This window comes from Opisthocomus hoazin, chromosome 1, assembly GCF_030867145.1.
Source record: "Opisthocomus hoazin isolate bOpiHoa1 chromosome 1, bOpiHoa1.hap1, whole genome shotgun sequence".
NCBI lineage: Eukaryota > Metazoa > Chordata > Aves > Opisthocomiformes > Opisthocomidae > Opisthocomus > Opisthocomus hoazin.
This window is the reverse complement of record NC_134414.1, coordinates 72,178,577-72,394,469: the sequence shown is the minus strand read 5'-3', so window position 1 is coordinate 72,394,469 and position 215,893 is coordinate 72,178,577. Positions and strand designations below refer to the sequence as shown.

General features: G+C 42.9%; 2 protein-coding genes across 2 annotated transcripts; one reads left to right on the top strand and one right to left on the bottom strand.

Annotated features, from left to right (window-relative positions):
* Window positions 1–1,474: 1,474 nt before the first annotated feature.
* CFAP97D2 (CFAP97 domain containing 2) lies at window positions 1,475–7,663 on the bottom strand. The gene is made up of 3 exons (XM_009931702.2): window positions 7,571–7,663; window positions 4,047–4,127; window positions 1,475–1,597 (listed from the first exon to the last, which is right to left on the bottom strand). Exons 1-3 carry the CDS (start codon window positions 7,661–7,663, stop codon window positions 1,475–1,477), a joined length of 297 nt encoding a protein of 98 aa, XP_009930004.2.
* A 13,332-nt stretch (window positions 7,664–20,995) lies between these two features.
* Window positions 20,996–159,673, top strand: RASA3 (RAS p21 protein activator 3). Its single transcript, XM_075425447.1, has 24 exons — window positions 20,996–21,220; window positions 60,935–61,052; window positions 72,598–72,701; window positions 85,314–85,408; window positions 101,758–101,834; window positions 123,843–123,923; window positions 126,742–126,814; window positions 131,298–131,377; window positions 135,398–135,502; window positions 136,002–136,158; window positions 137,018–137,166; window positions 139,164–139,278; window positions 140,145–140,219; window positions 140,741–140,864; window positions 142,022–142,128; window positions 142,782–142,859; window positions 143,817–143,894; window positions 144,459–144,532; window positions 149,546–149,652; window positions 150,597–150,679; window positions 154,149–154,360; window positions 155,149–155,252; window positions 157,065–157,248; window positions 157,851–159,673. Exons 1-24 carry the CDS (start codon window positions 21,166–21,168, stop codon window positions 157,924–157,926), a joined length of 2,511 nt encoding a protein of 836 aa, XP_075281562.1. The 5' UTR covers window positions 20,996–21,165; the 3' UTR covers window positions 157,927–159,673.
* Window positions 159,674–215,893: the final 56,220 nt, after the last annotated feature.

The window sequence follows — 215,893 nt, the reverse complement described above, 5'->3', positions numbered from 1 at the left end:
TCAGTTACTTCAGTTACAAATGTTTATACATTTGTTTTGCATACAAACCTGATGTACCAAGTTGGGAAGCATGAAGATAATAGAGAGAAGGATACTGCCTCCAAAGCCTTGGAAACTTTCTGTGATTTCTGAGACAATTTCCCAGAGAGCTGAGCTGATCTCATAGCAGTTTCCTGCCACCAAAAAAGGGAAGGACTTGCTTTTTTCCTTCCCCTGCTCATCTCCCCACTGCTCCCAGCTGTGTGGTCTTCTCCACCCCTTGCACCAGCCCTGGAATTCATCACTTTGCAGAAAGTGGCAGAAAAACTATCCAGGTTTGTTTGTTTTTGTTGGGTTAGCTTTCTGCTGCTGTCTCAAGTTTAATTAGCTAATGGAGAGGTTTGATGAAAACCAGAGCTGATCCAAAGAAAACAACAAGAGTTTGCCACTTGAACGGGGAAGGGAGAGAGGAAATGAAAAGGGGGCAGATGCTCTGCTCCTTCCGTATCTTGTGGAATCACGCCTTCAGCAGCGGAGTTAACTGATGCTGGCTGGTGGCTGCACTGATGAGGGTGTTCTTCACTAGTGAGAAGCCGTAAGTGCTATGGTGTGGATTTGCACAATGTGGACATGACCATCTCTGTTTCAGATAGCTTCTGTCTTCCTAAAGAACTGTGCAAGTGTCAGTATATTTGTGACGGTGACGTGTAGTGAGTTCTACCTAGGTCACTTGCACCTGAGCTGCGTTTTGCTGCCTGGAAACACTTTAGGGCCCGATGAGCAGTCAGTCTGTCATGAAGTAGTCTGTCTGTAAATGAACCACAGAGGGTAACAACCGCCACCTGAGTTATACAAACCATTCCCTTCACTTCAAAAGCCAGTCCCTGCTGTTGATTGGTTTTCTGTGCCCTATTCACAGTGTGAGTTTCCTCCTGAATCAAAAATATGTAAGGTTGTTCTCTCTAGTGATAAATCCTCAAGGCATATTTTGATTGGTCTCCTTTGGGCAGTAAATTACATTTTCACTTCTGCCTGTTTCCTGCTCCACTTTTTAATTTTAATGCTATTTTTCACTCTGTTTTTATTTCATCTCTAAGGTTTGGATCTGCCTCTTTCCGGTGGTGTCTGTAGGAACAACTGGCAAAGTCAGCAGCAATGACTCATTTAGCAGGAACAACAGCTTTGCTGGGACATAATAGGTTTGCTTCATTTATTGCCTTAAAGTAGGGCAATGTTCTCCCTCTTTTTTTTTTCCATTCCCTCAGTTATTAAACTGAAAAACTAATTTAAAGCCATCTAATCTTCAACAGAGGGTAGGACGAAAATGATCCAGCATTGGATTTCATGTGACAAGGCAAGCAAATGGCTTTCTGAAATGTTGATTATACCTTAGGCTGCCTTTTAAAATACGTGTCCTCACAGAGCAGTTTATCCTTAGCTATGCTTGTTACTGGGAAGGTAACTTGATGACTACGTAGAAACAGTGCTGCTGATGTTACCTTTTGGCCTTATAGTCATTTTTGTTGTCAGTTTGTCCCTTTTTTCTCATGATGCAGGACATCTTCTCCAGCAGCAAACGGTTGTCTCTTTCGATGGCAGAAAGTCGGTCTTCCTCCAACTTGCATACAGAAGGAATAAAAAAATGCATTTGTTTTCACAAGGCCAGAGCAAGCAGCAGTGATGAATCACGAATATCTAACGGTGTTCACAATTGCTGTCCCCTCTACAGAGAGTGTGACAGACACTGAGCAGGTAGAACTCTGTGCTAGTGTTGAGAGAACCCTTTGTTTCACCATTTTAATGGCGATGCAGCGAGAGAAAGCCCTTTGCAACGCTGTCAGTTTGACCCTGAAACACGTTCCTGGAACCACAGCAACAGCCTGCATAATTAGCAAATGCATTTCATCAGTGTAAGCAGAATTTCTATAAATATTTGTCAGTGTATTTTTCAGGATCATCATTATCTTTTGTGTCTCTAGCAGCCTTCATAGACTTTCATCAAAATCTAGGGTTGTGATGGACACTGTACAAACACATGATGGGACTTATCCAGGCTCCTCTGAAGTCAGTGGGAGTCTTTCTGTTACCTTCAGTGGGCTTTGGATCAAATGGTAATTTTTCCGTTGACTTCAGTGAGATTTGGATTACGTCCAGTTGCAGGCCATTTTTGTCCTGGAGGGGTTGCAGGCTAGTGTAAGAAGAGAAGCAACAACTGGGTGTAACGAACAAATGGAGAGAGATGTATGAGGCAGTATGAGCTAGTTATGTTCATTGTTAGCATGATTTTAAGCCTCTTTAAATTTGATTTTAAAATTGAAGATATTAATAATCTCAATCTCTGAAGTTAACTGTGTCAACAGTGGGATGAAAATTGAAGGAGTCCAGTGGAGGAGGGAGGATCTCTTTGGATATCTGGGACATTTTCTAATTTGTAAAAAATGTTGCTGTATTGTTTTTCAAAGAAAACAAATCCATGCTAAAAGTGTGTTTGTGGGAATTGGGAAGAAACTGGGGAGAGGTGAAGAGAAAATCTTATTTTCAAGGTTTTCTGAGTCCCAAGAATGCCTTCTCCAGCAAGGCTGAGTTGGAGGTAACCAGAGAGAGGCTGGGTGGAGGAAAGCAGGGAAAGAACACTTTTCGTAGCTGGGCTTCAACATGACCTTCTCAAAGCCCTCTCAGAATAGAATCACTGAAGAAATAGTCTTGTTTTGAGCGTATTAATTCACTTTTCTACTTTCACCTCTTTTTTTTCCACGTTTTATTCTAGGCACTCCAAAGATATTGCAAGTCCTGTATAAAAGAAATAGGAAATCCTGCTCATCCTGCTTGGATAGTTTTGGGTGGCTCATGTTAGAGCAGCAGGTTTCTGTATGGAATCTTGTGCATCTGTCTTGTTTGCCAGGGTTTGTAACCAAAGCAGGTCAGATGCTGGTCACACTGTGGTTTAAAGGTACCTGAAACTGGTGCATTAGGTAAGCCCACTGGGTTCTGAATAACCCTGAGGAGAATGATTGTAAAGAAGAAAGGATAACTAGAAGATTGCAATGTTAGAGGGTTGGGTGTGTTTTTTCTTTCTTTCTGTAGCAGTTTGGAAAGGAGGAGGATGAGAAAGAGACTGGGACCACAGTCTGACTTCCAAGTATCAGGACCTGTAGTTCAAATGAACGTGCCAAAGAGTAGTGCATTCCTGCTCGTGGGGTTTTTGTTAACCTGGGTGGGGTGTTATGCAATGTTTCATTCTCAAAGGAACTTTAGGAGTGTTATTTTTACAGTAATAGGAAAAAATTAACGACAGCAATTGAATCCACATCCTAATATAGCATATGATTTTATGCATGGAGGAGAAATGAATTGTTTTGCTAGTGAAAGGATTTTAGGGTGCCTGGGGATTATTACATTGCACAGTGACATGATAAACAATTTTAAGGAAATTAATTCTGAAGTCCTTACATGGGCTACGCTCCCATTGCCTGAGGGACATTGTGTTGGAAATTAAGTCTTTGACAGGGTTTAGCTGCACGTATTTTCTGCTGTGCTCACATTTGGGTTTTTTTTAATTGTTGTTGTTTCCTTTTAGTGAGCAGAGTTAATTAGGTAACAATTTATTTTCCACTCTCATCTTTTAATAAAAATTTGCCTCTTGGGAGCAGTAAGATTTTGAAGGATAACTGCCAGTCAAGGCTACCCATTGTTATTTCTTGTGCTTTGAATATGTTAACATCCTATTATTCAGTTCATTGCTCTGTGTGTATCTTGGTGATTGTGCTATTCTTGTTATTTGCGATGGTTTTTTCGTGGTTGTACAGAAGTACCTTTTAGGAGGCTGTTTGAACACTTTAGCTCTTGTTAATCTGAAGCGCTCTGATTTCATCAATAATCATAAAGATGTAATAAGTTTTTTAATGTGGCTGGGAGTGTGCTATTCATGAATCCTGATAGTCCTGTTGCAACAATCACTGTACAGAGGGGAAAAAAAAAAGCCCTGAAAGTGACCATCTGGTAGTCTCTTTTGAGAGGAGACGTGAAGGTAAGTGTGTTAGCGCTCAGTGAAAGGACCAATACTATACCTTCAGCTTCCCTAACTTCGGGTGAAGGTGGCCATATGTTGCAGGGGCACTTGTGTCCACTAATGGTTTTGCTGCCTGGATCTGTAACAGAAATGAAATGTTTATCCATTTTTGTTGGAAATACCCTTGCATATCATTATGGGAAATCTTTTAATTCTCGTGTTCTGTTTTGTTAGCCAGCAATAACACGATTAAACATATGATTCATTATATCAGCAAAGCCAGACTTGCCCAGCAGAAGAATAGTGGGAAATGAAAATGTTAAAGGCAGTCGTTCTGAAGTCTGCTGGAGATGCAAAGTGCTCTTTATGTTGGAGAAATGTAAAAATACATACAGTCCAGTTATGGTGGTGTTGATGTTACGATACAGGAAAGACTGTCTAAGAGAGGGCGAGCAGGTTTTATTAGGCATCCAGCAGAAATAAAAAGGCTAATGTGAGAAAGCCCTAGGTACTCCTAAGCTGTGCCAGGTCTTCCAAAAGGATGCACATTTAGGATGCTGCCAGAAAGAGGTAAGCAGTACTGGAAAAGGACTTGTGTTGAAAGTATTCCCAGGCCTCTTCTTAGTGCTTCAGAACAATCATCAAAAGCAAATCGTGGCTCTAATTATTCTGTTGGAGTTGATAGTTTCGTGGCACGATAATATTTATCTCCATGTTGACCTAAATAGCCATGCAATATATGAGGAAGAAGAATAATCTCTGGACTGAAGAAACCCCATGGAAGAAAAACTGGTAACAGGGAGCGGAGCAAGACAGGATTTAGAGGGAAGACCACTCTCTCTTACACTGGGGTCCTGCAGGGAGTGAGACCAGATCGGTTAAAACAACAACACCATGATTTTTGTCATGAAATACATGTGATAAAACGTTCTCCCTCTGTCATACCTCATACTTGAACTGTTCCATCCCAGGCTAGCTCAGGCTATTTGGAACCATTTATCAGTGATATAGAAAGAAGAGACAAATACTTGCTATTTTAAAAAAAAGAGGTTGCCAAGTAAGAGCAGCAGGCACAGCACCAACACAACCCGCACGCAGCAGGGCATGACCAAAGAACTGCCTGAGTCAGCAGAAGTCTTCCACATCTCTTTTTGTAGCAGCTTTGTGATGAGCCGAGGACCAGGCTTGAATCCCTGATGGCAGATGTGTCATACATACTACCTGGACAGGTTCCTTGCTTTTATAACAGGGCAAATCATTCATAGGATTGACTGGCACAATGTTTAGTTTTTTCTAGCTTTGTCTGAAATTCACTTGGACTGCTCAGCTGCTTCTGAAAACGTTCAGCTGCATTTTGGTGGCAGTCTTCTCTGAAGAGGTGGGATCCTGGAAGGGGATAATTGCTCTCAACTCCAGCTGATTTCAGGGAAAGAGGAGAGCACTCAGTGCAGTGGGATCTGTAAAGGACTAAGTAACTGTTGTTTATGGGATAGCAGAACTAAACTTGTAAATCTCAGGGGTTTGGTGGGTTTGGCTTCCGGTGCTGCTGTTTCCTCTGCTTCTTCACGTGCTCTAAATTATCACACTATTAAGTTATTTTAAAATAGCTTTAAGAAGACATGCAATTTGTAAAAGAGGTTTGTTATTGTATCAGCGGAAATCACCGCTGTGAAGAATAAAAGGTGATATTTATGCAAACTTTGATTTTAATTTATAGATATGCAAACTGTTTCAAACTTTAACAACAAAAGGTGGGTTTAGAAATGACATTTCTTCTGTGAAATTTGTATCAATATGATTTCATATTCTGGAAAGTGTTATGATTAATTTCCCTTCTGTCCTTATATCCACAATGGTAAAAGGTAAAACCTAGTATTTTTTAAGCCCACCCTAATCTCTATTGTGACTCTTTCCAGAGCCATGGTGCTTTTGGAGCCATTTTATATTTAATTCTATGCAGAATGTTGCGGAGAGGAGATGTAAATCTGTTTTTTTCCACTGTTCCTTTCTTCCATTAAGAAAATAACAAAATTATTCAGATTGGAGGTATTTGCTCTTGTGCACATAGAAACATGCTGACATCTTTTTCTACCTTTGCATCACGGAGAAAATTCTAACTTATTCCTAATCATTGCCAGCTTTTTAGTGGTCTTCTCCAAGAAGTGCACCTTTTTTTTTTTTTAATATGTTAACTTTTTTCCTTCCTCGCTCACTATTTTTCCCATTTCTCTCTTGCTCTGATCTGTTTTTTGAGCTCCTTCGATGCAAAGCCTGCACATCACCAGGCAGAGGCCCTTAGAGCCTTTTCTCAGAGCGATTCCTGTCTCTCTTGGCAGAGCAAAAGCCTGTGCCACATGTGGGCTGCATCACTCAGGACAACCTGCCGAATTGCCCCACTGCCTTCAGTTACCCCAGCGCAGGTGCCGCTGCTCTGGCAGCTGGTGCAACCATATTCAACTATATTCACTGTAGCAAACCTGAATTCGTGCCAGCAGAAGGCATGGTGAAATTTCTGGGCAATGACCATGGGAATTCAGGAGTGTGCCAGCATGATAACACTGGGGCACATGAAAAGACCGCTCTTTGGCCATTGGAGACCTTGTTAGTCACTACTTGAGCCGTGTGTGAACCCTGTAATAACAAACAAAATTCTGTACCTTCTAAGCCATCCAACATGACAGTTACTCTTTCTCTCAATATGCGCTCAGGAATTAACACTCGTGTTTAATCCAAGAGCAGTTGAGTCGTGGGAAATGATTTGTCCTCTATAAATACGTTTCTTCACTATATATCATGATGATATCTAACCTCTATTCTTGGCCTCTGAATGCCTTGGGACATATATATGAAGCACTCTGTACACTGAACAAAGGAGAGTTCTCTATGCACAGCGGATGCCGAGAGTATTCCAGCTACACTAATATCAGTTCCCTGCTTTAAAAGAGCCACTGTTTAAATAGCCAATGCTTATACACAATAGTAAGCCTCTCGAGATTAATTCACACAGAAGAAAATTTATTTATTTCAATATTGTCAGTTTGGTTAGAAAAATATGTCAAATTCAATTCTCTACCTCATCTTTAACTTTTTTCCACCTGCAAGTCAAATTATCAGAACAATGGAAGGAAGGAAGGAAGGAAGGAATGAAGGAAGATATTTTTATACAGTTAATGAAACAGACCCAGTCTGGAAATAATGAAGAACTATTTCTTCGTATTAAGGCTAATTATATTGTGATACAATCTTCCTAAGGTAGCAATATAGTTGAATCATCGCTGATGGTATTCACTGCTTAGGGATTTTCAAGAGAGAGTGGTCCTACATTATTACTGATTTGGAGCAGATGACTGACCAAATCTTCTTAGCTTCTAAATTTGCTCAACATCATTATGAGAACTCTAAATGTACACAAAAGCTGTATCTATATTTGCTGGATATTCTTAAAACGTGTCTCTTGTACCTTACTGCTGATCAGTGGCTTTCATAACAGTATTAAGAATGAGTAGAGAGATGCTGAAGCCTTTTTGGGTAGGCTTATTCTTTCATGAAGGCCTCTGCTCTTTATCAAACAGTTGTACCTACCCTTTTCTTGTGTTCTTCATACTTTGCTTTGTCCCATTTTAGATGAAGATATTTGTTGCCACATGGTAAAACTGGCTGGTAGGCTCGATGCATCTTGTACAAAATAGATCATCTCTGAATCTGGGCTTTTTCAAAAAAAAAAGAAAGGTATGAGTAATACCAGTCTGAGCCTTTCCTAAACCAAAGCCCTGGAGACTTGTGGTATGTTTGTAGCCGGTCACGTGGGGGTTGTCATGGCATCACCGCTCAGAAAAAGAATGAATAGCTGGTGGTAGCATTTCAAACAATACCTTCAACGAATAGCAAACGAACTGAATGTTATAGCAATGCATTCCAACGAGTATTTTATTCATATATAAAATAGATTACCAATTATACTTCACTAGCCAGACCTACCTCCTGCTGATGAAGGAAAGACAGTGGTGTAAGCTACTAATAATGCTTTGCACACTACGGTAAATATGCAAAGGACTGTATAATGGGCTATATTTGCTGAGCCTTGAATTGAACGGCATGCCTCAGTAATGCTCCGAGCAAACCCACAGTGGGAGGTGTCATCTTTCACACTGCAATAACTTGTTTAAAACATTTTTTTTCATTGATAAGTATGCACTTTCCAAAAGCCACAGTAAATATGTTTATAGCAAAACAGTTCTGGTTTTTAATCGCATTTTCACTTTATCTGCATGCCATCTGATTGCTCATGAGTTACGGAAAGCTCAAACAGACATGCAAAAGCCAGTTATTTACCAAGTTGACCACTGGTTCTCATGCAGGGCCACCGTGGCTTTCACTCTTCACAGGCAACATTTGGCAGGGAGATGAATGGCAAAGGTTTTTTCTCAGGCCCACCCAAAAATGGAAAAGCTGCTTGTGCTCATTCGAGTTCAACTTGGCCTCCTCCAAAGCTGGGCCTGAGCTGACACAGTTCACTTGATGGTTCTGTCCTTGTGGTGCAGAGCACCCTGAAGCTGGGTCCAGCAGACCGCCAAAGGATTTTGCTTTCCCAGTAAGGCCTGTAGCTCCTAAGAAGTAGTTTCTAGGAGTAATTCCTAAGGAATTGCATCTTGCAGCTTTTAAACAGGCAGGATAACGCACATTCTATAAAAGCACTGGGAAGTAAGGAGGAAACCTATGGCTGTCAGTGCCAAAATTCACTAACCGGAATGGGTTTGTACAGGGACAAACCAGGGGATATTCCATTTTAGCACGAGGCTGTTTGTGCAGGTTCTTACGTGGAGTCTCATGTGGGTGCAGGGGAATAGTAACACATATATCACACAACTAGCCAGAATCAGGGCCAGTCCTCTCTTGAATCTGTATCTTGATTAACTTTTGCATTTGAGTAGTGAAGTAAGGTTGGATATAGGGGTTTGTGATTTTCATTACAGTTGGTGTGAAATGGTGCTTAAAGAACAGAAGCAGACATAAAATTAAAACCTTGATGCATGCTAATTTTGAGCTGTAAGGCAAATACTCTTATTTTCAGACAAATGATGGAAGGAATTGAAGAGTCATTTTTTCAGCTGCTTGGGTTCTTGTTATTTTCCTGTTAATGTAACAGGAGATGTGGAGAATGTCAGTAAAAATAATAAAGAGTACAGAGTTGAAGCGCATTTCTTTAAATGTATATAAAATCTAACTGTGCACACTAATACAATTGTATTTTGTTCTTGAACAAATAGAAATGCTGAGGCTCTCATTTGCTTGGCAGGGTCTTGACCTCAGCCCTTTAAATGCTACATGTGTAACGATCTGTTATGGACGGATCCAAAGGGCACCATTATCATTCTCTTTTCATTGATTTTGATGAAGCTCTTAAAATATACGGAAAACTTAGCCTCTTACATTGATTGAAACGAGGCCCAATAAGAAATTGACATCATTTGGAATTGTTTCCCAGCTGCTTCTGAATTAAAATTTGAGACAGAAGGGAAGTGGCTTTCAACTTCCTCTGTGGTTGCCTGTTCTCACTCTGCCCTCAGAAACCATGGACCATATGTGCGTTCATTCTAAAATGGGGTTTGGGTGGCTTTTTGTTGTTGCTGATTTTGTTTCGTTTTATGGTAAGGAAAGCAAAACTCAACAGTTTCAAAATTGGCTGTCTTTGTGTCGAGCTACATAAGGTCCAGCAGGTCCTTTCTGTCAGAAGATGGTGCTGGAAGACAGGAACAGCAGGTCCTACCTCTTTTTCTAATTTCGTGGTCTAAATTTACCACTACCACAGGGGATTCTTCAGAGTAGCATTTCACCGTTCAGTCAAAGCATCTCATGAAGCGTCCTTAACAAACCAGAGGACTGGACCTACTACCTCTGCAAGATAAAGCAGATATTTATGAAACATTTATTCTGTAGATTATACACTTTGATGAAGTGACAGCCATGGGAATTTCCATGTTATGTGCAGAAAGACTTGCATATAATTCTTGATAGCAAAAGGTACTTGCTGAAGAACAGATGGCAAACACTTGCTGAAGAACAGATGAGAAATAAGTAGATAATGAACATAAGAATTTTTTTTAAAATGCATTTTGCACTATATATCAAGATCTGTATCCATTCAGATTTCACACAAAGCAGAGAGAATTGTTTTGTGCAGCATAAAAGCAAGGTGGTCAATACCAGACTACTTTTTTAATGTGGCAATCTTGGAGTTTGCTGAGCTTCTTTTCTGAGATCTTGGCACCCCACAGCTCTCATAGGTTTCTGGGTTTGGTTTTTTGTCTCTTTTTTGTTTTGGTCTGGTTTTTGAGGAAGCCTGTTCATATAATATATAGAGCTGTAAGATCTGTGGCTGGTATTGCTGCTATGAATTTGAATCTTGAATTACTTCCCCCTTGAACTATGTTGCAAGGTTAGTGAGTTGCTGCCCTTTCCTCTCCCACCATCTTTGCCAGAAGAAGAGCTGGGGCTGGCTTAGGAGCTGCCAGCTACAGCAGCTGCTTACGCTTATGGCCCAGTTAGTTACAGAGTAAGTTGATGAACGTGCTGCTTCTCCAACTGCACTTCCAATATAGAACATGGTTTTGGACGTGCTGCTGCTCACTGTGACCAGAAGTGCCTTTTCTGCCATTTGCTTTTGCTGTGAACTTTGTATATATAGTAAGAAAATGTAAGAGACAGTGTACATTTTCTAAAGCTTTAAAGGTTTTCTGTATGTGTGAAGAGGCAAAGAAGTCCTATTTTTTTTCTGTCAGCTTTCATGGTGATTTTAAAGTCATGGCAATTCTTCGCCTTACTCTGTGAAGTGATTGACCGACTTTGGGCACATGCACAGACTGAATTGAAGGATTGGAGTCACTTCTGGGTGTGCTTGAGGATCAAGACCAGTCTCCTTTCATTCACTGCCTGTCCCTGGATGGGCATTTGGAGATGCTGAGAGAAGCCAATTTTTTTTTTTTCTCCTGTCGGTTCAGTATGTTACATGATAGGATCTAACGCTGTGACTTTGACCCCGCAAACACACCCCCTTATCATATAACTCACAAGCAAACCACCCCACTGAGTAGCTGAAGAGTCCATCTGTAGTCAGGGGGATAAAAAAAGCAGCTGGAAGCCCTGCTGGGGTGAGCGGGACCCGCCTGTCTGTGCACGCAGCATACCTACCCGCTTCCATCGAAGGGCTGCCGGCAGTCACGCGGGGTGCGTCTTCGGGCGTACGCGTGCAGCAGAGCAAGCAAAGCCTTCCCAGCGTGGCACGGGCGCTTGCTGCACCGGGTGATGCAGAGGGAAGGGGACGTGAGGGCTATGGCTCCCACCGCAATACAAAAACAGCTTTACCAGATGCTTCCTTTAGACTTGACCCTTTCTGGAAGCTTTGAGCAGGAATTAATTTTTGGCTGGGGGTAAAAAAAAGGTTGTTTCCCACTTATTGTCTGAGAAATTGAGAGAAGGGAAAGGGGGTGGGAAGAGAGGAAGAGGAAGGGAAAAACACTGCCATAATTGTGTGGAGTTTTATTTATATATACATATCTACATATACAATAAATCTTTTGGACAATGTTTGGTAAGATCCAGGATTTCCTTGATCTACAGCTAAAATTTCAGGTAGAGTAGTGCTGATAACTGATTTTCCTCAGTGGTTTTAACGTGGAAGGAGGGCACAGAGGGAGAGGAGAGGACTGTTGGGTAATTGACCGAGCTTCTGCATTGAGGTCTGTTTGCTTGTGCAGTAGTCCTTCGCTTTCTGAGGAAAGGTGGTCTTGCAGCATGGGCCCTACGGAGTATGTACACAGAGATAAGGCCAGGGACCTGTCCCCCACCTCTGCCAGAGGAGGGGAGCGCTTTCTGGGTCATCCCAGAAGGCCCTGGAGAAGGTAACTGGGAGCAGGTTGTTGCTGCTGCAAAGCTGGTCCATAGCTGGAGGCCAGCAAGCACTGGGGCGGAGGGCTGGGTGAACTGGCCCAGTGGGGCCATCTGCTCCAGGGCGAGGGTCCGCATCCAGCCACAAGCCCCGTCTCCACAAGGAACTCGACCTTTTCCTGGACACAAATGTGACTGCAGCCACGGCTGCAGCGAAGATGAGGAGATTTCTGGTGTGTGCAGGCAGGGGGTGTTGCTGATCCTTTGGCAGTTTTTTGATTTGTGGGTCTCTTCTTTGCATCAAATCCTTGTCAGGCTTTAGAAGAGCAAATCTCAGCCTACTCGTCAACGTGAGGCACAGCTAAATTTGTGGCTGGAGTGAGGGCAACTTGCCAGTGCCGGCAAGGCCCACCTTGCTCGAAGAGAGGTGGTAGCCTTCCTAAGCATGGCACAGAGGAGAAGACAGAGGGGCCTGAAACACGGCGAGGTCTGACCCCCTAAGAACAGGTGGAAGCAGGTGCCAATGTTAATTCTTGCTAATGTGTTGCTCAGTGGTTTAGATTTGCTGTATTGCTTTCATTATTTCTTCCTGCTACAAACACCTGATTGCTTTATAATGGCTAAAACAAGTTAGTGGAGAAAGTGAGGCACAACTTATAATTTTATTAGGTCCTTGGATGTGTATTCTCTTTTTCTCTATCTTTCTCCACTCCATCCCACAAACCTGGCTGACCTTCAGAAATCTCATATGTATCCTCATCTTCATTTTTCGTTTTCCTTCTTTGACCTCAGAAATAATTGAAAGGTACCCAGAGAAAGGCACTGTTTCTCTGAACACAAGCACTATTTAAATGTGAACCCTGGGCTCTTCATCTAAACCTGCTGGGCACACAGAAGTCGGCTGCTTAAGGGCCTGGGTATGATTTTTGGAAAAAAAAAAAGGTCTGAAACTCTGATCTAGTTATACCTGTCTCTCTCTCCCCACTGGCCTGGGGAGACCTGTCAACTGCAAAGTTACACCAATACAATTAGTCCTGTCATCAGCCAGTTAGTCAGATGCAATAAGCCAGCACGCTGACAAGAACTGCCAGTCTTACCTGTGCGTCCTGCTACCATTCAGCCTGTTCCACACCAGCGAGAGCGGAAGGCGAGTCTTGCAGTGCTGCCTTCCGATTTACCCTCTGGCTTACTTGGATTACTTACTCTGGTCTGCTGGCACAGAGGCAGCAAGTTGCAAGGTTCTGGCGCTCTGAGAAATACCTCATCCAAACCCTCTTGTCTTATTTTTTTTTTTTTTTTTAAGAGCAGATGTCTTGGACAGGCAGGTTTTGTTCTCCTTGAGGGTTTTATGGGCCACCATAAAGCCAGAACGGTCAATCTCTGCAGATGAGACTCAAAGCCAGTGCTAGACTATATGAGGTAGAGGAAGAAATCCTTTGCAGGGATAGCACAGGGAACCTGTAATTGTGCCGTTTCCAGCAGAGCAGCAAGAGCACTATGCTGGTTTGAGATGGGATTAGCTGGATGCATTAGTTTCAGATTATATATCTTGCTTTCTGGTCAGACACAGGCAGGTAACACTATCCTCAGCAGACAACTCAATTTCTGTTTGTTTAAACAATGTCATCTCATGGCTTCTCTTTGAATGCATGTATATAGCCCCATCTGCAACCTAAACTTTCCCACTGGATGCATGAGGAATAAGCTCCTGGGTACAAGGAACATATTTTGCTCTTTGACATTTTTCGATGAGTGACCAGACCTTCCATCTGTGGTCCTTAGTTGAGATATCACAGCTATTTCCAGCAGGTGGCAGATGATAATCATGCTAGTAAACAAATCTGGGTACAAATGATGTGTTTTCCAGATTGTTTATTCAGATATTGACTTAAATATACACATTATATAGGGGCTATAAATGTGTTTCCAACAGCAATAAAATGAGATTGCATAATTGGAGCCGATTAGTAGTTACCCATGATAATATGTAATTAAATACTTGGGAATCTAGTGTGGTATGATTTCTTTTTTAATTCAGCTTTGATTTTTTTATCTTCCAGATCAGAGAAATTGTTTCTATTCCAAAAACCTCAAAATAACCATCTGGCTAATTGTGTTTCATAGTATAAGATTATCCTTGCTCATATACTGTGATGAGAGAGAGCTCCTCCATGCAGTCATGCCTGGATAATTAGCTGATGCTTTAAAGAATTACATGCTAAAAAAATGGTGCCAAATTGCACCACATTGCCTTTCCTAGGCAGCACCTCGCCGGCAGAGTAGCTCTGCCTGAGTGGTACTACTGATGGACAGAGAGTTTTTTTCAGATTAGCAGGCCCTAATGAGGACCGGATTTTGCTCCTTCTGCTCTTGTTAGTAGTTACTCACACACATGAGTAATCCCAGTGGGTTCAATGGGAGCTATTCACCACGCAGAGAGAGGCTGGCATTTGCAAGCTGACCCGCCAGCATTGGCTTCAATGGGAGTTTTGAGCAAATGGAAGACCACAGGATCTGACCCATAGTAAACGCGTGACTACATGGAAAAGTCTAGTCAAGGTTTAAAGATGCGCGTGGGATAGCTGTGTCACTCACAGCGCTGGTTGTAGATAAATTATGAAAAGCTTCTCAAAGTCAGTATAAACTTTCATATATATCTTGTTTCTAGCACAAAACTGGGACGTGTCTGGGAGGCAGAGAAGTGTTTGTTTTATGGGTGGCTTTGGGTAGATGTTGGTAGTATAATCCCAGTGGCTTCCCTCTGGGGACTGTACAGACCCCTAGGGTGGATATGAGGGAGGAGATGGGGTAAGAGCTCTCCTTGCAGTCCACTCTGAAGAGATACTATTGGTGCTGCTAAACTGATGGGGGTTGAAGCTTGGCCTTGGAGTTGGAGAATAAGGATGGAGTCCTGTGTTGTCAAATTAATTCTCATAAAGAACAGAAAAGACTGCAGATGAGCTGCTGACATAAAAGCAAAGAAGATATGAAAGTGATGATTATGACTGCCAATATGCAATGACTTGTGAAATACGGGTGTTTATATGCCTGCTTGCATAACCCCATATTTATTGTAAACAGCAGTACCCGGTATTTTAAAAAAAGTAGAAAGTCCCATTGCTGCTCAGTTTTTGTTTCTCAAGATTATTTGCTGTTTTCACTTAGTTACAGCAGTTCCACAGAAGGCTAATGTGGGAGAGATGAGAATGGATGCATACTTATTAAACTGCAGTAAAATTCACCACATTTCATTCTTGTACATAATCACTGTGATTTTTTTTTTCCTGTAAGAAGTTAATGCAGTTTTATTACATTATAATCTTTTATGGAAGGATAAAGGGATTTGTTCCTTAATAGGAAAGCAAGGTTTATAGGCTCAAGTAAAGCAGATATGATCCAGAACACAATGCTTCTATGAGTTTAACCAGAAGGTATTCCATTTTGGTAAACTTCAATGCAATCCTGAACGTTCTGTGCTCACTGCTGAAATGATTTGGATTTTAACATAGTTATATTTTTTAGGAAGACACTAGACTGACAGATTTTTAGAAGTGATGAACAATAATTTAAAGAGCGAAGTATTCTTTAAAAAAAAAAAAGGTTTAAAAAACATACAACATGAAACTTACTTGTATTGTCTGAACTGTTGTAACAACCAGTTCTCACTGGCCCCTTTTTCCTGTAATTAAAGCCATTTTTCTTTTCCCCCTTCTGGCCTCTTCCTGGCCCAGTGTTCCAGCAACAACCAGCAAAAACATGAGATTTTTTGAAATGGCAAGGAGTAAGAACAACAGGTAGACGTGCTTTTCTTCCTGTACTCGGGTCACAGTGGAGATCTGTGCTTTCTTTAAGTGACTGCAGTGCAACTCCCAGTTTTCATACTTCTGATGCACAGTTCTATTTTTATCCAGTGTGTGAGGGCACCATGCATGTGTATACTGGTACACACACACATACACACAGAGTTCAGTAACAGCCATCTCAGTAGTGTCCGCTCTTTCCCACGTTTCTCCTTCATGTCACTTCTGTATTTTTGTGAAATCTGTGCTTTCTTGTCAGTGTTGCTGAGATTTTGCTAATGGAAACCTTCTTCTTGTCATCATTCTCCTCCTTTCCCTCTTTCAGGTAGTGTAATGGCTAAAGTGTTTATCTGCCAAGCTAATCATACAAGTGATCTCATCACTGTTTCTTGATTCCGCTGTAGCTATGTCAGATGCAAACTCTTAGCCTTTGGAGACACAGGTAATCACAGACTGATTCTTAATTTCCTACTCACATAGGTTCTTTATATTTTTGCCGTACTTCACTATTCATGGAGACCGGGGGAAGGCCTGCAGCCCTTTCCTGACCAGTTGGTTTGTTCTAGGACCTCAGGGATAAAAAAAAAAAAAAAGACTATTTTTACTGTCTTACTGTGAAAGGTATCACTGCAAGGGCTGAATTTACCGCTCAGTCATGGAGTAAGATTCAGAGGCAGTACCAAAGACACCTTTGCTTCCCCACTCACTTTGCCAGGGATAAATGCTTATTGGGTCACCCTAGTTGGAGTAGTCATACCATGCAGCATCTCTATATGTACAGTAGCTGCCTTTAGGCATGTTATAGATAATATTAGTTGAAACTATTTATGTCTTCCTAAAATTCAATCACAACATCTTGCTCAGTCATCAGATCATAGTATTACTTTGTGTTACAGTGATATTTCCTTAGATTTGTCTTAAATATGTTGTTCCTTCACATAAATATAGGTAGCAGCTTTGTGGTACCCAGGGGATAATAGGTTCATATTTTGTTAGTTTCTTGCATAATGCAAAAGGAGATTAGAAAGCTTCTTACATTCTGTTTCCTCCCGAAAGAAAGCTATCATGTAGATCAAGAGGGGAAATTATTTCCTTGCTTGGCACAAATGAGTCACAGAAAATGACCTTCTTTGTAGTCTAATTTAGACCCAAGAATCCTCTGAAGAGCTGATAATATAAACCCATATGGCTTGGATGAAGAAAAGTTGGAAGAGATATTGTCATTAACAGACTCATCCACATCTTAAAAAGCAGCATTTCACTTTGCCTAGATTTTTTGATCAGTCTCCTAGCAGCTGCAAACCTCATGTTGCCTGCACATGTTATCTGTAATACACACACACACACACATGTGATATGCTGCTGCTGAGGTTTCATTTCAACAGTGGAGATACTGAAACAGCAATGCACATTCTTTGGCTGTTTCTTACAATGCGTTTGACATATTTAAAAATACATATTCATGTGAGTTTTGAAACATTGCTTTCATTTACATTGTTGGACTGTACAGCACGTAAATCTGGAGACAGATGTTTATTGCAGAGGAAGCAAAAAGCTTTTAGCCCTATGTCGAGAAGACAAGAGGCCATACAAAATAAACTAGCACACTGATACACGAAAGCACTGTCAAAGAGCTTCAGCAGAAAAGGGCTGGTGGGAAACCAGAAGATTAGCTGGACAGCACAGCGAGTAACAATTTGTAGATTCTCATGTGAAGAAGCTTGATTTTTTCCACAGCAAAGAGTATAAGAAGATGCCAGCTTTTTTTTTTCCCCTCTTTTTTTTTTTCTTTTTTCCTTGCTGTAAGGTTTGTTTTTTTTTATTAGTAAGGGTTTTTTTTTTTTCCCCTCTTTTGGTGTTTTGCTTTTAATGTTGGTCTGTTCTGGTTGTTGCTAATTGTTTCTGTAGGCATCTTGGTAGCTGCATCTACGCTTAAGTGCAGGACTACATTTTAAAGGGAAGGCCGGCATTACGGTTGCATTTTGCCACAGCCTTCCTGGACATATCCATGCTCTCGGTAAAGCTAGGCCGTTCTGACAAATAACCTGGAAGTACAGCCACGGGTAAGCACGTTCTCCTAAAGCTGCCCAGCCTGCCAGTGCACCCCAGTCACGCCTTTGGACTGGGATGCTTTCTGCTCAGGTTTCTTATGATCATGGGCAAAGCATTTCAAAGTGTCATGGCTTATGGGCCTCTTTTTTTTCATAATATACAAATGGGAGTCATCACATTTTGGGTTTTTTTTAACCAAAAAACGTGGTATACCACACACCCTCATGAGCACTAGTGCTAGCACAGAGACAGGTTGCAAGCAACACCTGAGGTTAGGATGTGGGGGGCAACCAGTACCATAGATAACATGGTGAATTTATGCTGAGTCAAATGAAAATAGATCTAAGAGTGACGGGCTCTGACTGCAAATCTGGGTGCACAAAAAGCGGTGGGCAATTTTTGTATAGCCTGGTTTTGTGAACGTTTAATAACTGAGTTATAGGTAGATACCTTGTTTTGTTTCCTGGACAGAAGAGACAGAAGGGCCATGACTGTCTGAAAGGAACACAACTGCAAATTGGGAAGGACAGTCTGCTGAGTATCTGCTGAGAGTAACTCTTAGAGCAGGAAATGCTGGGAAGTGAATTGATACATTGATTTTTTTTCTAATTACTATTTTGGGGTCAGCTTTTTGCAAATGAGAAAAGCTTCAGATGGGGAAATCAGGTCAACTGAAGTCTTTATGTACCAAAGGCAAACACAGAAAGCAGAGAGAAGTAAAAAATTTTATCTGAGGCGTCTATAATATTTAGAGCATGAAAGCAGGTTTCTCCCTGATGCTGTTGGGCAAGATTTATCAGTTCCCAGTATCAGCGTGTAAAAGAAGTTTCTTTGGTTACTGAATTACCACAAGTAGAAAGATAACATGTTTTTAAAGAGATCTATAAGCTCAATTTGTGAGCTCATTTGGGTTCAACTTATAGAGATCCCAACAGTAGTATCCATTTTCTTTTCCTTATAGCTGAACTTTATCCACTTGCTTATAGCTGAAAGTCCTTGTCTCTGCCTTCGTATGGCATTGTGTGTAACAGTTGTTTGCTGTTCTTCAGTGAGATGACTCAGTGGGCCTGTGTTTATTTTTTTAAAATACGTTCAAGATGGGTGCATCTGTGGCAAAGGAGCAAAAGCAACAGCCGTTGTATATTCCTTTTTGTCTGTGAGCATGTACAGGGTGTTAAGCCAGTCCCATACGGCATGCACACTCCAAAAATTTTTGTTTGTCACGTCCAGCATCTAAGAGGTTGGGCAGTGTGAGTCAGCGTCCTTCTTAAAATGTGAGCTATCTGATCAGGATTCTTGTAGCTTCTGTTCAGGCTGTTCCTTGTGTTGCCTCTTGTCCAGCTGGAAGGTGAGACAAAAACAGGGGAGTCAGAATCACTGTGACAGGTGAAACTGGGACTACGGTGAAGAAAATGCTAAAGGTTATTAGGACAGGGAGCTCTGAAGGTATCATAGGGGATGCAAAGGACCAGCAGGCAGAGGAGCTAGGTATTGCAGTGAGCTGGGAGCATTGTGGATAGGAGACGACACATGGTGCATGGAATGGGGATAATGCAATGAGGCTACAGAGGACACTGGGCATGCTGAAGCGAGGCGGAGGGAATTACGGCATGGATGCTGGTAAATGGAAGCCTGTGCTTTACAAAATCCCTTCAGAGTCTTGTGCTACAAAAATATTTTTATCAAATTACATATGCACTTGGCTATGCAGACAAAGAGAACACAGTAAGTCAGGCAGCTCCTGAAGATAACTCTTCTGTTTCCTTTTTTGGCTGTGAGCTTGCCAGTCCCCTTTAGTTAGGCCCACACCTGTGTTGGAAAACCCAGATGGCTATCCTCTAAGCTGACTTCCGCTGCCGTTGTAGCTCCTTCTCAAGTTTTCATTTGCTCTTACATATTTCAATATCTCACTTTTTTGTGAGTAAAGGGAATTCATTATGCATTGTACCTGCCATGTTTCAAGCAATGATGAAGTGCCCAGCTGTGTTCTTGTAGCTTGCCGGGACAAATTCTTGCCTACAAACTTCATACTGCATGTGACCGACTTAGGATTTGCCTTCTGATTTCTTGCTGTCCTTTAATAATTTGGCTCTTTCAATACTAGCTTCTTGCTGTATGTATAGATTGTCCTGAGTTTGTTTGCCTTTCTCTCACTTCTGAAATTCACCACTAGAGTGGGAAAGCATTTGATGGTGGGGGGGGTTTATCTTATTTTTTTCCTTTCTGTTTTGCTGCAGACTTGACAAAAGGGCATTTTGTTGCGCTCCTTGGACATGCTGGACCGTGACGTGCCTGGGCTGTTCTGTGCAGGGATGTTCTAAGCCTCCTCAGGGGGTCGTGACTGGCTGCACCAAAGGTAACTGGACTTTTTTACTTTTTAAAATGACAGAGGTGGTGTGTAGACCTCTGTTGAACTTTGTGCTCTGCTTTTGCTAGATCTTTAGGGAAAGGGTATTTCCGTTACTGACTTTACAAGACCCAAACTTGGGCACCGAGTGCCGGCGTGGCTCCTCTTTCTCGCCCTTCAATGTGTAATCTCGCCAAACCCGGGCTCTCGGCCAGGTGCGACCCGGTAGAGCGACCTTCGCCGCTGAGGCGACGGGGCAGAGACCGGCTTGCTCCCCGCGCCCAGGCGGGCTTCCTCACCGAACGCCGGGCTTCTTTCCGCCGCCGATGAGGGGGTTTCAACCCGGGGCCGTCCCCAGGGCCCCTTCTGTACGGCTCTGTGGCAAAGGGGACTCGAGCGGCCCGCCCTCCCCTCCGCCGCCACGCGCGGGCCCCGCCGCCGGGCCCAACGGCTGCTCCGCGACGGTTGGTCCGGGCCGGCGCTGGAGAGGGGCCAGGCAGTTCGTCAGCCTCCCCCCCCCGCTCCGCTGCCCCCTCGGGAGTCCCAGCGGGGCCGGGAGACTGAGGCGCCCGGGAGGGACGGAGCCTCCCCGCACACTCGCGGCACGGCAGCTCGACGGGACGGGGGCGGGGGAGCGTGTGTGGCGGCGGGGGGGGGGGGGGGGCTGCAGCCGCTCGACGGCTGAGGGGGCGGCCGAGGCGCGGCGCGCGCACCCCGCAGCTGGGCGGCCCGCCGCGCCAGCTGTTGCAAAGCGCCGCAACAACCTGCCCCCCTTCCCCGGCACCCCGCTCCCCTCCCGCCCCTGGCGGGCAGCGGGCCAATGAGCGCCGCGGCAGGCTGCCTCCCTGGCCAATGAGGGGGCGGGGGCGGGAGCCGCCAGCGTGAGGGGCGGGAGGCAGGCGCTGGGCTGCGCTCTGCTCAGCTCGGCCGCTCGCTCGCTCGCTGGCTGGCGGCAGCCCGGTGCTTGCTCCCCTTCCCGTCGCGGCGGAGCAGCTCGCCTGCCTCCCCCTACTCCCGGCCCGGCGCCGTCCGTGCGTCTCCGCGGCGGCGGGGCTTGAGCACTGCTGAGCGTCCGGCGCGGCAGCACCACCACCATGGCGGTGGAGGAAGAGGGGCTGCGGGTCTTCCAGAGCGTCAGGATTAAAATCGGTGAGGGCTCGGGGTGGGGGCGGCTGGCAGCGGGCGGGGAGCCCGAGGCGAGGCACCCGGCGCTCCTTTGCGCCGCGTCCCGCCGGGGAGCGGCTGGGGGCGGCGGCGGGGCGGCCGGGGCCCGGGGCGGGGGGCTCGGCGGTGCAGGGGCGGCCGGCCCGTGCCGGCGAGGCGGCCGGGGGCCGGGGTGACAGGCCGGCAGCGCGGGGCGCGTCCGGCTGGCGAGCGGCGCCGGCGGGAGTCCGGGCGGCGCAGGATATTCGGCGGAATTCGCGATTATTTTTTTTCTTTCCCCCCCCCCCCCCCCCTATTCGTTGCTAAGCTACGCGTTAAAAGTTTGAAGGCGTTCGCCGAGTCTCGGCGCGGCGTGTCGTTCGCAAAGCCGGGGCGAAACCGGCCAAAAAGCGGCAGTGGGAGGGAGCCGGTGCCTCCCGCCTTCGCCTCAGCGAGCGGGACGGGCTGAGGCGGCTGCCGCTGTCAGGGCTTCCCGCGGTGCGCGCTCCGAGAGCCGCTGCTCCCCGCCTTGCCGTTGATCGGGTTCCAAACCGCGTTGTTAGAAAGTAAGCGACAGATGTCAGCGTGCAGACGAAACTCTCCCTGGTAGGGCTGTGAGTGTGCCGGCTGGGAGGGAAATCCCTCCGTTCCGGGGCGGAATCGAACCCGCGGTCGCGGGGGGAGCGGTTCGCCTCGCCGGGATGGGGCACGGCGGGGAGCCGGGGAGGGGGAGGTGGGAGAGTGCGGTGCCGAGCTCGCAGTGCCGGGTGCTGAGGGCGATGGGCTCCTGGGCTTCCTATTAACGCGCTCGAAAAAATCTCCTCTTGCATATCTGTGCGTGTTAAAGCGAATTTGCAACCGCCGGTTGTCTCGTGAGATAAAATTGAAACTTCAATTTGCATGGGAAATCTCATTATTGGATAGTGACATTAGCATTTCAAAGGCACTATTGCTAGGATTGTTTCCTTATTAGGTGTTAGCATGTAGTTTAGTGATAGCGGAGTTTGAGAAGTAGAATTTCATGATATACACAGAATCAACATACAATTTTTAGCTTTCATTTATACATCCAGAAAATAGCTTCAGTAAGATTGTGAAGTATGGTCAGAGACTTGTTTTCTGGCTCCTTTCAGACAGAAGGAGGGGGGGAAGGTCTTTTCCCGAGGGAGAAATTCAGACACCATGCAAGTGGTACTGTTGCAGTTTGTTCCCATCTGGTGATTTTTAGCAAAAGAAATAGGAAGATGTCTCAGATACAGGATGATGGTTCTTGGGTGTTGGTTTTTTTGAGAAAACGGTGACATTGTCATACCTAAATGATTGATGCCACTGGAGTGTGGGGATTCCTTTGAGCAACAGAAGACATGGAAGATGATCACAGCAGCAAAAGATTGGAGATTGATCTCATTAAATCGTGGACTAAGGTTAATCCTACTGCTGACTTCGGTTGTCAGAGTCTCCATCAGAGCTAAGCGTTTGATTAACGTGCGATATTGCAGGGAGGATTCCGTTCATCTTTTGGTGTGGACAGTAAGCAGGAAAACCCTCCTGCATCACTGGCACACCGGTGCTTCGCTGCTGCCTGCTGAGCGGAAGGTCCTTACTCGGGAAGCGGCCGGAATAATGCCCGGAGCTCTCTGGAGCGCCGCTGGCCCCAGGTTTTCTGCTCGGGTGCAGCAGAGGGCGGTGGTAAGTGCGCACTAGCGAGCTCTTGCCTTCTGTTCGCTGGAAAGCAGATGAAGGCGTATTCGTCAGCTTTTCTGCCATTTGTTTTCCGGAGTTAAATACCTTTCTGCAGCTGACTCTCCTTCGTGAAATTTGTCAGAAAAATAGAAGTGGCAGGATTGCTCTGATGGGTTGAGGGACTATTTCTAATCTGATGGGCAATCCGAATCTTGAAAAAATTGTATATAGAGGCTTGTAGACTCCCTGCAAAAGAACACTGTGAGTGGATTTGAAATGAGACGGGGAACGTTGGAGGGACACTACTTTTGTCAGCTGTTCCCGACAGTAGATTTGTCTTTTAGCAGTTCCCATTTGCTAGTATTTTGTAGGTTTCTCTCTTCTCTAGTGACAGGAGGCTTTGAATCTTTTGATGGGTGAAGGGATAAGTTATTTGAGGACAAAGGGAGAATTCATTTCCTGTCTTGATTTGCTTTGATTTGTCATGCCCTAGAAGTGGTCAGTTCTGTTCTTCAGGAACTGGATTCATGGCCAAGCTCTGACTGATCTCTGACTTTCAGATATTCTGTGCTTGATCTGGTAGGATGTTTCCTTCTCTGTAGCACCTTTGCTGGCAGATCATGCATGGGGGCACAGAGACACAGGTATGCCTCGCTGTAAATCTCATGAAATGTAGGACTGATGCTTTGAAGAATCGGTGCAGACACACTGTGAGATCAGGGTGGGGCACCCACAGTGACATACCTTTCTTAAAAGAGAGGCCGATGTAATTTGGAGGCTTCAGGCCATGCAAAACGTTGGTAGCCAAGAGATATTTGAATGCCCAGAGGTAATGTATTGCTATGGCTGAGTCTTGTCCTGTATTTCCAAGAAGCTGCAGGTAGATGAAGGTGTTTTCTGCTGCTGGTGTAACTTGTTCTTTTGAGACTGATGGGTTGCATACAATAAGCCATATTTAGCTAAATGGGTAATTATGTCCCAGATCTCCTAAATGCTTCCCCATTCTGAGCAGTGTTGTTTCTAGTCTTGCTTGGATTTGGCTTGAGCCATCTGTTTCATCTATTGAAGATGTGAACCCTTGAGCTTCTTAGGAACCCATGTTTCCCTCATTCGGTTGCACTGCCAGAGATGTGCCACTTCCAAAAAATGTCTCACTGAGATACTGAAGTTGTGGAGCAACGGTATGAACTCTATCATTGTGGGCAGTAGTGCTAAGAGGAATGGTTACTGTGCTATCTCTTGTCCAGTTTCTGGTTTCTTTTGTGGTTTGTTGAATTGAAAGAACTCAATGCCTGGCTACTTCTGCTCATGTCTATTGCAAGGAAATAACATACAGTGAAAAGAAGAAAGTAGTATCTGTGCTAATGAGTGCACTGTTCAGATGTCTATTTGAAATGGATTTATTTTGGCTTCCCATAACTGAAACTGTTGTCCTCTTGTCTTTTGTTCCTTAATTGAAAATTATTTTTACCGGAATCCCTTATACATAAACAAAGCAATGTGTCATGTAAGACTAAACAAACACTTCCTATAAGATTGCCACTTTGAGGAAGTGTGCAGTGCTGATATTTCCATGAGTCAGTGTTTCAAAACCTGAAAGGAAACAACATAAGGCTCTATGACTGATGATTGGCTGGAAAAACTACAAAGAGAGTCCTTCTGCTTGACAACATGACTTGTGCTGTACTGTTAATAATGTTTAATAAATATACTGTACTTAATTGCTACTTTTTTCCCTCCTTAAATGGCATCAACTATTAAACTTTCTGCTGAATATGAGCTTTAATTTTTTCAAATTTTCTGATGTGGAAGGCTATATACAGGTTAGCAGAGACCTTTCTGTCAGATTTTACTTAATGAAATTATTTATACTTGAAAAATCTAAAGAAATGGCTCATTTGTGATTTCTCACTGTAAAGTAACAAGCTTTCCATGTCCCTGCAACCTAGTAATCTTGTATCAAGGAGTATGAGGCTCTGCTCTAAAATTGTATTTTTCTAGCTGTAGCTGGACCTGTTAGAGGTTGAACTATTCCATAATTTCGGAATAAAAATTGAGACAGGAGGGTACTGCAAATCAGGAGGCTACCAGGGGCACCAATACAATGACAAGGACCCTTTGCTCATCGTTTTGTTGACCGCAGAGATCGTAGTGCTCCACTCGTACACTGTGAGGGCTTGCCGCTGTTGAGACATTCATAAACTTCTAAAGCTCTTTTATCACTGTTAGAAAGGGTCAGGGATGGACCTTTTGTGGTTACAGGTGTTGAAGTCACAGTCTGAAATGTGGGACTTCTGACAGCATAGTCTCTCCTCAGTGTTAAGTGTGATCAAAAGCATGAAGCTGTGAAACTTTTATGATAAAGTCTGGATTACTACCTGACGTGGGTTGGTGCTCCACTTGCAGCTTATCCCGTTTAAAGGGTAAACCCACCATTTTGTGAGAACTCAAAAACCTCATTTACATGGTGATGGTCCAGTTGACTAGATGAGGATTGTTGGTCTATAGACTGTGCTGTCTCTGTGACTGTTAATTTTGCTGTGTGCTCTTTACTAATTCATACAGAGCTATGTAGTTTAAGACATTGTGAAAGCAACTGAACTTTTCTTTAGGAAACTGAGTGTCTTGAGTGAAGTCAGGTAGAGTATTTGCTTAAGTGCTAGTATACTAGTGTTTTAAGGAGGTCGATTGCCAAGAGAAGATATTTACTGCCCTTGCACCATTAAACTTGATATGGAATGAACGTTTGAGAGATGCCTCTCTGCATTTCTGTAAGGTTAAAGAGGAACTATCTTGTCGCCGACAAACTTAAGGCCTCCCTTGAGTCCAATAATCCTAAGGATGATCAGGGAAATCCATTTTGCCTTGAGAAGATGTCCCCTTTAATGTTGTCTGTTGGGATTTAGTGCCTTAAGTGGTTACTTGTAGAAGTAAGTACAACTAAATATGCTCACTGCATAATACTGTAAAAGGATTTATCCCCGTTTAAATGGGGCATAAGGTTGTTGAATAGATATTTTTAGAATGAGAGAATTTTTCCCAGGTACCTATTTATATATAGATATATATATATAATAGGAAATTATTTCAGAAATGTAAAAGATTTCTTACAAAGACAACAATGATTTTTCTAGTGTTTCAAAGTTAGTGGACCAACAGCTAAAGAAAGGAAGAAAAGTTATTTGCATCTCACCCTGAAAATATTCAAGACTTCTCACGATCATTTCTGCACGTCAAAAAGTTAACAAGTACAGCTTAAACTGATGTTGCGTAGGTAAAATAAAGTGGCAACTTATGTTGTTATTGATTGACTGCGATGCTATTTAAGGCTTGAGTCTGACAGGCTGTGGAGGGTGCCGAATAGATTATGCAGATTTTTCACCGCTGGTTCAGGACTTCAAACTCTGCTAAATTTGGTGGTGGTTGTATTCTGACTGACGTGTTCAGTGTGCTGAATGGAAAAGAGCTGGGATCAGTGCTCTTTCTAGAGGAGGAGAGCTGTGACTGTTCATGGACTGTCAGCAACATCCATGGCTGGAGCAAAAGTGGAGACCAAAGCACGGTTTCCTCAAGTGAGAGAAGGAAACAAAGGAAGCAGTGGAAAATGCTTTTGTGAATTTAGTTTTGAACAAATGGAAGATGCTTGTGTTTGGGGCTGCCAGCCTGACATCAAATTATCAATAGCTTAACTTTGTTTTAAGTAAAAAATTATTCATGTGTGAGAGTGGAAGCTGGTGTGACTTGGCTTTTAAGAGTGTGTAGAGGTAAATTTACAGGAGTGAAACCATTAAACAGATTGGCTCAGAGCCTCTGATGACAGCAAACTTTCAAGGTTTTTTTGTCCTCTTTTGGAGTTAGTACATTTGAAAAAAGTGTTCTCTAATCTCTCTCATGAGAACTAATAGTGTTTTCTTGTCTTCTCATTGAGGTGATTATCTGCTGGTCAAAGTACCAAATGCTCTTACATGAGGACATTATATAAGTGCTGGGTATCTTAGCTTTGTGATTTTCCAGAAAATGCTTTTGAAAACTTTCCATTGCATTGAATTACTCTCTAGACTGGTTGTTGGTGGTTTTTGTTCGTGGTTTTTAAAGATTTTTATTTTATTATTGTTGGTGGAAAACAAATTTCTATTTTGGAAATTACCAGGTTAGGTAGATCCCAATATTAGCTTCTCTTCCATGTTCTTATGTCTCAGTTCTGCCTGATGTTGTTCTCCTCCATGTTTCACACGTTGCTTTGTGATTCTGTTCTCATAGGTGTAGTCCAAGGCACGGCTTCGTAATGTGCCAACCCAAGTTAGTAGGTTGTTGCTGCTGAAAAGCCAATTCTTGCTTTTTCCCACTTCCCTAATCATCTTGCTTCCAGCTATGAAATGCTCTTTGCAACCCCCACCGAAAAGGTACCTCCTGTTGAATGATGCTCCTCCACTAACAAAAAAAAATTCAGTTCAATTTGCAAAGCAGGCCCAAAGAATGCAACTTATTTTTCTTGTCAGGTTTATTTTTTTTCCGTTTTAGTGAGCTGAATCTGTGCACTCAAGTGAATATAAGAGCTGTCTCTGGACAAGTATCAGAAGCTTGGCTGGGAGCGTGCGTGTGTGGGAACTCGCATGGAGGGGACAGCAGGTGCATCCCCTGCTTTTGTGTCTGTACACTGGCAGCGTCATGAGTCTGCTGGAATCTTTCTACACTCTTCAGTCCACTCCCCTTCCTTAGTACGTGTTTTCTTGATGGTGCTGTATTTGTTAGTTTCTGATATACACTGGCTTGGTCAGCTGCTCGGGAGAATCAAATGTTAAAACTCCAGCGAGACCACCAAGAGGATAATCTGACAAACTGATAGAGCTGTATCTCTGACATTCCACCTGAGAACTACTTGCGTTTAGGTGTTTTAGTTGGTATTAATCAATTAATACTCACATACGCTGCCCCGCTTCTCCATTACACACTTGTCTTCTAAAGCTGAGGCACCTAAGGTTGATTATCATGTTTATGCTTAAACAGAACCTCCTTTGCGCTTTCTTTGCATCACAGAAAGATTTCTGCATACGCAGATATGCTGTCAAACACTCTGTTATCATATGAAGCATTTATTGCACTGATGCTCCCGTTTAAGGAAGACCACCTCATGCAAACACTGGAGGGTGTTGCCTACAGCAAGATTAGAAAATACAATCAAAAAACCTTTCTAAAATACCTTTGGTGGTATACATCAGATTAAAATTCTTAGAGCAGATATACACTATAGATTGCAAATGGATCTTCAGGTATTCCCTCTATTCTTTCTTAGTCTCTGACTGATGAAGGACTGACCTATCTCCATTACAGGAGCGTAAATTGTGCATAATTCTGTTGGAGCCAATAGTTACACTTCTGTGAGAGCCAAATTAAGTCTTTGAGTAGCTCATGTAGCAGTTTTTCTCTTGGAGGGAGGGGGTGGTGGAAAGGATGAGGCAAAATCCGCTTGGGGTTGTTAAGGAGCACTTAATACCTTTCGTGTTGTGACGATTCATTTGTGAGAGAACCCTCTGCCAACTGGTGTGTTTGGAGAATAAATCTTACAGTTTCCCTGTGCTAGAGCAAGAAGCCTAGAATAAAGACAGAGAATTGTAGTCTTTGCTGAATACTATAATGGATGTAAATACCAGACATCATATTACTCAATGATTTCAGACCAACAAATGTTCAGCCAAATATGTAGAAGAAAAATGAATATTTGTGCCAGTTGACAATGCGTCTGGGTAGCAAGTCATCTAAGGCACATATTAATGGTTAAAACATGCACTAGTATTTCTTAATGTTGTGTTTTTAAACCTTCTAGTACCAGAGATTTATCTATTTTGTGGTTATATCAAGGAGAAGTTTGATAATATGCTTGGCGTTAGTAGCAGGTTATATTTTGTTAAACTGAAAAGCTGATCATAGACTTGTATATTCTGAATAGCTCTCTCACCTTCTGCTTTCAGCAGCGTTTATTTAACCTTATGAACTATCTGTTCTTTAGCAGTGCCCGTTTGATTTCTTCAATGTAGTGGACTGGTGACTGAATTTAGGATCCAACTAAAAGCTTTGTTTTGGAATAAAAACAAAACAAATCTTACTTCCTTCCTCTCCCATCCTAACCTCTACCAAGGGAAGGCAACTTCCCTAAAGCTTCACATGTTGTTTTCCTCCTATAGAAGACTTTCTGGGTGAAAGTTTTGCAAAATGAGATGTGAAGCTTCAAAATTATGAAGAACTGGAATATTTTTTTTTCCTATTTTTGTTTCTCGAAATTTTTCATGGATCATTGCCAAGTGTAAAACCATTTAAAGATTCAATGAAAGTTTGAGGGCTTTGAGGCTTTTTTTCCCCTTTTTTGTCTGAAAGAGGAAAAAAAAATGTAGTATATATCTGTATTTTTGAGGTCTGTTGAGGAAAGAACACGAATATCGAAGACTTAGAGCCTGGTCTGACTTGCCTGATTTTTGAGGTAGATTGAGAGCTCTCCTATTCAGTTTTCATTCCAGACCTCAGAAGTCTTACCTTTTTCTACCTGACTAGAGATTCATGTGTTTGCTTGTTACTACCTCTTGGGGAGCACTGGGTCAAAACAAAGATCCTTTTATTAGTCCAACAACTGAATCTCATGGTTCCCTACCTACTGGGGCGTGTAACTGTGACTGCATTGCCATTCACTGAAATGGATTAGTGTGATGTGATGGTAAGAGGTAGAGTAGTGCGCTTATTTATGAATGACTGGTAGGTTTGAACACATAGCGTTTGATGCAATGTTTAATTTGTGTAAATATTAATGTACTTTTATAAGCTGGTGGTAGGTGGATGAACATTAGATGAAGCATTTCAGGTTTGTCATGTGCAACAAATGCATGAAAAGCCTTGAAGTTGGGAAGAACGCCTATTTCTGCAATAACAGGAAGAGGGGGATTTTTCTATTAATGCAGGTCTGTGTTCCCTAAGATGCATGCTTAAGCTTTCTTTTCATGTTTTACAGTGACTTTAGGAGGAAATATACTTGTCTGTTTGTCACTGTACTTGTTACTCAGAGATTTCAAAATTAATTTAAAACAAGTTTGTCTTGAAAGGCTTGAGTTTTTTTCAGGAGATAAACATAAGACATTGGAGACATTGGGTTACACAGGGAGCAGAAGGGTATTTGAACTTGTGAAGGAGTTCTGTTTCCAGGGGTTTTAGCCTAGAGTGATTAATTTGTTTAATTTATAGCTGTAGGAATAAAGTTTTTGAGTGACTGATAACTTTTTTTAGCAATTTACAAATTTAAATTCCCATTCAATTCCAGTTACGCAGAAGACATGTAGTATAAATCAACTTTACTGGTTTTGATTTGCCTTGCTTTCAAGTTTCATTCAACTTTAATATTCCAAGTACTGAAAAGCTGACAACTTGAAATACTTTATTTACAGTTGTGCTTCTGTTATGGCTGCTTATACAAAGTTTTTTGTATTTAGAAAAGCGGCTCCAAAAAATAAATACACTGGTGGATCCTTAAAAGTAGGAGAGAGGGGAAGAAGTTTATTTTTACTACTGTTTCCAATTTCTTCTAAAAATACTTCTATTTACAAATTGTTTACAGCTACTTACTTTTTGTTCAAGAACTCTAGAGGAAAACAGTTAGTGGTAGCCTTTTACGAGGCTTTAGTTGATTCTTGCTTGTATTTCCCAGCTGGTGTTAGAGTGCATCTGGAATCTATGAAATTCCTTTCTTTGTTCCTCATTTCCTGTTCCATTCAGTATTACAGTGCAGCATTCTAAGTGCTGTTTCTCTTGGTATCTTCTTCCAAGATGTGTGTTTTAAAGCATTTAGTGAGTTCTTAAAGGTTCCTTGTGTTTAACAGTGTTATTGAACTGTATCATGAAGCTTCTCAGATGTTTTGTTTTGATATTTCAATGAAAAATAGTTTTGTTGATTTTTCTGGAGGTCATTCAGCTTGAAGAATTGTAGGAAGGAGGGTGGTAGAAAGAGAAGAAAAATCTGGTAGACAGTATAAAAGCTCCCTTTCTTAGTCTGCTTCTCTCTCTCCCTCCTCCCCCTGCCCAGGAACAATCACCAGCTTGTAATGGAAAATTAGATCTATTTTGCAGGAGACATAGGGTGTGACATCTTATAGTTGCTTTTAGATTCTGGTTTGAAAAGCTGGTGACTGCTACAGAACACGTGAACACAACCTTGGAAAATTTAGCTCTGACAACATGACACAATGAGAGTTGTGTGTACCTAAAACAAAAACAACCCATCCTCTCCAAACCAGCAGTGTTTAAGTTAGATTTACTGGTTGGGGTTGTGTTGTTGCAGATCCCTAATAGTCACTAAAAAAGAGAGGTGACGCAGTGGTCTAATGGAATTGCCTTTTTTTCTTTTTTTTTCTTTTTTTTTTTTTTTTTTTTGCAACACTCTTTTGTTCTAAGAACAAAATACCTGAAAAAAAGGTGCTTTTATGAATACTTACGTATCAGAATGGTGGGCCCAGGTTTTCCAGAACAAATGGAAGTTCCGCATATCCCAGTGCCCGCAGAGCCCGGTGCTTGGCTCTTCTGTTGTCATCATTTGCCGACTGTGAGTGCTGTTTCTGAGATCATGTCTTTGTTCTCTACACGCTCTCTATAGTCATGAAGGATCTGCAGTAGTATAATACATGTTCAAAAGCCTCTTCGCAAAACACCTGCTATTAAGATGAGGCTTGCATTATAAGCATTTTTTCTTCTCTTTATAAATGCACTAGCTGTGCATTTCTGAATTGTGGAATGTCTCTGAAGCAGCAGCATTTACTCTCATGGATTACTTAATATTGGGGAAATATTTGTCTTATTTTTAGCTGCCTTTTTAATGCAGTTTATCAGAGAGAAGCAAGGAATGTTAGCACTGTGAGACCTGTCGGTCGTCTTCAGATCACATTTTCAGATCTGCTGGCTCCAGTTGCTTATCTTCTTTCAACTTTTTTTTTTTCCAGAAATTTTAACAGAAACTGTATAATTGATTACGTTAAAAGGATTGTACATATGGGTAGTTGCACATTATATTTATTTCATGTATTGTAAGGAAACTGGGGGAAGTGCTGTTTCCCACAAGCTATGTAAAAACAGTGGCAGAACTGTGAAACTCCAGCAGTTGTCTGAAATCTTTCGGCAGATCACGTGGGTGCAGTAGACGATAGCACACCTCTTTTTTTTTTTTTTTTTTAAAGGTTCTCTGGTCCTCTGCAGTTATATAAAAGTAACAATACTGCTCAGTGTGGCTGGGAATTGGGTAAAACCAAAGTTATTTTGGTCTGTAGGTGATTATTGTTACTTTAAGGCTGTGTTGTGCTCTGTTTCAGGAAGGGCGTAAAGGTCCTAGAAAACTTGTACCTGCTTTGCTCAAATCAGAAAGGAGCTGTGCTCCCAAAAGTTTTGTACCCTGCACTGGCTGTTAGTAAGGTCCTTGTCTTGATCTATGCTAATTCTCAGTTGCCTAGACCAAGTCTGGTCCCAAAGACCTCCTTCAGACCGTTTCCCTGAAGCATTGGGGCATTAGCTCTAACCTAGTTAGTTCACTTACTGAGATCAGGAGGAGTTGCATTGTGCTTCTGTGAACATAGTGGTTAAGTTCTGACTTTTGTGTAAAATATTCTTCAGCAGATATGCAGAAGGAACCCATGAGCTGTTTCTGCAAACATTCTCCAATCCGTTCCTCTTTAGAAATCTGGAGTCGCATTTTTTAGTATAGATATTTGATGTTTGGGACCTTGACTGATGTTGCGTAATGTTCAAATGTCCAGTTGTTAAGATACCCAGAGAACTATATTTGTGCTCTGTTAGCATCTCTTCCCCCAAATGTAAGGTAGCAGTTGACCAACACCACTCTTATTTCTGTAAATATTAGTCTTACCCTTTGTTTGTCCAGTGTTCCACGCAGTTGATTTTGCTGCACACTGTCAGCCAGCAGCCCTTGAGCGATTTTGCTTGACCCATGTGAACGCCAGAGTTCCCACTAACAGTGTACAATACTTTAAGACAGGAGATCGAAGTAGTTGCTGCAGAATAGAGTTAGACTATTAGTGCTTCAGAAATTATGATGGAGAAAGGAGGTTGTGGTCAGTGTTCATAAATCCACCCCTGACTAAAGCTAGGGAGACTGTTTATGCCACTTCCCTCTCATATTGAAGTATAGATCCAGCCTCTATACTCTCTGGAGTGGTGCCTGCAGTGGACTTTAGGTGTTGAATGTTAGGGTTGGAAGGAACTAGATTTCAGGATAGTATAAGTGGTATACTTACTGTCTCCCTACTCCCGTGTGGCTTTTTGTTTTTCAGGCCTACTAAACAAAATTGCCTGAGAGAGAGAGAGAGAGGAAAAAAAAAAAAAGCAAGCTAATTTTTATTCAGACCAGTACTCCCGGCTGTCTGTTTTTGAGTGGTGAGGTAGAAGTTTTTGACAGGGAATAAAAAGTGCCTGGGGAAATTTGGGACGTTGCAATAGAGCAACATACTTCAGTAAAAGTGAAGCTCTAACAGGCTGATAATTAGTGTGTTTTGACACCTGCTTCTGTGACAGTGTTCCAGAAAGGCGTGGGTTTGAAAGTAAAGAAATAGTAACAGAATGACTTTTAAAGTCAGCTCCAGTATTAAATGTAACCAATCTCTGTAATAGTCTAGTGGGAAATGTTGTGTATGTTGTTTTTTTTAGTTTCCTGATAACACCTGCAAATTTTTGGTATGCTGATGCTCTACCTCTGGTAATGGGAATTGGTAACCTAGTCCTGTGGATAACACGTACGTCATGCTCTTAAATATGGGCTTGACTTTCTTGTGCAAAGTGAATCTCTGCAAATGAAAATGTATTTTTCTTCTAGTTCCATTAAATCTTACTCAGGTACAGTTGTACCATGTCAAACTCCATGTGTTCTTTTTGTATGATGGCAGTTGGATTTCGGTGGTAACCAATAGTACCAAGTGCTTGTAATGTGATGTCTCCGCTTCAGTAGCACCATGCACACTGCATTGAGAACCGAGTAGGAGCAAATACTGTGCTTAACAGACCATGAACAGTGGCAGAATGAAATGGGGTCGTGCAAGACTGTCTTATCAAAGAAGGGCTTAGAACCAAATAAGAGCTTTTATGTCTGTGAATTAGTGCCAGGCTGCAGGTGTACCAAAACTCCTCTTACACTGCATGGGGTTAACTTGGTGCTTCAGAATGTGATCGGAAATACCCGCTACTTGCGAGGTGACTTGCCTGGAGAAAACACTGGGGTACAGGGCTAGGTCTGATCCCTTGTTGCTCTGCAGAACGCCAGCACGTGAGATGGGGGCAGGATCTTCCACCCATTCCCTTCAGAGTATGGAGTCAAGTCACAAGGCAGGACCTTGTAGCTATGCTTTAGAGGTGGGAATTTGGTTCCATTTGTGCTTTTGGAGGAGGCAGCGGTGGTTATGTATCAGTGCTTTTGTTGTATCCTAGGTAAAGCATTTGGTAGTCTTTGGTGTCATGATGAAAATGCTGATGTATTTTGCAGTGTACATATCTTCTAGGGCATCAGGCTGTGGGAGACGGAATTGGGGACCTTTGTTGTAGGGCAGGTTGGGCTTGGACAGAAGCAAAGCACAGTGGAGCGTTGTGGTCCAGTGCAGGTGTCGTGTATTTATTTGATACTTATTTTCGTCACTGTTTCGGACATAGATGCATGCTTCTTTTTTTGATGTCTTACCCTCTGAATATTTGTTGCTCAAAGTTAGAACTTGTATAGTGAATGAGGCCGGGCATAGCAGGGAGAAAAGAGTGTCTTGTGGTGAACACATCTAGAAAATCACGTGGGATCTATGCAGCTCACCTGCTACAGACATCCTTCAAGAAAAGAAGCAGTCTGTGTTGGCCAGTAGCCCCCGACAAGGTGTTTGTTGCTTCTCTGTCCCCTATGGTAGACCTGAAACCAACTGTGCTGGCGTGCTGAGCCTTCACAGCTGCCAGAGGAGTGGGCTGTGGGAAGGATGAGCCATAGTCCAACCAGTGCACGCTAGACTCTTTTGATTTGCAGGGCTTTCTGTTTGTTGAATGATAGCTTTCTTTGGAGAACAAGAGATTAACACTAAAATAGGCCGTCATAGGGTGAAGGTGACGGCAATATAAATTTTCAAAACATCCTTTTGAGCCAATGGGTTGGCTTTATTTTAATCAGGATTTTAAAAACTTTTTTACATACATTAAAGTAAAATTCTTGGACCAAAATAGTTTATTACCAAGAGTATGTTGAAGTATTTCTTTGAGGAGTGGAGCCTTACCTGGCTGCTGATGGGGAGTAACGTGAGTTCTGCTGTGGGACTGTGATTGAGAGCTTTTGGGGGAAAAGGCGAAAGAGGTTGAGACTTCTGTAAATGAAAACTGACTCAAGAGGATGTTGCTGTAAGTCTTTTGTGGTAGTAGTGGTATCTCTAAAAGGTCTTTAGTTGTGCCCAGGCTTCAGAATCTCATCAGCAGTTATGGCTTAGCTGTAGACAGTGTAATTATGTTGCTGTTGGTTTCTACTGTTGTAATAATCTAGATGGGATGGTTCAGCCCCAAACCTTCAAGGCACTAGAAAGTAAGCTTGACCTGGCCCACTTAGTTCATTTTATAGTCTCCTTGGGTGTAATTTTTTTCAGTTTGTTAATGACCTAATTAGCCTGAATGATAAATTCGTTTTCATACTAATTGTTTGAAAGACAGTCTCATTTAGGAAAGTGACTGAAACGCATAGCTGCTGTTCTGCCTGTAAGACAGGCTGGATACCTGTCTCACTGTGACATTATGGTATCGGACATGCGCCTTCATTCACGTTCCTGGCAGCTGACACTGGTTGGTATCTAGAAGGCTTGCATTGTCTATCCTTGCATCCGCTTAAGCACAATTGAGCTTCCAGATTCAAACACTTGAAATTGAGGGTTGCCATCATGAGGGTTGTCCATTGTAAACTTGATCTGATCCCTTTGTGGACACAAAATTCCTGCCCCTACAGGAATATATGCTTAATTATAACAGGAACACACTGTGCTGCTTTCAGCCCATGGGATGGGTGGTACTTGCATAATAAGCAGTCATCCTGTATTCTGTTCCTGTGGTGGAATACGTTGCTTCCTGCACATATGTTCAGTTCAAAACCTGCTCTGGCACTGTTGATGATCTCTTTCACTGTGTTCCTGACCGTACGATGGATTTCTTTGAGTTGTCTTCCAGCCTTTTCCGAGGCAGGAGTGACTCTCAAGTGGGAGACAGAGTAGGAAAAGGACGGCTACCAGTCACGGTGCCAATTTGAATCTAATTCTAGACTTTTTTGGAAGGCAATTTTGTACAAGCAGAAAGGATCTGAGATCTGAATAGCAGGATTGGGTGCTGTTATTCTGCTGTGGCAGTCCTCTTTTTTCCTGCTTACCCCATTCTAAAATGTAAAGGGCAGGTGCCTTGGGGACAGCTCTCCCAGCTGTAGCAATGGAATCCTCTGGCTTCAGTTATCAGTGCCCAAGGTGGTAAGAGAGCGCTGCTAGGGGAAGGGACAGGGGAGGACAAGCAGGATTCTGTTTCTCTGCCTAGCCAAGTCTTGTTTCCTTCCTTTCAAGATCCTGTTCTTGTCAATCTGCTCTTTGAGTCATATGCCTTCTGTGTCCTTCTGGACACGGTAGGGCTTTTGCAGTGAAAGTTCTGCCTGGCATATCCAGTACTGGGGAAATGAAATGCAATACCAGAGCAAATAGCTCTCACAAGGATCGGAAAAGACGCCGATTTCTGTTTTCTTGGAGTTTGGGGGGCTTTGTTTTAATTATTTGAGTTCCTATTCTAAAGCCAAGGGCTGCCTAATGCTCAATTTTGACATCTGCAGGACAGACCGACTTCTCCTGAGTCAATGTTAGCTCTTTTAGCTGAAACACTTGAGGAGAGTAGAAAGAGTTTAGCAGAAAAGAGTTTTAGTGACTATTTGGATCTGGAGAATAGAAACTTAGGAGGAGGTTATTATTAAGAAACTGGTACTAAATTATTGCTTTCCCTTTCCTTCCTCCTCCCCTGACCCAGCAGAGCTGGTTCAAACTCTTCCTGTTCTTCTGCGGGGTTTAACACCAGTTTTTGCTGTTCTGTAAACTGCAGATAATGGAATTTTTAGTATTGCACTAACGTGTGAGGGTCCCAGTCCTGGTGTAGAGCAGCATTGTTTTGTGCAAGTAACTTCTGTTCTAGTTGCTTGGAGTCTAAACAATGTGGAGAAGTCTTGTGTAGCCTTAAATCCGTTTTTGTAGATCAGGGTCAGGATCAGTAAGGTAAATGGCCAGGCACAGACAAACCTGCAGAGTAACTTTGGCAATGACCAAGGCTGGCTGTCTGAGCTGGAATGCAGCTCCCAAGTGGAGAAAGGTGCCTGATGAGGCTTCCTCCGGTGCTTTGTCACACAGCTCTCTTCCCAGCAGCCTGATCCGAGCTTACACAGCTGTCTGTCACAGCTGGCCTTGAGCCGAGGCATTCAGACCCCTGAGGGGTAGGGGAGAGACTGTGCTCAGGGCCCTGGCACTGCCGGTGTTTTCGTAAGATCTTGTCTGGGCTAGTCTTTATCTCATAACATCTTCTGCAGTTCCCAATCATGGGGTAGCCATGGTGGGAATCCTAAAGGGTGAAAAGAGGAAGTGCAGATGCAATAACAGAAAATAGGGCTGCGTGTTTTGTAACACAAACTGTGGCAATAAAATGCATCCTGTATGCTAGGGGAGCCAACCCCCCGTTGTGATTCTTGAAGTCCCTGGGACTTACATTGGAAGGCGAGTATTTCCACAGCTTTTTGTGGATAAGGAGGAGTGTGTGGGAGACACTAGGTATTAGGTAGCTATAGTATGTAACAATGATTGCTAATTCGACTGTTGGGATATATAAAGAAAATAAATTCTCTTGAAGCCTCTTTAACCTTTTGCAGCTGTGTTTTGCAGTTTGTATTTGTGTATTCATCCGTGTATTTTGGCTCATTCTATGACATTTTTTAGTGATTTATTCTGCTTCCCTTTTTCTGCGGTTTGAAAACCATGTCCGATTTTTGTGAAGTTTCTGGTGCATGTTCTTACTTCTCTCCAGGCTGTGGCAAGCCTGCCCTTACATCATGTCAGCACTATTCTGTTGATTAGCAGAAGACAACTATTAGTGTAATGTTCCTTTGTTTCCTGTGTCTTTTCTCCACCCCACCACCCCCCCCCCCCCCGAAGAATTTCTTAGACTTCTCTGTACTATTTCTATGGGAGCTGTATTGAAGGCGTTTTTGCAACTGGCAGAAGGGTTGTGTAAAAATTAGCTTCTGAGCTCAATCGGTGGTTCTCCCTGCAGACCTGGACTCAAGATGAAAGGATTCTGTTTGCATTTGAGTTTCCTGCTGCTTTGTGGTGTGTCTCATAACAGCAGTGCTTGCAATGTGCTGTTCCCACAGAAGGGAGAGTAATGACCAGTGTTTTATAGATAAGCATGTGGTGCCTTAATCTTCCTCTTTAATTCGAGCTTGTTAAAAGAGCTAGAAGAAGTTATTAGTGTTAATCTTGTTTCAGAAAGGTGAATGATAACTCATGCAAAATGTTTCAAATTGTAGTTTTAATTCGTATCATGGAAGGTTCACTTTAGAAAATACTAGAGAATACTATTAAATGTAACTGAGGCTTGTTCTGCATAAACAAATTGCTCAGAGATTTTTATCCTCACTTGGGATGCACGTAAAGTCTGCACTGTGTGAGTTTAGTAATTCTTTGCTACAGGACAGCAAGCATTCCTGTATGTTTAAGAGTGTCTTGCTTGTGTAAGAGCAGGGAGATGACAGGCAGTCAAGTTAAGCAAAGATGTAAGGAGACAGCAGTTGCGAGTTGGGCGGGCGGAAGGGTTTTCACAACTGTCATGTAAAGAAAGTGGTAGAGGATGTCCCTAAACCAAGAATCAGAGAAGACTGCATGAGAAGTGTGCAAGACGTTATTGAACTTTCCTTTGTAGTGTGGCTTTACTATTAGTACTGGGGTTTTATGTGAGCTCTCTTACTAAAAATGCAGTTTTGATTCTGGCGCTGTCTAGGTTAGATTAGGTATTCCTTTGAGCTGAAGGGTATGGCAAGGAGGTGGAAGTGGAGAGAAGTTGAAAGGACACGCTTATCTGGTTAAGTGGCTTTTTCCTCCCTGCTGGGAAGTACCATAAAGCTCTGCTTATCTGTTCAGTAGACATCTTCTGCTGGGTGCGAGCTGTTGGTAATTTGCACCTCTTAATGATAACAAGTGAGAGAACTTTATTGTAGATAACCCACATAATATATGTGACTGTCAAAGCATTTTTAATGGGGATCTTTCAGGGGGGAAGGAAGCTTGTTGTTAAATGAGTGTCCTTCTCCTTCATGCAAGTACACTGTAACTTGTGAAAGCTCAATGATGTAATTGGATACCTTGGCAGATTTATTTTAGGTGGTTGTTTTGCAGTTCTCAATTGTACATGTGCCCCATCTCTTTTTTTTTTTCTTTAATGTAGGCTTGACTGACAGCATTTACTACCTCTGATTCCTGAAGAAAACAAAGCAGGGTCTGTGCTTAAGATCAGAAAATACAGCTTCTAATCTACAAGATGAATTTTGGATGTATGCATTTACTTGCGTTTACAAAAGGGAGCAAATTAATGGAAGAGGTACCATTTAAACAGGTTTGGGTGTAGGTTTGATAAGGGGGAATGGCAGTCTCAACACCACTTACTTGAGTTTTAGGGTTTGCAAGAGAGTAACAATTTGGGTTTTTTTCTTCCGCAATGTGGACAGGCATCAGCTTTGGTTAGCCATGCCAGCAGGAGTTACACAACTTAGTTGGAATGGCACACTGTACTGGACAGAGGATATCCTGTGAATTTGAGAATGAACCTTGTAGACGTTAAATGCCAAGGCAAGAGTTAATTTAATACTCACTTTCCATAAATAGAGGAAGTTGATTCATATAGTCACAGCTAGAGAGTACATGAGCATGTCTGAGACTTCAGTGTCTTGCTTGAGATCACAAATACGCTGAATAACCTGATGGTCAAGTTGCAAAATCCAATCTTCTATCCTTAGAATGGAGGTCAGAAAGACAAAATGGCGTGGAAGGAAGCATTTTTTGCTGTAATTGTTCTCTTCACTGCTTGGGTTTTTAATACGCCAAACCATTTCACTATACCAAACACTTCAGATGTACTTATGATCTTGTTAAAGATTAGCATTGTATGATATTTGGTTATGCTTGTAGAAGAAAAACCCTTCTATTCTGTAACTCTGATAAAGCTGTATCAAAAAGCATCAGTATAAATACTGTAAGAAATGAAATTAAATTTTTTAAAATGTCAGCTGAATGTCATTTTTAAAATGTCAGAGTTTCAAATTTAGAAGTTGCTTGAAAATTGTGTAGGGTATTAATATATCTTTATATAATACATGGGTATACAATATAAAAGATACATAATGTATTATAATTTTATAATAGATATTGCAATAATTATGTAATTACAACATGTGTACTATATTATTATATGCTATAAATATTTGATGTATGTTATTATGGAGAACAGTATTTCAGTGTGTATAGATATACTTTACTAACCATAAGGTCTGCAGTTTTGAGGCACATTGGCTACAGAGTACTACAAGTAAACATTATAGGTGGAAGAATCACAGAGACCGTAACTTGGGTTATGCTGTCAATGATATGGTTGAGTTTATCCAGAGATGAATTTAGGACCATCTCTGTTTCTAAATGTCCTAGCCATCTGGCACAGCTTATATGTGTGGTTTGTTTTTTGGCTTGGTCTTTGTTTGAGGTTTTTTTGGGGGGGAATGAATAGATACACATGCATATAATGGAAGTTTTCTTTTAGACCAGTTTTGCTGTCACTGTAAAGCTGGTGTCTAATTGCTCTGGTTATTTAATTTCTGGTTATGTAGAAATGTTGATAGAATAGGTGGTGGAGGCTCACACCTAGCATGTTAATGGAGTAGGAGGCTGGAAGTGGGAGTATTTCTCTGCAGATCTTCAGTGAGGTTTTGAAAGACATCTGGATTGGCAGAGACTACTTTGTTGTTTTTTAAAATAAATGAATTATTCTGCCTGGGAAAAAAGGTACATGTTTTAAGTTCTTCGGTGTATACCGAGCTGAGTAGTCACTTCCAGGAAAGAGTCCGCCCAGAAAAATGGTGAAGTGTAGCAAAAATTTTCCCTTCTGCTCAAAATTTGTCCTGCAGAAGGAACAACCAGTTCAGTGTTCACTGTGCTCTGTCCAGAAATGCTGCTGTTTTGGTAGGAATTTTTGGAAACTTTTAAACAGTTCTTTCAACATGTGGTAGCTGAATAATACGTGGTCTCCCTCAACCTATGTTTAGAGTGTTATAGTGATGTATTTATAGCTTCTTAAATTCTGCTCGTAAGTGTATGGAATGTGCATGAAGTGCAGTTGATGGGCTGCAATTGATGCCAGACTGACACAGATAAAATCCCCTTGTTCACCGGGATAATTAGTACGACTTCAAATATTCTTCTTGCTGTTTTCCACCCTTATGAATCTTGATTGAAGTTGATAATGAATATTAAAAAGAAGATACCCATGTTCTCCACACCCGTAATTGCACTATCTTGATGCTGTCAGGCTTTATAGGTGTTCAAGAAAGGAGATAAACTATGTTCTGAGTGTTTTTGTAGGGAATCTACAGCAATAGCTTTGTGATCTAGGGTTCTATGCAACCTGCAATTTTTCTGTGCAGTTTGATGTATTCTTTGTTCTGCCCTTGTTCGTAATATATTAATTATGCTATCTAGATGTTACATATTCTACTAGCAAAATAACATCTGGCATAAATTTTTTTCTTTTTTTTTACTATCCTATTTGGAGATGCATGAGTGGAAGAAAACCTGTACAAGTGTCATGTTTTAGAGTTAATTTTTATAAATTAGCTAGCTCTTGTTATGTTGCCGTCTGTTTTCCTTTAGCTTGAAGAGGAAACAGCTGTTGTGAATAATCTCAAGACAGTATTTTTAATAAAGTCTAATGGTTCTGCTTACCTTCAATTTGCATGTGTATCAGAGTGAATAAATGCGCCATTTAGGAGGGGAAATGTAGTTTTATGGTATGAACTGTAATGAGTTTGGTAATGCAGTGGTTCTGGCATGTCTCGTCTGTAGCTGGACTGGGATATAGCTGGAGAGATCTGCGTTAATGGGGCACGCTTCAATTGCTGTAACTGTATGTTGACTTGTAGAGGGGCTGCTCTCCACTGCTTCTGTGGTGGTTGGCAGGCAGCTGGGGAGCTGACTGAACCTGGCGATCTAGTGTAAAAAGTCACTCAGTGGCCCCACTGTGCCAAACTTCAGTTCGCTGATCAAGTGGAGGTGATAGCTAACTGTATTTGACCTCAGGAAAAGCATTGGAGAGGGAGAGTCAGTGACACAGTCTCTTCACTTGACAGTGTGCAGTTGTACAGAATTAGGTGCAATACAGGCACCAGGAATCTTCCATGAAATACAATATTTAATTCTCCGATGGAGAGTAAATGTTACTGAGAGTGAGTAGGTTGTGGATGCCCTTGATGTGCAACATAAGCTTCAATCACAGTGGTGATTCAGCTGAATTGAAGGGAAGGGTAAATGAAAGTAGAGAAGTTGACTGTCAAAGAACAACTTGAAAAACAAAGTTGAAATCCATTATTTGAGCTCAAACACTGCTGAATAGACAAGATTTAGTACTGTTTTACGTAGATTGTCTTTCTTCAGTGTTTTCTGTCTGAATCAAAGGAAAGTAGGTCTGGAAACCTTTGCTGGGTGAATAATTATTTGAAGCAAGAGGGCTCAACAGTGAAGTGGGTGGAGGAGCTTAACCGACAGTGAGCATTAAGTGGTGGTCAGGGAGCACAGAGTTGAAGAAATCATGACCATTGTTTGAATTGGACCTTTTTGTAGGTAGAGTGGCTTTGTTTTGTTAGAGCCTTTGCTGCTCTTGAGTGAGTGGATGATGGCATTGTAGAGCAACACTATTAAGAGTAGCCTTGGACAGTGAAGCCTGTAGTCCGACTAGTTGTGAGACTGGAGCCTGAAAGCTCTTCCAATAGCATGCATCCCATATACCTATTTGAAATGCATGTCTGATACCATGCGGTTGCACAAGCTCTGTCCTGTTCTGTCCTATTTGCTCTCATTGCTGCCCCATCTCTTGCAACAAGGCAAATGTCTGCGGTGTGGATCTGTTGGGAGCCTCTTCTGCAGCAGAGCTTATGGCCGCGCAAGTTTTGTTCTGGCCTGGCCTGATCTGTTCTGTCAAACGTGTTCATGTAGCACATGTGGCCATGGAACATGTGTGGCTGCACCACGTGGGGGAAGATGGACAATGAACAGTCAGCTGGCTTGTGGTGGCTTGAAGTAGCAGTGAAAATAGTGTTGCTGAAACAGGGTGAGGAAAACGGTGCTCGCTGCTTAAAAACCCCCTCTTAACCTTTTTGTCTTTCAGAGTGTGTTGGAGTTCAAGAAAGTAAGAGACACTAACTTGCAATTCAGTTACTATTAAAAATTAATTATAATACTTGCCTTTGAGCTTTCCTACAAATTTTATGCTATTTAATAGCTTGTTGCCTTTCTCTGGAGAAATATCCTATATGTGCTAAGAACATATTACTACAGAAACCTCTTCTATTGTTATCTCCTGGCTTTCAAAGGTGAGCAGCTCTGATTAACGATTACAAAAACTCTCAGGAAAGAAGTGAGTAACAGAGAACCAGAATGTTGCCACCTAAGTAGATATTTCTTTAGAGTGATATTTTTGCTTATCTTTGTAGGCAATTTCTTTGGTTGAATAGCAGACTTGAATTTGTTTTCCCACTTGCAGATGTATCCACTACTTCACTTCTGAATTTACAATGGAATACTTTAATTTCAGAACAAGTTAGAGCTGGACATAAGAAACAAGTAGTTTCTTTTGCAGAAGCCCCCACTAGTTGAGTATTTCAGGAGATGTGCAAAAGTCAGAACAGATGCGTTCCTTTAACATTCATATTCACAAAGGGTTCATCTTCTGGGAAGGTAGTGTCTTTCTTCAGATCTCATAAATCTATAGCTGGCAGCATGGTGGTGGTTATGGCATGGCTATTCAGGATGTAACACTGCTGGAGTATGTAGAGGTGAACTTATGCCTCGGTGTGAACTGTTCTTGGGCTTCTGTCTGTGTTACTCTCTGCTTCTGCTTCGTGTGTCTGTCTTCTTACCGCTTGGAGTTCCTCTGCCCCTCTGTTCTGGGACAGTATACCTCAGGCAGCTTCCCACAAAGGGTGTCTTTCCTCTCAAAGCAATTTCTGTCATGAAGCATTTCTTTACCAGGTTGCTTTGTAGCTGTTACAGTACCTTTTTCATGCCTGAATTGCTGTTGTTTCCACAATAAAGCCTTTGGGAGCCATTTTTTCTCTCATTTTAACTCCCTCTCTGGGTGACTGGGAGCTGTTTGTCTTCCTTTACCTTTTTGTTAGAAAGACCAGATGCTTTTGTCTGCTCCTACGCTGTGTTCGTAGATCCTGGTTTGTGTTCGATTCCTTTTACTTGGGCTATTATGTAAGTAGGCAAGAGTCTTCCCAGACCAGCAGGATGTCGATCCGTACTTGCTGCATGAGAGAGTCCTTTGGTGTAAGGCATGTTGGTCAGGCTAGGTTGGCTTTGCTGGCCTCTTTGTAGCAAGCCTTCAAATGCAGTTTCTACAACATCTCATGCAGTTGCGTTAGCAAGTGCTGTAATGCAGTACTCCAATGCGGTCTTTCATCCAGGAGATCTGAAGTTGCATTTTGAATATGAAGTGCTAGAGAGGGAGGCAGTTCATGTATGAAGTTGGCTGTCTGACTTAATATGCACAATCACAGGTGGAGTCTGCAGCAGAAATGGGATGGAATCCAGATCTTCAACCAAAAGTGCTACCTTCTTGCACAGAAATACAAGCTTCTTGAGCAGAATAGCTCTGCTGCGTGGTATTGCTTTATGAAAACAAATGGACCATTTTTTAAAGTACATGGAATGAATAAGGGGTTAATGGGAGCTGAATGACTTTCCATTCTTGGGTGATCTTTGTAAAGAAGCGTTGGTCTTTTCTGGTAGCCAAATGTCTGGTGTATTCATCCCCATTCCCCAGCATTAAACATAATCACTACAGCATGCACATGGATTTGTGTGCATCTACTGTATGTAACTTGTGTACTACCCTAAAAGGTAAAAATGGGCATCTTTTTATCCAACAAATAGTCTTTGGATAGGCATGTCTATTTACATGCTTTAAGTTTTGCAGCTGCTTACTGTAAATGTCAGTGAGGAGCTTTCTTACAGTCAGTGAAAGTGTGTGATATAATCCAGAAATGAACTTCGTTTTACGCATGATTATCAGAAGTGTTCTCTGACTGCAGCCTGCTGTTCTTCTGTAAGCCATGAATTTGCACAGGGGTTTTGGGAGATTGTTTGAAGACAAGCAGATACTACACAGGTGTAGCTTGGTCTATAGATACTTATTGACATTGGCTGTATGTGATACCAAAGCTTCACTTATTTTTAATTTTGTGATAAATCTAGTACGTGCTGTATCTGCAAGAAAAACATGACGTGTATTATATCACTTTTGTTGGGCTCTGAAAAATGAACTCTTAAGTTGATGTGTGTGTGGGTAAGCTATAATTGTTTGCCTGCTGGATGTTTTCTGTTATCTGAGGACAGGGTTGACCAAATTTTAATGTATTTTGGGCTTTTGGTGACTGTGTAGTTGCAGCATGTCACTGTGGATTCAAAGCTGTGAGTTTAAACTTACTCGGGTGCGTTGTTGTTGTTGGTCATTGGGCTGAGGAATAAGCTCTGTTACAGTGCTTGCTCCATGTGTGTGTCATTAAAGCAAACCATTGTCACTAACTAGATGTTGACCCTAAGACTGTGGAGTTGGACCTTGGTTTGATTTGGAAGAGTTTTTGGTATAAGACGACTTAATTAAGATTAATATCACATTTCTGTATATATTGTATATTGCATTATCTTTGGGAATGCTGTGCCTTGATACCTCCATCCTGTCAAGTATCCTTCACCTGCCCTTCCCTTCTTAAAGCTTAATCCTCCTTTATCATGTATGAATGTTTATGTAGGCTTAAGCATTTCAAGAAAGAGAATGTCTTCTGTGTCAGTACAGCTTTCACTGCAGCTGGACCTTGAAGCAAAGTCAGAGCAGGTTTGTGCTGTGTTAGACAAATTTGTGGAACTGAACATGCTTGTAAAAATAAAACTTTGCAAAAGTATTTTAGAGCAGTTGCCAGTTGTCCCTGTTTTTCATGTTTTTGAATTACCTCGCTTCTGCATACATAAGTTATTCTGCTTTGTCACTAGTAGTAAGTATGCAAAATACTTAACACTTCCAGAATGCTTTACAGACAGTATGTCTTGCTCACCTCCTCCTCTGCAGCTGATATGACTAACTTTGTAAACTGAAACTAGAAGAATAAAAGAAAGTTAATGTTAAGTTTCACTATATCAACACTTTGCATAGTTCAGAGAAGGAAAGTAGGTCACTTTCCATTTTTAATACCCTGCTTTGTACTTTGCATAAAACCCCAACAGCTGGATTGCAGACATTTCATGGAAAGTTACACATTGCCCTGTAAATATGGATTTTAATCGTATGAGCATTTATATAAATTCCAGGGGAGTATTGTGTTTTGGCTTAGCTGTTTCTTCAAAATCTCAGCTGTTTATACCAGTGACATGTTTTAGGTGCACACAGCTACATTAATTTCTGAACTCTGTGGTTTTGATTACTGGTTATAAATAAATTACTATGCTTAGCCTCCTCTTGCTTGTTTTTCTGCACTATTGTGCCTGTATTATCCATACTCAGTGCTGAGGAGTGAAGAGGTAATGTTTGTTCTCTTCCTGTAGTTACTGAAGTTGGATAATGTAGCATTTGATTCTCATCACATTGCCTGCACAATGAGTCATTCTTTCTTCGTTAGGTTTCTTCCTGAGGCCAGGATTCATATGATGTTCCTCCTCTCAGGGAGATCAGATTAGTCACTGTTTGAAATCTTGTTTAAAAAATAAATGGCACTGCAGGTTGATGCCTTGCTTACCAGTTATATGCTCCCCCCCACCCCCCCCGCTTGCTGTTTGAGTTCAGCAGCATCATTATATTGAAAAATTTTTTATAGTCACGGTAACTGATATATTATTGGAATCCCACTGGAATTAGCATATTAAATTCAAGACTCTTGGTACTAGCAAGGAATTGTCTATAAAGCGGAAGAATTTAAAGTAGTTCGGTGTGCTGAAGTGCATCTAGCCTAAACTTGGGCTTCCTTCATCGTGCTATTAAGAACAAAATCTACATTGCAAAAGTAGCTTGAACTTTGTGAAATATAGAAATTTAAAAAAATGGTGGTAATAACAAAAATTACTAACATGAGTGGCCTTTTATCATGGTGCTTGTGTCAAACTTCAAATGTTTGGGGCAAAAACTTTTCTTGCAGAATTATCTGTACCTGGAAACGTTTGATGGAGTCAAGATCTGATGGAGATTTCCAACAACATTAGGACAGTGGCAGAGTTTCCAGTCCTTATTGTGTGATATGTTACGAAGGTTCTTGAAGTTCTTTGTCTTGGTACTAGAAGATTTTAGGGCTGATGGTTCATTGTGTGAAATAATAGCCTGAAAGACTAGCCATGCGGAAAATGTTAGGTGGCTAGATCGGAAGTAGGAAGAAAGAGGAAAATGTGGTTGTGAATGCTTAACCTGCGCACTGGTAATAGCTGTCTAGTCAGTGGACAGCAAGAGGAGCTCTTTCAAACTATGGTTCAGAAAAGCAGTTATGTTCGTGCCCTGAATCCTCTGACACAGGAGTCTGTGTGAACAGTAGATGCTAATGCAGGCGCTTAAGTTGTGCAGAACGTTGAATCGTACGAAATGCCTGGGAGCAATGTCTGGTTTGTGCCTTGAGAGAGGGTCAGGGTTATGACAGGGTGGAGGATTGGAAGCTGCTGAAATAAATGGTTATGAACACTGTCATAGTTCGTAGATGAAAGCCTGAATAGAAGGAAAGATGAATTAATGTTCCACATTAAGCTTAGAAAATAATGCTGTTCAAAAGAATCAATCTTGTAAGTTGTTAACAGTGTTTTGATAGGAAATGCTCATGAAGTAGGCGAAGGTGCAGACCAGTGGAGTAGATGACGAGATTATCTGTAGAAAGTTCAAACAGTGGGGTTTTTTTGTGAAGGTTTTTGTGGTGGTCTTGTTCTGCCTCCAATTTTCAGCTGATGCTTGCAGATACTAGACACTCACAACTGTTGTAAGTACTAGTTCAGATTGTTGGTTTTCTTTTAATTTTCTGTGAGACAGATACATGGAGTGTCTAAACAGGCACACTAAAAATTCAACTTTGGATGAACTTTGTGGGTGTGGATGAGCAGCTCATAAGGAATGCCCAGCTTCCAAAAATCGTTGGCAGTTTTGAAAAATGCTCATTCTCTGGGTGACTACCTACAAACAAAATTTATTTTTGAATGTTGCTCCCATTTCTACAAGAATAACCACTGAAATAAAACAGACCTGTGTTTCATTGAAGTTTGTTTGCTCGTACTGCATTGGCTTCCTCTGGAAGACAGCATGACCTTGTATTTTGGCAGGTACTTCTTTGTTTTGGAGGTGTGAGTATGTTGGGTTAAAGCCTTAGTCGAAGTTAATCGGCTTCAATACTGGGAGATGGGGACCTGACCCTGTGACTTCCAAGTCAAGCAAGAACAAGTGAATGCTTAGGTATTCCTTTGTGCACATGAACTTCGTCTGCTTGAAAGATTCTTCCCACAGCCACCACTGCTCAAGAGACTGGGAACTTGGACTATTTTTTTTTTTTTTTACAGTTTGTTTTGCTCAACACTGGTCAGTCAGTCCCATATACTGCCCTAGATTTGTGGGTAGAACTTTACAGCTTGTATTGAAAAATACTCTGGTACACTGTCAACTTGCATCTCGGAAACTTTCAAAGACTGAAGTCTATTCATATGCACATATTTCAGACTTGCATGGACTTCGGCACTGTGAAGAATGCATACTGTTGGGGAAGGGGAAACTGCTATTATTATTACACTGTAACTCATAAGCAGAGAAGCTTAATAATACTTTTCAATTTGTATGAAACTGAAAAACTATTTCAACATTTTTGATTTCTATTTTTTCCTCTCACTCTAGAATGAAGTGGGCTATTTGCATCCAAAATTGTTTCTTCATTTCTTCAGGACTTCTTTACTTCCTTATCACATCTGCTAACTGGCTCTTCCTTCGTTATTCTGCTGTCAACAAGTCTGAAAATATTTTAGGATGTTCTTAAAACTTCTCTTGCTAAACACTGTTTCTGGCCATCCGTGTGTTCCTTTAATGTCATCATGTCCTCTTTCACCTTCTGAAGAAATCTTTGTCTGCCTTTTGTCTCAGCAAAGGTGCATTGTGAGGATGGAAATACAGCTTGTCCAATATAGCCTAGCTTGCTACTTCAGCAGTGTGACCACTGTTGACTCTGGTGAAGGACCACTTTAACAACAGATGATGTTGAACAAACACTAACGGTGGGAAGGAATATTCCATACAGGAACCCAGGGAGAACACTGATTGTTTAAATAAATAATGTGTATATAATAGTAATGCCAGATTGGTACCTGAAATTATTAACACATTAGCAGAATATTGTATGTATTGTTCTTATAAGGTGGGATGGCGTAGTTTGTTTTGAGAGAGTGCTTTTAGCTGCTTCTGATTTATGAAGCAAAGGTACTTTCATAAAGTTGTACCAAAATATACCCATTTTTCTTGAAGTATACTCAATATTTGAGCAGGAAAACCGCTTCTGTCCTTTTGAAAAGAAGAAAAAAATTAAGAAACTGAGCAGGTAGAATTACACATAAATGCTTACACTTTAGAGATAAGTTATTACCTGAATTTATGTCCATATACTTTATCTTCATGCAGTCCAGATAGAAGGACTTGTAGCGTGTCTCTCTGCTGAGCCCCATTAGACCTAGTGGAGCTGTGGTAGTGGGCTTGCAGCAGGATGGAGTGGAGGCGACAGCTCAGCGTGTCAGAGCATTCAGAAGTCATCTGGAAAGAGCAGACACAGAAGATGGTGGTAGCTGATGTTGTTCTTTTCCCGCTATAGCTAGGTCAGTTTGTTTTCAACTGTATTTTCTAATTGAAAATTTTATTTTAGCAACAAGTCAGGAGTCCTGTGCTCATGCATTTAAACAAAAAATAATAATTCTTTAGTAAGCCCACTGACATGGCAAATTGAATGTTTAGGATCTTGGATGGCGACAGTCCGGTTCTATCGATGTGTGGATGTTCTGTAACTAGCTGCTGCTTCTGTAAGTTTTTGTGGCGAACTGCATGGTGGCAGTAGTTAAGGCAGTCTGGGCTTCAGAGTAGAGGTATGTTGTCCTCTTTCTCTCCACAAAGAAATCAATAGGTCTGTAGATCAGTTGCAGTATATTCTTGCTCATACACACTCCCAAGAGTTTAATTGCATGGCAGTGCAAATTGGCAAGTGGTTGCTTTGTTACTCAAGCTCAAATACTTCTAGGCATCTTAAAATGTTGTAAGGAGAGATGCTATTGGTTTTGTTGGATTAATGGGGCTGCAAGCTAGCAACAAGAAAGCAGCAGTATCTATGTAAAATCTTGTGCGTTGTCAGCATGCATCTGTGCAATACAGGCTATTCAACAGTGAAATAAATCTTTCTTTGATTAATTAATATGTTTTTAAAGTCCACCATCATGGAAAAGTCACCCATAGATCATATAAGGCACCAACCTTAGGAGTGAGCAAGTCGGGTTTATTTTTGTTTCACTCTACTGGGAAAAAGTGCTTTGTGAATGAAGATCCAGTAACTAAAGCAAAACACATGTCAATGATTTTGATAATGTCCTAATCTGAGCATTCTGTTCAGTACAGAGGCATGTTTGCAACGTAGCATTAGTCAGCCACTTAAGACTGCAACTAGGAAGTTATGGTTTCCTTAAATTAATGTTTTCATTCAAAAAACTTCTTTAAACACATAGTATGAGAACTGGTTATGATCACACTATTCTTAAAATAGAGAATTCACTATTGTATTGTTCCTTAGTATGTATGATGCTCTTTGTATGTGAAGGAACACAAGAGCAATATGTGGACTAACGAAATATCCAGACCATGTGAATTTTGAAGTAGTCATAGTCTTGCCTGTTACTGGGTTTAAGGGAAACTGCTACTAACTGCAAGTTCAAAGGAGGATGTTTCTGAGCTTGGATCTTTACATGGAAAAATGAATTGATCTTCTTTCAGGAAAGTACCCATTTTCACTGTTTTTGAAGAAAGGCTAAAGTAAAGCAAGCTGGGGAGATTACGAAACCTTTTTCTCCCTCTCATGATGATTAATTTTGTAATAAGAAGAGTGTTCTGAATATGGAGGAAGACACTCTTTGCTCAGTTAATTCTTAAATCTTAGGTGGTTTTCAAGATTGCCTTGAACTGTTGTGCTCTGAGTCACCCCATTTCTCAATAGCTAGGTTTTATTTTGGTTTTGAACACTGTGGGGCCAAAGGGCCAAACTGAGCTTGATCTAAACTTGATCCTGTGAAACTCTGCTTAGTGAAGACATTTCTAAATGAGTAATTCTAAAGCAAGAACAATTGTGGACAACAGAATCATTAGAGGAAACAGTTACGGTTTCTTAACATTTCTGGTAAAGCTTCAACTTTTCAGCAATCACTCCTTTTGTTACTAGTTTTTAATCTAAGCAAAACACAACCTTTGGCAGATTTGTATTTTTCATGTTACTGTAAAAGTTTTTAGTGTCACTTGTTTTGATAGAAGTGATTAATATCCTAGGAGAGACCAAGCGTCATTCTTTTTTTCATTGCATGTTGTTTTTTTGGCACAGCTATAGCATTTTGATCTACACAAAAGAAAGGGGTGTACATACATAAAAATTGTGGGTTTTTTTCTGGCTTTTGGCTTTGTATGTGAATAATATAAATGAAGGCAGATAAAAATAGATACTTATTTTCACAGAAATTTCTTTTTGCTTATGCTGATGTGTTTGAGAACATTACTTTTGTTCTTTAGCAATGATTAGGCTTCTTACTGTAGAGCAACTATCTTAAATTATCCTAAAGTACAAAATTTCTCAAAAGGGAGCAACTGAACCGTTGCTGAATTTTGGTCACATCTTGTTTGATGTTGTAAATCATTTGCTTGTGTTTCCTGCCTCATACTGTTCTTCTAAAAATAGCTGGAATCACTTGCTGCTTGCCCAGCGCAGCTCCATGATGGAACAGCCTGTTTAATATTATTTCCTCTCAGCTATTCTGCCCCTCTTGCAGCCTGAATGGCCTCCCAAAACAGATGTTCAGTGACTTAAACTTTGCTGAGAGCGGGTCTTTTACAACTTTAGGAAGCTGGTTTTTTTTTTTGTAAAATACAGCATCAACAAACAAATACAGTCGAAAACCAAACAAAACCCCTCCAAAACCCCCACCTCAACAATAAAAAAAATACAAAAAACTACACAAGCCACCAGTCTAAACAAAGGCCACAATGCAGAGGCACAGAACAACCTGTAGCCAGTCCCTACATTACTGAAACTGGTAGGAGAAACCTCAGAAGCCTCTGTGGAATGCAACTGGGAAGTTGCATGAGATCTGCCTTGGTGCAAAGTATCATCTTCAAAATGCAAGCTGGATTGAAAAATAGTATGTGGGGAGCAGAATCTAACATTGTATCAACACAAATAGAGACAATTTTTTAATTCATCAGTTTTTCTGTGGAAATACAACAGTCACATCAAAGAAACTTGGAAAGCTAACTGCAGAATGCCAGTTTTTTTGAATTTCTGAATTTCTATGAAAACTCCTTGAGCACACCTTTTTCCTGCCAGTATACTACTTTAAAATGATCTCTTCAAAGTGTCCTTTTACATAAAGTAGCTTCAGTCTTGTTAAAAAGCAGCTGGACTGTATACTTTTTTTATTTTGTGGGATTAAGTTACCTTCCTAAGGGAATCTTCAGAGAAATCTGATTCCCACTGTTAGACCATGATATTGGCAAGTAGCACACAACCAGTTACATTAATCAGTTGAAGAGAATTATGCTTCTCCTCTTATATGAACTAAAAGTCTTAATTTTGTAAGAAGCTCATGTGAAAGTTGCTGTATAGACCTCTTTCCTCCCAGCCGCAGGATTCGATTAACAGCCCTTGTGCTGTGAGCCCTTAAGTAAGTACTTGAGATCATGACAAGATCTTTTGAGCCTCCTCGGCGTTCGTTGCCTCTTACAAGAAAAGTGAGGCTGTCAGCCTGCATCTTCTCGTTACTCTTCAGTGAAAATATCCTCAGTCACTTCTGTTATGCCCAGAACAGTAAAGGCAAGGTATTTGGATGGTTTATTGGACCTTCAGGGCTGCAAAAGGAGAACTGGGATGTCTGTGTTCACACGCACATGGGAAAGAGGGAATTTGGCTAGCAGCCATACTGAGTGATAGGTTTGAGTCTGTCCACCATCAGAGAATCACAGAATAGTAGGGGTTGGAAGGGACCTCTGTGGGTCATCTAGTCCAACCCTCCTTCCTCCATGGGGAACTACAGCTAATTAGGCTTAGCTATTGTTACAGCTGACAGAAAGGCTTGTCATTTGCTGTCTCAGAACAGGTTTCAGAGCAGAGGAAGATGTATATGAAGGTTTCTAACTGGTATTGAATAAGTTTAATCGTGTGAGGAGAAAGGGCGGTAGTGCAGTAGTATGGCGCCGTGTATACTGGTGAAGTGGATTGTGTGGAAGGGATTTTAACGGATGCCAAATGTTCTTGTCACTAGGCTGTGAGGGCAGTAAAACTCCACTATAAATACTAGGTCTGAGTAGGCAGAGATCTAGGTCTTTGGCACAGAGGTAACAGCTGGTGATGGTCTTCAGTTTAGCGCCAAAGGATTTGGGGTTGATGCTGCTTATTTCTCCTGAGTCAGGAGGGTTTCCATGTGATGCTCTTGTCTAAAAAGTTGTAATTAATGTAGTGTGCTTTGTTTCCTTGCTGGTTGCTTGGTGAAGCAGCCCTGCCTGTGGTATCCAGTTGCTCTGGGGCTGTTGCTAAAGCCCAGGTCATCAGTATTGTATTGTTGAAGAAGTGCTTTCTCCAAGTCTTCTAACGTGATGATCGTCTCACATGGAAAGAGGCTGACAGGCAAGGGCTTAGATTAAGAACAGGTCATCTAAAAATCTCATTTTCCAGATCATGAAAATCTGTTCACAGATGGCTATTTTTGACCTGATTTATAAATCTAATGCAGTCTGTCTCTGCATTAGACAAAAGTACATGTGTGTGTATGCACATATAAATAGCCACAGTTAAAGCAAAGAAAGACTGTTGGACAAACAGTGTTTCTAGCCACATCTGTTTTAAAAGAAGTCTCTTTTTTTTTTTTTTGATACATCAATTTTCTTGATTAGATATTGGTGAATTTCATGTGTTCTTATTTTCAGGCTGTGTGACCTATATACATAGGTGGAGGGGAGAGAACATTTTTGACACTTTGCATATATTGCCTAAAAAGTGTTTATTGTTTTTGGGTTACTATGAAAGTACACAAGAATACTAAGCTAGTCACATAACTCTATAGTCGCACACTGAGTACATCAGTTTTTGGAACTTCACTTTTTTTAGTGGTTTTTCCTACTTAGGCAAAAATGAATTGAAACTTTCCGTTCCGAGAGGTACACACAGTATATCGGCATACAGGAATTACATACAAATGTAACTGTATGTTCTGCTTTCAAACATTATGTTAATTTCATGTAGCTATCACATTATCTGTTTAGTAACAAAATTTGTTTCTGATGTGAATAGCAGTTTTCCATCCATGACCATTTTAATATTAAAAGGGATTATTTTTTCAATATGTCATTCCTGAGATATTGCAATCACATGCCTCTCCTTATCCCCACCTCACCCCAAAAAGCACGCCTCGCAAAAAATGAACTGCTTTCTTAGTGTTGAACATTAATGCAAGTGTTTCCATTCAGCTCAAATTCATGCATAGGCACAAAAGTTCATGTGCTTCTCAGTATTTGAGGACACTTTAATAGATGTTGAGTGGTATTATATTTCTGTTTTAATTAAAATGACTTTAAGTATTGATTATAAACTTGCTGGCATCTTGGTATTTTAAATATATGCTGGGTTTTGTGCATGAGGAGCCTTTTAAGCATAAATTGTGATAGAGAATCGGAGCTTTGTGTGTACACACACTTTTCTTTTTCTGTTTTTGCTTGATCTGTGGATGTTGAAGGAATAATGCTTTTTCAGAAGAAAGCAAACTTGAAAGGAGCACTTGAGATTTTTTTTTTTTTTTTTTTTTTCTTCCAGATTTCAGCATCTGTACTGGTGTAGAGTGCTTAAGGGAGAACAGGAGAAGCTTTTCATTCTTGGCATATATTGCTGCTCTGTTTTTGTTCTTGACATGCTTGCCTACAAGCTTCTTTGGAGAGTGTTTTACTGCATATGGCAAAACCAAAGTGGATTGTTGTTGTTTTGGATATGTTGCCCTTTTCATATTTTAGGTATTTTGTTTCTGTACTCAAGTCTTTCAGCATGCTCCCTGAAGTCAAATAGTGCAGCATTGAAAGATTAGCTGCTTTTATTTGGTTTATTTTTTGGAGGCAGGTTTTTGTTGACTTGTTTGTTTTCTGAAATAGTTTGGGAAATGATTCTCTCGTGCCATCTTGATAAAATCAAATATGTTGCTGCTAGAAGACAGCAAGCAAATTTGTCTACACATGACAAAGTCTTCCTTAATGTGCTCAGATTGGCAGATGTGTGCTGCTGACCCAATACTTAGAATTGCAGGAATGGTAAATTTTGTTCCAAAACGTAGAAATAGTGCCTGACTCTTCAGAAAGCTGCACCTGGGGAAATATGCCAAAAGCAAAGATGACGCAGTGCCAAGTACCTAAATTAAATTAAAAATACCAGATGCCTCAAAAAATTTAAGTTCACAAAACCTTAAGGAAATAGTTATATCTATGTATATGTTTGTTTATTCCTAGAAACATCTTCAGAGTTTTTCTTGTTTTTGCCAGTTACGCTCCCAAGCCATCTAAGCAGTGCTCTTCTCTGCCATGTATGCAGGAGAGCCCTTTTTTGTTTTTCTTGCTTCCCTTTTATGGCCATTGCCTTAGCAGAGCCGGACTGTATAACACTGGCAGGAACAAGGAAGGTGAATATGGTTTTGAGTTTTTCCTTCCTCTTTTTCCAGTCTGTTGCATTCCCTGTGCCTAGCTCAAGCTAAGTTATCTGTGCTGTCACAGTAGTCCATTTTCAAACTGTAGTAACCCAGTATTTGTGGGGAGAAGACAGCAAGTCAGTGAGGTATGCAGAACTGTGTAGTCTGTTTTTTAAGACTTGTCCAAAATACCTAATGATAACTTTTCCATAGCTATAATCAGCGTTGCTATGTTTAAGTACGTGGTGATAAATTGAGTGCATCACACAGCTAAATTAGGAGCATGTGTATTAAAAGTGACGGGATAGAGAGTAAAGATACTGCAAACTTGAACTGGTTGTTCTGTCCCTATAGCTCCAAATGGAAACCTTACTCTCCAAAACAAAGTGGTTGTGTATTTTAAATTGTCGAGGTCTTAGACACCTTAAGAAACATTCTGTTTCTTCTTAGCGGAAGTGGAAAACTGAAGGTTTTAAAGGTGAGTGTATTGACCTTTTGTCTGCAAATCCTCTCCAGATTGTCTAGCATGCAGGTACTTCACGAATATGAAGGCAAGGAGGGAGGGGGAGTGGGGCTGCCTCTTGAAAAAACAATTGATGAAGATGCCTCTTCTATGCAGATAGGTTGAATGGTGAAATTCTTGCCCAGATTAAATGATCTCATCAGTTCTGGTTGTTGAGAATATGGAAATGGTGCATGACTATTTCAGATATTCTGGGCTTTCTTTTTTTCATTTCTGTAGTAGCAGAACCAAAAAAATACTGAGCAAATTGTTCAGCTTCATTGTAGATGGCAAAACAGTGCCACAGTGGGAACGTTTTTGTCTTGGAGGAATCTAAAGAGCAACTGAAGCTCTAACAGAGTGCATTTGTTGACATAAAATGTCTGGGCTAGAGAGCTGAGTCTTTAGCTATGCTTGAAAGCTTGACACATTTTTCTTTCTCAACTGCTTAGTGCTAGAGGAATCTAAATAGCCATTGGCTGCTGCCAGCATTGGGAAGAAAATGTATTTTTTTTTTAAGCTCTTAGTCAAGTCAGCAGCATGATTAATATATTGGGTTGGTCAATTAATCCTTTGTTCTAGTCTCAGTGGTTTTTCAGGGCGTTCTTCCAGTTTGAAGAAAGAAATTACTGTAAAATGGCTTTCCCCCTCTGTCTTCCCTCTGTACCCCACTTTCTAATATTGTGGTGGTGGTGAGCTTTAATTTGCTGTACGGACTGTGCCAGCAGTCATTTTCTGAAGATGCTAAATGGTGTCTTCCTTTGCATTGCATTTAGATTTAAATATTGTGGGCTTCTTTACTGTAAGGATTTTAACAAAGAGAACTGAGTTTTCAAAATACAGTTCTTACTTAGCCATGTCAGAGCACTGTATTAACTGCAAGTGCTTAAGTGAATATTGTGCCTGTCAGAAAACTGGAAATTGAGATCACAAAATCTGGAATTGGTTTTGTGTGTGTGTGTGTGTTTGTGCTGAAGTAGGAAGTGGAAGAGTGCAGAAAAAGGGAAACTGCGTATTTTCTTTGGTTTAATTTTGAGGTTGCGAAGTTTTGTCCCATTCTCTTGGAAGAACCATGAGAATGGTGTGCCAGCCCCAGAGGAAGACTTCCTTATCGTTCTGCTATTGAAACCCTTCCTGTTGACACACACGCTTGCTCTCTCTGGGGAACTTTACCCAGTCATCCAGAAAAGAGACTGGCTTCACGTGACTGTAATGTGAGGATAGATAAGAGAAATTTGGATGCTTGAGACTTGGAGAGAAGAAACAAACTCAGAGACCTCAGTCTGTGTGAGGCTAAGTACATTTGATTTGCAACTTACTTGAACCTAGACTAACGAGAGTAAAAGTTGGAGGTTTACAATGAAAGAATAGACTTCAATGCAGGCTGAGAAAGCCGTTAATAATCCGCTGTATTTTTGGCTAGAGCTTCTGCAGTTAAACTATTGCTAACACTTCAGCTTAGTTTAAAGCCACACTGGGCATGCCAACAAATGTTCCAGTCACACCTTTGAATTAGAGCGGAGACAGCTTTTTTTAATACAGTGTCTCACAACTCTGAAGGAAGTGGGAGGAATGCTATCAAGTTGCATCAGCTGAGCTGAGAGCAAACTTATTTAGAAGAACTCTGAAGTAAGGCATTGCTGTCTGACACAGTATTTTCATGTAACAGAATCACAGAATGTTAGGGGTTGGAAGGGACCTCTGTGGGTCATCTAGTCCAACCCTCCTGCCGAAGCAGGGTCACCTGCAGCAGGCTGCACAGGACCTTGTCCAGGTGGGTCTTGAATATCTCCAGAGAAGGAGACTCCACAACCTCCCTGGGCATCCTGTTCCAGTGCTCCGTCACCCTCAGAGTGAAGAAGTTCTTCCTCGTGTTCAGCTGCAACTTCCTCTGCTTCAGTTTGTGCCCGTTGCCCCTTGTCCTGTCGCTGGGCACCACTGAAAAGAGTCTGGCCCCATCCTCTTGACACCCACCCTTAAGATAGTTATAAGCATTTATTAGGTCCCCTCTCAGCCTTCTCTTCTTCAGGCTAAACAAGCCCAGCTCCCTCAGCCTCTCCTCATAGGAGAGATGTTCCAGTCCCCTCATCATTCTCATAGCCCTCCACTGGACTCTCTCCAGTAGCTCCTCATCTTTTTTGAAGTGGGGAGCCCGGAACTGGACGCAGTACTCCAGATGGGGCATCACTAGGGCAGTGTAGAGGGGAAGGAGAACCTCCCTTGACCTGCTGACCATACTCCTTTTGATGCACCTCAGGATGCCATTGGCCTTCTTGGCAACGAGGGCACACTGCTGGCTCATGGTCAACCTGTCATCCACCAGCACACCCAGGTCCCTCTACACAGAGCTATGCTCCAGCAGGTCCGCCCCAAGCCTATACTGATGCATGGAGTTGGTCCTCCCCAGGTGCAGGACCCTTCACTTGCCCTTGTTGAACCTCATCAGGTTCCTCTCTGCCCAACTTTCCAGCCTGTTCAGGTTACGCTGAATGGCAGCACAGCCTTCTGGTGTATCCACCACTCCTCCCAGTTTGGTGTCATCAGCAAACTTGCTGAGGGTACATTCTAACTCTTCATCCAGGTCACTGATGAAGAAGTTAAACAAGACTGGGCCCAGTACTGACCCCTGGGGGACACCACTTGTTACCAGCCTCCAACTAGACTCAGCGCCGCTGATGACAGTCCCCTGAGTTCTGCTGTTCAGCCAGTTCTCAATCCACCTCACTGACCACTCATCCAGCCCACACTTCCCAAGTCCCTTTTCAATGCCTCTGTATAGGCTCTATGGTTAGCTTTGGACAACGTATGCATGTACAATCACGGATATATAAGCTGTTTGCAAGAAGAGTGGACGTGTGGCGTTTCCAAGGGCACATGATGAGTCAGTTAGCAAAAGTGTGTGAACAGTGTGCCAGAGAGACAGCACAGGCAGGAAGACATGGAGACCTGTGTCACTTTATGCTTTCCCTTTAAAGCGAGGATGCAGGTTGGCTTAATCTTTCCTTGCTGTAGTTCTTCGTTATTACGTGCATGTACATCACAGTGCTGTTGAACAAATCTGAAAAAATTAAAAAGTGTGCCTTTACTGAACATGGGGTTGAAAGAAGCAAGGTGGTTCCCTTAATAGTGTAAAGAGTTGTATTTGTTACTGTCATTTGGTTCCCTTCTCTGCTGGCAAGCAAACCTGTGTTCCCTTGGTCTGTGTATTTTTATTTTTATTCCTTGTATTTTTACCAGGAGAGAATGATCTAGTTCCCTTGGTATGTGCTAATAATCTCCGGGTACTGGAAGAGTGAAGGTAAATACAGCCACGTGCATTGTAAACTTACATTTAGTCATTCTTTGAGAGTTCCGAGTTTTGTCTTTAGAATTAAATCACTCATCCGCGCAGTGCTAAGGTGCTGTAGCAAAGCTATGAGGAACATTACTTAGGTTTCTGTGTGAGAGTTTCGATTTTATCAGTCTGCCAAGGAAATTTAGTGCTCAACTTTGGTTAATAATGGATACGTAGAGGTGAAAGCTGTGGTTTTATTCTTGTTTCGCACTCTTGTGTTTTGCAGTCCCTTGGTTACTGTTAGTTCTTCAATCCTGTCTCTCTCCTCTTTTTTTAATTAATTATAGGATACATACATGTTTCTTGTTGCAGTTTAGAAACAAATGTTTATTGTGAAGAATATTCAATACTTGCATGGTATCTTTGTGCAAGGACCTTAGGCAGCTTCAGAAGTGCTAATTAACTCATCGAAGTGCTTTGAAGTCCAAGGTGTGGTGTAAGGCTCTTGGCTGTTATTAAAGGGACTGTTTCCCATCTCCACATCTGTGGAGAGTGATGGAGCTGGGGGTCAGTCCTTATTTGCTGTGTTCTGACAGTGCCTTTAGGATAAAATCAGTAGGCTGTATCTGAAAGCTTTATTACTACGTTGTATTGTGTTCCTAGTATCTTATGAGAGGACTGATCAAAACCTAAACATGAATTTGGAAAGAAGCAATATGTACCCAAATACATGCGAATAAATTGGATGCAACAAACTGTTGAGTTGTTGCTGGCTACTGCCGAGCTCTAAACTCGATGAGTGTCAGGAGCTGCTGCCTTGGAAACAAAATACTGCTGCTAAGTTTAATAGACACTTAATATTTGGGAAGAAAAATACAACGTAATATTTCACTCTAGCCATGTTGCTGACACTGCATTAGTTGACAGATGACTAATTTATGCGTAACATTTTAATATGTAATCCTTCTGGATTTTTTCTTTCTTGTCTTTAGGCGAAGCCAAAAACCTTCCTACTTATCCGGGGCCAAACAAGATGAGGGATTGCTACTGTACTGTAAACCTGGACCAGGAGGAGGTTTTCAGGACCAAAATAGTGGAGAAGTCATTATGGTAATAAATACATGTATACACATTCTGTTAACGCTTCTTATTTTCTGCTTACTGTGTTTGCTTAATGTTTCAAAGATATTTTTTGGGGGGAGAAGGGAGGATGAATATGGTCCTTCTTCCAGTTTTAAAAACACTAGTGGTACAACTATTAATGTGGTGATTCTTATCTGTATATATGGGAAAATGCCTTCACCAAGGCAAGCTGTATTAACTGTTTTCCTAAGAATGTACAGCCAGTGCTCCTTTCTTTCTGCAATATTTGTTTTGAACTTCCCTAAAGTTTTTAGATTTCAAATGAGGAGAGAGCGTTGAACTCCGTTTCGCATCTGTCTATGCTTAGAATTTTGCTTTGGTCTATCTACCCTAGTGGGTAGAGTTAGGGATTTTTTTTTTTTCCCTGTCACAAGGCTGCAATCGAGAGGAGATATTTGAGCATAAGATACATGCCTGATTATCTTGGATGCTTCCTGTGAGATTGTAGAAGCCAAATGTAGAATGAAACAGAGCAAGAAGCATGTCGGAAAAGTTAAAACACTTTCTTCTGGAAATCCCCAAACATCAAAAAAATAAAGGGAACGAGGCTGGGCATATATGTATACTCTGGCAAGCGAGGCTTGTTTTGGAGTTGAGGGGAAAGTAGCAGCAAGAAACAGTCAAGTTTATAGCTTTTTATCTTAAGAAATAAAGTGGGAAAAGAGTGAGAGTTGAGTAATACAGTTAGGAATTTGATATTTCTCATGTTATTGCAAGTAATTTACTTGGGGATATAGCTCTAGACTCCACTCCAAACCCCTCAGAAGTATCTATTGCATTTAAGAATGTGAGTCTGAATAGCTGTAAGTGGGGTTTATTCCTGTAAGTCGCTTTAATTGTTCTCACATAATTTTTTGTCATCTTTAAGTCTTTATTCCTCATCTTGCATTCTGATACACTGTACTGGGGTCTATAACAGACATTTGTTTCTTGAGGTATTCAAATTGGATAAACATAGAATGTTTTTGAATGATGATGTTAACGCTTTCCTGTTTGTAGTGTACAATACTAAAAAAAAAAGTGAAAAAGCAAAGACTGATCTGTATATGCTTTTTTTTCTTTTTAAAATAATGGACGTGCAGTGTCCCTGAACCAGTTGTTTCTCTAAAATTATTTTAACTCATTGAAATTCATTCCTGGGTCAACCAAGCGTAGCCCTCCTGCGCACAATTGGGACTTGCACAGTGGGGTCGTTTTGCTGGATGATCATTAGTGCTTCACGGGGAAGTGAAAGGTGGGGAGTGGGGATGCATGAGAATAGTTGATATAATTTGTTTGAACTCATCCAAGTATTTTTCTATTGAGAAAATAAACTGTTAGTAGTAGGAATAAGCAACAAGTGTAATTCCTTCAGTGGGAAAAGTTCAGTCTGTCTTTAGATATCATTATAAAGCTGAAGAGGTATACTGAGGCTGTGCAGAACTGGAAGGTTTCTGGTTTCCTGTGGAGCTAAGTTCTTTTTGTTAATCGAGGTGTATTCAGAGGAGAGCAACACAATGATCAGAGGTCTGGAAAACATAACCAGTGAGGAAAGATTAAAGGATCGGAATTGTTTAGCGTAGAGAAGAAGGACGAAGGCAGATATAACTATGTAAATATGTTAAAAAAAACAAAACCCCAAAGAACACCCACCCACCCACCCCCCCCCCCCCCCCAAGAAAAAAAAAACTTAAGAGGGAGAGAATTTCTCTGTATGTCAAGTATGGATATTACAAGTAATAATGGACTTAAATTGCAGTGGGGAAGGAAGTTTAGGTTGAGGTTTATTATGAAGAAACATATTCCTGTTGTTAAAGATTCTGAAGTACTGGAGTAGTTTGCCTTGTTTTTTCCATATGTATTGCTGATGGCTTTTAATAGGTTTTATGTAATCAGTCCCTACCAAAATATGGATCTTCCTGCTTTAGAACAGTGGTGGACCAGATGACCTCTCAAAATCCCTTTACAGTCTTGTTTCTTTAAGAGTTAACTAAAGATGATCTCCTCAGTCGTCGTTTCTCCTCCCAGTGAATTCCTGTCTTCAGTGCTAGTCTGCCTTCTCCCTCTGTGAGCTTCTATTTGCAAGTACTACTTTTAAAAAACTTGCTTCTTCACAGAGTCTGAATATCTACTTATAGACATTGATATCTGCTGAACTTTGCATTTATCTGCATAGGTGTTTCTCTGTCCTTGTTTTTCTGTTGCATGAAAGAAAAAAGCAGACAAAAATCCCAAATACATGAACAGTAAAACTGGGATGTCTCCCCAAGCTGTGAACAGGAATTGTTCTTACTTAGTGAGGCACACTCAGACAGCTACTTAGTCTTTAATAGATGTAAACACAGTCATAAAAACAAGTGCATAGACTTCCAGAGGAAGATGTTTTTGAAATGATTTCAGTCACCCATTGTTTTTTGTAAGACTCTGAGATGAGGACATCGCTGAGGAGCCAATCATGCTGTTACATTCTTTAGTGCTTGTTTGCAAATTGATTCAGCCCGTTGAATAACCGTGAATTGTTGGGCAGGCAAGGCTTATGTGCCCTAAGGCCCATGTAATTTGTATGCAGCAGAGAAATACCTGCTTTCATGTACGGTGTTTCTTTGTCAGGCGCTTGCCAACATAATAGTGAAGCATGTGTTGGGTCCCTTTTTTCTGAGGTATCACTGCTGTCATATGCAATGTTAGATGGGAGCAGGGATGTGAAGCTGGGCTAATGCATGACTAAAATAACCGAATCTTGCCTGAACATCTGCGTGGCTGGTGTTGAAGTGGGTGACGTAGCCTTTGAATATAGTTTGAAGGGGAGAACACCAGCTCTGTTGTGTTGTTCATGCCTGTTTTCTGCTTCCTGTCACTGCATGGCTGACACAGGGCTGGCTTGCTATAAAGTAAGCTTTAAGTATTGCCTGTATTTGCACTCATACTGGTAACTCCTCCATCTTCCAGTAAGCTCAAAAAATGATTTTCATGTAGTCTATGAAAAATAGGATGCTTTGTGTGAGTATCTGAATTGAAAGGTGTTTCATATGCAGACTTAGCACTGCTGACTCTGAAATGGTCTTCTCATTCAGGTTTGTCCTGGAGGAGCCTACCTTTTCCAGCAGATCTGCATAAAATGACTTTATCTGCATGAAAAGGCTTATAATTAAACTCAAGCTGAAACACCGTTTTGTGCAGTTGGGAATTCGAGAAGTACTTGCTTTTTTTTTTTTGCGTTTTTTTTTTTTTTTTTCATTTTTACTCAGTTGAGCTTCATTAAGCTTCTACTAAGCACTGCAGAAATGTGTATTTTTCCAGGCAGGCCTTCTGATGTAAAGCTTAAATAGAACTGGCAAACGGGAGAAAGGAAGCAGTTATCTCTCCTTCCCAGAGGGACTTGGATGAATGTCCAATTCTGGCTTGCTTGGAATGTCTGTGGCAGAGCCTTCAGATTCTGACTCATGATCTCCTGTGTTTTGTACTGGGACGCTGTAAGACGTTACCTCCCTGAGGTCTGTCCTAATGTGCTGCAACAGATTTTTGTTTTATTAGGCTGTGGCATAGGCATGAGAAGACAGTTGAGAGCAGTGACCTCTTAAATCAACAAAGCATGAAACATTCAGAAGTCCAAGAACTGAACCAGCACATCCCGTTGCCCAGTCTGGTGCACTTATGAGTGCTCTCAAGAGAACTTCTGAGCCTGGTGCCCTTTATCTATGTTTGTGTCTCAAACACTGCGAGCAGCCAGCATGGTCAGTCTTAACTCCTCTGTTCAGCAGTCAGGTGGGACTCATAAATTACAGTCAGGAACTTAAATCATCCCTGCCATCCAGCCTCTGTTGGCTTCTGTTAAACTGGGTGGTGGCACTGCTGCCATGCGCTGGAAGATTTTGAGGGCTGCCGTGAGGATAACTTGGTAGTATCTGACTGAAACAAGTCAAGGGTTATAACATGGGCAGGCCTTTCTATGAAACCACAGAACAATGTGAAAGTACTGTTTATGTGGGGCAGTTCAGAGTCATCTGACTTCTCTGGGGATCTTTGGACAAGGATTGTGAATGCATGGGTTGGTCAGAGCAAGCTCTCCAGGTTCCCAGGAAGAGAATCTTGAACTCTTCAAGCAGCACTGTTTTCATAAACTCCTTGGCACAAGCTTTCAGTAAATTGTAAGAAGGTCACATGCAAGTCATAAGATATGAGGAAGAGATCGGTTAGAGCCAGGATTTAATACGTTTCTCTGTTTTGTATTTGTTGTTCAATATTTATATTGCCATCATCCACAAAGACACTGAATAGAATTGGATGCGTTCCATATAACCTAGTGGAGATGTATGTGAAGGGACTCATGTATTTTGTGTCCTAAGGAACATGTGAGAACGATTATTTTTGTAAATGCACAGATCTACAACTTTTGTTTAGTTCTGAGCTGCAAGGAGACAGCCTGGCAAGAATTTTGCCTATTCATTTCCTTTGCTGAACCAACTACTTCAGTGAGTAGCTTCCACCTTCAGACTCCACCATCCAGGACTTGTTACAGATTCTAGCTATGGATCTTCCCTGAGGGTAAACTTTCTTGACTTGTTGGCATGAAGACTGACTTTGCCTTTGCTGGTTGCATCAGATGTTTCCATTCACTTAAAGGGCAGTGTCAGCTGCAACAGGAAATCAAGGCAGCTTCTCAAATCATAGGTGAAGAATGGAAGGAATGTGACATCTCTAAATTTGTTTCAAGGATATGAAGAAAGGGAAAAACTGTCGTACATTAAGAATTGAATGGCTGACAGTGTGTGCTTTGGAGACATGAGCCAAGCGTCTTGGGTCTGTGATTATTTACTTCTCCGCTATTTCACTGAGGAATTTTTCGCGTTCTAAACATAGTGATCAAAGCCTGAATGAAACAGCAAATGAAGCCAGAGGTAGTTTCCCCACCCCTAGTCTTTTTTTTGCTAGTCTCCAGTGAAGGTAACAGTGAGAACTACAAGTCTGCAGTGCGCTTGTGAGCGAATAGTGAAATGTGCTGTAAATTCATAGTTAAGGCTGTATTCTCTTCGACAAGAGATTGATGTGTCTTTGTTTTAATATGAGATTAGGTAACAAATTCATTCAATAACTCTCAGAACTTTCTCTAAGTAATTCTGCTGCTGTATTTAATGTTGCTATTTTTTAATTCTAGGCTTGGTTAAACCCTTTATTTTCCTATGTTTGGAGTTCATGGCTGCATAGCTGAATGTCTCTCGTGTTCCGATAACATCTTGGATGCAGGCCACTTGTCAAATTTTAAACATTATTTCCCTTAGTTGGAGTGTTGCCAAAATTAACTGCTGTATCTGAGTTAGTTCCATTAGCTATTTCCATATTCTTACCTTGCCAGCTCACCTCCTTGAAATAACAGCTTTCTCCAGCCTGGAGGCCTTAAGTAAAGAGGCTTTGAGCTGGATGCTGTAGCATGTTCTGCTGTCTGCATGTTCTGTAGCTCCTCTCCTGCATGCTCCCAGCTCACTCCTTGGTGTGCTGCCTGCCCCAGGGCCTGCCATCTTCTGCACTGAACTACATCTAACTGTGGCTTGAATTCCTATTATCAATAGACTTAAAGACTTGGGCTGTTTTCAGAATTAAAGGGAAAGGGATGAGATGGTTATGGGTACAACTTCAGCCTGATCAGGGGTATTATTGAAGGCAGGGACTGTGTGGTTGTGTAGGGAAGTAATACAGCTGGGAAGGCTGCCAGGAAAGGAAGCAAGACTTAATGGAAGGAGGAGACTTGAAGTGAGCCTTGAGACCCAATGCAGGGTTTATGAATGAGAGCGTTTATCCACACAAAAAGCCACCCATGTGAGTAACAATTGTTGGTGTTGTAGGCTGCTTTGAGTGATATAAAAAAAAAAAAAAATTAAATGCAGCTGTAATGTGACTTCTGTTGTTTGCGTGTGTCGTCTTACAGAATATTTTAGGAGGTGACTAGGGGCCAAATGGCTGCTGCTTAAAGTTATCATAATCCCTGTAAGCCTCGCTGAGCCAAACCAGCAACTGTCAAGTGAGGATGATAACTATAGCTGGTGTATTTGTCTCTTCGGAGCATAGGGTTGAGAAAATGCACACTGCTTTATTTTTTCTCTGTGTAGTAGGGGTGGTTGTGGCTGTATCACAGCACTGTCCATCTGGGTATCTCTGCACAGTGACACAAGGAAAAATTTGCTTAGGCTTAGTGGGTGCCTGAGAGACTGCAGCCTGCACACAATCAGTGTGCCCAAGTGGTACATTTGGATTTAGATGTTGCCTTGTGTGCCACATACTTCCTCCTGTGTGTCCTCTGCCAAATCTGTGCTTCAGATGTAATACTACGTGTTTTTAATAAATGAGGTAAGGAAGCTACCGTGACAGTTGCCAACTTTGGCTCTTACAGAGCCTGTCTTACTTGCCTGTCATCTTGTAGCTCTGTGTCTAGTAGGAGACTGAAGTGTATTCAGGCTTTATTTGGCTTGCTGTATCTGCTTTGAATAAACCTTCTCTTCTTTACCCCACTCCTTTTACATACGCTGCAAAGCATAGTATAAAAAGTATTAGCCAAGTAGTAGAAAAGGCTTAGTAGTAGAAACAAACAATTGTACTCCTTTGTACAGACTGATTTTGCTTCCAGCTCACATGGCGATGTGAACTCTGGTCTTCAGTTCATGCCACAGGATGAATCCAGTATTTCTAGCCATTCTAAAATAGTCAGAGGATGTGGAGTTGTCTGTGGCATATTAATAGTCCTTACTTTCAATCACAAAAGCAGTTTTTTAAAAAAAATAAATCCATACACAAAGATTCTGGTTTGAGGGGTTTCATTATTATTCATCATGCAACTCTTTTACTTCATCCACTGAAGTACTGGTGCCAAAACAGAAACAACTGCTTTGGCAAATCCTAAGTACTGAGAAAGAAGCACGAGGTTTTGCAACATAGCCTGATACTAAAGAAATGTTTCTACACCATTATTTGTTTTATGAAGTCTCTTCCTCTCTGTTAATATTACTTGTGATGATTTCAGTAGATATCTGCAGGTATGGAATTAAAGTTGCAAGTATGCCTCTGGAATTCAGTAAAACATGTAAAAGTGACCAAATTTCAAACCTTTTCTAGGGGAAGTTGTTCCCATTCATCATGTTTGAAATAAGGATTCTCTTCCTTACTTGCTTTCATTCCACTTCATCTACACAGTAATTTGTTTCTCTACTCCTTCCCTGTCTCCTCCTAAAATTATCCATTGCCAAAACACGCATTAGAAGATATTCAAAAATAGATACCTTGAAATGGGAAGGGCTCCAAGCTGAATAGCTGTATGTGAGTGAAACAATACCTAGAGGGAACTCTTTGGTTTTGATTGCCTGGTATTCCTGTTCCCGTGAACATTCAGAACAAGCAGCTTTCTGGTGAGGGGAGAGTATGCCTGAAGATTCAAATCCATTGCACCATTCTTTACACTTTTATTTTTGTCTTTTCAGTCACATCAGCTCTGGAAGCATCCTAGGAAAGTGTCCTGAGGAGGGATCGGTTAGTGTACGTGTCAGTGGTAGGGGCTTATAAAAGCTGCTCAGTTAAGAGACCCCCGTGCTTCCTGAGAAAAGGACTGCTGAGGTAGAGTTTCTTCCTTCAGAGCATAGCAAGGTGATAGGTATGTACTGGAAAAGAGATGAGAAAGGGGTGTGAAGTAAGGGTATGTGGAGTAGAAGGCTACAGAGTCAGGCCCTTGTGTGCCTGAAAGCTTAGAGCAAGGATTTAAAAGTTGGTAAAAGTCTTTCTCTGCAGTTTCTAATCTCATCAGCAAAACAAGAGACAATGACTTAGAAACAAGCCCCATTTGATAACTAAATAATAGTTGATAATAGTTGATTCCTGCACTGCTGCTCTTCTCAAACTAAAAGAAATTAGTAAAACTGTTCTGAATTTAGTAATAGAACCCAGAAGAAGCTGGGTTTGAAAATGCTTTTGTATTCCACTTGGAAGGAGCTGAATTGCATTTACAGTGGAGGTTCACTGTTACTGTCCTTGCGAGATTCTGCTCTCAGCAGGTAGATCCCATCAGTTGTTTGAAGTCCAGAAGAAACTGAAGTAATGACGACACTGGTCTTGCCCACGCCCTTCTGTTGTGACCATACTAATCTGCAGCCTGCACTGCAAGACTGGGGGAGAGGGCCCTCATTATTTCTCCTCCTCTTTGCATGATTAAAATTCCTCCTGAGCGTGGGGTTGGTTAATCTACAAATAAAGCTTAACTTAAAACTGGAAGATGAATCTGAACTCACTTGGTTCTGATAGATTCCTGTGTTTTCAGCCAGGCTAGTTCTAGTATTTGTTTTGGAGGATCTTGTCAGACTCCTGAGGGCTGTGTAGGCAGATGCTGCTGCTTTTTATTAATTGCTGTGTCAAAATAAAAGTACTCACTGAAGCCCCGTCAGACTAATTCTGGCTTTTGGAAGAGAGGGGTCACAGAGAGAGATTTAGCTGTTCTTTTGGAACAACCATTCTGGAACCCTGGGACTAAGGCTCAAGACCCTGGGAAGTACATCATGGGGTTTGACTGCTGTGACCTCTTGCTCTTCAGGTCTGAGTGGGAGACAAAGGGAGTACTGTTCTGAAGAGGTACATGGAGGAAAAGCACACATTTAAGTGGAAGCTGGAAGCATTTGTGTGGTTACGTTTGATTCCTTCAGAAAGAAGATACTGTTTCTGTAGAGCTACACAAGATTGCGGTGGGGGGTATCCAATTTATGTTGATGTGTATCCTAACAGTTAAAACTTTGCTGGCTAATTACCTGATGCAGAGTGAGTGCACTTCTGTTGGAAGTCTGCTTGATTATATTAATTAAGAATGTGGTGCACCTGAGTGATGAGAGGTGGTGAATCTACGAGGGGTACACGATCTCAGAGGGGGAAAGCCAAGTGCAGAACGAAGCTTTCCTTCTCTTGATAGCGTCCGCAAATAATGTATCCGTGAAGAGTATCAGCCAGCAGGTACTGCTCAGGCTAATAACCTTGTGCCTAAGAGTAGTAACCAGATGTGGTCCCTGCACGGTAAAGTCAGCGGTCCCTGCATGGTTAAGTCAGCCTTCATAGCATTTCTTCTGTTCATTAGTCTTTTTCTGGTACCGTGTCTTGGACTGGATGCTTCCTGTTGTCCACTCTGCTTTTTTGAATCTCGTGTTTGTTTTGCTGTGGTGTGGTCTTAGTTCTGCCCCCAGCCACCACCACTGACAGACATTAATGGAGGACTTGCCAAAGGCCCCAATTGTTGTCTCTTCCCTGCTTTTTCCCCCAGAATCAGCTGAGCTGAATTAAAGGACGTTCAGTGTAAGTTTCACTTGTATTTACATTGCCTTTAGACTTCCAGTATACTAAAGCTTCCCTTGTATTCTTGACAGAGAATTGGGTATACAATCCACAGTTCATTAAGTATCATTTCATTCTAAGGTCATTAGTGAGTAAATTAATCTGTCGTGTTCTTCCATCAGAAAGGACAATTTTATGGCTGAACAGAGTATTAGGGCTCAGAACGATGCAAGTGTTTTGCATATATAATGCACTAGGTATTTGGGCAATGTTTATGCATTTGTGTAGCCCCCTTGGGTTAAGCCTGTGCGTGAAATCTTGCACCAAGTGATGTGCACAGAATGAGGCCCTCGGGGCTGCCAGCAGAAGCATGGCTGCTGGGACAGTCAGATAGTTCCCAGTTTGGTAGAAGCTGCTTGTACTGAAGAACTCTGGTATTTTGTGCCTGAGAAGGTGGCTGCTGAATTCTTAGTTCCAAATAAACCCTCTCGGAGCAGAATGGGTGAAGGACGTGACCGATCGTGCTGGATCAGAGCAGGTAGTTGGGACACACAGTCAAACCAGCTGCCACTTCCAGCTGTTAGATTTCTTTTCTCCCCTGCCTTCACAGTAGGGATGACTGAGTGGGGCTTACATTGGTTGCCATCACTTATGGCTGGATGAATTTGTTTCAGGGAACAGGAAGCCATTTCAGTGGTGGAAGTTTAACCTGTGGGTTTGCCTTGGGCTTTGTTGTTTATCCAATATGTGTTCTTCCACGTGGCTGGTGGAGTAGTGACTTAAATAATGTTCTTACTGAATACAGGGTGATGTTTCTGGACTTCATGAAATTAATGTCGCATATTCCCTTCATACACAAAGTGGTTAGCTAATTTGCAGTGCCTGTGTGTTTTGAGTGAGCTTTGTCAGCTAGCTCTTGAGGGAATGGGACAATTTTGGGGGAGTGTATTTTTACTGTAGGCAGAAGTACAACCAAAAATATACAGTGATGTAAATTATCCTGAAAGAAGCCAAGGGAATGACCTCTCCTGACAAAATGCTGAAAAATTGAAAGTTAATGCAAGGAACTATTAATAATTTTTGGTTATCTAACTTTCTAACATAAGAAGCCTTTGATAATGATTAAAGCTACAGCACAATTCTGTCTCCCATTTTTGTGATTAGCCAAGACCATAAGGACATCTGTGTTAAAAAGGAAGAAAAAAACCTGCTGGCTTTTGGCCTGTTGGAATTAATTTTATTTTTAAGTCTACATCTGCAGTGCTTGCTGTATTTGTCCATATGACTCGAATTGCATCCACCCATTTAGATTTACTGAACCATGAGTGACTTGGAACAAAAAAATCTGTGTAAAATGGTAGATCTGTCAAGGAATAAATAATGTTGATATATGCTTATAGTTCTTAGGAGTAAATCCTTAACCATATAATTGGATAGAGAGAAACTGAAAGGGTTGCTGTGAGGTGTCTGAGGTGAGTGGGTGGTTTTTTTCCATTTAAATTGGTAGGATCCAAGCTTTTCATGCTGAGATAGTATTTTGTTTTTGTTTTTTTTTTTTAAATCTAGTCCTACTGTAAAAAGAACTTATTCTATATGATTCCAGTAAGCAAAAATAGACAGATACACAGTGCTATCGCGTAACAAGCATCGTGTCAGCTCCAAGGCTTAGTTACCATCAGTTGGCTGAATCTGACTTTAAGTAAGAAACTTTGCAGGAGATGAAAAAAGAGGCAATGGCTCTAGTTGTTTAATTTTAGATAAACAAAATCCTTTTAAAAATAACATATATATACCATGAACCACGCTGTATTTTGCTCATCCTGTGTATGTGTATGCTCTTGTGATCTCTGTCGTAATGGTCTATTGTAAGCGTAGTGTGGCACCAAGGGCCTCTCTTCATCCTTCAGGGCACTGTATGTTAACAAAAAAAATGTGGTCTCTGCTCTCTTTGTTTAGGGACGCTTGTTTTCCAGATAAAAAGATGTATCTGTTCTTTTTTTTGCATATTAAGAAACCTTGTTTTGTGGGTGTTTAAGATAGTTGGGATGAGTTGAACTGGAACGGTGCTTGAAGGTGCACATTCATGGGTGGGAAAGACCATCACAGTCCAGAGTGATGTTCTGGGTGAGAAGTATAAACACACTGGCTCTTCCAGGATACCAACACTAATTTCTTTTTCTTGTGTGTGTTTGTGTATGTGTTTTTGGTTTGTGTTTTTTTTTTTTTTTTTTTTTTTACTCAGCCCCTTCTACGGAGAAGACTTTTACTGTGAAATTCCTCGGACCTTTCGACATCTGTCATTCTATATTTTTGACAGAGATGTTTTTCGAAGGGATTCCATAATAGGTATGTGTTGATAATTTTTTTTTTTTTCACAGCTTCTGTTGGATTTTTAACTGTTAGATCGTATATAGTCTTATGAGTTGGAGTCTTGATAAGACTGACAATGACAGTGGTAGGTACTGCTCGGTGTTGTCCTTTTTTGTCAAGTGACAAAATTGCCTTCAGTGTTACATGTTATAAAAAAGTCTGGGAGATGACTGCTGTGTGTTATGATAGTAAATGCAGATTGCAGTTCAACTGAAATAGGCAAAAAAGCATTGTTTAAATGTTGGCAATGTCATTTGTCACTGCATTTTTTTTCCTTCTGAATGCAAGGCCTGTAGTTTTGCCATTTTCCAGGGCTCATTACACTTACCTGCGTGCAGTATTTTTAAACTAAGACTACCTTAATGACATACAGAGTAATAGCTACTGGTCATAGGTACTCACCATACAATGATGACAGAATTTTATACAGAGTATCAGAGCAAGCTGTTGCTTACAGAATAGCTCTGTAAGACTTCCAGTGCCTGTTTGACATGGGCAAGACTTCTGCTTTTCCAGACATGATTTGCTGTGCATTTCACCTGCAGCAAATTGCATGATGCTCCATTTATCTCTTCAGGGATAAAAATCTTGCAAAAGCCTAGTTGTTACTGAGGGGAACAGTTTCCATTTTAAGTCATTTCAACTGTTTGGATTTTTTTCAGTTTTTCCTCTGTTAATTTTGAAATAAGTCATGTATGACTACCGTTTCTCTAATGCCAGTATAACATGACTATAGCTATCAATGAGGTGTATATGTCTTGACAGAGCTTGTAGTGAGGAAGTTGTCTGGTGTTGAGCAACAGTTTGTATAATGATGTAAAATACGTTCTGAGCCCATGTGCTTATAAATATCTCAAGCATGGGTGTCAGGAGGATGGGGCCAAACTCTTTTCAGTGGTGCCCAGCGACAGGACAAAGGGCAACGGGCACAAACTGAAGCAGAGGAAGTTGCAGCTGAACATGAGGAAGAACTACTTCTGTCTGAGGGTGACGGAGCACTGGAACAGGCTGCCCAGGGAGGCTGTGGATTCTCCTTCTCTGGAGATATTGAAGACCCGCCTGGACAAGGTCCTGTGCAGCCTGCTGTAGGTGACCCTGCTTCGGCAGGAGGGTTGCACTAGATGACCCACAGAGGTCGCTTCCAACCCCGAACATTCTGTGATTCTGTGTGTACAACATCTCATAATCTAGCATCCTAGGGAGGAGGGGGTCAGTCTCTGATTTTTGAGTGAGCTTTTGGAAAGGTTTTTGGTTTCTCTAATCTCTAGTTTCCCCTTGTAATATGAAAGTAGTACCTCCTTTCTTTCAGCTGATGAGTTTTTCATCGTTGAAATTGCCTCATCTGATCTCCTGTGTGTCACCAGTTTTCTGCAGCTGCAGTGACCCACGAACAGGCCATGGACTGGGATTTTTCTTGCTTAGGGCTTTACTCCCTCTCTTGGAACAAGGGTCTCTGAACACTTAACAAAAGCCAGACCCATGAAATTGCAGATAGAGAAGTGCAAATTGTTTCCTGTTCTCCATGTTTCCTAAGTTCCTGTTTTAATAATCAAGCTCTGAAATTAGAGGGGAATTCTTCAGGAACTGCTAGAGTAATCTTGTCTTAAGGGTAGTGGGAGCAGTTTTTGAAAAGAAGGTCTTACAGAAGACATAAAGGGATTTTTGTTTGGATGCTTGAATGATTGATCAGGTTCCTATTTTTCATTACTTCTTCAGGGAGCGGCAACGTTAACCTTTGTATGCATTGCAGAATCTGGGCAGACTGGTGTCTTACTGTACTGATGTATCACTGAAAGTCAAAACTCCAGTGTTACCTGTCTACACTGAGATTTTACAGTGCATATTAGCTGTTGTAGTCTGAGTTTTCCGTTCTTCTACCCTCTGTTCCTCTCCCTCCTTATCACAGGCATCTTTTGAAGAGCATTTCAAAGATGTGGAAGTGTGATAAGTAGCAATGAGAGAATGAAAAAAATCCTGAATTATTGTCATTTTGATAGTAACTCTGTAAGTTCTGCTTGTGATAGGAAAATGTTCTGGAAAGAGAACAGTGCTCTGGAGTAACTGCATGTAGATATTTTCAGTAGTTCCTATTGAACAGGAGTCAGCAGCAGCAAAACTAAGCAGTGGAGTTTTTTTGAGAAAGGGAACTCTTTTGTTGGAACAAATCTGTAATATTTAAAAGGAATAGCTGCTCTGCGTGTATCTTCAGCTCAGTCTGTAGAGACCTTTTCTTGAAGAGGCTTGAGCAAGGGAGGTTTGGAAGAGGTCCCTACTGAAAAAGTTTGGTCAGAGTGGTGCTAGAATAAGCTCGTTTCCACTGAACTGCTGAATTCTGCAAATAGGGGCCCTTTGTTTGCATTACAGAGATTGTTTGTTATCTTATGTCATCCTGAGACGCTTCTGCTGAAGAAAATGTGGTTACCCTTGCTCATCCAGCAATGAACTTTCTCAGAGAAGGGAGTTGGGGGTTGTGTCTTCCATCCAGGGAAACTAATGTTAAGTTCAAATGTTACTGAGCTTGTGAATTTGCATGTGTTTCCTGTGTGATCTGATGTGTTAAAGACATCTGCTTGCATTGTTTGTTTGGCTGTGTTTTGAGGGAGTTTCGAGACAGAGCGAACAGACTGCATGCGTGTCAAAATGGTGAGAATTTGGCAATTAGCTATTTTTTGAAGATGGTTGGCTAGCAGAGTTCCTTTTGAATCATGGTTTAGTATTGCAGGGACTTTCTCTTGATGTTATGATGTTGATTTCCAGGGTGACTGGAGCTCACGGTAGGCATGCTTTTATTTATTCAAATATGACATACAAGTTTGTGATGGTAAATTCTTTAACATCCAAAATGCAACTCACTCTGTCACAGATGAGAAGCCTTAAGCCACCAAAAGCGGAAGGAGTGGGGGCAAGAAAACGAAAAACAAGAACCCCCTGAAACCTCTGACAGAAACTTCCGAGGAGAACCAAACAAATTCAGAAACTCAAACACATGTATAGCCGATATGTTTTGGAACATACTGTAGTATTTTGGCATACAGGATGGGAGGATTGTGCAGATAACGATATCTTTGACTTTGCATGTTTGTTTATTACATTTGCATTTTCCTAATCGTAATTTGCTAAGTCATCTAGTATTTTGTTAGCTAAACAGATACAACTCTTGAACAGCTGTGTCTTGGAATAATCTTGGATGCTGGTTGAAGTGCAAATATAATGAAGAAAATGTAGAAAATGGTGGATCTGAAGTATGATCTGTCTTTTTTTTAGATAAAAAGCAGCAAATATACAGTTACTGTGGGAGTAAACTAGTCTTAAATTGTTGTTTAATTGATACTGTTTGTTTTGACTGTTAATGACGAGTTTATAAAGTGTTTTATGTAGAATGTTGAGATGTTTTGAGTAGGAAATATAGTAGTGAAAGTAATGGTAAATTCCATTTAAAGTTAGTTTTTTTTTGTTTGTTTCCAAATAATCAAATAGGAGTAGTAGGCCTATTTGATGGAATGTGTCTGTATAATACATAGGATAGCTATTTCCATCTAGCTATTACAGTGAGAAAAACATTGAGGAGATTGAGTTAACTTGAGAAACTGTCACTTGGTACCCCTCCAGCAGTAATGGGAAAGAAGATAACCTCTGGCTGGATGCAGTAGAAGCAACATTAGGATAGTAGTGCTGTGAAATAAGGTAAATGTAAAATATATGCTCTTTAATGATTATTTTTTGATACTTAGTTTTAAGCTTTTTAGAAACGTTGAATGAGGAAAGCTGTGGGGTCAGAAGGCTCTTCTTAGCCTTTAATACTTGAGCTGGAATAGTGAAGAAAACCATCTCCATGATATGCCCTGAGATGGTGGTGTTCTAGGCATGTAATGAACAGTTCAGGCTGCAAGGCTATGACTTTGAAGGTATAGATCAGTTAAAAAGCAGGAAATGTGCCACACCAAGTAATTTAACACTGCGCTGAGAGAATAGTTAATATCATATGCCCTTCAGGTGACAAGTACACAATTATTTGTCCTCTACTTAAAATCACAAATCAAGTTTGTTTTTTTTTCACCCAAGCACTTCATTTGTTTTGTTAACAGATGCATGTAACTTACTGGGTAACATCTGTGTTAAGCAGGAATCTGAAGAGAACAAAATGCACGCTTGTGAAGTTGCAAGGGGAAGAAGTAAATTTATTGTATGAGATCTCGGCCCCTGTACTGCACTGGGGAGCAAGAACTTTCTTCTGTGAGTTTGTGGTACTCCTGACTGAGGGGGAGACTTGGTTGCCATCCTGATGGGGATGGAATGGTACTGAATAAAGCACAGATGTGAAATGCCTAAACTCTTCAATGATAGAGCAAAAAATCAATGGAGAGAAGACTAGCAAGTCATTCTGCTAATTACGCTGTAAGGCAGCTTCATGCAGGTTATTAGGTGTTCTACAACAAGTTGAAACTCTTGTGGCAGTTGTATCCGGGCAGGTTGTAACTGTTTTCCTGCTTACTACTAGATGAGCTGAAGCAAAGTAAGGCAATAAAACAAATTTGCCTTTGGAGGTAATTAAGCTTAGCTGCTTTGGACTAAAGTAGATGAAAGCAAATCATAGCTTGTGGACAGCACTCTCAGAATGAAAACACCCTGGAATTTAAAGTTGTTTGAGGTGACTGTGCCTTTGTTAATGACTGTTTCCAAAGCTGAGGAGGTGTGTTTGTAGAGTTGCCACCATTTATTACCAAACATCCAAGCAAACCATCTACCTTTATAGGTAATTGTTGCCAAATTTCGCTGAAGCATCACCTTTTTGTTATTTTCTTGGTTTAAAAGAAAAATTAAAAGAGAATCGTCCCTGTTAAACTATGCTTCTTGCTAGCTAAGTGGAGGCGAGATCTTCCAATGCAATGTGAAGCAGAGATCAACATTTTAATAAAAATTTGTGTTCCTCGGTTTCTTCCACCCTGACCATGGCTTTAGGCACCAGTCACAACTTGGTTTACTGTTTGCGTGATATCTGTTGGATGACATGAGAATGATAGCTACTCAATATGCTGTAAATATAGCTACTAGTGAAATAAAGGAAATGGATGACTCTGTCCCACAAAGACAAGTCTTGAGAAGCTATAAACTAGAATTATCCTGAGGAGATTCTCTACGGTTGTACAGAAAGCCTAAAATAAGTATTTTCTGCATAGAATAAATTGCTAGGGTGCACTCACAGTATCTTTTAGCATAACAGATGGTCACAAAAACAGGAAAACAAAGTTGAGCTTTCAAAAATACATATTTTTCCTTTTTCCTCCTACAAGTACAACTATTATAAACAAAACTACTGAGCATAATGTGCTAGAACCTCAACTGTCCTTTTATGCAACCCTCCTGCTTACTAAATGACAGTGTTAATACTATCTGTATTTGGAATGTCACCACAGATCCATCCTCCCAGCTTACCTCTCACTGCTAAAGTTAGAGCTGGGCTTTCTGTATTTTCTGCAGGACCTGACTTAGCACTAGCAGATGTTAAGCAGTCCATGTCTGGTTTATGCTTTGCTTGAACTAAGTAAAGACTGGGGCTGAAGAAGATGCAGTAGCGGTGGCTTCTGTTGGCAGTACTTGGAAGGGGCTGGTGATAGAGGGGATGAAGGAGGTGGTTGCTTAGTGCAAGCAGCATGCGCAGGGTCTTGGTGCCTACTGTGAGGCAGACAGCAGTGACTGCAAGTCTAGATTTTGGGACTGTTCTCCCACTGCAGCCAGCTGTGGGCTATACCACCTTTCTCAAATGTGTGGACATTTTAAGGGCCCAGAGCGCAGCTGGCAGAGAATTGATACCAGACATGTGGCTGGGTAGGGTTTTTGTTTTGTTTTAACAGGAAGGGAGAATAGAAGCTGCTATGTAAGCCAGGCAAGATTGTTGGGATTGTGGCTAGCAAAACTACCCTCATAGAGGATACTCCATGCAAAGCTGCAGCTTGGTGCTTTTAAGGGTAGAAACTATGTATTATCCACAGCCTACTTTTCTCTGCCTTACTATCCAAGATAAATCCCACAAAGGGGAAAACTGGGTTTCATTTTTTACTATATTTGGACTAGTTATTCAAAAACCAAACAAAACTGGGATCATGAATGTAGTACACATCAGTACTCTATGTAGGATGCACCACTGCTGTATTGGAAGTGTTCTGCCATTGTTGCCACTAATTCTTACTCATGGTAGCAGGTGGTCTAGTAGTGCTTGTGCTTCATAGTGTACTGCACAGGAGCCAGGAGGGAGCCATTCTGCTGCTTCTAAGGCTCTGAAGCCTAATGTTGCAGCTAATTCTCTTCCTTATCTTTCTAATCCTCAAGCAGGGAGATTGCTTGTTTTAGTCTTTTTCTGAGTTGTGGGAGGGGTGAGTGAATTTTTGTTGTTTTTGAACAAGACAGGCATCTAGCCCTTTTTGTCTTGCAAAGTTTCAGTACTTTTCTGTGATGACAAATAACCTTTCATATAGGTAATTATAAAGTTCCAGGTAGTCTGGAAGAGTAGTGGTGGTTCTGGGTCGGAGTTTTCAAGGTAATTAAAGTTTTATAAGTCTTTCACAGTCCAAAATATTGATTAAAATGGATTCTGATTTCTCCTTAGTCTTTCCAGCTATTGAAAGTGACTCTCCCTGTGCACCTTCATATCAGTTACTTTAAATGGATTCACTGGTAGTGTGTCTGTGTACTTAATACACTAGCATGAAGCAACTTCTGAACTAGCTTCCATGTCCTCTTACTGCCTGATGTTGCAGCACACAGGAGGCAAGGTAGTCTATGCTCAGAGCTGAGAGAAGACTGAATTAATTAGGCGTGACACCTCTTTTCAGTGGTGTCCAGTGACAGCACAAGGGGCAACGAGCACAAACTGAAGCAGAGGAAGTTGCAGCTGAACACGAGGAAGAACTTCTTCCCTCTGAGGGTGACGGAGCACTGGAACAGGCTGCCCAGGGAGGTTGTGGAGTCTCCTTCTCTGGAGATATTGAAGACCCGCCTGGACAAGGTCCTGTGCAGCCTACTGTAGGTGACCCTGCTTCGGCAGGAGGGTTGCACTAGATGACCCACAGAGGTCCCTTCCAACCCCGAACATTCTGTGATTCTGTGAGGCCTTTTAACATGTGACTCAGACCTAACCCTTTGCTATAAATTAACTATACTGCAGTCAGTGTTAATAGAGGATGTCATATTAAAGATATTACATTATATTGCTTCAGCTCACTTGGCAGCAATATGCAGAGTTCTGTGGTTTTCACTGTGCAAGTATTCCAAGATAATGTGCTGTGCAAGATAAAGATAACTTAAGGTGCAAGAGCTCCTGAAATGCTGTTTTTAAGGTTCTGTAAAATAACTGTTGGACCACTTTTCAGGTAGAGCCTCATGCCCTTTTAAAATTGCAAACTCCTGTCCTATTGCTGTCTTGACTTCCTTTTCAGTAAAGGAATATATCGTCTAGTAATCTAGCATCTGACATAACTAGTTACATCTCAGCTGTGAAGTAAGCAGTCTGCAAACTTGCACATGAGTGTTAAAAGGTGAGATATAATCCTCAAACTAGTGCCTAATCCTTTTCTCACCAACAGGTAATCCAGACAGAAAGTAGTTGTGACTGGATGGGGAATGCCTGAGCCAAATTATTAACTCTGTTAGTCTTTGTATGGAAATATTAGACCCTGAATTAACAAGCCTAGGCACGTCCAGGGACAAGCTGATGGACTGCATTGATTTGTCTCGGAAAAGCTGTCGAAACTCCAGTGAGGGACAGGCACCAAGGGCGCGGTGATTCGGCAAACACTTTCCCAAGCAGTGCCAGAAATCCCTGCCCATCTCTGTTGCATATTTCTGCCTCTGTGCCCAAATTATTGAGCTTCTCCTATCTTCTAGCTGTGTTAATGTCACTCTTAAGTGGAGAAGCCATAAAACAGGTCATTTGAAATGATCTGTGTGTTAAAAATGCCGACAACACCTATACATGACGCTTGAAACTTATTTCTTCCTCCCTTCTCCTCCCTGAGAATGTTTGTTTTCATTGTTTGGTCTTTTTTAGTTTGGATTGGTTTCCTCAACAGTTTCAGCACAGCATGCTGCAGGGACAGGGATGCATGGGTGGGGAAAGTAGGAGGCTTTTAAATCAGTTTGCACCAGGGTTCCTAGAGGAGTTTGCACCCTTAGGACCATCCAGGCTCTAGGTAGTAGCTTCATTCATCCATGAGCTGGCCGCATGTTTGAAGTAACAGGTTGTTGGTGGGTTATTTTTTCCCTAAGAAGAGATTCACAGAAGAGAGGTGTCAGGTTTGGTGTGTTGCATCTTTGTTTTGAACACAGGGCTTAGGATTTACATGTGCCAGTGAAGATCTGTTCGATCTGAACTGCAGGGGTCATAGGGAAATTGCTGCCGTATGGGTGACAACATGCAGGAGTGTGTGGGGTTTCCCTGCCCTCCACCAGCCTGAGGTCCTGGTGAATGTGAGACTTCGGAAAGAGCAGCACTGAGGAGAACGTCTTGGGGGTGTTGGTTGATCTGAAGCTCAACATGACCCAGCAGTGTGCGCTTGCAGCCCAGAATGCCAGCCATATCCTGGGCTGCATCAAAAGCAGCGTGGCCAGTAGGTCGAGGGAGGGGATTCTGCCCCTCTGCTCCGCTCTGGTGAGACCCCAACTGGAGTCCTGCATCCAGCTCTGGAGCCCTCAGCACAGGAAAGACATGGAGCTGTTGGAGCGGGTCCAGAGGAGGGCCACAAAGGTGATCAGAGGGCTGGAGCACCTCTCCTGGGAGGAAAGGCTGAGAGTTGTGGGGCTGTTCAGCCTGAAGAAGAGAAGGCTGCGAGGAGACCTTATAGCAGACTTCCAGTACTTAAAGGGGGCTTGTAAGAAAGCTGGAGATGGTCTTTTTACAAGGGCATGCAGTGACAGGACAAGGGGTAATGGCTTCAGACTGAAAAAGGGTAGGTTTACATTAGATGTAAGGAAGAAATTCTTTACTATGACGGTGATGAGGCACTGGAACAGGTTGCCTGGAGAAGCTGTGGATGTCCCCATTACTGGAAGTGTTCGAGGGCAGGGGCTTTGAGCAACCTGGTCTAGTGAAAGGGGTCCCTGCCCATGGCAGGGTGGCTGGAACTAGAAGATCTATGAGGTCCCTCCCAACCCAAAACGTTCTATGATTCTATGAAAAAAATTAGCTTAGACGCAAAGAATGCTTTTGCCTCATCTTTACTGGTCTTATTGCTGAGAATCTAACTTTTAAATATGTAAGTTAACTAAATTTTGAAATTACACCTTTTACAGTTCAGCATGCTTTGCTGTTGCCTGCCTCCTCCCATACAGTGTCTAAAAGCTTAAATAGACTCTCTGCAGCCTGGGGCGCCTCTGAGGAAACCAGGAGGAGTGGCTGGGTGCCTCAGGTGCAAGTTTTGGAGTCTCACTGCTGCCTGGCAGCCACCCAGGTCTTGAGAAAGAGCACGGGACAATGGGCTTGGGAGCACATGGAGGAACTGCAGAGAGGAAAACATCCTGTAAATGAGCGGTGGGTAAACCTTTCTGACCTCTTGTGTCAGGCTTATCTTCAAGGTTGAATGATAGGTGCCAATAGCTTGTGATTTGTGGCCTAGATTTAACCTAGCTCTGGTGAGGCTAGAAGTTGTTTGAGCCAGGTCAGATGTAGGTCAGCTGGTGGCAGAGCAGTGGCTGCATGGAGGAGGGCAGGACCTGACCATGCTCAGCACCTGCACTGTACCTTACACGAGCCTGGTGAGGAGGAGGAGGGAGGAGTGTGGGTTAGGTGACGACATGGACATGGCTAGTACAGGCAAAAAGTTACAAACAGAAGTTGTGCAGGGCACTCCTGTATACAGAGAAGCGTTTAACAGGGCAGATCAAACAACCTGCCCTATCAGTAGTATGCCTTTGTATATGTTTAGACTGGGCAAAGTGTAGGCTTGCTTGTTTTTTCTCTCTCCCTTCCCCTCCCCCACTCTGTGGTTTGTTTGGTTTTTTTTTTTCCCCTCCCTCCCTGGTGGATTTTTCTGCTTTGTGTATCGTTTGGTATACAGTGAAAAACCCTGGATTCCAGCCAGGCCAGTCAATAAGTTTCACTCATTAATAAGACTTGCTTGTGTGTAGAGCAAACAGGGCTGTTCAAAAAGTTTCTGAATCAAAACAGTTGTACCACCACGTTAACCCTCTGGGAGCTCGAGGCGTGTATCATTCTCTGCAGACACTTTGTGCTGCAATTACATACAGAGTGTGTGGTCAGAACCCCTGAGTTACCTTGCCATCCTTGTTGTAGAGAGCAGTGGAACTCCCTGCGGAAACAGGGGACAGTGATAACACCATCTGTGCTACGTGCAGGTGTTGGTGACCTCGTCCTTGAGTATTCTGAAAGGACATTGCCTGCATGGGAGGTGACTGCAAATGAGACCGATTGAAAGATACGGGTGACGCTGTGTGGGAAGCGCGTGTTACACTGCACTCGGGTGGAGGATTTCTGCGAGAGATTAAAGGGTGCAGTGAGGATTGCACGCAGTGAAAGTAAACAAATTTCAAATGAGGTCCAAAGCGATTATTGGAAGGTCATGCATTTAAATGTGTTCCCCTCTCAAAATGTTTTAGAGAAACTAGGTTGCCCACAGACTGCTGTGGTTAGAGAATAAAAGTAGAAGCTTTGAAAATACACAGCCATCATTACAGAGATTCTCAGCAGCGTAACTTGCTGTCCTCTGTTCAGCGTGGTTCAGATGTATTATTTACCCTTTCTGCCTTATTGTTTAGTAGCTTTGTGTAGTTTAATTGTTGAAGTTTCAAGTCACTTGCTGTGCATATTCAGTAAAGAGCCTGGTAATGAATATGGCTCATTAATCTCTAGTTTAATGTTTGCCATGAGGTGGATCTGATAATCTCTAAAGGACAAGCAGAGGGAGGAGAGCGCTGAGGGCAGAATGAGCAAGACTTGAGAGTAATGGGTCAGCAGCTCTGCGGAAGGCAGAGCAGAAACACTGGCAGATATTATGGAGGGCAGCTGTGGAAGGATGCAGAGTGGTTTAAAACCTGGAACTGGAAATCTGGAAACTGTCACCAGAAGCAGCCCGAGGGTGACAGAAGAATGCAACAGAAGCTGCAGCAAGGTACATGGAGCAGCCCAGCAAACAGGAGGGCTGGGTGGAGCCATCTGACAACAGCTACAGGAAAAGGCCAAAATTTGAGGGAACACTAGGGTATAATAACTTACTGCTGGGACTTTGGTAAGCTTTTAGATTACAGCAGGGAGAATGCTTTTTGTTTGCCACTTTCATAGTCTTCCATTGTGTGGATTTTTTTTTTTTTTTTTGTACATGTCTTATGTTAACATTTGCTGGGGTGATGCATTACTGACCTGTAGCCAAAACTGGGTTTGGGAAGCCTTGGAAGTCTCTCTCCCATTAAGACTTGTGACCATTGGTGTGTTTTGTCTAGCAGGATTTGGTTAAAGAAAGTCTGTGTTTTGTAGCAAAGCAGTGGTTGCAAATTGTATGCGAGCAACTCACTCAAGCAAAGTGTGCTACCAAACCAGAATGCCAAAAAATAGCTTTCTTGAGCCTTGTGAATGTCTCTGACTGTCCTGGATTGTTTCATTTTGAACATGTTGCTTTGCTCAGTGCCTGGGGAACCACTCAGCCCAAAGCTCCTTTCTGAGAACCACGTGTTCCTCAGGCACGCCGTGCTCTGTATATACGAAGACAGACACTTGGAATAAGTTTCATTGCCCCTCAGAGCGCTTTACGTAATGCCTGAGTGAGACTGGGCAGGATAAGAGTTTCAGCTTTACATATATGTTAGCCCTTAGCATGTATGTACATTAGTTCACAGCATTGAACTGGCTGCTGTTGCCATAACTACCAAATCAGCTAATTTGGTAGGGATAAGAGGGGATTAAAAAGGTGAGGGGAAAAGCTCTACTGTGTGGGGTGGTGTGTTTTTTGGTGTTGTGTTTTTTTTTTTTAATTATTTTCACGATCAGGGTAGTGCTTGGGTGGCTCTGGGTTGTAGAATGCAAACTGCAAGACGTTGAGTGCGGGAGTTAGGTCAGCAGGGCCTCAAAATGCAGATCTGGGAATCTGCTGTGACTTGACACCTCTAGTTGCTGCCCTTCTCCTACAAAAATACATAGTGAAAAGCCTCATCCTAAAATACTGTTAGCCGTAACCACACGCATGGAACTTTCTTTTGGGATTGTTATGGACATCTGCCTCAAAAATCTCTCTCCAACAAGTTTTGAGCTTTTCCTTCCACAAGTTTGTCACGTCAAAGAAGTAATAATGATATTTTTACTATAAGCATACTTACAAGCTTATCCACAGAGCCTAGTGCTTCAATCTGAGTATGACGTTAGGAATTTTTAAGTCTTTCACAATGCAAAGTGGAAAAAGCTGCTCATAAGAAAGAATTATGTATTGTGTAAAGAAGTATGCCCTGAATAAATCTTTCCTTGCTCTGAAGCCTTTCTTGAATACGACAGTACTTAAATCATTGTTTAAAACTTGGTTTTGATGGAAACGTATGATGGAGGAGCTATAGCATGTCTTAAAGTGTACTTCTGGTTTGTTTTATTTCCAGGAAAGGTAGCTATACAGAAAGAAGATCTGCAGAAGTATCATAACAGAGACACCTGGTTTCAACTCCAGCATGTTGACGCTGATTCGGAAGTACAGGTGAGATTATCTTGGCAAAGGAGTACTTGTAACAGGGCCATGGCAGTTTTACGGTTTCCATGGTTCTAGGACAGATGCGTTGCTTTCCTACGAAAAGGAAGCATTGCTCATTAGTGTGGTTTAGGCTTCAGTGATACTTGCAGCTTGTGTCTATATAGGGTGAATTACAAGTGTCTGTAATCAATGGGCCAGGATTCTGCCTACAGAAATAGTTAAAACTATGCGAACTGTCAGGGTCACTGAAACAAGGAGAGGTGTCGTTATCTCGAGTATCAAATAACTTCAAAACCCTATAAATAGCTGTTGATTCCTCAGGGAGCAGAGCCAGTTTGAAAATACTATCTGCAGGTACTGTTTTGAATAATTAGGTAGGCAGGTTGTCACAGGAATGGCAACAAGTACATCTCAGACAAAAAAAATCACTCCTTGACAGAATTCTAGGCCCTGCTCCAAATGATAGGAATGCTGATAATTGTATCACTTCAACTCCATTTAGGGTTTGGTACTTTGCAGATTTTGGTATACAGTGAGACTCCTCAGTTTTTTGTACTTAACCTCTTTTGAAGCAGATTCTGTTTTCTATTACAATATTAGATCTTGTGAAAACATTCTTTATAACAAAGCACAAAGTTAAAATAATGTAGCAGGATATCAATATAAATCAGTTACTTTTTTGTTGTTGTTTTTTTCCTGTGAGTATATATTACAGGTCACTTTTGAACTACAGTATTTGCTTAGGAGGCCACAGACATGAACGTCTGACCTGTGCAACAGTCTCCTATAAATGCAAGGGGAAATGCTGCTTTGTTACCGCCATGTGGTAGGATTGGACGTAATGGCTTGGCTTTTCAGTCTGCAGGCCGGTGTGCACAAACCAGGTCAGAAAATGACACAGTGCACACACATTCCAACATGTAGTGTGGTTGTGTGTGGTGAAGCATACATAAAAATATGTTCAAGGTTATGTTTTCTGTTGTTTGGAGAGACAAATAATACACTGTTGTGCACATGCTGCAAAGAAAGCTCATGACAGCCTGTTCAGTCTGTAACATTCTCTGTAAAATATTGATCCTCTTTAATGCCACATTTCAATGCCAGTGGTGATGGAAAGGCTTTTAACAGCTGTTTAACTTTGAGGTCTGTTCTCTTTACCCTGGCCTCCCTTTCTTCTTACCCCCAAAGCCTCTTATGACAGTGGCTTTAAAACAATAGTTTTAATGTTTATTTCCTGCAGGATATGAAAACTTTCCCTTTGTAATTTATCAGTTGAAGAAGGACAATATTTGGATAAGCTTCTGCATTGTTTATTTTGTTACAGTATTTTCACAGTGAGCTTGTGGAAGCTTTTTAGACCAGGGTGCTTTCTTGGACAGCACTGGTAATGTGAGCTGTGAACTCATAACAGAAAGGTTTTCAGGCAGCTCTAGCTTTTGGAGAGATGAGGAGCACAGTATTTTCTGGAAAGCATGTGCTCTGTTTGTAGTTGTTTGTATAGTTTATTACTTCCGCTGTTTGTGTCTTTGCAAGAGCCCAACTGTTAAAAGCTGTTTCTGGGCTCCATGGTAAGAGTTTATTACAGCTAGTGTAAATATGAACAGCACTCAGATGATTTTATCCATTTACTTAGATGTTCCACAGTCTTTACGTTAAGGAGTTTATGAGAGGGATTTGTGTTTTCCATAATAGTGTGAGCAGATTTGTAGATACGAGTATGAATTCTTATGCAAGTGAAGATAGCCAAATGAAGGAGTATTTTTGTCTTTGTATTCTTTTTACATCTGTGGTATCTGTTGTATCTTTTTCTAAACACTTCTTTATTTATAAGAGAAAAAAGAATATTTGTGTTAGTCAGTATTTATGCAATGTTACTTAGTTTTTATCCAATTTTAAGGAAAATAATTTAAGAATTTTTAAGCAGTTAACATTTGCAGTAAATCATGAAAATACTAGTAAGCAAAAAGCAAATGTAATGTGCCAACTATCAGTTTTATTCTAGGAGTTGTTCCCATTGGCCACATAATCTAGTGGATTAAACATTGAGCCACGTGCCAGGGAACTACTGAATCTTACTTCTGGTTTTGTCAGCCAGTTGCCTTAATACTGTTTTCCATGTTGTAGAGCACTTCATGGCTATTTAGTTACGCATCACGGCACTGTACTGAGGTAAGCTACTGTCACTCCCACACTTTAAATACAGTGAAGTGTCAAAGAAAGTGACTTGTTTGAGGTCATACAAGTCAGAGGGAGGAATTAGAAAAAAAAAGTATCAAAGAGAACAGGTTTTTAATTCTTTCTAGTTCATTAGGCCATGATATGAAAGAAACTGGGTGACAATGATAAGCCTGTATAGGATTTCTCTTTACAGTGTGCAAAGCCTAAAAATACCTGGGTTTTAAGCAGACCAGTCAGCACAGTCAGAAACTGAAAACCAGCTTAAAATCAGTGGATTACTGAAATATTAGTGATCTTGGGTGCCATGGTACTGGGATGCCCCGTTCTAGGACACATTTGGTCTCATTTTTCAGAACAGAAGGACTGGTTTGAAATCACAGATAATAACATTACTGGTATAAGAACTGGTATTTTGACCTGTCTGTCCGAACTTCAGTGAGTAGAATTTAAAATTTTGTGCTTGACATGGTTTGGACCTCACTTGTAGGAGTTCCAGAAATGGCACATATTTTCAAACATCCATACTGTTTTCTGTCTTCATGCATAGAGAGGGAACAGTATGTGACACGAAGATTCCTCTCTTTTTTTGGTGAGTGCAAAATAATACAATAAACAAACAAACAGAGTTCTAGTGTTAATGGAATTTGAGTGGATTTCTTAATATTTTTTGTGCTGTTTTGTTAATTTTTATTCAGAAGCTAGGACTTGAAGTATTCTTATGCTGTACTACAAAATAAATAAGCCTATATATTTAAAAAAAATCAAAATGGTAAGTGGTAATGTTGTATAACTCCATCAGACATAGTTGCTTAGGTGTTTGGCTTGAGCTTTGCATTGTTTTATAGTTTTCCATGTTGCTGTTTCTTACTGTCTTATAAAGATGTTTTGTATTGTGAGGAGTGCAAGGTGAGATTATGACGTGGTAAACTTCATGGCAGATGAGGATGTTACCAACAGCAGGACTATGTTAATTGTCAGCCTGTGCAGATATGTGAATTATTGTCAGATGCTTTAATGCCACATCCATTATTGCTTGACAGCAAGATGTACCAGAGTCCAGCACGATCGCTCATCTCCAAGAAAAAATTAGGGCATTGTCCATCTGGGCCAAGAGCTGCTAAGAGGGCTGTCATCTCACCATGACTGCCGCTGCTCAGTGTGGCGCACAGTCAGTCTCCTGCCAAGTGGTACAGGTGCTGCACAGCTGCTCAGCCCACAGATGCAGAGCTTTACCCACCCACATGGCCTTTGCGGCTTTGGTACATCGCTTGGCCTAGCCAGCAGCTAGCTGGGGTAATAGTGTGATCGGGTGCACCTGAATTTCCCTTCTTCTGAGTGGGCAGGTAACAGCAGCCATCCGAACAGAGTGCGGTGTCAGTCAGCAGTGGACTGTCATTGCCCCCTGTTTAGATACAGCCTGGGTGATGAAGCAACAGTTCTGCTAGAAGTGGTTAAGTCGGGCTGCTCTGTGGAGAACAAATTATTGAACTCCAGCAAAATTATGTTTGTGTTTGGCATACAAATATAAAATGACATTATTTTTTAATATTTCCTTTTTAAATATACTGAAACATGTTAAATGCTATCAGGAAGCTTTATTATACAGAGTGCAGAGAGAAGCTGGACAGCAGCCGTTAAATGCATAGTTCATGGATTAACTTTCCAGACTGGAGCACTTGTTCTGCAAAGTGGGTTTGTGTGGATTTAGTTGAAGGATTTTTAAGTTCCTGTCTTCTGATAGAGCCTGCCCACTCCTCAGTGGGATATTACCATGCCAGAGGTAAATACCCAGTGTATGACAGTACAAGTGCTCGAACATTTCAGTGGGTGGTAAAACAGGAATTGAGCCATTGCTGAAAATGGTTTAAATTTAGCATTAGAATAGACTATGAACAATCAGGCAGCCTAAGCTGGAGGGGAGGAACTAGCCACAGAAGTCATGACTTTCTAAGCTGTTTGAAGTCAGTAAGAGTGTGATGCACACTTTCCATGGGATGCGTCTCTTTTTTTTCTACTAGTCATTTGTCTTTCAGGACCTGCTATGTTCTCATCCTCATGTTTTTTGAAGACTGGAAGCAAATATTGCAATGCTGTTGTGTGTACAGCTCTCTTTATCCATGAGTGTTTGCCTTTCCTTCATATGCAGAAATTTACCCAACAGTGACTGATTCAGATATTTGCCTGGGGCTGTAGATGACAGATATTCTCAGTGGTCCATGTGTTCTCAGTGGAATTTAAGCCCAAGTGCACATGTGATCTTTAAAAGGCCTTTCCTGTTTTTGAGTAGTTTTTCCTTTCCATTTTTTTTCACAGTAACTTCAGCCCTGCATAGTTCAAGTCTGCTTTGTGAAGTTTGAGCTTTGCAACCCAAACACCTTTTGTGTGCATGCGATCAGTGGAGTGGTTAAAGATCCAGAGACATTCTGATATTAATATCAAGATACACCAGAATACTGCAAACCATTTAGTCTGTATATGCCAAAGCAGGGGAGAAATGCAAGGAGAGTTAGATCATTCTGACATATTTTCCTGTGCAGGCTCTTGCTTTTCAAGTTCCCCTTTTCAAGTGTGATTTGAGTTACTTCCTTCACAGCACTGACAAATGTGAAATGGTCATGTTCTCTTAGAGCTCAGTTCTCGCTATTAAATGACAGAGTGCTTTTCCAAAGCCGGTCATGCTCAAGGTCTTATGTAAAACTCATTGTTGGGGGTGAAAAGATCTGACACAAAAACTTGAAAATTGCTCATTTCCCCTTCCTCCTCGTAAGATCTTTGATGTGTCTGAAACATATCTGTTTGGCTATCAACTTAAAAAAAAAAAAAAAAGGCATGTAAAGGGCAGATAACCAACACTGAGGAAGCAAATTGTTTCGCATTTTAACCTTCTGTACTCAAAGCTTTGTGCAAAAGATTTATTGATGTTAAGAAATACTTTTTTTCAGACACCAAAAGCCTTTCCTCCTCCTTCCACCATATTAGCATTTTTCCTACACAGACCTTTAGCTATTGTTGATTAAACAGGGCTTTTCTTGAGTATGGACTGATGTGAATGTCAGGTGGTGGACTGTACTTTGTTAATAGAAAACATTATTTACAGGTATGTTTAGAGAGTACACCTGAAATCCTTTTTGTTGTGCTGGAAATCACTGCTGACTCTGAAATGCTTCCTGTAGAATCACAGAATCACAGAATAGTAGGGGTTGGAAGGGACCTCTGTGGGTCATCTAGTCCAACCCCCCTGCCGAAGCAGGGTCACCTACAGCAAGCTGCACAGGATCTTGTCCAGGCGGGTCTTGAATATCTCCAGAGAAGGAGACTCCACAACCTCCCTGGGCAGCCTGTTCCAGTGCTCCGTCACCCTCAGAGGGAAGAAGTTCTTCCTCATGTTCAGACGGAACTTCCTGTGCCTCAGTTTGTGCCCATTGCCCCTTGTCCTGTCACTGGGCACCACTGAAAAGAGCTTGGCCCCATCCTCCTGACACCCACCCTTCAGATATTTGTAGGCATTTATAAGGTCCCCTCGCAGCCTTCTCTTCTTCAGGCTGAACAAGCCCAGCTCCCTCAGCCTCTCCTCGTAGTGGAGATGCTCCAGTCCCCTCACCATCCTCGTAGCCCTCCGCTGGACTCTCTCCAGTAGCTCTTCATCTTTCTTGAAGTGGGGAGCCCAGAACTGGACACAGTACTCCAGATGAGGCCTCACCAGGGCAGTGTAGAGGGGAAGGAGAACCTCCCTCGTCCTGCTGGCCACACTCTTCTTGATGCACCCCAGGATCCCATTGGCTTTCTTGGCAGCCAGGGCACACTGCTGGCTCATGGTTAACCTGTCGTCCACCAGGACACCCAGGTCCCTCTCCGCAGAGCTGCTCTCCAGCAGGTCCACCCCAAGCCTGTACTGGTGCATGAGGTTGTTCCTCCCCAGGTGCAGGACCCTGCACTTGCCCTTGTTGAACCTCATCAGGTTCCTCTCTGCCCAGCTTTCCAGCCTATCCAGGTCACGCTGAATGGCAGCACAGCCTTCTGGTGTATCTACCACACCTCCCAGTTTGGTGTCGTCAGCAAACTTGCTGAGGGTACATTCTAATTCTTCATCCAGGTCGTTGATGAAGAAGTTAAACAAGACTGGGCCCAGTACTGACCCCTGGGGGACACCACTAGTTACCAGCCTCCAACTAGACTCAGCGCCGCTGATGACAACCCTCTGAGTTCTGCCATTCAGCCAGTTCTCAATCCACTTCACCGACCACTCATCCAGCCCACACTTCCTGAGCTTCCCTAGGAGGATATCATGGGAGACTGTGTCGAAAGCCTTGCTGAAGTCAAGGTAGATAACATCCACGGCTCTCCCTTCGTCTACCCAGCCAGTCATGTCATCGTAGAAAGCTATCAGATTGGTCAGGCATGATTTCCCCTTGGTGAATCCATGCTGACTACTCCTGATAACCTTCTTTTCTTCCACTTGTTTGATGATGGCCTCCAGGATAAGCTGCTCCATCACCTTTCCCGGGATGGAGGTGAGGCTGACCGGCATGTAGTTCCCTGGGTCCTCCTTCTTGCCCTTTTTGAAGATTGGAGTGACATTGGCCTTTCTCCAGTCCTCGGGCACCTCTCCTGTCCTCCAGGACCTCTCAAAGATGATGGAGAGTGGCTCAGCAATGACATCCGCCAGCTCCCTCAGAACTCGTGGGTGCATTCCATCGGGGCCCATGGATTTGTGGACATCCAGATCACTTAAGCGATCCCTCACACAGTCCTCCTCGACCAAGGGAAAGTCGTCCTCTTTGTAGGCTTCTTCTCTTACCTCTGGAGCCTGGGATTCCTGAGGGCCAGTCTTAGCACTGAAGACTGAAGCAAAGAAGGCATTCAGTAGCTCTGCCTTCTCCGCATCCTCCGTCACCAGGACACCCGCCTCATTCAGCAGCGGCCCCACGTTGTCCCTAGCCTTCCTTTTGCTGCTGATGTAGTTGAAGAAGCCCTTCTTGTTGTTTTTGACATCCCTTGCCAGCTTCAATTCCAGGTGAGCCTTGGCCTTCCTCGTCGCATCCCTGCATGCTCTCACTACGTTTCTGTACTCTTCCCAAGTGGCCTGTCCCTCTTTCCACATTCCATGGACCTTTCTCTTCTGCCTGATCTCCGCTAGAAGCTCCTTGTTTAACCATGCAGGTCTCCTGCCTCCTTTGCTAAATCTCTTTCTCAGGGGGATGCATTGCTCCTGTGCATGGAAGAAGTGTTGTTTAAAAAGCGACCAGCACTCATGGACCCCCCTGCCTTTGAGAGCCCTGGCCCACGGGATTCCTCCCAGTAGCTCCTTGAAGAGGGCAAAGTCAGCCCTCCTGAGGTCCAGGGTTTTGATCCTGCTTATCGCCCTGCTTCCTCCACGCAGGATCCTGAACTCGACCATTTCATGGTCACTGCAGCCGAGTCTACCTCCAGCCTTCACATCCTCCACCAGTCCCTCCTTGTTTGTTAACACGAGGTCCAGCAGCGCGCCTTTCCTTGTTGGTTCCTCCACCACTTGCATCAGAAAGTTATCATCGATGCTCTGTAGGAACCTCCTGGATTGCGCCTGCCTAGCTGTATGGTCTAAAGAAGAATATATCCAGGGCACTCTGCGCGGCTCAAAAAAACCTCTCCTGCTTTTTCAGCACCTTCCTATTGAATGCAGAATCTGTATCCCAAATGCCAGGCTTCATGGATTGAAATCCTGGCCTTGCCAGGGTGGGAGTTTTGCCATGACTGCAGCAGCGCCAAGGTTTCACCACAAGCTTTCGAATTAGTTCTTCTCCATTCACTCTTGTGTTACAGTTCAAGAAAGTTTATCCCAGATTTGCAGAGGAAGCTGAAAATGTGTTACTCTGTTACTTTCTTTCACCCTACTTTCATAATATGGGGGAAGTTGCCAGGGTCTCTCCCATATTCGCCTGCTTCCTGTTCTGTATAAATCTAAATCTGTATAAATATAAATGCTCTTTATCTATGTAGAGCAAATTGTGTTGAACTGCAATGGCTCTGATGCTAACTGTTACTTTTCATAAGAATATGGGTTTGAAGATAAACTATGTTGAGCAAATTGTCCTTAGGAGCAACAGTATGGGACTGTTTTTCTGCAGTGATTGATGGAATTATCTAGTCTAGTAAACAGTTCAGAGCATTGCATGCCCACTGTCCAACACTGACATTAACTATCTTCATGTAGCTATTTAAATGCTTCTAGTGTAAAGATAAGTCACTGACGCATTTTATATAAACTACTGTAAGCATGACTATATGCAAATTGTAAAAAGAAGAAGCTGCTTCCACGTTCGGTATCAGCTTTCCACCGCACACAGGAAATGAATGGGTGTTACCCTCTGTCTGATGAACAGTGGCTTTTACGTCTCTTCTAGTTGTTTTGAAAAGAGATGAAATCTCTGTTTTGGTAGAGTGGGAAGATTCTCAAGGCTACATATCTACTGAGAAAATTATTTCAGAGCACTGAATCATGCGTCAACAATGATAAATAATGTTTGTGATAAACAGAAAGACCAGTTATTGACCAGATCCTGTTTTGTGGCAAGATTTGCTTCTTATGTGAATGTAAGAGCGTGGTATTTAGTCTTATCAGCCCAAAGGGGTAAGATGGTCTATCCGGTTTTGGTCTATTACTTTTAAAAAGCTGGTCGGTAGCATGGCATGTGGTACAGAGTACCTACAGTTGAATAATAAACTTACATTATTTCAAAATAACATACCTGGGTTCTGTATCTGGAGAACACAATTTGTCTGGGGAAATGAAAGCCAGGTGGCTTTCATTTACAGTATCTGCATATTGCATTGCATCGAAGTATTTGAGAGGAAAACATGACTAATTATAAGGATTTTGACCATATGGTGGTATTCTTCCTTTAGAGAGACAGAAAGGCTAGCATTGTGCCATCTGAAGATATTCGCCAGTTCCTGAGCTCTTCTGACACGCTTGCACATGCAGGGACCAAGCAGACGTCAGTCCTGCTGTGCCTAGCCTGTATGAATCCGTTTAGCGTTCATTAGAGCTGTTGCACTTTCCTCAGCAGTAGACTGGATTTTGTTCTAGATTCTTGTGTGCCACACGGTGCTCCAGCCCGCAGGCTGTGGTATGGAGCATGATCCTTAGACCTTTCCCAGCTGCCTGCTGCCCTCTGCTAAAGGAAGGAGCAGCTGTTACAGCAGCAAATGCAGACAGCAAACAAACTCTTCCTCCTGCTCTCGAGCCTGCTGTTAGGCTGTGACCTTATGTGGGGCTGCTGGTAATACTGCAGGGCTGGATTTTGCTAAAGCAGTAGCTGCACCCTTGGTCTTTCCTCTCCCGCTCCCTCATGGACAGCATTTAGTGAGCCCTTAGAGTTGGGTCAGTTTTGTTTGCTTTTTGTTTTTTTTCAAGTTTTACCAGTGCCAGAAAGTGAAGTCTCGGAAAGTTGCCTAAGAGGGTTTCAAAGTAGATCTGTCTAATAACACTTACTATATCCTGAAATAAAATTTGGAAAGTCAGAGAAAGTGACAGCATGGGTTAGCCCATAGTTTGGAATGGTCTGCATGCAACACTGAGTTCTTCCAACGCTCCTTTCTCCAGAGACCTTGCAGCAAGGGAAAGTAAACCAACACACCAGGGACATCGCAATCTGAGATTTGAGATTCCAAAATAATGAGGACCTGGCATTAGTCATGTCACTGGCTTCGCCTAGTCCTCTCCTACAACCCATCCCTGTTACATCTCTTCCCTCCTCCACCTCCAGGAGCTGGGGTGAGACTGCCTGCAGTCATTCTGTACCAGCAGGAGGAAGAGTAGAGAGCTGAAGGTGGGTCTCAGTCCCTCTTTCCATACTCCTCAGCAATGGGCAGAGTTGAGCTGAGCTGCAGAGCTGAAGAGGTTGGGAAACTGTGTTGGGATGAGGGTCCCCATGCGGGATCAGTGTTTGGAAAACTTCCATGCAGATGCACTCCCACCTTGGAGGGGAAAGTCCCCAGCAAAACTGGATAGGCTAGTGAAAAGTAGAATGGTGGCTGATCACAAACCTCTTGTCCAGTAGGTTTGATAGTAGACAAATACTTTTTTTAGGCATTTTTGTGATGTAAGCTATTGTTCTTTTGTAGAAGAGAGAATTATAGTGCTGTGTGAGCCCTGTATATGAACATAATTGACTTGATATTTAATAGTCAGGCAAGCAGATTGTGTATTTTATATATTTTTGTTTAGAATTGACAGTGAAGATTTGTTCTTTTCCTTTGACTTGTTCTTTTCCACATTGTTAAAAAATGGAAGATTTTAAAAAACTATTTAAGAAAAAGGATGGAGATTTGGTTGATAGGTCCTTAAAGATATGATTTAAGAGATTTTGGTAGATTTGGCTCCTGTCTTTTGAACTTAGGCAGACTGTCAGTCTTCTGTGCATTTACTAGAGCCGTAGACAGAGCAAGTTCCTAGTGTTTGTCGGTGTTTTACCATAGCTCTTTCCCTGAAAAACCAGATTGCATCTGTTTTGAGTTAGATCAGATGTTGCATCTGAATTGACACTCAGTTGCTGGATCATGTGTTGTGTGTTGGGCTCCAGGCCAAAATGTGGGCATGTAACTGCACTGAGGAGTGGCTCCCGGCGATGTCCTGGTGACTTTGCAAACGCTGACTCTACGTAAGGCCAACCAGTTGTTCAAGATGCTGAAAGTGCTTCGCACCAGGATGGCAGAACTTTGGCATAACTTTATGAAAACCTGTGGTAATGTGTTTTGTTTTCTACTTCAACATACTGTGTTTAGTTAAACAGCAAATTTGCAACTGCTGGAAACATGATATAGGTAGATAATATTGTATACTTTTACTTGTTTTACAACTGTCTCATGGTGTTTCAGTCCACAGTAACTCAGCTGCATTGCAAGGAGAAATGAAGTGGCTGGAGACAGGCTTCTGCTGTATCTATAAAACCAGGACTTTAATTCTGCTTTTGCTTTTCTTTCAATCCTTATGATCAGTTTCAGTTTGTTTTCCACATAACTGTGTGTGTAGTTCTCCCTGATACATGTTTGTGTTATGAGGATGTTAATGAGACTGGAACTTGATTCTGTTGTTTTTAGGAAGGGGATATTTAACAAGCATAGTATAATTTTTTTTTTTTCCTCAGCGAGGTCCTTTATATGTTTTGTTTGTTACTGATTTCCTTTCGAATACTGTCTACTTCCCTGCAGGAAATTCAATCTACTCATGGCTTCTTTAATCAAGAACTGAAAAATGGAAGCTGGCTGGCCCTGTTATGCAATGTTAGATGTGATTAGGAAGGACGTTTGACCTATGAACCCACTCATCCATATCAGCTGGAGGTTGTGAAAAACCAAGCATTCAGCAGTTGAGTTGGCACTCCTTCAGGTTATTCTTTGAAAATGTCCTTCCCTTCCAAATGTGAAGGGTATGCTAATAAGCATAGCGGCTTCTAGCAACATCCTGAAATATTTTTTTAATGGAAACGCTTTTAGTAATTAGTGCATTCTACTTCAAAATTGTCAGACCTTCATCTTCTCTGAGTTTTTTTTTCTCTGTGCTGAAGGAAGAAAGCTTTATGGCTAGGACAGAGGCCTGGGACTGATCCTAGACTTAGTCCCTGGCTCTGCAACAGGGATTCTGTCTGAGCAGGACCAAGCCACTGTGTCAGCTGTAAACCAGGGACAACATACTTTTTATACTGCCACGTTATCTGATCTTTCCGGTTTGTAAACGCTGTCAATAACTGTGTGCACCAAGTGCAGTTAGAGGCTCTTGTTAGTATCACGGTAGTTCTTTTGATAATAAAAATAATAATTTCTTTGTTACAAATTCTCAGTAAATAAGGATCTTGGGAACTCCAGGTGTCTGTGGTATGTTTAATCAAGTACAGGTGGTCAATTGACCTTCTGTTGGTTAGATTACCTGTTGATTTTTATGATACTGACTCACCGCGTAGTTTTCTGTCTTCCTTTTGAAAAATGCATTATCTGGTATCTTCAAACCAACTAATAGCATTGTTCTGGAATAGATTTATTCAAATGAATCCTTATCTTTTGCTTCACAGTATAATAGATTTGGCAAAAAGCAGTCTGTTTATGTAGGAGTTACATTTTCTGTGAATTAAGCCTGCAAGTATGTTACTGTAGCCTTATTTTAATATATTTATGTATTTTGAGTTTTTAACTGGAAGCAAGAAGGTGTTCTGGGAATAGTCATAGGGCTGCCGGTCCCAGTGATCCCATGACCTCTGTTTTTCTGTCTGAAGGTTTGAGTCACTTTTTGAGCAGCTGACTGTTTTCAAAGTCTTCACAAGAGGAAAAATGAGAGCTACAAGAAAACATGGCTCTCACACAAAGGAGGCAGCACTACATTTTTGTACTTAATGTAGCTGGTAAAATACGTGAAGTACTGCTGACTTAAAAAGACTTTTGCATCTGAATTTCGAAAATAGGGAGCTTGCATCATAGTTTGTGTGAAATCGAGCAAACTGACACACTGTGAGTTTGCATTCGGCCTCACCTAAGAGTACTGGAGCATTTTTTCTTTCTTGAGAGAGGTCAGACTTTCCTTCCTTAAAGATCAGCAGAAATATTTCAGTAAAACATTATCTTACCTTCTTGGTATTTTTTAAAAAAGGATATTTTCTTTGGAGTTACTAAATCTATGTTCCTGTGTCTTAATTTCTTCAAAACTTCTTTTAGCATTGATTTCTCTAGTAAAGGTAATATGCAGGATATCAGTGAAGATGGCAGCAGTGTCTTTATGTGTTCATAATATGAACTTGTTCTCCAGAGACTTGTGGTTTAGCTCCTGTGATAAATGTGACCAGTGAAAGAGAGAACAATGAAGAGTAAGGGACAATGTAGTAAAACTAAAGCCAGAAAACTGTCATACTTAACAGGAGTTCTCAGCTAGTTGTGTGCTTAGCCCTTTTTATGCGTGGGTGCGGTGGGCACTGTAGTGGTATGTGCTGAGTCTTGAGATGGGTCTAGAAGTGGCTTTATACATTTGTGCAGAGAAATCTTTCTCTTATTCGTGAGGACAGGCTTCGGTTCAGAAGAAAATGACAGTTGCTGATATTTTCATACACTGACAGGGTGAAGGAGAATACATGTCTTGCTGAAATGGACATGAAGATTCAGGAGTCTGACAGCCAAGTGCAACATGTTTGGGTTTTACATCATTTATTTTCGTTATTTTGTTTAAAATGATGCAAAAGACATCTGGTAGGAGCCATCTATTTAAACTCCCACACAGGTTTGGGTCTTTCCCTATTCAAAATGCCAGCAAGCTGCTGCAATGCCACTGCAACCTGGGCTTTTATACAGCTTGGAGAGGTCTTTGTTCTTGTTTTCTGGACGAACACCAGTATCATCTGCTACATGTACTTGAAAGGCCTGTGTTCCAGCCCTCAGGCAGGAAAAACTGCTACTGAGTTGGAATACTGAAGGTATAAGAAGGTGACAGATGTTTGAGGAGTGAAAGAGTAAAGTGCAGGGAAGCGTGAAGCGTGCATTCAAGATACTGCAGAAGGAATGGTACCAAGAAAGGGGTATACAAGGAAGGGGAGAGAATGGCTGTCACAGTAAGAAACGAAATCTCTTATAGACTTCTTCAGGAAAAATATTAGGCACTGGCTTCAGAGGCTGTTTATACTGCTAAGCTAAATGTAAGAGGACAGGGAATGAGCTTGAACTGAACTTCTGCGTGTCCATGCTACTTAATTATTCCTGCACTGCCTGCTCTGCTTTGGACTGCTTTCACCAGCTTTTGTCCAGACAAATCTGCTGTAGAGGAAGTAGATCTTAGCAGCGTAGGTGCAACCTGAGGCCGGGGTTTGATCTTCACTCTCCTCTGTTACGCAGGTTAGACATCCTCACAGAGGAAGACATTGCTGTAGCCAGTCAGAAGAGACAGGGAAGTCTCTGGCAAGAGTTCTGGTCATGTGCAAAAAGTGGAAAGGTCAGGTCTGGAAGATCTTATGAAAGGGGCAACAACAAACTTTTTGTATGAGTTGAGGTAGATCTGAGTCAAAGATGACACCCACATTAGAGCTCTGACGAACTAGCAGGGTGGATTTTAGGGTCCTTTGGTAAAAAGGGTGGAGGAGAGATGATTATGAAGGTGAATGACTCAATTATGGCCGTGATGATTTGCAGAAGATAATTGGGCAGTGCTGGCATGTCAGAATACAATCATAGAATCATTTAGGTTGGAAAAGATCTTTAAGATCATGGAGTCCAACTGTTAACCTAACACAGCCAAGTCCACCACTAAGCTATGTCCCCCAAGTACCACATCTACACATCTTCTAAATACTTCCAGGGATGGAGACTCAACCACTTCCCTATCAAGCATTTGAACAGGCTGCCTAACCTTTGGTGAAGAAATTTTTCCCAGTATCCTCCACTGGTGCAACTTGAGGCCATTTCCTCTTGTCCTATCACTTGTTACATGGGAGAAGAGACCAACACCCACCTCTGGTCACTCCTTTCAGGTAGTTGTAGAGAACGATAAGGTCTCCCCTCAGCCTTCTTTTCTCCAGAATGAAAAACCCCTCTTCCTTCAGCCGCTCCTCATAAGACTTGTTCTTTGGACTCTTCACCAGCTTTGTTGCTCTTCTATGCCCCTCAGTGTCCTTCTTGCAGTGAGGGGCCCAAAGATGAACACAGCACTCCAGGTGCGGCCTCACCAGTGCTGAGTACAGGGGCACGATCACCTCCCTAATCCTGCTGGCCACACTATTCCTGACACAAGCCAGGATGCCATTGGCCTGCTTGGCCACCTGGGCACACTGCTGGCTCATGTTCATCTGGCTGTTGACCAGCACCCCAAGATCCTTTTCCACTGGGCAGCTTTCCAGCCATTCCTCCCCAAGCCTGTAGCATTGCACGGGGTTGTTGTGACCCGGCATTTGGCCTTGTTGAACCTCATACAGTTGGCCTCGGCCCATTGATCCAGTCTGTCCAGATCCCTCTGCAGAGCCTTCCTACACTCAAGCACATTGACACGCCTGCCCAGCTTGGTGTCATCTGCAAACTTACTGAGGGTGCACTCAATCCCCTCTTCCAGATCATTGATAAAGATGTTAAACAAGACTGGCCCCAAAACTGAGCCCTGGGGAACGCCGCTTGTGACTAGCGGCCAGCTGGATTTAACTCCATTCACCACCACTCTCTGGGCTAGGCCATTTAGCCGGTTTTTTACCCAGCGGAGAGTACGCCCGTCCAAGCCTTTCCTTCATCCACTAAGCGGGTCACCTGGTCATAGGAGGAGATTGTGTTAGTCAGCCTTTCATAAACCCATGCTGACTGGGTCTGATCTCCTGATTGTCCTGTACGTGCTGTGTGATGGCACTGAAGATGAACCGCGCCATAATCTTGCCTGGCATCAAGGTCAGACTGACAGGCCTGTAGTTCTCTGGGTCCTCTTTCTGGCCGTTCTGGTAGATGGGAATAGGTCAGTAAAAAATACAATTTGCATTTGCTGTGTGTACACTGTAAGAGTGGTGCTGAGTTTTTGCCAGTGGGAGTGGCTGCTTATGTTTTTAAATGTAATAAAGTTAATAAGAGGAATGCAGTTTGTAGTTGTGATTGCCTTATTTTCTTAGCATATTTGAGCATGACATTTTGGCCCTAGTCATAATGAAGTTAACGTGATGGTAAGGAGTTGAAAACTGTGTAATAGTAGATGCTACGAATGCAAGCAACATGGTTGAACTCTTTTTTAATTGCCCAATGTAGTTTTACTCATAGTTGCCTCACCGTTTGCATTATTTCATAATTTGTATTTTTCCAGTGTTTAAAACCTGTAGATATAAATTTATAACACACTGCTGTGATGTCTTTTCAACGATTGTGTTACAGATCTTTGCTTAATATTTAAAAAGCTAAATATAGATAAAGCTCCAGCACAATAATTTTGTGTCAGACCACAGATGCTCCATATCCCTCTATTAGTAAAACATTCAGAGATAAGATAATGGTGGGAGTTATGCACTGAGATTTAGTGAAAAGGCTACTAATCTGGATTCTCTGGCAGGTTAAATACTTTAGCTATACACCTTTTACTTAATCTTTAAACTCCTCTTGGAATTACTTGCACTAACTGACTTGCTTTCTTTTAAGTTGCAGTGGTGTGGCTGGCTATGCATAAAACTAATTTTTCATATGGTGTTTTTGGTGTGTTTCAGGGGAAGGTCCACCTTGAGCTGAGACTGAGTGAAGTCATAACGGACACTGGTGTCGTCTGCCATAAGCTTGCAACACGGTAGGATTTGAAATGTAACTGCAGTTATGAGAAACACTAATTGCAAATGGTGTGCAATGCTTCATTTAAAAACAGTTAGAGGAATCAAAACATTGGACACAATGTTCTTAATCAATTATATCCTTATGAGTTTATAGGATGTGAGTTTTTTTCATTTTCTCTCCACATAATCTACGTAATTTTCTTCTTGATAGTCTTAAATGTTGTTAAAGCACTTACCCAATTTAGTCATGGCACAGATACTAAAAAGACATCAAAAGATAATATTAATGTCCTTCTGATTTGCATTAAGAAACTTACCAGCTGAGCAAATTCGTAGTACAACTTGTGTGGGACAGAGTGTTACAGAGCTGACTTAACAAATGGAAGTCTGCCATCAGTTATTAAAGCAGTCTCAGAATCAGCCACCCAGTCTCACTCAAACGAATTGAAAGCTAGAAGCCGCTGGACTCGGATAGCAGTCAAGATTTCACCTTCCTCTGAGGAGGAATCTGGAAGGCCGTTGCTCTTACCACACCAGCCTTTCAGGTGGCTGCTTCAGGAGCAGTGGAGGAGCTGGTTTGCTTCTGTCAGGAATCTGCTTTGTATTCTCTGTCTGGCAGAAGAGCTGTCAGAATTGGAGTGTTGGAATCATTCACTTGCAGCTATTTGGTAATTGTGTCAGTAGAAAAAATGCTCTGCTGGGAAAGTTCTGACCAGCCCTATTTTCAGACCAGTATTTGACATAATTTTGTAACTGCATTTGCTAAGGCTTTGTTAATAAGCTGTCCTGGTAGTCTTTATGTCTAGGAGCTGTTAACAAATGCAGATGAGCCATGTGGTTGACCTCCATCTTTCTCGGCACCCCTTCTCTGGGACTCTGCAAACATAGATTAAGTGGAACACCATTCCACTCTTGCCATGGTCTGTTTTGAATAGTTAGGTGGTATACTGAGGGACCTTCAGAAATGTTTGCCTTACTTCGTTTTCTTCTGGCAGAGTATGCCATGCCACAGCCAGCTTTCTTTTAAATGTTTTGTCTTTGATTAAAGGAGACCTGGTAATACTGTAGTACCAATGGATTTCTCAGTGAAATTCCTGAAATAATAGAAATAGGTATCTGAAAACATCCTTCTTAACATGTTACACATGCAGCTTCTTGCTTCATGAATAGCAATAAGGCAATGACAGCTTTAACAATATGGCAGAGTGTTTTTCTACCTTTCTATTCATTTGACTTGTGAAGCATTGTGTAACTGTGGTTTGCACGGTATTGTTCAGCAGGTACAATGTATTAGCTGAAATGCATAGAAAAATCCTGAGGTTTTAACCACGGAATCATAATGTTCAGAGTTTATCTTGATCTAAGTCTAGCCCTTGGCTCTTAGAAACAAAACTTGAAAATTGGAGACCAAGCAAGCTTTTTTTGTCTCCTGAAGGCATCTTTTCCCATTGTCATCTTCCTTCGGTAGCTGACTGGGGCGCTCTGTTTGGCCCTGGCTGGTTTCCAGGGCTGTTTGTTGTTTGAGTGGTAAGTGAGGCTAGAGCTTGGCAGTTTAGAGAAGGGAATTGGGAAGTAAAGATATTTCTAGAGTATATGGTTCTGTTGGTGTAGGTTTTCATGGCAGTGTGTCTTGTGAGTGAGAAAGAGAAAAGGAATTATGAAAAAGAGAGAGGAATGATTACATTGGGGAGGGAGGAAAGTACTTCAGAATGTAGTCCAGCGTTTGCTTCATGCCACACTGTTTGCTTTAAGAAGGTATACAGCAAACTGCAGCTCTTAACATTTTCCCAGATGATCTGAAATCTCATTCAGGTTTGTTCTTAGATAGTTTGGTTCTAGTGCTTAGGCATGTAAGAAAATAGTGCGGTAATTAAGCATTGCTCAACTAAATGTCTGTGTAACTGGAATTTGCCAGTGGGAAAAGCAGCAAAAGTAGGGGAGGCAGAACCTTTGTTATAGGTAGTTCATGAGTGAAAAACAGAGACTGGATGTATTAGGGGATTGCAGCTTCCAGTTGGGTTTTGTGAAGATAACTGATTTTTCGTGTTGTCAACTCCATGATTTTTTTTTCCAGTGAGCAAGTCAGATGAGGCTGTAAAACCATGAGCAAGAATCTAGAATCGCTTCATCTTAAAAACAGACTGGTCTGATGAATGTAGTGCTTGTCTTCTGAACTTCCTTGACTTCCTGGTTTTTAAGTTTTAATTTTTTTAAAAAAATTTTGTTTAATGAAGATAAACACCACCCCGCAAATGGCCTCATAGATTTAAGTGGTTAAATAATTCAGGTCTGCAAGGAGAAGAAAAGCTGCTTCCAGTGGGCAGTTGTTTAAAAATACCTTTGAGACAAGTGCTTTTTTAAGCCCTAGAATAGTGCTTGTTCTCAAAGACGTGTATGCAGGCTGAATGAAGACTAGGCCTGATTAGGACCTATCTAGAAAATAAATAAAGATCAGTTTTCTTATGAGCTTACCCATAGGTATTCACTAGTGTGCTGTCTGAACCTGTGTGCATTGCTGCTACCTCTGCATTCCAGAAAGCCCCAGAGCAGCTGGGGCCTTGCTGAGCCAGCCTGCCGTACCATGGAGCTCACCGTGAACCATCAGCTGGACGAGTGGATGGGAAAATTCATCTGAATGGAAGGGCAAATTAAAGTTGTTGAGTGCTAAGCTTTTGAACATTAAGTAGTAGATTATTTTAAAATGCAAAAGGCATGTAAGCTTCGTTAGCCTCTGCAGAGGAAGCAAAAAAATCAGTTTAAAAACTGCTATCTAATAGCTTCTCCTTAGAAAGCATTTAATACTTTTAGCCCTAAACCACTAAGCTGTTGTACTTCATCAGAGCCCTTCAGAGGTCCTAGTCTCTGCCAGGTGCTACAGCACAATCTCCCGGACTGAATCTCTGCGAAAGAGATTATAAGGAGAAGCATTAGTGGATTTAAAAGTTACATTGACAGTACAGATGCAGGCACCACACTCAGAGTTCTTGTGTCCCGGGGTGGCTCCTGCTGTTATGCTGTGCAAGAACCACAACTCTCACTTTTGCACAGTCCTCCTGGGAACACTTTGCTGCTTGTGGGCTCCCTCTGTGGAGCTGCTGCAAAACCTGGTGGTCCTAGTGACTAGCTCGGACACAGTTGTCAGCTGGGTCTCCATAAGACTCTCATGTCCCTGTTACAGGACTCGGGGTACAGGCTCCTAGTGTGTTGTATGTTCACATCATGCAGAGAGAGCAAGCCTACAGCCTGCTGAGCACAGACTTTTGTCCAAGTGCTTGTCAGATAAAAGACAACACATAGGAACTTTGCGGCTTGCTACCTTCACGTAACTCTATTTGTACTAGCTACTGTTGTGCCATTTAGTGAGTGATCTTGAGTGCTGGGAAAAAGTAAGTCTTACTGAGTAGGTTCTGGCTTCTCTGCTCTCTGTCCTTCACTTGCAAAAGACCTCGTGTTGTCTTCCTCCACGCTGTTTACAGCCACAGCCTTCCTGGCCCTCTGCACAGTCAGCTGCTGCTTGTTGTGGCTACCAACATCTGCCCTCACCTTCCATTGGCTGTAAAGTGAAGGCCATCTCTTGTTTCTTAAGTGGTTTGTCACCTGCCAGAAATCTGGCTGTAATTTTATGAACATTTTAAGGTACTAAGACCATGAAAAGAAGTGGGTCAAGACTCCCATGCTTCCTGCTGCTTGTGTTCATACCCACCCCTTTGTGCTGACACACGGCTGCTGGCAGCTGCTTGAGCAATGTGTATTCCGCCCCCCTCCATGTATTTTAAACTGAATCAGGCCTTAATCCTGTGCATCCTAGAAACTGTGCTATTCTTTTTGTCTAACGCAGTGGAAGGAAAATGAGCAGCAGGGATCGGGGAGGATGCTCTTTCTACAGCCATGCCATGTTGAAGTGTTTGAACTGTCACGAAAGGAGTGTGTGTACCCATATTCCATGAATACATCTGAAAAACAATGGCATGTGCTTCTCCCTAGTTTTTATTCTGAGCCACCACTTTCCATATACAGATACCCTTTCTGCTTCGCAGCAGAAGTACTCAGAAAGGAGCCCTAGACCTTTTGTAAACCTTTCCCTGCTATTGTTAAAGCAGATTCTGTGCAGCACATTTGTGTTTAGCAGAGAAAGGTGGTTCCCCAGATGCTTGAAGGCCTCTGGGCTGGTCCAGACAACTTTTGTCTCACAGAGCAACATGGGCTAGGATCAGCAGATACATGCATTCATATTTAATAAAGAGGAGGGCTCCTGCAGATAGCTTTGTAGAAATCTGTAGGCTTTGCTGTGGTTAAGCTACCAGAGGCAACATTTAGAAGCAGTGTTCTGTATTTAGCACGATGACATCTGACTTCCAGCATGCCTGAAGGAACAGGCCACTGAACTCCTGTTGAAAGTCCGCGTGAGCTGGGAGCCTGGCTCCCTGATCTTCCTTTGAGAATTCCAGCATGTGTATGTAATTAGTCACATTTAAATGTCTGTATTTATTCAGTGTCCCCAGCTGCTCCTTCAAGTGTTGTCTCATGTCTTGTCTCTTAGGTTTAAAAAAGCTTGGGAACATCTGCTTTGGAGAGCTCCCCCCTCCCCCTCTTGTTCTCCCCCCCTAGTAAATCTATGTAGCTAAATAACAACATAGGTGGTTTAATAGCCACTGCTGCCTTTCATATATAGTAATGCAGTTTTCCAGTAGGCAATTCATGAGTCTACAAATACTAGCGATGCTGAAATTTTATTTGATAAATGAAGCGTTTGTAGCCCTGGTGTGGAAGACGTGGATGCCCTGCAATTATTTGTGAATTAAACTTAAATGCCATGCAACTCTCGAACTCTACAAGATGTATTCTGTCCGTGTGGAACAAAGTTAAATGGGCTGTTTGCAAGAGCAAGCAGGAAAGGAAACAATAAGTAGATATGACATTCCTAAGATAAACACTTCAGGGACCATTAAGAGAACAGTGACTGAGCTGTGGGCATTTAAGAGCTTTAAAAGCCCTTCTGAAGAGGAAGAGGAAGAGGAAGGTACGGAACAAGGTGTCATTTGTCAAGTTCGGTTAAAGCAGATCTCTGCCTAGGGGTGGGTGCTCTGGGACCCGATGATGGTTCCACAGCCTGCTCTGCCATGTGAATAGAGCACAGAGCATGCAGTAGGCGGCATCTGACCTTCCTCTCTGGCTGCTCACATTATAGATTTGAATTTCCGTGTCCATGAGCTTTGCCTGAAAGTGGTGTGGGCATCACGTTGCTTACAGGTTGGCAACCATTGCCCTAAATCAGTCTGACTTTATGTAACTTTAAAATTCTCTTAAGCAATGTGGTGTTTCTAAGGTTAAGTTAAATGATGCTCCATTTTGAAAATTTTAGAGGGTCAGGCCCTATGTTTTGCTAGTCACAGCTCCTGAAGGGCAAAGCCACATATATCAAGTCTAGTCGAAGGGCTGAGGTAATGGCCATTCCTGCTCTTGGATCAGCAGTCTGCATCCTAATCTACGAGCAAGAGGAAAACATGATCCCATCTTGTCTGGTGAAGGTTTGCTGTTTTCACCTGTGATTGCATTTGGAGATGCCTTGAAAAACTACAGGAGTGCAGCTAGTCCTTCAATCATGGAATATATTTAGATGCTTTTGTGTAAAATTAAAACATACAGTCATTGGCTTTGAGTCATCTGAGAATTATCCTTTACTAACTAGCTTGTTTCCTGCTTTTCTCGTTTACGTTGGAGCTGGTTTACTTTCCTGTAGATAACTGTCTTCAGCAGATCCCAGGAATAGGTAAAGAAACTGTCTAAAGGGTTGGTTTAAAGAGAGAGCTTGGAAATGCATGCCTGTATTGTATCCATGCCACTGAAGACCAAATTTCTTTGGCTTTCTGTTGTGGCTCTGTCTCTGATGCTGGTAAGAGCAGAAAGCGGGAGTGCAGAAAGCATAGCCAGCAAAGTTTTAGATGATGCTTTTCTGGGCTGTTTTGTGATGTATTTTTTTTCTGAATGCCATTTTAACCCAGAAAACACTGGGACCTACTAGATGAATGCAGTTTCTGTAATTTCGCATAGTATTCCAGCTTTCTTAAATAGGTGGTGGTGGTGATATGTGGACTCTGGTCAGTGGTGTAGAGCACGGTTTGCTCCTCTCTTGAGGGTGATATGCCTTACTGTAGTTTCCTTTTCCAAATTAGAGGTGGTGTTCTGCAAAAACGTCAGCAGGAATCGGGAGGTGCTCCCTTGTGGAGGCAGCATGCTGGTGACGCTGTTTTGTTACAATGTGAGGCAGCAGCACTTGGTCTTGTGCTCTTCGTGGTGCATTGGCCTGGTGCAAGGCTGTAGTTCCTGTTGAGTCTGGAAGTAGCCTGAGGCCAGAGCTGGCAGTGGGTCCTTTTGCAGTGATGTTACGGCTCTGTGCTCTTTGCCTACATTCAAAATGGGCCTCTGAGCCACCCTGCCTCTTGGGTTTGCTGCTTCCAGGTTTGGAGAACATATGTTGACATGTTGCTTTAGAGAAGTTTCTACTCTGTTGCAGAGACATACAGCATAGAGCCAGCTTTGAAATTGCTTCAGGGTCAAATGAAGCTTATTTTCCTGCCTGAAATATGAGCTGAATCAGTTAGGGAAAAGAAAGGGTATTGCTGACTACAAGCAGACTGGTTTAATGCATGCATCAATCAGGTCACCTCATAGTATTCTGAGAAATTTTGAGTTCTGTTTGCTGCTGGTAGGGATGCTAATGAGGGCATAAAGTGATTTCAAGGCTTCATTTTCAATAAACTCATGCATCCATTAAAGTATGTCAGAATCTCTTTTCTCTAGAGAGCATACCCTGCATCAAGTTGCACCTTTTCCTGCAGGACTGCATCTTTTAATGCTTTTAATCTTCTGTATGTTTCATAACAAACTAGTGGGGGAAAATTGCTCAGAGATTAAATCACATAGTATCTGTTATTTTAATCATGTAGTGCTGCAATATCGCAGGCTTTGGGGAATAGGGGAAGAGAAGAGGAATGGATATGTATCTCTGTCCAAAGCTTTAGCATAGTACATCAATTTTTTTTCCCTTCCTCCCAGCTCTGGTAGCATTGAGGTTACACTGCCTGCCATCTAAGTAGTTCTCTCCCATTTGCTTCTCCATCCCCACCAAAAATTCTCTTGAATATTTTGTAGCCTAAATCAAGTTTAAGTTGCTCACTCTCCATCAAACCTCCCCATATCTATAAATACCATCTCCTCCTGCTGCCAGGTTTCTCACAAAATTGTTTCAATTTCACCCTTCTTTGGTTTTGTATTCAGTGTTTCTTCAGTGCTTCTCTTCTGTTCATGAAATTCTTTGTTTACTCAAGTCACAAATAAGTATCTTTGTATCTGTAATTCTAATCAAGAGCAAATTCTTTGATTGGACCCTTTGGCAGTAGTCCACCTCCCGCATAACATGTTTTAAAGTGCTCACCATTTTGAGATTGAATCATCACAGGACTCTGGAATATGTGTAAAAATACGTTTCTAATTCAGGACTGGAATAAAATGCTTCTAAGTCAGTCTGTTTTAACACTAAGTGCCACTGTTTAAATAACATGAGGATACTTCCTGTTTTACACAGAGTGACTATAGTCTGGGATTATAAATGGAGGCAAATTATTCAAGCATAAATCCTTTTGAGAAATTATTTTTAACGTCTAAATGTGCTTGAGGTCAAAGTGTTAGGGCAATTTGGTGCCATTAGAGAGCATTCCTGTAGCGTCTGTATTTGTAGGAAATGCATGGGGCTTGAGAACTGTGAATTGTTAATTGACAACTGTTAAATTCTTAAGGAAAAATTAGTTAGCTGTCTTGCAACATGACCTGTATCAAAAGGCTCTTTGAATTACAAGGTATGTAGCATAATACAAAGGTAAATTTTTATGTTATTTCATTCTGAATGACTGTTGGAATTTCTACACCTTCTGTGGCAGGCACCGTCCAAAAACGATGCTGGTGAAGCTTCTAAAGGATGAGACACAACTTACGAATCGCAGTTTTGTCCGCAAGTTCTTTATCTATTGCTCCAGGAGCAACACTTCCCAAAGTGATATTTAGGTAGCAGAACAGGGAACTGGGGGCATCAAAGTATGCTAGGAACAGGGGAAGCTGGAGGGTAATGAGGAAGTCCCAGGGTCCCAGGTGTTGAAGTTGGGGTTTTTTGCAAGTATAAGGAGAGTAAAAATATGGTACACAATGCATAGGAAATGCCCTTCTTTAACTCTGTTGTTCACAGAACTATTTGTTAGGAGGAAGTTATTGCAAGAAGTCTGACACTGTATATGGCAATAATGACAAAGTATCTCCCTATTCCATCTGAATGAGCTAGAAGTCATGTTCATGTTTCTGGGTATGTTATTGTACTGGGAGTGCAACTGCATATGTACAATGACCAATTTCCTTCCAGAGTCCAGAATGCTAAAATCACCAGGTGCTGACTGTGCTCCCTGCCCCCATGCTTCTTGGTGTAAACCTTTGGCTTGGATGCCATTTGCTGGCATTTTCAGTAGGAGTTGATTGTGAAATATTTCATCTGTGTTGCTAATTATGTATTTGTAACATACAAAGCACTCGTGAGTGGGAAAGGTTAAAAGTCTTTTAATATACATTTTTCATTTAATAGTATTTTGAGATCAGTCATTTTCATTGTCCCACTCTTTTCCTTCCCATTATACAAGGTAGTTTGCTAGTTTGTTCTTTAATCATTTAGTTCTGTCAAATATGAAGAGAAAAGGTAAATATTTTGAAAGAAAATGCAAGATACCATTCTAACAAGCACAGAAATTGGCAAGGAGGCTGTGGTTTTGGAGTCAGTAGTGTCTGCGATTAATTTTAACTCATTTTACAGTTGACTGGCTTCCAAGCTGCTGGTTTTGTAATAATTTGATACAAGATTCAAACAGAAGCAAGAATTCAGCTAGACTCTGTGCAGCTGCAGATGTACTGGCTGCATGTGGTGTTACGCTTTTAGTTGTGTGACAGTCACTACCGTGTTGTCTGCCTTCCTGCCCTGATAGCCTAAATGTCATGTTGGTAAGAGGTGGCACAGTGCGATGGCCGGCTCTCGCTGTTTATGTGCTGTTCAGTTAAAGGCTACAAAGAGTCGCTGAGCCACCACGCGCAGCCCTTTCCTCCCTGAGGACATCCAGTGGCATTCTCGTCTCTACACAGCTGTTGGATTTAACCAAATTTATAGAACTGGAGTATCTTTTGAGATCTTTACCACTTTTTAAAATTTTGTGGAAATTACCAACTGATTCAAAAAAATCAGCAGTGAGGGACTGGTAGCCAAACGCAGACAGAAAATGTTTTCTCATAAGCTTGTACCTTTAGGAGACCAGGCTAAAAAGGGTGTTATTAAACTCAGAAGCATTCACAGAAGAGCTACAGGAAGAATTGAAGACCTGGTAAATGTGTCTAACAGTGAGCAAGTGTTCGATTTATGCAAGAAAAAATTAGAGGTGAAGAAACCACAGTATGCACAATATTCAGAGGAGAGTTGTTCTGATTGTATGGTTACTTGTTCTTACCGTGGTGATACCCCATGGTTGGAAGCTAAGGGTTAATCTACTGGGAAACAAGTAGTAAAACACTTTTTCTTCTTTGAGTCATGATCATTAATCAGTGAACAGTTTCCTGTAGAACACTATAAGGATATTTTAATCATTGTGAGTCCTTGGAGTTAAGCCCCGATTTCTTTTGAGAAAGTCCTCTGGAGATGTAGTAGACATCATGAACTAGTTGCACAGCTTGACTATGTGAGGGCTTTCATCACTGTCTTGAAAGAGGACAGACTATGTGATCCCTATGATGCCTTTCAGTTCCAAAATATGAGGAAAAACTTAATGCAAGTATGAACTGTTTGTGTAATAACTGGAATTAAAGCTGATGTGGGCTACTGATTACAGCTGGTTATACCAGAATGCCTACCAGACCATGCCCTGATTTGCATCTTGTTTTCCCTAAGGAGATCTGAAGTGACGAGACACTAGAAACTTTTTTGTAGAGCGCTTACTTTGCATTGTTTTTCATCACCAAGGATCTTAGTGCTGTACAAACAACAGTATAACTTCGTGCAGCAGAGCTTTCTTTGGGATAGAATATCATAGGTTTGAGCCAAACCTAGGACATGACTGACCTTTCAGAGTAGAAAGTAATATGGGGTAGGGTGCCAAAAGAAACTGTTCGCAGCGTGTGTAATGCTTTGCTCCCGGTAGGGTACCAGGTTTACCGTTCTGATGCGCTCTCATTGTGCGGGCGTTCTCAGCTGGTGCTTTATCCCATCCAACTAGTCAAGATATTTTGTCTTTCATTAAAAGTCTGTACCTTCTTCTCCAGGCACCTTCTGGGTGTTGTTCTGCGATGACTCAGTAGGAGACCACCACTCAGAAAAGTCTGAATCATTTAATGTTTGTTTTTTTTTTCATGAAACACTATGTATAAGACAATATGTCTATATGCTTTTTGAGGAGAAAGCGTCAGGCAGGATCATTCCAGGTGGGTATTTTCCTAATGTCTTACAAATGGTGGAGAGTTGTAGGAGTCTGGTGCTTTACAGTTGTGGTGTTGCAGAGGATGATGCTTTATTAAGAAGCTTTCACGGCTGATGGAAGGTTTTGTCTGCAGGACCAACTTCCTTTGGTATTTCCACAGAATGGCCACAAAACATCCTTCCTGCAATTTCTGTATTATATTCACAGTGTGATCCTCTAGGCACAGAACACTATAGCACGTCTCCAGGAGAGCTGGTCCCTTTCTCTGCTGAAACTTGTAAGGGAGAAGGCTGTAGCAGGAGCTGAGGACACCAACAGTTTTAACAGTATACCCGGTACGGATAAGAAGAAAGGACAGCAGTTGATCAATAAAAGTGTAACACTAGCTCTGAAAAGCAGCGCATGTATTGCCTTGCATGTGAGATGTTTGAGTACCCACTTCAGTGATTTTAGCATCATCATCACAGTGAAGTAAGTGGCCTTGTAGAACCAGAGGAACAATTCAAAGTAGGCAAGTCACTATCCTGTGATAGCTGGTTTTTAAACAAATGGTTTATGAATCCTGTTTGATCTCTCCTCTTGCCAAGTCAGAGACATTGAGGAGGATTTTTCAGTTAATTTCATGGGAAAGTCTATTACAAAAACTGCTTTTTATTGCCTGTGATGTTTGTATTGCTTGGAGTGAATAGCTCTATCTGCCTTAGTGTAAAAAATTTAGGCAAGTGAAACTTAAGAAGTCTTATGTGTATGGTGCTGTTTGAATAACTAAAGAAGACTCCACAATTCTGCTTCCTGCCTTTCACAGACTGGGTACATCTGAATGCTGATTTGGATTGAACATTTCTGTACTTTGTTTTTTAATAACACATAGTTTCTGAGGATATAGTGCCTTGATTTTACTGTTAAATACCTGGCACTGTATGATTTTTTTTTTTTTTTTTTTTTTACCTCCCCTGCTTGATTACTTCATTGTCTGTAACCACAATAAGATATCATAGAATCATAGAATGATAAGGGTTGGAAGGGACCTTAAAGATCATCTGGTTCCAACGCCCCTGCCATGAGCAGGGACATCTTCTACTAGACCACGTTGCTCAGAGCTCCATCCAACCTGGCCTTGAACACTGCCAGGGAGGGGGCAGCCACAGCTTCTCTGGGCAACCTGTGCCAGTGATTCACCACCCTCATGGTGAAAAATTTCTTCCGAATATCTATATGTTAAAATGTTATAAGTTAACATCTTTTTATTTATGTAAATCTAGACAGCATCTGTTAAGATTATTTAATGAATTTTAGTTGGAGAGCATTTTTATGTTAACTGTGACATGGTTCTTAGCCCAGTTCTCTTACCAAAATGAATTCAATGCATCAGCATTACTTTGGGACTTAGTTGGCAACTTAACTGCCATTAGGTTTCAGTAGTGGTGATGAATCAGCTTAATTTGAATTTCTTAATGAAAGTATTGCATGTGTAAGAAAGATCACTGCCCTTTAATAAGAAATATTGTTGATGAAGATCCCAGATCATCTGATTATTCACATAAATGTAATCAAAAGTTGTTCTGAGTTGTTTCAAGTTGTGTTTTTAAAGCACTAAAAGTTCCACCTACCTCAGGTGTGCCAAGGCATGTCCAATACGGTAGCCTCCATGTAGTGTTTGAAGGTACCTTTTTTTTGGTTTTCTAGATCCACAAATCATTATATCTTTTCTTATTAAAATGTGAGCCTTTTTTGTTTGGGTGTTTTTTCTTTTTTTTGTTTAGAAAGGTGTATTTGCTCCTATAATACATCTAATTAAATATATGATGTGACAATCTATGTGAAAGAGTCTTCAAAGTTATGTTTAGTAGAGAAATCATCATACTTGGACTGAGTAGGGATGAGAAGAAGCTGGCTGGGTTTTCAGTCTGTTGGTGCCATGGCTGTTGTTAAACCATCTCATTCCCTTGCCTTCCTTTCCTGTGTGCACCCCTCATCACCCAAGAGTTGTTGACATTCTCAGCTGATGCATTCCCTTGGCCCAAGAGTTCTGGGTTATTGTGCCCTGTGCATCCCATATAGCACACTGTGCATCTTTTTGAGACCGACCTGCGTTTCCAAGCAAAGAAAAACAACATGGGAGATCTTTGCGTCGCTGACTGGCTTCATTACGTAGCCATAACTGCCTTTCTGTGTCTGACTCGTATGCTGCCTTTTGGTCTTTGGTCATCTTTCTTTCCTTATCTGCCTGTACAGACAGTATCTCATTGCTACCATTTAATATTGCCGTAGGCCACAGTCAGCTTAGCTAAAGCTGTTGTCTAGGCTCTAATCTTTAGCTGCATGTTGTAGTTGTTGTCATTTTGTGCTTTGCTCCTCTTACATTCCTCACTATGCTCCCTTTAACGCCAATGCTTCTGCAGCTGCCTTGATATGTTGACCCATTCATTGGCTTCCTGCCATACTACATCAAATTCAAATTTCTTCACTTTCCCTGCAAGAACCAATACAGTTCTGTCAGTAAGCAGATTCATGCTTTCCTGATTGTACCTCTTCTTTTGTGTTGCTATTCCCATCTAATTTTTACATACTTCTTGCTTTGGTACAACTTGTATTTGGGTCTTCTGTCTCCTCTGAAAATCAGCGTGTGCTGGAAATAACTCCTGCTCCTTACCCTTTCTCTTTACTCTCCCGTCGCTCAGCTATCGCTCTCTGTTAATAACTGGTGTTGCAAGTCCAAGACCAAGGCGGGAGGAAACGGTGACGTCAGTGCCAGTAATAGTCACTAAATCAGTGCAGTTCAAAATTTCAGCAAGCTTGTGTCTTTGCTCAAGGCCTCAGGGCACTGTCACTGAAGATAACTATTTTTAATATTAACCTAACTGAAAACTTTTCTGAAGTGGCTTTTAGGAAGCTTGCAACTCTTCTGTAATTGACTCATAAACTGGTATAATTACTAATGGATTAACTCCTTGTGCTGTGAGAACAGGATGGCTGACACCCACTTTTTAGTCTGTTCTCTTTGTTTAGTACAGAATACAGATGGTACTCTGTAAATGTGTGGTTTTAAAAGTCTTTCTAGAGCTGATATTGGGAAGCAAATTGGATGTTTTGAACTGTAGCATGGAGGACAGCTCCCATATTAATAGCAGAAAAACAACCGTGCGACTTTTAAAACATCAAGAAATGTCTAGATGCCTAGTAACAAGAGAAAATTTTGCAGTTTATTTGAAGTGATAGTGGTTTTAGGGATGCGTATATTTTGACAGTATTTCTTCCTTATATTTAATGAAATAATTTTTTGCAGTGGCTGTAGTTTAATATCTCTAATATTATTTGGTTTAGATTGGGGAAGCAGGGGTTGAGCTCATAACCTTTCATTTACTTTCTCTATGTGACTGGTTGACTTTGTGTGAATATTTGTTCCTATTTTGCTATAAAATATCTTCAGTAAATACTTGGGAAAGAAATTGTTGCTCAAACCCAAACATTAACAGTCAGTTCCTCTTCCTGTGCTAAAAGTTAATCTGGGCACTGCATGAGGCTGCAAAAACTGTTGTAGGGCAGCTCAGGAAGGAACCTATGTTGAGGATAATACGAGTTTAAGAACCTGTCTCAATGTTTTGCTGGACTGCAACTATTCTGAACTGAACTGGGATTGGGGAAGAAAAGGCAGTATTTATGTGGGATTGCAGCTGTAATCTCAGGGTTTCAAGGCTTCTGTTGTGCTTTTGGTGTGGAGGCTTTGGAAGGTATTTTGAAGAGAAATATCAGAATAGTTGCCTGCACAGCGTGTTCCTCTGATCTGCCTAAACTCTATCCAGATGTCAGAAGCTGAAATGGGGGTGGTTTCGAGTGTATAATGTACCTTGTATGTAAATGTGTTGGAGCCAATGCATCAAATGCTGTACAGCCTGTATTTTAAGGGAGTACACGCTGGGTGAAATGCTGGTCCCAGGTAAGGCTGTGCCATTTACTTGAATGGGGCAGGATTTTATTTAGTGCCACAGATCTTTGTGGGAAAGTGAATGGTCCCATGAAGGGGGAAGAGTAGCTCCAGTTAAGCATTAATCCTCTCAGAGGTTAAGAGTATGGCAAGGATTTTCTTGTTTGTAAACCAGAATATGTTTGTCCACCACCTCCACCCCCCCTCAAAAAAAAAAAACCCCAAGAAAACCAAACCAAAAAAAACAAAGAGGAGGAAGGTATTGTTGAAAGAGGATAGGGTACTGCTGGAGTTTCTAAAGGAGAGTGGTTTTTCCATGAGGAGCAGTAAAAGAGGTGGAAGGACAGATTGGAGAGCAGCAGTGTGGCTGAGTGTTGGATAAAGACTGTGCTTTCAGGGTCCATGGAGAAATGAAAAAATATAGTGGGGAAATGGCTTGAAAAATCATGATGATAAAGCAAGCATTGATGTTATTTTGTTCAGTATGGCTGTATCTGCTTGGACATTGTTCCATCCTTTCCTTTCCCCAGTTCATTCTACCAGGCATGGTCAGTGATCACCAGACACCACACAATGCTTTAACATCTTGTGTCTGAGTGGGACATAAGATGGAGGTGAACCAGAGCATGTCACTGTGGGCAATTCCCAGTGTGTTAGAACCACTTCCAGAGGAAACTGGTCTGCCCCCAGTACAAAAAACATGCAGGTGAAGAGGAATAGTAGGAAATTTTGTTTTGGTACAAGTAGATCACTTCCAAAAGTCAAGGAATGGGTACTTCTGAAATCTTCTTTTACTGGAGTTCACATGTTGGGAGTGGGCATGATCATTTGCCTTCAAATACTCGTCCAGAGGACAAAGGTGTGACCCAGTACGTGGAGACAGTAGTGCTAGCCTCCTTATTCCCTGGGTACAGGGGCAAGGCAGAGCCAGAGTATGGATTGGTAAAGAAATTTTGAGGAGGTTGGGACATAATTGTCTTAGTATTTTTGATGATGGAGGTAGAGTGTAATTTAAAACCAGGATTGAGCAAATGTAGAAAATTTTTTGCCTTATTCCAGAAGAAACAGGCCACTTGGTCAGCCTTTTGGCAAAAAAAAGGTTGTGTATTTGTGTTAAGTCCTGAATAAAGATCTGGCAGAGTACTTTGTGGAAGTGAAGTGTAAGGTTTGTCTGAAGGTGCACTAACAGCAGTTCAGATGTAACATTTGGTCAGACCAAAACCCAGGACGCTGTCTCTAGGCATGTCCTGCAGGAGATGAAGAATTATGAGAGCAGTCATATGGTGATACGCTCTCTTGGCCTGCAGAAATTTATGATTCAGGAAATTTCTAGGCTAGATGTAGTGCCCTTGTGCTTAGTAGTGGTGAATGCAGATACATTCAGGCAAAGCCCCTCTAAAACACATGAGTATCACCCATTTAGCACACAGACCAAGGGAAGAGGAGGACTGGGAACAGTTCCTGCTTGAAGTCTGTTCACTGGTCTGAGAGCAGCTACCATGTGCCAGCATAGATGTGAGGTTGGCCAAGATACACGTGGAAGTGTGTCATGCAGTGTTACCTCAAAGTTCGTCTTAAACCTCTGGGAATAAGTAGGGAGTTCGGATTGTGATGCAAGGCTGCACTGAAAGAAAAGGACATTCAAGAGTGAACTGAATATGGCAAGGAAAGGGGAGGCGCCACTTCCTTACTGTCAGACTAGACGGAAAGACTTCTGAAGTTAAATATTAATGGCCTATTTTATGTGCCCTAGGCCTATAAGCCTATTCACAAAAGGAGACTGTGCAGAGGTGCTCCGTTACTCCTGGAAGAGAAGGTACTCAGGATAGTACATATGTTACAAGATGATTCTGTAGTCAGTAGGAAAAAAAGAAGGAAAAAAAAAACCCCAAAATAGAGATCCAGAGAGACTTAAGTAAGTTATATACCCAGTACCGGGGAATGTACCTTACCAAACAAGTACTCTGCATAAGCCAAAGATGCATTGTTTTGATGGCAGTTCTGACTAAACCGCCACAAAACTTGCTTTTAAGTTGATACTTCTCTGTCTGGTCAGGCTTACCACACAAAGTACTGAGTGTTCAAGAAACAATTAGATCACTAGAGCAAGCAAGGAGGAGGAAGTCTCTTGTCTTTGAAATGATGCAGAGAAGAACCTGAGTATGGCCAAAAAGTACGCATATGAGATGCCACAAAGCCTCAAGATAAGGAAACGAAAGAGAGATGGAACAAGTGGAGGCTGGAAATAGAAGATTAATAAGATGCATCAGTAAACTTGCTAAGTGTGAAGATTGATCCCAGGAACCTAGTAAGTATGTGAAAGCAATTAAATTACGTGGATTATGTACAGTGATAGAAAGTAAGATTGTCTAGAAAAAAAAGTGAATTTATTTTGTGTTGAGGAATTGCAGTGAGAAAACAGTGTGATATGAGAAAAGAGAATGGTAACAGCGTGCTGTTCCCTACCCTAGGTTGAAACTGGGGGAAGAACTGAGCCTGACTAGGCACACTGGAGGTGGTTTAGTCTGGAAAGAACAGTAAATATGGATATACGTTTTAAGAACAGCTATGTGCCTTCTGGTTTCTTTTCTCTGTGTCCGTTCTTGCATTGGTGGTCCATTCTGGCGCAAAAGGGTGCTGATGATACATGTGCATCCTGAACTAATCAGAAAGCCTATAATTTTAAAATAATTTTTGTGATTCCAAGGAAGGGGTGTGGAATGCCCACGGGCTTGGATCGTCCTGATGTTGCTCGCCTGTGTTGAGCTTTGTTTTAAGTATGATTGTGTAGGGTCTCTCTCAGAGACTACAGCCTACAGCTCTTGGTTGGCAGCCCGGGGGCAGAGGGGATACCTGTACTGTCAAATGTGAGCTGCTTAGTGTTTGTTGAAAAATTTTTTCTTTTTTCAAAACCTTCTTCCCCTGCCTCCCACTCAACTTCTGTAATCGTGTAATTTAAAGGCAAGAGGGCATGCTCATGGTGTGTTTGGGTTTGAGGTTTTCTTTTACCCTAAGGGAATTTTCCATAGCTTATTTACTCTTGTGAAGGTCTGGTCATGAACCACATTGAAAACTGAAATGTCTCGTTCCTTGAAACCTGTTAATTTTATAAACCACAAGCAAAATACAGTGAGGCAGCTGCACTGAGAGTTTTCCTATATGCCCCAGCAATAACCTTAGCCCAGCCCGGCTAGCTGCGAGGGATGGCTTGCCCTGCCCCAGCTGGGTTCGAGACAGCTAATGATCAGAAACTACCAGTTGGGCAGAAGAGATTCTAGCAGCCACCAGACATTTTCCCTCTGGGGCCTGATGAGTCGACTTGTAATTCTTGAATAATCTTGATTGCCTAGGCTTTTTTTCATTATCCTAGTACACATGTTAAATTAATTCTGCAGATGATTAGAGCAAAAGCGTTTCATTTTTACTGGCTTTATTCACTGCTTCTCAGCGTGTCCCCCTCCCCTCTGGCAATTGTAACTTTGTTATACCTTTCTTTTCATATGTTTTTTCACCTAATCCAGATATGAACTGTCAATCTGTGATGCCCATGTGGCAGAAAAGAGGCTCCATTTTATCACGTCTCTGAGTAGCTGTCATTTTGTTCTAGCTCTTTTTCAGCTTGCCAATTAAAGCCAGTGTTTTGGTACCAGGCTGGGAGAGGAGCAGTGTTAATTTACCTAGCAACTTTCCCATGACTGAAGAAAATGGCTGTAACAAAAGCAGCTCTAGGATTACACTTTCCTGCAACTAATGAGGCTATACTAACATGAGTCGAACAGACGTGTGCCTTGTTGAATTTTATTGTCTCTCCCCACTATGCTTAGTAAGATACAAGAACAAGAATGAGCCTCTCTCCAGACATAGCCTTCCTTCCTCAAAATCCGAAGTCTTCAGTCTTTTGCCTGCTTTCTCCAACATCCTTAAACAATAAGCTCTTTTAAATTACCTGAAAGGCTTGGGATACCGTTTATGTCTGTGTCTGTTTCCTGTTTTCCCACATTTTGTTTCTTTCAAGGTTGTTTTTGCTTTTCTTACTCCAACTGCACGCAAAGAAATGTCTTATTCAACTCATCGTGACTGTATGAGAACATCTGTGTATTTTATTTTTTTATTTTGTTCTTTTTGTGTTTGTTTTTTTTTCACCAGAGAACATAGAAACTACCCTAGTGTGTTAAATGCCCCTCTAGTCTAGCCTGGTACTGTTTCTGATATCTGCTAGTGAGTGATGCTTCAAATATGGTATGATTGCTCCAGTGTTACACCCTTCTCAATCAGCAGTTTGGGCTTTCCTGAGCTGGAGGAGGCTTCTGGACCATTAAGCTTTAATAGCTGCCTAAAAATTTACACTCCATGAGTTCATGTAGTCCTGGTTTGAATCCATGTGTTGTTTTGGCCTCCACGACATCCCATGGCAGTAACTTCTGCAATTTCATTATGCATTGTGTGGAAAAAGGTCTTCCTTTTGTTTATTTTAAACCTTCGGTCTGGCAATTTCATTATGTGCCCCTTAATTCTTACTTTGTGAGGAAATATTCTTCACACCATTCGTGATTTTGTAACCTGTTCATGAATAGACAACTTCTGTTTTCTGAGATTGAGAGTACGAACCTGGGAGAGCCACAAATAATTAGAAGTTGATCTGTTGTTCTTCTCCATGTTTTGTAGACCACACACAATTCAAGGTGCAAGTGCCCAGTGATTTGTGTTGCTGGATTCTCTCTGACCAGCTAATGATACTGTTTGTCTTTTTAACCATTGCTGACAGTTGATGTGATGATGACAGAGGACTATCCACAAAAAACGTGAAAAGTTCTTGTAAGTGGCAATATGAGAATAGATTCTGTCATTCTATATATGTATAGTTATGGTATGCATATTTCTTTGTGTGGATAACCTCACACATGCCATCATTAAAATTAATCTGTGATTTTATTGTGTAGTGATTTATAACCTCTACGTATCCTCAAGTGTAGATCATGCTGTCTGGGATCACTTTCTGTTGTCTGCACATTCTTGAAAAGACTGCTGTTATTAAAACAAGAATCGTACTGTCTCTGGACATGCTTTCTCTGTGTTTAAATTTCACATAGTTCTTGCTGTATGGATGAGAGCTGGCTTGGAAGCCATTCATTAACAGTAGAAAATTGGCTGACTGCTATAAAGCCATTGAGTTACTATTTCATTTTAAGAAACTTACAGGCTGCCTTAAGGAAGCCCTGGAAGGGGTGGGGGGTTTGACATTGACATTTGGTGTACAATTGTCTGTTCAAACAGGAATGTGTTCAAGCCACATCTGCTATCCTAGAAGAATTACCAGCAGTCATGCTGTAGCTCACTGGCAAAGTGTTTCTGCTGTGAATATAATCACATTAGTGTAAAGACCACCAGAAGGAAAGTGGCCTGTTCTTTACTCACAAGAAAATCAAGTTGGACCTGCCTCTTCATAAAGTTTCTCTGCTGGTAGATACGGGTTTTTCCTTCTGCGCTTCTAGGTACTCTGCCAGAAGGCTACAGTGTAAAGTTCCCCAGAAGCATTTTTTCTATTCACGTCTGCCCATCTTAGATTCAAAAACCAGTATTTTCCTTGCAATCTTGAATACTTGTATTAATACATATGCAAAAAAGAAGCCTATTCTACGCCTTCTCTGTAAGGTAGGCTGGGTGAATTTGGAGTTGAACTTGGTTGCTTGAAAACAGGCATCTAGTCTATCTGTGAGGCCTCTGAGAAGTGTGGAGCTGTCAAATATTCATGTTCCACGGGCACGTCCTGCCTCTCTGCAGCAGCAGCAAGGGACTGGGAAAGAAGCTACTAAGTCATCTCAAATGGCACTAGATGCATGCATTTAGACTACCAAATCCCATATATTGTGTGTTGCTTGACATTGAAGGTTACAGGAGCTTGCACCTTTCATTTCCGGCTGGTGCCACGATAGGATTTGTGGCTTGAGTTTTGCTGTTTGTGTGGTTAGCACTCTGCAGTATCAGATACCTGCTAAACTAGGCATCTAGGAGGCTTCTAAACTCTTGTACATGTGGAAAGTAAACTTGTAGTGAAATAACGGAAGTCCAGAAAGAAAAGCAACGTGGTGCCTGTGCATTCCAAGTTCTTCCTAATTTTCTTCATGGTTTTCATCTATGATTTCACTTGAGTATCCAGAATACAGAACATAATTCTCTTTTGCACTAGTGTTAGTGTATCAGCAATGAGAAGTGGAGTCACCTATGTTAATAGCTGAATGCTTTTCATGCATATAGGGGCTATGCAAATAAGAAGCTTATGAATGAGTGCATATTGGAGCCTGACTGTATTAAGCAAATTATATAGCCTTTATTCTGTGGGGTCATAGGTGTGAGAATCCAGCTACGAATGTAATGTATCACTTCAGCTGCCTGCTTGTGCCCCTTTAGTGTGATCTTTACTCTCTGTGTATTTGCTAGAATTGTGTGAACCTATCTAGATTGTACCTCCTCTGGTATAACAACGATTCCTGTACTGTTGCAGAATATTAAATTTTTTCTTCCCTTTATGCAGACCAAGTAATAGGTCTGTAGTTAAACTGTGTTGGAAGCCCACATCGCGTGTTACCAAATAAATTGCTTTGCAGATAAAACTGTGGAGCACTATCTGTTACTGAATTTTTCTCTATTGATTTTTTTATATGTATTTTATTTTTCTATCAAAGTTGCTGTTACTGAAAGCAGTAAAATGGATATTACTTTTCTTGCTGATTTTATAGCACCCAGAAGTGTGCAAGATACATCATCACACTGCAAGTATTATACTACTCACCTGCCCAAAGAGCTTCAGAGTTTGCTGAAATTTTCCTGTTATAATTGTGTAACTATATCAGCCTCATAGGCTTACCTGTTGGAAGCAGAACTTCTTTCTTTCCGAAGAGATGTTGAAATAAAAGTGCAAAAATGCAGATTTCTTACCATGGCTTTCAGCAAAACCCAATTTGTTCCATTTTGTCCCTCCAGTGCCTCTTTGACTTCTTCAGTGCAGAGCTGCTGAATGTGTTCCTTCAGTTTTTCTATTTATAAGTTTTATGGAGAAAGGTGGCTGTGTCATACTGTCTGCTGGACTTTAGTTAACTTGCTTTTACAAATAAGCCCATGCTAAATTTTGTCAAAAGCACTGAGGCCTGCATGAATGTGATTCTGAGAAATTACTTGACTACTGCTGGGATCTGTCTGTGTGGTTTTTTAAATCTTTTGTTACAGAAGTAAATTCTGGGGTTTTTTTTTAGGTTTTTGGGGTTTCTTTTGATGAAGAAGCTGTCACAGAATTTTGAAGTGCTGACAGCTCCCGTCTTGACAGCAGGCTCTTATTTCATGAACTTTAAGTTGTTGTACTTGCATAAGAAGCCTTTGTGTTAAAGTTTCTCTGTAATTTAACAGTATTTTTGACCCTGTTAAAGTTAGTATTTAAGACCAAAATGTGTTTTCAAGTTTAGATATAAAGGCTTGTGCTTAGTGACATTTCAATTCCTAGTGTAAACGTATTTTGAAAAGGGAATGGGATGAAAATTTATTGCTTTTATTTTCACTCCAGTCTCTTCCCATTTCATTGATTTGTTTGTCTGCATTTTCTTCTTTTCTAGAGTTTTAGAATGCCAAGGGCTGCCCATTGTGAATGGGCAATGTGATCCCTACGCCACCGTTACCTTAGCAGGACCCTCCAGGCAAGTATTGCACATAGAGGAGCTTCCGTTCTATAAGGATGGTTTGTGTTTCCTGTTTCTATTGGAAATCTGCATTCTCAGATGGACAGATGGGAGCATTTAGACGCCACTAGAATATGTTATGGGGGGGGGGGGGGGTGTGTGTGTGTGTGTGTGTGTGTGTGTGTGTGTGTGTGTGTGTGTGTGTGTGTGAACTACTGAGTTGAATTATACTAGAGTAAGTAATTTGAGGCTTGTTTCAGTTTTGGTTTATGTAAAGCTCTGAATAATCCCTGAATCATTTGAATATCCTGGAGTATGCAATTTGTGGTTCGGCTTAATTTGTGCATCTTCTCACCTCACAGTTGGAGGCCAATTTTGGAGCAAATTTATTGCCTAATTTTGGTTAGGGACAGAAGGGAAAGCTTAATACATCAACATCTTGCAGAGTATGCACGTTTGTGTGTGAATATTTAGAATCTTTTCACTTTGAAGATGTGGCAAATTAGTGTGTATGTTGAAAGCTCTAGGTGGCTCAGTCCTGTAATTTCATATATGTGGACATAATAGCATGGATAAAATTTGGAGTGAGGTTTAGTAATGAGATTCTGCATAATACTCTTCAGTTTAAATTTGGGATTAAATTTTCCTGTTCTGTTGTGAAAATTTCCTGTACTGTTGGATGTCACTGTTTAGTTTCTGTTTATCTGGAGTCATCTTTTATGTCTGTGCCATATTAGAAACAAATCAGCTCTGCTGTGACCTGAAAGCATCAGATTTGGTAGCATGGATTATTCATGATGTTTTACAACAATTTATTGAAAATACTGTAAATAAGATGCGTTCTTGACAAACACCTACCTTGAGTGCAGAGGAGTCTTTTGAGACTGGTCTGTGTTCTTCATATTTGTCTAGGTGTGTTGTGCCTTGTCTCTATTAATGAGCTATGTATTTGAGTTGTACGTATTGATGTTTTAAGCCTATAACTTGCTTCAGATGGTACCGGATGGCTATTACTGAAACTGTAAGGAGATTTTTTTGACTAACTTGTATCCTTGAATGTCCATACTTACCTTTCTTCATCTGCTTCCCCCCACCCCCAGTCTGGATAATGTGTGACAGCTGATAACATACTTCCCTTCAGAATAAGGAACATAGTCTCATCCTATTCCTATCTGGTTTTTGGTGGGGGAAGAATGCTGGCCTCCTATCTCCAGCAAGCAGCATGCAGCTTATTCCCATCCACTGCTTGATAATTGCCCAATAATTGTGCTTGCCTTAATCGCCTCCTGGTCTACATCCTGATTCCCAGTCCCTTCCCAGATGGGCTTATCAGTAAAGAGGTTGATTGGCAAGTGTGTCTGATGAGATGGGGTAGGCAATCTGGCCTACATCCTGGAAGCGATTAGTCTCTCTTATCTCTCAGCTCCTCCTAGGAACAGCGGGATATTCACCATTGTCCTCTCTGGATTTTTCTATGCCTCTCTTTTTAGAGTAGGAAAGCTGCTTTATTCTGCTGCATTTATGCAATGCCAAGCATAAAAATTTCAATAAATGTGCTGCTCTTTATTGTGGGATTTATACTTAGAGATCCATCAGACTTCCTGAGCAAAACTGCTTCTTTGTCTGTGTTATATACGGGAAAACATTGTATACTGGTGGACTGGCCCATTCAAGTCACATGGGAAGCCTGTAGCAGCATTGGGAATTAGCCCCAGGTTTACATGAGCTCTGTAAAAGAATACCTAGAGTTGTCTGGTTAATATAAGCAGTTACAAGTTACCTAAGCAGCTTTGCTGCATGAGAAATGAGAGATAGATTTTGGGATGAAATGATGAGTAGGTCAGTTTTCCACACAGCTGATGTGCCTATCTGTCTGTGTCTGTTTTATCTGTGCTGCCTTATTAATGCAGAGCTGTAGGGGAAGACTGGTGACACAGGATGACACAGAGCTTTTCACTCATAGGTAACGAGAACAAATCAAGCATAGGTTCATAACATTTGGAAATCATCAAACAGCTGCCGGCTGGCCTGTGTGAAATGCATTGGCTGGCTTTAGCCCTGTGCCAAGCAGTTAGATGTCTGTATTCTGAAGTGCAGGCGCGGTCAGATGGCACTGCCCATAGAGGATGAATGGGCAGTGCTGAACTTTTTCAGGCCTGCGGCCCGGTGAGTGGCCTGGGGGAAGTCTGCCATGTCTTGCTCCTACAGAGCAGTAGAAATTGAGCGACTTCTGCTCAGCACCACTCATAATAATTCAACAACATAACATTGACTATATGTTGTTGGGGCTGCAGGGAAAAGGGTAGTAGTATACCAATAAAAAAATATTCTTACTGAGGAAATCATACTGGGTTTTTTGATTATTTAACACCACTGAAAAGCATTCATTGATTCCTCTGACCACGATTATAAAACACAGAAATAGCTGTGTCAGTCTTCCATCTCCTGTGCTTTTAGGGTATGAAGATTTTTGAATCACATGAAGAATGAAACTGTCCCCCAAATGTTGCTGCTCAGACCCCCATTCTTGCCAGTTGCTTTGTACAGATGTAAGATTCTGCTGGATCAAGTGGGTGACGGAATCAGGGTTCAAGGACTTGTGTTTAAGAGAGGATAACAAACTGTGATTACTGCCACTTTAGAGAAATTGGTCTGCAGTGAATCCCTCTCTTAAATGTGTGTGAATGTGTATGTCTTTCTCTGCTTGGAGCCACATGGCATTCCAGTTTTGTCAGATAAATCAAGTAGATGACTATTTGTTCCTCAGTGGCTCTGTTCTGGGATCACACTTCTGCTAATGTTGTTTTTTACCTTTTTTTTTTTCTCCTTTATTCAGATCGGAAGCCAAAAAGACTAAAGTTAAAAAGAAGACCAACAATCCACATTTTGATGAAGTGTTTTATTTTGAGGTTGGTATTTCAAAGGAACGGGTGATAAGCTGAAATACTATACTGTAGATAGTTGGCACAGCATCCTGCTCCATGTTGTGCCAGCTGTCGTCTTTGAAGACTGTTTCAAAGTATGGTGCAGGGGAAAGAAGTACCCAGGATCAGACTAGCCGTCTGCCGAGGGAGCAGTACATTGCTTCAGCTCAGGTGCTCTGTAGGAAAAGCTTGAAGGTGGGCACTTCTGAGCAGCAGGCTTTACACTCCGTTGAGATTCACCCCAGAAGGGTTTTGGAAAAGGACAGTTAAAAATGGGATTTAAAAAAAGAAAACACAACAAAAAAAATTACTCTTTTTTTAGCCTGTGGCTTTATAGCTGCTCCACCCTGTCTTTCCCAGTCAATGGGAGGAATGTTATCTCCTAGGAATACGGAAAGCTGTAGAGGAAAAATACACTTAAACTGGATGTTCTGGCTATCTATCAGTCAGCTGTAATACCAATGCCTTTCCTCCAAGTGGGTGAAACCTCTACAGCTTTTTTTAATACAGAGCATTTTCAAGAAGTCCAGTTAAGACAAAGTATAACTTTTATGAAAGTGCTCATTTTTGTCCTTTCTGGGAAGAGTAGCTGTAATTGTGGTGTGTCTATACATATACGTGCAAGTGTTTATAATTTGGATACCTCTTGAAACTTTTCATTCTGTGTATCTTTCTCTTTTCTTTTTCTCTTGGACATCTTAGTCACAGTCTATGCGTAACTGTTCTATTTCAGTAGATACCTCAAGTATGTATCTAGTGTGATGAAGTCGATGAAAAGCAAGAGTAGTACAATGCAGTTAGCATATCATTGAAGAGCCCTTTCTGCCCATATGGCTTCCATCATTCAGGTCACATTTGCATTAGAAATTGTTGCTGGCATGGGGATGGCACTGAGGGATGTGGTTTCTCGAATCAGTTCAGGGGCACAGGCAGCCACATCAGGAAGGAGAGCTGGGGAGAGGAGAGCCATGCGAGTGCTGTTGTGCTGTGCAGATCTGAAGCGCACATACCATTCTTGGCAGTGCCAGTGAGGGGCTTATCGCTGTCCTCCCCCTCCTTCTACAAACCCACCATCTTTGCCTAGAAGCTGACAGTTGTACTGGCTAATCTGAAGTCGGTCATACCAGCAGAAAAGTGCTCTTGGTGTAATGTGTTTGGATTTGAGGAACAGATATAGCAAGTTCTTTATTGGCAGGAGCTCTTTCTCACTGCCCAAAGGGGTGGAGGCCCTGAGGGTTGCCCAGGATAGCTATCTGCGGTAATCTTTCCTCTGCTAACCCAGCATATCTCTTCCTAGAGACTGTCTGCACTTCCCTGCAGACTTAACTGTAGCTAGCATGGAGCCTTTGTGCCTGCTCCTGCTTGCCTGTGGAGGGCATGGCTGGTGGGGGAGAGATCCCATGGTACTGAGCGCTGAAACTGCGCTGAGATGTCTGTGTGCTTACTCAGGGCTGCCCACGATTTCAGTCCGTCACCTGGCCCAGAGCTGCAGCCTTTGGCAGTGGCACAACAGTGATGCTTTATGTAAAAGAACTAAAATGGGCTTCCTGATTCTTAACGTAGGCAGTTCTGGAGGCATCTGTCAGGGAGAGATTTTTAATGAGAATGTAGTCGAGGAATTCAGACTGTAAACCACAAAACTTCACCTGTTTGTTTGGTTCCTCAGCGTTCTGTGCGCTGCAGAAGTAGTGAACGTGTGGTGTTTAATAGCTGAACTTGGCACGTGGTGCCAAGAGAGGAAGGATGGAAACAGAAAGCATCTTCCAGCTGGAGCTGTGGAGGGGGATGGAGGCTTGCTTAGCTTGCCTTTATGCTGAGAGCTGGGTTGCGTGCAAGTATCAGCAGAAGCAAAACCTGAACTTAAGCCCTTGCCCCAGTTGTTCTGCTAACTCAGAGCAAAATGTTTTCTGTGTGGGTAAGAGCAGAGCTTGGGAAATGTCTGAATTAGCCAGAACTCTGAAACATAACATACCCTTAGTGCAGACAGAGCCATCATAGATTTATGTCATTTTGAGCAGTTAGTACAGATCAGGCTAAATGTCTCCAAGGAACAAGGTTCAGTAGAACTGCTACGACTGGGAAATACATTCACTAATGAGACATTGGCAGACCGGTGGCTGGTGCATGCTAACGGAGTGCTGTGATTCCTGTGGAGCTGCACAGATTCATGCTGTTGACAGCCGTGTCACTTACTGTTTCCAAACAGCTTCATCAGCTTTCCTGCAGTCTGCTAGCACAGCAATTGGCTGTGCCTCCAAGGAAGAAGCCGATCTGTAAAAGGCAGTGAATAGGTGCTTTCCTTTCTACTACCAAAAAGCCACACAGATTTAATTTTCTAAATGGAAAATAGCTTATCATTGGTTTGGGAAATCTAGGGGCCTATTTAAGGGGTGCTGTGAGTGAAACTTGCACCTGATGGTTAGGAGCCATTTTCACCACCGCTCCAGCTGCAGCACGGTGTAGGGGCTCAGAGTTCTATATGCAGCTACAGGAAAATGGCCCTCTTACAGGAACCATATAAGGTGGTGCTGGGGACCTGTTCCCAAACCTGCATGTGCTGAAAAAAAACAAGTGGCTGATAAATGGGTTGCCAGCTTTGCTTAAAGAAAGGGACCAGCATAGTAGAGTTGTGCCCTCTTTTTTGCAAAATGGTGCACGGCAGCTAGTTCAGCACTGTGGACTGGGAGTTCCCTTATTTCCATTTCCATCCTTGGAATGTCCTCATACAGCTATGTTTCTAGGAATACCATTCTTGAGCTGTATTAATTTGCACACTAAGCAGTCATACAGGTGAACGGAGAGACCTCGTACATGCAAAACTTCTCAGAAAAGTGTTTACTTGAGACGTGCAGAAGTTACACCTATGCTATAGCTTTTTTCAGTAACTCGTGTTTCAGATAATGAAAGACTTAAAAATTTGCTTCCTTATTAAAAATTACACCACTAGCTTCACAACGGCAGTAGGAAATGTCATTTGCAGTTATGTAGGATAATTTCTTGGATGGGTTGAACTGCTGAAGTTGTAAGCTGTTTTTAAATCCTCTGTGCTCTTGGGCTTACAGGTGCATTTGATACAATTAGTCTAGAGGGTCTGGTCTCCAGTGCTGCTAGTACCTTCTAGGTTTTATGTATTGCCTTGAAAATGGTGCCTGCCTCACACATACACACACAAAAAAGTCTCTGAGTGTCCCATGCTGAAAATTCTTTTGTGATTCCTCTCCACTTGTGCAGCTATCTCTTTGCCTCCCTTGTTTGTACCATCTGTATCTGAGGTACAATACAAAACCAAGAAGTCAAGTTTACAATAAAAGCCAGTTTTTGTGAGTGGGAAGTATCAAGCCACAAGCCTATTTAAACCTACAATAAAGTTCAGCTTCTGTGTGCAAACAAGAGCTGAACCCACACATCACACACACTTGCATTTGATCAGTTCCTGCTGTGGTTTCAGCTGGGTGGGGTAGCCTTTTTCTCAAGTTTCTGACACACTGTACAAAAATTAACCATCAAAGTCTTTTTATAATCAGGCTAGAAAACAAATTTTAAAAAAATGTTTGTACAAAAACTTTTTTTGCTAATGCACTTACAACTATCTTCCCATTATTTTCTGCTCATGCTTTGCTGTTTGTTAGTCTTGCAAATATGGTTGGTAGACTGTGCACCTGGTTCTATATTCTGATGTGCATAACACAGGCTAGTATCTTTTGGAAAACTGGTCTGCTGGGTATTTTTGTACAGGCATGATAAATTGACTTCCAGGATATCAGGACAGGCGAAATATCCCAATTTTAATTGAGTCCACTGTAAAATATTTTTAAGGGTCATTTGAGGTTGTTTTCCCTTCTTCAGAGTGCCTCAGGGCATCTGTTGTACAGCTGTATTTAAAACCCCGTCTGAACATGAGGAAGAACTTCTTCCCTCTGAGGGTGACGGAGCCCTGGAACAGGCTGCCCAGGGAGGTTGTGGAGTCTCCTTCTCTGGAGATATTCAAGACCTGCCTGGACAAGGTCCTGTGCAGCCTGCTGTAGGTGACCCTGCTTTGGCAGGGGGGTTGGACTAGATGACCCACAGAGGTCCCTTCCAACCCCTACTATTCTGTGATTCTGTGATTAATTGTCCTCGTATTTCTCTAGATATACTAGATATACTTATAAAAGTGGAACTTCTTTCCATGATTTTTTTTCATTTTGTCAATGTAAACTCAAAGTATTGTAGTAATATTAAAGATATCCTTTCTCTGTAAAGAAAGCACAGAGTTTCTGGTTACTCTTGGATATGATTGTGTAACCACCGCTTTTTTGTGTAGTCAGGAATCTGTTAACATGTTTATTCACATGCATGAATGTTTTCAGAATCAGGACTGAAGTCACTGCTGATTGTAAAAGGCTGCAATCTTCCAGAGCTTTGTACAAGTAACATTGGAATGCTTTTTTATCAGATCAAGTTGCTAAAGTTTCTTTCTTTCTATTAGGTTACAAGACCCAGTAGCTACAACAAGAAATCCCATTTCGATATTGAAGATGTTGATGAAGTTGACAAAATGGAGATTAGGTAATATAAAACACTTGATACTAATAAAGTTGTCTTCCAAAGTTGTGTAACTTTGTAGCAGACTCAGTTTTCAAAATGGGAAGCGTGGTTTTACTGTTGATAAATCAAGATGAGTTTTTGTCACTATACCTGCATGTTCATTTGCCTACACCGTCCTGTAGATTGTATCTGAATATGGGTGATGGTTCTGCTGCAGGAGAGATCCTATATACACTGTGTGTATACTCCTGTGTGGTTGTCATTAAGTGCAGCCTTTTATGTGTGGGCTCCCCTTTCCTCTCTCCCTCAGTTTTCCAGGAGAGCCCAGAAGCTCTGTGATGCTCTTGGTTGAAGGGTCCGTTTTCTTTTATTGCTGAATTTTAGCAACCCCTATAAGGTCCTTCTTCCCTGAAAGGAAACTCTTGAGCTTAGTTTCTCTGGGGCAGGGGAACTTTCTGTTCTCTTTTGCTTGCCAGACTTTAACCCCTTCTTGCAAGGCTGAGTATGATACATGTGAAATCCATTGCACAGGAAAGAAGCAACTCTGATTTCAAAAACAAAACAACCCCACCCAACCCCCTGCCACCCACTTCGTCCTATTTTAAAACCTGTTGAGGCCTGTCAGCAGTGTTTGTGGGGACAGGTGAATAGAAAGAGTGGAGAGGAAGCAATAGGAGGTGCAAAACCTAAAGGTGTCACATGCGTCATACCATCACATACATTGAAACTTAGAGACAGGCCATCTGGTGATGTGGATGCACTGTAGCTGAAAACTGCTGTGTGTGCATCAGGTGGTGAGAAAGTCCCCTCTCCTTTATGCTAGAATTTGGAGGAAGAAAGGTTGAGGGGGAATGGTGGCACCCCCTGTCTCCCCAGGTGTTCACACCTAGAGAGACAGTGAGAGCTTATCTCCCAAAACATTCTCTAGTCCCTTCAGAAACACAGTTGGCTGTAAGGAAAGGAGAGGAGACCAGGAAGGGGGAACAATACTTGCTCCCAGCAGGCAAGGTGCGTCTGTGTTCACGAATGAATGGATGAGGGCTGGTCTAAATTGAGAGTCAGCTGCTGGTTCATGTAGCCTGTTAGCGTAGTATCATAGCACTACAAGACCATTAATGGATTTGTGTTTGCCATAGCTCTGTGAGACAGGAAAGGGAAACTATTCATATGTGAGAGAGACAAGAGCTGTACTCTGTTTCTCTGAGAACATTTGCGTCAGGCAGTGCAAAAGTAGCTGGTTTAAGGGCAACCCACAGCTAATTCATAGGAGAGAGAGCAAAGGCCCTGATGTGGTCCCATGCTGCTTTGGTGGTGTCAGTGTTGCAGTATAGCAGATGAGCTAGTCCGAGCACCAGACTATATTTCTGCAAAGCTTTGTGTGGTGTAGGCAGGTATGAAGTAACGTGTCCTAGATCCCATGTGATGTGTGTGATGGAATGGGCAACTGAACAGTGTCTCGGGAGTCCCAGCCTAGTGTTTGTAACCAGGATGCCCTGCCGTGCACTGATTTTAAGTGAAAGCTAGGATTCTCTGATAGTTTTGTGACTCTGGAAGGGAACCCTAGACATTGGTGGACAGTGGTTACACATTGCTTAGTAATTCAGTTGGTTCTTCCTTTGTACTATTGGACTAAATGGAATTACACAGTTGTTTCCCTCATGAAGTATGTTTTCTGGACAAATGACTGTCTGCAATGATAATGTATGTGGAACTGAGCTTCAGAAAAGTCTTTCTTTGCTTTAAACCATCACAGTGTGGTACGGATGAATAGTTTATGAGGAGGCTTACAGAGTACTCAGGAAAAGATTAAGGACTTAAACAATAGGCAAAAGCAGATAAAGTGTTAGTCTTGGTTGGGCAAACTCTTTGCTTAGAGGTTTTGTCCTCTATAGGACAGAGTGTTTTTGTTTCCATCTCAGGTTCCTCTTCCACCCCCGCTCACTTCCTCCAGTCTGTTTAGTCAGAGTTAAGTTTGCCCCCATGCCCTTGGGATGGATCGTACAATTTATGGGTTTGGGGGATTGTTTTCTTTTTATCTCCTGAGAAAAATACCATTCCACAGGGTAAAGAGGAGACTTAGTCTCTCATGGTTTCCCTCTAAAGCTATGAAAGTTTCTCTTTTTGAGTGGGTGTAGGAAGTTGCAGGCAGGGCATATCAACACTTAGGGACCAGATGTTCTAATGAATTCATTGTTTCTCCTCCCCCTCTCTGCTGTTGCTTTCTTTCTGTGACTGCAGTCTGACCAGTTTGAGAATAAGACTTGCCATAATTTTGCCTTTTAAAAAGCCCTGGAAACAGTAACCTTTTCAACCCTGAGGTCTGTGTATTGTGATTTTTAAAATGTTGCTTATGCTTTGTACTCCAAGCACACAGAACAATCATTTCAGAATTTCCCTGCCTGCTTTGCTTACTGTGTAGTGTGAGATCTACCTTGAGTTGTTAGTTCCACTCCTACAGATCCTTTGCACTGATTTGTTTTTTCTGTAACTTAAGTTGCTGTGGGGGAACACCCTTTGGCTGCATAGGTTTGAAAGTGTTATTGCTAGTGGGCACCTTGAAAGAATTTGGATAAACTAGAAACCAGTAGCCTGTAAATACTTGGTAAATTGTAAGTTTAGCTATTTGTAAATAAACTTCCCAGAAGATTCCTCTCTTTGTGAAACTGCCTTTAGCCATCTGGATTAGTGAGCAAAATACTGACCAACTAGATATGGAGAAAGGGGAGAGGAGGTTGAATTTTCAGAGAAGTTTTTTTTTTTCCTTTTGGGAAACTCTTACCCTGCAGAAATGCTGTCAAAATATCAGAGTTTGAAGAACTTTACCCAGCAGGCATGCAGTGTGAGCTGATGGCATGTCTAGTGTATGAAACTTGATGCATGAGACACTGTTGAGAGATACAAGGCTCAGAGGATTTAAAAGTGATGTCCTCTGCACGTACATAAGGCAGGATAAACCTTTAGCAGGACTATCAACATCTATTCCTTGACAAGCCCACTGTGACTTGCTTGAGATTAGGAAGGTTGTGTAAATATGTCCACAATTAGATGACTTTGCACCTTATCAAAGTTAAAGTTGCTCTTCTAAATAATCATCATTGTTTGAAAACCTGTATTTTTTCCCATATATCTTTTTTTCCCTGAAGTTTAAGGCATATTCAAACTCTCACTTAGCTGCAAAATTTTCAGCTGAGCTGGTTTTAAAATAAAAATGCCTCTTGGAGGAAACATTAAAATATGTACAGAAACAGCTACCCTGTAGTTTGAAACCCTTGCTTCGAGGTGGGTATTGTAGCGCTTCTCTACAAATGCCAGATTAGACACCAGTACTTCTACTTCGAATCTCAGTGCAGTTGTTTTACATCCTAATGTTAAAGAGCATGTGAAAGGGAAGGAAGTACCATCTAGAGATATGTGTCAGAACTTCCAAAATGCGACAAACTGGTGCCAAAAATTGTGTAGGCTTCAGTCAATACACGGATTATGTGGAGTGGTAGAACTGTCCTACGGTTCTGAGTATCTGTACAGAACTAGTTTAGGTGCAGCAGATTTGTAAGCTTGACACAGTGAATCTTCCCAGGAGCTAGAGCACTGGGAATGACTCTGTAGACATTGAGCCCAACTCTGTAAAGCTGCCACTTAGCTGCTAGTAACCCCAATTTAGACTGCGACTGACAGAGTCCTTAAATATCTCTGCACTTTTTTCCCCCTGGTGTCCATTTTAGTTGTTCTGGGATTATCTAGGATAGCCAAAGAGCCCCCTGAGTCTTTATCAATATGGATAATGGAAACAATACAGATGAGAGAAAAGTAGTCTAGATGATTTTTTTCACTGATGTTTCACAGAGGTGAATTACAAGGCTCCAGAAATCTAAGGTAAGGTTGTCTCTTTACTGTTTGGAAATCGTTGTACAGTTATGAGACTTTCTAATTCATAGGCTTGAGGGGAAAAAAACCGACAAAGTTGGAAACAAGGTTGGGATTATTTGTTTTAATTTTTTTAATTTATAATGAATCTTTTAAAATTATTTGTTTTTATTACAGGGTTGATCTTTGGAATGCCAGTAACTTGAAGTTTGGAGATGAGTTTCTGGGAGAACTGAGACTCCCTTTGAAATTTCTGCGACAGTCTAGTTCTTACGAAGCGTGGTATTTAACATTTTTCTTTTGGAGAATAAGTAGAAACATATGTCTGCTGTGAAGGCTTAAGAGTAATTACTGCTATGTGATAAAGTTTAAATGGATTTAATTTGTATCTTTTTTTGTAGGCAAGCCAAAGTAATCTCAGCAAATGTAAGAACAAGAAGTTTTGATAATGTGATTAGAGACTTCAGTCTGTCTCTGTATTGCATATGGGCGTTCTAATACGTTGGCTTTATGATGTTATTTACTGCAGTTCATCAGCAGTGCCATAGTTTTAGTGTGTGGGTTTTTAATCATATCTACATAAATCTTTATGATCAGAACTTCCTATGTTGCAGTTGGTGCAAAATAGACTGGCAAACTTAATTTAAAAGTCTGATTCAGAACTCTCCAGAATTTGATACATATAGAAGTATTGTGTGTAGCTGAACATTTTTTTATGTTCTTGTACAGCCTGAGATAATCTTGCATTTCAGCACAAACTTTCTTATTTTTTTCATATCAGGTATTTCCTACAGCCCAGAGATAATGGTAACAAGTCATTGAAACCTGATGACCTCGGTTCCTTAAGGTTAAATGTGGTTTACACTGAGGACCATGTTTTTTCCTCAGACTATTACAGTCCACTTAGAGACCTCCTGCTAAAATCTGCAGATGTTGAGGTAATTTGCTTGCACTGCTTGTTGTTTACCTGCATATCATCCTCACAGGTTTCTCTCTGAATGTTTGTCACTATCTTGCTGGTGCCATAGTTGTGTAAATACCGGAGACTTCAGCTTCTTGCTTTTCAGACCTGAGGGCCTTGTTAAGCTCTGCATATCCCTGGTGCTTGTTTTCAGTCCTTTCAGAGATCTTTATCTGCGTGCAGTATGGTGGGTGAAGGCACACCCAGGAACACCAGTGGTTTTAGCAGCAGCATATTCTCCGTAGCTTTCTAATTTTACATGTGAAAATGCAAAGTAAGCTTCAGTTCGATCAATTGGTTTTCTTTTACTGGAGAGAAACAGGTTCACTTGCATAATTAAACAAAAAAACAAAAAAACCCCAAAAAACCGAAACAAAATAAACCAACTACTAATCCTGAAATGTCAGAGGATTGGACTGTGTCTGCCATTATGTGTACTTCTAGCAGTTCTAACAGTGCTTTTATTTTTTCAGTACAAGAACTGGGTTCTGTACTTACTGTGGCTTGAAATTGAGAGAAGGGTTAGAGTTCTTCCTCTTCGCTTGCTTCCCAGGCAACAACGACATTCAGTGAAAAGACAGCTATTAAAAATGGGGGGGGGGGAAGAGACTGTACTGTAGTAGTTTTTAAATTGCTGCCCTCTTGCGATCAGAACTTACAGGCAACAAAACCTGGAAGGTAACTCCCACCCGTGTTATGTGCAGGCATGTTTGGGTAACTGGCCATTGCAACTGTTGCATAGGGTTCTGCATGAAAGAGCTAATGGGAAGAGAAAGAAAAGATGATACTTTTTCTGGAAAGATCTCTCAAAGTTTTTGTTTCTTTCCAATGTTCAGCCTGTTTCAGCATCAGCTGCACACATTTTGGGTGAAGTTTGCAGAGAAAAACAGGAAGCAGCCATACCTCTTGTCAGGCTTTTCTTACACTATGGCAGAATTGTGCCTTTCATAAGTGCCATTGCGAATGCTGAAGTGAAGAGAACTCAGTAAGTACCAAAAAAGAAATTGCTGTCAAATATACCTCCTCTGCACTGGCTAGTGTTAGGATCCTCCGCTCAGTTTCTAGAACAACAACTTTGTAATTTCAAAATAAATTGTTGGAATTGTTACTCCTAGCTGAGTGGCAGAGTTCTTTATAAACACATTCACTGCTCTGAAGATCTAGTGAGTTTGATTTCAGGAGGAATTCCCATCATATTTTGCGAAGTCTACTTGCAAGACTGTTGTAAGGTCTGAGAGCAGGGATGTTCACTTTTCTCAGTCTTAATTACATTTGTTGGTAACTGTGAAATCCTATATTACCTTCAGCTGTTCACATGAAATCATTTCAGTTTTATAGTGTGCTAAGAAATCATGTAGTGCTGTTAAAAGTCTTTGTTGAATTTGTTCAAAACAAAAAGCAAGTTTTTTCCTAGTCATGAATGTTTAAGGCAAGCTGCATGTCTAATCTTCCCAATTAGAGGGCTGAAGAACAAAGATGGGATTGGATCTGGCAGTGGATAGCGGAAAATAAAATCTTTTTTTATGGTCACTTCTTATAAATCCCTTGTTTGACTTGCTGGTGTGCTGACAGTTTAGTAGTGTAAGATCTAGTATTCACACCAGGCAGGTCCTGAAGAACTTTTGTTACCACAAGCCTTGTGCCTGAGTAGTCATGCTCTTGACTGACAATAGAAGAGACAATTGGGAGTCTGTGATATAGTGACAGATATTGACTCTAAAGTAACAGCTTCCTCAGTACAAAATAAAGTCTTTGTGTGGGTTTGCTTTTTTTGGAGTGTCTGAGGAATAGAGTGTTTTCCTTCCTTGTAGGTAGGTGTCTTTTTTCTGTGCTGCAGGTTGGCTGAAACAGCTTGGTTGCTGCAGTATGAGGAAATTTGCTGCTCCCTAGTCAGTCATGTTCCTGCATCAAAGATGGTGTTTGTCTTCAGGGCTTTCTGGCATTCGTAACAGGCAGTGAGCTTACTTTTTTATGAAACAAAACGATGAATCCAGCAAAGTAATTTATCCTGTTATGCACTGCTTGTAAATGGGTACAACTGTTGTAAGCTATAAACAACAGAAAAGACATCGATGTGTGTACAAGAACAAGCAAATAACTTCATATCCAAGTTTGATCTGCTGTCAGTACGCACAGGTTTTGACTATATGGGTGTAGGTGAGATCACTGATTATGATTATGTACCTATCTGCGTAACATAAATTGCTATACAAGGAATTGCAGGTACAAAATTAATATGAAATTACTTGTATTCTCAAAATGCAAGTAGTACTGAAAAAAAAGTACACATGACAGTGCAGATAGCTAAAGCTTAACTAATTACAGTGGCTGTGTGTCTAGTGCAAGAATTTAGTGCAGGTGGCCTTCCAGAAAAAAGTGAGAGCCTCCATGTTATCAGTTATCCACACAGTTCTCAGGGCAGAACTGGGATCGGCACTGTGTTTAATAGTGTTATCACAGGACAGTGCTGTAAGTCGCGTAGAAAAGATGGCTATGTCATTGGAGCTGGTGTTTTCATCTTCCTCCCAGCCTACAAGTATTCATTTTGTAGGAGAAGGTAGTAGGTCACGTGTGATGTTGTGTTGTTGTGAGACTAAAATCTCTGCCTCCTTCCCTTACTCAAATTAACGCTGTCCAGTAGCACGTGAAAGTGAGCACATTTTTCTCTGCTTATATTGTAAACCCCTTTGATTTGAGCCTGCATGTTGCCATGTGTTTGGATGGTGCACTGAGCACACTGTGCTCGTACAACGAAGATGATCTGTAGTCCCTCTGTACTTACAATGACTACTACTTTTCTGTTATAACCTGGAAGTCCGCTAAGTGCTACATGACTGCATTTAATGGCAGGCTGGTGTCAAAAGGAGTTTTTGTTTGTGCATTCACACTTGGATTTCTGTCACCTTTCACCACTTCTTTTATTTCCATATATTACCAGTTTATTACAAAGAGACTAAATTACAGAAAATTGTTCACTTCCAGAGATCCAAACACCATTTTCAGAGGAAACTCATTAACTTCCAAATGCATTGATGAGACAATGAAACTGGCAGGGATGCATTATCTGCAAGTTACACTAAAGCCAATTATAGATGAGGTAAGAACAGTTTAGACTGTTTATTTGATAAAATGTCACTGTAAAAGGCCTTCAGGGAGCAGATACTGTTTATTACTGCCTGTTTTAAGATGATTTTGTAGGAATAATCCTTAAGGGCCTGTTTCTACATTAAAATCCTGTGTGTTAGTTTAACCACAGCCGAGTGACCCAGTTCAGAAACAAAGAATGTTTCCATTCATTTAACTAAATTGCTCTGTTTTATAAAGCCCAACATTTGTTGTTTCTGAGAAATTAATAAAGTAATAACTTAGATTAGTAAACAATATATATAGCAGAAAGCTGCGGGGAAGCTAGAAGTTATGCATTTCATCCATTGGATATAAAGGAATAAAATTACTCTTAGATAACTGTGTATGTGATGCATGTATTGTGACAATGGTTTATTATCTATCCAGTCCAGAATGGTGGGTGTGGGTATTTTAGTGCAGTAATTGGACATTATTTTCAGACCACAGACTTCCTTTAAATGATTTGACAGTTTCTTCAGCTGTTGTTTTAATGTTGCATCAAAAAATGTCAGGTTTTTAATGAATGTGGAAACACTTTCGAAGTTGACCGTTTTGACAAAATAGGACTTTTCTTGAGCAGCCTTGCTTAGGAGAGTTGAATGAACTGTTCTTCACCTGAGTTGAAGGAAAGTGTAGAACAGATTAGTACTACTTTTTGGAAAACAATTAAGATCACCTGTAATTGACCTTGGATTCCTTGTCATAAGAAGAATACGATTTATAAAGTTGGCTTTTGCCTTTTATCCTAGAAAACTAACAGATTATGCTGTTTACAATATTTCTTCTACTTGAAGGTAAACTGATATATTAATTGTTCACTATATATTTTTTTTCTAGATCTGTCAGGTCCATAAACCTTGTGAAATTGATCCTGTGAAATTAAAAGATGGTGAAAACCTGGAAAACAACAGGGTATGCATTAGATTTTGACTATATAATCTCTGTTTACCCTATCAAGTTTAACTGAGATCCTCACATGTTTGATGTTGCAAATAGTTTTGTCATTCATTAGAATACACTGAAAGCTTTCTTAACACCACAAACAGTTGTAATTATTTTACAGTGGCTTTACATTATGCTATAAATACAGTATCTGTAGAATGTTAATCACTTCTCTCCCCGCCCTTGAGTACAGGGATAACTTAGCCTGTGGCTCCGTTAATGCTGTAGAAAGTGGTGCTACGAAAAGAAACTATGTGCCATACAGCCATATCACTTTGATATTTGCTTTTGATAGGAATAATATTTTTGCTTTTGTACTTGAATACGTGCATTTACCAGAGAGGGTATCATTGAGTGTGAGATTGTTTTGCGGGTAGATAATGTTGAAAGTGAGAATCTTTAATGATGCCATTATAAATTAAACTAGGAATAATACCGCTTTCCACAGCAGAAAATGATACTAATTTTGTCATAATCATTGCATTTTTCAGGAAAATTTGAGGCAATATGTTGATCGCATTTTTACTGTAATTACAAAATCTGGTGTAAGCTGCCCTACAGTGATGTGCGATATTTTCTTTTCACTGAGAGAATCAGCTGCCAAACGTTTTCAAGGTGAGTTTCTATATAGTGTTTTATTTTACATCACTGATAGCTTTTAAATGTAGGTGTAGTCCAGCAGTTCATTGTGATCCATGATGGATTTAGCAATTGAACAGCAGTTTATCCGAAATACCATTTACAGTGTGTAGTAATGCTTTTTTTTCCTTGATTATTCATTCCATAAAGAACAAGACTTTTAATGATTGTATGAGTTTTCCGTAAACATCTTTCAAAGGAAAACAGCATTTTAAAAGGGCATTATGATAGTGTGTATTTATGGTTTCAATATTTCCTAAGTATGCTCAGTTTTCAAATGTTCAGGTTTTTGTCATGTCTCATTCTGCAGACTCTATGCAGCCGAATTATTTTCTGCTCATACATCAATCTGTAATAATGGCCAATCTATAAATTGAGTCATTGCAAGCTCATTGCCCTTGAAGGCGCATGTGCTGCAAAGGTTTTCTGGCTGTCGAGAGAGAATTCTTTCCGCTCCCTCTTAGTTTTGGCTCTGTGAGAATGAGCAGGCAAGACAAAACCAGAATTGAGCAAAACAACCAACCTATGTATGTTCATTAAGGGAAGCGCATTATAGTAGGGTAGTTTTAGAGAGAGTAATATAAGTTCAGCTTTTAAACAGTCGCTTTGTAATAGAGAAGTTCAAGCAGAAAGCCATTGATTGTGCTGTCGTGCTCATTATTTTGTATAAAAATAAATGAATAAACTGTATTTTCTGTAATTACCAACTGGAATAGATACATTAGGAGTCTGTACAGCACTTGCGCTCGGGACTATTAACTAGATAACTGAGAGTTGGCCTCTGTGCTGAATGTTTCATAAGCTATGCAAGTTATTCATCATACTTAGCTGCATGGATGCAATAGCAGATGTTTGTATGAAATTCCCTGTGTGGTGGAAAAGTGAATGGTCCTCTCCTCATACCCTGTGTTGTGAACTCGCTTCTTTTTGAAAGGCTGTCATTGATATTTCCTTGGTTTATGCTATCTGATCTCTGGCTCCAAATCCACTATCATCAGTTAATCCTGTAACTCACAAATATATACATTTCCAGCACATGCTTCAGCTAGCTTTCTGAAGGCATTCTGATAACTTCAGAAGGTTTCTGAGGAAGGATTATTAAAATGCTGAGTAGATGCCTATTTTTTTAACAGGTGACCTAGATGTGAGGTATACAGCTGTTAGCAGCTTTATTTTCCTGAGATTCTTTGCTCCTGCCATTCTTTCTCCAAACCTCTTTCAGCTTACACCACATCATCCAGTAAGTATCATACCAATTTTTTCTAGCTATGTATATGGTTCTGTCACCATAGTCTGTCTATCAAGATTCTTTCTTCAGTTCTTTTAATAGCCTTTAGGAGAAGCACCTGTGTTAGTTCAAAGGTCTGCTATGTCTGTTCTTGGATATGAAGCATATGTTGAATGACTGTGTATCTGAAGAACTTGGAGGTATGGGAGGAACAGTGAAATTTAAGGACAAACAAGGTAGATGGTCTAAGCTGCTGTGGAGAAGACGGACACTACTTCATTTTTGCCACATTACATTAGTACTGGATTGATTGTCAGCAGTGTTGGAAATGCTTTGGATGTTAACCAACTTATCCAAGACTTCTAGTAGTGGTTCTTATTGGGAGTGGGGGGGACCTGGACAGTCTTGAAGATAGAAATCTCTGTCTGGTGTTTTGCAAGTGGTTGTCTTTGATTCTCTGAAGAGCAGTAGGGTAGATATGAAGTGTGATGGCTTGAGTCAAAAGCCTGTAAAAACAGCAACTCTTTTCCTGTAGTCTTTTATTGCGTCTTTTCTAATCTTATATTGCTTTTCTGCAAGTGAAATAATAAAGCAGAAATGTAGTTTACCTTCCTCTAGTCCATATTTTAAATAGGTAGTCCATGTAATATTGTTCTCGTTCCTAGGATCCTCAGACTTCTCGAACTTTGACACTTATCTCTAAAACCATTCAAACGCTAGGCAGCCTATCAAAGTCTAAATCTGTAAGTATGCAGGTTTCATTTAAAGGCTTAATTTAGGAAAGTGATTCTTTTTTTTCTTTTGTTTTTTAATCTTTTATCACTCATTGTAATTAAGCATTTAAAATCTTGAGTTGCACTAGGCTTATGCAAAACTGGTTGTGTTTGCTTGGATTATAAGCTTCTCATGCTCACAGGAAAACTAAATCTGTCTTTATCTGAACTAGATTTCAGTAAAGCAAAATTGTGTGACTGACCTAGAAGTCTGTTTCAGGGCTTTTGATTTCTTCCTTCTGGAAGAAAGACACTGATCAGGAAAACCCGTGAAGTTCTCTAGTTGCCTCCATTATGTGATAGCAGCTGTACAGGGCTTTACAGATTGTTTCAGCATTTTAAAGCTCAACTGAGAAGAATCACCCAGTAAGGGGGAGGGTTGCGCCTTTCGTTCCATACCAGTTCAGTTGTCTGCCAGTCAGTGGTGAGATTAGATCTAGATGGCCATGCTCTGGATGTTTGATAGAAATAAAACCTGTGTACCTAAGGCGCTACACTGCTATATCTGGTGATAATTTAGGGTCACTGGTGGTCTAGTTAGGATTCACACAGGCAATTGTAGATGAATCTGTACCTTAATTACGAATCCTTCAAGACCATAGAATTCCTTCTCTCACACTTTCTGTCAGCTTCTTTTAGGACCCAGTTTAAAAGCCAAAGCAGAAGCTTGAGGCGTTTGAAGAATGCATTATTAGCTGTAGTAACTGAACATTTGAAATGCATTCTGCTACCTTTTTCAAATAAAAATTTGGTACTACTGAATGTGTTGCTGTACAACATCAAAGTAGCACTTTGCATATTTTACCTCTGGCCAGGAAAAAAGCCCTCTTATCTAGGGTAGCTTGCCTCATGGTCTGCTGCTGTTAACAATAATATTTTCTGTATAAACTGTACTATGATATGCATGGTTTTGGCTTTGCATTTCAGGCCAATTTCAAGGAATCCTACATGGCTACTTTTTATGACTATTTTAACGAGCAGAAATACGCAGATGCAGTAAAAAATGTAAGTAATGCATGTGAATGTTCTGAAAACCCAACTGTGTTGTTGAAGTTGATGCTTGGAATCCTAGAATGTAATGCATACTGTTTGTACACCAGGAACCGTGTGCTGGAAAAAGCAGACTCTTGATAATTGTACTATTCAAGAAACTTGCATCAAATTACGTGCATGTCAATAGTAGAATCTTTTTGGATCTACTTCTACTTGATAATTAGGTTGGATTAACAAGCTGCTGCTTAGAGCTTGAGACATGTGCATGCTTCATAGGATGCTGCAGATCTGTGATGAAAATTGCTTAGTCCAAAACGAAGTGAAAGATGCATATAACAAAGGAGAAGCACAAGAAGAAGTGTTGGTCATCTGCAGTTTTTCTGCTTAAAAGCATTTGTGCTATTTTTAGTTTACAGCCTAGGAAACCTCCCAGATTCCTCAAGCTTCTGCCATTATCTTCTGTTTAACTACTTTTACAATAGTTTCTTGCAGCACTGTGCTGTACAAATGTTAAAGTTTTTAATTTGGGTAGTGTGGTACTGTCATTTTTATCTATGCTTTTTGTTCATCTTTTAGTTTTTAGATTTAATTTCATCTTCGGGAAGGAAAGATCACAAAAGCATAGAGCAACCTATATTGCTTAAAGAAGGGTAAGCGTGCATGTGCAACAAACCCCTCTACTTGTGTGCTTGCTACCATTCTAAGGCAGCTATCTTTTTCTGCCACCCCTATTCCATCCATGTGTTCAGAGAAGGATGTAGGAAGATTCTTGTGTTGCTATTTCTGCTCTCTGTGGTTGATTTTAACATCTTTGCATTTGATTTAAGCATCTTAAATTAAATATGTTTTGAAGTAACTGGAGGAAAAAAAAAAAGCCTGTAGAACGTAATTAGCACGGCTAAGGCAAGATAAAATTATTCAGCATTGTGTTAAAATCAAGTTGATTTTTTTTTTCCCTGAATTCCAGTGAACAAGAGCTGTAAAATTCCACTGTGAAGGCAGATATTGAATATCTTGGTGAGGGCAAAGCCTACAAATGGAATTTGTTTTTGCTGCTGCTCTGTCAGATCCACATGCTAATCATTATCATGGCCATTTCAAGGCAAATTTGTGATGCACTTGAAACAGTTTCTGGTTTTAGTACCTTTCCTTTTTTTTGGAAACATGTTCCATGTGCTGTATTAGTTTTAGAGACTAATTGTTACAAATCTGAGTTGTTAAGGTCATCTAAGTGCACTGTGGAAACAGCTTCTTTGAGTTGAGGGGAAGAAAGCAAAAAATCCAAATTTTTCCTGTCAGAGCTCAGTAGGCTGGACTGCTGCTGGAAAGTAAGCTTTTGTGGTTGCTCCAAGTCATGCAAAAATTAGGTTTTTGGTGAAAACATTACTACCCCTTCATGTTAACCTCTGCAATTCACTTCACTTCTCTGATGAGCATCTGTCCCTAGAAGCAAGTTTGTCTATTCTAATTCTGTACATTTATCATTCTTTTGTTTTTGAAAATAAATGTATGGTTTGTAACATTTTTCCCTCTAACTCTAAAACATTATTTTTTCTGCCTCTGTCTTTCTTTTGCTCCTGTCTGATTTTTTTCTGTCTTTTCTTGCTTGGCCTGTGGCTGCTGTTGTAAGGACTCTTAAACTAACAGTAAAGAAAGTTGATGGTAATAGTTCGTGCAGGTAAGATGGTAGGGGCAGCTAGTGCTATGCTGTAGCTACTGGCTGACAGCATGTCCTTCCTTCACAGCAATAGACTTGTCTGACGTAACTTTGGGAAGTATTCTGTTTAACAATCCTGAAATACCTATGTAAAACTAGCAGAGAACATTTTGTTATCTATTTCTTGATGTTGACCAACTTCCCCCCCCCCCCCCCCCCTTCATTAAAACAAAAACCTGCTGCAAATAGAGAATAAAGAAATTTTATCTGTAGGCAGAGGATCCAAGAAGCATTGAAATTTGCTTAATATTCAGTGTATGTATCCCAGTGAACTCTCTGGAAATGATTAAGAAGTGGCCGTGTATTTTCTGGTCACTTCTTACTTAGCATTCACGTAAACTGTTCTCAAGGTTAAGGACTGGCCTTCAGCTGCCTGTTTTTCATGACATTTTGCAATTATTGCCATGTTATATCATGGGGAGTGGGTGGGAATTTTCACAGCCTTTGATTTGATTCTTCTCCAGATTGATTGGCTGTTTAGTGGGGTTTTTGTTTGCCTTTGCAATGTTTTTGTTTGCTTTTGGTTTTTTAATCTGTTTGCTTCTATTAAGAGTATCTAGATGGAAAGCTATAGCATATGTACTTTTGAATGAACGTAGAGTACCAAAGATTAGTCACTAGCACTTGGGTTTGCTGGCATTGATCATGCCATCGCTGCTGAACACCTGATTGTTTCCAAAAGGAAGGGAATTAAAAGGAGAACGAGTCCTGTAGGTGAAAGGGGCATGCTGATGCTTCCAAGCAAGGCTAAGGCAGATCCAAACTCAGGTCTACCATAAACATGAGAGGAAGCCATATCTCCAACCACCCAGCACTGAAATGGATTTCACCTCAGATTTTTTTTTTCTTGGTGCTTCTGTTTGCTCCAACTTCTCACCCATTCTGTGAATGTTGGAAACAAAGAAATCCTTTAAACTGACCTTATAATTTCTCTGGCTTTGAATGCTTGTCACCTATCTGTGGGAAATAAAAGCACATTCTTCTTTTGGCTGTGTCAGCTATGAGGTATTTAATTAGAATTGTGCTCTTACGTGCGCAGGATGGAGTTTACATTTTTCAAAGGGAGCTCTGTAGGAGTTCGCAGTTTTAAGTCACCTTTTAAGTGTCGGCGTGAGAAGGAAGAGAAACTAATTTGAAGAGCATATTGTCCAGCTCAGGGATATCTGCTCTTACCTTGAAATTTGCCTTAACCTTGAAATATGAAGACTATTGCCATTGGGCCTGGTGATGACCTCAGTCATACAGTTTTATTTAATGTTTCTCAAGGAATCCAAGAATAAGGACCGAGACAGTAACTATCTGACCATTATAAGAACGAGGGAGGTTTAAAAAAAAATCTGTTGCTGTATACAATCCTTGTCAGCTTTAGCCCACACAACCTGGAATGGGTGGCAGGCACCAGCCCAGCTGGGTACAAAACAGGTAAAGTCTGAAGGAACTTGGGTTTCTGTTTGTACTTTAAACAGAACTGCAGCTCGGTTGGATGCAGTGTAGTTGTTGCTGACTGAAGATACCAGAAGCGAGAAACAGTATTAGCTGTTCTAAGTGTTTTAGCTCTGCTATTGAAAATCTTCAAGCAAATCATTTGGTGTTCTGTCTGTGTGATTTTTGTGCTGTATAGTGCCTTCCTACTTGACAAAAACTACTTTGTAGTAAGTAGTTTTTACTGGCTCCATTATGCAAGTCTGTATTTTGCACAATGGTTAATGTAATATGTAGAGTAGCTGTTATCAACTCTCTACTGCATATGCATAAACATTTTTTCCCACCATAAGTGATGCTGAGCAGTAAGAAGTCACTAGGCTTTCCAAAGTCACCTTGAAGCTTTTGGATATACTCAGTGGTTAGGAAGGTGCTGAATGCATCACAGCTTCTTTTAAAGCTTCCGTTTTTAAAAAGGGTAGGAAGGAGGACCCTAGGAACTACCGACCTGTCAGCCTCACCTCTGTGCCTGGGAAGATCATGAAACAGATACTCCTAGAAGCTATGTGGAGGACAGGGAGGTGATTCGAGACAGCCAGCATGGCATCACCAAGGGCAAGTCCTGCCTGACCAACCCAGTGGCCTTCTATGATGGCGTGACTACATCAGTGGACAAAGGAAGAGCTATGGATATCATCTGTCTGGACTTCTGTAAAGCCTTCAACACAGTCCCTCACGACATCCTTCTCTCTAAATGGGAGAAGTATGGATTTGATGGGTGGACTGTTCGGTGGATGAGGAATTGGTTGGAAGGTCGCAGTCAGGGGGTAGTGGTCAATGGCTGGATGTCCAAATGGACGCTGGTGACAAGTGGTGTCCCTCAGGAGTCCGTAATGGGACCGGTGCTCTTTAACATTTTCTTCAGTGGCTGAGCGAGATCCTGTGCACCCTCAGCAAGTTTGCAGATGAAACCAAACTGAGTGGTGCAGCTGACACACCAGAAGGATGGGATGCCATCCAGAGGGACCTGGACAAGCTTGAGAAGTGGGCCTGTGTGAACCTCCTGAGGTTCAACAAGGCCAAGTGCAGGGTCTGGGTCGGGGCATCCCAGAAAGCCAACTGTATCATGGGCTGCACCAAGAGAAGCGTGGCCAGCAGGTCGAGGGAGATGATTCTGCCCCTCTGCTCTGCTCTGGTGAGACCCCACCTGGAGTCCTGCATCCAGCTCTGGAGCCCTCAGCACAGGAAGGACGTAGAGCTGCTGGAGTGGGTCCAGAGGAGGGCCACAAAAATTGTCAGAGGGCTGGAGCACCTCTCCTGTCAGGTTAGGCTGAGGGAGTTGGGGTTGTTCAGCCTGAAGAAGAGAAGTCTGCGGGGAGACCTCATAGCAGCCTTTCAGAACCTGAAGAGGGCCTGTAGGAAAGATGGGTAAAATATTTTCAGCAGAGCTTGTTGCGATAGGACAAGGAACAATGGGTTTAAACTAAGAGAGGGTAGATTTAGACTGGATAGAAGGAAGAAACTTTTTACAGTGAGGGTGGTGAAACACTGGCACAGGTTGCCCAGAGAGGTAGTGGGGGCCCCATCCCTGGAAGTATTCAAGGCCAGGTTGGACAGGGCTCTGAGCAACCTGGTCTAGTTGAAGATGTCCCTGCTCACTGCAGGGGTGTTGGGCTAGGCGACCTCTAAAGGTCCCTTCCAGCCCAAAGCATTCTGTGATTCTTGGAAGCTAATTGAAGTTTGAAATGAAAGAAAACTGACAACTCACTAAGTGAATTCCCCTCCTCTGCTAAAAAGGGGGGCAGAGGGTTTTAGTTCTTAGCTGTCAGGTTGCTTCTTAGCTGTCAGGTTGCTTTGTATGATATTGAAATCACGTTTCCAACTGCAGCATCAATGTGCAATTGAAAACAGAGCTGTGGAACATCCTGATTTTGTTTTTAGAGCTTGAGAGTGACTAGAGCATGTAAGGGTACAGTCCCTGTGCTCCAGAGGCCTTACACCTGTCCTTTAATTATTAAACACACTCTAAATCTTTTCAGCTTTCTCACAACTTGAAAAAAAAGATGAAAAAGTTTGTAGACTTGACAGGTCAATCTTAGCAGAGCTGTACTAACCACTCTGCCCTTTTTCTGGTGTAGTAGGAAACCATTTAGCTGGATTTGTAACTGAGGAAAGGGTACAAGCTGCAGTTCAGCGAATTGACTAGAACCCCTCTGTTAGACTACAAGTCAAGCTATGTATCTTGCCCCTTATCTAGATCTGGAAAAAGGACAGGCTTAAATAACAGATGCATTAAACCTATCCTTTACTTTCCTTTTCTTGTCAAGACAAGGCGTCACTAATGAGAGAACATTGTGTGTCTTCTCCTAAAGCTTAGCACATGCCATCATGTATGTGTGTGTATATGTATGTATATATGTATAAACTGATATACATAAATACATATTTTATATATGTGCATGTATTTATATGCATGTATATATAAAGTCTGGCGTATTGTAACAACTCTTGGCCTGTTTACTAGGTTCATGATCAAGAGAGCACAAGGAAGAAAACGATTTGGTATGAAAAACTTCAAGAAGAGATGGTTTCGCCTGACAAACCATGAGTTTACTTATCAGAAAAGCAAAGGTAACAAGGGTTTGCCAGTCTTTTTGGATATCTTAAAGCGAAGATTAAGCAAAAGGATTGTGTGAGAACAGAATACTGACATCTAGATCTGTAACTGTAGAAGACAGTGCAAGCAAGTCTGTCAGCCTGTGTGTTCTTGCCCCTTTTGTTAGTATGTCTGCACTGACTGTTAGAGAAGCTTCTTGGATAGCACAGTACCCTATAAATTAGTAGAGTATTTGATAATATTTATCCAATATCACTTATCAACATCATGTGTAGGTTTCAGAGTTACCTAGTAGATTGTCCAAGGAAACAAAACTCAGGATACAAATACTTTACACTGGGATTTGTGTTTGTATTGAACGTTCTCAGATGCATCTCAGCTTGTTGTCAGAAATTCTGTAGCGTTGGCACAGCTGGCTGCGGTAAGTAAGCAGGGACTTGCCTGCAAGTTTTGAACTTGCAAAATTGTGTTCGCTTAATGTTGCCTAACATCAAGCATTTTTCTTTTTGCAAATTTTTGCTGTCTGTTCAGTAGTACACAACAAAACACCACTTTCTTTCATCATATAAATACGTAGGGAATGAGAAAGAAGAGGAAACGTGTTCAGATCAGGCCAGTCATCATTTCACACTCAACTTTGAGATCTTACATTGCCACCATCAGCCTAGTTTAGTTGAGCTGACAGGAATGATTTCTTTTGTTGTCACCTTCTCAGGAAATACACTGTGTGCTGCTGCAGTAGTCAGTTTCTGAGAGGTTTGCTAGCATAATGTAGCGCAGCTGAAAACAGAAATGAATTTAAGGACCATACTAGTAAATCCCTGCTGAGTGAAGTATTTTTTTGATGTGCAGTCAAAATGATCTTCCAGGGAATGGAATCAGCCCTTAGAATTAAGGCCAGAGCATGAAGTTGAGTTGTGAGTATGTTGCTCAGTATCTATCTGTGTGTGTTCTGCAGGGGATCACCCTCTGTGTAGCATTCCAATTGAAAACATTCTGGCAGTGGAAAGACTGGAGGAGGAATCCTTTAAAATGAAAAATGTAAGTAGGTCATCTTCACTAATTTACTTGTTAGGCTGATCTAGATCCACCGGTGTAATCGCCTTTTTCTCTTCTGTAACCTGGATTGGGTTTCTATTGAAAGATGTACAACCACAGCTGCTTGTTCTGTATATAGTAGCAGGAGTTTCCAAAAGTACAGCCCATTCAAACTCTTAACAGCCCAGTCAGCAGTCCTTGGGTTTCCTGATCTGCAGTACACTCAGTACTGACCGCTGCTGATCAGCTGTCTGGGCTCTGTAATGTCAGACACAGGTAAGATAATCAAGTCCCTGCCCTTTCTGTCAGAGCTCTCTGTTGGGAAGGAACTGGCTGCTTATAATTGTGAAGGATCACATCTTCTTTCGTAGCTATCAGGTTTTATTTATTGGTTAATGAAAGTGCATATATATATTTTGGTTAGGTCATGTGTCAAAACAACATCTGTGCTGTGCCTGTATTTTGATTGCCAGATTAGGGAATAAAATACATCTGTATTTCTCATGCATGGAACATTATTGCCAATTTCTGTATGCCAGTCATATCATCCATTGACTAAGAACAGTTCTTGGGCATGATCAGTTTAGGTGATGTTGAGAGCCTTTTTGATACTCTTCTGCCTGTAAAGCTGAGTACAGTCCTTAGAAAGTTTTATTTAAAAATAAACAAAATAACAACTCAGTGTTTTCCAGTTCTAAACATGTGTCTACTACAGACTTGTTTATACACATAAATGGTTGTGACTTTTAGCTTTTCTGCCTTCAAGTCTTTCCTGCTGTCTACACTGCTTGTGGATACCATGCAGGGCAGTGCTCAAAGCTGCCCTAGGTACTAGGTTCCTCAAACAGCACTTTGTTAAAGTGAAATACAGTGCATGACTACTCAGTATTTTCCCTGTTTCAGGTGGTATTTTGGTAGCATCTCTCTCTCTGTTAAAACATGGAGTAAGTTTCTGTTCACTTGCTTCTAGAGCACATCTGCATTGTACTGTAGCTGACTCTGGTGTTTATAACTCAATTACATAGGCAAAAGCAACCAAGCTGCAAAATAATTCTCAAGCTATCAGAAGGCGTAACATGCGACGAACTGTTGCCAACTGTACTCTGCAAAATGACTTGATAGAACTAAAAGTAGCCACACAGTTGAGAAAAACTTAATGAGTGTGGTGGGGAGCTGAGCTACAGTTCTGATCAGCTCCTCAGTGACAGCAGTCTTTAACTTATGCTGAGTCTACTGGGCCAGAATGCATCCAAAGTATCCCTTTACTGTAAAGATTTATAGTAGGAAAAATACCACTTTCTTGTTAACTGCAGAAACTACGCTATTTTGGTTGCTTAAATTCAGTATTACCTGGGAAGTGAAAGAGACTACATCCATTCTGGAAAGTAAGGTTCAGAGTCTTTCCATAAGCGGTAGAAAATACCATTGTCGCCTTCCCATGGTAATATATTCCCATTTATCTTCGCATACATAAATAGAATACTGCAGCAAGAACAGAATTCTGAAAACACCACAGCAGATGTATTTGCGATGGATATTCCATCATGGGTGCTAAGTGTGATTAAAGATCCAGATTTTCTATAAATATTCTCTATGTGTCTGTGCTCTGAATTGCACCAAATGTGTCTTCCTCACTCTTGATAAATCTGCCTGTCTGGCAGTAAGGCCAGTAGCCTTCATCTGCCTGAAGCACAGTCTGGGGGGTGTGGGGGTGGCTTTAAGTACTGTTCAGGTCTTCTGCATTGTTTGAGAAGCAACTGGTGGTTTTGGTAGTGTAAAGGTCTTGCAACTAGTTGCAATTCTTGGCTTAGTTGTGGGCTTCTCAGTAACAGTTGCCATATGTTAATTCACTTATTTGGGATCCCCTTACACAAAGCCATACTCCTTAAATCTGTTCCTTTGTTGTAATGCAGAAGGCTCCATTTACACCAGCAGGACGTGAAAATTCTTTTCCCTGTAGTTCAGTATTAGTGGAGGGTTGAGCTGCATGCTCCTGTCTTCCTCGTTCCTTCCTTCCATATTCGCCAGACTCATATTGCCAGTTATGTCCTGCAAAGTTTTATTAAAAGGACTCTCTCTTTGGTGTGTATTTTGGCAGTGCTGGACTGATCACAGCAGCAGCTCCTACACTGCTGTTGTGTGTTGTGCTTTTCTAATTATTGCCTGACATCTATAAGGATACTAAATCCAGGGAAATGACTGTTGGAGTTTTCCCTTGCCTGTTAGAAGAGATACTACAGTTAAGAAACCTGTTTGTTCGCGAATTAGCAAGTATATTTGTAAGCTACTTCGAAGGATGTACACCTAAAAGTGTCACAAGGGAAGAAGAGATTGCACCTGCTGCCCGTCTGCAATATTCTCCTGACCAGTTAGGTGCAGAATTCAGTCCAGTGTTTCAGGTCTTTATAATAGACAAAAGTGAATTTTGGTTTTGGTGGGATTTTTTGGCTTTTTTTGTCATTGGTTTTGTTTTGTGCCTCTTTGTTTCTCTTCTTGAAGTAGCACAGGGAAACCAGCTGTTTGGAAAATAAAAGTTGCACATGATATGGGCAGTGTAATGTCTAATGGTTTGAACAATCAAATGAAGAAGGGGGAAAGGATAATTTAGGAATACCTGAGAGAGAGAGGAAAACCCATTAACACTAAGTATTTGCAGAAGCTAGAGGAAATGAAGATGGTTGACCTTTGCCTTTCCAAAATTTGCAGTGAAGATCACTAACTTGAGCTTCCTTCAGTGCATGATCAGTACAATCAAGCAATAAGGCTGTGCATCAGAAACTTGCTTCTTCAAGAGGAGGAAAATAAATGTGATTGTGCCACTTTAGGTTGCAAGCTGCTTTGAACAGGCGGGAGAGCTCTGCTCTACAGTTTCAGTGCCCAAGCTGTAATCCAGAATTAATGTGTAATTATTTGAATGACCCTATGGCAATTAAAGAGAAACTGTATTGCCGTGAGTTGCTAGTAGCAGCTATAGTTGGATGCAGAAGTGTGGAAGTTATTAAAAAAAAAAGGAATCATGCTGAAATAGGTGTTAAAAAGACTAGAGATATGGCAGTATTAAGGCAAAGCTGTCACGGAGTCTGATCCAAACTCTCATTTTCCTCTGTTCTGCCCTCTGCTCACGAGCATTTCCTTTCAGCCCTGCGCTGGGTCCCTCTGTCAGCCTTCCAGAACCTGGAGCTGCAGCATTACTAAAATTGCGTCCCTGAGGCTGACAGCAAATCTTGTTGAGGCCCAACTAGCAAGCTGATAGTAGATGTTTGTAAATCACCTCCTACAGGAACAGTATCTTATTTCTTGTACCGGGTGAAAGGTCTTGGTTTCGCTGCTTGGTTTTGTGGTGAAATGTATTTATTGGTGCATTCTTTTAGTGTGCTGTTTTTTCCTTTAACAAATTATCAGTCTGAGCCCAGTCTTAGGCTCATCGACTCATTCTAGTGGTTTATTCTGTGGCGTATTTCCTTATCTGCAGATGTTCCAGGTGATCCAGCCTGAAAGAAGAGTCCTGTATATCCAAGCAAATAATTGTGTAGAGGCCAAGGACTGGATTGACATCCTCACCAAAGTTAGCCAATGCAACAAGAAGCGCCTCACGGTCTACCATCCCTCTGCCTATCTTAATGGCCACTGGCTTTGCTGTAAAGCTACTGCAGATAATACTCCTGGCTGCACACCCTGCACAGGGTAAGGATTGGTAACGTGCCGTTGGTCTAGGTGTTGCCAGGGGTATGTGCGTCTCTGCAGCGCGACTTGCAGGTATGCAGTTACCAAGAAGATCTACCAGGTGCACAGGCGTCATGGTGTTTTCAGAGGCCATCTTTATTGTCATTTCTGATACTGTCAGTATCTGCATATTTTAGTCCAAATGTTCAAATTTTTAGAGTTCAGGACATTGATAGGAATTGACTGTGGGATCAGATACTTTGGTTCTGATCATCTGTCATTAGTAAAAATGTCAGAAATCCCTTCAACATCCTGGTTGTAAATTCCTGAAACAGACAGTCATCTGCTTCTAGATCTAATTCTAAACTAATCTTTTTCTAAGGGGCCCACTCGTGCTCTCTCTTAAATGAAGAGGTACTGTCTGGTTCATAGGAAACTGTTTTCATCTAAAATCAGAGAAGCAACAAGTCTAGTGGTAGCTGGTCTCAGAATGTGAGACCTGGATGGTTGGGAGTTCAGTGCTTTGGCTCCTCCATCTGGTTGCAGCAGACTAATTCACCAAAATGTCTGGATGCTGATGCAGTCCTCTCAAGTCAGGGTGAAAGCATGCTGGATAAATCTAGGCATAAAGAAGTCTGAACTTGTCTGCCTTTTCTCTTAGGAAAACCAGGAAGTTTTGAGCTCCATTATATACAATCTGTTGGCTTTTTATGAGTACTCACTTTTACTTTCATCCTTGTTAAGTGCTTTGTGTGCCATAGTATACTGTTTAGCATGTAACTTCTACCTCTCTTCCTGATGCCTTGCAGAGGCCTGCCAGCAAATATACAACTGGATATAGATGGAGATAGAGAAACTGAACGCATCTATTCTCTTTTCAACTTGTATATGCCAAAATTGGAGAAAATGCAAGGTGAGGATGAAGGATCATTGCATCTCTAATACACTTAACAAGGCAAAAATACCCATGAAAAATGATATGTTCTAGCTAGACCAGCCTTGCGAATCACATACTAGAGCACAGTGGCCATCATTTAACTTGTTTCCCCTTCTGCTGTCTTGAGGCAGTTGTGTGAATTATTTTTGGTGCAGTGTGCGGTCTCATAGTCTGTACAAAGTTCTTTGCGTAATAAACAGTTGTTTGAAATAGAGTTTTATCCACAGCATCCTAAAATAGCATAGGCATAGAGCATTGCTTGAATGCCCTGAATTGACAAATCAGAGCGTGCACTAAACCAGAAGTTTACTGATGCTGAAAAGAAGCACCAGCAAAGTTGAGGTTCCAATGGAACATGGTTTTGTGTTACCAGAAGTCATGTGCGCATTCCCTGATTCAGATCTGACAGACAAGCTGGATACAAGTGGTTTCCTCAGGAAGGCTCTTTCAGAATCATCAGTGAAAGATGACCTATGGAAGTCTGTGAAATGTTGAAAAGCAAAGTTTGAGCTGGGAAACCCTCAGGAGCTGAGGGGAGCAGAGATGTGACATAAAGGCTAAAAGAAAGAAGAGACAGCAGAGGAAGTTAGTACTGGTAGGCATGCCAAGGAAAGTATCTGGTGTACACGGTGGCAGACTTGAAATCCCAATTTAGCACAGGGAGTGGCAGGGAAGCCTTCACTGTGGCACTGATCTTTAAATAGGACTTTATTTTATAATATGAGATAAGCCAGTGGTGTCAAACACACAGACTGGAAAGCACTTTAATCCATTTCTGGCCGCCGTGCAACTGCAAACTGAAGATCCCCACCACTTCCGAGCTGTCTGAACCAATGCCCAGCTTTTCTCTGTTCCAAATCCTCACTGCCAGAGCCAGCATCGAGTTTCAGTGTCAGGGAAAAGGACGCAGGTCTGTCGCAGGCAGTGCAGCAAGGGGAAGGTGTCTCAAAAGCTGAGGCTGAGGCAGCAGTAAAGCTAGAAAGCTAGGGAAAAAGAGAGACAAAGTAAAATATTCTGCCTCCCCTTCTAATACGCTCAGCCGCAATGCAGAAGTAGATCACATGATGAATGTGTGGTGAATGTTCACGTGTAGCCAGAGTCCTGATGTCTTAGCCAGGAAGGCTCCCTGGTAGCATAGAAAGGCAGTATGACTTGCCCCTTCTTAGGAAGTGTCCATAAGCAGGCAGCCAGGCAGTAGTCGTGACGTATTCTGCTTATGCTTGTTGTCTGAATCTTTTAGGGATAATGTGGTAAAACATCTTCCGTGACTACCTCGACCTGTAATTGTTCTGAATTCAGTCTGTTGTGCAGTGCGGTACTTGGTGCTCAGCTGCGCAGCAATGGAACCTGTCCTTCTGACAAGGGAGGCCTTGACTTCACGTGGGCCGACGCTGCGGCACAGTGCAGAGTTAGGCCTGCCTCAGAGTTCCCAGAGTGTGTCTGTGGGGTCCTGCTGGTGTTAACTGGGATGAAGGCATTGCCTGTGCAGCAAAGGACAGCTTCGCACCAAGCCAGGAGCAGCTGCCAGGCTTGCTGCCCTTCCCTTAGAAGACGAGGAGGAGGGAACGGGCATGGGACAGCCTCTGTGCCTACCGACGGCCCAGCAAAAGGACAGGGAACTGCTCCTTCTGCTGTTGCTGTTGATGTCAGCCACAGTTCTGTGGTGGTCATACAGAAGCAAACCATGGAACTGCAAGAACCCCGGACTGAGTATTTTTAGTCTGCACGTCTTGCTTTTTTCCTCTGCCTGTCTGATACCTATTCCCATATTTTCATTTTTTTCCCCAGAGGCCTGTGGCAGCAAGTCTGTGTATGATGGACCCGAAGAGGAAGAATATTCTACATTCATCATCGATGACCCAAAGGAGACATATAAAACACTAAAGCTGATTATTGAAGGTGTTGGAACTTTAGAGCAGGAGCATGCTCAGTATAAGAGGGATAAATTTAAGAAGACAAAATATGGAAGCCAGTAAGTATAATGGGCTGTTTAAACAGGGTAACAGTCTGGGGAAATGGTATTTCCCTTGCTTATGTTCTGACCTTCACCATATTCATGTTCAAAAAGGATCCTGAAAATACAAAGTAAGAGTGTGACTTAAGATTGATATCACAATATTCTAAGGGATTGTAAGGAATTTTTAAATGCTTATTTTTAATTCGGTTTCATTCATAAAAACAAGTGTGGAGTGTTTGTTTCTGGTTTGTGGGTTTTCTTTTTATTTTTGAACCTGTGCTAGTGGAATGAGCAGTAAATACTGGAACACACATGTATTCACCAGCTTCTTTTAGAGTGTTGGTTTAAAAACAGGAAGAGTGGCTGATATAGCCACATGACTGTATTTTGTGTACATGTAAATAAAGGCGCATTCTGCGCATGGCTGACAAAAAAGACGATCAATTCAATCAGTTCTTCCAGCTCAGGTAAGAGGCAGTGTTATCGTTACAACTTTGAAAACCAAACTTAGGGAAAAGGTTTTGTCTGTTCATTTTCCGTTCTGACGTTTTGATCTCCTGACAGAAAATTCTATGTACAGTATTTTTACCTTTATTTTTTATTTTTATTTTTTTTAGAGAACATCCCATTGGTGACAAGAGCTTCCAGACGTACATCAGGCAGCAGTCAGAAATCTCAGCACATTCCATATGAAGTGCAAGGGAAATCGCAGGACAGTGCTGAAGGGTCGATCAGTGAAGCTAAATAGCAAAGCAAAAGGGAAGCCACACATGTAGCAAAATGTATGGATAAGTGTCAAGCTTACGAACTTTTGAGACTTGCTAAATGTATTCTCTTTTCAAGAAACTGTTACAATAGTTGCTATGCACTTTATTCATCTGGTTATTGACAGATGATAAAACTCTGCCTTCTAGGCAGTTGTTGTCATGTGTATTTTTAAATTTGCTTTGGTTTCTTGGAATCTAGTGATCAGTTCAATGATCGAGATGTGTGGACTTCATCTTGACAACTCCAATGCAATTCCTTATGTTTCAGAAACCAAGCAGGCTGCTAATATGCAGCATTTTCTAGAATGGTTGTTTGTTACTGTTTTTTGTTCCTGATTACTGTATATGATGTCACACCCCTGCGTGCTCGCTTAGGAAAAGCTTAGCAACACTTTACTTTTAATGCCTGCATTTAGAAAAGAAGCAGAGAAAAAACCCTCTGGTGTAATCTCTTGCGTTGTAGCTTGTATTCTGAGCAGGCCAAGGAGCAGGCCTTTTGTTTTTACAGCAGCATAATTTTTGCTAAATGTGCACAGATTTTAATAGAAATTCAGATTTGAATGGTACTCTTGATATTTTTGAGATACAAAGTCATTTCTCCAGGCACATTCAGCAGACTTTGGTTTTGAAGATGCAATCTCAGCAGTATAATAAAACTGACTCTCATAAATGACTAAGAAATGAACTTATGTCAAAGCTACACATCTCTTTTATGCAGTCCAGTGAATCGTAATCTTTGAAAGTCTGCCAGCTGAAAGGCAAGGTAAGCTGATTTTTGTGACCTTTCACCAGCACAGTGAGAAGGACGAATAGAATACGAGTCTGGCAGCTGAGACACGCTGACTCCCAGGCACGAACGCCGTCAGGAGGAGTTTTCTCTGAAAGGATGTTTAAGCACTGGCATCCATGCTGTCCTACTACCACTTGCTTTCCTGGAAAATAGATTTCTACTTTTCCAAAAATGTTTTTAAATACTTTTTTAAAGAGACTTGTTAAAGGATATTTAGTATATTAACACGTGTAATGGTAACTTGTTAATATTCTGGGTGTAGTGAAAATGGAATGAGCTGTGTATCTCACTAATACCAACAAAAGTCATTAATGATGGGAATAAAGATCTGCTAAATGTAAGATATATATTTATGTATGCTGTTTAGTTGTACACCGTAACTTTCCTCTGTAGAAGGGTCTGATTTGTGAACATCTAGCTTTGATGGCACAGAAGCCTGCATGGTGGACTTTAAGCTTCTGTGGAGTAGAAGCTAGTGTTGGTTTTAAGCCGAATTGGAACCGAAAGCATTGAACTATCAGTTTAATGTGAAGATACCTGTATCTTTGCTTAAAGTGTTACAGAGTAACTCTTAACTGTGTCCTTATTGCATCTGACCTGATTTAAGATGGCTGAAGTACTTGGAATGCCTCTGTTTGTTCGTGATGCTCTTAGGAATGAGGTTTTCTTTTCGTTTGCGTATGTAGTAGACCACCTCCTAGTAGACGATAAATGATCTTTTTTTCATCTTCACCCAGCAGACTGGGGAAAGGGAAGTAATGAAGCATTGCAGAGATGCATTTTGGACTCCAAGCTTTTAGCTGCCATGAACTGCAATTTTTAACATGTATTTGTAACTTAATATTGTTTATAAAATACTAATGACCTGTAATGTGTGTTCTACTTGCCAATTAAAAGAAATGTTTTATTTCTGAAAACTATGTGCACATTTGGATTCACGCTGGTCACCAGGGGTGACTGTTGGCACAGCATCCGCTGTCCGGAGTGGGACCGTGGATGGAGATCCTTGTGAGTGTAAACCAATCTCTGTTGGGGCCGCTGCGTCCCATCCTCGCTCCTCCTCCCATCCGCACCCCTCTTCTTGGGTTGCGCCTGTGGGACTCTGCAGTGAGCCAGATTTGGTGCCTGAGCCAGCCACAGACTGCTTTTGTAAAGAGAGCAGTCATCGCTCAGCTAGATCAGCCTTTTGAGCCGGCTCCTTGTGTTACTACACAGCTGTTGCTCCTGCGAGGGAGGGGTGAGTCCAGGTTGAAAGACAGGAGCAGGGAGTTGAGAGCACAGTGCTCTGCATGTAGGTAGGCTCATGGCCCTGTGGAACCACCACCCTGCTGAACAGGACCTGTTCTGTGGCAAAACCTTGGGCGTGCTGAGTTTTGTGCAGGTCAGTCTTCTGGAGCTTGCCAGCCCTCTCTGGGTACTCGGTGTGGATTCAGCTTCAGCTCTGAGGCGTTGTCTGGTGAGCTGCACTCAGTGGTTCAGCTGGAGAGTGTTTGCAGGAAGGCTAGGCAACGGCCTCTCCGGGATAGAAAGCTGCCCACCGCCCTGTTCAGGAGTGCGTTGGTCTAGCTCGTGTTCGAGGTAATTCCCACTGCTGTATCAGGCCTCTCTGTTGCAGGACACAGGCGTGCGTTTCTGAGAAACTTCTGGAGAAGGGCTGCTGCAGGCACACTCTAGATGAGCGACAGTAGTGGTTTAACAGGTGAACCACAGCCAGGAAAGAAATCCAAGCTGATGGTGGAAGACACATCACCGGTGTCTTGGTGAAGGTGAACTTGACCACAATTACGCAAGTGTGTAGTTTTGCTGAGGAACTGTAAACCTTGTTTTAAAAACAAACAAGGTTTTAAGTAAGATGAGGTAGTAAACTGACAGAGGATTTGTAAGAAATGAACAGAGTTAAATGCAAAATTACTGTAGCACCATTCCCGGGTCTGTCTTTTTTCCCACTCAATCTCATTCAGTGTGTGCAATCATTTTGTTTTCCTGCTGATATGTCTTTGCTTAAGTCAACAGGAAATCTTTGAAAACTGCTTTTCTTATGGCATAACTTAATTAACGGGGTTGGTGAGGGGGTTGTGCTAAAACTTGGCTTCCAATACTTGCTTAGCCTCTGTCTTCCTGCAGCGTATGTTTCTGATGTTATCTTCAGAAACACTCAGTAATCCTGCCCGTCAGACAGGTGGCACTTGGGACAGCATCCCTTATATCTGGAATGAAGAAAATAGCATTAAAAAAATACAAAGCATAGCCATAAGTAAGCATGTCAGGTCAGTTTTCTTCCCTTCTCTCTTCTATCCCAGCCCAAAAGGCAATAAAATGATTTTTGACAGAAAAAAATACGGAAGACGGGCTGTTCTTTCCTGAGACTCCTGATGCCAAAGAAGTTCCTCATGCCAGTTTTCTCCCTGAAAAGCAGCAGACTCGGGCACGGCTGACCTGGAGACAGGAGCTGGGTGGCCCTGGTCTGCGTGCATTCCAGTTCAAAGGAGGTGGTGTCTCTGGTCAGGCAAATGTCTGCGTGCGTTTCAGAAGTAAAGAGTTTAGGCTGGGAAATTCTGCTGTGGAACTGCACACCCGAAGTCACGTTTCCTGTCAGAGTTTCCGAAGGCAATGGACGGCAGTTGAGTTGGCAGATAAAAGCTTGTCGCTTGTGTGCCTGTGTTTTCTAGGTGGATGGAGCAGAGATGGAGAGCAGCTGCTGCAGTGGTGACAAATCACTGCTGGGGCCTTTTCATGCTGTGGCTGTTGCGTCTGAAGCTGTGCTGGGACACAGTCAGCTGGGCAGCAGGAGTGACAAGCCTTAGAATCATAGAATCGTTAAGGTTGGAAAATGCCTCTAGGATCGTCAAGTCCAGCTGTCAACCCATCACCAGCATGCCTGCTAAACCATGTCCTGAAGTGCCACATCTACATGTTTTCTGAACTCCTCTCTGGCCTTGCACATGCCAATGATGTCTCCAAGCTCTGTTGGCACCAGTGGCACTTTGTTCTTCACCCAGTAAGAGTTTAATGGGGTCTGTGTGTAGATGAGAGGGTTGAAGAACAGGGTTGTCATCTGGAAGAAAGGCACAATGTGCCATGGGCATGGCATGCAGTTAGTGCAAAGAGCACCCAGGGCCCACCACACCCTTACAAGGCTCATGGGAGTAAGTGTCAGCGACTGCCGCCCGAGGAGCTGTGAGGGATCAGGGGGAACTTCCATCTACACGAGAAGCTGATTCGGGGCTCGGGTGGCTGGCTCCGCGCCACAGCTGCGTGAGGCACCTGAACATCGATGTGATGCCCGTCTCCGTCCCTGCTCTGCAATGCTACATGCTCTGTCAAGGAGATCAACTCGTAGTTCCGTAAGCGTGCTCATGAAGGGCTGTGTGAGAAGCTGGCCTGGACAGCAGGAGAATGCATGAACCCTGCCGGTCCCCGTTATTAGCTCCAGCTGGTGGACTGTGGCGTAGGGCTGGCCCCGAGGCTGGGGCTGATGCTGGTGGTGCTTGGAGATAAAGCTTAACAGCATCTTCCCACGAGCCACCTTCTGCACTCGTTACAGCTGGAGACGAAGGCTAGCAGGCTGGCTGGAAAAGGCATTTCTGTCTGGCGCTGAGCTAACGTCACTAAACCGTGAATTTGAGGTGTTCCAAAGCTCCAGTGGGTACCAAGGAAAAAACAAGGTTTTAAGCAGAAGTGCTGTGTTCCTACGTGTGTATGATTCTGGGTCTGGGCTGTGTAAGAAAAGACTGGAAGAAGCCATCACAGAGCAAAAAATTGTTTGAGGTTCTTAAAATAACCCGAGATGAAATAGGATCCTAGGAGATTCATCCGAAGTCTAGAAACCGGCACGCCTGACTTCCGAACAAATCCCACATGCCTTTCCATTTCAATTCCCATTTTTCATCTGCTGCTCCATCTGAGTCACTGATTTACCTGAAATGTTCGAATTGTGGGATTTATCATGTCTGCGCAGAGCTAGTACGTTTAACCACAAAGCTGCCTGGTGGTAGCAGGTGTGCCTGTACTGTCGGTGTGGATTGGATGTGTTGGTTAAACAAAAGGCTCAGCAGCAGTCTGGGCTGATGTAAAGGGTAAAAAAAAAAAGGTAAAGAATGTTTGAACAATAAAAAGGGAAATCGTTTTCTTACTAGTTTGAAAACGTTGCTATGCTGAATTTTACCAAAAATATACCCCAGATGTACACAGTTCTGGTTAATGTTGAGGGCAAATCCTCCCCCCAAGTGTGGGGCCTGTATGGGTCTGACTAATCTTACTAAATTCACTCATTGTCTTTAACCTCTGTCGCAGTTGCACCGTTCTGCTCTAAAGCTGTCGAAGGGAAATACGTTTTTCATTATTCACTTGAGGCCACAACAAATGTACTACGTGGAGATGGACTCTTAGGTGAAAACAAGTAAGACTTCACAGAGGTGGCGGTGATGCACAGGGTTGCCATCAGGTACCAGAGGTATGGATAAATAAATTCATTTGATTGAGAAAGGCACTTTGGATCAGTGTAGCCATGTATTTCTCTCGGGGTGGGAACTGAAACTGTAATCAGCATGTCTGTGTAGAGAAATCTGCTGGCATAAATAAAGGCAGTGGATTTTATGAATTGTAGAGGAAGAAAAAGGGAAGTAGTCACTTGATGAAAACAGAAACTTTGCAGAAAACACCTTGTGTTTTGCTTTCTTTAGTCAAGTTTTTCAGTGTTAGAGCTTAGCTATAAGTCTCCTCCTCTCCAGAAGCCATCCTCTGGCAGCCGTGACATCCCATGTCCGTGATGGGAATGACTGGGGAGGCTCACAGCTGAGAAAAGCAACTTTAAAAATAGAGAGGCTCATCTGTGATGTCTGGAGATGCAAATGCTTCACCTCCTGCTGAGCCACAGTGTGATGAGGACAACCTCATGGTATGTTTTCTTCTGTGGTAAAGCCCCCATGAAGACATTCCTGCTCCCCCGCCCTGGCTGTGGTTCAGCATCCCATTAATAGCACTGATGCAGATGAATTAGTGAAATAACTGGGACTTCTTAAAGAGGGGGAGATTTTGGAAAAACCTGGACCATCTACCTGGCCAGGTGTGCAGCAAACACTTGCAACAGCACACCTGATGAGGTGGGGACAAGTCACCCCAGACATCTTTGCCACCAGAGCGAATGCGTCTCCCAGCTGTGCTCCAAGCATGTTTGCTCCCACCCCACCTCATGTTCCCTGTTAAAAGCACCGATGCGCAGTGCCGTCTGTGATGTGACCTTCTTCTGAAGCCAGTATTGCCTGCGTGTATGTCCCCTCCTCAAAAATGCACTGTTGTGTAGGTTCCCCCCCCGTCCCCATCTTCATATTTTGCCGTGTTGACCTGTGCAGCCTGGCAGCTGCCCACGGGCCCTGCTGTTCTTCTAGCGTGAGAACCAGGTGAAACCAGAGAGAAATTCGGCTCTGAGATCTGGCTCTTTCTGCTGGCACAGCACCGTGTTTCCTCAGGCTTTACCAAGGTGCCAGACCTGTGAGAGCTGCTGCAGCATCCTCGCTACCAGCCTTTTGCTCCCTTGAGTTCCCCTGGTGAAGACCACCACAGGCTCGAAGGCAGATTTCCCGCTGCAGAGCTGGGCCTGAACCTCCTTTGTCTGAAAAATGTCATCCTTTTTCACTCCAGAGAAGTGCCCTTGGCATAATTTCTGTCTAAGGTGCCAGGAAGGGGGAACAGTAAGCGAAAAACCCTTGTACGGAGCAGCTTGGAGAGCCCTCTGCAGGGACCTTGCTCTGATTCTCGGTGGAGGTTAACTGGTGCCCAGGTTATGTTGGTGTCAGACAGCTGATGCCTTTGCTTTATTTAGAAGTTGCGAGTGCAGAAGGGAGGGGATTTACCCACCAGGCTCCCAAAGCCAAAGCTGAATGCTGCTCCCTTAATCAAGCTGCCCAGCAATTCTTTCTCCCTGCCCGATTCTCCCGCCTAAGCATTCCCTGCCGTGAGGGAGAGCTGTTGGTTTCTGTCGTGTTTCTTGGAACAGCACCTGGGTGAAAACCCTGTGAGCCACCGGGCAGCCATGTGTGCATGGAGCACCTGCAGCTGCAGCGGCTGCCAGCCTGCCTGGGGCCAGCAGGGAGGAGAGTGGGCCGCTTCGCCCCGGCTCTCTGCAGGTAGGTGCTGCAGGATGGGGCTGCTGGGGCTCCAGCCAGGCTCTGCAGGCAAGGGTGCTCTGCCTGATGCAGCTGCACCTGCCAGTCCTTCCTTCCTTCATTCCTTCCTGGCCCTGCCCTTCCAAAGCTGTCCTCACCTCTTCCCCCCACCCAGTGCATGTGCCCCTTGCCTCCACCCACGCCTGCTTCCCAGCACCTTCCTCTTGTCCCAGGTGCCAGGTCCTGCCTGCTGCCCCTTCCCATGTCTCAGACCTCTTGCTCACCACCGCCCTAGGCCTGGTTGCCATCGCTAATTAGAAAATCACCGAAAGACTTGGTGTGGAAGGGACCTCTGGGGTCCACCAGATCCTGCCTCCCCCTCAGATAGGACAGATCTTTCCATGGCTCCTGGTAGCACCTCTGTCAGTGAGGCAGCACTGCTGTCTTCACTCGGTCAAGGAGGCCGCTTGGGTGGTGATACGACATTGCAGTGGAAGAGGAAGGAAGCTGGTGAGCTCTCTGTGGAGTATATTTTTTTCTTTCCCTTACAATAACTGCAGTGTTGCGTGGAGCTGGTGGGGTGCAAAGAGGAGTATTTCCATGCCATAGGCAATAGTGCAAGCATCCTTGTCTGTAAAATCTCACTCATCCGAATATTTGTATGTAGCAGGGGCGGAGTGCTCAAAAACTGAGATTAAGGGCTTTGAAACTGCACTAGTCAGCAGTGGTATTTCTTTTGCAGGGGATGGGGAATGATGCTCCACTGCTTATGTTCATATAAAGCTCTTACAGCACTGTTTGAGTGTTACTTAACCAGGCAGTTTCTGATGTCTCGTTGACATTCACGGGAAGCAAGATCTATATTCCAAATTAATTGAATAGCAGCTATAAAACAAAGAAGTTAAGATCTGTCTCTCCAAATGTAGACGTCCACCACGGAGATGCTGACATTTCAGTTAGTGACTCAACCTCCTTTAACAGTCCGGGGAAAGAGAGAGGCCCCTCTAGAGCGTGACTCACAATTTTAGATGTCTACCCTACGATGAAATAAATGAAACCCTAAAAATCCTTGTTGGATGTGAGGGGGAATATTGCCAGCAAGGACAAGGAAAAGGCTGACGTACTTAATGCCGCCTTTGCCTCAGCTGTTAATAGTCAGACTGGTTATTCCCAGGGTAGTCAGCCCCCAGTGCTGAAGGATAGGGAAGGAGAGCAGAACAAACCTCCTGTAATCCAGAAGCAAGCAGTTCACGACCTGCTATGCCACCTGGGTGCTTACAAGTCCATGGGGCCAGGTGGGATCCACCCAAGAGTGCTGAGGGAACTGGAGGAGGAGGTGGCCAAGACACTCTCCATCGTCTATCAGCAGTCCTGGCTAACAGGGGAGGTCCCAGATGACAGGAGGATCACCAGTGTAACACCCATCTACGAGAAGGGCCGGAAAGAGGATCCTGGGAACTACAGGCCTGTCAGCCTGACCTCAATGCCGGGCAAGATTATGGAGCAGTTCATCCTGAGTGTGCTCACCACGCATGTGAAGGACAACCAGGGGATCAGGCCCAGCCAGCATGGGTTCATGCAAGGCAGGTCCTGCTTGACCAACCTGATCTCCTTCTATGACCAGGCGACCTGACTAGTGGATGAGGGAAAGGCTGTGGATGTTGTCTACCTGGACTTTAGTAAGGCCTTTGACACTGTTCCCCCCAGCACCCTCCTGGAGAAAATGGCTGCCCATGGTTTGGACGGTCATACTCTTCACTGGATAAAGAACTGGCTGAATGGTCGAGCACAGAGAGTGGTGGTGAATGGAGTTAAATCCAGCTGGAGGCTGGTCACGAATGGTGTCCCACGGGCCTTAGTTTTGGGTCCGGTCTTGTTTAACATCTTTATCAATGATCTGGATGAGGGGATGGAGTGCTCCCTCGGTAACTTTGCGGATGACACCAAGCTGGACAGGAGTGTCTATCTGCTGGAGGGTACGAAGGCTCTGCAGAGGGGTCTGGACGGACTGGATCAATGGGCCGAGGCCAACTGAGATTCAACAAGGCCAAGTTCCAGGTCCCGTACTTCGGTCACAACAAGCCCACGCAATGCTACAGGCTTGGGGAGGAGTGGCTGGAAAGCTGCCTGGCACAAAAGGACCTTGGGGTGTTGATCGACAGCCGGCTGACCATGAGCCAGCAGTGTGCCCAGGTGGCCAAGAAGGCCAACGGCATCCTGGCTTGTGTCAGGAATAGTGTGGCCAGCAGAAGTAGGGAGGTGATCGTGCCCCTGTACTCAGCACTGGTGAGGCTGCACCTGGAGTACTGTGTTCAGTTTTGGGCCCCTCACTACAAGAAGGACATTGAGGTGCTGGAGCATGTCCAGAGAAGGGCAATAAGGCTAGTGAGGAGTCTGGAGAACAAGTCTTATGAAGGGTGGCTGAGGGAACTGGGGCTGTTTAGTCTGGAGAAGATGAGGCTGAGGGGGGACCTTATTGCTCTCTACAGCTACTTGAAAGGAGGTTGTAGTGAGGTGGGTGTTGGTCTCTTCTCCCAGGTAACTAGCGATAGGACGAGAGGCAACGGCCTCAAGTTGCTCCAGGGGAGGTTTAGATTGGATATTAGGAAAAATTTCTGTATTGAAAGAGGGGTCAGGCATTGGAACAGGCTGCCCAGGGAGGTGGTGGAGTCCCCATCCCTGGAGGTGTTCAAAAAATGTGTAGATGTCACACTTCGGGATATGGTTTAGTAGTTATGGAGGTGTTGGGTGGATGGTTGGACTTGATGATCTTAGAGGTCTTTTCCAACCTATGATTCTATGATTGCTTGCAGTGCGTGAGCTTACAGCAAGACATCTAAAGCTGGTGAGATGAACCCCACCCAGGGTAACAGGAGAGGAGCCCGACTGCTGCGATGTGCTTTGTCACTCTTCTTTACGCACTCTCACTGTGCAGCAGTGGTTTTCTTGCAAGCCCTGATTCTCCTGACAGGTTTTTCCCCCCCGCCTTGGGTGACACCGGGAGGGCTGAGGCCACTAGGTGGGGGTGCTCTCATGCAGGATCCGTCCCACAGCCCTGCTCAGCCTGGCTCTTCTGCAGCGATCCCAACCAGGAGAAGCTCATGAGCACTTTTCTGTGAGTACCATCGCTGGCTCCATCCATTGCCAGCCCGGCTGGTGCCACACCATTGACCCGGGTGGGGTGGTGGTGATCCCGTTGAGCTCATCGGAACACGCTCTTCATTCTCCTGCCTGCTGTGGCACCTGGTCGGGTACAAAGCTGGAGCTGCTCCGGCAGCGCCCGATGCTCCATGAAGGTTGCCAGGACCAAGTGCCCCTCCCGAACAAGCTCCATCTGGCAGGGTGAGTCTGAGCCGACAGGTTCAAGCCTTGCGTGGTGTGTCCGCAGTGTTTTTAACCAGGTGCTTGGTATTGGAAAAAAAAGATATTGCTGCTTGGCGGAGGGCAGCCAGAGACGAGAAAGGTAAACCCCTTGGAGCCTCAGCGCTGTCAAACGGATCCAAATAAGGAGGGTGGCTGTTCTCACGCGGTATCACTTGGAGCCGGGGCTCCCAAGCAGCCATGAATTTCCTGGTTTTTGCTTTCGGTTTACTTTGTACTTCATGTTGTATTGCATGGGTGTGATATTGGTCTTATTTTAAGAATCTCTGCTCCCCCAATTTGCCCATTCTGTCCTCTTTTCCAGCATGGGAAGGAAAACTTGCTTGACTGGGTGAGCTGAACGTCCTTATTGTTAAACCCACAGTGGAAAACAACTGTATATTTAACTCTTCAGTGCCGGGAGTGATTCCCGTGGTGTTGATCACAGCTTGGGAGCCACAGACCTAGAGCTGGCCCCGTGGTGATTTCTGGGATGGTTGGGAAGAAACCCAAGGCCACAGGGCCTTATGGCACGAGTACAGTAACCATCGCACCCACGTTAGAGCTGGCCCAAAGGACCTATGTTCTCAAAATGGGTCTGAAAAATGATTTCTAAAAAATGTGAAGGGTACCGGCATTCTTAAATTTGGGAGTGGGGATATCCTCCTGTTGTTTTTGCAAGCACTAGCAAATCGAGAATAATACTATATTTGATCAGTCCTGTGAAATATAATCAGGTGAAGACTTCTTTAGAGCCCGTCGGCTGTCTGACCAAGAACAACCATGAAGCACTTCCTCAAGGCGGCCTAAGCACCCTTTGTGGGCTCCCGCTCCATTGGCAGAGGTCCGGTGGGGTATGGGTGGTGCAGAGCCCTTAGCAGAGAGCTGCTGGCAAACCAACTCTGCCTCTTCCACGGCGTCCAGGCCCCAACAGAGTTGGGCTTCGTCATGGGCTGGACGAGGCAGGAGCAGCGGGAGAGAGGAGCAGCGGGGCTGAACAGGCAACCAGCTCTCAGGAGCTGCTCAGACCTGGCCTGGGGAGACTTCTGTACCTCAGCTGGGTGCGGGAGAAAATTTCTCCTTCTTTCACATCCCCTCGCTGGCATTGTGCATCCAGACGTCATCCTTGGCACGCCTTAGCCCAAACTTGGCCTTCCCCAGCCCCTTCTGCTGTCCACGTCCAGTGGCACCAGGGGTGGCTGCTGGCAGCTCTCCCGGGGGGAACAGATCCTGCTCCCCACAGCTACCAGCCACCCCAGGCAGGACTGTGCGAGCCCGGGGAGTTTGCGAGGGAGAGATGTGCCCGGCCGGCGAGGCTGTGGCTGTGAGCACCTCTGCAGGTAACGTCCTGGACGAGGCAGCATAAACCACGCTGGCTGTGTGGCGTTTTCCCTCTGCTCCGCGCAGATCAGCTGGTTTCTTTTTGTTTGTGCTGCCTGTTTTTCCCTGGAAGGCACGCGATGCTTGATCTGCAGATATCCCCCCTTCAGAAATGTTCGCCCGAGTTCCGAGCCAAGGCTGGGACCTGGGAGCAGAGCGCTTCCCAGCCAGCCCCTGCTCTGCGACACCACTAGATTGTGGCGGTTTGTGCCTGCTGCCTGGGCAGGCACGGGGACGGGGCTGGCCGGAGGTGGGCTGGCAGGAGCTGTGCTTTTGTGGCACAGACTGCTTCCAGCTACATTGCCAGAGACTGGATGTTTTACGCACCGGCTAGCTGAGATGTCTGTCTCCAGGTGCTGGAGCATCTCATCCTTGGCTGCGAGGGCTGACAAGGACCAGCTGAGCAGCAAATGCTAATGAAAATGGAAAAGCAGAGCTTCAGCCTGATTTGTTCGTATGTCCAGGCTGCCTTATACGGAGGAGTAACACCCATTACAGGATGCTGTGGTTGGTGCAGAGTGGGCTGTGATCTGTAGTGGTTATTGCTAAAGGGCTACGCTGAAGCCACGCTCCTTTTCCTTCAACATGTAGCTTTGTGTTTAGGTGAATACCTGGTCTCTCCCCTACCTGCTACTTAAGTTCCTGCTGCTGGTCCCTTTCACACTCATTTTCTGTGGCCTAAATTTTACCTTGCTTTTTCTCTGGGGTCCTGCTTTTACAATACAAAGCAGCAGTTTTGGTGGGAAGGGCTGGGGGCAATGCAGAAGGTAAGTTCATCTGGCACCAAAGAAGTGGGGCTGTGCTCGGACTGCTCTTCTCAAAATGCATCTGTTGCCAGCACAAACACCTCTGACAGGAAGAAGAAACCAGTGTTAAATACAACATTCTTTCTTCTGCTATCTGTTCCACTTCTGTTGTAAAAGGGACAGGTGAGATGATGCTGGAAGACTTCCACTCAACAGAAAGTAAAGAGGCCATTTCCCACTGATGAGACCTGTGTGCTACCATGAGTGTTCTCAAAGGCTGAGGAAGGCACTGCTGGACTAAAACTTTGCAGAAAAATCTTCCATGCATGAGAAGTTCTCAGAGTTTGGCAACTGAAAAAGTTGAGAAGGACAGGAGCAAAGTCAGCTGTGAGAAACCTGCTGTGGGTCAAATCTTCGCCCTCGCCGCTCTCCAAACCGTGCTGCGTTCGTGGGTAAGAAAGAGTGGAGTTGTGTGCTCTAAGGGTGGGTCAATTTTTGCTTTAAGAACTCAATATGTAACACGTGAGAGAAACCACCTCTTCCTCAGGCAGCAAGGGCCCCACACCCAAACGCTCACCATCCAGATGTACTTCAGACTACTCTGCGACAGGTAGGTGGCCCACTAGGACTCGCTAACGGAGGACTTTTTTCACCTCACTCAGGAGTAAGGATCTGGAAGGTGTCTCTGAGAGACATTTTTGATACAGTGAGTATACGAAATACCTACATTAGCCCAAGAGTCACACACACTTTCTCTTGTGAAATGGGTTTTAAAAGCTCTATCCTCAGGGTTTTGAACTATTAGCAAACAGAATGAGACTCAGATTATGTCGTGAGGACTTGGTGGCTTATGCTTTGCCCCAAGTAATCCTTCCAGCATCCCATCCTCACCTCTCTCTAAGCCACTCTCCTGACTGAAGGCTTTGGGAGGCACGAGGTGAGTGTACGCACACCCTCTCTGCCAGACACGAAGGATCCCACCTCCCACCATTCCCGAGGGCTGCTGGTGGTGACCACCTGGTTGAGCCCTGAGCAAATGCCAAGCCCTCGCTCCTGAGCATGGTGCATTTTGGCTGTGGAAGTGGAAAAGCAGAGGTGATCTGTCACCACCTGTACAGCTCCTGGCCCCAGTGAGATCCTTCTGGAGCATGTCCAGGGGACACGGCTTCAGTGCCCCAGGTGACCTGTGGAGTCCGGTGAGGTAAGTCACTGGAGCTGGTCATCATTCGGTTCCCTTGGACCAGAGACGGAGCTGAGCATCCTGCTTGGCTTTCCTGAATGAGAGGAAGGCCTGTGTAGTCTTAGGCCTTTTCATATCCTATGAAAACAAAGAGATGGCATCTTCATCTGAAAAACAACACTCCAAACCCCTGCTCAGCACAGGACAGCAGTTCCCAAACATCTCTGTTGCCTACTCCATTTCTTGTTGACAGCCACTGGTCCTACAAACCCTCTGGACAACATGAGCTTGTGTCTGTAAAACTCTGATTTGGAAGGTGTAAAAATAGCCACAGAATGCGCCGTTGCCATTGTTGGCCTAAATTCAGTAGAGCCAGATGCAGGAGAATCGCTTGGTGGGGAACATTTACGTACCCTTATCACACGTGTGCATTCAATACCGCTTGCTCACTGCCTCCGCTCTCTGCACTTGATACGTATGAACAGCACTGAAAGGAGCTGTTGCAGTGTTTTAGTTAGAGGACTGTTTTCCACTGAGATATTCAGAGGATTAGAAGGAGCTACAGTGTGAGATTTTTGTCTGTCAGCTGGCCAGTCAGTGAGGGGGATCTGAAGATGCCGGGTCTGTCGAGTGTAAGAACTATGAAAGAAATGAGGAAGCTGCCTTCCTCCAAAAGCTCGCAGCAAACCTTCACCCAGAGAGGCTGCCGGAGGGCTGAAGAGCTCGAGCGGTGCTGACCCCTGAGGGCTGCCGCTCAGTCCTCCATGATACAGGGCTGTCTGCAGCACAGCTGCTCCAGCTCAGACTGAGGCATCCAAAAAGTATTCCAAGGTCACCATAGCTTTCCTTCTCACAGGGTTTGCCTCCACGTCAGCAGCCCTATGGTGTTTGTTGGAACTACAGGTCATTTTCCATCTTACAAAGCATGAAGCTTGCTGCTGGATAGTCAATAGGCTGGGTAAAATCCTCTGTTTCCCCCATCGTTCTCTAGTAACATTTTTCCCTCTTATTTTCTTCCCACACTCATGCAAAGTCTTGCTGTATTCCTCAAAAGCAGAGTGCTATCTCTTGCTGCAACCAAATCGGTCACTGCCGTTGTCAAACTGATTGTATGTCAGATACATCAGCAACAAATATTGGGTAATGCTTGTAGTGCCCCTGGCAGAGCTGCAGAGGGAAGTAACTCGTGTCAGCACAGCCTGTGTCCCTAGGAGGTCTCGAGAGCATCATTTCCTTCTGATGTCTAGGGCTCAAGATCTTCGTCTGATGTTTACGCAGCCTCCTTGAAACGCTAAGCGTAGTGTGGCTTTAATTGCCTTTGAATAGATCTCATCAACCTTGCAGCTGCAGATGGAAATAGCTTTTCGTCAGACAATCTTTCTTCTTCTGTTCTTTTTCCCGAGATCATTTTTACTGGAGGAAATTTGTCATTTACAGCAATGGGCTTGCAGGGGGCCAGCAAGGTGTCTCTGCAAGCTGGATTTCTTCACCCTCTTCTGACCAACTGATTTGCTTGGCAACAGCATACAAAAACAACACTGAGAGGCTGCCTGGGAGGAAGGTGGACGTCCTGTAGGCCATGATCTGATGTTTTCCAGACAACGTCTCTGTCTGGCAGCAAACTGCACTCTTCTCCAATTCTTCAACATCTTCAAAAGGCAGATGATATCATTGGACCCAGTTGTCCAGGAACAGATTTGCCAGTTCTTCCCTGTTTCTATCTATTTCTTCACAGACTTAACCAAAAACCACATTAACCCTTTTGGCTACAGCCTGAAACTAGGAGCTCAAATTAAGTCACCTGCTCAAATCCATAAACTTTATTTTAGATCCCCTGCTTTCCACCTCCTCGCCCTCTGAGCCTGTCCAGCTTTCTCTGTTCAACCTCTGTCCCTTGGAGAGCCGTGTGACGGGGCTGGCTGCAGGCAGCTCCTGATAGAGCCAGTGCTCACCAGCACTTGCCGGGTGCCCAGAAACACCCTGGGAAAGGGCATGACGGGAGCACGATCAACAAAAGTCTGATTTTCATGTGAGACATTGGAAAGATCACGGAGGGTGGGAAAAATGGCTAAGAGAAGGAGGCATGGCCTGACTCATTCAAAACTGAACTAGCGCAGCGGTTAACCTAACCTCTTGATCTGGTCCATGTCAGATGACAGGCGGCTTGTGCCTCCAGCAACGCTGCAGCTGAGCTTTGGGCTTCGCTCTGAACAGCTCAACGGTGCGAACTCATGGCCAGACAGAAAACCACTTTGCTCTCCTGTTTATTACTGATTTTTTATTTCTCCTGCAAGTGACAGATGGGGTTTCTCTTATTACTGGTGTGAGAGACTCCTGCTGCAGGAATACCACTAGACAAATATTCCAAATACATCCAATGTAGCCAGATGCATACACTGGGATTTCTTTTTTTTTTGGCGGGGGGTGAGGGAGGAGACTTTAAAGGTGTGAGGTTTGCGAGGTACTTTTGATGAACATAAAGTTTCTGTTTGCCCTTCTCCCATTACACGTCGCGCATACACTGGGATTTCTTTTTTTTTTGGCGGGGGGTGAGGGAGGAGACTTTAAAGGTGTGAGGTTTGCGAGGTACTTTTGATGAACATAAAGTTTCTGTTTGCCCTTCTCCCATTACACGTCGCGCCCGTCTCAGATGGGGAGCTCTTTGGCACAGGGACAGCTTCCGAACCCGGCTGCCCAGCTCCCCGCAGGAGAGTGGGCTGGCGGTGCAGCTGGCCCCTGCAAACACCGTGCCTTGTCTTGGGGAAGATGAAGCCACGAAGAAACTGCTTAAGGTCTCTCAGTAAGTTGCGTGTGGAGGTCCGAATATTTTGTTCTTTCCCCACTGGATGCCACCTGTCTTCCCTTCCCTTCAATACTGTCTGGAAAAAGTCCAATCATCAAAACAGACTGGAAGACACTCATGATTTGGAAAATCGATGTGGCCTGGAAACCTCTCATTCCCACTCACCAGCTTGTGTCCATGCTGCTAAATAAAAGAGGTCTGGGGACCTATCGTGAAACCACTGCCTCTGACCTGCCACGTTAGGCAGATGTAAGCCATGCTGGTTGGTTTCGCCCTGTATCACACTTGGCCTGGCTCTCCTCTGAACCACAGGTGGTTCCTCTTTGACCCAAAGACATATTATTGTTTTGCTGTCTCCTTTCGGTGCAAAGGGTCAGAAATAACGTGAGGCCCTGCAGTGCAGCCCCCCCAGCCGAGTGCTTTACAGCCGGACCCCAAAGGTAGGCTTCCATTCCCCCATTCAATGCTTCTGAGAGCTAACTGTGGTTGCTGCAAAGAGATGCAAAACCTGTGGCAGCCACAGAGTCGAAGTCTGCAGAGCGAAGCCTGGTGTGGTTCCCTGCCGACCGAGACTGGCTGCAGCTCCTCCGGGAGCGGCAGCCACCTCTCCTTCATCAAATTAACCTTTGTGAGACCCCTGTCAAGACAGCTTCTCTGGAGGGTGGCAGACAGGGTAATAGCTGTCCAGCTTGTGCACAAGAATTTAGCTCATTTTGCCAGAAGATCCTCCAGTGGTTCTAGAATTGAGTAGGGTAGCATATTGCAAAACAAGCCCCATACACACCACATTGGACTGGATAAGATGCAAGATTTTGGGGTCCCAGTGGCAGAGACACTTCAGGTATTTATGAGAAAAAAATAGTCATCCTTTGGAGGGGGGAGGTTGTATTGAGACCAATCTTCCGTAACTGGTGTCTTCCTGCGGCTTTCCTGTGGAGATGCGGTACACACACCTTGCTAGATGAACTGACCTAGAGGGCAATTCTACCCAGGGCCTGAGCCGAGTATCTCTAACAAATGGTTTGAAACTCTTTATTTTTCACATGGTTTTGTTTACCAGCATATAGGAGCTGGATATGGGAGCCATGACGTCATGTCGGCCCTACAACCTTTCTTGGAGCTGAGCTGGAGAACCATCCTTCTCCTCTGACGGACTCTGACTTTTCTATGGATCAGTCTTCTGACCTATGTCAAAAACGCACAGTAATTTGGGCCTGTCACCAATGCTAACAGCACTCTGCCTTCCTGAGCATCCCTCCCAGCAGGGGCACGGGGCAGGAGGTGTTATGCATGGAAACAGGCCTGGGGACCAGCTATCAAACTCTTTGAAATTTGTTTGCTTCTGGCAACTGGTAAGCCAGCACTTCTGTTTGCCAAGAGCTTTGTGGTGTATCCCAAAAGCAGCAGACAGCCCTGGGGATGTTTTCTGCAAGCTCAAGGCTGCTGGAGCAGCATCACTGGAATGGAGGGTCTGTGAAGGAAGGGTTGCCTCTCAGCTAACCGTGAATGGAGGCTTCTTTGCCTGAGGAAGGCTCCTCCCTTCCCTGTTTTGGGACCACGAAGCAGCACTCAGTGACTTACAGGAAGATTTACACAATGTCCCAGCGCTGCTCGTTTCCTGGCTGTGGGGACACAGGGCTTCCAAGAATCCCACGAGCTCATGTGAGAGGCACCGAGCCGCTGCCTGGCAGGAGAGCTGCTGGCTCCGCACATCCACGCAGCCGCTGGGATGGGGGAGCCCAGCCAAAGTACTTGTTTGGAATATTTTTCTTTCAAAAGACATTCAGAAATGTAAATTTAAACTGACAAGTTTAAGTCACTAGAAAGCCCCATGGAAGAGGCTCGGTATTGCGTACATGGGAGCTCTTGGCTGACATGGTGTAGAAAGTTTCCGTCTCCTGAGAGGGTGGGTTTCATGGTAGCTTGACTTCTTTTTTGCGGTGTCGATGCAGAGAGACACGGTAATAGCACCACTTTTGCACAAGTGCGCAATTCTGGCAGCCTCAGCTTAAGAAAATAAAACATTAAAGTTTAGACTGCAAAATAGGATCCAGTTGCTCTTGATATAAAAAAGAAAATTAAATACTCAAGACATCAAAGTTAAGAACAGACCTTTACTGTTTTCTTCTATTTATCTACTTTGATGTGCTCATAGCTACCAAAACAATGGAGCGTGCAGGGAATCATAAAACTGATTAGCTGTGGAAGCGAGTGTAGATCAACTGGCAGTTACAACATTTCTCCAGTATCACCGCACTTTCTAACAAATCTGGGTCTCCAAGGTCCCCGTGACTGAACAACTTGCACAGAGTGTTTACCATGATGGTGTGTGCAAGCAAGTTGCTTGGATGTGCAAATATTCCTCTGTACCCCACTGCCTGCGAGCAGGTCCCCACTGCATACCTACACCACGTGACACTCAAAACAAACTCGGTGTGGTATTACATGCAAAAAAAAGAAAAGAGGAAAAAAGCCTGCAGGATAAACCACACAGGGTAAGCAGCCAGAAACACAAACCGCGTGTTCTCCAGCACTGCTTGCCAACGTTTTGTGTGTCTCTGACTCCTGAGCATTTCCCTGTAGCGGTGTGGGTTCCCTGCATTGATTTACTTCCATGAACAACAGCCTGCCCTTGCCTAGCTGTCTTTCAGGGACCTTTTAAAGGCAGTCATCCTGTGGAAATCATCATCCTCCGGAAGGGACCTGCTGTGATGAGAGCCACAGTGCAGCGTGGCCCAGGCTGCAGTGCTGCAGAATCATAGAATCACAGAAGGGTTTGGGTTGGAAGGGACCTTGCAAGGTCATCTAGCCCAACCCCTGCAATGAGCAGGGACATCGTCAAATAGGGGTCACACCCATGGGAGATGGAGATCCTATTTTCCAGGAATGTTCCAGCTGTGATACGTACCAGCAACCTCCAGAGAAGAAAGAAAATAGCTTTTAAATACTTGTCCTGATTTCTTTAGTAAATCAGAAAAACCTAGTGTCCTGAGTTAAGGACATGACTAGTGGAGCCAGGCTGCGTGAGTCCCCGGTGATTACACAGACTTCTCTCATCATAGTCCCTGTCCCTGCTGTAATGAGTTTGCATGTGATGCTGCCCTAGGACAGCCCTGGCCAGATCCTGCCTCCTCAATGGTTCCTCCACCTCCATGGTGCAGTGGGGACATATTTTCTCACAGTGAACGATGTTATGCTACAGCGTGCTGGACCAGCAGAGTCTGTAGTATTTTGGATGAAGATCAGTGGGTGGCAGTCCTGCTTTTCTCCTTTGGGTTTTTACATCAGCGAAACTCCCTTTCCAAGCTACTGATGCTAGGACAGCTGTTTGGGCAGTTTCCCCTGCAATCCTGAAAGAGGAAAACCCTTCTGAGAGCCTCTGTCTTGCTCTGCGGGAGCACCCATCGGCACATCAGCTCAGGTTGAGGCACGTTCCCGTTAGCATCGGATCTGGCCTGCCGCATGGTGTGACCTTCTTCCCCCGGACACTGCAGTTCCCTTGTGTGACCATCAGTCTGAGAGGTTTCCCCAGCTCATGACTCATCTTCCCAGTTCTTTGCAGATACTCAAACTCAGAGCAGATTTCACAGCCTAACTCTCCGAAATGCTGCCCTCCCATCAGGTAGTAGTCTGACATTAGCTTCTTGATTATCCCTTCCAATCTTTGTCGAAATCTCTTTGGAAAGCTTACAGAGACCATCCTGAAAGAAAATGTGGTGGGGTTTATGAACTCAAGCCAAAACAGAAAAGAGTAGAGCAGGAGTGGCGGAAAGAGCCTAGAAAATACAGCAAAGATTGAGGCACCTACATATTTATGAAACATCGATCATCCAGAGTTGTTTCAGTCACAAAAACACAGGAAGTGAGAGAGGGACTAGCACATTAAATAACGTACAGAATATAAGGAAAACCTACCAGTTAGCTTTTGTCCAAGCACATTACAAGACCCAATACAAATTATAGTTGAAGAGGAGTGTATTTTTAGGAGTATAAAGTACAAATCCTATTGACACCACAGCTTCTACCAATGGCAGCTGTGTCAAATGCAGTGCCAAGCCTCTCTTTTTCAATGTACCTCTATTTATTATAGACCACTGCTTTACATTTTCATCTTTTTACCAGATGTTCAATACATACCTTACCCACAGATGTCTACGGTACTGTGAGCTGCCCCATTGCGGTCCCCTGGTGAATCTCCACCCTGCCTGTGAAGCCTGTCTGGTTTCAAACTTCCAGAGGCTGAGGGTCTTTCCTCTGTCCCCGCTGGCATGGTGCCTTGTCCTGGCCCTCAGCAGATGTCTCAGGACCTGGGAGGCCCTTGGCTCTGTGCACAGGTTTGCGTGAATTGGGGGCACCCAAACTGAGTGGGAGTTCCAAAACCAAAGGGGTTGTTCTTCTGCTAGTGACTGGCTCAGAAACCGTGTTGGGCTGGATGGGCCTTGCTTTAACGTGTTTTGACCATTCTGACCTTCCTGTGCCCAAGCACAGCTTGGATCTCCAGGCCCCAATTGTCTTCCTGCTAACTCCAATATGTCTTTCTCAGAGACCCAGTACAAGATCTTCTCTGAGTCAGTAACTCTGCAGCCTCCCTCTCTTTGGGAGAGGACATGACATTGCCAGGGGCTTTTGCCACCTTTCACATGAGGGACACTCTTGTAGACCTCCTGTTCTTCAGCCTACTGATCTCTCTGAAGTTTCAAACTACTTCTCTCAGTATTTTTCATTGGAATATTTTCAAACTACGGCCCAGCTTGAAAGGTATTGCTCCACATATTATTTGAAATACAGTGACAGTTAAGGGAATGCGGAAGATGCAAAGAAGTTTCTGAACCAGAAGCACTTCAGTCATAGACAAAATCTCAAAATCTGCAGGTCTGAGGGGAAAAAACGCTCCTAGCAAACCTCTCCCCTTCCTCCCTGTGCCAAGGTCCTCACTGCTGTAAGACATCTCAGGGGTTGTCTAATGTCCATTTGGGCACATCTGGCTCTGCTCTTTCTACTCAGTCCTCTGGTTCCTGCTGTGCATGACATTTCCTCCCAGCTTTGCAGAGATCTGGCTATGGAAATGTTTCTGGTCCAGTCTCCTTTGCTAGAGGGCCTCCAGGGCAGATTCGGACATCCCCATGGGAGAGCTGCTTTATCGGTTTCAGTCGATATGAGCGCAGCTGGGAAAACGATTTCCCTACATTGGAGGCAGACAGCTGCCTTGGGATCAGTGCTGGTGACTACTGAAACTGAAGACACTTAATCAAAGCTGACATAATTTTTCCTCCTTTTCAAACTCTCTGTTCTACTGAGGGAGAGAAGCAAGGCTTCCCAAGGCTTTCCGTGAGATCACCTTGCTCCCAGCAGAGACAACACCTCAGTGCAAAACGCAGATTCAAACCAATTCAAAGATTCTAATAGTTTCCATGTAGAGGAAATCCCCTCTGGAGCAGAAAGTCAGAGGTCACAGGAGCAGGGACTCCACGCTGCCCACATCCCATTGACTGGCTCAGCTGGTGTCCTTCAGGGTCAGTGCTGGAGGCTGCAGCCCTGCCGGGGGCTCAATGCTGGGCTTCGGTCTGTGCCAGTTCCTGAAGGCTGGTCGGGCAGGAGCCCTCAGCGTACCTGGGTATCTTCATATGCACATCAAGTATGAAAGAAACACTGAAAATAAGCAGTCCATGTTTGACTGCAGCATGTAAATGCATTTATATCTTCAGCAACTGTCTTGAGAAAGGTCATTAATCTTCAGCAGATTTTATCAGGAGCAAGCTGTCTTCTCCAAAAAAATTTGTTTTTCTTTCTCCAGTTCTGTTACCAGATGCAATACTTCACAAAATTCCCTCCATACCTGTGGGTTGGCAGCCGTGGTGGACTGTATTCCCCTCCATCTGCATGGCTTTTGGGTCATTTGGCAAGTTTCAAGTCTGAACCCTTTCTAAAAAAAATGTGCAACACAGCTGGTTTCCTCTGGGCTACAATAAGAGAAGTGTCTAAAAAAAGCCATCCTTCCAAATTTTTATTTTTAATGTTACCATCGGTTTTTTTTTCTTGTTTAATTTCATTTATACTCACTACAGCAGGTCTTCTCCTTATCATGTTCCACAGAAACAGGCAGCAGTCCAGGTTACGATGAGATGCTTTTAGAAAGAAGCCATGTTAATTATGGAGCGCTGCCTCAGCACCAGACATTTATAACTAGCCTGCCTTAAAACACTTAGTTCTCAGCTAAAGCCCCAGGGAGCAGCCTGTGAGGGTCACCCACAGAAAGCACTCCTGTGACTGTGTATGTCATGTATGTGGCATCGTCACTTGGTCCCTCCCGGTGACCAGGTGAAGTGGTGCCACGTGGATGCAACAAACAGGAAAAAGACATTTTAGTCAACATAACCGTTCTCCTTCTCCTCAGGTGAAAACTGGACCTGGTGCACCTTCTGGCCTAGGCTGGAGAAAGCCCACAGGTAAGAGGAGCATTTCCGTCTCCCTGGTCCCATGCCGCACACAGCCATCTCACTCTTATCACCTTGCGGTGATAAAAGGAGTGGTTGGTTTGAGTTTAGGCTTAGTTCAGCAAGAAATGGTCTTCTGTCAGGAAAGGCCTTTCTGTCTGTCACACTGGTTCACAAGTCAGCTTGGCTGGTCTGCGTGCTGCTTGGGCAGACAGGCAGCTGAGGGCTGTGCGCAGTGTACCGCTGAAAGACACTGGTTATAACCGTAGGAAAACAAATTTCATAACGTGCTTTAAGCTGCGTGTGTCAGCTGATTATTTTTGCAGAACACAATGCTATTTCCTGCTGAGGACAGAAGCCGCCTTTTTGTCTCTCCTTCCGCCTTGCGTTCATCGTGCTTTGCTGCGTTGCATCCTCGCTGCTCTCCGGCCTGTCCTCTTAGGTTCATTTCATCCCTCTCGACAAAGACACCAGGTCTGTGGCCCGGAGTATTCATTTGCAGCACCCTGATAGCTGTGGTTTTCTAATATCTGTACTGGCCTTGGGAGGAGAGGGATAACTAATACCTACGGGGTGAAATCATGGCTCGGTGGAAGGCAATGGCAGCATTCCCGCAGGCTTCACTATGGCCAGAATTTCACCCCGGGAGTGCCTGGGGAACTGAATATCTGCACCGTCTCCTGCCTGCCTGGCCGCTGAACCAGGAGCCCACAGAAACACCCGTCACCCGCTGCCTCCGCACGGCCCCGAACGGCAGTAAAAAGGTGTCTGGTGGCCGCTCCGGGGCCAGGCTGCTCCCCTGTTTAAACCCCCAGCTACTGCTTTTGTTCCTCTTTGTCCTCTGCTTCGTTACACCAACAGTGATGCTGATGAAGCTCGGCTTGGGAAGGGGGGGCTCCTGTACCTGCTTCGACTGGCACCGAGGGGCCGCGGCATCCCCGGGACCCGCCGGCTGGCCAGGCTGGCATGGAGCTGCTGGACATGGGCGCAGAGCCAGGCCTGCAAAACTGCCCGCTCACGCTGTCGGTCCACCTCGCTGCATGTGACGTTGGGACAGTGCGTCTTCAGCGATTTGCTCCCTAAATTGCTTTTTGCAGCTCCGCGCTGTCTCAGCATGCTCCCTCCAGCCAGACGCGTTGGTCCTGCTTGTGTCTAGGAGCCTGGTTCAACTAAGCCTGCTAAACCTCTAAGTCTGCTAAACCTGGGGATGGTGTTGAGCCTCTGCCAGCAGCACCAGCCCCCTGCGTGTCCCCAGGAGCCGGGCTGTGTGCCAGTGATCCAGCTCAGCTCAGGTCTGCGGCAGGTCAGGTTTTTGGCCTGAGCACGCCTCCCAGTGTGGTACATGATACCCAAGTCTTCAGCATCGCAGTCCTTCGCTCGGGACAATTTGTGTGAATGGAAAGCAAAGGACAGTTTGGGAGAGCTGATACGCTCTCTAGAGGGCTATTTTAGTACTTTTGGTAAGATTATAGCTCTTCACCATCTTGTAGACTACAGTTTCATGATCAGCTCAGGCACATTTGCATGGCTGCTGAAAGTGTAAACTATTAAATTACTGTGGTACACCAGGATTGCATCCATCACATCCATAAAGTTTATTACTCCAGTTTCAAAGGACAGCAGTTACATTTTCTCCTCTGTTTATCCTTGAATTGTGTGGCTCCGGACATCCCATCTGTTGCAGAATTCTTTGCCCTCTACTGCAAAAGTCTGGATTTCACCCTTACTTGTGGCACTGATGAGCAGAAGGGCTGCTCACAAACAGGCTGTATTTCTGCAACACCACTGAAGGGGCAAAGCCCCCATAAAGAGATTTTTCTCTCCTGGACCTGAGGTTTGTGAGGCTGAATGTCAAAGTCAGGCAGGGGACTTGCTCTAGCTGAAAGCTAAGTCCACCAAAACCACAGAAAGATGAGCAGTCCCAGCAGCACAGGGGAGGGCAGGAACTGGCCCAGAGGCAAAGGAGAGAATGAGATGGCTTCTGTCAGCAGCAGCCCACACTTGGATCATTTTGAAGCAACCAAGAAACTTCACCTTCTGTGGTAAACAGTCTGGGGTTTTATCACAAAAGAGGTTATTTAGGAACAGGGGACTGTCCATGACCAGGACCAGGTGATGTCCAGCCATCACTGCAGCTGCAGGTTAGGGCCAACACCCATGGCTTCACTTCATACACCCATGCTTCGTGGCTGGCAGGTCCTCTGTGCGGACCCACCTGCAAAGCTGCCTTTAACCATACAGGGCACCTTGGCATTGCCTGCTGGAGACTGGCTTTGACAGGCACCTGAAACACATGCGTGAGCTCGGTTCCTAAACCAGGCCCACTGGGTCCCATCCTGTCCTCCTGTGCTCTCTTCAGCAGATGTTTTCTTGCAGCAGCCTCAGAGCACTGAGAAATGGTGAGGTAAGGGGCGGCTAGCGTGGCTCTCTCCACTGGAAAACGTGAGGTTAAATACTGTAAGCTCTTGGCCAAAGCAAGCCAGAGTGTCCCCCGGGACCGATCCTGCCCTTGCTGAAGTCAGTGGGAACTTTGTCTGATTGTGCTGGCTGTTGTGAGTTATTGTCTAAATTATTGCATCATTCTGGGATTGAATTTACCATGTCCATAAAGAGTTTATTACCCTGTGCTGGAATGACAGCAATCATATTTTCTATTCTGTTTATTATTGCACTGGTAGGCTTTTAAAATTATAACCTGACATCTCTTGTGTACAGGGACTTCTTGCTATTCATTACCATAAACTCAGGATTTCAGCCATGTTTTTAGCACTGAGGGTGGGAAGAATTACCACAAATTGCAGTTCAAGTCTTGCCATTTAAGACTCTGGCAGCCTGGACCTTGTCTACTCAAATAACATGGAAAGCAGAGATTTGTGGATAACCAGCTCACCTCACTGGCTGATATCAAGGTGGGAACCACATGGGAAAGATGCTGCTCACGGGGAAGGTACCTGACTGGTTTCTGACCTGACTTTGGAGTTTGGCATTTTTCTCTTCTTCATCATTTTCCTGAAATGAACCATAATGATTTGAGAAGGCTCATGCCCAGGACTTCCAAACTCTGTATAGAAAAAAACATTGTGGAAAGTGAGATGCAGACATTCACTCCTCTCCTGTGCTCTTGCTGAAAATTATGTCATCCATGCTCCTTTAACCTCGGACACTGAAGGGCCTGATCCAAAAACCTCAGTGGGACAATTCAGGGGGACTTAACTTTGAAAAAGGCTCCGAGCAAGTGTGTAACCTCCTTGGAACGACTGTGTAGCAATCTGTCATTTTATCTGAATGAGGTTATCCCACAGGGCACCCTGGGCTAGTGACCCGTGCTGGGCAGGACCCAAAAGCAGAGCGCCTCCTAAGACCGTGAATCTCCCATGCAGTACCTCTGCTTGTGCTTATTTCATTTTTGTGTTATTTTCTCATACTTTGGCACTGCTGCAAAAACTTTACTGGCTTTTGAAACGTGAAGGTGTGTACCGCACAAATAATAAATCAATAATCTAAGTTGAGACTTGTCATGAGAGAGGCTTGTCTGCAATTGCCTCCTGGCAACCATTTAAATTAACTTCATTTAACAATTCTGTCACCGCTCTTTACAGAGTCCAGAAAAATGCATGCAAACAGAAGAAGGTGCTGCCTTCAGCAACTTTGCAGCCGACCTCACCTCTGTGTGTCGGGAAAGCTTGTCACGGAAAGGCAAGCACCAGCAGCAGACACCTGCTTCCCCGGTGTTTGACATCACTTGGAAGCATTTTGTGGCTTCAAAGCTAAGGCCTGGAAGGCTGTCAAGCGAAAGATAACCCTCTGAGCAGGTTATTTATGAGATTCTCACTCTGGGGGAAGGACACAGAAGAACGTGGGTGAAAGTGACTATGCCAAGGACACCAGACTGTGTTTTCCTTGACTGATCCCCAGCTCTGCTGTCTCTGGCCCACCAAGCCTCCTGGAGCCCCTGTAGCTCTGAAGACCCAGCGTCTTTCAGCGTGGTGTGGGCAGCAGGAGATGTGTGTATGTGCGTGTATATGTTTGTGTGCATGTGTCCTTCCAGCCTCAGCAAGATCTTCAGTTTGTCCAGCCCAGGAGCATGCACACCCTGGAGACATGCCACTCCCAACCACGTCTAGCTGGCAGCCGTGGCAGGACTTGTGCGAGACGTTGCCGCTCAGCCTCATGTCCGGGTGCGCTTTAGGGGTGCCAGTAGTTTGCGTTTGTAACTTGGAAACACTGCTGCTCACCGCGTGGGACCTCAGAGGTTGCTGTCCCCAGTCCCAAGAAGCACCAGGCATCAAGGGGAGTGGGTGACATGAGAATCAGGTGGGTATCAGTCCCTGATCGATGTGGACCACTCCAGCCACTTGCTGGATACCTCTTTCCTGGTGGATCAGTGCTCACAGCATCAAGCATGGCACAGGTGGAGAAGGAGCAGGCACCCAGACCTAGCAAAACAGGATGTTTCCTGACAGAAACAAAGCTCAGGCTCAGCAAATGTATTCTGGTCTTCAGTTTCTCTGGTTACGGACAAAGTTTCATCGCGTGATCACATCAGCTCAAGTATGCAAGTCTTTCCAAGAAGGGTTTCATGCTGAAATTTTTGGCTCTTTCAAAGAGAAAGATGGGTTGGTTCAAGCTCCCCCGCAATAGAAAGGTTTTTATTTACTTGGCTTCAAATCATGATTGCTGCTTTTCACTCCACTGCACAGTTCGATATGGCAGGGATCTAACAGATCTTTGGCTTTTTGAGCCTTGTTCCTTTAAAAATCGAGCTCACCACAGTCAAGCAAATACTCATTTAAAGTGCACGTTAATGAGCTGCAAAAGAAGTGAAGTTGTGGAAGGGAAACCTCGAGCACAAAGAACACTGGAGTAAAAGATAGTTTCCAAAAGTCTCCTACAACAGTATGAGCCAAATTGGAAAACTGAGATGTAGTTTTCTATTGCCCCCTACTCAAGCTCAGCACTGTTTGTGCCACAGCTTTTAATCTGGCCCATCTTCACTTATTACTCTTGAAAAATAAAATAAAGCGTTCTAAGAGAGTTTTAAAATAGCTCATGTGTGACTCAAATCCAGCAAAAGCATGTCATTTTAAGCTTAAAGAAAATGTTTTATCCTTGATTTGCCCTGCGCTGTTCAAATCCACGAAATGAGGTGCTGTTCGCACCACCAGCCCGGCGTGACTCCCATGGGCCGGGGCCAGCAGCAGATCCAGGTTTCCATGGGTGGAGGCAGGGCCGAGCATTCTGTGTCTTCAGTGCCTGCGCGGAGGCCAAGGGGAAGTGTGGAGGGAGCAATCTGCGGTTGCGTCTCCATTCGAGAGACGCCGAGGGCAGCGTGGAGGCTGGTGGAGGGGCAGGGATGGCAGCGCAGCGTGGGTACGGCGTTTGGCCCAACCTCGTTCTGCCCACCAACTTCTTCTCAGGAACATCGGGCAGCCCTGTGCCTCTCATATTTTTCCTCCAGGCATAGACAGCCCAGAGATTCCCATAAAGACTCTGTTTTATGGTCTCCCTGAAGGGCAATTAGCAGCAATAAAAATATTTTCGAAATTGCTGGCTGGTTAATAGCGTGCACAACACAGGAGAGCTTTGAGTCCCAGCATTGGCCATGACAAGGCATGAAATGCCTCCAAAGCCACCCACAAAAGCCTGCGTTTTGCCTCTCCATCATACAGCAGCAGCAGTTTGGGACACGCAGGGGAGGTGTTGCTTCAGGCAGGACAGAAACACAAAACCCAAATATTGTCTTTAACCACTATCCAAGTAAAAGAAAAAGAGATCTCCCTTGTGGAAACGGAATTCAGAGCTGTGCACCTACGCAGGGGTGGCTGGAGCCAGCAGGAGACAGTCATTTTGCATCTTCACTTACTTGAGGAGTTTTGCAAGGGGAAGCAGCTCGGTGTGATAGTGTTTTACCGATGAAGCTCTTGTCCTCTCCTGAACCCCTCAATCGCCTCTTCGTGTTCAAATGTCAAAGTGTTCCTGCTCTCCACAGAGGTTCCTGCAATGAGGCAGAAGGGAAAGGCTTGAAACAGGGGGTAAGCCAAAGGGCAAGCTGTGGGCTCTCTGCTGAGCCTTACAGCTTGCATAGCTCCAAGCCAGCCTCCGGCCCCACGCTCGCGCTGCTCGGGACCTGCTGCCTTCAGCTCCTGGGGACAGCACGTTGCTGCTTCCGAACGCACCGAAAGAGCAAGCAAAAGGAAACTCCACGAGCCACAACAGCAACCTGAGATCTGGGGCTGCAAGAGTCAAAAGAGACAGGGCAAGTGGTGATCCCACCTGGGACTCCAGGTTGCCCTTTCCAGGGCAATTTTGTCAGGATTTTGGGCCTCACACCTGACAAAGCAGACAGCTTTGAAACTGCTTCCTATGTGTTATAGACAGTGAGTTAACGTGGTCACCCTGGCAGTGAAGGTGCCTGTAACATGCAAATATTGTGACTGATAGTGAAACAGACTTTGCTTTTAAAGGGTTACACAAAGATCTCAGCCCTTTGGTGTTGTTTTAAACTACAAAACGTTTAAAAATAGGTAGGTTAACTGTTGGACATGACCAATACATTACTATTGGTTAACTGGGAGCTGGTAGGCTAGCCAGTTGTACATCCTCTGGAATCAAAGTCCATGTGAGAAATCACATCCCAGTACAATACTAGTCTTCTCTAAATCAATTGGAGCATCACATAATATTGTGCTTTGAGACTTTTTGCTCTGGATACTTCTCTATTGCATTGTTATTTACATCTGTTAATGTCATACATATATGGAAAAAAGAGGTTTCAATTTACAACTCAGAAATAAGTTGCAAATTTTCTGTGATTAGAAAATAATTGTCCATAAAAATCATCATCAAAATTATCCTCCTTTCACTAACAAGTATCTCATTGTAAAATTGACTTCTGGAATGGCTCAGAAGGATATTGTGAATCTTTTAATAAAATAATATGCATAATTGTACAGTCTTGAGTTCCTGCATGTGTCCGATATGGATAAAAGTCTTCCTTTAAATTCCTTGCATTAGTGGCAAGAGCTAGTTGTAAAAAGGGTGGGTTTTTCAACCTGGTCTGTTAATAGCATTCGATAGTAAATTACCCCCAAAGACTGCAAAACTGTAGAGGAGATTTTTTTTCAGAACAGATAGAATGCCTAAATTATTTGCACAAGAGTGCTCTGGATGAAAATAAATTTCTGCAAGGAAAATATTTAGACAAATTAATTAGTCTGACTTACTTGGTTTAAATTCCAGAATACTATTCCTACTCAAGTACTTTCAGAACTTTGATAGGTTTCTGGTTGGCATTAAATGCAAAACGTGAAATGGGTTGTGAATGAAAGTGCATGGAACAGATTTTGATTGTTGACTGCAAGGCTGATACCTTTCTTGGGTTCGCTATCAGTGAGATCTGCTTCTACAAAAACGTTTATGACAGTAGATTAAATCTTACTTTAATGAGCTGATACTATGCCATCTAGCTATAACAAATGTATTTCACGTGTTTCGGGTTTGAAGTGTTTCTAGTCCTACCCTGTGCTGGCACTGGAAGAGACTGGACATGCCACTGGAGAGAAAGAGGCTTCCTTGGGACCACCAAGAGCATGTCCACCACTGTCCTTCGCACAGTGCATAACCACAGATGCTGCAAGGTTGTGGGGTCATTGGCAAGGATATTGGGGATTTAAGGACTCCGAGGATCCCTTATCGGCCAGACAGCTTCAGACACTGCAGACACAAGAGGGCCATGCTCTGAGCCCTCCCCTCCCTCCTCTCTGCTGCTCTCCAGCCACACATGCACATACAGGGCTAATGCAGTGTGCAAGAGCATTTGGGGAAATCAGTCATCTGCTTGATGAGGGATCAAAACATAATAAACGGAGGTAGATTGAGAAGTGTTGCTAGAAAGACCCGAGACCACACTGTTATTAAATATACCACCAAGGCTCTGCAATGGCTAGCATGCTCTTACGATGAGAATGTAGTGGCTACTTGGCAATATCAGAGCTTCAACGCTATGAGATGATGGCCTGTTTTTCTAAAGGCATTTCTCATGGAGGGATGCAAGCCATTCTCATAAAGCCAATAGCTGCAGGCCAGCTCAGAGTCCTGGGAGCCAGGTGCCCCTCTAATTCCTTGTGATTGTAAAGTGAAAGAACAAAGCGCTATATCCTGCCATTGATACTTTTTCAGGCATCTTAATGGACATAGCTGGGAGACCCAGATATAGATCAGCAGCAGGATATAGTCATAATGGCCCAAACTGAGCTAAAAGAATGGTGTCTTCCTATTTCAGCTTAATATAACATAGTACTTGCACATAACGGAGACCAGATTTTTCTTTTGAACAAGTTCTCAAAGTATCTGCTGCATCCCGATGAAGGAATGCTTGAATAGCAAATCCCAAACCTAAAACTTCAATAAATCTATTAAATTTCTTACACCATGTGGAGAATTCTCTGCAGATCCTTTTAGTTCAGCCTTTGCAGGTATAGTATCTTGACTGAGACCACAGCTGGAGTTGTTACCAACAAGATGGGGCACCTTAAAAGGTGATGATGATGATGCTGCTCCACAGCACTTGGTAGGAGCTTTGCCATGTCTTTCAGTTTATGCGGGTCAATATCTGTGTGATGAAACTGTATTTTAAAGCTTACTAGCTACCTATCAAGTCACTAGAATATTAAGCTTTTTTTTATAGTGTGTGCATTACTGTGTGGATCAGTAAAAACATCAGCCACAGAGGTTTCAGTTGAACAATATTTTTAGAAGCTAACTTATTCTTCTACCAGTGGTTATTAGTCCGAACAGCTCATGACAGTTTAATTTCTCTTTAAACTTTTTCTCCTTCATAGTTGGAGGTAGCATTTCAAAATATCTGGAAGGGTGCTATTTGTTTTTCTTTCCAAAATCTCCACAGAGATGTTGTGGATAACCACAAGAGTATCATCCACATTCCTTTATGGTAGTACATGGGCATATGATTTATTCGAAACCAGAGTGTCCTTTAAACACATGCCAAGCCAAAGTGCACTGAGTCCAGAACGGAGCCCTGGAGAATCCACCTAGGCTGTTGACAAACCTGGCTCAGAAAAGCAACCCCTACGCTGTCCAAGAGTAACAGGGTATGTGACAGTGCTGCTAAAATCCTGGGAGGCTAATGTGAACCAACCGGGCCATCTGGGGCTGTTTAGCTGTTCTTGCTGTGTGATACCATAACTTGGCGTGAAGGGCTGGAGCCTCCAGCAAAATCAGACATGACAAAACCTTCTGAGCTGAGTCAGACACAATCATCATTCTTTTCGCTGCAAAGAAGCAGAAATCACTGACTTCTGCATATCTGAGAGCAGTTTGACAGATAGGAGTGGCTCGACAGCAGTGCCTCTTGCCCACTGATTGCCTTGAAAACGTGAAAATGCTGAGAGAAGAAGGGCTCATTAGGCTTTATTGCACAGCAAACATTTACAGTGTCAGTTCTTGTTCCGGTAAATGAGGCCACATCTACACTGACAACGAGAGCCAGCTACTGAAGCAACAGTCGGTCGGGATGGGCCCTCACCTCCTCTGCTGCTCTTCAGGCACACAGTGTCCTTCTCACGCAGGCCTGCCTCTCCCAGGAGAAGCTGGCAAAGACAAAGTTGCCCCGAGATGAAATACATAATATGGTAATTTTTCAGCCTTTTCCTTTTATTGAGGCAAGCTGTTAATTAGGAAGAGTCTTTCTGTGTATGTCTTGGAGAAAAAAAACTGTTCCTCCTGCTTGCTGGGATGAGACAAACTCGATCCTGGTGTGGCACAGAGAAATGCGGGGCAGGAGCCCAGCTGCCGTAGCTACAGACCAATGGGTGGATGCCTGGCGTAGGCTTCCCCCCACCAGCAGCACCGCATAAACAGAAGTATCAGTGCTGTTAGCAGGGACAGGAATGTGGGGACCAGATGCCCAGCACGATGCAGTCTCCAGCGCGTGAGATGACAGTTCCCGTAAACTGGGTCTGCTGTGATGGTCTCTGCCCGAGGGAATAATGATGTCTGAGATTACGCAATGAGGTAGCCTGAGGTAAGGCTGAACACGCTTTTTACTGGATTGCTAAAAGGTAAGGTTTGGGCACCTCAGGAGAAAGCAGAGTGGAGCTAAGCCCTCGCACAGTCAGCTGTGCACCGCTGGCAGCCAGGAGGGACACGAAGAGGGTGACACCATCCTGCGTGATATCCTTCGTCCTTATAACAATGTCCACCTCACTGCGGATCAGCTGAGCAAACCTGAATCTTCCTTTATGTATTGCTTCTCTAAACACCTTTGTGAATGCTCCCTGTAGGCACTGCCCCATAAACACTGTCATTTGGGGATCATCTGTGGAGGATTTAAAAGCAGGTGAGTTCAGTACAGCTTGCGGCAACAGTAGAAGTCTGCTACTCAGGAGAGGTGCAGGTCCTGCCTCAGCCTCTCTGGGGGTTGCTTCTCTGCTGCCTCACACCTTGTGAGCCTGCCAACGTCACTCGGGGCACGGGGGTGATGTTCTGGTTTGGTAACATTCTTACCCTCGCTGGGTGGGATGCACATGACTACCCGCAATGCAAGACAATGATGCCTCAAACCATTTTGCTTTTGGTATTTTTTTGCAGCTGACATCCTTATGTCACAAAGCCCCAGGCTTGTAGAGGCTGAACTGTGCAAAAATTCAAGCAGTGACCTCAGCTTTGTGACTTAGGGCTGCTCGGCGGTGGTGGAAGGGGAAACAAGAATGTGCGATTCTGTGATTGCTGAGGCAGACATGCTCCTGGAGCCACAGTTTGCTTTTGAATCTGAGGAGTTATTGCGAAATTTATCCAGCCTGGAAAGTAATAAGAGGGGGGAAAAGTCCCAGAAAAAAAAACCCAGGTCAGTTCTGGGAGCAGGAGAGGCAACAAAGTCTGGGGTTTTGCAGATTTTTTTCTACTTGGTGACCTTCTGCATTTTACTGCAATAACCCCAGCCACTGTTCCAGCCTCTGTGCTCTCTGTTATTTGATTTTGCTTTCTTTTTATATCTATGCTTATTGCCTACCCCATATACAACTGAATTCATATGGCATTATTTCCAAAAAAAGAAAAACACAAAGCCTAAGCAGAGGGAAGAAAACTAAAATTCTAACAGTAAAACAGCCAAAAGAATATCCCTGTGTCTTTCCCAAGACTCCCAACCTCTTCCCAGTTCCTTCCCACATCACCTGTGACTGCTCATGTCACCCCGCCAGCTGTGCTGCCCAACACCATGCACACGTTGGCTGCCACAACAAGAAGCCAGTAAGGATGGAGATCTGTCAGGTTTCCCTTTCCCAGTAGCTTTTATTTGAATTTTTCTCCCCCACATGGCTGCTGATTTTGTAAGCATGTGGTATCTTTGAAATTGCTACCTGCAGTCTTGTCTAACCAAAATTGGCAAGGGATGTGCATGCCAAAGTCTGTTTGAAAGGAGGTTAAAGACAGACAGGCACTGGGGCTGCACCGGTCACACTGCATTTGGAAATCAGGCTGATATGTACTTCAATATTTATATGTACAAGAGCTTTTGTCTTTAAATAACTGCTGTTCCAGAACTCTGTTTTCTTTGGCTGCTTTAATTATAGTGTTGCAGATTTTTCTTCCCCTTGCTTGACTCCTTCACTTACTACAGTTTGCTGGATTTCCTCCTGCATGCAGGAGTGTGTTAGCTGTGAAATGACTGTCCGTTGAATGAGTAATGATCCTTGATTTGTAAACTTGTCTCATCATTAAGGGCTGAACTGTAGAATATGTGCAGAGTTGGACTGCTGCAGGTTTACTCAGAGAAGGCAGATTTGTCCTTAGGGCTCTTTGGTACAGGGGTGTACATCTGACACCACAAGCAGAAAATGCAGCAGGCCAATTCGAACCACATCTACTTCCATCCAAGTCATGCAGTCCCTGCAGGGTGAGTGTTGTCCAATCCGAGCTGGAGAATGGTGACCGGCGAGAGGCCACGATGTATTTATTTTCTTCACAGAGAAGTAAGGAGTGTAAACATCATGCTCTGTGCTGAGGATGCACAACCAAGAAAGATGCAGACTGAGAGGAAAGGTCTCCCCCTTAACTGCTATGAAATCTGTGAAACAGATTTCAGTTTCCAAAAACTGAAAGTTAACGCAAGGTGAAACTCCAGAGGCACGAGTCCCGAAAGAAAGTCTTGGAGAGCAGAAAAGCCCAGGGGCATCTAGACACAGAGCAGAAACAAGTGACTCAGGTACAAGGTTTTAAAGTGCTGCGGGAGCAGAAATACGAGCCAGACATTGGCATCCATCGAACATGCCAGTCCAAGAATTGGGATGTAGCTCACCTCCTCTGCATATGTTGCCAGTGAAACGACTGCAGCAACAGCTCCATTTGAGGCACTCACGGTTACAGTGGGCTGACTGAGAAAGTGGCTAAGAAGAGTCACTCCCTGCGGTGACAGGGCTCATCAGCATGGCTTTTGGGGAGACACCATCATCAGAATATGCAGCAGGGTTAAACGGCAGCAGCACGAGGAGCAGCTGCTCTTTAGACACTGCAAATGTTAGTGAAGAAAAGCAATGACTTTCTGTGTTTCCTGTCTGATAATGAGACACAACTGCGCCTCCAGAATGGAGTCTGACACCTGGGGTCAGGTAAAACTCCTCCCAGCGCAGTCCTTCAGACGGTGGGATATGGTCCCAAAAAAACCCCACAGCTGAAGAAATTGAAAGCAGAACAATGATGCTCTGCGGTAGGCAGGGATATGGGCAGGAGGAGAGCCTGACAGGTCTTTCCAATCTACAATTACTGTCCTAATATTAATGGAAAGGATAGTCCCACAATATGAATTTTCTGGCCCTAGTTTCTGCCAAAATATGTGTTGCAGGTCCCGGTCTTTTGGAGGCACGAAACAACTTCTGTTTATAAATTCCTCTGGCATTGCAGCATTGTTGCCAGGACTGAAGGTGATTTCTGCTGACGTACCCAGACCGTATTTCTGGGATCAGCAGTTTAACTTCTTTCCCTCTAGCTAAGAATGTGTGTTCTCCTCTTCCTGTGTCTTGCATGGCAAATAACCATTAAATCAGCCATCCAGCCCTTCAGACGCATGCATGGCACACAGGTATCACAGGCAAAGCACTGTCTTGCCAGATATTGCAACACAGAGTACTGAAGTATCTTGGATTCCCAAAACTGCAATACTGAAGAGCTGTATGTTTCAGCAGGGCTCTGAACTACAGTATGTAAAGAAAACATGGCCATTAACCCAGCATCCTCCATGCACATGACAGAGCTCACTGGTTTCTCTAAAAAGCCACATCAAAGCATTCAAAGGAAATTAAGGGTTTTCATCTCTAACTGCCACGAATATGCCACGAAAACAACTGTTGTGGAGACTGTGGATGTTCAGCTCTTCCAGACAAGCAGGACTTGGAGGATAGTTCCAGCCAAAGAAGGCCATGTACCAAGGCCAAGGAGCACTGAAGGGCTTGCATTTGTACTGTTTCGGGCTCTTCAAGGTCAGGCTTACCCCAGAGAGAGCTGTGCAGAGGAGTCCAAAACATGGCTAACCATGAAGCATGCAGACCTCAGCCTTCCAGGGCTCTAGCTGACTCCCTAGCCCTTTTTTGTGGAGCAGAATAGATGTCATTCACATAACAGCTCGTGCTGAAAACTCCAAAAGTGAGAAGCTAAAAGTGCAAGGTCCTGTCAGGAAAAAAACAGATGTGTTGGTGCTTGTAGCATTTTTAAGAGTACAGAAGTCTTCCCGCCTGACAGCAGAGGTTCAGCTGAACAGGACTTGCCATTGAAGCCTGAAAGCTGGCCGTGTGTTTCATTTGCAGACGTGCCTTTTCGTTCAAATGGAATTTGGACAGCCTTTTGCACCAAGTGATTTCCAGAAAATCTTGTTCTTTATCCTGCTGGAATTTTTGAGGAGATATTTGCCCAGGCTGTCCATATGAGTGTCTCTTGCAACGTTTGATCCCTCAGAGAACAATCATGGATGAAATAGCAAAAAACATTGTGCAACTCTGTTTTTCTCAATTAGGAGCTTGGAAATAACAAGTATACTGGAATGTGGTTTCAGTCCGTTCCCTTCTTTATTTGACCTCCTATCAAGAAGAAATAATATATTCTTCTTCTGGAATAGGAGCTGTGCCAGCCAGTATATTGGCACATCTGTGAAATGTACAGGCTTACTTCTAAACAATGTCTTCTTCTGGAAGGGAAATTGCACTGAATCTCTTCTTAAGTCATTGGCCAACCATGCAATAACAGCACAGGAGTTTGTCCTGCTTTTCACCAGATGTCTGCAGCCCTCAATTGACTGAAGCCATTTCAGTGCTCTTCTTCTTGGTGGCTCTGTGGGTTACAGCATCCCTATCCCCCTGCTCCAGCAAAGGCAGCCCTCCACTCCAGTTCCCAGCAAACCTCCTTTCACAGCATCCTTGACTGCCAAGAGCCCTGCACCTCCACCAGCCCCTTGACCTCCCAGTGCCCACGCAAGGACCATGCTGCCCACCAGCCCTGGGACCATTTGGGGAACCAACCCTCCTCCCACCACCCCTTCTCTACAGCTGGGATCTTCTGCTGCCACTGTGAACCCCAAATCCCAGACGCTCCAATGGGCAGGAGGAGCCGCCCCACCTGCCTCCATCTCAGCGTCACTACCGTGTTGCAGCTCCTGAAGTCTTCTCTTCACCTCCAAGTTTGATGAGAGCAGAGAGGGAAGGCCAGGAGAAGAGGGTACAGCCAAAGAGTCCCCTTATGGCTGCTTGCACCTTCTCCTAGCAGGCATTTCGTGGCTCCTGCACCCACGCAGGGCCCCATTGCTCCACGTGGGAGCACTCGCGGAGGCAACAACAAGCCCCTCCTTGGGTGGCTCGACAAGATCACCATCTGCATGGGCACCCCCTACCACAGCCACACGCACATCGGCCCCCTCGGGTCTGCGTAAAACACCTCCCGCACTGCGTTCATCTTTTCCTGCCAGCAGCACATCATGTCAGACCCACTCTTCCTCCTTACTTTCCTCTTGCGTCTGTGGAAACTTGTTCCCCGAGTCAAATGGCAGGAAGAAATAAATTGCCGGGACGTTTGGACCGTCACAGGAGGATTCCTTGCTTGTCTGCAAGGATGCTCAGGCAGTCACTGACGAGGTATTTCAGGAATGGCCGTGGAGAGAGGCGAGGGCTGGAAAGAAGGTGGGAGGACTATGTCTAGACGAGCGATTGATTATGGTGTTTGGCTTGCTGATTTTACAGTTGTCTTCCTAAAGGCCTGGCAGGACTCTGTACTGGAGTATTTAAAAGCTCATAGAGGCCATATTTAGCTTACGGTTGTTTTTTTCAATGCTCAGTTTGCTTACAAAACATCACCAAATAACAACTCATTTAATCTTTTGTCTCCCCCTCCTCTTATTAAAAAACGATTCTCCAAAGACCACGGTCTGCCTCTTAATGATTGAACTGGCAAAATGTTCATGTTGCGAATATTCTATTTTTTTCTGTTTAATAGTGGAAAAGAAATTGTTCCTGCCAGAGGTAAGAATTTAAAATAAATCTGAATAGACAACCCAGATACACAGCCAGCATGCTCATGGACTCCTGGGTTCTTAGGAAAGGCAATTTCATCTTCAGCCTGGTCTCCAAACCAGCATAATCCTGCCTACAGTTCATTATGGGGCTATTTTGAAAACATTGACTGCTTCTTAAGAAACCTGTGTGTTAGCAGAAGAAAATGGAGGTGAAATAACCGAGAGAAGAATTTGCACAATTCATCCACACTAATCAGCCTCTTGATTTGCCCAGCGTATAGGAGCTGATGTAACTGCATTGAAATCCACTACAGATGTAATTGAAACCTGCTGCAAAACTGGGGTTTTCTTACCAAGTACTTGCTCGGTGTAACTGTGAATTTCAAAATTTTACAAGTGTGTTTTATGGCTTGTCCTGTATAGTAAATAAAATGCTGAAAAACTGGCTTTCTCCTCAGGTTTGTTATTTTTGCAATGATTCCAATAACTACCACATCACTGAATATCTCCCAATATGCTTGCACAGACATGAAAATTTATGATAAACAGATGGATTTCTAGAAAAAGTACAACCGCAGTAACTCAGCCTTCTCTTTCCTTGTTCAACTGCATGCTTTTTAATTATTATCCTCTATATGCTTTTTTTCCAGCCACCCAGCTATATGTTCCTAAAGACACACAAATTCTTTTCAACCTGGAAACATGCAAGTGTAGCACGTCACCTAAATAGGAATATATAGGTCACGATATTACATGACTTAGTAAGCTCTGATTCAGTGATTCATGCTCTTTTTCAGTTACTTCATCGCCATTAGCTGCTGTTGAAGGAGCCAAAATGAATACATATTATTATGGTTTGAAATAACAAAAAGGAAAGTCTTTTTCATGACTTAAATATCTATTTTAGGTTCATTTTCTAAGATATTATTCCCATTTATTTTCAGAAGGAAAATGTATGTTTATTTTACTTTTGTTCAGTCAAAAGAATAGGCTACACACACTTGCTACCAAGGGGGCTATTTAGTACTACCACGGGTCCCATTAAAATCAGTAATAGGCTTGAAGTGACCTGCAGAAGGGAGCACTTTGGAGCACAATAAAACACCGTAATTCTGCCAACTTTGGTGCATATGAGCAGGCTACATCCCTTTTCAGGAGTACAAAATACATATTATACTGCCTGTGACTTGCCATGGTGCCCCTGAGTATTGCCTTCTGAGACATTAGCTGTGACAGCCTGATTTGGAGGGCACAGTAGATCATGGTTTAAGGACAAGCAGCCACACTTTTTGCTTCTTTAAACATTTTTAGTCTAAAAGTTAACCTCGACTCAGGATGAGAGACCTCCGTATTTTCCAGCGCTCCCTCCGGGAGCAGCCCTGCAGCCCCTGGAGCCCCAGTGGGAAGGGCTCAGTGGGCAGGAGGGACAGGGTGAGCTGGGATGGGGTCCAGCGCAGCGGCTGTCGTCAGGGTCCGCAGAGCCTCCCACATCCACTGCTGTGCTTTGTACAGGAGGGTTCAGGAGTTTACACCTTCCAGTAGAATAGCTCTGGTACGTGAGAAGGAAGAGCTGTCCAGTCCGTTCTTATTTCACACAGGTATCATTCAACCAATTAACTGTGTGGATAAAACACAGAAGAGCTTTCAAACACACTGACGGATCACCCAACTTTGCTTTCACCAAAGTCAGCAAGAGTTTTGCCACTGATTTTACTGGAGCAGAGGGTTGCAAATACTGCAGGACTTCAAAATGCTTCCCACATGGTGTACCCTCAAACTCTTCCTACCACAGGCTGCAATTTGAAAGCCAAATAAAATCAAATAACATCTAGCCATTAGCAATTAAGGTCTTTTGGTAAATACTAAATGATTATACACAGTGCACTTTGACAAAAAAGTTAGCTCTGAGGAGCTACAGATGAAGGGGTGCCTATTGGCATCAGCACTTGTTCTGCTTCTTCAGCCGCATAATATATCGTTGTACACCTGCCTGCTGAAGAGTGGATTGAGACCATCTTGTTTATCTTGCACAATTTGCTCAATTCAGCTATTGAAAAACTTTCCACTTCTTTCTAACTGGCTTTGAATTGGCAATTTCATTTACTCATGGAAGGCTTTATAGCCAGTCGCAAACCAGCAATTTGTAAGTTTCAAAAAAAAACCAAAAAAAAACAGGGACAAAAGTATAACTTGGCAAAAATTTTTCAAGGACAGGTCAGGCCAAAATAAGGCCGTGTCCTTCCAAGAGAAGGAAATAGATTTATTTATTTATTTATTTATGGATAGGTGAGGTGCAATATGTCTTCAATTTGGCAAAGTCTTGCAACAAGCTCATAGAATCAGAGAATGTTAGGGCTTGGCCGGGATCTTTGGGGATCATCTAGTCCAACCCCCCTGCCAAAGCAGGGTTACCTAGAGCAGGTTGCACAGGACCTCATCCAGGTGGGTTTTGAATATCTCCAGAGGAGGAGACTCCACAACCCCTCTGGGCAGCCTGTTCCAGTGCTCCGTCACCCTTAAAGTAAGTTCATTCTTCCTCGCGTTCACATGGAACTTCCTATGCTTCAATATGTGCCCGTCACCCCTCATGTGATATCCTCATGCATGCTACATATATATGGTAAATCAAGAGAAATACGAAGTTTTTGGAAAACTGCATTCGGGAAGTTGTTATCAGTGATCTGTGATCAGAATAGAAGGATGTGTGAAATGGGTATTTGCAAGGGCCTAAGTCTTTTGCTATTCAATATATTCATTAATAATTTTAATAATGCATTAAAGAGTATGAGTAGTACTTAGCTCTTCTCATTTTGTACACCACCATATTGGGAAGGGTAGCAAACACTTTCGTGAACAGGAATGGAATTCAAAAAGATCTTGATAAATGAGCACTATAGTTTGAAAAAATAATTCAGTAGGAGGAATGTGAAGTTTCACCGTTAGATTTGCAACTCTCAGTGGCTTATAGGATGCAATGACTCAATATCATCAAGCTGTTATGAAAACTAGTAAAGAGTACGTTGGGCTATGCAAGTCTCTTCTGTAAAACAGGCAACAGGCTCCTTTTCTTCTGAGTCACTGGAGAGCTGTTGTGAGAGAAGAGAAAGTAAAATAGAGGCAGAAGGGGAAAGGAAAGTGCATTTTGCATGTTGCAGATCGATAAAGGGAAGAGGGAAGAGAACACAGTAAAACAAGTTTCAAGAGAGAATTAAGCAAGGGTGAAAACAGTATTCCTTGTAAAAAAGACAGAAGCAGAAAGATTTGTGGTAATCTATACATTTTTCAGCAAAGGGTTGAAAAAAGTTTTATTTTCAGATCTTCACTTCCACTGTGCAGATGTCAGAAAAGTCTCGATTAGTGTGCTCTCAGCCAGATTATTTCTATTGACTTTGATGGAATAACAGTGGAAAGGCTGTCAGAGAGAGGAAACCCCAACACTTAAACAAGTTATCTCAATATTGCTGGTGTCACTAATCAACATAGATTTGGTAGAAACACATTCATCTCTTTAACATGTTTTTTATTATGGGAGAACACGTTTTTATAATGCAAGACGTACACTTTTCTATCACATTGCTTTTTTGGAAAACAAATCAACTTAAAACAAGAAGTGAAAAAAAAAAAAGCAGCAGCCCAACTATTCAAAATGAGGAGGTAGATTCAAACTTTGTGACTACTCAAAGATGTGGCAGGTATCTCTGGTCTCTTCCACAGAGGCAACACAAGAGGGAGAGCTGTGATATCCTGTCTGAAAAATAGAGTACCCTCAAAACTCCACTGCATGACCACTGCACCGACGTGCAACTGCCATACCAAAGTAAAGCCTTATAGTGAAGGTGCATGTGACTGTGATGGAAGGAGGAGCTGGGAGATTAGTTACCATATATTAGTCTTCAGGACACTCTGAAAACACGAGAAACTCTCAGCAATGTACCAAACTTCGCTGTTTCCCCCAGTGACAACAAAAAATGTCTAAACAGTAGAGAATTCCTGGAAGACTTAAGAAATTCCCCTGTGTATAAAAGCAGATATAAATTCATTGTTCTTTTGTAGGAAAGAAAGTGCTTAGAGTAATCCCAGACAGTCACTGTTGTGTCCTCTTGATCTAGCTGACATTTCAGATTTTTTTTTCAAATATGCTGCAGTCATAGAGAAAAAACACAAAGGACCCATAAAAACAAAAATCCCAATTATCAACCAGACAATATTGTGTAAATATAAACAGGGCTGCCGAAAATCTCAGTCAGTCCCATTTATAACTGCAGGGAGCCATAAGGTCCTTTAAGTTGAGACAGGCGGCATAAATCTGAAGCCCACACATGAAAGTAACTCTGAGCACACTACTATTGCTGGTTATAAGAGGGTCTTCATTTGATGCTGGAACCTCGTTCAGCATGTAAATTTCCATGAGTGTCCTAGACTTCCCACTTCATGATGTTTCCATGCTGAAGCACTCCCAAAGTCCCAGTCAATGGGGGGAAAGGACAACAGAGTGGATGTAAACAAACTAGAAGTGTTTCACATCAGCCAGTGTCCCTTGGGCTTTTTTATTTTTCTCACTGCAAATCCTTTGATTCCAATCACAGTCATCTCTAAGCTTCCCACAGATGAAGAAACAAAAGCGAAGACTACCCCAGTTTGGGTTTCCTACTATCGCTGCCTGTGTCACTGTTCGGCCAATGGATGGGAGCAGCCAAGCTGCTGGGCATGGCAGGGCTGGCTGATCAAGCGCAGGTGCCCTGGTCCTGAGGTTTCCTGCAGATAATGTAACTGGATCCATAAAACAACCTGTTAAAGTTGACTGTGCCAACATCAAAACACATTTAAAACAGAAGATTCTCCATGTGCCTCTGCTAGCTCCACATGAGCTCTGAACTGGTGTTCTGAACTGATGGGCCTCTCAGGACACTGCACCTGGCCGGTGAAGCAAGGTACGTGGAAATGAGCTGTTTCAGTGTCAGTGCAACTGCTGTGTCCCCAGAGAAAGGATGAATAGCTTCTCCTGTACAATGCAATCTGTCTGCTAGCTCGCTTGGTTTAGGTTTATTTCTCTTCTGCTCACACCCACTGAACGTCTGGTGTTCACAAGAGTTAGTTTTAGGTGTTGCATAGACACGCCTGCAAGCATGTTAGGAAAATGACTGTGCCGTTGGATATTCTTGTACTGTTTATCCTACCTTGTCCTATTGAGACAAGTCCCACCACAGCCTACTGCAATGCACCAAGAAATTCCTGTGAGATTTGGAGCCTTTTATACTGCAGAGGCTTATTATAACTTCATTTCTAGAAATTAGTTAAAGAAATTCCCCAAAAGAGAACCGGAGATTCTTTGGACTAGGCCTTTATGTTGCTGAGTTTATTTCTGAATGAGATTTAAGAAACTTAGGATCATAGATACTTTCTGCAGATTTCACCCTACTTTCCATTCCTTGATGAAAGAAGAGTATTTGTTGTAGACTCAAATGTCATTAGACACATCTAGATTCATGATTTGTTTGTTTTCTTTCTTTTTAATGTTAAGTTTTGAGGATTGTGTAGAGGAAAACAACCAGGACTTGACTGAGGTTTAGTTTCACAAAGGCATTGATACACACGTAGATACACACAGGTAATTTTGGATGACCTCCAAGGATGTCTGGCAGTGAACGAGATGACTCTAGGGTGCTCTGCTCAGCCTTCAGGTTCCTTGGGATCTTCTGCAGAAAATGTTTTTGCCATTAGTACCTGTTTGATGTGCATAAGGGTTAGCAAACACATTTTTTGCTGCTGTGCCGACAAATGTCCTAGCTCACGAATTCGTATATGGTATTGGAATAGGCTGTGTCTCACCCTGCTCAACTTAACTGAAAAGGTATAGGCAGGAACTGGAACTTTACATGTCAAAGTACATTTTTATGTTCAAACAAAGCCCATTGGCATAGGGATTATCATAGAATCATAGAATCATAGAATGGTAAGGGTTGGAATGGACCTTAAAGATCTTCTGGTTCCAACCCCCCTGCCATGAGCAGGGACATCTTCCACTAGACCAGGTTGCTCAGAGCTCCATCCAACCTGGCCTTGAACACTGCCAGGGAGGGAGCAGCCACAGCTTCTCTGGGCAACCTGTGCCAGTGCCTCACCATCCTCACGACCTGGATGAAGAGTTAGAATGTACCCTCAGCAAGTTTGCTGACGACACCAAACTGGGAGGTGTGGTAGATACACCAGAAGGCTGTGCTGCCATTCAGCGTGACCTGGATAGGCTGGAAAGCTGGGCAGAGAGGAACCTGATGAGGTTCAACAAGGGCAAGTGCAGGGTCCTGCACCTGGGGAGGAACAACCTCATGCACCAGTACAGGCTTGGGGTGGACCTGCTGGAGAGCAGCTCTGCGGAGAGGGACCTGGGTGTCCTGGTGGACGACAGGTTAACCATGAGCCAGCAGTGTGCCCTGGCTGCCAAGAAAGCCAATGGGATCCTGGGGTGCATCAAGAAGAGTGTGACCAGCAGGATGAGGGAGGTTCTCCTTCCCCTCTACACTGCCCTGGTGAGGCCTCATCTGGAGTACTGTGTCCAGTTCTGGGCTCCCCACTTCAAGAAAGATGAAGAGCTACTGGAGAGAGTCCACCGGAGGGCTACGAGGATGGTGAGGGGACTGGAGCATCTCCCCTACGAGGAGAGGTTGAGGGAACTGGGCTTGTTCAGCCTGAAGAAGAGAAGGCTGCGAGGGGACCTTATAAATGCCTACAAATATCTGAAGGGTGGGTGTCAGGAGGATGGGGCCAAGCTCTTTTCAGTGGTGCCCAGTGACAGGACAAGGGGCAATGGGCACAAACTGAGGCACAGGAAGTTCCGTCTGAACATGAGGAAGAACTTCTTCCCTCTGAGGGTGACGGAGCACTGGAACAGGCTGCCCAGGGAGGTTGTGGAGTCTCCTTCTCTGGAGATATTCAAGACCCGCCTGGACAAGATCCTGTGCAGCCTACTGTAGGTGACCCTGCTTCGGCAGGGGGGTTGGACTAGATGACCCACAGAGGTCCCTTCCAACCCCTACTATTCTGTGATTCTGTGATTCTGTGATTCTGTGATTTCTTCCCAATATGTAATCTAAAACTGCCCTCTTTTAGTTTAGAGCCATTCCCCCTTGTCCTATCACTACACACCCTTGTGAAAAGTCCCTCTCCATCCTTCCTGTAGGCCCCTTCAGGTACTGGAAGGCTGCTTATAAAGTCTCCCTGGAGCCTTCTCTTCTCCAGGCTGAACAACCCCAACTCTCTTAGCCTGTCCTCGTACTCCAGCCCTCAGATCAACTTTGTGGCCCTCCTCTGGACCCGCTCCAACAGCTCCATGTCCTTCTCGTGTTGAGGGCTCCAGAGCTGGACAAAGGACTCCAGGTGGGGTCTCACCAGATTGGAGCAGAGGGGCAGAATCACCTCCCTTGACCTGTTGGCCACGCTTCTCTTGATGCAGCCCAGGATACAGTTGGCTTTCTGGGCTGCAAGCACACATTGCCGGCTCATGTTGAGCTTCTCATCCAGCAGTACCCCCAAGTCCTTCTCCTCAAGGCTGCTCTCAAGCCACTCTTTGCCCAGCCTGTACTTGTGTTTGGGATTGCCCCGACCCACGTGTAGAACCTTGCACTTGGCCTTGTAGAACTTCATGTGGTTCACACAGGTCCACCTCTCCAGCCTGTCAAGGTCCCTCTGAATGGTATCCCTTCCCTCCAGCGTATAATCAGCGTATATTATCAGTGACGAAATTACGTTCCAGGTCATGGCTCACTCTCCAGGCAATGGGATGGGCAGCAGGGTGCTGACACAACCTTACTTGAGCCAGCCCTGAAGGCCAGCTGAGCCGTCGTTGCTCCACCACACAGAGGTTTCACAACCCAGACCTTGTTCTGGACATCCAGCCAGAGCCTTCCTTTCATAACCCCATATAATTCACCACGCACGCATCGCACTAAATTGTAGTAAACCAACGAGAGTTTCAAGCAATCGCAAATCAAATGAGACTGACTGTGGCCTCCCTGATGGGGACGACTGGACTCTGCCCTCCCTCCTCATGTCAGAGTGCTCTTCACCTCCTGGTGTCCTCACATGCTAAGGGCACTTAGATCTGCTCCTCACCTTCCAGCCACAGAGATACTGGGGTGCTATGGCATAAAAACTCTGTCTCAGACACACAAACATATTTCAGCCCTTCGTGCTGGAAAAATCCCTTCGGCCCTTTGTAGATTATTTTGGCAGCATAAAATTTAATGCTCCTAACAAACAGCCCTGCAGCAAAACTGTTGTGCTAAAGACTGGTTTATAGTGGTAATGAGTAACACTTACTGTACCATATACTTTCTCTTCTAAATATTTCTGTAGGTCCTGTTTTGCTCAGAGGCTCCTGGCCTGGGATGCACTGGAATTTTCTAAATAACTCAATCGTAGGATTCAAGGATAAAGGGATAACTGTGAAACTGCATTATTTGGGGGCATAATCCCTGCCACTCCTCCTTGTCACAGTGCATCTTTACACGTTCACTTTGGAGGGTTAGGCTTTTATTCGTAGAAAGGAACATTTCTGGTTTCATGTTCCTCCCTTTGCCACTCGGGTGGGCAGGGCTGTACAGCTCCCAGTGGCCGAAGATGATGGTCGATGGCAACTGCCACAAGAAAGTCTTGTGCTGACTTATTGGCTCTTTTGATGAAATATTGGTGTTTATAACACAGGCATCCACTATGGAGTAATATCTTTTTAACCTGTGAGTATGTATTCAGGATGTGAGTCATTTAACCCCAAAGCAGACACCTGAGATAGCTCAGATGTATCATGCCCCAAAAGGTGTCTACATACTTCTGCTTGCCATGAGCAAAGCTTGGGGTGAGTGGATCTGACACAAACATCTGCTCCAGACGTGTCTAAAGGCAGGTGAGGTGCTTGCTTCCTCCTGTGCACCTCCTAGGCCATCAGATCGGAGACGTGTCTCCCCGAGTGACCCATCCCAACCCCACACAGAGCACCTGTCTTTCGCAACAAACCTGGGCTCTTCGAGAGCATTTGGCTGCCAGACAGCCACTCACTCTGTGCTTCAGGCTTTCTTCTCTGATTGAGACAATTCCACCACAGAAAGCAGTAGTTGGGCTCTTTGAGGAATGCTTCATTTTACCTCCTTCCCCTCTGCCCCTGCTTCCCACCACAGTAAGCTAAAATAGTTAAACGTTTGGGGTTTGGTTGCATGCATTGTTTATCCATACTTGCGCTTGCTTCTATGTTTAACAGAGGAAATAACTCGCTACGATAAAGTATCACTACTTGCTGGTAACATCAGATAAGCTAAGCTGGACAAAAATGTTTTCTTTGGCAATTCTCCACTTTCTTTAATTTGGCCAGAGAACCCACTTTACTTCTGGAAACGTGAAGGCCACAGTTACGCTTGTCTGTAACACGAAGAGTTTCACAGTTTTTCTTGTTAAACTCCATGCGGGACAAGGAGTACAATCCTGACATTTCTTACCCTGGTGCACAATTGGGTCGATAAGCATCAAGCTGCGCACATAATCCATGGTGAATGTCTTTTGCATTGTTTTTCTGCCTTTCCAGAAAAAAATGAGCTTTGCAGTCTGCTTATTGTCCCCTATCAGAAGCTGCACAATGCTGTAGTGATATATATTTAAAGTTGAGCACAAGAGAGGAAAAAGCACCTGGAGGGAGCCCTTTTGGAGTGGAGGCAGCCTTCCCAGGAGCAGCAGGAGGAGCTGAGAGTGTCCCCCCCAAAGCTGGCTGGCTTCAGGGGAGCCCCCCACACCCCCCAGGGTTGGGGAGAGAGGATCGGGGTGCAGAGATTGTCCCATGGGAACAGTTTGTGCTGCAGCTTCTCTGTGGCTCCCGTCACCGGGTATTGAGCGGCGGGGGTCCCTCAGGAGGTACCTCAGCACACGGGAAGAGAGGGAAGGGGAGGGCTGCTGGAGGATGGGTGTCTGTGCCCCCCAGTAAGCATGTGCAGGCGCTTGGAGTGGTTCTGGGGTCAGGGTTTTATCAGTCCCTGCACAGTGGTCTGGATGTGGCCACAGCTGAGCACTCTGAGGCGAGCAACTGAAGCACCGCAGAGGGCAGTTGCCCTCACCGCGTGCAGTGAACACGCAAAGCTACGCAGGACATACGCGCATGGGAACACACATGAACTCATGCGTATTATGAGGTTAAACAGCATACAGGAGTCACACCAGTGGTATTGCTATAGACCCTTATCTTTATGTTTTGTGCCTAACACAAAGCTTTGACCTCACGAGCCCTTTTCTGCCCCAAGGCTAGAGCGTGGCACGGCTGGTGCAACATCTTTCCCCTTCATCTCCCAACAAATGTCTTGAAAAACTCTGGCTGGCCTTGCTGCAGCCCCGTCACGCTGTACGGTGAGAGCAGCTCCTCTGCTGATGGTGTGTATCTCATACAGCCCACGGGCAGCGAGTACCCTGCTTTCAGGCTATTGTGTTTGGGATTTAGTGGGCTTCACCCCCAAAATGTGCGTTGGCTGTGCATTTACTGCACCTGCTCTAAGAGCTGATGTCTGCACAAGCGACGGACATATTGAAGATTTCTAATTTGGACAGAGTTGTGGGTTGTATGGAAAGCTGAGCTACATTTGCAGGCAGCAAATGCATCTGGCCACGCTGTGAGGATCTTCCTTGCAGCATTATGTACAGACTGAAAGCCTTAAATAGGCTGGATTTATTTGTTGTTGTTTTTTTCCCACCCTTTCCTCCCTCCCTCAATACAAACATTTATGTAATAAAATATTTCTAGAACACAATGCATAAACAATGCACACTTAATAAAAATAAGAACTGGAAAACTTTAGTAAGAAAAGAGCTGAACTTAATTTTCCAGCCAGATAATGACTGAAGGTTTTGTTTCAGATGTTAAGGTGTTTTTCTTATGATAGATTCGACTTACTCAGGAGTATTCTTCTTAACACTGGCTGCTTAAAGGGATACTTGAATTTTTTTCTGAGCTATAACCAATCTGTAATTTCTAGGACTTAAAATTTGAATTTCTGGTTAAATAACTTAGAAGCAAACTATAATTTTGTGCCTCTTCCTGGTGCAGCTGGTGCCAAACCATAGATGAAAGCAAAGTGATTATAGACAAAGGGCAACCACTGGGTGACCAGTTTTCCTTTGGAGAGAGTTGATACACGTCATTCATGAGTAAATCCAGCAAAGAATCTGCAGCAGAGACAAGGATCCAACGTTAGGCTGGGTCCCATATACAGTATGTAAGAAGTGTGTTTCCATTGCACAGTCCCTGGATAAAATACCGAAAGAAGGCTAACATGGGAGATTTCCTGTTCCCTGCTGAGTGTTCTGCCCATACGCCGCAATATCACAGTTCCCTTCTCCATCATCTCCACTTCTTGGTAGCATTTCTTACAGGGAGTGAGGGTGCGCTCCTCGGGGACAAGGAGTCGGCACCACAGGCTGGAGGAAGACCCAGCCCATGCCCCTCGGTGGGGATGGGATTGATCTGCCCCTTGCACCAGTCTGTAAAAGGTGCCTCTCTGACCTGCTTGGACCTGTTTGTTCATTTTAAAGGGGTGCTGCTACTGTGTTTTGTATGGCACTGTGGTCTGCCGATGCCATAATGCAATGGTGCTGAACTGTGTCTTTTGGACCATGGTTTTCCTGGTTCCAGTCCCTAAGATCTAAGAAGGGTTTTAATTATTGTGGTCTGAGTGTAATTCACTCAGAGGTTTTATCAACTGCTTATTCAACCCTTCCTGTGGTAGATCTTGCAGGCCCAGCTGGCATCAATGATAGCAAAAATAAATTGCTTTTTTGAAGAATCAGACCTTCATTTTTAAATTACTGTTCTGATACAAGCTAAGATGGGGAAAAGATTTTCACTCTCTTGACTTTAAAGGAAAAAATAATTCTTTCCTTTTGTTTTTATGCTATTCTATCCCATGCTTTTTCTCTCTTTTTGCCATAGAAGTTTTGAAATCAAGTCAAACACTGGAAAGATGGTATTGAAAACTTTGGACACAAGAAAACCAACCTTAGGCTTAAAAAAATAAAGTAATTTCCAGCTCTTCCTGGGTTTTACATTTGAACTTCCTCACCTAGAGGCTTCAGCCTTCCAGTCTGTAAACAGGAATAACACCTTCCTGTCTCAAAGAAGTGTTGTAAGAAGCTTAACTGGTTCGCATTTGCAGGGTGTTGGGACATGGCAATACGTATGTGGTTATGGAGATACAGATATGTGTGCATATTTGTATGTATCTATGGATGGAGGTACTGACTGGTTTTATTTTTGTATATGCTTCCTGTTTTTTTCTCTTCACAACACCACTATCTTCCTAAAACACAAAATGTTCTTACAGAGAAGAGGGCATCGACACATTTGCCGGAAGACCACCTTGCACATGAATGAAATATTGTGTTTTCTTGACATATTATGATTGAAGTCAATGATATTAAAGGTCTTTTCCAACCAAAATGATTCTATGCTTCTATACTTCTTGTCCATTTTAAGAGCCAGCGTTGGAAAGTTTTGGTATTTCATAAATGTAGCAGAACACAGTCTCAAAACCAGCTCTCACTACGAATGTGTTGTCACATCACCATATCTTCCAGAGCAATCTATGATTTAAAAGGGAAGCAATGCTTCACTTAGATATCCCTCTCCCTCCCTAATTCTCCTGGCTAAAATAACATGCTGCTGAACTATGGTATTTTGTATTTAAACCAAAACAAATCTTCCTTTCCTTCTGTTGCCAGCGCCCTCCGAAAGAACTGGCACAGGCTCCACGAGCAGTTCTTTGTTGGGCTGCCTCCCACATCCAAGTCCACATCAATGCCCCCTTTTGTTCCCAGGACTTGTCATCCGTCCTCTGTACCCCACACCTCCTTTTGGTTTGCTGCTTTGGGTTTTTGCAGGCATTCTCCTTTCCTCCAGCTTCAAGAGGTGAAATTTCATGGCAGTCAATCACGGGCTGCTCAACAACAGGACATCTGGAAAGTCCTTCCCTGAATGATGGCAGGCCTACAGCAGGACAACCATCTGCTCTGGCTTGACTGTCACCTCCATTTTTCTTTATCTCCCACAAACATGTTAACAGGCCTCAATCACTTCTCATTCCCTCTCAAACCAGACAGCTAGAATTTTCATTCCAGAAACAAAACAAAACCAAAACAGAACACCTTCTGTTTTAGAATTAAACTCAGAACTCTTGCTTTATTATTATTATCATCATCATCATCATCAAAATATAAATATTCAAATTTCCATTTGGATGGAGAAACCGGAACATCAGATATTCTATTTTCCGTTCAAAAAGTAAATCTAGATTTTGATATTTTCATACATATCTTTTTATGCGCTTTCCAAAAATGACTTTCCAGTTTCTTGGTTACATCTATTTCTTGTGTTGCTCTGGTACAATTCCCTCTGCTGTTACCTTTTCCCCGTCTTTCACACAAGCCAGATGTTACAGCATCCCACTGACAAACATCGTTAGAGCAAGGAGCTAATCAATAAAAGATTACAGAAAGCCCTGTTTTCGTTTTTCAACACGGACCTGCTAGAACTCTGCTGCAACGCCTTATCTCCTTCAAATACAAAATAATAAAGATGTCATCCAGAGGGCAAAATGTCATCTTCACCATATTCAGTAAACATATTTTCAGTAAATCTATATGTCTACATATACACACAAATAGGAGGCCAAGGGGGTGTGTGCACATAACGTGGAAATAGCATCTGGCTTCTATTTAAGGCTCTTCACATTTGTGGAATTTTTACTTACATTACCCCTTTTGTTTGCCTTTTAATTAGAGACAATCAAAGAATGGATGCATTTGACTTCGGCATGGAGGTCAGTGTTTTCTGCTGCTGACAGGGAAAAGACGGGTGACAAAACCAAAGCGTTGCTGTGCTGATCGGCACAAGCGCTTACGGATGACTTATCAGCTTTTCCACCTGCTTAAAATAAAATGCATCCACAGAAGAAATGGTCCTTGGGGCAAAAGGCTGAAACTGTTTTGCTTCCTTTGCCAGTATGGAACTATGTTACCTGGGTAAACAATTTCTAGAGGCCATTAAGTGTCTCCTATTTTGTTGTACTGAATTATAAGCTAGGCTTCTATTTGGGATTATTCAGCTCCTTTCAGTGCTATATAACAGCTGGAAATGAGAAGGTGGCAGCTCCATGTTACCAGGCAACCCTCTCCAGCCACCAGCAGCTGCCCTAGGGACCAGGGTTTAGAAGCTGCTGTGCAGCGACGGCTCTTCTCCTTTCTTCCAAACCCAGATCAATCACAGAATCACAGAATCACAGAATAGTAGGGGTTGGAAGGGACCTCTGTGGGTCATCTAGTCCAACCCTCCTGCCGAAGCAGGGTCACCTACAGCAGGCTGCACTGGACCTTGTCCAGAGGCTGCTTCAGCGTGGGGTTTCCTCTAAGAGCTCGGAGCTCAGAGCATTTGCTCTCATGAAAACTATGGCTTCATCTGTCACTGTCATGTTGTATTGCATTCTATAGCTGGAAGTTATCCTCTGGCTTCCAACAAGCCAACTTTCTTTCTATACAATTTTTAAGTTACATGTTCATTGCTTTGAGTTAACGAGCACAATAAAGAATACATGAGGCTCTTCCGCTAAGAAGCCTATTTCAAAGGCAGCAATGGGTATCAGCACACACCCTCCTGCCTCCAAGAGACAGCTCTCATTCCCATAATTTCTCAGCAAGTCCACTGGCCAACGTAATGTTTACGTTCTCCCTGGTGCAGTTTTGTAGGGCCTAACACACTGTATGGGTTATATTTGTTCTTACCATTTTGATGCAATGTTCTTTTACTCCTCATGTCAGCCTTGAATTTATTTATATTTGTTTTAGGCTTTATTCAAGCAACTAAAAATCCCCCAGAAAACAAGCACATGTGGAATGCATAGGAATAGAAACCATGATGACCTCATACATCGTATATTAATATACAGATGGCCTAATAAAACACAAATCACATCCACTAGCAATATTTATCAAATATCTTACATCACTTAAAAGTTCCTTCATATTCAGAAGGTCTGGTTTGCTATTCAGGCATGTTGAACTCTTAGACTCGGTGTAAGTACACAAATGGGCTCCATACGTTGACATCGCCTTTTCGCTTGACTGTTTCCCAGCAGTTAGACAGGTCGCCGTAGTTTCTTCATCACTGGGATGCCCCATGTTTTAACTCAGCACAATTCCAGTGGAATGAGGACAGCAGAGAAGAGAGAAGGAGATACAGACCCTTCTATGCTTGTGCGATGCTTCAACGCAAGAATCGGCTGTCCTGACTGCAGAGGAGCGTTCAGCAGGCAAACAACAGCCCTGAAGAGAAATTGGTCCCTTGCAAAGGTTATTCCTCTGGTCATTCAGTCCAGCATATGGACATGGGCATGACTAGAACCTGCGGGAAAAGGAGCGTTTCTCTTTTTCTTCCTCCAGCATAATGCATCACTGTCAGAAAATGGGGTTTGGATCCCTTACTGAAGAAAGACACTAGTTGGGGACTCCACAAAATTTCTTTTTGAGTAAATGATGTGTGAAAGATGAATAACTGTTCTTCCATATCTCTCTCCATGCATCCGTCTCCCTTTCTTTAAAGCAGTCTTTTTTCTTCTCTCTAATCTACATCTGCTTATTCTTCTCATCCATGTTTTCCTCCACTAAAATCAAGCATATTTTGAAATTTAACCCTTTTCTTCTTGAGTTAACGTATGCTAATTGCTCAAAAGAGTTAAGTGGTATAATGGGACCTTTTCTGTGTTTGTTTTTATTAGAAAATATTGAATTCAAACATACTGGATAGTGGAATTTTATACCATTAGCATTATTAGGGACCTCTTGATGAGATTTCACATCCTCCTACAAAAACATTGGCCTGATCTAAACAAAGATACATGTTTGTGTGGTTCCAGGAAGGATTTATATTTGGAAAAGAGGAAGGGAGAGTAATTTTTCATATTTATCCAGGGATCTGAAAATAGTCTGAATGAACGCATAGCTTCTAATAGTTTTCAGTTGCAGTTTCGCATCTTTCTGACAGGTCCTTTTTCATCACCATTCTCATTCTGTATCAATGAATAAGCTTTGAATAAATAATGAATAAGTCTTTGAATAAGCTTTCACACGTGCATTAGTAAGATATTGCAATGGTGCTGAATGACCATCCACTTGTTACGCCGAGTGCCCTGAAATCTTCTTAGAAGGCTTCCATAATATTTTTTTACCCTTCCAGCTTTGTCTTCTCATTAATACAAACACTTTACAATTTTTATTTATTTTGATTCATTTTACAGCCAGACATTAAGTGAGGCCGACGTGTTTCAAATTCTATTGTTGTTAAAAAGGAAAGTGCGGCCTGTGCAAAAAGCCCCAGTTCCTCTGTGTCGGCGGCACTTTAGGAGAAGGTCCAACCTGATCCACCACATGCTTTCCCACACACAGGGGTTGTGTTGGTACCATGAAAGGCTCCTGTCTTGCACTCTGGGTTCAATTCCTGCTGATAATGAGAAGAAAACTTAAATTTTTAGCCTGGGAACCCATACTTTTTCTCATTAATTTAGGTCCATCTGGGGAAGCTCCACGCACCATTACAAGAACTCTTTCATATTTGAGTAAAGCAGAAATGCAGATCCCCAGCTCTTCTTCAGAATGACTCTGTTTCAGTAACGGCCTTGTGTGTGATTTTTCCATACAAGCAAAATTTGTGTGTGTATGTGTAAAGACAGTAGGATATTGGGGGTGCTCTTTTTTTTGATGTAAATTACCTGTCAGGGACATCCTAGAGCTATTTATAGTGTATCTGCCCACAGTGGTTCCAGTTTGTGAGCTCCCTTGTCTGTCTGTTCACACATGGGTGAAAATCAAGACATTTTTCAACATCTGCAGAATTTTAATGCCAAATAGAAACATAAAGAGATATGACAGAAGCATTTACTGATGGTATGATGAGTGCTTTATCCTCAAGCAAGAAATCTATTACACCTTAACGTAATATCCTTAATTGGATAACAGAAATGAAAAGGCAGGCGCATGGTAAAGGAACTGGGCTTCCTCAACTCCTGAATCTAATGCTTGGATCCCAGGGGTCCAGAGGTCTTTTCCAAAACAGAGGAAAGCAAAACTATTCTTTTCAAAGCTATTCTTTTTAAAGGGGGTAAGAATTAAGCAGAGTTGGTTATGTAAGGACCTATTCCATCTTCTCCTTCTTGTCTGCAACCTTTTCTTGCCATGACAAACACAACGGCCCCATTGGGCTTCCTGCCTCCCAGGTGCTCGGTGCTAACTGCACTGTGGTGACTCAGCACAGAAGACAGACCCTCTGGTCGCCCATCCTCACCTCATCCCTGCTATGACCTGCAGTAGTTTTTAACCAACAGGGAGATGGGAAGTACTATAGGTCGGGGCAGGAGATTTGGTATTTTTTGCTCAGTGCTATTTAGCCTGAGACATCATCCGCGGGAGGTGGTGGCATGTTCTGCCCAGCAGTTTGCACATTGCTTTGCTTGCCACAGAGCGAGAGCCACTGCCCGGATGAGCAATTTGGTTTTGCTGGTGCCTGAAGCCATTTTCAGTCACTATTTTGCCCTCTAATGAAAAGAAATCCCATTGACCTGGAACCAAGACAGGCGCGGAGAGGACGACAACAGTTCAGAGCTTCCTGTCCTTGAAACCTCCAGTTTATTTCCTGGCATAAGGCAGTGAATTGTAGTACACACAGCTAAGCAGCAAGTTCCAGATCTCACTGTGCTGAGCATATCTGACATGTGCCCAGCCTGTAGTGCATTCAGGTCAAAGATCGTGGAATCAGCTTGCTTACTCTCACAGGCATTTGCCGGTTAAGTATGCTGCCTTCCACAATCATTTAATTTTTCAAATACTCTGATGTAATCTCACATCCTTTTACTCCTCCCTCCACACAGATTAGAAAACAAAAATAGGAATAGGATCTTTGGAGCTCTTTTGAAGGAAAAAGAGCAAGAAATTAATGTGGAATGAGTACGTGAAACAGCCACTTGTCCCTAAAATCTGAGATGCTTTGGCATTGTGGGACAACCCACAAAACATAAGTCTGATCAATTTTTCCTTGAGGTCAAGCAAGTACATTACATAGAAAAGCTGATCCTTCAGCAGTCAACAAGAACCATCTCCCCAGCAGTGCCCCTGGCTGGAGGAACGATGGATGGATGGAAGGAAGGAGGGGCACACTTTGGAATCCCTTCCTCCTCTCCATAACTCAGTATCTTCAACTCTAAAGTTGTGCAGCCTATTTACTTCTTTTAGGACATTTTAGTTTCATTCTACAATTTGCTACCTACAACTGTACTTAGTTGCAGTAACCTAAAGGGACTTTGCTCAGTCACACCTTCTTCCACAACACTTCTGCAGTTTGGTGAAATACTACACACTGGTTTGCACTAAAGGCAAATGCTGCCTTGGTTTTTGTTTTGGGATTAGGTAAGGAAGACGAACCAACTGATACTCATCCTAATCTGGAATAACTAACTCAAGTTCTGTTGCATGGCAAATAATTTTTCAGTTTTTGGTCTTTAACAAACACCGTTAAGTGGTATTTTTAACTACTTCTCTCAACGATTGTTAAATTTGGTGCATATTTCTGGTTAGTGTCTAGAAACCAATGGAATCTAATCCTACAGGTTCAGATTACCTCTGGAAGTCTCTGTGTCTAGATTACTTTAAAGTCGAAAAGAAGTCTAAAATGGGACATCCTGAGAGTACAAGCAGTTCATATAATATTGTTCAAATATTTTCTGCATTATTTTTCTGTCTTGTTTTTATATTCCCTAAGACCTCATTGGGATAGCTGAGATCAGATGGTATAAAGCCATGAATTCTGAAGAAAATGAAACCGTTGCTTTATGCAACCTATTGCTTAAAGCTGCCTTAAGTCCTACAGTGCCAGAAGAATGGAAGGTGGAAAATGTGACTGTTAAAAGGATTTCAGGGCTCACCCAAATCAGTGTTTGATGTCTGTGCCAGGCAACTTACTGGAAAGTATAATAAAGAATAGAATTAGTTGACTGAATGACGTGTTGGAGAAGAATCAGCATTGCATATCAAGAAGGATGTGATGTTTTGCAAACCCGTTAGAGGTTCAGGGAGGGTTTTCTATGTAGATAAGAATAGTTCTGATAATATTACTTAACTGGATTTTCAAAAAGCTTTTGACTGGTCTTTCGCCATAGGATCTCAGAGTGTATTCGTATTGAATGAAGGGAAAAGGATAAAAAAACTGCCTAAAATAAAGGAAACTTATCATTAGATTACACAACATAAAGCAGTTTCCAGAACCCCCAAAAAAATCTCTGTTTTCCAACATCTTCAGAAATTTTATGAAGAAGTTTAATGCCATGAAGACAGTTGGCAGATAATACAAAATTCATCTGCACAATCAAATCTTAAACTGGCAATCAAGAATTTCGGAAGACTTTTAGAAAAAAGAAATACTTTTTCTGTTGGCTAGTGAGGCAAATTGACTTGCTGATAGGTCACATCAGTGACAAAATCCTTCAAAGATTGGGGAGGGAGAATTTCAAAGACTGGGGAGGGA

Coding starts and splice junctions, on each gene's coding strand:
- RASA3 (XM_075425447.1), top strand. CDS start 21,166: ATGGCGGTGGAGGAAGAGGGGCTGCGGGTCTTCCAGAGCGTCAGGATT. Junction 140,220..140,740: donor AAAACCTGGAAAACAACAGG/GTATGCATTAGA, acceptor TGCATTTTTCAG/GAAAATTTGAGGCAATATGT. Junction 144,533..149,545: donor CCTATATTGCTTAAAGAAGG/GTAAGCGTGCAT, acceptor CCTGTTTACTAG/GTTCATGATCAAGAGAGCAC.
- CFAP97D2 (XM_009931702.2), bottom strand. CDS start 7,663: ATGCATCGAGCCTACCAGCCAGTTTTACCATGTGGCAACAAATATCTT. Junction 4,128..7,570: donor ATGAAGAACACAAGAAAAGG/GTAGGTACAACT, acceptor TTTCTGTTACAG/ATCCAGGCAGCAAAACCATT. Junction 1,598..4,046: donor CGAAGTTAGGGAAGCTGAAG/GTATAGTATTGG, acceptor TCTGTATGCAAG/TTGGAGGAAGACCGACTTTC.